This window comes from Callorhinchus milii, unplaced genomic scaffold, assembly GCF_018977255.1.
Source record: "Callorhinchus milii isolate IMCB2004 unplaced genomic scaffold, IMCB_Cmil_1.0 Scaffold9, whole genome shotgun sequence".
Lineage (NCBI taxonomy): Eukaryota > Metazoa > Chordata > Chondrichthyes > Chimaeriformes > Callorhinchidae > Callorhinchus > Callorhinchus milii.
This window is the reverse complement of record NW_024704750.1, coordinates 3,651,526-3,939,883: the sequence shown is the minus strand read 5'-3', so window position 1 is coordinate 3,939,883 and position 288,358 is coordinate 3,651,526. Positions and strand designations below refer to the sequence as shown.

The 288,358-nt window shown below is 39.4% G+C and overlaps 9 protein-coding genes and 1 long non-coding RNA gene across 18 annotated transcripts in view; 5 read left to right on the top strand and 5 right to left on the bottom strand.

Moving 5' to 3' along the window:
* Positions 1-9,048, bottom strand: part of LOC103185368 (EMAP like 5) — a 34,755-nt gene extending 25,707 nt beyond the window's left edge. Inside the window, 7 exon segments of the mRNA XM_007903820.2 lie at positions 487-688; positions 1,660-1,795; positions 2,305-2,490; positions 2,796-2,864; positions 3,205-3,303; positions 4,181-4,340; positions 8,630-9,048. Coding sequence (XP_007902011.2) covers positions 487-688; positions 1,660-1,795; positions 2,305-2,490; positions 2,796-2,864; positions 3,205-3,303; positions 4,181-4,340; positions 8,630-8,826 — 1,049 coding nt within the window. The 5' untranslated portion in view covers positions 8,827-9,048.
* A 1,895-nt stretch (positions 9,049-10,943) lies between these two features.
* On the top strand, positions 10,944-23,131 carry ttc8 (tetratricopeptide repeat domain 8). The gene is made up of 14 exons (XM_007903822.2): positions 10,944-11,147; positions 13,739-13,859; positions 15,173-15,236; positions 16,330-16,489; positions 16,617-16,706; positions 17,284-17,328; positions 17,414-17,499; positions 17,656-17,743; positions 18,300-18,410; positions 18,567-18,706; positions 20,465-20,639; positions 21,667-21,789; positions 22,079-22,162; positions 22,639-23,131. The coding sequence occupies exons 1-14, from the start codon at positions 11,046-11,048 to the stop codon at positions 22,753-22,755; spliced, it is 1,506 nt and encodes a 501-aa protein (XP_007902013.1). The 5' UTR covers positions 10,944-11,045; the 3' UTR covers positions 22,756-23,131.
* Positions 23,132-34,162: 11,031 nt separating this feature from the next.
* Positions 34,163-48,622, bottom strand: rtn1a (reticulon 1a). Its single transcript, XM_007903825.2, has 7 exons — positions 48,387-48,622; positions 39,562-39,769; positions 38,249-38,387; positions 37,076-37,145; positions 36,293-36,339; positions 35,794-35,852; positions 34,163-34,827 (listed from the first exon to the last, which is right to left on the bottom strand). The coding sequence occupies exons 1-7, from the start codon at positions 48,445-48,447 to the stop codon at positions 34,785-34,787; spliced, it is 627 nt and encodes a 208-aa protein (XP_007902016.1). The 5' UTR covers positions 48,448-48,622; the 3' UTR covers positions 34,163-34,784.
* A 50,439-nt stretch (positions 48,623-99,061) lies between these two features.
* Positions 99,062-143,104, top strand: lrrc9 (leucine rich repeat containing 9). The gene is made up of 34 exons (XM_007903826.2): positions 99,062-99,073; positions 99,770-99,841; positions 100,641-100,757; positions 101,732-101,950; positions 103,416-103,556; positions 104,127-104,190; positions 104,986-105,056; positions 105,541-105,723; positions 106,307-106,462; positions 107,593-107,810; positions 108,607-108,738; positions 110,905-111,084; positions 111,475-111,592; positions 111,832-111,964; positions 112,291-112,416; positions 113,227-113,351; positions 113,934-114,149; positions 114,688-114,807; positions 115,312-115,503; positions 117,162-117,287; positions 118,042-118,182; positions 118,845-119,022; positions 119,407-119,627; positions 119,903-120,025; positions 120,891-121,021; positions 121,687-121,795; positions 122,172-122,305; positions 123,557-123,693; positions 124,333-124,550; positions 125,787-125,855; positions 128,035-128,160; positions 128,444-128,624; positions 129,289-129,469; positions 142,992-143,104. Exons 3-34 carry the CDS (start codon positions 100,695-100,697, stop codon positions 143,074-143,076), a joined length of 4,617 nt encoding a protein of 1,538 aa, XP_007902017.1. The 5' UTR covers positions 99,062-99,073; positions 99,770-99,841; positions 100,641-100,694; the 3' UTR covers positions 143,077-143,104.
* A 12,416-nt stretch (positions 143,105-155,520) lies between these two features.
* On the top strand, positions 155,521-169,851 carry pcnx4 (pecanex 4). The gene is made up of 12 exons (XM_007903827.2): positions 155,521-155,633; positions 156,797-156,902; positions 157,254-157,994; positions 158,297-158,476; positions 158,860-159,380; positions 159,950-160,050; positions 165,336-165,458; positions 166,071-166,434; positions 167,039-167,142; positions 167,904-168,985; positions 169,094-169,280; positions 169,549-169,851. The coding sequence occupies exons 3-12, from the start codon at positions 157,306-157,308 to the stop codon at positions 169,798-169,800; spliced, it is 3,603 nt and encodes a 1,200-aa protein (XP_007902018.1). The 5' UTR covers positions 155,521-155,633; positions 156,797-156,902; positions 157,254-157,305; the 3' UTR covers positions 169,801-169,851.
* Positions 169,852-176,230: 6,379 nt separating this feature from the next.
* Positions 176,231-183,889, bottom strand: dhrs7 (dehydrogenase/reductase (SDR family) member 7). Its single transcript, XM_007903882.2, is given in 9 exon segments — positions 176,231-176,322; positions 176,325-176,365; positions 177,876-177,984; positions 177,987-178,113; positions 180,516-180,622; positions 181,545-181,587; positions 181,589-181,689; positions 183,763-183,813; positions 183,853-183,889. Coding segments are annotated over 9 exon segments (708 nt in total).
* A 23-nt stretch (positions 183,890-183,912) lies between these two features.
* LOC103185374 lies at positions 183,913-185,224 on the bottom strand. Its single transcript, XR_488628.2, has 2 exons — positions 184,731-185,224; positions 183,913-184,037 (listed from the first exon to the last, which is right to left on the bottom strand). It is a non-coding gene; the product is annotated as an uncharacterized LOC103185374 (long non-coding RNA).
* Positions 185,225-185,962: 738 nt separating this feature from the next.
* Positions 185,963-209,286, top strand: ppm1aa (protein phosphatase, Mg2+/Mn2+ dependent, 1Aa). Of its 9 annotated transcripts, none has more exons than XM_042337932.1 (7): positions 185,963-186,044; positions 187,553-187,608; positions 191,669-192,526; positions 196,661-196,778; positions 202,129-202,240; positions 204,075-204,129; positions 204,695-209,286. In XM_042337932.1, exons 3-7 carry the CDS (start codon positions 191,690-191,692, stop codon positions 204,722-204,724), a joined length of 1,152 nt encoding a protein of 383 aa, XP_042193866.1. In that variant the 5' UTR covers positions 185,963-186,044; positions 187,553-187,608; positions 191,669-191,689; the 3' UTR covers positions 204,725-209,286. The 9 variants fall into 9 exon arrangements, with proteins under 9 accessions (XP_042193866.1, XP_042193869.1, XP_042193864.1 ...); XM_042337930.1 differs by lacking the exon at positions 185,963-186,044 and adding an exon at positions 186,235-186,263; XM_042337931.1 differs by lacking the exon at positions 185,963-186,044 and adding an exon at positions 186,239-186,267.
* Positions 209,287-240,865: 31,579 nt separating this feature from the next.
* On the bottom strand, positions 240,866-255,811 carry LOC103185414 (protein SIX6OS1). The gene is made up of 20 exons (XM_042338357.1): positions 255,720-255,811; positions 253,856-253,912; positions 253,680-253,736; positions 253,463-253,589; positions 252,703-252,792; positions 250,122-250,309; positions 249,955-249,997; positions 248,729-248,831; positions 248,259-248,335; positions 247,109-247,257; positions 246,676-246,752; positions 246,098-246,183; positions 245,222-245,286; positions 245,001-245,077; positions 244,182-244,297; positions 243,740-243,875; positions 243,217-243,279; positions 242,992-243,024; positions 242,252-242,312; positions 240,866-241,647 (listed from the first exon to the last, which is right to left on the bottom strand). Exons 2-20 carry the CDS (start codon positions 253,905-253,907, stop codon positions 241,490-241,492), a joined length of 1,758 nt encoding a protein of 585 aa, XP_042194291.1. The 5' UTR covers positions 253,908-253,912; positions 255,720-255,811; the 3' UTR covers positions 240,866-241,489.
* Positions 255,812-267,648: 11,837 nt separating this feature from the next.
* Positions 267,649-269,986, top strand: six6a (SIX homeobox 6a). The gene is made up of 2 exons (XM_007903830.2): positions 267,649-268,220; positions 269,628-269,986. Exons 1-2 carry the CDS (start codon positions 267,649-267,651, stop codon positions 269,806-269,808), a joined length of 753 nt encoding a protein of 250 aa, XP_007902021.1. The 3' UTR covers positions 269,809-269,986.
* Positions 269,987-288,358: the final 18,372 nt, after the last annotated feature.

Genomic DNA, 288,358 nt, shown 5'->3' with positions numbered 1-288,358 from the left:
CGTAGAAAAAATTCTATGTAATTCAGTTCTAATTGGCAAATTATCTTTCATACATTAATCATTGTGTATCCTTTTTAAACCTTAGTCTTTTTGAGACATGAGTAATTTGGAAACTAGACAATATTTTATTTAATGCGTAATATTTTAAAGCATTATTTTGTGTGCCAATCTGCCTCAGTTGGGAGAGCTCTCATCTTTTGGGTCAGTAATTGAAACTTTGAAAATTAGGTTTTGGTCCAGGCTGATACTCCAGTACAGTATTGAGTGTCTATTGGGTTTAATGTTCAAGTTCTTACGACACTGTTTGAAAACTTAATTGGAAATTTCTTGTGATGTCCTGGCCAACAATCTACCAGATTAATTTGACATCTCAGAATAAGGGCATTGTTAGTGCAAATAGTTCCACATTTATCTAAAAATTCACTAAACTTAACAGAAATTACTTGTGAACCACTTTAAGCAGAACCATCACATAGATGTACAAACCTAACCGATCGATCATCGCTCCCTGTTATTGCTAAAGGTTTTGTTGGATGAACTGCAAGTGCCCATAATTCTCCTTCACAGTGTCCCTGCATGATCAGGAAAGGCTTGTTACGTTCATGTACTACTACTTCAAAGATTTCACTGTCCTGTGTTCCAACCAAAATATGATCTCCTCGCCAACATACACTCCTCACTGAAAGACCTAGGAAAGAAAATGCATTCTTTCACAAATGGATTAGATAAATTGTAAAGCTTCAAAATAATTGACTGCTACACAGGCAAATGTATACTTCAATGACATACACATTCATTTTACAATAATTCTAAAAATTCAAGTATTTACAACCACAATTTTCTTTACATTACTATATCTCAGTCACAAGTTCAAGGTTGACTGCCAAATGGAAAGGTCAGTTACATTGAACTTTAATTTCTGCGATATGACAGACAACCATAAAATTCAGGCCCATCAATCTTTAAAAACTGTATGTTTAAAAAGAAATCCCTATACTATTAACTGCAGATAAATACATACTTAATCCAAGCTGAGGATTTCAATATTTAATTGGTAAATTTAGTTTCATTATTCAGAATTCCTTATTCAGTCACATTTAAATGTGCATCTTAATCCAGACACAAAATATTGCTTTAACATCCCAATGACCTATCTAGCACACATCATTCATATTTCAACGATTAAAAACTTTTTAAAAAATTACAAGGTTACATTTTTCATAAGAGATCTAGCAAGCCATATTTTGCGAGTTGCAGAATGATTGATTACGTGGGGTGTGTGCACCATCATAAATTTGTGCTTTTATAATAACGGTCTAAAGATAATATTTTATACAGGTATTAGCATGTATTAGGATCGAACAGAAATTAAAATTGATTTTGAATTTTATTTTACACCACCTACTATTATACGATATTAATTTCAGAATAAGATTATGATGTAATGCTACAATTTAAAATTGTCTAATGAACCTACAAATAATATAATGCTTTTCCTATGTAAAATGTGAGGGTGGAGAACATTGCAGTACAGCTAAATGCTTCAATCATGTTCTTACTTCACCAATTCATTTATAGCTATTTTTCTATTAAACTGAACTACATTGTACAAATTGGAACCCCTCCCCACAAAAAAATAAACTCAATTCTTAGTTGTACCTTTGTAGCCTTGATCTGTTTCCCTGAGATCAATCAAAGTGATGGGTTTGAAACTTAAATCCCATAAGCGAATACAACCATCCCGACCACCTGTGGCAAATCCTTCTTCACAGTTGTTCATACTGAAGATTCCTGACTGAATAATTTTTAAAAAGCTCCATTTTATTGTTGTACCAATCTGTATCAATCAGGTCAACCTAATAAAGCCTAGTTTTGTACCACTTCATTCAATTAAGTACACTTCAAATATATATATCCAAAGGGTACACATTACTAACCCTCTTGCTATAGATCTGCATTTTTTAAACTTTAAAAAGTATGTATAGAAAAGAAACTAATAAGGTGATTAAATTACTCTTTGTAAAGTTCTAAAATTCATATGAAAATTGTTATTCCAGATTTGTTTAACGAGCATCTATCAATCTTTGCTAGGGAAAGACATTATGGTTTACATTGTATATGGGGAATGATACAAGTGCTCTAACAGAACCATCTGATTTGCTTATGGAGATTATTGCTTAAAATCACATGAAGAAATCTATAAAACTAGTGTTCAGAATTTTTAACAAATATAAACACAGAAATAATGCAAATTTCAGTTGTACAACATACTTGTACGGTTGTATAATTCATGTAAACACTTACCCCATGTGCCCCCTGGACAGTTCGGATTAAATTAATGCCTTTCCATACATAAATATCACCATTTAATGCACCAGAATAAGTAATTTCATCTCTTGCACTAGCCAGGCACAGTATAGTCTGGAGATCTCCAGTTTTGCCAAACACACCACGCTTTGATGTCAACGCGTTTCCACATAAACTCCAAAACTGAAGAAAAAGATTTTGAAATTAACTTTAATCTACTAGATATAGTTAATATACCATTATCTACATGCAGATTTATTTATTCAATTACATGTATTTTAGGTTCTTGTATAACCAGTTTAAATTACTCTGTTCTTTATAATCAGTGTTTACATTTTTAAAATAACAATTACTTCAGTTACAGCCAAATACTGCATTTTTGACACTACCAACCTTCATGACTATAATGTCATCAACATAAGTCTCATGAAAAACACATGTTTAGAAATTAAAAGAATCTGAAATTCTACATAGCTTATAAGTATTACCTTAATATGCTTTACACCACAGCTGACCATTTTATTTGGTTGGTGCAGGTCCCAAGAAATGTCAAATATCTGTAAGAAAGTACATCAGAAGAAAAACAACACAATTGTTAACATCCATGATATGATTTTAAATCATGTTTCCATTTGTCAATGATTAATAGAATCTGGACATTTCTGCTTTGAGATAGTTTATGAGTTCTACAAGAATTGATACCTTAAACAATTTAATACACTCTATTGCACTGAAATTGCTTTCTGAAGTGTCGCATTTTGCATTCCTTCGCGATTTAAAGGATTTTGGCATGTTAATTATAAAAATGTCAAAAACACAAACTTCCCAAACATTAAAAGTAATTTAGAATATTAATGTATAATATTTGATGAATGCAAATGAGCAAAAGATAGATACCCTATCAGAATGTCCTGGTGTTGTTGCTAGCACCTTTCCTCTTCTCCAATCCCAGACACAAATAGTATTTTTGGAATCCAGACCAACAGACATTAATCTCTGTGAAAAGAGCAAAATGATTAAGAAACAAGATTTTGAAAAAAAAGCACATCTAAAATTGAGCTTGCATTGGATGGATAACACTCCTAACTCTTGAGCTACAATTTGTTTAAGAAAAACAAAGTATAGAAAAAATATTCATAGAAAAACACATATGGTAAGTCGTCCCCCCCACCCACCAAGGTTCCTCACAATACCTCACATAACTGCACACTCTGAAATAACTACAATATACAGCACCAAGATTCAGGAGGGCTGTGATCCAATAGTAAAGCAATTTGTTAGATCACATCATCAATAGGAACTTCGAAGATATTTTTCTTCTGAGGAGTAGGATCAAGTTGTCTTTTAAAAACAATAAATCATTGATGTCTATGGAATACTAGAAGGGTTTCAATGTATTACTAGATTTATTTTGATTTTTGTTAATAATCCTTGCATTTATTTAACTCATCACATCTTGAGATGTTTCAAAGCGCTTCACAGAATACACTGTAAAGTCAATTGACCGTATATTTTTGTGAAACGTGGCAGCCAATTGTGCACAGCAATGTCCCACAAAAGTTGTGGATTGAGTGACCAATTTTTTTAAAAAAAGGGTTTATTACCCCTGAAAAAGCGATCCGCCATTCTACTAACAACCGGGTTCAAAAACACACCAACAAGATTAGATGGCAGGTCACTAAAAATATTTGCCACAATTATGTAAGACACAAAAAGGAAACTGCATAAAAATAGCATGAAAAAAATGTATCCTCTTAACAGAAATTTAAGACTCAGGTTCAGGCAATCAGCTGTACTACAGAAATATTAGATTGTGCGCAATCTTGTACTAAATAGAAATGCATTATACTGCATATAGCATGATTGTACATACCTGCCCTTCTAGATCAAAGGCCAAGCAAGCTATCCCATGCGTGTGTACATCTTTCAGAATGGATACTGTCTGTACATTGTAGGTGTCCCAGATACATATACATGGTTCCTTTCCAACCTGTCCTGTTGCAACTAAAGTTCGTTCTGGATGCAATGCCAAGCTGTTGATTATGCACAATGCAGATTAAAATTAATTCAAACAATTTGTAGTCATTAAATTCTGCTAACTGTATAAAGAGGAACATTATCACAGGGGAATGTGAAATCTAAAATTCCCCTTCAGACCCACAGTTTGAAAATAAAAGAGATTAAATAAATGAATTTCTTAAGGAGATTAAAAGTTCATTCAAATCCACAAACAGTCTCTTGAAAATCCACCCCATCTGGTCTCTTTGCCAGAAAAGGCAATGACAGAATACTGGTTCCCAGCCAGTACTAAATATTTCAGCTATGCAAATGACATCTAGGAGCTGAAACATATTGATTTCTACTGAGGCAAATGACTCAGAGGCCTCTAATTTTCTCTGCCTCTCATTATACTGACAACAGATCTTTTCCAATAAGGAGATGCATCCCTCTCCACTACTTACATTCCCTTTCAGTAGCCTGTGATCTTCATTTTGACTTAACTTTACAGATAAAACAAATATTCACTGAAAACATTCCTGTATAAACTAAGCATATATACCATAGCAGTTAATTTATAGAACCGCATTAATTTCCATAAACTGACTGATATATGGTCTAACGTGTTTTAAAAAGTTTGTTTTTTTACAGAAACAAAGATCAACGTAGCAACTGCACACTATGGTCTATTTAAGCGCCCTGAGATGCCGGCCGGCAATGGAGGGCGCTATATAAATACAAGTTGTTGTTGTTTTTGTATTTTGTTGGATTAACACTCCTGAAATTTATATTTTTGTGGTTAAATTGCAACTTCCCAAAATAGTAACTTTCACAAAGTTCAATTTTGTATGTTTTAGCAACTATGAAGGAAAGCCATCTTGTTAATGTGTTTGTTTTCAAAATCTTTTGCATTTCAAAATAGAGATCCTTCAACTTCACAACACCTTTATGCATTTGCCATATTAACATTGTGTCACCAATTGTCCCTATGCCATCTGTGGAAGCATCTGAAAATGCACAGTTAGCAGGAAATGCCTTAGGTTATCCAAGCAATATCTTTGATCTATATATTCTTCAAATCACCCTTGGCCCATGAGCTCAGTCTGTAATCATTGCACATCCTTTTCCATTAGCTAATGAAAAAGGAGATATCCATCACTACGACGTTTTGCGTTTTGGCAAGGCATTTTACTGCAACACTCCAAAGTACAATAACAGACTTGCTTTAGCCTTATTATATAAATTTAGTGTACAATCTATACAGTATACGAGTACTATTACAAGAAAGTCATCCCTCAATATTACACAAAATGAGAACTTGATCAACTGCATCTCACCTTATTGCTTAATGTAATGAACACTGCTCCAGCAATTTGTACTTGTATTGCACTTCATCAAACATAAAACGTTTTGGAGACAACTCAAAAGAAATATAATATAGGGCACACATCTGGAGTTTTCTATAAAAGCATTAGATCAAAAAAAACTTTAAATGAACCTGGATTGGAAGGACATGCTTGGAGGGTTTGATGATTTCTTAGCTAAATCATGTAAGTTCTTATTCCCAGAACATAGTGGGGAAAAGAGTGTTTTTGTTGTTGTAATAACTTTTCCTTTTCGAGTTATTGGTTTCAAAGACATCGGCTTTCAGTGAGTGTTTTATTTAATCAAATCTCTGAGCCACAAACATAGAAGATAGTTGTAAGGTTATAACATTTATAATGTATGTGTTTGTCCTATCCCTTAGCAATGATTTGTTTCAGTGCACTGCTGCCAAAAAAGAGGAAAAAGTTGATTGTATGCACTTGAATCAAAATAAGAGGCAAATAATAGTTTTACTTCATTCATACCAAAAAATGTTGCCGAGAACACTGCGTTTCCATTCCTACTAAGGATAATGGGGCAAATACTTGTCAGTCCTACTTTACCGCAATTTGCCCACAAAATATACAGTCAATTCACAGTATATTTCATGAAGTGCTTTGAGACGTCTCGAAGACGTGATAAGGCGCTATATCAAATGCAAGGATTGTTATTATTATTATCATCAGGAGAAAGGAAATCAATTTCCCTGCTCAAAGTAATTTGGATGTGGAAGTAGGAGAGGAATCAACTGCAGCTGAAATGCTCTCAGCATTGCACTAATAGCTTCATCCACCTTTCTTGATTACAGTAACTTAATTTGCCTATTTCTAGTCTGGCAAAATTTTCATTATGTTCATCCGGGAAGATTCCACCAGAAATTCTTCCTAAATCTTTCACATTTCTCAAAGTGGTTGAGAACATTAAGTGAGCCTTTTCTTGTTCCATACTCTATGTTCAATTTAAGAGGAACTTTTTGGTCAAATGGTAACTATTAGTAACTTATTTTGCCATTAGTTAATTATTTGGCCAGTATTAAAACCTGGAACATCTCTGCAGTTGGGATGGAGCATCATAATTATTTTTATTTAATTCGCTAGTAAACTCAACAAACCCAAACTGGCTGCATGTTGTATTAAAAAAGTTTTTTTTGACAATTAAGTTTGTGTATACAATAAATAGAAAAATATGATATAATCATAAACTCATATAATTGCGAGAGTGAATTGTAGTCATTTTCTATAGCTATCAAAAAATACAAACTTAATCACTTATATCATTTTAAAATCTAATAAATAAATACTTTGACAGTAATCATTTAGAAACAAACTACGGTACCTTTATCAATTAACTGGCAATATCATGTCGATAATAGCTAAAATTTAGGTATATCCACACAACTAATATTAAGTTTTCTATAAAAAAATCATGTACCACCAGTTGCATATTGAACAAAAATCAATAGAAATGATAAATTCTACAAAAATCAGCAACCAGTGTTAAAATCGGTTTGCAAAAATATTCCTTGATGGAGCTATTGCACTTAATGTTCTGTTGCAAGATGTTCTGCAAATGATTTAAACTGAAATCTTCACTTTCCTGCAGAAATATCTACTTTGAATCAAACGAAGGTGAAAAATGTTGCAGCACTGTACCACAGCGGTTTACGGGATTTATCTTTTCAAAGTTCAAAGCATCTCTGTGATACAAAAAATGAAGAGATCCACGTACGAGAGAATTCAAAATGATCCCCTTGATCATTAGATAAACAATACATGAAACTTTCTAATGAATCGCATTGCATTTTAAAATGTCTTATTTATTAATCAATTAACCGCTTTCCGCTGAATGATTTTTTAAAAACATTCATGTAATGTGAAACTTTAGAGAGGATAAAGGAGAAACACAATGATTAATCAGGTAGTCATTCCCTTTTTAACCTTAAACCGATCTAGAAATGTTGCATTGATGCAAACAAAGTCTGAATGACCCCTGGATTTGTGTTCACCAAACTAAGCTGTCTATACTTTGAGCATAGCATTTTAAAGCCGGATATCTCCCGATTTCACCTTCAGTTTTAAAATCTATAGCATAAAAACTAACGATTATACAGAACGCAACGTAGTTCAGAAATTACTTAAAACACACGAGGAGGTAGCCAGCCTGAATGCCAAGGGTTTTAGACGTTGTGTATGTCGAAACGCACCTCTCAATCTGCAGCGCGTGCCGACCCCATTAAACTAATTGGGAATCTACATTGAGAAATTAATCTCGTTCCCAGCTGTCGGCAACGCAAATGTTTGAAATATTTATCTGCAAAGTTGTACCTGACAAAGAACATTCACCTTCGCGTGCTGATACTTGTCTGCTCTCAGACGAGTTACTGGATATCCAAATTTAAAGTGAAAGCTACGAAAGCCATTACGCACACACTGTGTGTGTGTGTGCGTGTGTGTGTGTGTGAATGGGGACAGGGGCAACGCTAGCGGGAAAAGACACGGATTCAGAGACCACCCCCCCCCTGTCGCAGACCTTATCTCAGATGATTTCAACGTTTTAATCCTTTTAGGCTTTCCTGCAGCGCAGGAGCGGAGTCAAACGCGGATTTGGTGAACAGATCAGATCCCACAGCGTACACTTTAAAGGTTGCAAGTGCAACATAACAGACCGGCGTCGGCGGAGCGCGGATTAAAAGGATATTGGGATCTCCGGTGAAAGCCCTACAATTTAAAAGGTCAAGCAAAACTAATCTGATTCATAAAGGGCTCCGGAGGTCGTATCTGATCTCTCCAGTGTACCGGGCCAGATTAACGGGACGCCGTACCGACTCCGTCGATGGATGGATGGATGAGTCAAGTCATTCCCCCCCCCACCCGCCCCATTGGATCCATTCTGCAAAGAGTCCTCGCAGTCCACCACTGGTGATTCAAAGCACAAAACACGCCAACAATGACCCAATTACCTGATTATGTCATCGCTGTGACCGAGGAAAAATTTCTGCTTGTGTTCCCGTGTGTTGTACACCACTCCGACACCTGCAACGAAATAGACGATTTCCTTGGCCGCCGTGTAGTAGAGGTTGTTGCGGCACTGATGCCCTCGGTAGCCGTAGACCCACTCCAGCCTCAGGTGACAGTTCGGCGCTGTCCTGTCAGCCATGTCTTGTCCCGGTCAACCGCAGCTCGCGCTCGCTCTCGTGTCGCCCACTCGACGTCTCCCGTGGGTAACTCTGCCCTCCTTTACCCTGACCTTTATGGTCTGCCTTTAAGGCGCTCTCTCTCTCTATCTCTCTCTCTTTGTATGGGCTCAGTCCAGGAACACGCGAATATTCAACAGTTGTCACCCATTTTTTTTTGGCACCGTCCCTTTCCCCCCCCCCCACCCCACTCCTCCTCCTCTCCAAAAAAAAACCCGCCGACACCACCGCACAGCTTTGCTGGGCGAGGGAAGAGGGGAGAGCGGACCGTGCGCTGCGCGAGGCGCTGTCTTGCCAGCCCCCGGGATTCAAACCGAGCCCCGACCGTTACGCGCAGCGTCGCGCGCTGAGCCGTTTTTTTTTTACCCCCACCCCCCCGAATGGGAGACACCTGCGCGCATGCGTGCACGGCGTCGGCTCCTCGCGCGCGCCTCGCAACCCACCCACGTGGCTCCACGGGCCGCGACGTGCGGCGCTTCGACGTCATGAAGCGCACCTGCTGCAGGGAAAGAAAGGGGTTTTGCCGGATTGGGCGGGTTCACGCCCAATTGGGCGGCGGGGGAGGGGGGGGGTTTCATCGTGAAGGAAAAACTATGCTATGGGCGGGTGTCTCATCTTTTAAAACATTTTTATTTTCATCCTTTGGAGTCCTGTGGCTCAGTGGTTAGAGCATTCGCTTTGCAAGTGAGAGACCTGAGTTCAATCCCCGGCAGGTCAGGGCCAAACCTTGGGCAAGTTTCCTTACTCCACACAGAGCCTAATAATAATCCCTCCAAAAAACCCCAAAACAATAATAAATTGGTCATTTTCAATCTACGACTGTTTGTGGGACATTGCTGTGCGCAATTGGCTGCCGTGTTCGCCCACAAATATACAGTCAATTCACTTTACAGTGTGTTCTGTGAAGTGCTTTGGGACGTCCTCCCGACGTGAAAAGCGCTATATCAAATGCAAAGATTATTATTATTTTATCCTGCAAAACGTCTTATTTCCCACCCTTTGAAGAGCTTTTCTTACCCGGTTTCAAAGGCACTAACCCAATCGGGACACTCTGCTAGCCACCATATTGGGCTATGTTTTGGGCTACAAATGTATTTTGATTTGTAAACCCTAGTCGCGTCTTGTTTTCTCTCTCTCTCTCTCTCTCTTCATCCGCGCTCCTGTCACTCGCGGAAACAGGAGCTGGCGAATGACAGAAGCAATTAACTAATGGTTGCATTGATTTAAATGTCGTCGCTAACTTATTTGTGTATATATATATATTAAAAGCTCCAGTCAAACTCCACCTTAACCTCCCCCCACACACACACACTTCACTTCAAAGTTTACACTTTCATTTGCAATGCAACGAAGAGGTAGGCAGAACCAAAATAGGCCAAATTCAGCATAAATGCAAGTCTTTCCACACAGGAGAATACACCGCGCCCACCACTAAACATTCACAGCTTTAACGTGCGATTCCACTTCAAGTCAAGGCAGGCAATTTATGTACAATCAATCGACTTTACGGTGTATTCTGTGAAACTCTTTGGGAGACGTCTGAGGCGCTTAACGTCTCAAATGCCAGGACTACCATAGATATACACGTGTAACACAGCGCCAAGAAGGCGACTGGAGATGTTCTGAAAGCAATGCAAAGAAGAAAAATAAAAGCACCGCCGAGCGCAAGAGAGTGCAAATAAAACCCGCAAATAAACTACACATTGCGAATGACGACCGTCGCAATCCTCAGCTCCGGGCGGAGGCGCCGAAGGCGAAGACGACGAAGAGGAAGAAGACGCTCAAGGTCGCGGGCGGGGGCTTGGCGGTTAGCGGTCCCTTTCCCTGCCTGGCGTCTTTCCTTTTTTTTAAAAAGAAAAAACCCCCCACCCCACACGAAAAAAAAAAGGCCGAGAGTCGTACCGAAAAAAAAAAAAATTTTTTTTAATTATAAGAGATTTAAAAAAAATCGATAGATTGATTTTACCGTAAAATTCCGGCGGCGGATTCGCGTCAGGCGCTTGAAGAGGCAGCTGGTGGCTGGAGTAGGACCCCCCCCCCGCCCCGCCCCCCCCGACCTCGGTGCGTTGCTCGGGGTGACGGAGCCGACGCTGTGGGAATACTGTGTTGAACCCTAATTCCCCCCTTCTTCCCCCAAAAAATTCCCTCCTCGCTATCCCGCACTAAGCCCTGCTCGGGGGACATGGATCCCTTGTTCATGGCCTGCAGCTATTTCAGGCGGCGCAAGTTCCAGTTGTGCGCTGAAATCTGTACCGCGCTGCTCGAGAAAAATCCGTACGACCAGGTAACATCAAGCCCTGTGTGTGTGTGTGTGTGTGGGGGGGGGGGAGGGGATTAATTTAATTTAAGGTCAAATGGTTCGACATCAAACCCCAAAACCTCTCCCCCTCAAAATAAAAACCCGTTCAGATGTTCCCTGTTGTTCCACCCACTGTCAGTGCGACGATCGCTCGGCCAACTCCTCGCACACGAACCGGTGGTGAAATCGAAGCCCATCTCAACGCGGTCGTGCGCTGTTTTGTGTGGGATAACGGTGACACCGCCGCCTGCTCCCGCCGGGCGGCGTTTTAAAATCAGCTCAGCAACGACCCCCCCAACCCCGAGCCCCGACCCTCGTCTCCCCCCCCCCCCCCCCCCCCTCCACCCCACAGTGTGCGCCCCTGTCTTGTAGCTCAGTGGTTAGAGCACTCGCTTTGCAAGTGAGAGACCTGAGTTCAATTCCCGGCAGAGGGCGAAACCTTGGGCAAGTTTCCTTACTCCACACAGAGCCTAATAATAATCCCTCCAAAACCAAAAACAATAATAAATTGGTCATTTTCAATCTACGACTGTTTGTGGGACATCGCTGTGCGCAATTGGCTGCCGCGTTCGCCCACAAATATACAGTCAATTCACTTTACAGTGTGTTCTGTGAAGCGCTTTGGGACGTCCTCCCGACGTGAAAAGCGCTATATCAAATGCAAGGATTATTATTATTACTGCTACCCCCACTTGTAGGAGGAGCAGCCGGGTCGTTCTCGAGCCATCCACCCGCAAACCGACTTTGCTCAGGTTTAAGATTAATATGATATCAATAGAAATTAATTACAACCTTCCGTTTGCTTAGATTTCAGCATTTCGTGGGGGGGAAACAAAACTTCTGCTCGTGGTTGAACCCACTCGGGTATAAATCACCCTGTGCAGCAACAAAGTGCTTTGAACACATTTGGCTGCATGTTTATCAACATGATGAGAATGTGTATCTTGTTACACCGACAATATTAGTAATTGGAGAACTCAACATCTTAACCCCCCAGCAATGGGCTTCGGTGCTTCTTGGCCAAACCTCGTGGAGTCCTGCAGCTCAGTGGTTAGAGCACTCGCTTTGCAAGCGAGAGTCCTGAGTTCAATTCCCGGCAGGGGGCTAAACCTTGGGCAAGTATCCTTACTCCACACAGAACCTAATAATAATCCCTCCAAAAACCAAAAACAATAATAAATTGGTCATTTTTAATCCACGACTGTTTGTGGGACATTGCTGTGCGCAATTGGCTGCCGCGTTCGCCCACAAATATACAGTCAATTCACTTTACAGTGTGTTCTGTGAAGCGCTTTGGGACGTCCTCCCGACGTGAAAAGCGCTATATCAAATGCAAGGATTATTATGATTATAACCAAATAAGTGTTTAAAGGGCACACGTGAAACAGATCCTATGTTGTTCATTATCTATATATTACATAACTGAATACTTTAAGATAGCTGATGTGTTTTCGTCAGTTTTCTGTGTGTGAGGATTACATTTATTGATTTAAACAACAATCAATATATTGTAGACATATGGTTTTACATGGCTTCTAGTTGTTTTACTTTCTTTTTCAAACCAGGGTCTTAATTTTTATTTTGACGAAATGTAACATAAAAAACATTTATCAGCTTACTAGTCGCAATTACAAAGGAGCTATTAAGTTAATTAAAACAACAGTAAGCATGTCCTCCCGTGTGTCCCCCCCCCCCCCCCCATTTGCTGTAAGTGAAGCTGCTATGATATAAGATAATGGATACGCTCATTTGCTATGTCAGACAACTTTCTGTTAAGCTTTTTTGTTATTTTTGTTTAATTTTCTTCTCCATGCTTTCCAAGGATACTGCATCTAAAGCCTTTATTTCTGAGGTAAAGGATAAATTCTAGTTTAAGTCAGTCCTTCTCTTGTCACCCTGTGTCTACATACTTTTTGATTACATTTATTCCAGATTAAAATAAATAGTATTTAAAAATTAGAATTCCTTGTACCCCACCATCTGATCCCTATTTTTCTTATCTAGTGTTTGGTTCTCTTTAAAATGTATAAAAGTAGTGAGGAACTGCAAATTGCAGCAGGAGGATAGAAAATGAAATAGAAACAGAATCTGAGCCAAGGACAAATAGATTTCCAGAGGAAGAAAGGGTACAATTTGGAATAAATGTTCGAATGGGCATGATTTGTTTCCCGGCATATACTTTATCATTACGACAAACTTTAGTGCGACTGAACAGATTGTTGCATACATTAAAAATTTATATTGATACAGTAAAAATTTTAATGCATGCAAATGAACATTCTGGGAGCAATGTATTTCACACACCATAAAAATACTACTTTCTTTTAAGTTAGGCACCAGAAAATTATGGAGGAAGTGGGCTCTGGCCTGCTTCACGTCCCCTGCCTTGCCTGCCCCACCACTGGCAGATGGGCATTCAGCCACTCTGCCCCCACCCTCTGGAACTCCATCCCGCAGGTCTCTCCGCCTCGCCCCCTCCCTTGCCTGCTTCAAGACCCATCTCAAGACCCTCCTCTTTAACTGTGCCTTTGATAACCATCCCTGACTTTTGATACTTATGCTTACCCATTCCGTAGGCTGCATGGAGCTTGAAGACTCGAGCCTTGACAGAGATGGTATATGTGGATGAAGTAGATATAGATCAAGAAGGAATAGCGGAAGTGATTTTGGATGACAATGCTATTGCACAGATTGCCCGTAAGCACTTTTTAATACATCAGATACATTTTACCATCTCAAATTATGTTTTTCTTTAATAGAGATTCTGTTGCCCAATTGAAATAAATCTAATTTAATTTAGCTAATGAAATGACATCTAAAAATATAGATGCTTTGAACATGCTTCATGGTTTAGGAAAACTTCTAAGCTAGCAATTAGTGTTCCCCTTATGTAAGTAATACATGTTCAATTCAACACTGTCTTTCAGATGTTGAGAAATGTTTGGAGATTTCTTATGGTTGTCTGATACATTTTGATGCTAGTTTACTGAAAATCATTCATCCTTTAACATTGCTAGTGACCACTGATATCACAAATCAGTTATTATTAGAATTGTTTTAATCATTTTTCAACAGTGCACTGACCAACAATTGAAACATGTGGAAAGAATGATGATAATTGTATTTAGAAGTACTTAATTGTATTTAGTACAAGTGTTCAAATGCATTTAGACATCCAGAGGATCAGTGTAAGCGCCATGATTATTTTGGCAGATTATGATCTGTCGCCCTGTTTGGTGTGACGCCGTGTAACATTGATAGAGTGACGAGGAAGTTACTGGTATCAGACATTGCTACATTGCAGCAGAAAATAAAATTAATTGTAAGAAAAAATCGGGTGGCAGCAGGACTTTGTGAACATCCTGTATATTATTTGGATTTTATAATAATAATAATCCTTGCATTTGATATAGCGCTTTTCACGTCGGGAGGACGTCCCAAAGCGTTTCACAGAACACACTGTAAAGTGAATTGACTGTATATTTGTGGGCGAACGCGGCAGCCAATTGCGCACAGCAATGTCCCACAAACAGTCATAGATTGAAAATTACCAATTTATTATTGTTTTTGGTTTTTTTGGAGGGATTATTATTAGGCTCTGTGTGGAGTAAGGAAACTTGCCCAAGGTTTCGCCCTCTGCCTGGAATTGAACTCAGGTTTTGAATGAAGCGGGAGTCCATGATAAGCAATTATGCGATTAAGGAAGGAACTGGGGGAAAAAATGTTCATTAATAGAGGTTTTAGCAAGTACATGGGAAGGAAGGAACAAAAGACAAAGGGGAACTGGATAAGAGGACTAGGGAAAATCCAGACAAAAGTGGAGTTTTTTCAAAGCTAATGATTGAGGATCCTGCTTGGAATATGAACCTATTTGCGTTTAGATGCGGATTGACTTAAATTGCTAGTGTTTCTGTCTGCAGTTCAGTTTTCCAGCATTCTCAGTTTTTTTTTATTTATTAAATTTTGAATTAGATAACATCATAAACACGAAAGCTTATCTCTGTCTGCAGGACCCGGAACATCTCTAAAACATCCAACAACAAGTCAAGCAGGAGGTCCTAGCCCAGCTGTCAGGTATTAATAACTTTAATTAGTTCCCCTTTAGCTCAGTGAATAAATCCAGTGTGTGATGACATGTACAAAGCAGGGAAATTCCAGATTTGATGTATTGTTTGTCCCAAGCTAACCAATCTCAGCTAAGGTGTGGGACAATGCAGTTCGCTTTAGTGGCCATGAGGGATTGGGAGAGCTAGGCTTCCTTCTTCGGATAATTGGCTCTGTCCTAATTCCCACACTTGGACAACAACAACAAGATTCCATTTATTGAGCGCCTTTCACGTCGGGAGGACGTCCCAAGGCGCTGTACAGTTGGGTCAGGACCCGAGCAGGGGGAGAAATGGTCAGGGTGAGGGGAGGGAAGGGAGGGAGCGAGGAGGGGGTAGAGAGTCGAGAGGGGAGCTCAAGGCACGGTCAAAGAGAAAGGTCTTGAGACCGGCCTTGAAGGAGGAAAGGGAGGAAGCGGCGAAGGCACTGGGGGATGGAGTACCAGAGCCTCAGGGCTGAGAGGCTGAAGGCCCGGCCACCGATGGTAGGGCGGTTGGGGCGGGGAATGTGGAGCAGACTGGAGCCAGAGGAACGGAGGATACGGGCAGGTAGGTAGGGGGATAGTAGGTCGGAGAGGTAGGAGGGAGCAAGGCCGTGAATGGCCTTGTAGGTGAGGATGAGGATCTTGAATCCTCTGCCAGCAATCATCATAAAAACTTACACATGACAAATAGCCACACGATCAACGTATGCCCATGGAATTTTATCTAAACTTGATTCTCTGTCCTGAGGAAAGGTGGGAAATAACTTACTTATTTGTAAGTAAATAAGTTGTTTGTCCACCCTCCTACCCCTACCCAACCTGCCCTCCACCCTGACATAAAAGACACTATACAAATGTAATTTGTTGTTATTGTTGTAGTTACTTATTCAAACTGGAAGTAAAAAATGATTTCTGTTGTGGGTTTTTTCCCATATCGATAATACTCAAACATAACTTCACCAATCGACACAATTGACATTTTTTGTTAGCCCTTTCATCAGGTTGCAACTCTGGTGGGAGTTGAGCAAAATATATTTTTTTTACTGAGTAATAAGATTTTTTTTCTATGCTTATGTATAGGCCCATGTCTCAGGCCGGGCGACCCATCAGTGGGTTTGTTAGACCAGGCACTAGCTCTGGCAGACCTGGCACTATGGAGCAAGCCATCAAGACCCCAAGAACAGCCTCCACAGCCCGGCCAGTTACAAGTGCTTCTGGAAGATACGTTAGGCTGGGAACGGTATGCCTTGTGCAAACACACCTTTTTTGTTTATCATTTTTTTAACGTGAAGGCTCTATACGGTTAACTGTTTTATAATCAAAGAATGCAATCAATGCAAATTAATTCTTGTTTCTCGCCCTTATAGGCCTCGATGCTTACTAACCCTGATGGACCATTTATTCATTTGTCCAGACTAAATATATCCAAATATGCTGGAAAACCCTACTTAGCTAAGGTTAGTATCAAACTCTGAATACAGAATCATGAGTATTGTGTGTTCTGAAAATAAAACATAGCATTAATAAATCTAATTGGACAAAGATTACCTGCTGTGGCATGTTTTATTATTGTTAATAATAAGTAGCAAAGTGGATGGTTCGTCATGTTTTTGTTCTTCAAAATTCTTAGTGGGGTGGGGGAAATCTCATTAAGACCAAAATTGCTCCTTGTAAAAGAATATTGTAAAAGAGTACTGTAAATAATATTGTCTTAAAATTTAAATATCACCCAGAATTGTGCAAAGTTATTAGCTTCCATTTTAATTTCGAAGAATGTTTTCCACAGTTCTTAAAACGGCTGAATTTAGGACTATTCCAGAATTTATGCAACCTTCCATTTTAAGACAAATCGGTCTTACAGGCTGGGACTAGGTGGAATTTGGGCCGAGCATCTTCAGGAGTAAGGGGCGAAAATATTATTGTCTACTAAAGCAAATAACGATAAACTTTGTGTTACCAAAATACACCTCAACCAAATACCAAAACTGTTGGATTTGAAAATATTGCACATTCATAGATTTGGTTCTTTTTCAGACACTTTTTGAATATATCTTCCATCATGAAAACGATGTAAAGAGTGTAAGTTTGTTTCATCAATATTTCCTGAGTTTTAGCTCCATAAAACTTTTCAGTAAGAACCTTAACTTCTTGTTTTTTCTAACAGGCTTTAGATTTAGCCGCTCTTGCTACTGAGCATTCTCAGTTTAAAGACTGGTGGTGGAAGGTGCAGCTTGGAAAATGTTATTACAGGTGAAGACTTAACTGTGAATGACAGTTTCAATCTAGAAATACTGTATTAGCATTTTGGACACAGTTGTGTAGAATGTTATGATTGCAACACCACAACAAACATTGCAGTTTTTAAAACAAGTAATGCCTTATGTGGTTTGACTTCTTTTCTTGAAGGTTGGGTTTACATCGGGAAGCAGAGAAACAGTTTAAATCTGCTCTCAAACAACAGGAAATGGTCGATATATTCCTTTATCTCTCGAAGGTAAGTAGCTTTATGGATTACAGAAGAAAAGACTTTGCAGTGTGTGCTATTAATATATCATTGGATGTTTAGTAGAAAATTGCCCCCCATGCTCTGTTCACATCTCCTGAGCAGTTTGTTGGACAGCCTGAGAACTTTTAAAGGATTGCTCTTTTAATGTTATTGAAGACTGGACTGGATCATACTCCCAGCTCTCAATAGCATTAAAAAGTGAATTCGTTTTACAGATACATAGATACACGGAAAGGAAAAGGTGGAAAAAGGCCCAGAGACCCGTTGAGTCCACTTCTGGGATAATTATCTATTCCACCTCCTGTCCAGTCCTCTAACTACACTTTTCCCCTGTGACTGGGTGGCCAACGGCACTCAATATAATGCGAAACAGAAACTGTAAATGTGTTTCCCTCTCCGTATAGCTCTTCTGCTGGAAGGAAAGTGGCTTTGCTAAAAGCAGTACATAACAGTGTAAATGTGTTTTGATTACTGGAACGCTTCTGATGTGAGCTACGGAATAAACAAAATGATATGTCAATTTACTATTGATTTGGTTGCGCAGGTCTACATTCGTTTGGACCAGCCATTGACTGTGCTCGTGCTTTTGAAGGAAGGACTGGACCATTTCCCAGGAGAGGTTACTCTGCTCACAGGAATAGCTCGTATACACGATGTATGTTTGGCGCCTGATTTTGCATGTTCTCTAACAAGATATTAGTATTATTATCTTAGAAAATCCTTTCAATTTGTGGAAAGTGGTTGATTATGGTAGTTTAGGATTTTGCCATAGTATAACCACAATGAACTTATATTCTTTTGAATCCAATAGGAAATGAATGACATTGTTTCAGCCACTGAATATTACAAGGATGTTTTAAAACAAGATAACACCAATGTAGAAGCCATTGCCTGCATAGGGAGTAATCATTTTTATTCAGACCAACCAGAGATTGCACTACGGTTCTATAGGTAAGATTGTTGCATCTTGCATAAATAAATTAAATAAATAAATCACTTTTTATATTATTTTGTTTGGTTTGGTTAAAATTATATTTGCTGATCCACATTCTATTTACCTTTTCTCATATAAAAGAAACTACAGCTCAACCTGAATATTGGGCACCAGCTGAGATTTTACAGTGAACTGGTAAAACTCGATAAGAAAGACGGTTAAATTTCCACGTCTCATTTGTTTCATTTCCTTTTTTAGGTTCATCCATAAGTGTTATGTTTTCCAAGAAGGAAATTAAGAGGATCTGTTTTAAAAGTTTTGCAGGCTAGAATTGCCTCATCCCTCGCTGTGCCAATAATTGTTGCGTGTATTTCCAACTGGGACTTCCCTGATTCATTTCTTTTTGAAATTAGTTACGCCTTGAAATGGCATGCAAGTTCCAGTTTCCATTCCATGGTCTCTGCCAAGTTAGTAAATCACAGGTGGGACAGTAAATGGTCTCAAGAATGAGAAAAAAATGGGCTAAGATTTGCACTCCTGCAGACAACAGCCTATGCATGGACAACGGTCAAAGGCAAAGTCACAATCACACCAATGATCAAACTGTCCCATCAATAAATGCTCCCTTTCCAGCCTCTTAAATGAAGAGCAATTAATTTGGTCGATGCATTGTGAATCAGTGTTCGCAAGCATTTTGGATTTTCCTGTCACTTTTAATCACTCAAAGAGAGTCGCCAGAATTGAAATGGATGTGATCAATCATTCGATTGCTCAGTGCTTGTTCACAGAATAGGCCTATTAAATGTTAAACCATGCTTTGATTAGATTAAAGTGAGTGTAAGTTTTTAATATGTTTTTAATAAATAATGAGCATATAAAGTTATACCAAATTATTTTTCTTTTATTCCATCATCGTGCAGGCTGAAAACAAAATCTTCCAGTCTGAATATAAATCCCAAAATATTCAAAAGTTTGATTTGGTATGATTAAATTATCCCCTGTCAAAATATTCCATGTTTCTGATCAGAAGAACATGTCTGATTAGGTTGCCTTACGGGCAGCATTAAAGGTCTGTTTAAGCATTTTTCAGTATGGTTTTATTTCAGATTTAAAGAAAGCTTTAATGCTTAGGATTATTTTCTCTGTATTTAGGTCTTATTTTAATCCTCCATTGTATATGTGAAACTTAATGCATGACAATGAAGGTTTTGTAACTGTTTGGGTTGCATTTTTGTAACCCTTCTATGGAAATAAAACTTAATTTAAACTGATACAAGATGTTTGATGGATAAAAAAAGCTTCATGTGCATTTTGACTTGTATTGATGTGCAATCTTCAATGTTTTAAACACTTGTAAGCATATCACAACGTGGTAGAAAGTGTGCCTCTGCCTTTGATTTCCTGCATGTGAGTTACTGATCTAAGTCATGGCATTATGGGGAAGCACCAAAAACAGAAAGATTCACCTTTAGTAGTTCTTGTAAAGCTTGCGATCCATGAGATTGGGATTGGATGAGACCTGAGAATACATAGCTCACTCCCTCTAACAGAATTGGTGTGTAACCCAGAGACTGAGAAAGCAGAAAAGGCAGATTTGTATGTGACATTATGTTAAGTGTTCTTGATGATAAATCTGAATGAACAAAAACATCAGTGCACAACATTTCAAAACTAATATTGTGTTTAGCAAAAATGCAATGATCCAATTTTGTTTCAGAAGCATTTTAGATTAAGTATATTTTATTATGATGTTNAAAAGGAGTTTTCCTCCTCAGGCGACTCCTCCAGATGGGTGTCTATAATTGTCAGCTCTTCAACAACCTAGGGCTCTGCTGCTTTTACGCCCAGCAGTATGATTTGACTCTGAGTTCATTTGAAAGAGCACTTTCACTGGCTGTGAATGATGAGGAGGTGGCAGATGTGTGGTACAACCTTGGGCACATAGCGGTGGTATGTACTGAACTCACAACTGTGATGATATTCTGTCTTTACTGTGCGTAATTGGCTGCCGCGTTTTGCCCATAAATAGACAATCACTACACTTTACAGTGTGTCCTGTGAAGCGCTTTGAGACATCTAGAAGATCTGATAAGGCGCTGTATCAAATGCAAGGATTATTATTATTTACAGTTATTAAAAGAAGGACGTCTGTGAATGGCAACAATTCAGAAAAACTGGCATCTATGGACATGGAAGTAAAAGAAAAGAGGCTATATTTGAGTTATGGATATTATATAAAATGTAACCAGGTGATTTAATATCAATTAATATGAATTTCTACATGACCTTAGAATATGGGAATATTATTGATTTGGTCTTTCTAGGATTGTGATTTGCAAACATACTTCATTTTCATTTTAAAACATGCAAATACATTATGAGGACTACTCACCAATTCTCAATTAATTTAGTTTACAGCGAGCAGTATTTTCATGATTTTCTCACCTTGTAGTAGGGAATCCCTATTGCTCAAATATGTATTCAAACAATTTAAATGGCTTACAAGAATTATTTATCTAAATATTTTCCCCTCATCCATACTGTGATTATTGAAAGGAATCATGATACTGCGGTGAGGCAGATTAATGCTGTTTTAACCTCTGGAATCTGGGTTTGAATCCAGCAGTGCATAATTGGATGAATGTCTCCTGTATAAGTATTGAAAATGACATGAACGTTTGGACAGTCTCAGCCTGTTCTTAATGAATCCACATTCAAAAGCCGTGAATTTAAATAATAAACTTAGACCACATGAAATCAAATATGCTGTTGCCTTATTTAAAGTAGCCTCCCTGTGGTACCTTGAAAGCTAATGGATAATTTGGCACGAAAATGGGTCCAAATTGGTTTCTGAGTTAATGTATGGGAAAATATTGATTATCTGTCTTTTTATTATGTGAGTTATTAATTTTATAGAGCTTTGCTTTATATTATATATATATGAATTGTAACTGAACATCATTCTGACTTTCCTTAGGGAATAGGAGATATGACTTTGGCCTACCAGTGTTTTAAACTGGCACTAGCTAACAACAATGACCACGCAGAAGCTTATAACAATTTAGCTGTGCTTGAGATGCGCAAAGGGCATCATGAACAGGTGGGCAGTCAATCAGCTTCTCATCAGCTTCTCGTATTTATCATTGAAAATAATATTCCATGTTGATCTAAAACAAGTTGCCCAGATTGATCTTTAACTTTCAAAAGGAAATTGGATGTGTACTTGAAAAGGAAATATCTGCCGGGCTATGGGGTAATAGCGAGGAATGGGACTAGTTGGATAGCTCTTTCAAAGAGCCGGCACAGGTATGATGGGCCAAATGGCCCCTTTCTGTCGCGTAGGATTCTGTGATTCTATGATCTTGTAAATCTAATTTTTTTTTCTTCAGGCCAAGGGATTCCTGCAAACAGCTGCATCTTTAGCTCCTCACATGTACGAGCCACATTATAACTTTGCTGCACTTTCAGATAAGGTAATCATTTAAAAAAGGTAATCGTTTAAAAAAAATGACAAAAAAAGATTTTTTTAAATGGGAATATTTCCAATTTTGATTTATTTTAACCAATATTGTCTTTGGCCATTGCCATGCACGACTATAATAGGAAATCCCATTAGTGGCTGACATTGTCAAAGGTGCGGTACATAGCACTCACTGAAATTTTTCCCCAGCTATTTTTCCTCATCTACTTGATAGTTCCAATTGATTGCCTAACCATCCTGTTAAATGGATGCCACGAGTCAAAGGGAGAAGGTAGTTTCACCCAGGATTCTACTCAACAGTCTTCCAATATATTCCTCACAGCCGGTGCAAATGGCAGCTACCTCCGCCTATACAAACAGTCAACACACACTTCACAGTAATTACTTGTGACCCACTTTGAGAGGTTTCTGTGTAATAAGGCACTATAAAAATGTGATTTTCTTTCTTTACATCTTTACATCTTTCAGGTTGGAGACCTTCAGAGCAGTTACGTAGCAGCTCAGAAATCAGCAGCTGCATTTCCAGAACATGTCAACACACGTCAACTAATCAAACAACTGCAGCAGCACTTCTCAATGCTTTAAGAACCATCACAACTTAGTAAACCTGAGATGACACTTTCTGTGATTAACTCTGTTGAAGCCATAATAGTGCTATTATCATGCTATGGCAGCAAAGTCACTGATGTCATAAATCTCAGTCTTGATTTATGACATTGAGGCTCGGGAGAGTAATTTGGGTTTAGTATATGGAATTTCTGAGACCAGATTAGTGCAGTTGCCCAATGGCTAAAGCAACACCAGACTAAAAGGTTTGAGGTAATGCTGCACATTTCAGGCTGTAGTCAGTTTTGGACAAAATTCAGTCTCTTGACAATAAAAGGAATAAAGATACAATATGAAAACTATAAAATCCCCATCATTTAATAAGATATACATTTTGGTTATATATATTAAAAAAATTGGTCACTCAATCCACGACTGTTGGCGGGACACTGCTGTGCGCAGCTCGCTACCGTATTTCACCCACAAGATATAAGGTCAATCCACTTTACAGTATATTCTGTGAAGCTCTTGGAGATGGCTCAAAGACTTGATAAGGCGCTATATCGAATGTAATATGTTGCTAATACGTGGCTGTCAGCAATAGAGCAGGGCTTTCTGTGGTCAATATATAAACTGACACTGGTGGGGATTTAAAAATAAAATGTAAAGCTGCAACTTGTAATGACAGCAAAAGAAAGAAACCTTTCTTACCAAAGCATGCAGCTGTCGAAGGCTGCCAAGAGGTTGTCCACGACTCTCATTGTGCAAAACATCCTGCGAAAGGTGGAGGCTATCTCTGTGAACGGGGTTAGAAACACATAAAGGAAGTAACTTTGAAATAGTTCGGAGTTGTGTAGAGGGGAAGCACACTTCCCAGTGGAATCGATATCAATTCCATTATATCTATGTATATGTACAGGCGTGAGGGAATTTAGCTCCTATAACAAAGTGACCATTAAAAGGGAAAGAGGAGGAGTGGTGGGTGATATGCATTCGGTTCTGTTTGCTCGGCAGAGAAGTAATAACAGTAGTTTGAGAAGTAGAGGAGAAACAGCTTCAGGTGCCGTGTCATCTACTGTCCAGAGTCCGAGAACCGGGTAATATGGTCTTGATTCTCTAATTATTGCTTAAGATACATTTTGTATTGATGATTTTGCTTATGTTACAGTAAACCTTGATTACACCCATTTGGGATTGTCAGGTTGTTCATTAGTTTGGTGTTTATAAAGGGAAACCTTTCCTAAATACCAACAAATACAATACAAATTTGCATTGATAGCGCCTTTCGCAACAGGAGGAAACCTCCATTTCCTCCTTACAAAGATTATTATTATTATGTTAAACATGGCAATTGGTTTTTACAAGGAGGAAACCTCCATTTCTCCCTTGTGAAAACCAATTGTCATGTTTAATATAATAATAATAATCCTTCGATTGGATATAACGTCTTATTACACTGTCTGACAGAGCTTCACAGGATATACTTTAAAGTGTGATGTGACTGTATTATGTGGAAGTAGCTTAGTCTGCAATAACAATTGGAAATCTATCGTAACAATAAATTAAATATTGTTTTTTTCAACATAAATGCTGAACGATAATGTAAATCAATAATGGTATAATTAACATTTGAGTATGCAAGAATTCTGTGAACGTTAGTAATTGCAGTTGCAACATTTTAATAAAATGTGGAGTCCTGTAGCTCAGTGATAGAGCACTCGCTTTGCAAGCGAGAGACCTGAGTTCAATTCCAGGCAGGTCAGGGCGAAACCTTGGGCAAGTTTCCTTACTCCACACAGAGCCTAATAATAATCCCTCCAAAAAACTAACAAAACAATAATAAATTGGTCATTTTCAATCTACGACTGTTTGTGGAACATTGCTGTGCGCAATTGGCTGCCGCGTTCTCCCACAAATATACAGTCAATTCACTTTACAGTGTGTTCTGTGAAGCGCTTTGGGACATCCTCCCGACGTGAAAAGCGCTATATCAAATGCAAGGATTATTATTATTATTATAAAATATAGTAGCTTGTAAAATGCTTTCCAGATTTCGTTGCAATTTGATCTTATATAATATATAATGCAACTTGTAATGACAGCAAAAGAAAGAAACCTTTCTTACCAAAGCACGCAGTTAAGATAATTATCTTGTTCCAATAATTTCTGCATGGTCAAACTCAAATCTATTCATGCTATGTATTTTGAGTAGAAATATATAGTATTAGTTACAGATGGCAAAGACAAATTCATTCTCAGCAGCAGAAGTGTGTGTGAACATCTGTTTGAGGGCGCCCCGACTACAGAACAACTGCAGTTTTTTATATTTCATATAGAAAAACTTATGAAGACAGGGAAGTTATACACATCATCTGAAAGTGGATTGCATATATAAATAAATATGGGTTTCATTATTTCTGATATAACATGATCTTCACCATGACCATAACAATCTGTGTACTTTTAAAATTTGAATAGAAGAGGAAGATTTCATGGTTTTTATACAGAAAGCAACCTTCCATGATTCCAAAGAATAGTTAGCAAATTCAATTGTTTCTTTAGCATTCACTAAATATGTGGATTTTCCTCAAGCTCCTTCAATGTAGATAATCTCATAAATATTCAGTACACACAGTAAAATGCTTTGGTGGAGCAGTGAAGGTATGGAACCAAAGTTTGTATCACATTTACATAGCAGGGCATTTAGCACTGAGCCACTCTCACAACTCCTTTATCGTCTCATCCAAAAAGCATTGCGGAAACATAGAGCAGGCCATCACACTATCTCTGCCAGCTTGGCATCCCTCCCGATGGGAGCATTTCAGACATTTTAATTTGATGTCAAAGGCTTAGTATTTATAATCTAATACATAGTTGTTTCAACCAACTGGAAGCATTGTTACTGTAATTATAAAAGTGTAATATTGTGATCATTGTAAGGAATGTTTATAAATCATACAAATGTGTAGTTTTCCACAATTGTATATTACAGTAAAGAAAAAGCAATAAAGCTTATATTTTTTCGACCTCATTTCAAAACCTTAGATTTACTTCTGCTTGTTTATCCTCTTCTTACTTCCTCAAGGTGTAATCTCATTTGCTGATTTCTCTTTCTTTCCCTACAAATATACAGATTACTTCCTACACTTTGTGAAACTTTGAAAGAAACGTTGTGAAGCGCTTTGTGATGTTTGGGGTTATGCATGGGGGAGCATGAACAACTGAGTCGGCCTGAGATGAAACCTGAGTTGCTGTCTTCCACTGAGCCGACTGACACTTGCACATTGTGATCAGTCAAAATGCGCTTGGGTGATGTTTGGAGTTATCCATCATACTGAAGGCTCAAAACTAAAAAACGCTAAGCCATCCATTGGGGAAAGGTTTGTCCCGAGTGAGCCTTTTATCTGGTTCTTTCTGTTCCTGCCAAGAACATTTATTTCACTTTGACTGATTTTGCTCAACAGCGTTCAACTCTGCGTTCGAACCTCCCCGCTCAGTTGCATGTTTGTGAAGCTCTCCAAGACCTTCATCCATCGTCTGAAAGGGGATACATGAGGACAAGTTGCTAAAGAGCCTTGAAGGTCCAACATCTGTGAGATCAGCAGCCTTTGGCCAGTGATCTTTAAAGGAAGAAACAATAACAGCAAAAACAAGAAGTGGTAAATCTGATGACTGTTGAGACCAATGGATGAGGAGCAAGGAACCACACCAAACATGTCTCACCACTGGCTTCATGCAATGCAACAAATGGTGCCCTTTTCTGGGAAGCACTTTTTTAATATTATCAGCTCCATTTTGGTTGTCTTGGTGTTCTGGGGTTTGCAAGAGCTCTTGGAAATAGGCTTCAAATGTCCCAACGATCCTAATTACAATAGGCGGTATAGTTATATGTTCCTCCTTGGGCCAAGTTTCGCACTAATTTTACTCACTGCTCTCCTGACAAAGGATTGTCTGATCTGTTGCTCCAATTACTGTTTACATTGCCGTCTGAGTAGTTATTGCTGTTATTGTAAATGTAGTCAGGAAAATAATTGCCGTTGCTCTTCGAGGTTATGCGAACGCTGCCTTCACCTCTTGACAAGTATATGCAAGGTCTGCTACTATGGCATGGTGTGGATAATTGTGGTCTTTCTGGACGGCAGCTGCTACAGTTGTTTGCAAAGTTCTCAAAATGACACTTTCAAAATCAACAACACCAAGGACTTCGGCCAAGGTGAAGAAGGAAAACAGCTCATTTCGGAAACTGTATCCAGGGTAGGACAGTTTTCTTGTGTGTGTGTGTGTGAATACAAATCAGATCAATCTACAATTAATACCATTGCTGTTGTCAATCTCCCATCGCGATTGGACTCTTGTGCATGGAATGGATGTAGTAGCAGGGCACAGAATGGGTTATGAATTGTTGATCCCAGAAAAGTCCTTCAAATCAAAGCCCACTTTTTGTTAGGTCCATCTCTGCCCCCCCCCCCCCCCCAACACTCTTCACTACTTGAAATACTAAATATCCAGTAAATCTTTTTGCAAAAATATATCCCTTTATACCCCTCCCTTCTCAAAAGTGAAGGTATTTCGCCCACAAATTATAGTCAATTCACGTCACAGTGTATCCTGTGAAGCGCTTCGAGACGCCGCCAAATTGCGATAATGCGCTGTAAGATATTGTGGAGATTCACTGGAAGATTCAATGGTACTATGAATCCAAGTTTACAGAAACTTTGAAGTACTTTGAGATGTTTTGGAACATTATGCTGATATTATAGGTTTATATAATATTATAAGGACTCAATGGCCTTCTGTGTAATAAGTACAAATTCTGTGTGATAAAGTCTCCTGTTGCGCTGGAAATTTATATGATTTTATATTAAAAAATTCCAAGTACTTTTTTTAACACGTGTTTTGCCCCTTCCAGATAATAGGCATCTCTTTGTTACTAGTTGTAGTAGGAATTACATGGTTACTCAACTGCTTCCGCTTCTGCTCCTGCTGCGGAAAGCCATACTACAAGTGGAAATATCATCAATTGTATTCCGACGAAATGGAGAAGATCATCCATAAGAACTTACAGAAGAGTGCATGTAAGAGTGCCGAAGAACAGTTCAACAAACTGGTGAAAGAGGCCTCAGGGTGTGCAGCTCAGGGGCCTTGTAAACCTGCAGGTAGTGCAGATAGTGCAGCGGGAGCAGGTGGTGCAGGTAGTGCAGCGGGAGCAGGTGGTGCAGGTGGTGCAGCGGGAGCAGGTGGTGCAGCGGGAGCAGGTGGTGCAGCGGGAGCAGGTGGTGCAGCGGGAGCAGGTGGTGCAGGTGGTGCAGCGGGAGCAGGTGGTGCAGCGGGAGCAGGTGGTGCAGGTGGTGCAGCGGGAGCAGGTGGTGCAGGGGGAGCAGCGGGAGCAGGTGGTGCAGCGAGAGCAGAGTTGTGGTCCGAATTCTGGAAAACGATTTCATCCCATCAGATACATGAATCGTGCCCTGACGAACTGAAGCTGTAAAAGAGACAGCGAGCGGCGCCAGGACAGCGCGGGGAGGAGCTGGACCTACCTCCTCAGGGAGACCAGACACCGGGGTCTGTGGGGCTGAGGAGGGAACGGGAGGGGGCGGATCGGGGGAACCGCTGACGTCATAGCTGTAGTTCTCAGGAGTGTGCGCGCGCAACAAAAAAAAACCTCCCCCCCCCACCGCCCCAGGGCTCACATCAGGGCCCACCATGGTCCTGTTGGGTTGGCTGCCCCCAGCCCATGGGATAATGTGTCCGTCCACCTGACCGCTCGCTCCCGGTCCCCGCGCGCACACTATGGCTGCCGCTATGACCCTCACCTCCTCCCTCCTCTCTACCCCCAAACCCTCCCCCCTCTGCATCTCTCCCACTCTCTCCTCCTCTCTCTCCGTCCCTCCCGCCTTCTATCCCCACTTGACTCTCCCACAACCTCCCTCTGCTCCAGTCTGGGAATCCTCCGCCGGGCTCACCGCGGCACTCGGCGTTGGCTGTCCAGCAGCAGCCACACCGACTGCCCCATTCCCCACCACACTCGCCAGCCACCCCGGACACAGACCCGGGGAGCCAACCTCTCCTCCCTCATCCCCATTCCCCCCACCCCTGCCTCACAACCTGGACCCCCCTCCCTCCCCACACACCCTTCTGTCAACCGCTCCCTCCACATCGGACTACAAAACGTCCGCTCCCTCTGTAACAAGGCCCTGGTCATCAACGATCTCATCCTTGATGAGAGCGTTGACATCATGGCCTTAACGGAAACCTGGCTCACCCCAGGCGACACCTTCCCCCTCACGGAGGCCACACCACCCGGCTACACCTCCCACCACATCCCTCGCCCCAACCGCCGTGGCGGTGGTGTTGCCCTTATCTCAAGGACACCACTTGCCCTATCCCCCTACTCCTCTGGCTCTTTCCCCTCTTTTGAGCACCTCACCCTCTCCCACCCCTCCTTCCTCTCACTTAAAATCCTCCTCCTCTACCGGCCCCCTAAAACCTCTCCCACCTTTATCTCTGATATCTCAACACTTCTCACATCTCTCTGCCTCTGCTCTGATCGCCTCATCATCCTGGGCGACTTTAACCTGCACTTCACCCCCTCCTGCTCCATCTCCTCAGACTTCTCTTCCCTGCTCTCCTCGCTCAACCTCTCCCTCCACATCAACTCCCCCACTCACAGTCACGGCCACCCACTCGACTTGGTGATCACCCGGGGCCTCAGTGTCTCGGATGTCACCATCACCGACAAGGCCATCTCCGACCACCACTTCATCTCCTTCACCACCTCCACCCCCTCCCCACCTCCACCAGACCCACCACCATCTTCTACCGCCCTGGAAGAAGTTACCCCCTCAATCCCTAACCTCTGCCTTGGAGTCCTCTGAACTCCTCTCCCTCTGGCCTTCAACCCTCACCGACCCCTCTTCTGCTCTCACCCTCCTCCACAACACCCTCTCCTCCACACTTGACACTCTTGCCCCTATCACCTCCCGTACTGTCTCCTACTCTCGCTCCTCCCCCTGGTTCACCACCCACCTCCGCTCACTGAAGAGCCAGGTGCGGGCCGCTGAACGCACCTGTCAAATCTGGCCTAACGGTCCACCGACAAATCTGGCTGGACCTCCTCAAAATCTACCGCTCCACTCTAGCCTCGGCCAAATCGTCCTTCTACTCCAGGATAATCCTGGAGGCGAAGGACAACCCCAGGCTACTGTTCTCTACCACATCCCAACTCCTCCGTCCCCCCCGCCACCCCGCGCAGGTCATCTCCTCCAACCTTCACTGCGAGGAGATGCTGGATTTCCTTGAATCCAAGATCAAGGGAATTCGCTCCGCGGTCACTTCCCCTCCAACATCCACCCACCACCCACCCCTTCCCTCCCACACTCCGACTCCTACCCATCCTCCCCTACACACCTTCGTACCCGTTTCCCCACCCTCTGTCACCAAACTCATCCTATCCCTGAAACCCACCACCTGCTCCCTTGACCCCATCCCCACTCCACTCCTTATCTCCCAGCTCCACCTCCTTGCCCCACATATCACAGACATCGTCAACCTGTCCCTCTCCTCTGGCTCTATTCCCATTCCCTTAAAAACTGCCACCATCACTCCCACCTTAAAAAAACCCTCCCTTGATGCGTCGCAGCTATCAAGCTACCGGCCCATCTCCAACCTCCCCTTCCTGTCCAAGGTCCTGGAACGAGTTGTCGCCTCCCAGCTGCGCTCTTTCCTCTCCAACCATTCACTATTCGAACCCCTTCAGTCGGGTTTCCGTGCTGCCCATAGCACAGAAACTGCCCTGGTCAAGGTCACCAATGACATCCTGACCATCTGTGACCAGGGCTCCCTCTGCCTCCTCGTCCTCCTCGACCTATCGGCAGCATTCGATACGGTCGACCACGCTATCCTCCTCCACCGCTTGTCCTCCCACCTCAACCTTCAAGGCCCTGTCCTTGAGTGGTTTAGGTCGTACCTCTCCCACCGTCTTCACTTTGTCTCCACGAATGGCTTTTCCTCCACCCACCGCACTGTCTCGTGCGGTGTCCCTCAGGGCTCTGTCCTCGGTCCCCTCCTCTTCACCCTCTATATGCTCCCCCTTGGTGACATCATCCGCAGACATGGGGTTAACTTCCACATGTATGCGGATGACACCCAACTCTACCTTTCCTCCTCTACCCTCAACTCCACGACCACCGATGTCCTGACAGCTGCCTGTCCGACATCGAGTCCTGGACGAGAGACAACTTTCTTCAGCTCAACGTGCGCAAAACTGAGGCCCTCCTGATTGGCTCACGTCAGCGCCTCCGCACCTCAGGCGCTGACAGCATCAGCATCCAAGGCTGCACTCTCCACCTCTCAAAGCCAGTCAGGAACCTCGGCGTTTTGTTCGACCCTGAGCTGTCCTTTCTCCCTCATATCCGCACCACAACTGGCACCGCCTTCCATCACCTCCGGAACATCGCCAGACTACGGCACTACCTCACCCCTCACGCTGCTGAAACTCTGGTCCACGCCTTTATCACCTCAAGGCTGGACTATGGGAACTCTCTCCTCGCCGGCCTTCCCGGCCCTCCCTCCACACTGCAGGTCATTCAGAACTCTGCAGCTCGTGTACTGTCCCGCACCAGACTTCGCGACCACATCACTCCCACCCTCGCCCTCGCTCGCCTCCACTGGCTCCCCATCCCCCAGAGGATCGAATTCAAGATCCTCATCCTCACCTACAAGGCCATTCACGGCCTTGCTCCCTCCTACCTCTCCAACCTACTATCCCCCTACCTACCTGCCCGTACCCTCCGTTCCTCTGGCTCCGGTCTGCTCCACATCCCCCGCCCCAACCGCCCTACCATCGGTGGCCGGTCCTTCAGCCTCTCAGCCCCGAGGCTCTGGAACTCCATCCCCCAGTGCCTTCGCCGCTTCCTCCCTTTCCTCCTTCAAGGCCGGTCTCAAGACCTTTCTCTTTGACCGTGCCTTCAGCTCCCCTCTCGACTCTCTACCCCCTCCTCGCTCCCTCCCTTCCCTCCCCTCACCCTGACCATTTCCCCCCAATGCTCGGTTCCCGACCCAACTGTACAGCGCCTTGGGACGTCCTCCCGACGTGAAAAGCGCTCAATAAATGGAATCTTGTTGTTGTTGTCCTTAGGAGTAAGACCTCATGTTCTGAGGAATGAAAGCTCCTCAGGACATGAGATCCATTATCATCTGAACATGTCTCCACAAGTTCTCATGGTTATCCTGCACTGGGATTGCATGGCTGGTGGGCTGTAGGAATGTTCTTTCATTTGTTGCCTGAAATTTCTCTGTACATAATACCTGCTGTAACTAGCCTGGATGCCAGCTTATACAATGATTCAATGCCATTTACATGTATCCATACCTTTTTGGTCAGCTGAAACTTGCAATGACAGCAAAAGAAAGAAACCTTTCTTACCAAAGCACGCAGCTGTCGAAGGCTGCCAAGAGGTTGCCCACGACTCTCATTGTGCAAAACATCCTGCGAAAGGTGGAGGCTATCTCTGTGAACGGGGTTAGAAACACATAAAGGAAGTAACTTTGAAATAGTTCGGAGTTGTGTAGAGGGGAAGCACACTTCCCAGTGGAATCGATATCAATTCCATTATATCTATGTATATGTACAGGCGTGAGGGAATTTAGCTCCTATAACAAAGTGACCATTAAAAGGGAAAGAGGAGGAGTGGTGGGTGATATGCATTCGGTTCTGTTTGCTCGGCAGAGAAGTAATAACAGTAGTTTGAGAAGTAGAGGAGAAACAGCTTCAGGTGCCGTGTCATCTACTGTCCAGAGTCCGAGAACCGGGTAATATGGTCTTGATTCTCTAATTATTGCTTAAGATACATTTTGTATTGATGATTTTGCTTATGTTACAGTAAACCTTGATTACACCCATTTGGGATTGTCAGGTTGTTCATTAGTTTGGTGTTTACAAAGGGAAACCTTTCCTAAATACCAACAAATACAATATAAATTTGCATTGATATAGCGCCTTTCGCAACAGGAGGAAACCTCCATTTCCTCCTTACAAAGATTATTATTATTATGTTAAACATGGCAATTGGTTTTTACAAGGAGGAAACCTCCATTTCTCTCTTGTGAAAACCAATTGCCATGTTTAATATAATAATAATAATCCTTCGATTGGATATAACGTCTTATTACACTGTCGAGATGTCTGACAGAGCTTCACAGGATATACTTTAAAGTGTGATGTGACTGTATTATGTGGAAGTAGCTTAGTCTGCAATAACAATTGGAAATCTATCGTAACAATAAATTAAATATTGTTTTTTCAACATAAATGCTGAACGATAATAATAATAAATAATAATCCTTGCATTTGGTGTAACGCTTTTCACGTCGGGAGGACGTCCCAAAGCGCTTCACAGAACACACTGTAAAGTGAATTAACTGTATATTTGTGGGCGAACGCGGCAGCCAATTGCGCACAGCAATGTCCCACAAACAGTCGTAGATTGAAAATGACCAATTTATTATTGTTTTGTTTTGGAGGGATTATTATTAGGCTCTGTGTGGAGTAAGGAAACTTGCCCAAGGTTTCGCCCTCTGCCTGGAATTGAACTCGGGTCTCTCACTTGCAAAGCGAGTGCTCTAACCACTGAGCTACAGGACTCCACTAAATCAATGTAAATGTAAATGTAAATCAATAATGGTATAATTAACATTTGAGTATGCAAGAATTCTGTGAACGTTAGTAATTGTAGTTGCAACGTTTTAATAAAATATAGTAGCTTGTAAAATGCTTTCCAGATTTCGTTGCAATTTGATCTTTCTGATGTTTAATTAGATAATTATTTGGGGAGGACAAGTTTGCAGGGCTGTGGGGAGAGCGCAGGCGAGTGGGATTGATTTGGAAATGCTCTTTTGAAAGAGCCGACGCAGACATGATGATCCGAATGGATTCCTTCACTGCTGTATAATTCTATGATTCTATGGTGTTAGGAAATAACACCACATTGTGGCTGAAAGTGGGTATTACAAACCACCACAAGACAACTGCAATATTATTATATTATAACTGCAATATTACATTTATTCACTGCACCACAATCTACAGGGATTATTTCCTAAAGTTTGGTGTGATCTAGCAACACTATGCTACCTAATAATAATAATCCCTCCAAAACCAAGAACAATAATAAATTGGTCATTTTCAATCCACGACTGTTTGTGGGACATTGCTGTGCGCAATTGGCTGCCGCGTTCGCCCACAAATATACAGTCAATTCACTTTACAGTGTGTTCTGTGAAGCGCTTTGGGACGTCCTCCCGATGTGAAAAGTGCTATATCAAATGCAAGGATTATTATTATTAGTAGTACCAGATCATGAGCATGGGAAATTAGCTAAACAAAACCAATCCTCCTGGTAACTACTAGCCTTAAATAAAACTCAAAGGGTTACAAACACTAGGAGACTTATATTTCCATACTTCTTTAATAGTATGATGGCAGTTCCAAAAACATGAGCTTTGTATTTCTTCGATTTACAAAACCAAATGCCACAATTACAATACATTATCCATAGAACGTTTGTGCTGGATAAACACCAAAACATCAATCCACTGTTCTATTTTTTTTAATATATATTTCACTTAATAAAACCAAACTGACCCAATGACTTTGGAGCAATTAAGACTATTTGCAGAGGTGCGCTAAAGCAGAAATGCCCTAGCCACAAATCACGTTAAAAGTTGTAAGCGCTGCCATAACAGCAAGAAAATACTAGAAAGATAAATAGAATTAAGACTCTCAATGTCATGCATTTGTTTCATAAGCAACACAAAAGACACATCTAATACAGTTACTGTGACTTGAATTTTCCTTACTAAACTTTAGTGATTGACACAAGTGATTGCAAGAATTCTAATCATTTGGAAACAGCATAAGAGGAAGATCTCAAAGCTGCATGTTTCTAAAACCATGGTGCTGACAAATGGTACAACGACGCTCCAAGACGTGTCTGATTAACTTTAAGAATACAGAACTGCCTCTAGTTCAGAGTCCCTCTCGTGTGCCAACAGTCACTCTCTTTGCGTTGCTCTTACTCAGTCTTTCGCTTGGCACCTGGGATTTTGGCCTGAATCCTGAATAAAAGACAAAAAGGATTATATCCTTTGGATCAGATCATTTTATTCTGGGATTTGAAAAAAAAACACACAATTAGTACATTTATGAATTGATTGATAACAACAACAGATTACATTAGTATAGCGCCTTTCACATCTATGGCATTTACACAGTGCCTTTCATTTTAGGAAGATGTCCCAAGACAGTGGACAGTCAGGGATTTGGACCCGAACAGATGGTTGGGATCAGGAGGGGTGGAGGGCAAGGAGGGTGTAAAGCTTGTAAAATGAGCGATTTTTACTCACATAACTGCGCACAGCAAACTAGTGCAGGTTTGAGATGTTTCAAACTGGAATTACGACGAGTTCCAGCTAATGTAAGTATACTGCACACACACATACAAACATACTGCAGATGTTGCACTGATTCTACGGTTTTTCTTCCTAATGGAGTCAGCCTAAGATCCACTGTATAACTGCTCTAATATACGTACAGGGCAAAGTTCGCGTTAGGAACAATGGTCATGTGCATTAAAGAAAGAAAATACTTGGGTTCTTTCAACTTCCCTATCCCTTCGTTAATTTGGTTATGATTGAAGGGCCTGTAATTTAAACAAGCTCTTTGCTGCTGAAATAATGGAGTTAATACTACATTGCAATATAATTTAGGTGCTGGTGCTGACTACAAATGAATTTTGTGGGTTTATTATTTCCTCAGGAAGTAAAGTTCTGTATTCGTTATCAGATTAAACACCAGAACTAAATTCAATCTTGAGATCAATGTTGATCTGTATGGCTCACCTCTGGTATTATTTGCTTTAGCCTTCACTGACCTTTTTTAAGAAACATATACCTTAGAAATAGGTCCACTATCCTCTTGTTAAATGACAGAGTCCATCTTCCTCCACCTAGCGCCACACCACTATATATCTGCTAAGTATTCTTTCACGATGATGTGCAATGTTAGCGTCAAGTCAAACTTACTTTCCCACCACGGAATTAACATGGGTCCTCACCAACCCCAAATACTGGTCAATTTGTGCCTGCGAAAAGTGAAAGTAAAACACACTGTATTGGATAAGGCACAATGTACATTGTTCACCCTTATTAGCATTTTGCCAGGCGACAGTTTTCTGGCATGTGAATCCAGTGGCGGACTGGCTCCCCGAAAGAGCTTGGGATTGTTGGGTAAAATAGGTGGGCACCAAATCAGACAAGTTTTTCCTCCCCCCCCCCCCACCCCTTCCTCATTACCCCTCATTCCCCGCCTGCTGGGAATTGAGGGGATTTTCACAGCTTTCACTTCAACTGCACACAATGAGTGCTACCGGCTCCACCACAGCTGCACACTCCTGTCTGGGTGACGGCAGCAAGGCTGGGTTTTGAGGAGGTCACGATTTCCAGGGAGGGGGCACGCGTGGAAATTTCCCAATTTCCTGTCCGTCCCTGTGTATATCCGAAAATAACCAAAGCACTCACTCACCTGGTACTTCTCATATACCACAGGCAAGGTAAACATAGAGACCACAGCTGCAAAGGACATAAAAAGCACATTACATGGATGTATTGAACAACTCAATCTCACACACTTACTAACACCGGAGGCTTGCATCAACACATGCAGCTACGGTTAGCGTTTGGAAAAATGAGCTCTAAGCAGAAGGTTCAGGGGTGACATGACTCACGTTTTTGAAATACTGAAAGCTAAACCTCAAAATGTCAACTGAAACAGGCTAACTGAATTCTTAACTCAGATCGCACAAGTGGAAGACAGAAGCATGCAGTGAATGTGCGCCTCAGGGGGATTAAAATGTTTATTATAAATGCAAATATAATAAAAAATATAAGACAGCGTTTCAAAAACTTTAAGGCTTTAGTTATGGTTTTACATTGGTGACTGTACAGTGCAATATGAAGAAAAAGCTTTAACCCCCATGTGCATTATATGCTCTACTGCTGTTTGGCTGTGACTCCTTCCAAAGGAGAATGAGTCCAGACATTGAACCTCCAGCCTCTAGTTCCCCTGATTACACAGCCAAGAGAGGCAATGCAATGGGCCATTTGGAAATTGCGAGATTTGAAGAAAATACGCACTCTAAACAATCACTTATCTTGACACAATAAAATCAGGTAGACGGGGAAGGAAAAATTGGTGACTGGCACCTATGTGTCAATCCCACTTTGTTCACAAACAACAGAAAAATACATCAGCAAACAAAACTACTCAATAATTTACTATTGTCCTGCAATATTAGAGTACAATTACCCATAATCAGCAGGGTGAGGCCGTTGAACAAAGCTCCAACATAGGTCAGCAACCACATCAGCACTGCAAACTGAACAAAAAACACAGGTTAAACACCGAACATTATACAGGACAGACGGAACGAAGTTTGTATCACATTTACAAATGAGCAGATCATTAGTTTACTGGGGAACATCCTCCAGATAAAATTGGTCACTCACTTCATGGCTGTTTGGGGAATTTGCTGTGTGCAACAAAAAAAGGTTTCCAAGTCTGATAGCATCACTGCACCTGAGAGCAATTACCTGTGAATCCCTGTCCGCCTTTCCCAACATTGCAGTCGCTACATCAAATGCAAGGATTATAATTGTTATTAAGTAGGTAAGCCTCCCCTCTTTTCTGCCTTACTTATGCCAGCTTTATAAATAACGCAAAAGATTTGCACTTGACAGAAAACAACAGATTAGAGAAAAAGGAGGATAAATGTGGGTGGTTGCGTATGTGATAATGAGCAATGGCGATCATTGGCCAAGGGTAGTTGTTCCAGATTACGCTATTCATCTGAGAGAACAGTGTCATTTTCAGTGAGCCTCATCGCCTTTTAAAAAAAGAGACAGACAGAGAGGGAGTGTATGGTGTTGATGTCTTAGAATTGGGGAGAGATTGCAGACTTGATGGAAACAAGTGGCATATTGTTGGATGAACTCAGGTGGCTCCAAGGCAAGAAGTCACACCAGAGACTGATTTGTGTTCCACAGTGGGATGGTTGCAGACACCTCAGAACAGAGCAGGAGGGCACAAACAAACAGACGTTACAGACAAACCATGCCAGAAAGAGAGAGACAGAGAGAGAGTTTCTGACAAAGACGCACAAAAGCAGCATCACCATTAAATAAATGCAGCAGAACTGAACATTTCTGCAAGTATATATATATATCATGTAATAATTTTTTAAAAATTTGGTCACTTAATCCACGACTGTTTGTGGGACACAGATGTGTGCCCACAAAATATACAGTCAATTCACTTTACAGTGTATTCAGTGAAGCGCTTTGAGGAGTCTCGATTACATGGTGCGGAGTTTAAAGAGAAACTTAAAAACGATGTGTGTTTATATGCGTGGCCCCACTTTTCATCGGCCATGTTCTTTTGCGGATATTTATCTGCAAAGAGGAAAACGTGGGATGCTCTTACTTTGAGGGAATCCACAAGGTCATGTACAAGGAACAGTCGGCGAAGCTCTTTGACAGTACTGTTCACATACACCAGAGCGGAATCGGCGTATTTCTGAATCTGCTCCTCGGAGAGGTTAGTGTCCATGTCCAAGTACGCCCTGATAAGACACAAAATAAAATCAGTTATCACTCCAAAAAAAACATTGAAAGATAAATTCACCAGCGCCTTGGGACGTCGTCCCGTCATGAAGAGCCTCCACAAGTGTAATTTTTTGTTGTTGTTATTGTTTATGACAAGATCCAGTTTGAGGAGCAAAGGGGGCAGGGGGAGAAAAGAGGTAAAAAGATAATCTCACGTGCCTCTGGGTCCATCAATGTTCAACAACAACAACATTACATTGATATAGCGCCTTTCACGTTGGAAGGATGTCCTAAGATCTTTTCTTGCTCATATGTTTTAGTTATTAATTGACTGTTCAGGAGGACGTTAAAGATCATGACACTTCTTTTTTAGAAAAAAGGGTGAATTTCTCCCGATGACCTGACCAACAATCTTCCTGATTAAATCGATCATTTACCTATTGGCTATTAGTTGTTGCGTTGCAAAATTGCTGCCACATCTGGTCACAAAAGTGTGACTGCAGCAATTACCACAAAGCGCTTTCAATGATATACTTGAATGCACAATGCAAGTTTGCACACAAAATACACAGTCAATCAATTTTACAGTATATTCTGTGAAGCGCTTTGAGATGCCTGGAAGACGTGATAAGGAGCTATATCAAAAGCAAGGATTATTATTATTCTATGCAACCAAAAAAGCATTCCAGGTTCTCAATCCAATCTTCTTCAGCCCTGACATTCTAATAATTTAATTTAATGGCATTTCTGTCATCCAACATGGCTGAACTAGCATTGCATTGAGTATCAGGTATCTGTATATTTATCTTTAAACCCTTCAACCCCTTCCTGGAATATGCTGACACATTAGCAAGTTATCTACTCTCTACTTAAGAGTAGCAGTGTCTTGGGCACTAAAAATACCACCACGACATGAACTGAATGCTACAGATTTCTGTACACCTGTGTCATCGACATTATTTTCCCAAATGCTATCATTTTACGTGGGCAAATATGAGTCCTACTATCATTTGGAAGAGAAACACAACAAATTATATTTATATAGCACCTTTCACATTCGGAAGGTTGTCCCAAGGCATCAAGATACAAAGATATAAAGGAAAGTAGGGTAAAACTGTAACAAGGAAACAGAACCCCATCCCCTCCCTCTCCCCCCCACATTCCCCCCACTCCCACCGATCAAACACTTACTTAAAAGGATGTCCTTCATCAGTCTTCTGCACTGCCTGCAACACTGATTTGTAAATTCTGAAGCTGATGGTAGCTGAGAGTGCAGCAAGTGCCAGGTAGGCGATGACACTCACAACGCTGAACTGGGTCAGCGAAAACAACAGGAGAAGCACACTTCCAAAGACAATCCCCGTCTGTTTAATGTCACGCCAGTACAGCAGGTCAATAGCTGCGGAAGAGACATTGGATAAATTAGATAAATCTGCCGCGTTGAGATCAATTACTGTGAGAAATAATGAGCTTGCCCGGAATGCACAACAGCAAAAAGTCATTATACTAAAGTTTTCCCCATTGCACTGATCTTGTTGACTACTCGTCTCGCATTCCGATCAATAAACTCACCCACTGAACAAAGGAAGCAACATTTTACTTTGTGCAGAGTGCAATCAATACATAAAATTTTGAGCAAAGGATTACATTGCGAGGTCCATTATCCTTGACCAAGCGAGATGAATTTGTAGGTTAAAAGTTCTGAGGTTCTGTGTACTTACAGCAACCGGACTTTTTGCACAATGCAAAAGGAACTAAGTGGATTTTTTCTCTTACGCCTCTGAATTCCAATCATGGGGAGTTTTGTTGTATAACAGCAAGTGTTTTATTAATGGACTTTTTCCCTTGGACATAAGACTAAACTACACTTTTTTAAAAACAAAACAAAATAAGAATCCGATTAAAAGGCAGCAGGACCAACTCTATTATTTTTCGAAAGAATATCAAGTGATCTTAACATCCAGTAGAAAAGGGAGATGGAATTGCAGTTTTAACCTCGTGGAAAGCTCCTTCAATGCTACATTATATCCATGGAAAACAATGCTCAAACATTTCAGGATGAATTAGGGTGAATATCTGATTACAAATTGAAGGTTATAAGGAGTCTATTTTCCATAATTAAGCTGTGCTTTTCACATCAATTCAACACAAGAATAGTATGATGCCAAAAAACCCCAGCTATAAATGCTGTTAAATGAAATGCGCTGAAGAATGCCTAACAAAATCACCTTGAAAAGTTGGTTTCAATAAGAAGTCAACGACAGTTATTTTTAGCAACTGGAATAAGATGGACTTCAATTTGTATCGCTGCAGTATCAATGCAGACAATGCAAATTGATTGGGTCTACATATAATAATGGCTGATAGGTGAGCATTGGACAAGACCAACCAATAGATCATTACAAGAAGCAACAACATAATCTGCTTAAAGGCTTAAATTCACAGCCCTTCTAGAAGAAACGCCACAAATTGGCCTCTCTCTTGGAAAAAGGGAGAACGTTTCAGAGCTGTGCAACCCATGTATTGAAAATAACAGATTTCACGACTTCAAAATGTGGCTTGGCTGGATAATTTTACTACAGTATATAATCTGAGGTTTGGGGCATGATCCAGAAAGTAGACGTGAGGAGTCAGTTTGTGCAACGAGAGCAGAACTGCACCAAGCAAGAAACAAGCTAAACCTAGTATAAGAAATAGCTTCCTCATAGGGTCAATAACATAGGGTCATTGCCATGTACTGCAGAGAACATTAGCTCAATGGAAGCATTACAAAATGAAATGGCTCAATTTGTGACTCAGCCAAAAGCAGAGAGAGAGAGAGGGATCTCGGAAAGAAAATTTAATTCTTTAACCAAATAAAAACCAAGAAAATGATTGTGACAACGGGTCCTGAAATAAGTCACGGATTCACAGAATGAGCTGAAGTACCTCTTCCCATTCCTGTCTCACCCTCTAAATGCGTTAAACTGGCCAAACATTCTACTGCGTGCAACAAGGTACTGAGCATAAACTGTCAGCAGCTTCAGGAAAAATCAGGGATTTTTTTCATTATTATTGGAAAAAAAACCTTGCAACCCTTTGTATACGTGTGGCACGGAGCTGGCGTGTGCGAGTCCACACGGAGCTGGCGTGTGCGAGTCCACACGGAGCTGGTGTGTGCGAGTCCACACGGAGCTGGTGTGTGCGAGTCCACACGGAGCTGGCGTGTGCGAGTCCACACGGAGCTGGCGTGTGCGAGTCCACACGGAGCTGGTGTGTGCGAGTCCACACGGAGCTGGCCTGTGCGAGTCCACACGGACCTGGCGTGTGCATGTGCGAGCTAATGCATGAGTCCACTTGGCCTCAACTTAGTTCTCGAGGTCTTTGCTTATAGTAAAAGCAGAAATCCGATTGAGAATAGATTTTACAGTTGGTGGCGTTACCTCATTACACGCCAGATTGACCACGAAACTGTTGTTGGTTCTGTGTCTAACACCAATGATATCTACACTAGTTGCACCATGAAAATAAAGGCCAGAAATTGCTGGTGAAAATACGGGTTATTATAATGCCGCAACAATGCATACTGTAATTTGCAAACCTTTACACTAGGATTCATGCCAGCTTCAAATCAATTCAATGGCAATGAAATGTCAATGCCATTCCAGATACCCAATGTGCTTATGGATACGGGAAATTATGGCTAACACCTGACTAGACAACGACACGGTAAATCTGATCATTTAAACCTCTTTCACAACGGTCTCACCCGAACAAAACATTCCATCACGTTGCATTGAAAAGGGGTTAAACAGCTCTACTCTATGTTGTTCCGGCAACGAGGAGGTTCGTAGAATGGAAATTCCTGCAGTGATTCAACACTTTATTTGAAACAATGTCTGCATGAATAAGTAAGTCATTTAAAGAATCAGCTCTACCTTCTCCTAACCTTCCATTCGACTCTACGCTTCAATTACCACTGGGGCTAAAGTAATTAAACGTCTGGAAAAAACTCAAAATTAGTGTATTTCAGCACGCACTGTCTCACATATTAGATTTCAAATTTCATTTATTGTAGTGGGTTATCATCTGGAGAGCCCAGTAAATCCATTTCCTTGAAATGCACCACCACACGTTGGCTCTATTTGTTTCTATTTAATCAGCAAATGGCAGATACGAATGAAGTAGCTGCCAAACAGTATTGCCATTTAGCATGTTTTCTGTCTCATTCATCATGAGGAAACGTCGCTGTAGAAGACAACAAACTCCATTTGATGTAACTCCACGGTGAACTGTAGTTCGTGATACGGCACTATCGGCTTCCTACTGGAGGAAGCTTCACAAGTTGCACCAATAATCCGCCCACAAAATACACAGTCAATTTACTTTACAGTATACTCTCGAAGACGTGATAAGGCGCTATATCAAATGCAAAAAATATTATTATTAATCATAACCACAGGTTGTATGGCCACGTTGTGTGTGTCAGGACTCCAAGGAAGATTCAATGAAGATTCAATGAAGATTCCAATGAAGCAAGACTAAATTAAACATACATTTCCTCATTACAGTGTTAGGCATAGAGTAAATCTGACAGACCCTGTGACACTTCAAAATGGTATGAGTTGCATGTTTGTCTTAAAGAAACTTTTCCTTAACTGTAGCTGGATTCGAAGTTCCGATAGCAATTTTTTTTGCTCATGAAAAATCAAGTTATGTCAAGTTAGCGCAAGTTATTTACGAGAATAATAATGATTGGAATCTAGTCTCCTCTCGTTCAAGTATAAATAGGAAACTATTGACAAAGCACACTGGAAGGCAGAAGAGAAAATATGATCCAATATGGAATTGAATTAAAAAAAGCTAGACACAGTAATCTGTTTTGGTTCTCAATTCAAAGTATGCAAACAAAATATCCATTCATTTTAAAGAGTTATTCTAACAGATGGCATGCTTGTGACCCTTTTGATTTTGGACACCAATCCCAGTTTCAAATTTACAGGAATCCTATGGTCTTGTAGCAGGTGTCCAAGTTACTGGCAAATAAACAAATTGGCGAACGGCCCTACCAGCAAAGCAATATCACCTTTCTTTGATGTGTTCTGCATTCAACAGGGTAACAGTCAGCTCGACTCAATATGGTCACTAACACGATATCGAGGATGTCTGCTCAGAAGAGAGACGTCTAAATGTAGTAACTACTTTTGCAGAGGGTGGCAACTATAATACAAAGTGTCCTGGGTTTGTTCAGACAGGAAACAAAGCACTAAATTCATTGGTTCTTTAAATATTGCCTTTCCATACGATGACATTTTTTCGGATCAGTTGCAACTGTTGGTTCCCCAGTTACCTGCTGCTGTTGGTACTCTCTGTGTCTTGCGAGAATGGGAGGCAGAAGGTGATGATGGATCGAGTGAAGAGGAAGAACACTTGTTGGGGGTCGGAATGATTATAAAACAATGTCATAGAAACAATGGCAGTGACTAGCAATGGCGATGTATGGTTTCAACCTGTAATTGCTACTCTCTCTCTCTCTCTTTCACTCTCACCTCCTCCCGCTCCAATGTGGCAGATCCAGACTGATCCGGGCTACAGTAACAATGAGGTGCAAAAACAGAGGCCAAGCAATTTCCACCAGCGAATAAGGTGAGCAAATCACCTTTAGCCGGTCTGTTGGCAGGTGTGGAAATGCCGATGGCCTCTCTGCAATTTCTAACAAGCTTTCTTTGAAAAAGAAAAAGAAAAGGCAGCCCAGGAAAAGCTGACGGATGGAAAAAGAAATTCATATGAAACCGGGGGAGGACATTTTAGATCCGCACAAGATCTAAAGCACAAAAGCACCAGAGATATGTGGGGAAACCAGAAGCTTGGATTGTTTCCTGGTGCATCCACAGACCCACGGTTTAAAATTAGAACCTTCAAGCAGCCACTTTCAAAGTCATTAGTGCGTATGTAGACCAATCTCAGCTGTCTTCCACGCTTCGGATTACAGCGTTGGGTTCTCTGACCAACGCCAAAAAAACCTCTTCAGACCATTAAATCAGTGCTTGTTTAAGTGCATGTCTAAGTTGTGATAATTTAGCATTGCTGCGCTTGTCAAGAAGCAAATCATGGATGTGTTTTCTTGAAACCATTCTAAGATATTTGTTCTAAAACATTTTACCCGCTGTATGATTAACTATATTCAGGCAATGTCCCTTATCGTTCGAACACCAGCAAATAAATAAGCTGTGGCAATCAATCTTTTTGTAAAAAAATAATGACAATAACAATCAGATTTGCTTTTTGGAGCAGCAGAGGAACCAAATACAAAGCATATACCAACTGAATATTTCTACTGTTAATTCATTCAACTGAATGGAGCCCTAAATAATACAGAGGCAAGTAAGCTTTCTACTTCATGCTGGCTTGTGATGGATAAATACAGCCTTCGGTTGACTAATGAGGAGAAGCACCAGAGCTTGTCAAATTACAACAAGTTACCGTTGCACACACACACATCTCATGAAAAAAAACAAGTCTACTGTACATTACTGGTTCTTTATTAAAAATGTACATGATTTTCCTCCCCAAAATATTTCACTTTCACCGAAAACGTAACTTCTTTGTAATCTGCACTTGCTTCCCAACTAATACTGTTTGTAAAGCTATTCTCTTAGTTAAAGTGTTGAAGGTCCATGCACACTTCATGACAAGGTAACTAGTGTCATTCAGTCAATAGGAAACTCAAACCCAACTGCGTTCTGTGAGTTTGGACATCTTTATAAACTCGCCATCCATACAATACCCAGTTTGCAGGTTGACCCTTATCTAGTTGTTGTTAACAGGAGCAGATTCATTCCCAAACTTACCATCAATGATTTGATACACATCTTTGTGTGCACTTGGCTTAAAGACTCATACGATTATTTTGAATGATTCAGCCTTGAACTGGAAAATGAACGACTTTGAATATTGATCACACTCATTTTGTGTCGGGCAAAGTAGTCTTGCGTCACAGCCCTTCCTCAAATCACGAGGTAATACAGTATCCCTTTCATCATGAGAAGGGGGTGGATTTACTGAAGATGACTTAGCAGTATAAGAGCATAGACAGCCATACCAGTCACCAGCAGACTCCACAGGCCCTGCACATTATTTGAGACCAGAACCTTTATAAATACCAAGCTTTCTAAAACTATGGCCCTTAGTATTTGTTGCCTTGATATGAACTGTTTTACTAGACTTTTGTCTGGACTGCAAGACTATTTTGTATCAGCTCCCAAGCTCAATCTCATTCTCCTGTGCTCAATCGGCTGCCGTGTTTCGCCTACAAAATGCACAGTCACTACACTTTACAATCTACTCTGTGAAGCGCTTTGTGACGTCTCAACGACGTGATAAGGAGCTATAGCAAATGCAAGGATTATTATTATTATTATTTCTCTCCTCATTCCAATTTCATGTTATTCATGAAATTTATATTTGATTTTATAACAATTTTATCAAATGCAAATATTATTATTATCCCCCAGTCCCTGCAATATCTGAGCAGATTGTTAACCCACAAAATATATGCGGTCAATTCACTTTACAGTCTATTCTGTGAAGCGCTTTGAGAGATCGAGAAGACGTGAAAAGCGCTATATCAAATGCAAGGATTATTAATATTACTATTATTATCATGAACAACAACAACAACAACAACAAAATTACATTTGTATAGCGCCTTTCACGCCGGGAGCTGCTTTTTTGCTGTGCTTTAGAAGAAGTTTTTTAAAAAAAACACACAACACAGGCACAATTTTATTTCATAATGATTGTTTTGGTGCACTGTGGATGCGTGAAAAGGGTGAAGTGAGGCTCTCACTTGCGCAGGGTGTCCAACTGTCCATTTGGGTCCGAGCATTAAAGGCCTTATTCACCCGGCCCACATTTCTCAACGAAAGGTCTGGATGTCGATTCTCTCCCTCTCCTTTGAGCTAAAAGGTGTTTGGCACTTCATTCATTATTCGTGCCTTAAAAAACTACTCGTGAAGCATTCCGTTAAAATAATGGGCTCCCTTCCAGGCTGACGAAATACTGCAGCAGCCAGGGCGGTAACTACAGTACATTCTAGTAACTGTAAGTACGAGTGTGCCCACAAGGAGCAAACAAAATCCTCAAGCAGGTATTGTACGAAGCGAGCAGTTGTGGAGGAATAAGTTGGGTTCATTAATGCAACCTCAGGATACTATCTTAGGACTCTCACCAGTTAGGTAGGGCTCTTTCTCTTTACTGCTGATGATATTGACAGCAATCCATCATCATTGCACCTCTCTGGACAAACTGGCCTTAAACGAGCGAACTTTCAACAACAAACATCATCTCTCAAGTTACCTGAATGTTCAGCTGAGAGGTTTTGAAATCGTTCTGCAAAAGAAAATGTTAAAACCGAGGGGAGAGGGAGATTTTTTTCTGAAATTAGAAATAAAGATTTATTTGGATTTCTGCTTTACATTATCATTTTTTTAACAAATTCTGATTTGGAAGTAAAGAACAAAAAATACAGAATTCAACAGAAATACTACCCTGAGTATAATAGAATGGCATTTAAAGTCAAGTTATTGCCAACTTGTTTCAGATCTTTTACTGAGACAAAAATCTTCTCTTGATGGCTAACATGGTTTATTAAATCATCTGTAATGTGGAATAAAATAATTAGACGACACATTTATTGGACAATTGGAAATCTTCGCTTGAAGGAGTAAGATCTAGGTTTGTATAGGTTTTGACCATCTACGGAGGAAGCAGTTTTCTTCTGTGGACCACACGAATGGGATATGACAGAATTTTTTTATATGTTAAAAAAAGTGGAATATCAGTCTTTTCTCTGAAGCTATTGTGGGCTATTGTGTGAGATGGGTTTAAATAAGGGACATGCCTCAGAGGTTTTGGATGGGTAAAAAATAATTAAAGAGTAGGTCTGTCAATAGAAGCCTTCGTTAAAAGGAGTATTTCATAACAACCAATTATCCGTGAAACCCCAGAAAGGGAATAAATTAATTAACTATCCCCCCAAGGTATCTGGTCAAATTTCTCGAGTGTTTCTCTTATTAAGAAAAGAACACACCCTAGCACCTTATATGCTGAAATGTCTAGACAGAACCTAATGTTGACGCTGAATGGAAAAAAAGATGGCTGAAAAAGACCTGAAGCAGACAAACAGGGCCACACCCAGTGCTGAATTGGATGCTTTTCAGACAGATACATGTACAAAGAGGAAGATTCCAGAGCTCGCTATTAATTATTGAACTAAATCCATGGTACAGCATCCACCGCAACTCAAACACATATACATTGTTTGCCTTGTTTTGGAGTATAATTCTCAGCATCCATCTGTATACACAAAGATACCTCTCGACAAACAAATACTATTTCCTGATAATAAAACTAGAATTGGTGAAAGAAGGATTTTTTTTAAAAACAACATATAAATATAGATATAGTATATGTACAGCAGACGCTTTGTACTGAGAAGATTGTCATCTTCATCATGGGTGTGTTTCCATTGTGAAGGATGCTTTGCAGCTGGACTGATGGATGCTGCTCAGAAATGAAGGATAACAGATACAATGGGCACGGATTCGTAATACAATTCTAATTCTGCAAGAGCTTCGCTACGCAGTTAACAAGCACACACACACACACACACACACAGATGAATTTCACAACGAAGCTCTGTGAAATTCAACCTTACACACCCACCAAAAAAAGGACGAGAGGCGAAATCATTTAGGCGGCATTTTCTTTCAGCAAAAAAAGGCAAAATCGCTTCTTAAAAAAACAATATATATATATATACACGCACACGCGCACGCACACACACAAGTCCTGAAACGTAGCCCTCATCATTCATCTATCCCCTGCCGGAAAAAAACAAAGGATTACTTGATTATTACGATACGAAGCGGATGAAAATACATGCACAGGCCCACAGGTGAATACGCATGAGAAGCTTTGGTACAGCCCTCGCCCCGTTTTCAGTTCCTTTCAAACCATGCAAAACAATTGAGTACCCTGGTTCTTCCAGCAACTCCACAGACAGTCCATCTTGGTAGATTCTGTACCGGTCTGCATCTTGGGGCATCAAAAAGATCACGGACACCTCTTCTGTGACCAAACGTTCTATCAGTTAGGCATTCCAATGCATTTATGGGGTGAAGCGCACACTGTTTAAGACGACTCAGTGTGGTAAGCGGAACAAGAAGGGGTGGTGATGGTGGTGGTGGTGGTGGATGGGTGGGAGGGTGGGGGTGAAGAGAAGAGGGGGAAAAAAAAAGGGGAGGGTGGTTTGTAAAGGCTGCAGTCTTCACTGCAGCAAATCAGCACAGGGATGTAATTGCCCAAGGGAATGCTTCTTCCTTTTGAAACAGAAATGCAGATCTCCTTTCAAATTAAAAGCAGCAGCTGCCTGACCGGGAACGTGTCAGCCCGTTCAAGTGATCAATCAAACCAGTAGAGAACGAGTATTAATAAAAGAGAGACAGGGAGAGATAGAGTGATAAAGAGGCAGAGCGAGAGCGAGAGCGAGAGGGGGTGGGGGGGGGGGGGGGGGGAGAACCGCATGCAGAGGTGTGGATTTGCAACTGCAGATCGTTTAAAAAAAAACAAAATAATAATATTCCTTGCATTTGATACAGTCTCTTATCACGTCATTGAAATGTCTCAAAGCGCTTCACAGAACATGCTGTAAAAAGAATTGATTATATATTGTGTGGGCATATATATATATATGAATGTGGTATTCGGGAAAAAAATACCACATTAAATACGGTTTTGCAGCCATCCCGAGGTTATTAAACACGGCTACTGAAGCTTGAAATCTTTTATCTGTATTTTGGCTTGTGCCACTTGTACCACAAATACAACAACAACAACAACAAGATTCCATTTATAAAGCGCCTTTCACGTCAGGAGGACGTCCCAAGGCGCTGCACAGTTGGGTCATGACCCGAGCATTGGGGGGAAATGGTCAGGGTGAGGGGAGGGAAGGGAGGGAGCGAGGAGGGGGGAAATGGTCAGGGTGAGGGGAGGGAAGGGAGGGAGCGAGGAGGGGGAAGAGAGTCGAGAGGGGAGCTGAAGGCTCGGTCAAAGAGAAATATACACGGCAACACAGAATTGGAACGGCGTACGACTCTTAACGTGAAATGCATCTCCATATCAGCAACCAAGGCACATAGCAAGCTGCAAGCCTGAAACCAGTGAATCACAATGGCTTCGCTGTTATACAATGATGTAAACCATTATGCTGCATAGATCTGTCCAGCAAAAAAATATCAGTGGGCAGCATCTCACTCACATCGCTGGGTTTGTATCGATACGTTATCGAAATAACATTTCCCCACTGTTTTTAGTGAGAAAACCACAACAGATAAATGTTTCATTTAAATCACATAAAGATGATACGCCCCGGGGAAGGAAGACTACAACAGACAAATCAGCTGAACGGAAATTGCAGTATATATTGATATTTAGAGAGATGGCTCTGTATTCCATGCAGTGTATAAATACCAGACATAATGTAATGACCCGGCATGCTGGAAAGTGCATAGAAAAAAAAGACTCATGCCTTAAATTAGTATCCATGGTAACAGCAGTAACCAAAGGATAAGGAGCAACCGGGGAAGCTTACTTTGTTTTTTTCTGAATTTTCNAAAAAAAAAATGCATATTTACACAATACTCAATTGAGAAATACAGTATCTTGTGATTTGCAGGAAAAACACTAGAGATAGATCATGCTGTGGGCTGTTTTACAGAGCAGCATTCTCTCTAAAGCATTCCACTGGGGGGAATGTACAATACATAGGAACCATTTGAAGGAAAGATCAGGATAAACAGTAGAAGGAAGGTGGAACCAAATGCTTTTCATTAAAGATTTTGTCCCCTTCGAGCATCCAATAGTCTACTACTAGTTTGCGGAATGGGCATGTTGTGGGGCACGGCATATGTTTCGGCTGTGCAAGTGTTTACCAGAAACATAGGACTCCAGATTGTGGCCTTAATGCCTTTTAATCATCTCACCAGAGTAATTCCTCAAAATTGTGTACAGCCTCGGCATTAACAATGTTGAATTAATTCTGATGCCCAACTTACGGTTTAACATAGTCCCAGCTATTTGGGCATTTTGCTGCGCTTAGTTTTAGTTTTTCCCCAGAAATATAGAAATAGTCCATATCTGCTAATTGCAATGAGAATTTCCGACACCGGTTTACATGGATTCAATGTGTGCACCAAATGAAGACATTGCTGATGATGTTGAGACATCTAAAGTGCTTCAAAGGATGCACTGTAAAGCTGATTGACTGTGTATTTTGTGGGCGAAACCAAGATAGCTTGGTGAGGTAAGTTCATAGATTGCCTTAGGAAATGTGCCTCATCTATCAAAACAGGTCACCAGCCATCACTGCTGGCGCGGTTTGCAATGGACCGAGAAAGTTATTGTGCTCTATACCAGCCAGGACCATGGGCCAGGCCACAGATAGTCAGGCAGAAGTGGATCGTATGCTCACGATGTAGCCTGCACAGCTGGTCCAAAACACTTTCCAGTCAGATAAGAGGCGTGGATCGGTTATTAAGATGGATAATTGGTTCTTGCCACTTGGATGACTTGTTGTTAATTTTGTCTGTCGAAGTCAACGTATATTGACCTAAATTCAGTTCACAATGAATGAATAAATTAGGCCTATATTTCAGATCATCCCCTTTTTCAAGTAAATTAATTTGGTCAGAGTAGTGCAGTTGTGTGTGTGTGTGTGTGTGTGTGTGTGTGGTGGGTAGCTTTAATATACAGTATTTTCTAAATAGTAATAACGATCATTAAAACAACATTGAGGCAAATTTCTTCAATTAAATTTAATAACTGTGGGTTGAACTTGTGGCTACAGTTTTATTTAAATCGCAAACTAGTTTCTTTTTAAAAATCTTCCCACTTTCTCATTCATTTTAATCTACCTCAGGTTCTCAGTGTCTACAATTAGCTGGAAAAGAAGAGTGGACAGAAAAAATTGGTCTGCAATTACCCTATCAGTCAGTTTTATTGATCAGTAAAGCAATTTCCTGGAACCACACATTGATCGCAGATAGGAGACTGCATCTCTATGCTGAGATCAGTGCAGCAGAAAAAAACATCCATCATTCAAGAGCTGATGCAAGCATTTCTGTCATTGTAAACAACAAATATGCACTTATGAAAAAAAACAGAAATACTGTGGTCTCTTTCCGCACAAATTAGGAACACCCTATTGCCCATAACATTATTTTTTGGGGAAGCTGAGTGTCTAACACATGCGAAAATCCATCACCGTGCTTGAGTATCCAAACCAGACTGAGTTCCACATATGTATGGAAATTTCCATATCTGGAATAAAATGTGCACCAATCCCCTGGAAGGACACACCCTGCTTACCCAATTCTAGGGAGTGGTATCGCAATTCTCATCCAAGTCCTGGATGAGAGCTAACTTTCTACAGTTGAACATCAACAAGACCGAGGCCCTCCTGATTGGCTCAGGTCAACAACTCCACAACTCAGGTGCTGACAGTATCACCATCCAAGGATGCATACTCCACCTTGCTAAGCCAGTCCAGAACCTTGGCGGCTTGTTTGACCCTCAACTATCCTTTCTACTCCATATCCGTGCCATGACCTGCTCTGCCTTCCCCCAACTCCGCAATGTCGCCTGGCTCTGCCACTGTCTCACACTGCAGGCCGCCAAGACCCTCATACATGCATTCATAACATCCAGGCTTGACTTGCAAACTCCCTGCTTGTCGGCCTCTCCAATTCCTCCCTCCAGAGGCTGCAAATCATTCAGAACTCTGCAGCCCGTGTCCTCTCCCGCACCAGGTTCCGTACCCTATCACCCCCATCCTCGCCCGACTTCACTGGCTTCCCATCACACAGAGGATACAGTTCAAGATCCTTGTCCTCACCTTCAAAGCCTTCCATGGTCTTGCTCCGCCCTATCTCTGTGACCTCCTAACCCTCTACCATCCTGCTCGCTCCCTCTGCTCAGTGGGCTCCAGCCTGCTTCATGTCCCCCGCCTTACCCGCCCCAACTATGCCGGCGGATCTTCAGCTACTCTGCCTCCACAGTCTGGATCTCCATCCCGCAGTCCCTCTGCCTCGCCCCTTTCCTTGCCTCCTTCAAGACCCACCTCAAGACTCTTCTTCGACCATACCTTAAATCACCCTCCTTCCAACCCTGCCTTCCACCCCTCCCCATTCCTGGGTCCGAAACACTAGTTGTCCAGTGCTTTGGGACGTCCTCCAGACGGGAAAGGCGCAATACGAATGTAATTTTGTTCTTGTTGTGGGGGACTTCAGAGTGTGCGTTGGGGTAACTAAACCCGCGTAGCTTCCTGGCTGTGGGAGTATTGTCTGGCAAACTTCCAGCTGCTTGACCAGCTGGGATCACTCTACCCATTAGGGCTTTGGTTTCCAGATTTAAACAAGAAACAAGAAGGATGAATCCTTATTCCCAGTGCCTGCGACATCTCTAATTCTGCACCGACATACGTAATTCTGCACCATTGCTCAAGTCTTTGTTGTTAAATTTATTGTATGATTGAAGGTGTGAATCCCTCACCAGTCGTCTTACAACAGAAGCAACATTTGAAATATAATTTGTACAATATGTTGCCAACATCATTCTTCCAATCAAAGCACCGTTCTGGAAGAGTATCTTTATGTGTTAAAATTATTTTTTTCTTCCCAAAGAAAACAACAACAAAATTACATTGGTATAGCGCCTTTCATGTCGGGAGGACGTCAAAAGGTGCTGGACAGACAGAGATTTGGACCCGAGATGGGGGCTGGGGGTCGGGGAGGGTGGAGGGCAAGGGGGAAAGCAGGATGAGTGAAAGCTCGGTCGAAGAGGAGGTCTTTAGATAGGTCTTGAACGTGGCAAGGGAGGGGGTTGGCCGGAGGGACTGTGGGATGGAGTTCCAGAGAGTGGGGGCAGAGTGGCTGAAGGCCCATCCATCAATAGTGGGGCGAGCGAGGCTGGGGACGTGAAGCAAGCTGGAGTTCGCTGAGCGGTGGGATCAAGCAGGATGGTAAGGGGTTAGGAGGTCACAGAGGTAGGGGGGAGCAAGATCATGGAGGGCTTTGAAGGTGAGGACCAGGATCTTGAATTGTATCCTCTGTGTGATGGGAAGCCAGTGAAGTCGGGCGAGGATGGGAGTGATAGAGTCATGGAGCCTTGTGCGGGAGAGGACACGGGCTGTAGAGTTCTGGATGATTTGCAGCCTGTAGAGGGAGGAGATGGAGAAGCCGACAAGCAGGGAGTTTGCAAGTCAAGCCTCGATGTAATGAAAGCGTGCAAATTGTACAGAATGCACATTGTGATTGGTCATGGCAAAGGGCAATGAGCAGAGCTGAACACTGTCCCACTGGGATGGAGATCAATAAACAGTAAAACAAATATTCAACAGCAAAATAGCTTTTTACCAAAACTCAAGGGATTAAGTGTTAAAAAAAAGTGACCTGGCAGATCTGGAAACTTCAGAAGTCCCAACAAGGGACTTGAACCCACAACCTTCTGATTCTAAGACGAGAGTACTATCAAACTGAACCAGGCTGACAATATGTTCACTTAACAATAAATACTGCGAAAACACTTTCAATCATTTTAATGTGATAAGTTGATATATCAATTGCAAGGATTATTCTTATTATAATGATCAAGTGAGCCAAAGCCAGAAAGAGGTTTTTTCGGGGTCAGCCAGCTACGTGACATACGCAGATACCCACCAACATACTGAAGACCAAACTGAGAATTACATGCATCCCACTCATACATGGAGATTCCAGTGATATTTGTTGGAATAAAATGCACAATCTCCCCCTGGAGGGACGTGTCCTGCTTACCGAATTTTGGAAAGTATTAGGCGCAGGTTGGCAAGAGCCAAGGATTAGGGATCCCAGAGTGTGGATTGGGGTACTGGTTGTGTGGGAAGAGCCTCTACCATCAGTGACCTATCTGCCCTTCCAAGTCCTGCCAATGAGCCAGGCTGGCTGTGCTGTCATCAGCAGTGCTCTGGAATACTGAGGACCCACCTGGCTCAGGAACCGGACCACTGAGACTACCACAGAGGACTGACTCAATTCAAGCATGTAACATTGGAGCCAGTTTAGCTTTAAGAGAGAAAAGACATAAGACTGAGCACAAAGACACTGATCTTATGTTTGAAAAGGCTGTAAAACGAGAGAGGCTTCAACACCAGAACATCACAGAGACAAATAGCATTGAACAGATTACAACCCAGAAGAGCCTACTTGTAACAGACTGGATGAGTGTGATTGAGGATTGATTGAACTGAAGTCCACTTTTATCATTGTTGCAACGCCCTCTTGTGCTCAAATACAACAAATGGACAAGTTCACTGTTCAGAGGTAGCCTGATGGACACTGTAACACAATCAATAGAGTTCCAGAGTATGGGGGCAGAGATGCTGAATCCCCAACTGCCATTGGTGGGGTGGGAAATGCGGGGGACCTGAAGCAGACGAGTGCCCATCGAGCGGAGGGAGCGGACGGGCTGATATGGGGTTATGAGTTCCACGCATCAAACCCAACTAAAAATAGTAATAATAATCGTTGAATGTGATATCATAGAATTATACAGCGCAGAAGGAGGCCATTCGGTCCATCGTGTCTGTGCCGGCTTATCAAGTCATTCAGGTGTCTCGAAGTGCTTCACAGAATATACTATAAAGTGAATTGACTTTATATTTTGTGAGCGAATTATTCTACATTTGCATCCTATCAAATTCATTAAAAGAAAGACACAAGCCAACTCCCCATCCCTCCATTATTACAGCTCATGGGAATAGCTGATCTGCAGCAGCCAAAACTATTGTTTGCAAGATCCAGGTTTCCTTTGCTATGGTTATGAAACAACAAGAGTTAAAGTACGAGTGAATAATGGCTTTGTTATAAAGTCCTTGGAACATCCTCGCAGAATAGTGGTACATTTGTTGATTTCTGTAACCTTTTATGTGATGCCATTGCTTTAACCCTATGTATTATCCCCACCGCAACAATTGGCAACAATCGCTTTGTGCGTCAAATTACATTTTTTAGTTTTCCTTTCGTAGATCCAACAAGCAAGGTCATACTGTAGATCTTTTAGGAACAAAACGTGTGCAAACACACACAAACCAATTTCGACTAAAAAAACACCAGACATTAGGTAGTAAACATTATTAACAGTATTAGAAGTACACAGGAGGCACCAAAAATACTGCAGTCTGATAACTTTCACTGCTTTTATCTTTGACTTGTTTTTTTATTTCAAAAAATGTACATTTGCAATGCTGAAAATGAGCACTGTGTGTCTATGGTCAGCTCACACATGCAGCTGAAGCATGAGAACAATAGTTATCCTGACTCCCATGATATCTAATTGCTATGCTCCACATCCAGAGAAATACGTTTTTCCTATTATAAATCCTTCATTGATTTAGCCCAGTTCTTGTTTTGTGACTTCCCAAATTATGAGTTGGACTCAAAAGATTACAGTTGCTACCATTAACGAGAGCTACACACCCATCATGATCTAAGTAAGAGCAATTCTGATCTGAACAATGCCAACTTTCCCAATTGTTTGGGTGTATGTTGGAGGCGTCTAACATCACGCAACAAAGGGCTAAGTGTCATCTCATTCGTTTTGGAAGCAGATAGTACTGGTGTGTAAATCCATTTGTTGCCACATGCACAAATGTATGTGCTGTTGTTTTGTCCCAGCCATTTGCCGTGTCACACTCCCTCCTCCAATACGGCATAAAGCAAGCAGCAGAGAAGCATTTTTAATGAGGTGGGGTTTATTTCCCCCCAAAGAGATTTGCTTTTTTTGGCTCCCGCTGTTGCAGTCAGCACCGCAGGATTGCTAAGAGTCTATTAAAAAAAGGATGTTGAAATCTTTCACCTACATTCAAATTACCTTTGTTCAGTGTGTGTTGGGAGTAGCTGGAGGTACGGGGAGGGGAGAAGGGAATATATAAATATATTTCATCTGCTATCTATGGATTGAAATAGCCACATCTGTGACACCCAAGACTGGGTCTCAAGCCCCTTCCCTTGGCACTGTGGCATATTGACACGGCAATGTGCTGAAATCCATTACAATAAGATGAACCTTTATTCATCTGTTTATGTGCAAAACCTGAAATTATACCTTGAGATGACAAGCCAAGAGATAACTGCAGAGGCACCAAGGCATCTCAAGAGAATTGTTTGCCCCCTCAAGGTGTGCAGTGAAGACTCAAGATTTTAATGCATAATTGGTACCAGCATCAGCCATTCAAGCAAAAAAAAATCGAGACACATCTTGAGGGTGTGCCCTGAATATTAAGAAGTACTGTACTTTCTGAATGGCATAAGAGCTCTGTTACACCACCAGATGGCATCAGCACATTGTTATAGTTGAGCCTTGGATGTTTTTCTTTCCAAATTATACTTTTCTCCAAATTAACTACAGTAAAATCTACGGTAGTATTTTTTACAATCTGATTTGTGAGGCTGTGTAAGATTGGAAATAGCTGAAGTATCTACAGCACATCTCCGTCACCTTCAGTTTAATGAGAGAAAAAAGTACTCCTCCCCAGAGAATCCAGCCTTTTTTTTTGATACTCCCATGATAGCGAATGATCTCCCTTAGTCTGTTTTAGTGGTTGACCACACATATGCTTTAGGACTCTAAACAATTCTTTAACGACTGGTGCTAATCACGTGGTGAGCACCATGTATAGCAAAATGCTTCGATTCCAAGGTGAAATGCTAAGACTTCATTAATTTCTTCTACTTCCTGACCTAGATCCGATGAAATTCCTGGCATGTAAGTTTTTCTTCACGTTCACTACACTGCTCACCACCTGTACATCATACCCACTGCTCACCACCTCTACATTATATCCAATGCACCCAAACAACTTATCAATGCCTTTGTTATCTCCGGACCTCATTTCTCCAGTGCCTTCTTCCCCAGCTCTACCATCCACAGATATTCTTTCTTTGCAAAGTTGCATGTGATTTTTTTTCATATTGAAGGAAGAAGTTTCACTGAACAAATTACCAAAATGGTAAATTTTTACTGAAAAGCAGCAGTGGATAAACACAGAGCAGTGCTCACACGAGGCAATACCATTCTACAGATTAAATTAGTACCGGCCTTAAGTAAAATGGTGTTAGGAACATGCTGCTCCATGTACCACCTGCTATCTATTTGATGTAGCAGTAACTCCACTAATTGGTGTAGATGGACTGCGAGTGACAGAGAGACTTGTCAGTGTCAGATTCAGGTCTGTGATTGCACAGGTATAGAATGACAAAGTAGAATATTACAGTTAATGTATGTCTCAAAGATGCAGCTGTCCTTTCAAAACATCTTCAAGTGATGAGCCAACCATCTGTGAAATCCAAGTGCATCATCACCTAATGAATATTTGAAGGGTTTACGCTACATTTGGTTTACCTGAATAGCGGATACGCATAAATAATTTACGTCATGTATTTAAATGCACAAACTGCTAAATCTGCGGAGAAATGGGGTAAACAAAAGTCTGCAAAAATCTAAAATACACTTTGCTATACAAAATACAGGGTGACCCCTATTATAACATGGTGCTTAAATTATAATTTAAAATACATGCAAAACCCCCACCTCCAAAAACAAATGGCCACTTCCAGGTCAGCAGATCACCATGGAGTCACTTCCAGCTTCTAGCCAGAAATGCTCACAAAAGTGGTTGCAGATGACTTGCGACCCTCTTAATAGCATCGTTGCCCTGTATTATTCAGTCACAAGTCAGGCGACTTGGGCTGTCTTAACGGAGTCCAACATTAAAAGACAAACTAGGGCTCTTCAGACTTGAGGGAGGAACACCCGGGAGGTGGGAGGACCTTACAGGGGTCAAAGGTGTTTAAATTAACAAACGAAAGACGACTTGAAATGAACCAATTACTGATGACAGTAATGTCAGGGCTTACCAGTCTGCTTACTTAGTAACCGCAGTAACCGCTCGGGTGCAACAGGTTGGCTGCTGCCCATATCCTTCCCAGCGTCCAAGGTTTTGGCTTCGCTCGCTTTTCTCGCCGTCTCTTCAGCGTTCTCTTCGGGAGATGGCGCCTGCACCACTACCTCGGGGGTGACGAAGGCTGCCGAGTAGTTCAGAGGGACGGGCGACTTGTCTGCACCTTTGAGGTATTCTGCCGACCTGCTCGGCTGATGATCGGGTTCTCCTTGGTGTTTGGCGGCCGAGGTTTTCTCACCCGGGGGTTTGCCCGCGGCCTCGGGTTTCATGAGGGAGCCTTGCTCCCTTTGGAGGCTTTCCTCAGACACCGATGAGGCATCGTAATCGATGATGAGCTCGCTGTCGAGCTCAGCCTCGCGTTCCTCCCTCAGGATACTGTACTGGACCGAAGAGACCGAAGAAGGCAGAGAGCTGTCGACCTGTCTGAACGACATGTACCCACACGAGTCAGCCTCTTCCCCCGCCAGAGACTCATCAGGCACCACCTCGATCTCAGAGTCTCCGGATTCCGTGCTGCTGGCTTCAAGCTGCTCTAAAGCCGCCGCTGGAAACTTTGGTGAATTTTGCTCGGACTCTTCCAAGGCTTTCTCCTCCGACGCAGCACTTGGGGAGCTCCCCTCTGGAGTCTTAGTCGGGGAAAAACATTCAGTCAGCTGCAAAGGCTTGGGGGCAGTGGGACAATCGTCCTCCAGCATGTGGTACGAAGATTCGATTTGTGAATCGGATTCTTCTGCAATTGGAAAGGCAGACAAAGATGGGGGGGAGGGAAGGGGGAGAAACATACACACGATCATCAGCACCCAAACCTCATTCCGATCTAGTGTTGTCAAAGTAGGGAGCGTGTCAAGTAACACTTTATTTATTCGAGGCACCACCTCTTGTGGGTGAAACTGTTCCCCCCCTCCCTCTCTCTCTCTCTCCCCCATCTTACAACACACGGCACTTTTACGATACAAACATTTCATGCCAAAGGCAGTAAATTATCAATAGCTGATGCCAGGCTCACACTTTTTAAATGGTTTTAATGAAACACGCCCTTTATAAAGGCTAGTGTTTTTGCACCATTGGAAACGGTTGTTTAAAGAAAGCAGGAGAGTTTCAGAACTCCATGTGCGAACTAATATACAGCACTACCTGTCTCTGAGCACAAGGTGCACGATTTTGTCTCTTTTATGTTGGATTTTGAGAGCGAAACTCAGGGCCAGGCGGAAGGAGCAAATTCCTATTGAATGCAGCCTGAAGGATGTGGTGGGATGGATGCTGAAGGCATCTGCCTCCATTTAGAGTGACCGTACTAATCACCTCCACAAATGTGATTGCTGAGCCCAGCAGCTGGTGTTTTGGCAGGAATGACACATTTAGAGAATCCAGAACAAATGAAAAAACCCGGGGAGCTTATTCTATTCCCATTGCTCGCGATTTAAAACATTATGCGGTAACCAAAAGCAACCAAATTACTTTTATGGACTTTTTTTTAAAATGGCCGATTAATGTCCCATAAAACCTGTAAGACACAATGAATTTAGCTGCACTAACTTAGTGCAGTAATTATCAATTCAACTCTTCAACACTTTGTGCACAACAAAGCATTTCAATAGTATTTTTAGGCTAAAGATTTCAGTGAAATTGGGATGAAAGCTGGAATTGTTTTGTAAATTCCACTGATGGGCATCTTCTGAATGTTAACCCTCTTTTCTCTTTCAGATGTCCTGTTTGTACATTTTCTGGATTTATTTCAGACTTCTACAGTTTATGTCCCTCCCACCTCCTTTTCCCTCTACAAGAACATTTTTTTAAAAAAGCGTGCAGAGTTATTGCAATAAAGCCTTTGTCTACCGCTTAAAAAGTAGAAATCAAATCAATAAACCTGACTGCATTTAAGATGCTCGTGAAATTTTGGCAGCGGACTGCAGAGTTAAGCAAATGAAACAACTCTTTTATTTCATGTTAGGTTGAGCAACTTTGAAACCAGTTGCACTGATACTATCAGGTCAAAGACGCTTCACTGTGAGAGCAAATGCTTTCTGTACATTCAGGCTCAAAGGAGAAGCAGTTGCCAATTCTGCAGTTGTTCGTGGTTATAAACAAGGGGGTGTAAAAACAAAAATGAAGACACTCTTCTTAACTGTAATGGTCAAAGACTTTTTTTTTTGCAGTTTGAGATACAATTAATAAACTTACATTTGAAACAAAAAAAAATTCGAAAAGAAAAAGATGTGGACGTGAACCAAATAAAAAAGGTTACAGGAAATGGATCCCTTTTTCCTATAATATGCTGTGGACAACACATTATGTCTGATTGGCTTCTATCCCGTGAGGGTTGACTTGACAAACAAGGGAGTGACAAAGGCATGAATAGGTAATGGTCAGCACTCTGAGTAGGATATAAATCATATCCCACCGTTAGTCATAATTTTATGTATTCCATTCAAAACTGTATTTACTGATCGTTTAAATTATTCGTTTAATTTTTTCCTGTAATAGTGAATGATATATTCCTTTGCATAAGCATCAAGAAATACGAGTTGGGTGTTTCGCACTCATAACAGTTAGAGGTTCCTGCTTCTATGTTGCTTGCCGCAATGAACAAAAGTGTCAGGTTTGCCAGGAACATGAGTAAAGAAATAAGCTGTAGGACTCCATGTCCAGCCAGCAATTTGGGCAAATGAATAGCAGATTGTAACCAAGTATTTTGAAACAACTCCATCACAGCACTGTCCCATGAAGTCAATTGAGAGGTTTTTTTTTGTATGACAAATGGAAGGCCTACAAAATATTGTAGCCACAAAGCTCACATTAAATGCACGCAACTACTTTGAGGGGTGGTAACTCGATTGGCAAATACGTATATTAGAAAGTTACAGAGCTGCTTAATGCAAGAAAACAAACATCTTGGAGTTGTGAATGATAAAGAAAGGCAGAGATGGAGCTGCTGAATTTTCCAAAACAGAAATGTTACAATTCTTCCTTCAAGCAAAGGTGAAAGCACAAAGCATTGCATGTTCTTGAAAGAGTACAGTATAGATTTATAAGGACGTCACAAGGAATGAGTGGATTCAGCTATCAGGTTGCAACTTTTCTCTCTAGGGTTGAGATGTTTGAGAGGGGACTTGATAGTCATGTTTAAGATGATGAAAGGATTCAATGAAAGGGATTCTTCAAGCTGATTCCGAACTAGAGGGCAATACATATACGATATCTAGTAGTAGATCTAACAGGGAGTTTAGAACGAATCGATGGGCTCCTATCCCATGAAGATTGGGCATATATATATATATATTGTTTTAAATTATGCACAAGCCTCTGCACAAATGACAATGTGTGCACAGAACCCCTGGTGATTTGTTTTCTATGTAACATCAGCAATCAGGCCTGTGGCAAATACTTTACTTAGTTTCTGCTTTTTCATTGCTGCTGTCCTATAATATGTACAAATGGAGACCACAAAAACACAATGAGGAATCCCCGAAAACACTGATGTCACACTAAAAATAAAGAGTGGGCGATTACAGGACATTCGAAGACCTACAAATCCGCTGGGCGGGAATTCTAAAATTGGAAGGACTGTATTAAAATAATTTAAATAAACATTTAAAACATGCACCACACACAAGTGCTCACACAGACAAAACCGATTATTGTAGCTCACGAGAGAACGGAAATCTTGAACAAACAGTTAACTGTCGCAGTAGTTACCTGAGCTGGACGGAGTGGGTGTCTCGGAGTTTGGGCTATCATCTTCAGGCTCTGACACGGTCACGGTTGGCACTAATTCTGGTCCACGCTTTGGCTTTGTTTCGCATTCATACTGAGGCTTGTATTCTCTGTTAGGATCTACTGTGGCTTCTACTTCTTTGAGAACTCCCGGTACTGACGTCGTGTCAACATGATGCTGGGTGTCCCCCATTTCCAATTTCTCTGAAGCCTCTTCATCCGAAGGCTCTTCCACGTAAGGAGCAGTCTTGGGCTCTTCAGGACTCAGGCATGGACTTCTGTCTTCTATTAACCTCAGACCCTCAACTATCTGTTCCTCATTGCCTGGTGAGGTTTGCACAACTGTTGTCATGTAAGAGTCATTGTCTACAAAAGACATCATCTGATCTTCCCAGTACATCTTGGATACTTGCTGCGGTTTGGATTCTCCAGATTGGCACATGTCAATATAATTTTGGCCTTCTGTCTTCTCAGACCCTATGGGATCTGCTAATATTTTTGTCAAATCAATGCAGTCCCCTGGTGTCATCTCTATTCCTGAATCTGAGCTGATCATACAATGAGACTCAAAGCTCGGAATACGTCCTGTTGGGCCAACTTCTGGACTAAACTCTTCAAAACCTGCTGAGCTAACAAGCGATCCTTCTGAAACTTCTAAAAAAAACACAATGAAAAAAACATGGAACAGTGACAACAATGAGTTACACAGTTTAAGTCCACATCTAACCCAACATGCAAATTTTCTCTAATGGCTTCCTATGGAAGAGGTACAAACAGAATGACATGTGGTTACAAAGTATGGAAATAAGAAGCTAAGGCATAACATCATGAGCCTCACAAGGAGTCAGAATGAACGGTAGTGACCAACAAGGAAACACTGGCCCAATGCCAACCTTCCTTTCCAGTTACAATTCTTTCCGCTTGCTATTTATTCGCAATGTGGGTGGTAGGAATGCAGTTGGATAAAAACAACAATGATTCATATTGCAACAACTAATTCAGAGTTTCACTCTTAAAACACTGTCCATTTGAATGTGATTTGGTAGCTTTATGCAGAAATATTGCCAGGCCTTGTGACATGATCAAATGATGGCACTTTTGACCTGATGGGAAATGTTTACATTGATGATATACAGTGCATAGCACTCCTATAGGGTTCCCAAATGATGCATTATTTGGTGATCCCACAAGACTCCGTGAGTTTCAAAGTCTCCAAATTCACTAATAGAAGGCTTTTGTTTTTGCAGACCCAATGTAATAGAGGAAACAAAGGCTTGTTTCTTTCTGGAGAGAGAGAAATGCAAATATAACAAACGAATCAAAACAAATTGATCAAACAGGGATGTGAAAGTCTTGGAGGATTTTTACACAAATACAGACAATTAGGCGTCAAAGAAATAAAGTTGTAAGAGACGGAGTATGAGAAAACAGTATATTTTCTGATGATAATCATTCTGAAGTGGATGAAATGGCATTGTTGGGAGCAGGGGATAGAACAGCTATTATAGGGGGAGCTGATCAAAACTGTATAGACAGTAATCTTCAAGGAATAATGATAGCAACAAAGTAATAGTTGGCAAGCGATACCAACCACCCATTTAAGATGAAGAGATAGATTGTGAAGCGAATTTGAATGGCTGTGTGGAGGAATAATGTGGTAATCATTGGGGTTTTGGTATCCCAGAGGCAAAATGGACAGACTTGTGGCAGCTAAAGTGGCTAACTGAAGTAAACATTTCACAGAGCTAATTAGTGACTATCTTTTGTTTTCCCTACAGGGTAAGGGTGAACAACATCAAGACTCGAGTGAATGAATAAGGAATAAGTCAAAATGTAACGACATTAAGAGCGAGCAATGTGGTGCTATTTTGAAGGATGCAGGAGCAAGAACTTCTGAGGACTGGGAGCCGTACTTAATATCCATTCCAGAGTCTGAAAAATGAGCCTCTGGAGAATTAAGGGGCAATAAAAAGGCAACACGAGGGGAAAAAAGACATCTCTCTAGCCATACAAGTATACAGAGCATTAAATACCAGAGAGATCTTTTGAGGGATTAGTTTGATGGAACATTATTGCAAGTGCACCAGAAAATGAAGACCGAATTTGGAATTCCTTCAGTCATATTATTTCAGGATTCTAAGACATACAGATGTGCAGAGGTGTGTTGAGATGTCCTGAGGCCCACATGGTCCAGATGTGGTAACACTCAGAAACAGACACAGAGAGAGAGAGAGGGAGAGAGAGAGAGAGAGCACGCATGCAAAAGACAGATGCAAAGCAATTTCTCAAGGCAGAGAAGATAAGCCAATCATTTCAAAAGAGGAGGAAAGAATAAGACACAAAGCGAGAACTTTTTAATGAGCTTTCTAAAAATCACAAGATGGGGTGTAATAGTATTAGAATGCACTGTTTGACTGGCGATCTGGTTATAATGAGTGTCTACATCAGTGATCAAAGTATTGAAAAGTACAGTGACTACGGTTGCCGGAGCTCAGCAGCAAGCAATAAATTGAAAGTTGGCTTTGATAGTTCAATAAAATTGAATAATCATTAAAACTCTAAAAATCCAATTAAATGTTATTAGTCCGACATGGACAACTTAAAGAATCCTTTAGTGAATCAGGCAAAATAGCCTTATAAGTACAACTCAAAAAGTTTTAGCATTCACTAGTACATTCCAGAAAATGTATTGGGTTACATATTTGTTGCAATAATTAGACTTTTTAAAAAAAATCTTGAAGTGTATGGTCTACAAACAAGTGTAGACATGAATGATAAAGTACTCTGGAACATACTGCTCTGTTACCGTTAGGATCATGGGAACATTATTTTTGGAATGCAATTTGTCAGGGTTCAAGAAGGGACCGTTTAACAATAAAGACATTTCACAAAGTATCCTCCGCTTTGGAAGCTTTTCCTTGTGAACCGTTTCAGCAGATTCAATAAGAGAGAGTGAGTCCAAATTGGCCTCGGTCTGTTTGAGAGATCGGGTCTGTGGGCCCTTTATTAACAAACATTCAGATAGTAAAAATAATAATAATATTAATAATCCTTGCATTTGATATAGCACCTTATCACGCCTTCAAGACGTCTCAAAGCGCTTCACAGAATATACTGTCAAGTGTAGTGACTGTGTATTTTGTGGGTGATTTTGATGCATTCAAGAGGAAGCTAGCCTTTCACGTCAGTGAGAGGTGAATAAAAGGGTATGGGAGGAATGGGTGAAGACCTTGGCATGTAAACACTGGCATGGACTGGTCGGGCTGAGTGACCTGTTTCCGTGCTGTATATCCTTTGGAAGATGTAAAACAATTTAAGAAAGTATTAATATTTCGAGAGTACTCCAATCTCCAGCACACCCACCTCTTAAGTATACCACGTGCATATGGTAAACTCAAATTGGATAATACATAAAGAAAAATCCTTTCCTATAGTTTCTGAAATAAAAATAAAATGCTTAGAGCACCACCCACTTTATGGGAAATTTTAAACCAGCGAAGTGCTCTTATTTTTCCAGTGCGCTCTTAATCCAGGAGGTTTTCCTTTAGCTGTTTGTAAGGACAGATATCTTAAAATCTTTTCTAAAACGTAGCCCAAATATGAAGCAACAAATCAAACCAAAAATATTTTTGTTTCACAAAAATAAATCCCCTCCCTCTTGGTTTTGCTCTCTGCTTTTCTGGGTTTAATAATTTGGATGAGATGTCCTTCCATTGCTGATTTCTCTCATCAATTAACCATATAAAATGCACAGCCATAGAGGGCAGATTTGTAACATCCCAGACTAATTGCAATAGTTCTCTAATCTTAACAGAAGTACAATCAACTATTACGGGCAACTAAACATACATTACAATTGTAATGAATAGACTACTGAGCACCTCCCATGTAACCTGTCATTAACTCTACATCGAGTCAAAGTACAATTTGGATCCAGGAAATAAGGGTTACTTGGGAAACCTTCAGTCCCAATCCATTTCAAATGTCTCCGAGGAGTTTTCCCATCCCTCAAAATTACATTTTGTACTTTTGTCACTAGTTATTTGTTCTTAAAAGTAGCCTCAATGGCTTCTTATGTTTAAAATACACTAAGCTTTTGCAACTTAATTATAACAAGTTTGCTTAGATGTAGTCTATTTGCAGCTTAAAAAGAGATTCTCAATTCTTCAATCATAACTTAAGAACACACATTTTGTAACGCAATTGTACTTTCACATGTAAAATACATAATTCTACAAGGTTATTTCAAAGGCTTCTCTTTACTACACTATTGTAAAATCGCTTTCAACACAGCAACTCGTCTATAAAATGTTAATAATTAACATTCCCCACAAAATGTACAGTTAATTCACTTTACAGTATATTCTGTGAAGCACTTTGTGATGGCTCAACGACGTGATAAGGTGCTTTATCAATTGCGAGGATTATTATTATTCCAGTGAAATTTAGCTGATTACCAAAACATAAAATAAAGACCATTCTAAAGTGGATATTTTTCCCCAAAAAACAAATCTGCACTAAACTCTGTAAACCTTCTGATGCAATCATGTAATTCAACACAACTGTGGAATCCAGACTCTTGAATAAAATATGTTAATCCACTCAGGTAATTAAATATAAATGAGACCAAGAGAGGGCTCAAATTTCTGCTCATTGGAGTATGCTGTCATCTCAATGGCTTCCAATGAAAACCAGAAAGCAAATCATCTCTTACTCAGAGGTGACCCCCAAAAAATCTGCTGAATAATTTACCAAGAAAGCCACATCATTTGCAGGTAGCTACTTGCCCGCTGCTAGAGTACGACATTTAAAATAAGAATGTACTGTTACACGGTCAATGATCAGTCACTGAAGAAAGAGAGTCATCCCACTCAGCTCCGGTTAACCCTGCAAGCCAAAGCCCTAACGGGTAGGCTGGTCCTAGTTGGACAAGCAGCGGGAAAGCTTAGCCAGACAGCGATATCCACAGCAAGTTAAACCGCTTTAGCTGGTTAGACTCCGGAAGTTACCCCAACTCACGCTCTGGAGTCCCCAAGCATTGGCTCTTTCCAACCTGCGCCTGAAACTTTCCGGAATTAGGTAAGCAGGACGTGTCTCTCCAGGGAGAGAGAGAGAGAGAGAGTGCGCATTCCATCCCAACAATTTATCTCTGGAATTTCCACGTGTAGATGGGATGCGTGGAATTCTCAGTTTGGTTTGGATACTTTTAAAGCAACGGTGATGAGTTTCCGCGCGTGTCAGACACCCGGCTGACCAGGAAAAAAGGCTCAATGGGGCAAAAAGTCAGTCGCAGGTTGGCAGAGGGAGGTGCTGCCTGTCATCGTTTTTCCCCCTTCTCTAAAAAGGTGGCTTCATAGCGATACAATTAATATTAAAGCTTGTATTTAAATGAGTTAAAGAACATTCTGAGCAGTAGAGACACGGGGTGCTAACAGCCACTGATTTTTCAGCCATTATCAACAACACCAAATTACATTTTTTCTAGCGCCTTTCACGTCAGGAGGACATCGCAAATTGCTGAAAATTGCCTGCTTGCCCGTCCATAGTAGAAGCGGTAGGAAGAATTGAACCAAAACTTGGTTTTATGTAACATTTCAAATTCGCAAAACAAAAATCTGTCTCCACTTGTGTGAGGTTCTTTTCTCTCTCTCAGAGGAATCAGAGCTCTACAAAGGAATTGTCATGAATTCACATTTATTTTATTAAAAGAGCTAGTGTTACATTTTTTTTAAAAAAAGCTCGTGGCGCTGAACACAGTCAATCAAACCTTAAGAGCTGAAATGTGAATGTGAAACAGCAGAAGAGATTATGAATTCTGTGTGTGATTGTTTTCCCTCACACTCAGACTGCTCTATCTCTTGGCAGGTTATCTCGTTCTTTTAGGATGCGACATGGTGGAAACAGCTTGTGTGTGAAAAAAAATCCGAGCAATTTGTCTGCGAAATAACCTAACGAGGCAACTATTGGAAAAAGGATTTCTGGTTTCATGGCTAACCACATCCTCCCAGTATTTGAGCGATACACCATTGATTATGTTTTGGAACAATTTTATTTCAGCATTTGCTACATTTGGAATAAAAAACATTTGAAATCGTACTCTCTTCATTTGCTAAGGAGGTACTGGCATTCAAGATTTCTGCCTGTCAAGACAATCGACACGCACTATTTGTAGAGGATTCAAACTGTGAGTTTTTATAAAGGAGCTTTGCACCAGAGCTAATGAGAAATCAATGTCAGAGCATCAGTTCTCCATTATCTTTGTTCGTCATCATCTTGGCAACTCAACTCCCAACCCAAAACTCTGAATCTATAATAACTCTGCCTTATTAGTTAATCCATACCGAGTTTCTATTCTCACTGCCGAACCGGTGATCCTTAAGTAATTAAGATTTTGAACAGTTTTTATAACCACGTACAATACACAAACATCTTGTAACATTTCAGATTTCCCACTAGTAACTAACAATAAACAAGAATAAAGTGTGGCTCCCACACTGATCATAGTAAACATAGGGACCACCATCAACCGTACAGTCCAGGAAACTCTAACCTATGAGCAGTTTAAAGTGATTTCATTCCGAGCAGCAATGATGGTGCTATAATGAGTCTCAACGACCCTTGGAATAAGGAAAAAACAAACATCAGCCATTATTTCCGCTTCTTATTGTTGTTCAGTGAACCCTGCTGGAGAGTTTGCGGATGTGGATTTCAGATGAGGCTAAGACTGGGGCTTGGCTGCAATGCCCTAGACAGCCCTCCGTAGCCTGCGGGATCAGAGTGTCCAGACTAGAGCATACAGATTAAACATTGCCACTCGGGCGATGGTAATAAAGAGTAGCCTGTGGAACTGTAGGCTCAACATGAATGAGTGCAATCATGGAGAGGATGGGGAGATAAAGGAAAAAAAGGAAAAGGTTTAAAATCATATACAGTGTCTAAAGCGCTCCATTCAAAAACACCCAGCAGATATTTAATTGAGCCAGAGAAAAGCAGTTCATGCCAGCATCACCGCACAAGCCACGTAATACCCATCTGCATAACGCAATGTGTCACATCTAATAGAATCCAGCACAAACACACTGTTCCAGCTAATGTATTACGCTGGGGCCATCTATCTGCGGAAATTTTTTTTAAAAATAAATGATAAGAGATTTACTTCAGCTTGGTATTAACAAATTTATGAATCTATAAATTAGTGTACGTACAAGCTGTCTGTCTTCTGCTTTCGACATCAACGACTTGCACTTATATCACACCCCTCAGGCAGGGTAGTGTTCCAGAGCGCTTTAAAATGTACTGCATCAATAGGGGAGAATATTTCTCCACCGTTAATAGCTTCTATTGACGGAAGACTGTGAAACCTGTTCCTGACCAATTATTGTGTCTTATTCCATTTATTGTACATGCTTTATTACGTCGCATATTATTTCTATACACGGTTTAGTACCCAGCCTTCGAAGTCAAACTTAAATTAACTCAGTGTCACAAAATTCTAAAAACAGACACAACTGTTGCTGTAAATGAAGACTGATACCAAGCCTAGACAAGAGACATTGATCACAGCTTGTTCTCCTCTGTCCACCTATCTGGCATCTCAGATTGGTGCACTTCCATGCGATCACAGTTGGATGACAGCCAAAGCACCATTCTCCATCTGTTGAAGATTAACAATAATGCAAAGCAGGAAACTGGTCCAAGCATATAGTCTCCTGTCAGATTTATTCATAGCACATGATGACATTTTGATTTCCCGATGTGGCAATCGGATTTAAAAAGAAAGGCTGGAATGCTACGTCACCCATCACATGGATGCTTCACGCTTTCACAGAATCTATATTGTCCAGCTATGTTTAACGGGTAAGCAGTGCACCCAACACATACTCTGGGTCTCCAAACCTAATGGTAGGGTGATCTAACCTGGACAAGCAGCGGGAAGCTTGCCAGCCACTGCCATCAATTGCGTACTATGTGTCAGAACCATCGACCTGAAATGTTAACTCACTTTCCTCTCTCCATAGATGCTGCCTGACCTGCTGCGTGTTCCCAGCGACTTTGGTTTATATTTCAGATTTCCTGCACCTGCAGTATTTTGCCTTTTGCATACTATGTGTGATGTCGGCTGGTTAAATCACAGCAATTATCCCCAACGCACATTCTGGGGCCCACAAACCTCATCTCTCACCAACCTGCGTCTAATACTCTCCAGCATTGAGTAAGTAGGGTGTAGTGTCCCCCACCTCCCCAACAACTGGCACTCAAACCTTGGTCCCTTCTTCTCTGTGTGACTCAGTAACAACACCTGATGTATTAGAGGAGCTTTCATTGGACATTTTAAAAAATATTTTCTCCCCTCCTCTCTTGACGTAACCCTGGAAGACAGTTCCAATTATGGAGGGAACTGAATCATGGGAAGCAAATCTTTGCTGAAACCAGGGGCCATGAGTTTCTTCCCACGTTCCTGGTCTATCACAGATACGATATCTGTCAAGCCCTTTACAAGCCTTTGATGCTCGCCTCATTTCAGGTAACTCGCTCTTAGTGTCTTTGAACCCCGAGCTAATTACCCTTATGCAAAGCCACTTAGCCCCTCTGCCAGGATATCGGAGATCAGTGATCTTGCTTTGTTGTGCTTATCCATTGCCGTTAGAGCGAAACACGGACAAATTGCAATTTGATTCAGCAATTTATTTGCGACTGAAAAAAAAGGTCAACAGTCTGGTCTGGTGATGGGGAAACACATCTCTCTACTGAATGCGAAAAGGCTATAAAATGTTCCCTTTCTGTGCACACATCATTCGAGCAGGCTGAGGGAATTGTAATATAAAAAAATATTTGCTGCACAGTAATATCATTAAAGTGCTGTACAGTAACACTAAAATGCTGCTCAGTGCTGGGGAGCTATTTATAGCAACATCTGGCTCACAGCGTTAACCCTTTGGGACTCGGTGTTCGTTTGATTTCACTGAATGCTGGCGTTTTTTTACGGCACCTCTTAAAATCACCGGGCGTCAGAGAAATTTATTCTAAGTTTAAAACAAAAACAAAACAAGATTTCTTCCGTCCGAGAGAGCATCTATCAGACATCGGGCAAATCTTGACAGCACAAAGACTGGTGAAGCGGTTAGTTCTTTGGGAAATAATTAATGGTCAGGGGCTCATAACAGGAGGATACATTGTAAAAAGGATGATTGTAGGGTGTGGCGTTAAATTCCAAGGCAGCGGGACAAGAGTACAGGCTCAGCACTGTGAAAAGCCGGAGCAGATTTCTTTAATAAACAACAGGAACAGAGAGCGGTTCAAGCTAGGGCTTACTTAAGAAACCGCTTCACGTTATATTTTGGATCAGGGAAGGATAAGATTAAATGGCCAAATGACCCTTTCCATCCTTGCCCTTTGGAACTCTTTTTCAAAATCCTTCTGCCTCATCCTCTCCTTCTCTGCTTTCGAAAGCCTCATTTCTAGACCTATTTATTTCCGTGGCTATCGGCTGCCTCCTTCCCTTCTGCTCTCCCTTCCACCTACCCGCCCCCTATCTCGGGCTCTGTCCTTCTTTGTAAAATAATAAATAATAATCCTTGCATTGATATAGCCCCGTATCACATCTTTGAGACATCTCAAAGCGCTTCACAGAATATACTGTACAGTAGATTGACTGTATATTCTGTGGGTGAAAATTTGTAACGCAATTAGAGGCATTCTCCCCTGTGAAAGGTGCTTCATATACAAGTGCAAATTGTTGCTGGTGACATTGATTGGTACGTTTCTCTGAACATTAGTCTGGCATCTGCTGCTGCATCTTTACGAAAAGGATCCATTTTTACAATTAACGTTGGCAGAGACAATTATAAAGCAGCTGTGGCAGAAGAGGTCACATAATGACTGCACAAGACGATGCCTCTGGGATTTCTGGATCGAAAAGGAAGCTCGAGTGATCAGCGGAATTGAACATGCTCAGTAATTGCAGGCTAAACGCAGATTTTTTTCTATTACTGGTCCTTGAGACACAGAGGGGCCAGTTTTCCCTGAGCAGTAGTAAAAGCTGTTCAGGTTTGTCTGCGTCGCTGTGTGAATAATATTGTTTTACTTCAATATATAATAGTATTGTTACAGCTTTTCAGAGCAGCAGGTCCTGACCACGACTTGTCAAAACAGCAGCAGGGGCAATTGAAGGAAGAAGAGGTGTGCAAAAGAGCAGATAATACACCAGTGACAATAATACACCCTGTGCATTTGATGCGATTTAAGCTCTCTGGGACGCTACCCTGCGTGATGGGTGCTATAGAAATGCAAGTTGTTGTTATTGATTTGTTGAACGTGTCAGGAGATTGAAAAGCGGTGAGGTTTAAGTCACAAAATCAGCTGCCGGTGTTGGAGACGTAAACATACAGAAGGACATCACCGGACTTACAGAGGATGGGCGGAAAGACACACCTTGCTAGACTCAACAATAGGCAGACAACAGGCAGGAAAAGGAACACACAGAGACAGACACAGGTTGCTGTTCGCACAGCTGATTATGAAGAGCCCTGCATTATACCAGACTGCGGACATGCAAAGATAGATGTTAATTACAAAAATGAATTTCTGAACGAGGTGCTCTGTATCATGACTGGATCATTTTTTTCCTCAATCCCTCACTACGGAGGAATCTGAACATGTACTCAACTTTCATCTTACATGATAGCGCTCCGAGGTCCTGCCCCGGGTGAAGGGCGCTATATAAATGGAATTTGTTGTTGTTGTTGTGTTGCACCAACACCCCAAATCTTCTTCATGTTAGGGCAGAGCGTTATTGGTCTTAAGTATTAAAACAGTTTATGGGTTACCTGCGAATTTCCTGCATGCTAAAGCTGCAATATTCATTAAAAAAACAGTCTCTCTGCCTTCTCCCCCCACATACCAAGCACCCTAATGTTCCATTTGCATCCTTTCACACATAGACTATTAGTGAAATCTCACATTTAAAAAGGTGAGAGAAAAAAAAAGACTCTGTGAGACATGTCATCTCTGAGTGTGAGTGAAGCTCTGTAATCATTGGGGCTCTCACCAGAAACAACGTTTCTTTGAACCATTTACATTGCTGGAAATTCACCAAATACAATTTGCTCGACTGGAAACTATTAGTTTAAAAGGCAATACAGTATGCATACAATTATTCTGAAACACCACCACTCTAGCATGTAACGCAATAATAATAATCCTTGCATTTCGTGTAGCGCCTTATCACTTTGTTGAGAATTCTCAAAGCGCTTCACAGAATATACTGCAATAGTGAATCAACTGTACACCTTGTGGGTGATCTGTGGCAGCCAATTGCCATTTAATAATATTACATTGTTCAATATGTTATTATATTAAATGGAAAACCCCAGCAGATACATGCACAAGCTCGGTTCGGATAATTGCCCATTTGATCTCATCCTTCCAAAATACCCACCCGACCATCTGTCTTCTCATTACTGCATTTGGCTCTTTATTTTAAGATGAGTCCAGTGTCCTGGCCTCAACTACCCAATCTATTGGTCTCCAAGCCTTACGTTCAATCATATCTTCACTGATATTTGTATCAGGCATCCTCCAGAGAGATACCTTCACTTACCGTTTTGTTTATTGCGCCTAAATATAATTTTGCATTCATTAATCTCAATTTCTATCTCTATTACGCAGCGCATTTAATTTTTTTATCGCCATCACTGCTCCATACAATGGTTACTAAAAAAAAATGCAATTCGGAAATGTAATGAACTCTGTAGCAAACCGTAAAAAGAGACTCAAAAGAAGATGATCTGAAAAGGATGCGTTGGCCTTGTTGACAGACCGCTGGGTTTCTCGGTAATAGTTGGTGTAATGTAGCTTCATGTCAGAATTGCTCACTGTCAACGTGGTGGGTACAGCGAGCAGCTCATGGTCCTTCAGCTCAGTGTGTCAGTCACAGACTGTGTAATGGTATAACACGGGGATGTGACAGACTGCAATGCAACACGAAGCTCTGGCCAATGACTCATGGAAATTAATATCATTGGCTCTGTTGATCATAGCTCAGCTGTAGCAAATGGAGTCGTGGTGGTGGTGGGGAGAACAAGAGTGATCTTAAAAAGGCTTGAGCTGCAAATCTGTAAATCTAAGCACTAATATCTGAGAGGTGGGGGAGGGGGAGAGGGGGCTGGAAATCCTTTATTCGGTTCATCTTTATTCAATCCTTTATTCAAGATCAGGATTTCAAGAAGCAAACTGAAAGCGATCTAAGGGATATCTAACGCCTCAGAGGTTTTCAGGCCATCAGGATGTTGACAGACACTCCCTTTGAATTCCTGTGTATCCCAGAGCAGAGAAACCCAGTTGTAAAATGAGCCTTGTAACTGGTGTCCCCACTCACTCGGTTTTGGTGCACAGGAAAATAAAAACCTGCTGCCGTACAACATTGACAGAGAAACACAGACCTGCATTACTCTGTCAAGAAGCAACTGAACCTTCACTACCAGAAATGGCATTGTTTTACTGGCATGTCTTGGATAACAACAACAATTTGCATTTATATAGCATCCCTCACGAAGGGTAGCGCCCCAGAGGATCTTGAAATCGATCCATTCAGCGATGGGCAGTCCAGGTGTGATACTAACCTTTCTCACTAGGCTACTGTTAAGTGGATTCACTAGGAGAAACCAGACTAGGAGTTTTAGAGTACGCGGGGGGCTGGGTTCCCACAATGTACAGTCACAGATCGGTTTCTCGGAGAAATGGAAACGCACACCAGCTATCAGATTCTATCCTGACTCTGCAACTCGTACTGATGCTACGTGTCTGGTCTGATGTTAACGAGGCTGCGGTTTATGCCGGAGTAACTCAAATTCCTTGGCCAAAATGTAATTCAAACCAAAAGTGGCAAGTCTGACGTTCTTTCAAGTACTTTTCTTTCAACCTGCTACTTTACATTTTCTTTCTCGTGCCTTCTGCCTTATATTAAAAAGTATAGTTAGAAACTGGCAGCTTTGAAGCAACCCACAAAACTGTGATAAACAAAGGAAGCTAAAAGTTATACTACTGTACACGGATTCTAAAAATACCCCTCTGCAAGTTTTACCCTCGCAAACTACAACTTGTACTACTGATCAAATGTTATGCTGTTTAAAGTTAACATCCTGACATAGAACACTTTTCTGTACATTGGCAAGCGCTCTGGGACACTATCCCACGTGATAAATGCAAGTTGTTGCATTCAAAGCATTTGACGAATAGATTTTCGTTAAACTCTGGGTTTAACAATTCTGGGTTTAAAAATTGATTACAATTACTTTACTGTATAGTGTAGATCAAACCAGAGGCAAATGCAAAGCTACAAGAAAAAGTAGAACGTGGATTCTTTTGGTAATATCTAAAATAAAATTCTATCAATATCATTCCCCCAATTACTCTGAACGAAACTTGGAGACTGTATCCAACCTCAAAATGATTTATTCGGTACAATCCTGGTTGAACAATTTCTATGGAGTTTACTCAACTGCATTTAACATTGTTATATAAATCCTGGGAGATTATACCAACTGAAATCTCAAGGAATGTTATAAACCAGGGTTTAGCAAATCAGTACAATTAAATAATTCTAAATAGCCAACAGGTAGAAACCGGCTTACTCTTGAAGTCATTTGATTTCTTGATCAGAGGAGTGCGGAACAGGTCGTGGGCAAATTCTCCTATGCAGTTGTTATGGAGTGTGAAATAAACCTTAGAAAAGGGTATTGCAGTCCTCATCAAGAAGACACAGAAAAGCTTAGCTCCTGGAATAGGAGAGCAGATTTTATTGGCATGTTTGCTGCTGGAGCATATTTGCAGAGAACAATATAAAAAGATGGGTAGAAAGAAATGGGAGTGGGGATTTGAGTGAACTACTCCAATGGGGGAATTGGCAATAGTACAAGCTTGACGTGCTAAATAGGCTCCTATATTGCAACGGCTAATGAAACCCCACATCACGATGTAACATTCACTTGATGATAGTTAGTATCATCTCCAGTGATGTATTTTTATAATGCAGGCTTTGTACTCCATTCGCTCATTAAAACAAACATTAAATAATTTATAGCTGCAGATGCAATTTGTAACAAAAACAATAGATCGTGTAACTGATCTGCTACAAGTACAGTGGGTTTCCTTAAGCATTTAAATGAAAATAGGCAATCGGGGGGGGGAAAAAGATCATCCGTACTCCAAGATTTCTAACCATTGTAGAATTCATTTAAAGTGCGCTGCAGAATAACTGCTTCTCAACCTCGGGGGAGAAGAAAAGGCGGGCAGAAATGAGGTACCAAATGTGAAGATGTAACGATAAAAGATTAAAGAGATGGAAGGAGCAAGACCCAGATAAAGAGATGGGAGAGATGGCAAGAGGTGTCGGCTGAGCCAGAAGCAAAGACAAGACAAGATAAAGAGGAGATTGCCCAGAAAACTCCGATCATTACACCACTATAAGTGATGAATAAAAGCTGAGAGCGATTTTCATAAATCAGAGTGCAAAGTAGAAACTATCTAAATTTAATTCACTCTGATTTCTGATTCTGCAGAAAATCAATAGGTTACTAGATGGCTCTAAACTAACTGGATTCAGGGCCAATCAATCAGATAAATGTAGAACGCTAATGGTGTCTTGGTCTGTAAGACAGTCAAAAAACAGACTGCAGGTACTTCAACACTATTCATTGCGTGTCAAGGGTTCAGAGAAAAGGCGGAGGAGGGGGGAAAAGAGAGGAAACAAATGCAGGTGGACAGAGTAGTAAGTGAAGGTGAAATATTAAACCTTGTCCATTGTTAAAATTAAAAATTAATTCGTAATTGAGTTTAATTAAATTTATTAATGTAAAACTAATGTAATAGAACTAATGTAAATTGTATATTATTAGTTTTTTTGCCCTCACTGTGACTTTGGACACTGGAAAGGCAGAACTTAAGGCACGGCAATCAATGCAAGCAGGACATTACCTTTCGTATTTAGGTTCTGAATCAGGAAAGGATGTCCGACTGAAAGAAAAGAAAATATATATACCATCAGTAAAAAAAAAACAATCGAACGTTCCAGCAAGACGTAAGCAAGACTTTAAAAATCAATTGTAAAAAAGAAACATGGTTTTATAACATAATCATAATCCAAAAATGAGGGTCTGAGATTAATATTCAGATAGGGAACCTGAAAAACATCTCCTTTTGTGCTGCACGTTCTCGGAGTTGTAGTCTGAAGACACACCTAAAGTTGGAGACCTTCACATTACCCTCCACCTACACCCAGTGTTGAGTATAGTCAGTCGTGGTTTTAATGTCAAGCTTTTACAACGGCTCAGATCATTGCTCATTTTAAAAACAAGTCAGGAAATAGTAGCTGTAGAGATCCATGGATACAACTTTCTTACACATAACAACAACATTTCATTTCAGACCCGAGCTGGGAGGGGAGTGGAAGGGGGGTGGCCGATGGTATGGTCGAAGAGGGTTTCTAAGTGGCTTGGTGAGTGTGCAACCATGGAGGTTGATGCTGCCAGAGCCAGAACATACATATCAAAAAAGTAGGAACAGCTCTTTAGGATTGGCCCTTTAACCCCCTTCCCTCTCGTACCCCCTCTCTGGCCAGGCTGGGTGATATATCCTGGCATTCATATGCCATATCTGCAATATGAAACCATTTCGATGTCACTACATACACATTAAACTGCAGTTGAGCCCAACAATTCTACATAGACAATAGGGAATAGAAGGGTATAGGTGAGGGCAATAGGAAGGATTGTATGGGATATCAACACCTGCACGGAGACTAATTGGTCTGTTTCTGTGTCATACATACCACACCGCCTAACTCTATGTAATATTGTGTTACAATATAATTAAGCAGTGCTGTGAAAGCACTTTGGCAGTGACAGAGAGAAGTAGTCTAGTCTCGTCCAATAAATCTTTTGCATCAATCAATTTACTGGAAACGAACTTCAACAGACTGATGTGAGTGAGTGCTTAAAGAACACTCTTAACTTTCCACTCAAAATGTGAGTTTGCATTTTTATCATGGCAGCGACATCTTTGTATATTCATTCCGAGAAAGGCAGGGGGGAAACAAAATGACCAAAAGTGCTCTTCTGCTATAAATAACAGTACTTTCAGATCTTCCTGCAGTGTTTTCGCAAACGATGAACGATGGAATCAGATGGCTCAGTCTGTGTCACACATATTTGTGTTCCATTGTGCTCTGCCTTGGAGAACAAGGCCAAATGATTCAATGGCCATAACCCCCTAACAATGAACAATAAGATGACTGTTGCTTTTTCAATTGGATACAGCGTCTGGTATTACAGGGTCCAGGGGTGGAGGGGGAGGGAGGGGTGAGGTTAGAGCAAGGAAAATCTAAAGAGGAGATGGTGGGGAGGGGTTGGGGGAAGAAACAACAGTCTATGAAACAAAGATGCAGAACAGAAAAACACCACAGGGGTCAAAATTTCGGTGACCCTAAATGATTTCCAGGAACAGCATATTGACTGTTCTTGATGGTAAGTGTAGGACTGAATGTTTAAGTGGAATGAAATTGGTTTCTCTCTCAGACCTCATAGTCAATAAGTTGGCTTAATACATATATATATAAAATATATATAAAAAATTAGTCAGAGCTGTTACAATAACTAGTTTTAACTTTAAAAATGTCACTTTTTAAAATCTCACAAGGCCAGTATCTGGCAAGGAAGTGTGAAATGCATGTGGTACACGGCCTGATTAATGACTGTCTAATTGTGCCTGGTTCGCAGTGCGGTTGGCAGCAGTGGGGTGGGGGGGAAGGGGGTTGGTGAGAATGTTGACTGCCCCAAAGGAGGATGATGAGATGCACAGCTCTGTGACCCTGCTAACAAACAGAGGCTGAGAGAGCACATAGGCCACATTGAGCAGTCGTCTGTCGCCAGTTATAATGGGCGCTGAATAGAAACGTTCTGCCCAGCAAGGGGCCCATTTGGCCCATCGTGTCTGTGCCAATAGAAAAGAAAGGGGAACTGATCACTCCAATGTAGTGAGCCGTCTCCCGAATGAGTAATGGATTGTAGCTCGAGTTGTCTCCATTACATCGTGCCATTGTGGACATGGCCAAGAACAGAATCCGTGCATCTCTGATGAACGCTGCTACGATAGGATTGTATCATCGCTGCGATGGGGGAGGGGGCGAGAATGAGCAGCACGTACGCTGAGCTTCAGAAGCGACAATGAAACGGAGTGCTCTATGCTTACACAGCTCTTTGGGTATCAAAACAAACGGTCATCTATCCGGGCCACATATTGGGCAGCACAGGTACTGCTCAGCTCACAAGATCACATGATTTGTCTGGGTGAACAAGGCTTTTCAGATCTCATCCGTCCAGAACACTCCTACTCTGTACTATCCCCCCCATCACTGCATCGAGCTGCTTTTGAAAAGAGCCAGTGTCCTGGGCTCGACCGCACACACAACCTTCTTAAAAGGCCTCTTGACGCAGTGATGGGGGTGGGGGAGAAACGGTAGGGTGGGTGTTCTGGAGGGCTGACATGGGATACATGCATCACTGTACCTAGTGGTAAGAGGAACTTCTTCCATTGGAATACACAATATTATTCACCTTACAGTATATTCTGTGAAGCGCTTTGAGACGTCTCGAAGACATGATAAAGCGCTATATCAACTGCAAGGATTATTATTATTAATATTACAGGGCACTCATATGCAGGAATGAAGAGTTTAGTCCAAAAACTGGGTCTTATTTACTCAAATTAGGCATTAAGTCAATTTTTCAATGATATGCTAACTATAATTTGTGCTGCTTCATAACTAATAATAGAATTCTCAACTGATTTTCTTCCATTAGATACCACAGTTGCAAAAAGAACTCAATGAATTGATCTGGCAATATCTATTTTTCCTTAAGTAATGCTCCTTCTACACCACCACTGCATCTGTACATTTCTACATCCTTTTGAATATAATCAGCTGAAAATAAACCCAGTTAGGTCATATTACTACTCGTTCAACCTGTATTAGATAATCTAGACTAAAAAGAAAATGACCTAAATAACGGAGCCCTCATAAGGTCAAAGCATACTCCAAGGAGAACACAGTACTGATGATGTTTAAATTCTACATTCTAGGAAAGTAGGGCATTTTATAGGCAGCTTTAACAGCTTGGAGTTTCAGAGAGAGTTAAAAGGAGCTCAGGGCAATTCAACAAAAAAAAACAGAGAGAGAGAGAGTGAAAGGGGAGGAGAAATACATCTTAATATCCTTGAAATGCCAAGACTTGTCTTGAAATGTCAGCCTAGACTATGAGTTCAAAACTCCCATTGTGGTGCTTGAACCCATAACCTTAATTCTACCAGCCAATACTTGCAATATTCTGCGGCAATTGTGATCAATGATTGGTAACATCACACCAATATCATCCCATTCGTTACATCTCAGGCTAAAAAGGTCAATTCTCCATTCTGGAGAAAGCGTGAGTGAAGCAGTCTACCAAGATGTAAGAAAATAAAATCCTTTGTGATATCAACAAAGCAGTTTAAAACCGAATTAAAAAAAAAAAACCCTAAAATGAAGGGATGGTGCTGCAGATTTGTCCCCAGTCTCTCCACCCCTTAAAATCAGGGTTGGAATTCAGCCCAGAAGAATGGGATGAGCAATCTACTTGTTCTGCCAAAGAAGGTCAGGCAGCCTCAGCCTAGTTCCTAATCGGTGTGATTCCACAGTAAATCATGGTCAGAATTCATACTGAAAATTGAGAGATGGGAGTTCAGACATTGTTAGGGCGGTAGAGAGGAAGCTTGAACGTGATTAAGAGCTACAAGATACCAATGCCGTCAAAACTCACATCAGCAAAGCAATCCATCCAGTTATTGCCAGCACCGTAAGCAAATTATACACTACAATTTACATGTATGTGTAATGCCTTTCATGTTGGCAGGATAGATAGCTCAAAGAACTTGACACAACTGATTGGAAACTCAAACTAGGGAATGGGACTGGGGAGAAAGGTGTACGAAAGCAGGTTCGAAGAGATAGGTCTCGACACGGATTTTGAAGGCGGAAAGGGTGGGGCAAGGCGGAGAGATTCCTGGACAGAATTCCAGAAGGCAAAGCAGAATGACGGAAAGCTCACACACCAATATCTGGCAGAGCAGGCAGGAGACGTGAAAGCTGGCGTTGTACACGGCAAAATCCACCACTTCTCAGCATTTACATTAAGAAATCATTTTAAAAATAGTTGGGCAACAGAAACAATGGTTTAGCCAGATGTATAGAACCATAAATGTACTGAATTAAAATGCCACATAACTGTACCGCTTTAATTTCAAAAAGTAGGACCAACCTACGCACTTAATTCTGTGTTGGAATTCAACCCCAAATTTTATGTAAAAACAAGTATTTCCATTTTCTTCTCTAAATCACCCACAGAGCCAATATCTTCCTCGAGCTGCCTCACAGCTGTATCGCATTCCATTCCTGGACTGAGGGGACTCTGTGAATTTAATGCTTTGTGTAAAAAGAGGATTTATTTTATCAGGACGTCTGCCAATGAGCTGTGGAAGTGAGGAGAAAGGGAAACTGGTGCTCTGTGCTTAGGGTGTTTTTTTTAGACGTCCAGCAATCAGGCTGAGAAGATCTCGGCTGTATGATTCAATTGGTTTGTGTGGGAGTTGTAAACCGGTTGCTATTTTAAGGGTAACCAAAGAACAGCTTTTATACCACTTGTATATCCGTTAATCCCATGGGATAAGCACAGATGATACTGAGCGATATCACATATAAAAATACAGTAGCTCCTACAAGCGCCACACAGCTCACACAAAATCCCTACGAACAGAATTGCATAAGTTCTATTGATTTCCCTGAGCAAATGCAGAACATTTTTAATTCATTGGGAACTTTTTTTTGTGATGTTAGAAAAATGTAATTAAATTCCAATATACTATCCAAATCCAAACTCCATGTAAAACAACATAACAAAATAATAATGTTATGTTATATGGTATTAGCTGGAGTTAGATTAGAAGATCAGCCGTGATTGAACGGCGGGGCAGGCTCGAAGGGCCGAATGGCCTACTCCTGCTCCTACATGTTATGTATGTTATGTTATGATCCTTACATTTGATTCAGTGCTTTTCATGTCAGGATGATGTCTCAAAGAGCTTCACAGGATTTAATGTCAAGTAATGTAAAGTGTACAGACTGTGTATTTTTTAAGCAAACCTATCCTGAGGAAATCTCTGTATTCCTACAGAGTAACAAGTGTATCACATGGATCCTATTATGATAATTTCACCCCTTCTCCCTTGAACACACTACATTAGGTTGGGGGTGAGTTCCACGAGAGCCAGCAGAACAGTCTCTATAAGTTGAGATGGTGCCTGTTGGCAAGGTATCCGACCTCAAGGACCATTACAGCCAAATCCCATTCTGCCCTCATCTGATATCTATCTACGTCTATCTACAAGGGTCACTGAATGCCCAACTCTGTTCAATTTATTTTCTTCCCAATAGCAAGAAGGCTGAGGTCAATGCTGTAACCTCACCATTCCCATCACAGATCAGGAAATCCCATTCTAAACAGGCAACAAACAATTGCTCTTTGTAGCAACTGGTGTAAAGCACAATCCAACAACAGGAAAAATAAAGGTTTGGTTCTAAAAAGAGGCATTGTAATGCAAAAGGAATGGAGAAGATGACACGTCCTATTTGTATGCTGACATTGAACGAATGAGGAATAATAATTATTCTTGGCCAGCTGCAGAATAGTTCCATAGGCTACAAATTATATTACCCGGGGGACTCTATAGCCAGGACGTAATGCAATGAAAAATGTATTCGAAATATGAATAGGGAGGAACAGTTCTTTGCAGTAAGAGCATACAAGTCATGAGTCAAAGGAAATCACTAAATACACATGGACATATATCAACAATCGTTGCTTTTAAGAACAGCCACAATCTGAAGCTCATTCCTGACAAAACTTATCAGAGTGAGCTATTTATAAGCTGCACAACAGAGGAAGGCAGGCAGACCAGATAGAATGCTGTACATGGCCAATTAATGTTTCAAACTAATTGTACCCCATTGTGTATAAATATAGGTAGCTTGGTAGGTCTAGTGGTAAAGACCTGGACTCCGACTCAGCGCATCTAAATCAAACTCAATTGCTCTGAAAAAAAAACTTTGGGTTGAAGGGTATGGAGCATTTTATCATGAGAAAAGGCAGAGGAAGAAAAATGCTCCACAAAAACATTGCATGCTGCTAGTCTGGAGCTCATGGCAATGTTTTTTTTCTTACACAAACTGTTCTCGAAACGACCCATTGCTTGGTAAATAATTGTGGCGTCTTATTTATTGAGCCGCTAATACTGAATGCAGTTTCACACATTCAGCCATGAAAAATGACTGTGATCTGTCAAACTTCCTCATAAGGGATTTTAGAACAAACAACTGCTGGGAGGAACATATGCTGTGACGTGTCGTGCAGAATTAACACTGTAAAATGCTGTTTTTGAAAAGCCGTGGCACATTAAAAACAGCAGTACTGAGGCACATAGCATTTCACTGGTTTTCAATATTTTGCAGTATAAAGTTAGTGAATACGTCAACATCTTGTTTCTAAATGCGCCTATACAAGTAGAAAACCAAATGGGGAATGGTTAAATGATCAGAGAACAAATTAGCCAGACAGTGCCCGGCTAAATGATCCATCACAATGTAATCAACCAAGTTTCCTTTGGTCAGTATTTGTTTACCTTGCATTCCTTGTAATGTTGTGTTTCATAAACTTCAATTGACTGCTCTTGTGGACAATCTGTCAGACAATAACCACTCTAGTGTCCCATCACTCACAGTTTTCGAGCCTTAGACCCCACACTCTCCCAGTTTCTGCTCCTGCTCATCCTTTGTAAAGTGCTTTGATATGTTCTCCAAGCATAAAAGCTGCTCTAGAATATAAATTATGGTTTCCTAGTTCAATTAAAAATAACTCTTTTACATCTGCATCATCTATGCCTCTCCACCTCCTCTCTCCAACCCTCCTCTCCCCGCTTTTCTCAATATTGATATTGTAAATAGGACACTAACATTGTAGAAATTTGATACAACTGATTATTCACCACGTAATTCCACTGTAAATGCATTACGTCTGCCTGAAAATGCAACTAATGAAATCAGGCACTGCTTTGACACTCAGATGAAAGCATCAGTTGCGTTGCTACACAGAGAAACCAATTTTCCAAATTAATGTAGAAATTATATTAAAGAAGACTCAATTCAAACAAACGCATGTATAATTTAGTGGCTTTTCAACTCCAAAGTGCTCATCCTTCAGAAAAGTATTTACTGGGAAGGTAAGAGAGGGAAGAGATCTTCTTCGTAATAAGATTGGACATAGAAATTGTGATTGTGCAATTGCAAATGGGAAAAAAAAATGTCATGCACTTTTCCCACATGTTAGAAAGGTTTATATCGAGGATACAGCAGGGAAACAGGCCATTCAGCCCAATTAATCCATGCCAGTATTTATACTCCACATGAGGCCCCAACCACACTCCTGTATCCCTCTATTCTCTTCTCCCTCATTAATGTGTATAACATTCCTTACCATTTTACAGAAGCACTTCAGTGTATGTGCCTCTTAAAAACATATACTAACATAGAGTACTCACTATTTTGGTGCAGCTACCAATTTTAGCGAGCCTAGAGGTGTTAAGGGTTAATGCATTTTATAGAAGACATATCTGCCAAGTGGAGAAAATTTACAAGTCTTACGGCTTTAATCCCCTTCATGCCTCAATCTGAACAGAAGGCGAGGTAGCAACTTAGTGGTTCCTGAAACCTGTGTAAGGGAGAATGGTACTGTCCAACTCACCTAATTAGATTTTAGAGACCTACTTTAAAAACCGCAGTCTGTTCATGTACAAAGAGGACATCAGACTCCGTATCGTTTGAATACATTTCAGCATGATGTATGAAAAGTCCATGTAATCCATGTACAATTAATAAGATTACTGCTTCTCTCAATTTCCAACGTGCACAATGTTAAATGATTCACCTTAGCTTCTTCCCTGTTAAGCCTGTGTGTTCTGTTAAATCGTCCTTCATTAAAAGAAATTGAGTAGAGGAGGCCTGAATATTATTTTTGGAAATAGACAATTAGAGTTTGTCACCTCATCTTAAAATTATCCTGATTTCCCTTTGGAATATACCAGCACTTTCTCACATGAAAGTCTCTAGATGCAGTGAGTCATACTCTTTTAGTGGTAGGGGCAGGGGTAAGGAAGGGGTAGTGATATTATCTCTCCAATAGCTTATCTATACATAGGCTTTGCCGACTATCAGAAGAATAAAGGCTAGTGCAAGGAATATTAGTAGAGAATATGTAATAAGTTAGCAGCCACTGTCGGGGTATGATCTAAACATTCATCTCAGGTGTTTAATTCTGGGGATTGCTAGTGGTGCTCATGCTCTTATGTAAACCTCATACGCAGATCAAACAGTGCATCTCCTCAGAGAATCTTGCCAAATAAAATCTTCCTGATGTCCAATATATCCTATGTATCATTTTAAACAGTGCCAGCTAATTGCAGCATGCAATACCTTTGAAACCAGGGAAAACGGCTTATCTTGGCCTCTGGAAGAATCCAAATACTGTATTCTACTGTTACAGAGTCAAATGAATGCTAAGAACACTCGTCTTAATCGATGTTAAAATCATTGAACATTTCAGGATTGACACTTGGAAGCACCTGTAAAGCCTTGAACTTGAGCACATAAAATATCTTGATCCTTTTCAATAGCAGCACTGGGGTAGGCTGCTGATAAGAACTTTAATAATTGAAGACTTATTATTCCTCCGTGAGAATTTTTAAACATTTGGACTTTGAAATGTGCTGCACGAAAGAGATGTATTGTAATTGATGAGGGCGCAGCCTGCGATTGTGAAAGACAACAACCCTGGATGATGACAACCAGCCTTTATATAAAACCAGTTAGCAAACGTCGCCAGGTCTCAAGGGTCTGTGATACCAGCTGCATAATTTCCTGAAAGCACATCCGATAAGAAAGGCAAAGTAATCAGGCCCAATTGTCCTTTTGAGAAATGCCAATCAAAATTCCCTAGTTTAGGATCCTCTTCACATTGTACTGCAGACATATCGTATTGATTTTGCTATGTCTGGTCTCTTTGGCAATGCTACCTGCTTTAGCTACAATGAATAAATAAAATTGGTCACTCACTGTTTGTGGGATATTGCTGTGATCAAATTGGCTGCTCGCCCACAAAATACACACAGTCATATCACTTTGAGCTGATTCAATGATGCAATAAGGCGTTATATCAAATAAGGCGCTATATCAAATGCAAGAATTAATATTATTATGTGGATAATTCCATTCCTGACATACTAATGTGCCACATCTCAATAGAGAGCCCAGGTGTGAGAACACAAAACCATGCTGATGATATCAGATGGGTCAGCTGTGAAGCTACAGCACTACAAATGGAGTCCCTGAGCTCGAGAAAGGGTAGGTGTTGGCTGGTGGATGTTGGAATGAACCAGCTGTACTATTACAGTCAGCTTTTACATTTTGTAAGACATGAAATATCGCTGCTTTGTTGAGCAAAATGTGCCTTTATGAAAACTGCAAAGGGGGGCAAAATGTTTCACAAAGAGATAGGCAGATATTTTGTGAACAAAGATATTAAGGGGTATGGTGAGAGATCAGAGCATTGGGATTAGAAAGATCAGCCAATAAACTAATGGAACAGACTCGCAGAGTGAATAGCTCCTTTCATTCTCCTAGATTCCAATGACAAGTCAGTCAGCATTGTGTTATTGGCTAATGCTGCTGATTAGAAAATGTATCAGAAACATGGATAGATCATTCTTTCAGATGTTGAATGCAGAATTTAAAACCTATGATGTAATCCAGCACAAACTGTACAACTAGGACTTACAAAAGCAGGGGAAAGAAATCCCTGCATAAAGACAAGCATCAGTGAAGTTCTACAGTACAGTCAAAGTAATCTGTGAAAGCACTTACTCTTACTTGACAGCGTTCAATCAGCACAAAAGTATTTCTGGATTCGAGAAGTCAAAAGGAGCAGGAATCAAAATGTTTATAAGCATTTCAGGGGTGTCATTAAATGTGTGGGTGACTGATGCGTAGTCATTAAAATAATACGGTTTGAGTGAAAATGCTGAGAAATTCTCAAATAAAAACATATAATAAAGGGACGTCTGCAACTCAACTGTTCCAATTCTGACAGAGGAACACCCCAAAATGCTAAGACCCCTTTCTCCTTTCACATGCCGTTTGATCTGCTGTGCATTTCCAGCATTTTCTGTTCTTAATTTCAGATTCCCAGCATCCGCATAGGATTTCCTCAGAGGGGTCCTATTTTTAGTTTCCTCGAGTATTAAAGATTGTGTAGTGGAAAAAAAAATCATAACATAATGCAGCACTCTCCAAAATGCCGCACTCCAAAGGGGGGCGTCAGAACATAAGGCGACAAATTGTCCACTTTTATCAGTATTTAATAAGTTCATTTCTGGGGAAGTTGTTTTCCCAGTAAAAAAGCTCACCCAAGCAATTGTAATTGTAGATTTCTGCAGAGCGTCAATTTGCTAAGCAATACTTTACCGACAAGAAGAAAATGAGGAGGGAATTAGAGCCTGACAATTATATACAAGGAATGAGCAGTCTAAGAGAACAGGACATATTTGTTGGTGGAAGGTCTTGTCTAATACAGGGTGACCAAAAAGTCATGATACCATTTATTTTAATAATAATTATTAATAATTATCATCATTTCTTTAAGACTTATCAGACATTATAATGGTATCATGACTTTTTGGTCACCCTGTACTTTTAGTACTCGTTGATAATACCAAACAAGCATGTGGGGTAACAAACATGAATGGTCCACAGCATTCATAAAGTGAATAGGGCAAAATGCCAGACAGGGAAATCAAAACAAGTTATTTCCTGTGTAGAGTATGAAGACATGGAAATGGATAAGCATACAAAAGTTCACATACAAATGACAGGATAAATGATGCACAAAATCTTGCACTCCTGTACTGAACGGAAATGATCGATGGATAAAGTAGCTCCAACTTCAAATGGAACCTCAAATGTAGTTGGCACAAGTGATTTGAAATGCACACCGCCCAAAAAGCACTGCCATAGGATGTTCCCACTGTTAAAGGGCGCTGTTAATCTCCAAGTCCTGAGCTATGGCTAATAAGAGCTGACAAAATATGCCTCTGTCAAAGTATGTCAAATACAATCTACTCTTCTTGCTTAAGTTAACCTGAACTGTAAACCTACAGTTTACAGTTTTAACTAGATGACATTACACGCTTAGCAAAATCATTTTGAATTACAATATATTTGTATGTCAACGTTCAGCGGTGTCTTGTTGGTCTACAAAACAAACCAGTGAGTGCTCGATGATACCTCTGTCAAAACACACTGGGGGGAAAAACAATTACCGAATCACATCTCCTAGTTACACTCACGAAAGTAGTGATTACCAACTAATCTTTTGCTGGTTGGTACAGAAGAAGCAGTTTCAATGTATATCAGACAGTGCTTTGTATTGTGATCTAGGATTCAATGTTAATTTATTCAATCACTTTTCCTGAAAGTCCAATGAAAATTTCTGGACCATGTAGATTGTAGTTTTTCTTCTTCAAGACAGATGGTTGACATAGCTCAGTAATTTTAATAAACATCATCAGGGAAAAAAACCTTACAATTCAATAATTCTTTCTGTTGCCTAACTTGATTATTACCCATGGTTAGGTCCCTGCACAATAATTTTGGAGTGTCATTTTCAAATGTCCATAAATCTTTCCACATTAGTCCTTGTTTCCATCCAAAATGTACTTTCCAATTACTTTGAATAAAGCAAGAAGGAATGCAGTGGTGCAAGTTAAAACCTTTTTGGGCTATTTGTACTGCTTTCAAATAGTTAAATGTGCCAGATCATTTAGATGTACAGATCGTGGTAATTTTCAGTCTCCCAATTAATTAGGCAATTCCCAATGTTAGTTAACACGTTTTGCTGTCTGGGTACCTGCATCGGGAGGAAGTGTTAATTCCCAGTAGATTACTTGCCCAATTGCACTCATTTATCTATACTTAAAACCAGGTCACTTAGCACCTTTCTCCTATAAGTGAGATGGTACCTCATGAACTGCCCCGTCGCACATTATCTAAATTGTATAACATGTAAAATAACTGTGTTGATAACACTCCCTTTATTCCTGGGGAAAGTGTGATGCATGGTACGACATTTACTTAAGACCTTAAGACCCATCTCTTCAACTGCACTTTTGGCCACAGCTCTGCCTCCTCTCCCCCCCACCCACCCTCAGCTCCTCCTCCACACACCCCCACCCACTCACACCCTCCCCCTCAGCCCCCCTTGCCAACCCCCTAACTTGGGCTTCCAGTCAGTAAAAAAACACTTTGAGATGGCCTCCTAACATTAACAGGAAAGGTGTTATACAAATATAAATTGTTGTTTTTGTTTGAGCCTTCTACAGCAGATCTTGCCCTATGGAAACTAGACATTGCATGGACTGTGAACTTTATGGTTAAAAGAAATAAGACAGAGATAGATTCTCCATAACTCCTTAAAAAAAACAGTATAAGCTGCATCTGGATCTCTCCAACATAGTTGCTTCTCTGGAGACCTTGCATTAAGTGGTCAAACCTAACATCAACATAAGGCAGAGGATCATGTTTCTTCTGAGATAGGAGCAGCTCTTCCCATGGGGGAAAAGTTACCATATAAAACATGACAGGAAAAGTATCATGTCACCATAACAAATATGTCACCATAACAAATATAATAGCCTAAGTATATCATATTCTTTGATCTAAACAATACATATAGAGAACTATGTCTTGTTTGGGTCTGCATTTTCCACCAACTACTCTGCTGAAAATTGGCACTGAAGCCGAGAAAGTTGTCTGGTCACACTCCTATATCTGGGTCCCCAAAAGGTACATTTTCAGTATAAAGTATCATCGTAATAATTTGCCACACATCTTCAGCGGTTGCTATCAACGAAATATCACCAAATCAGAATGCAAGTCTAGGACGGAATGTCACAAATTTTCATCCTTAGTCAATCTGTGTGCAATCGATTGACGTTTGCCTTGCACTGAACCTTTTTTTAAACTCTACATTTTGGTTGCGATCAAGGAATCTCAAATGACTACTTTGGCGAAACGGTGGAACTTGGATTTCAGAAAAGGTCACTACTCCACCTTTCCTGTACCATTTGACTCTCAAGTGAGTGAAAAGTTGAAGACAGATTTTTTCAGTGGGCAACTTTCACCAACAGCAATGAGTGAGCAAGTCCCTAAAATAGGATTGACGCAAATGTGTCCTGTGTATTTAAAGGAAATGTTCAGTGTCTAAATTAAGAGTATAAAAACTGATTCAAGTATACCCACACTGCCTTCTAGACATCTCAAAGCGCATCACAGAATATATTGTAAAGTGAATTGACTGTATATTTGTGGGTGAAACGCGGCAGTCAATTGCACACAGTTGGGAATTAAACCCAGATCTCTCGCTTGCGAGGTGACTGAGTTACAGGACCTGTTGTATCCACACAACAACAACTTGCACTCATATAACGCCCTCCACGCAGGGTAGCGTCTCAGCTGGAGGGAAGGGGGGTGGGGGTGTGTGTGTGGAGGTGGCCGTGAGCACGGTTGAAGAGGAAGGTTTCAGGTGGGAAAAGGGGGGCGTGAATTGACCTCAGGTCTCTCACTTACTTTTGGTTCTGGAACTGGGTCCTACTTACATAAAAAGATTTGCTATTACTACCAATGGCTTCCTCAGAGAGGCCCACAGCAGTAATCCATTGCATAAAATCAGCACAGAAGCTTACAGTAAATGACAAATTGTCAAACTAATCCCAGGGCAACCCAGTTCACTTGGTACCATGGCATTTTGCAGTATCCCAACCAGAAAGGTGATTCAATTACCTCTTTGCTAGAATGGGTTTCAAGGTGTTTCCTCAATTGATCTCCCCCCCCCCCAGACCCCCAACACCATTTGTGAAATGCTGCACAACCATTCACATGTGATGCAGGTGGACAATATGGTTAATAATAATAATAATCCTTGCATTTGATATAGCGCTTTTCACGTCGGGAGGACGTCCCAAAGCGCTTCACAGAACACACTATAAAGTGAATTGACTGTATATTTGTGGGCAAACGCAGCAGCCAATTGCGCACAGCAATGTCTCACAAACAGTCATAGATTGAAAATGACCAATTTATTATTGTTTTTGGTTTTGGAGGGATTATTAACATCCACTATAGCAACCCACTCTGTTAAAATCAATATTGTATCTCAAAGGACTATTAAAAAAGACTTTCATGCAAAACGGTTCAATGGAAACGTTTTAGCAATTGTCTACTTTTGTATTCAAATCATATAATCATAACCTTTCACATCTGTTTCAGCATACACTGAAAATCCAGGAGTACAGTATTTATGATGAGACTATTTTACCATGAAAATAAGAAAGTGATCTGCAATAAAAGACCATATGAGGAACTGTAGAATAAACTAATCATCAAAATGACTTGTCCAAAGTACTACTTCAATTCCAGATTAAATCATACAATCAAGCAAAGTTTTGTTTTTCCTCTGGCTTTCTCTTCTATTACTTTTTTGTAAAAAAAAACTATTCTGATAGAAAATTTGGTTACATTGATGATCGGAGGCATGATGATAACGCACCTGAAGCATTCTACACAGGAGTCAATTTTACTTGGATTTGTCTCCCGTGGAAAAATCCTCTTAGCTTTGACTGCTGCGGGATAAACATTTACTGCCAAACTCAACTTGTTTTTGTCACCAGAATTTAAAAAAAATGAGAAACAGGAAACGGCATTTTGCAAAAGGAATGCTTATTTAAACATTTCAATTCCAGCCACATCTGTGGGCTGGCCTTGTTTGGCACTTGTAAATAGTATAAGATATTCATCCATATTTTTCCAACTGTTTTGACATTACAAAAGACTTGCCATCAATACGCGTTCGACTTTAGTCTTATGAATAGATTACATTGTACTTTTCCTCCCTGATTCCGCAGAACCAAGATGTCAAATGTCACAACATTTAAAAAAAAACACACAACACCAAAAAAAAAAGCTTATTTATACAACTCACGGAATATCGTTCGCTTTTTCTTTTAAGAAAAAAATCAAAGAATTAGAATAACTTCTAAGCTGTCAATGTAATGCTACAAAAAGTCCCAACTTACTCACAGCTTGTCAGCTTCTCCAACTTAACCGCTGAATTGGAACAGGTTTTAAATCAACATCAGCCCAGACTAACATTCTCTAACACTCAAGAATTCCCTGAATGCAAAGGCACAGTGCACAGGGGAAAAACACACACAAAAAAAACAGGCACATTCCCCACAATAAAAACCTTACATCTGTGTCCCACATGAGTTGAAGCATCCAAAGGAAAAGTTATAATATTTTCTTTTATTTGGGGGGGGTGGTGGTGTGGGGGGGAACCCCCCCCCCCAAAAAAAAAAAGCTGATCAAATGTAGTCAAGACCACTAAACCGATGAAGTGACTTTTGTGAGGGCGGTGGAGAAAAGCACTGATAATTCGTAGCACAATTCATCCACACGAAAAAAAAAAGCCTTTTTGTTTCCCACTCCCCCAACCCCCAAATAAAAAAAAAGAGAAACCAGGAACCCTCCCGGAGTCCTGAATTGTGCTTAAATAAAAATGCTCTCGGAAAAGCTTGTGTGGTTTTTTCCCCCCTTCCTCCCCAGTTGCAGTTGAGCAAAATCTGGAGCATCTCTGCGGTGTGCAATAGGGTGCAATAGGGGTGTAATAGGGTGCAATAGGGTGCAATAGGGTGCAATAGGGTGCAATAGGGGTGCAATAGGGCGCAATAGGGTGCAATAGGGTGCAATAGGGGTGCAATAGGGTGCAATAGGGGTGCAATAGGGTGCAATAGGGGTGCAATAGGGATGCAATAGGGTGCATTAGGGTGCATTAGGGTGCAATAGGGGTGCAATAGGGTGCGCGTCTCTCCATCTCTCCCCCACCACCATCCCACCCCCTCTTTTACCTGCGGATGCAGTTGCCTTGGTAACAGGCGGTCCCCTGGAGTCTGGTACCAGCGGCTGGTCCCCACCCCGCCAGCTCCCGGCTGCTGCATCTCCATCTCCATCTCCATCTCCTCCTCCTCCTCCTCCAGCCCCGGCCGCCTGTGCCTGTGCCTGTGCCCGTGTCTGGCTCTGGCTCTGGCTGTGGCTGTGGCTGTGGCTGTGGCTCTGGCTCTGGCTGTGGCTGTGGCTCCGGCTCTGGGCAGCGCTGCGCTGCCCATCTCGTCCGCCCGACTCTCCCTCCGCGAGCGGCTGCCCGAAAGGATTGCTCGCCATCGCGGGACCGGGTTGAGAGTTGTGGGGCTGCGTTTATAGCAGAAAGGTACTGAGTGACTGTGCAAAAGAACTTAAGTGGGTGTGTAGTGCAGTGTGTGTGTGTCTCTCTGTGCGCAATGCTCTGGCTCCCGGTGCTCTGTCTCCCGGTGCTCTGTCTCCCGGTGCTCTGTCTCCCGATGCTCTGGCTCCCGGTGCTCTGGCTCTTGGTGCTCTGGCTCCCGGTGCTCTGGCTCCTGATGCTCTGGCTCCCGGTGCTCAGGCTCTTGGTGCTTTGGCTCCTGATGCTCAGGCTCCCGGTGCTCTGGCTCCTGATGCACTGGCTCCTGGTGCTCTGGCTCTTGGTGCTCTGGTTCCCGGTGCTCTGGCTCCCGGTGCTCTGTCTCCCGGTGCTCAGGCTCTTGGTGCTTTGGCTCCTGATGCTCAGGCTCCCGGTGCTCTGGCTCCTGATGCACTGGCTCCTGGTGCTCTGGCTCCCGATGCTCTGTCTCCCGGTGCTCTGGCTCCTGATGCTCTGGCTCCAGGTGCTCTGGCTCTTGGTGCTCAGGCTCTTGGTGCTCTGGCTCTTGGTGCTCTGGCTCCTGATGCTCTGGCTCCCGGTGCTCTGGCTCTTGGTGCTCTGGCTCCCGGTGCACTGGCTCCCGATGCTCTGGCTCCTCTGGATGAAGACTTCCAACGCATGTGAATGGAAAATGGCTCGTGTGTTGGTTCAGTGTTTGCAGACTGACGTCAGTCTGTGGGAGGGCGAACAGCACCAATTCAGAGATGAGAGGGCTGACGGGGAGTGGTTCCTCTCATCACTGCTCAACCTCAGCCCTACTTGGACAAAAAAACCGTTCGTTCCAGAACACGACTGGAGCGCCCGGTGGCTTTTCCTTGCGTCGTGCAAAAAAAAAACGCAAAAAAAAACTCGCGCGCGCCAGCCCGCCCGTAGGTGGGAGGCGATGACGATGCGCCACCTTTCTAGGCCGGGGAGGGGGACGTCTCGCGGCGCTTCGCACGATTTACTGTCAAGTGCGGTGACCGCGTATTTTTGTAGGTGAACGCACGGAATAAAGTTTTTTTTTAACAAAATTCTTTTGTACACACAAACAACGATTTAGATCTATCCAGCGCCAAGCTGTGGGGAGGGGCCGGGACGGGGGTGAGGTGGGGGGGTAAAGCTGAGGACGGTGGAGAATTTCAAGTCTTGCATTTCCCCAAACTGTCCATTACTTAAAAGTTAAGCTTGATCCAGATTCACTGAATTGAGTTCATCCAATGTCTGTGGTCTTAACGGTGCTATACAATGGTGCAATACAACAATACTGTACAACAACATTTACATTGGTGTCGCCCCTTTCAAGCAAAACAAACATCTCAAAAAAGTGCTTTACAAAGTGAAAACGATGAGAAGTGAAGTGTTATGTCGGCAAACACATTAGCTAGCCCGCTCTAGCAAATTTCCCCCAAATAAAACTGAGAGGAGTAGCTCACACATAACGAATGTTACCTTGTTGGATAAGCCAGCAGAAGGTTGCTGGTGCTGTCGTTGTCTTCAGAGGACGAAGAGAGAATTTTGGAAAAGTAAACATGCATTGCTTGCTGCACAATTAACTACTCTGAATTGAGCTTACATTCTTCTGCACGTTGAAAATTCACTGAATCTTCATAACAATAATCCAATCATTTGGTGGAGCATATCTTCGAGACGTCTCAAAGTGCTCAAAACAGAACATGTAAAGCGAACTGACTGTACATTTTGTAGGCGAAACGCAATTGTGCGCAGTTCAATTTTGTGGTTTAAGAACATAAGAATTAGGAGCGGGAGTAGGCCATCCGGCCCCTCGAGCCTGTGCCCCGCCATTCAGTAAGATCATGGCTGACCTATTCTAACTCCACCTACCCGCCTCAACCCCATATCCCTTAATCCCTTTATCCATAGGAAAACTTCATCAGTTTTGTACTTTCAGATGTGATGGAAACACCATAAAACTAAACGTCAAATGACGTACACTAATTGGGCAGCGCGGCTGTGGATTTGGAACAATGGCCCCTGGAGGTAACTCTAGGAACTGTTCTGTTCAAACAAAAACAACGCTGAATTGGTCTTGTCAGGATTTCTGGAAACTTTCAGGGTTGAAACAGACGTGGGAGCCAGTTACAACAGGTCGGATGAAAATATTACTTTTGGAAAGTTACTGGATTATTTTGCCAAAAAGGAATCAGCAACACGTTGGGGTGCTTTTTAAATATATTTCTAAGAATTAGGGTTTAAAGTTGTCCAAAAATATTATGAATGTGATAATTGCAACAGACATCCTCCCTCGAATGAACATAAATCGACTGTTTGTGTGTAGATGTTTTGACATTCAAAATGCCACCTTGAAGAATGAGTAATTTATACGTTATCTTGATGGAGTAAATAACCGATGTTTGGCAAGCTGCAGTAACTCTGTGGGTATTAAACATTTCCAGAAATTTGTTTGGCAGGGCAAATGTTTGAATAATAATAATTAACTGTTTCCTGCACAGCACATTCATAAGACATAGAAGTGTGGGAAAGAATGAGAATGAGAATGAGAAAGGTGTCCAGTTTATTTTAGAAATGTCAGCACAGCTCAAATAGGTGGCAGCACTAGTTATAATAAATAATTCTTGGATTTGATACAGTTAACTGTAACATTTTCACATTTTTCACATGAATTTGTTCTTGTCTAGTCACTGTGTGTTTGCAGGCAACCGTGGCGGCCAATTTGTGCACAGCGCACAGACAACCATGATGTGAATGACCAATTCTATATGGTGCATTGTTGGCCATAATAAACACGGCAGATTGCCCAAAACAATGGATTTCTCCATAATGGCCTTCCCCTTCCATTTTATTGTCTGCTGTCTGCAATTTAGATTTGATTCATGTTTAATACATTGCAGACAACTGCAATGACTGGTCAATTCATTCTTTTGTGTTATCACACAAAAAATGTTAACAGGATGCTTTCAATTACCCTTTACCAAAAACTATCCAAACAGAGCAATTGGTTGGAGGGTAACAATTGTAGTAAATTTGTTTGGCGAGAGGTGACGGAGAATATTTTTTTTTGGTCAGATGGGTATCTGACACACCATTGTGCTTAAGAGGATCCAAACCACACTGAGAGTTTCACGCATCCCACCTACACGTGGAAATTCCAGATTGTTGGAATGGAACGTGCACTCTCGCTGGAGGGATGGATCCCGCTTATCTAATTCCGGAGAGTATTAGGCGCAGAGCCAAGTCTTGGGGACCACAGGGTGTGCTTTGGGGTAACTGCTGAAACTGCATAGCTTGTCCTTGATGCAAGGTTTGCAGCATATTTTGCCTTTTTCTGTTTCCCCCCCCCCCCCCCCCCCCCCCCCCCAGGTCCATCAAGTCCATCCAGCGCCTTGGGACGTGCTCCCCATGTGAAGGGCACTATACCAATGTCATTTTGTTTTGTATTGTATAGTTCGCCTTCCACTATCCTGGCAGTTGCTCGACATGTCGTGTCAAGGATTATTATTATTGTTATTATTGTTATTATTATTATTGTTAGATTATTATTAGTTATTATTGTTAGATTATTATTATTATTGTTAGATTATTATTAGTTATTATTGTTAGATTATTATTATTACTGTTATTATCATTATTGTTGTTATTATTATTGTTAGATTATTATTATTGTTATTATTATTGTTATTATTGTTATTATTATTGTTATTATTGTTGTTATTATTATTAATGCTGTTGTCACTGTTACATTATTATTGTTGTTATTATTGTTATTATTATGATTTTTATTATGATGTTGTTGTATGATGATGATGAGGAGGATGGTGATGAGGATGATGATGAGGATGATGATGATGGTGATGAGGATGGTGATGAAGATGATGATGATGAGGATGATGATGGTGATGAGGATGAAGATGATGATGAGGATGATGATGATGATGAAGATGATGATGATGATGATGATGATGAGGATGATGATGGTGATGATGATGAGGATGATGATGATATGCCAGGCTGCCTGGACCATCACCCACAGACAATGATGGTGATGGAGACTGAGTCTGAGGTGGAGGAGGGGGAGGGGGAGTTGGAGGAGGTGGGGGGGGGAGGTGTGGGGGTGGGGGGGAGGGTGGGAGGTGGTGGTGTGGGGGGGGAGAGGGGGAGTGTGGGGGTGGGGGGGGAGGGGTGGAGGTGGTGTGGGTGGGGGGGGAGGGGTGGAGGTGGGTGGGGGGAGGGGGGAGTGGGGGGAGGAGGTGGGGGGGAGGGGTGGGGTGGGAGGGGGTGTGGGGGGAGGTGGAGGTGTGGGGGAGGTGGGGGGGAGTGGGGGGGAGGGGTGGAGGTGTGGGGGGAGGTTGGGGGGAGTGGGGGGGAGGGGTGACGGCAGAGGTAACAGCGCTGACGGGTCACACGTGACCTGTGACCCCGCCCACTGTGGATACCAAAATGGCTGCTTGACAACAGAGACGCGCAACAAGTGGGAGAGAGAGAGAGAGAGAGAGACCCCGAGACCCCGAGACCACGGCTCGGGGCCCGGGCTCAGGCCCTCACACCGCAGGTCAGTCACACACACACACACACACAAACTGACACAATTAGTGACCAACTGACTGTCGGGCTGAGCCCAGAGCCCCCCTCCCCCCCGGGGGCTGGGGGTGGGGGGGGGGAGACCAGCCGTCGGCTACACACACTCACTCACTCACACACACACACACACACGGTCATAGCTCGACCTTTTCCTTCACACGCACACATCTCCCCCTCCCCACTCCCCCCCCCCCCTCCCCCACTCCCCCCCCCCCACCCTCAGGTTGATCTCCGCGCGCGTCCCACACACAAATTGCCCGAAGTTTAAAGCCATCAGGCCCCCCACCCCCCCCCCCGCTCTCCCCCACTTCCCTCTCACCCCCACACCCCCGCTCTGCACAACCCCCCCCCCACCCCCTTGCACTCCCCCTCCTCTGCCCCTCTGCCTCCCCACCCCTTTTTCCCCCTTCTGCCCTCCTCTCAGACCCCCCCCCTCCCCTCCAATCCCCCTTCTGCCCCCCCACCCCACTCTGCACCCCCTCTCCCTCCCTCCCCCTCCCCCCCTCCCCCCCACCACCCAACCTACACTTCATGTCCCACCAGATCAGAAATGCAGAATCAGTTGCGCTATTCACAGGGAAGTGAACAGGTACAGCCAGTGGGAGAAGTCAGGATACTGAGGGAAATGGAAATTTTGGCAGGAAGATGAGATTAAAGATCTCCCATCATCTCATAAAATAGCCGACCGGGCTCGACAGGCAGAATATCAAACCGAAACGATGGAGGTATAATTGGCAAGACTCAAAAATTGTATACACTTCAAGTCAGCGGCCAAAACCCGTCTTTGTTTCCTCTTGGAACGGCCTAAACGTTCAGAGGCCAAGTTACTGTCATGATATTATTGATCTCCTTCACAGATGATCATCAGTAGCAGCATTGCTTTAGCTCCCTGGTAAGAAACCACACGCATTACGTTTCTGAATAAGACATGCCGTAAAAGACAACCAGAAGGAAATCGAACCATATTGTTCAAAATGCCAGTACAGTAGTATAGAATATAAGAATTGCATAGACCATTACAGCCGAGAAACAGGCTATTCGGTCCAACTGGTCAACACCAATGTTTATACTCAACCTGAGCCCCAGCTCTCCATTTCCCTCTCCCCCCGTGTATGCACGTGATTTTAACAGCATAGTTTTGGGGTTCTGTCTGCATTCATTTATGTACCATAAATATGAATTTAATTTGACTTCAGAAATTTAACACCAACTACATTTCATGTTACATTTAGGATAATGTCCACAATTTTGCTTTTCAACATAGCCTTCCAATCCTGGAACGTGTAGGCTAGGCATCTGCTGTTATGTTCTCCACCCCCCCCCAACACACACACTTCCATTTTCTTTATTGTACATGGACAAACATAGGCATTCATGTCCATAATGTGCCACAATGGAGCCAATTTACTTCCTGGAGAATAATTGAAATTGATGGATATTAGAGGCTACATATGTGAAAATAGCACATTGATTTCATGATAAGTTACATGTTTCAAATATCCCAGTTAAAACAATCTCTCTACTGTAATGCTATACTTGTTACACAAAGATTCTGTTTTATCACGGAGTGATCATTTCATCATTTCAGGATCCTCAGTTCTCAATGTGTTCCTTGTACATTAAAGCAAGGAATGTCGTCTGCAACAACTTTGAAGAATAGGTAGGTGTTTGAACTGAATACAGATTCTCGTTTACTTTTGTGGTGCATTGGTTTCAACACTTAAATTATTTGGTGGTAATACAGTATATCAAATTGTAGTTCAAGGACGATACTGAAGTGCAGTGTAGAAGGGGTGAGCAGATGCTGAAAGCAGTATCCCAATTGTGGCAGCTGATGGGGAAGACGGATAATCAGGGTCACAGTGTCTGTCTCTCGACAACCATAGAAGCTGCCGGCACTACACATTAATTATAATTATTAGGTTCAATGAATTATCTGACCAGAGTGTCACAGGTCAGGGGTAGCAGAAACTAAATAGCAGGCAGTGGAAGCCGTTGCTGGAGCAGGAAAGCTGCCTGCATTTTCCATATAATGAACAGAACAACCTCGTCCCAGTTCTCCTCGTGACTCACTGCACTTACTGGTTTGTTGATGACCTAGCCCATACCAGAGAAAAAGCCAATGTTGAACCTTGGCCTGTGCTTAATTACTTAATCTCACCTGGAGCAGTGGTGAGGATTCTTCATTAAGTTTCAGAGTCCACAGTTTAGGAAGGTAAAATATCAGACAGGGTCTTTGCAGGAGCATTTATGTTGGCTAAGGACACAACTAGGCTCAGTTACTGAGACTCCGAGGCCTCATTGTGAAGAATGGGTCTGTTGGAAGTTGCCAGAGAGATACCAGTACCACTGATTATCCATCCAGTATCTGTAATTGTACGTTTTTGGAATAATTATACAGTACATGACACTCATGATAGATTGTCCTTTTGATTTACTGTTTGCCTTTTTTCCCTCAGTGGTTAATTTTCATTCCATACATTCTAAATGGGTAATATTGTATAATTTTGAGAATGACTGAAAAGGAAAAGGAAAAACAAGGTCAAGAAGGAACAGAAGACATTTTCAGAGAGTTGGTGAGCAATTCCCCTTGTGTTAAAAAGAAGAATATTCTGTTGTTTTCAAACTTTTAATGATTTCTTCCAATTTTGTTATGCAATTTTCTTCTTGCACATTTAGAATAATGATATAACATTCTTTGCGTCTGGAAGATTGCAGTACTAGCTGAATCATCCTGTGAATGGGGTAATGTGAATGCACACTGACTGCTGAATACATCAGCATTAGTAATAAACTAATGTACGCCAACTGAGCATTTTCCATGCAACTTCATAACCGGATTTGTTGCATTAATCTGGATTTCAGTATTGTTTTCTTCGCCCACAAAATGCACAGGCATGACACCTTACAGTATATTCTGTGAAGCAGTTTGAGATGTCTCAATGGCGTGATAGGGTGCTATATCAAATGCAAGAATTATTATTATTACAAATGCTTAATTTGTGAGATCCCAAAAGCTTGCTCACTGGACTTTGGCAGCTTTTGTGACTTACAAAGAGCTGTTTTATCATTCTCACTATCAAACAGTTTTCAATATTCACAGACAAGAAATAGTTTTTAACCCGAGGAATTTAGTTTACAAATAATGCAAAAGTGACCTAATTGTCGCAAATTAAATTTTTATGACTCAACTAATTGTCCAAAATAAATCACCTCACAGTTCATGGGTAACATTTAGTCATATTGAAGTTGGGTTAAGTACAGCTGTCCTAACATTCAATTTCCTTAGTCCCCTCATCACATGTTTTGAGTTCACAATTAGAATAAATAGTATACATTACTACTAGCAAATTAGAAACAAGTTTACGTGTTGTGTACGACTTCTATACACTATTATAAATGAGGTAAACAAATTAATGCTTCACTTCCACCAGCACCTTAATTATAGTAAAATATTATAAAAGTGATAGAATCAATTTGGTGTCTCAATTTTAAAAAAATCTGTTGAATTGGAATGAATGTATTTCACTTATGTTTTTCTGTTTGTTAGTGCATATGCAATGGATTGCCATATGAGAAGATTGCTTTGGAAGGATCAAAAGTCACCAAACTGGAGATGTTTTTCTCAGGATATTCTCAAATGGTGGGACTGTTGTATTTTCCAAATCTGGTCATTCTGACATTAGTGAAGCAGGATATTAAACGGATTGAAGGTTTGGAAGCATGTCCTTTCCTTATTGAACTTTGGATTATTGAATCCCAATTAACGGTGAGTTTAGTTTGCAGGCAATTTAAGAAGGAATTCTGTGAGTTTCAGAAACTCCTGTCACATGTTCTAGAATACTGTCAAATGCTGTGATTTGAATCGTTTACAACTCTAATTCTGATGAGTTCAATCCTGTAACTTCAAAATATTTTGTACATTTGCCGCTAAATATTATTACAAACATTTGTCAGATGGTAATTACAGAACCATAGGTTGTTTTCACAATTTAGCATTCTTTCAATTTCTTAACATCTTAACCTGGTTCAGTGTTTGCTTGGTGCAGAAATCCACACGGATGTAAAGGGGATGCTAAATGATTAAATTGTATTGGACTCCCGTGATATTTGCTTACACAAACTAATAGCAAAAAAGCTTACGCGAATGCAAACCAAACGGCACCAATATTAGAGTAAAACTGGTTCTGTCTGTTACCTATTTATTATTGTTATTGGTGGCTCTGCTGAGAACAGTCTGTGATAACACAACATTGACACCAGCAGGTAAGACGAGGTTCTGCAAGTGTTTAAAGCCAATATTACAAACACATGTCGTAAAATGTATCAGTCACATATTTACTTTCATTATAATAAATATTTAAAGAAATGTAAGATTCTTATATAAATTAAGAAGCCCTGCTACTGAAAACAATTTGCTTTGCACGCTGATAATTTGTTTTAGTTGATATCAATAGATCATCTGTCATATTCTCATATTTGCACGTATGATCCCATAATCTGTGCACATTCACTTCTCAATGATGGCCTCCTTTAACTAATGTTCAAGTCCGAGTTGGGACTTGAGCACATAGTTTAGTCGGATACTCCAGTGTAATACTGAGGAACACCAAGGGACATTGTTAGACCTATTAACTTTTAAATATGATGTTACTCCATCTCTACTCAGGTGGATGTTAAAGATTCTGAGAACTATTCAAAAAGAAAATATAATTTCTCAGAATGTCTTAGCCAACAATCCCACAGATCAATTGGTCATTCATTTCAAATGACTTTTGACGAAAATTGGCTGCTCCCCTTGATCACAAAAGTAATAGACAGAGATTACCTATATAGATCTAGGATTTGACCTTCAAATTGGTCTAAAAAAATGAAGCATTTGTTTTTCTTTTTTCAATGGCCAGATTACCTGTCCTTTCTATAGTATTTGACCATCCACAGAAAAGCATGTTTTAGTAAAATTGAGTCAAATATTAGAAATTAGCTAGCTGTAACATTGAGTTGTGAGCGCCTATACATTAAAAGTGTTCAAAATCCTATTTTTACAGAAGATGCCTGTACACAATACAAACAGAATTCTTTCAGGCAGATTTTACAGAGCTAAAATATCGGAAAGACCACTTCTGAGTTCCAAAGTATACATTCTGCAGTATTAGTGTAAGGACCAATCCTATTGAACTGGTGGTAAAAGAAAATGACTGCTTAAAAAGTGACCATTCGTATTCTTCTTCCAGGAGATTGAGGGATTAGAGTGTTGTACTAATCTCCGAAGGCTTTACTTATATTACAATCATATCAATGAGATCAAAAATCTAGAAAGCCTAGAGAAGTTGGAAATTCTTTGGTTGAACAATAATAACATTAAAGCCATCAAGGTAAGTACATCATTGTTAACATACTGACAGTGAGATATTAATTTTGAAATCAAAGTGGCATATTGCACAATTAATTGTTCTGATATAAATCTATGTAGCATTTTCATCTCATTGTTCAACTCCAAACCACAGTCAATAGCTTAAAAGAAATCCCTGGAGCAATTTCTTCATTTACCTACTTTTAAAGTATTCAGACTGCATATAATGAAAATAACACTTTTTGACAATTTCAAAAAATATTGAACTGGGCTGTATACCTAGACCTCTTCTTAAAGTTACTGTCTTTATTTAAAGATTATTATGATAATCAAATTAAGCTAAGATGATACACACCGGAACACAAGTGGAGATGAGTTACTTCCTCAGAAAGTGGTTCACTTCTGTGTTTTGTCCTGTAGCCAGGAAATAGGTTGACTGGTTTTCTCGAGATAAAATTGTTTAAAAATTAGACTACAAATGTAAGGCAACTCAGGACCATTATTTTTATGTTGTTGGGTTATTATTTGTCTCTTGAATTGGCACAATCGTAAACCAGATGTTTAAAATTGTAGTTTATTTCTTCACTTACAGGGACTAAACACACTAAAACATCTGAAAGAACTCAATCTCGCTGCTAATTCAATTGAAAAGATTGGTAGGTACAAAACCGTCCTATAATAATAATAATCCTTGCATTTGATATAGCGCTTTTCACGTCGGGAGGACATCCCAAAGCGCTTCACAGAACACACTGTAAAGTGAATTGACTGTTTATTTGTGGGCGAACGCGGCAGCCAATTGTGCACAGCAATGTCCCACAAACAGTCGTAGATTGAAAATGACCAATTTATTATTGTTTTGTTAGTTTTTTGGAGGTATTATTATTAGGCTCTGTGTGGAGTAAGGAAACTTGCCCAAGGTTTGGCCCTGACCTGCCTGGAATTGAACTCAGGTCTCTCACTTGCAAAACGAGTGCTCTAACCACTGAGCTACAGGACAGATTATCATCTGTGAAAACAAAATTGAAATATTCTTGATTTATTTCCAAGACATGATGTCCAAGAATTTGTTTTAATTTTGTGCTATAAACTGTTGATTCAAATGTGCGCATTTTTATAAAAAGAGACTGGAAAGAATTTCTTGACTGAAAGTGTTGCTATGGGTTTGGAGTTCATTAACATAGTCACTCCTGAAGCTGGATTAATAGAACAGTTCAAAATGGAATTGGATGAGTACCTGAGCATTCAAAACATTAAAAGATCTGTAGAGAAAGCTAGAAATTGGGATTAATAAAAAGGGCAAACAATTTGTAATGCCACGATCATAATGTGATGCCCGTTTCTGTGCAGAAAAGTTCTTTGTGTCTCTCTTTATTAATTTAAAATATTTTTATATTTTGTCCAGTACGTTTTCTTCACTTAAAGCTTTTCAGACTTTCTTTTCATTTCAGGTTCCTGCTTGGACTCTAATATTCAACTGGAACGACTCAATCTTTCAGGAAACCGAATAAGCTCCTTTAAGGTACGTATCTCTCAATCAGAACTCTTGTTTTGCTGAAGATGGCCCATCAAACAAGTTTCCTCCATAATTTATATTTCAAGGTATCATTTAAAAAATGGTAACCATCAAGTTTATAAGTTCCCCAATTAAAATGACAAAATCTTAGAATCACCTTGAAGCCTGTATTTATGATCATGCTGATTCATCTGCTTCATACTGTCAGGCTCAAGAAGTCTATGCCTCTAATGGTGTCATATTACTAACAATTGTTTAAGTTAAACAAAATTACAATTACTTACAATTTTAGCCCATATTTATAACCATAACTTGTTCCTGGTATCATTTATGTGGATATACACTTTCTGTAGCTCTGACATTCTTTCGGTAATATGCAATACACCATATGTAGCCTAACCAATGTCTTGTATCAATTGAACATCACTTCCTCACTTTTGTATTCAATACTTTGGAAACTGATGTATTTCTTTTAATTTATTTTTTCCAGGAACTCACTAATTTATCCAGACTGCCTCTGCTTCAAATGCTAAGCTTGAAGGATCCTCAGTATAATCCAAACCCAATCTCCCTCCTCTGTAACTACTCAACGCACGTAATTTACCATATTCCACAGCTTCGATGGCTGGACACATATGATGTATCCAGCAAGCAGATCAAAGAATTTGCTGAGGTAACGAAAAACATACAAACATAAAGTGTATTGAAGGTCCCACTCTCATTGAGTATTTGTGATTTGCCTTTTACCACCATTTCAAAATCGATATGTTTTACATAGAAGAATGTTGTTCCAGAATATTTATTCCCTACTTGTTCGACCTCAACACACACTGAATAGTCCAAACAAGGGACAAGCTATCTGCACACTTTCTTCTTAAGAGTAACAATAAAAAAAATTGTCTTTCTCACCCGATTGTACAGACGGCTTGGCTTGATTGTGGAAGTTTGCCTTTATCTGAGATTGTCATTGATAGTCCTTCTGTTACTAGCATGCCAAATTAAAGTTTCTTCATGCTGAGACAAGTTAATATCATTGTTTTGGGGGAAAATAGCAGCTCAAAAGTATATTATTGCTGCATTTAATAATATAATTCCATTAATAGTTTTACATTTTTAATTGAGAGAGAAACAATTTTAGGAGCATTTTCAAACTCCTGAAGATTACCCTTTGTGAATATGTTAATATTAGAAAAGATTTTCAGTATTAACTTGAAGAAAAGATTGATTCGGTTGACTACTCTTCCACTTTCCTGCAGTCTACTGTGTTAAAGAAAATAATGTATTATAACATGCGTGTGAAAACAATCCAACAACTGATGTCAGATGTGCTGGAAAAGCTGCAGAAACAGAAGTCTGTTTCACACCGCATACCCGAAGAGCGAATAAAAACTATCAGCCTCTGCATAAAAAATGTAAGTACTGTACAAATGTAAGTAGATGCTAGTAACTTGATTAGGAATCTAACCCGAGCTAAAATGCTACATAAAATGCAAGTTTCCTTACTACACACGTCTGATAATAATCCCTCAAGGAAAAATACAATAATAATTTAGTCACTCAATCCACGACTGTTTGTGTGATACTGCTGTGTGCAACTGACTGCTGCGTTTCGCCCACAAATATACAGTCAATTCACTTTGGATTCACAATGTGGAGTCCTATAGCTCAGTGGTTAGAGCACTCGCTTTGCAAGTGAGAGACCTGAGTTCAATTCCAGGCAGGTCAGGGCCAAACCTTGGGCAAGTTTCCTTACTCCACACAGAGCCTAATAATAATCCCTCCAAAAAACGAAACAATAATAAATTGGTCATTTTTCAATCCGCGACTGTCTGTGGGACATTGCTGTGTGCAATTGGCTGCCGCGTTCGCCCACAAATATACGGTCAATTCACTTTACAGTCTATTCTGTTAAGCGCTTTGGGACGTCCTCCCGACGTGAAAAGCGCTATATCAAATGCAAGGATTATTATTATAATCAGAATCTTTTACGTGTTTCATTTTTCAGTGATACTAATACCTGAAATTGTAAATTTCCTTCCTCTTTGGAGGAAGAAAAATCTAAACTTATTCCTTTTTAAATACAGCACTATTAAACAAATGTACAACTTGAATTTTGTTTTTCATGAGTAGAATAATAAGTAGAAAAAAGCCCACTACAATTATCAGCGGTACACTTCGTTTGGAAGTTCTAAGTTTTTTGGTCAGTGCAACAGCTTGTTTTTTTTAAACTTACTGCTGGAAATACATTTTTATTTGGTTCATGTTGGCTCTAACTTACCGTCCTTCAGTAACATACAATGCTTTTTTTCTGCAATAGCATTCAGTGCTGTATCCTGTAGCAGCATACAAAGCTCCGATTGAACACTGAGGCATATTTTAGCATCTTGTCAGGGCAATCCTGAATCAGGCCAAGCTGTGCTGATCACAATTGAAAGTAATGCCAAGCCAGTATTCTGTATTTCAAATTCCAATGCCCATTTAGCATAGGATTTTTGCATAATCGTGTTATAAATAGATAACAGGCCGATTTTCCTGATAACAGCTGGAATGTGAATTGACTGAGCTTCAGTTGACTAAACACCAAAATCCTCCGATGGCCTCCGGGAATTGTTTGAAGAATAACGAAAAGAAGGAGCAGCAGCACGACAGTAACAGTGTGTTTGTGGATGGCTGGGATGATGCTACCCTGGAGCAAAAATGTTGCCACAAACTGGATGCTCTAAGAGAGAGACTGAAAGTTTGGAACAAAAAATTTGATGAGTGAGTAAAATAGTTTGGGTTATTTCTTTTACGGTACTTCTGAAATTACACTTGGCTTCTAAAGCAATGAGGTCTTTATGAAAAGATTTAATTTGAATGTAAAACATATACGAGGTCGTGATCTTAAAAAAAGTCTGAAAATTAAGAAAATGTTTTCAAATCTCTCAGAACTATTTGAAAAGAGACAACCCCCTGCAGCAGATAACCCCCCCTCCACCCAGATAAAATTGGTTATTCACTTCAAGGTTGTTTATTGGACAGTATTACAATAATAATAATAATCCTTGCATTTGATGTAGCACTTTCCACGTCTTCTAGACGTCACAAAGCGCTTCACAGAATATATTGTAAAGTGAATTGACTGTATATTTTTGGGCGAAACGTGGCAGCCAATTGCGCACAGCAGCGTCCCACAAGCAGTCGTAGATTGAGTGACCAAATTATTATTGTTTTTCTCTTGAGGGATTACTATTAGGCGTGTGGAGTAAGGAAACTTGCCCAAAGTTTCGCCCTGTTGGGAATCAAACCCAGGTCTCTCGCTTGCAAGGCGAGTGCTCTAACCACTGAGCTACTGGACTCCGATTTTCCACAAATTGGCGGTTACATTTGCCTACAGATAGCCACTGCACTTTGAGAATAATTTGATGACCTGATGTGGTGCTATACGAGACAATTTAGGTCACTGCATTATCACTGCATTATTTTCTTGACTATTTGAGAGCGGAATAGAAAATATTTATTGTTTTTCTTAAACTTGCCGCGAAACTGAAATCGCTTCATTCTTTCCATTTCACAGAAATGAAACCAGTTATGAGAAGGAAGTGAAACAAACCATGGAAAACCACGATTTCAGCATTCAATACTTGTTAATTGAGCTGGAAACTGTAGGGAATGTTCGTTTTGAAGAAGGCACACCCTCGGATATGTGGTACAGTGAAAACTATAAGCTCATAGAAAATATCTAGTGTAACCAAATTAGGAACATATAACATTAAGGTTGAACCGGATTAATTGCATGATCACTTTGGCACCTAAAGACTCTTGTAGCTTGGTTGAAGGAGTTAGGAATGTATTAGTTCAATTCATTGGATTGAATTTGGTTCTATTACAGGAATAACATGCCTGATCCTTGCAAAAAACCATCATATATTTTAACAGATTCCTTGTAATCAAAGAATTAGCTTGGGTTTTAATACAATATCATTGTATTTTTTAATCCTCTGTCAAAAATCAAATTAAATTCTTTAGTTTCAAGAGTCAAAGAGAGATTAAAAAACAAATTGTGGTCTTCACAACTTATTGTCAACCTTGTTTTTACCGGGAGACCCCATTATAACCCAATGTTTTGCATCCATAAAATTAGGCCTTATAACGGGTCCACCAATAAAAATGTCTGCCAGTCCCCGCATCAGTGTGGTTGGGTCACCGCTTGGGCTTGTGAGTGAAGTTGTGGCTGATCTGTATGTGCAGGAAGCCAACCAGTCTGGGCCCGAAGCTGGAAATGTATCGCAAGACCACAAGGGATCCATATTATTAAAAAAATGCTCTATCTAGCCAGACATCTGATCATTTGTCACTTTGTACATCTGTCATACCTTTATTCACCCATCAGTTTTCTGCCATCTCCACCCACTTCATACCTATCTTGCTTGGACTTCCATTCCATCTTTGTAAAGTACGGATTCCCGACTGTCCAGAACCCTGGGACGTCCTCCTGATGGGAAAGGTGCTATACAAATGTTATTTGTTGTTGCTTTGAGGCATTCTAGACATGACAGGTGCTGTATCACTGCAAGTTGATGATATTAAGACCATAAGATGTAGGAGCAGGAGTAGGCCATTCGGCCCCTCGAGCCTGTCCCACCATTTAATAAGATCATGGCTGATCTTCTAACCTAATTCCATTTACCCGCCCTATCCCCATATCCCTTAATCCCTCTATCCTTTAGAAATCTATCATCCTCAGTCTTGATTATGTTCAAGGACTGAGTATCCACAGCCTTCTGGGGTAGAGAATTCCACAAATTCATTACCCTCTGAGTGAAGAAATATTTCCTCAACTCACTTCGAAAAGGCTGACCCTTAATTTTGAGACTATGACCCCTAGTTTTAGATTCTCCAACCAGGGGAAACAGTCTCACGGCATCTACCCTGTCAAGACCCTTAAGAATCTTATAGGTTTCTATAAGATCACCTCTAATTCTTTATTCCAGAGAATATAGGCCTAGTTTACTCAACCTTTCCTCATAGGTCAACCCCCTCATCCCAGGAACCAACCTAGTGAATCTACGCTGCACCCCCTCTAAGGCGAGTATGTCCTTTCTTAAATAAGGAGACCAAAACTGCACACAATATTCTAGGTGTGGTCTCACTGAGGCCTTATACAACCTCAGCAAGACTTCCCTACTCTTGTACTTTAAACCTTTTGCAATGAATGCCAAAATGGCATTAGCCTTCATAGTTACTTGGTGTAACTGCATACTAACTTTTTGTGACTGGTGAACAAGGACACTCAAATTGGTCTCAACAGTAATACTACCTAGTCTCTCCCCCTCTAGAAAATAATCCGCTTTTCTAGTTTTACTACTTTAGGTGAATAACTTCACACTTCCACACGTTTATACTCCATCTGCCACCTTCTTGCCCACTCACCTAGCTTGTCTATTTCCCTTTGCATTCTTCTTGTGTCATCCTCACAGCTTACTCTTCTTTGTATCGTCCACGAATTTGGATATGTTAAGTTCTATTTCCTCATCTAAATCATTGATATAGACTGTAAATAATTGAGGCCCAAGCATTGATCCTTGTGGCACTTCACTAGTCACATCCTGCCAATCTGAGAAGGACCCGTTTAATCCCTACTCTCTGCTTTTTTCCTGTTAGCCACTCTTCAATCCACACTAATATATTACCTTTAATTCCATGATCTCTAACCTTATGCAACAGCCTTTTATGTGGCACCTTGTCAAATGCCTTCTGGAAATCCAAACACACCACATTTACTATCTATATTAATATTGATTGTTGATTTCACTTTAACAAATGTATTCTCCAATAAAAATGTACAATGATATGATGTTCTTTGCCCTGTTAGGTACTCTTCCTGCCATGATGTAATCTCATCCCGTTTCTGTATCTGGGATTTCAAAACACTTGGAGTGACTGAGCTAAAAATAAATCGCATTGTCCGAGTTCACAATCGAATTTTAAGGCTAAAATACGAGGAAAAAATTCATGCTCTTCTGAACAAAGATGGAACATCAAACATGTCACGGTGAGTTTTGTTGCATTTGTACTTGCTCCCCTCAAAGCTGAATTATTACTAAAAATTATAAAGGGATTGATTTTAAGAGTCTGCAGACAGATTTAGACTATAAGAAGCATTTGTCATTTGCACAATTTCTAGTCAGCTGAACAGCTTGAAGTAAGTTGTAAAAACCCAGTGGCGTGGCGAAGAATCAATAAGTAAAGTGAATATATTTTGAGTCACAATTTATTTTCACCAACATACTGAAATTGACATGAAATCAAAATAGAGCTCCAACTCTGATATAATAATTGTTAAATCATAGATTTTTGACCATTATGTCTGTGTAATAGAACAGCTTTGTTTTTCTGATAAATCTAGGTATGGTGTGTTGAACTTTTTTTTGTATTTATATAGAAATTACAAAAAGCTACTGGAGTACTTGTTTTATGTATTTGATCCACAACATTCCAGTGGAATGAATGAAATACTGCATATTCTTGAGGATGGCTTCAAAAGTGGAGAAGCATATAAGGTACCTACATCAGCGATACCTTAGGGATTCAATATGTGGTGTTAGATTTGAATAGGTACTCAATTATAAAAAGGAACTAAACCAAGCAAATACAGTGATCTGATGTTATTTCAATCCAGTTTTAATACTCATGTTTGTAAATTATTGTGAAAGCAACTGTTTATCGTGGAGAATGTAAATGAAACACATAATGCTGCTTTCTTTCTACAAACAGAACACCCACATGTTTTACTCTACAGCTTTTAGGTCGCGATGAGGCAGTTCCCCTTTCTAACAGCATAAGCCTGTGTGACTATCCCAGAATTGAATATCTGAAGCGACAAGCTGAAGTCCAGAGTAAAAATTATACTGATCCAGTACCGTTCAAATATGGTAAAAGTGATTAATCTATTAGTTCTTTACCTTCCGGTCTGTTCTCTTGTTTTTGTTTATATTTGCATTGTTTCTGTACCTTTTTGACCTTCCAGTATTATATTATTGAATTCTGAGTGGGAAACTGCAAGAGTGCAGAATTAATCGTGTCAAACAGTTCTCGCCTGGTGCTGAGGAGAACTCTCGGGTGAACTTAACATGTACAGAATGCTGCTAGCTTATGCTTCAATTCAGAATATGCTGTTATACTCCCACTATAATAAAGTATGATATTATCTACGTTTTCCTTATACTGTTGAATCAAAGGTTTCTAATGTTGGTTTCAGGTCAGATTGTTATTGCCAAAGTCTTCCTTGGACACAGTGTTCAGACCCAGGACTCTGGAATGATTTTACAGAAAAACTATCCTAAGACAAATTCAGTCTATAGGCCTCGGAAAATGGAGAAACCAGGTATGGCTGATAAAAGTATCTAAGATTGTGGTGTAAGTTATTCCTATGAATACAAATATATCTTGGATCAGTAATTCGATGACCAGGAAAGTGCAAAATAATAACTATTCATAGGGAATAACAAATTAAAAGATTGATTTAAGAAGAAATCTCATTGGGAAGGAGGTAAACAGCATCCTGGCTCTGAGGAGTAAGTCCTCAACATTGTTTTCAAAGCCCTAACACGTATGATAGCTTTGCTACATGTGTTCTTTTTAATGAGCCTTAAACTGAAAAAACTGCTGGACTCATTGGACCTTTCCTATTGCAAAACCACAGATTTCTAAGTTCCAGGTACTGAGCACAGAATAGAGGACAGTCATGGGCAGTACATGAGACTTTTATTTCATTAAGCATCCATAGAAGTCCTGTAGCTTAGTGGTTAGAGCACTCACCTTGCAAGCGAGAGACCTGGGTTCGATTCCCGGTAGGTCAAAACCTTGGGCAAGTTTCTTTACTCCACACGCCTGATAATAACCCCTCAAGAAGAAAAATAATAATAAATTTGTCACTTCAATCCACGACTGTTTGTGGGACGCTGCTGTGTGCAAATGGTTGCTGTGTTTCGCCCACAAATATACAGTCAATTCACTTTACAGCATATTCTGTGACGCGCTTTGAGACATCTAGAAGATGTGAAAAGAGCTATATCAAATGCAAGGATTATTATTTATGAAGGATTATTATATAGAAAGTATGCACCATTGACTCGCTGCAGCACTTAACCTTTTTGTTTTGTATTGCTTCCTGCATTTGAATGTCACTTGCCAGAATCCACCTCTACCTTAAAACTGCACAGTGGCTGTGACTGCAGTCTGCGCCAATATGAATGGTTCATATTTGACCATGAGCTTGTTGTGCCCGAATATGTCATCAACTTTGAATACATAACACCGGTATGTATCATGTTTTTTTACACAATTACAGTTTGCAGATCGTAGTGAACTGGAGGTCTTTAGCATGCTGAAAAGAAGCATTGTTGTTTGCCTCTGGAAGTGTGGTGGTTTTGAAGGGCAAGGGAGTTTTCCCCTTCTAAATCCATGTTGTTTTGCTCTTTACATCCATAGTATAGTTTCCATTATGTTACCTGAAATATATGTTGGGCTGATGATCAGATTTATCACACTCTTTGTGCTTGTAGGGTCACACTAGCTTCTCTCCAGTGCAAGGAAATCTCACTAACACTCATGGCAATAGCTGTTGCCACATAAATTTCCTCCCCATTTTCCTTCAGATCCCCGGCATGTGTGCAGACTGGCCCTGGATGCTTGTTAATTTTTGAATCACCTTAAGCTTGGCCCTCAGTCACAATGATGAGGATTTTCTCAGACAGTGGGAAAAGCTAGACGGCAAGTTGTCGTTGTTATCTTTAGTGAATACTTCCAGAATATAGTCCGTGAACGTGTTATCTTCCTCTTTAACTACTGCACCACTTTTGTCTTTTAGAATACAATTTGTCATAAATATAATTTATTTAGGACAACCCACAGCTATTTGTTTCTACATTTTCTGAAAATAACACATCTCAAAGGAACTCAGCTAAACTGGAAGCACTAAACTCGCGCCATGCCAAGGCTGTGGATGAAGAGATTGTAAACATGGAGCCCATTATGAAACCACGACCTAAAGTCATAAGCCTGGATGAGAAGACAATGCTTTCTATTGCTAAGGCTGCTGTGTTGAGTCAGATCACAGTGAGTTAATTCCCTTCAGTTGTATATACAGCCAAATACAGTGCCTTGTGGTATATATATTAGATTATTTACCTTGCAGGAACTTCATTTTTTTTAATAGAAGCAACTTTCAATTGCTACTTGAATAAGCCCAAGTTGATAACAGTGCTTTTGGGAGGTTGAAAGGGTGTCACTGATGGTTGTTTTGGAGGGACCAACATGATGTTGGATGTTTGACTCCACCTTGCTGATAGACTGCTGACTTGTAGCAATCAGACCCTTGATATGATATTCCCCAGGTCCACCCAGAATCGTAACAGGACTGTAATGGTTAAACAGTTTTAAACAGTTTTTTCTTTGGTCAGCCCGAGTGTCTGACCCACATGGAAATCATTACTGTGCTTAAGAGCACTCAAACATAACTGCTGAGAGTTTCACAAACATATACTTTCCGTTTTTAAATGAACAGTTTAGGTTGTTAACTTGAATGTTGTTTTTAAATGAACAGTTTAGGTTGATAACTTGAATGTTGTTCATTTTGCATGTTTCCATCTTACAGGTTCTGTCCTTACACGGAAATAGTCTGAGTAAGTTGAAAGGCATATCCAAACTGATAAATTTGCAGAAACTTACTGTTAGCTTCAATGAGCTGGTGCATCTCGATGATCTTTCACATCTGGTGAGAACTGAAGGACGCTTAGTAAACACTGCGTAGACTATTTTTAGCACATATATTGTTTAAACATTTAATCAAACTTGTGGTGGTGGCACAGGATGCAGCTTTTTTGGTCTTATTCAGAGGATACTGACCTATATCTGAGGCCCATGGAAGCTTCAGGCTTTGTTTAAATCTACATTCTTACCTTAAGCACCAGAAGGATCTTTGAACCTTGAGCTTGGCACACCCTCTCTGTATCCTCTCTAATGTTGTCAAGGCAGAATCTTCTCAATGGGCAATTATCAATAATTTGGGGGATACTGGTGAAAAATCTCAGTGAAGGTCCTGTGCAAAATATAATAAATAAAAAAATAATCTTTGCATTTAATATAGCGCCTTATCATGTCTTCGAGTTGAAAATATAAGTCATTTGTACCTAGCTTCTTTTTAACAAACTGGGAAAATCAACTTACTATTGTTTTACATGATTATGATTCAAGAATTCACACTTTTAAAATGTTACAGGTACACCTAGAGTATGTGGATGTCAGCCACAACCATTTGGTGTCATTGGATGGATTCAAAGGAATGGAAAAGTTGAAATATTTGGATTTGAGTTGGAACCAGCTAACTTCCCTCAAAGAAGAAATAGGAATCCTCCGTAAACATTCATCAGGTCTTGTTTCACTCAATCTCAAGCACAATCCATGGCAAAAGGTATTCTTCACTTCAATAATAATAATCCTTGCATTAATATAGTGCCATTCATGTCTGGAGCATGTCTCAAAATGTTTCACAGGATCTTACTGTGAAATGCAGTGACTGTGTATGTTCAAGGTGAACGTGCACACAACAATGTCCCCCAAACAGCTATGATGTGAATGACCAATTTTATCTGGGGGATTGTTGGCCAGGACCCCAGGAGGAACTCTTTTTTCTTTTCGAATAGCACTACCGAATCTTTAAAGTCCACCTGAGTAGGTGGACAAACTCTCAGTTTATTGATTCATCTGAAGCCGCAGCCACCCAAAGTACTCTCTGAGCACTCTATTGGAGAATCAGCCGAGACTGTGAGTACAAAGTCTAATCTGGGGCTTCAAACCACAACCATCTGACTCAAAAGTGCTACTGATTGAGCCAGACTGACTCCTAAAGAACCTAAAACATAATCTACAACAATGTTTCACACAAAGTTTGATTACAGATCATCTTATGTCTATCTTATACTGTACTTGTGTATCTTCATCACCTGAAGCAATAACCTGAATCATCCAAATATGTTGACAACAATGGCAAGGTATTAGGAGAGACATTTATAATCAACAGGAATTACACAGATTATAAACTTAATTAAATATACCTACGTGGGTACATTAGCAGGTCCTAGAAAGTCTGTGTGTTTTATACTGTATCTTCATTGAGCCAGCAAACCAAGTACAACTACAACAACAACAAAATTACATTTGTATAGCACCTTTCACATCGGGAGGATGACCCAAAGCGTTGGACAGACAGAGTTACGGACCCATTAAATCTCAATTTAATGTCCTGTGCCCAGATGCTGACTAAATTCAGCAAATGCAAACTTAATCCATCCCTTGAATAAAACTCAAGCTGGTTAGCCAAGGTAAGTAAGGCTTTATGAACTGTAACCTAGTTTGCGCAATGTTTCAACAAAGAAAAAACAATCAGAAAAACACTTTGGACTTTTGCAGAATAATACCATGTCAGTTTAGAATAGTCATTTAATTTGTCCAGGAATTTATTGTGCTGCTCATTCAGCTGTTAATCTTTTATTTATTAAACTGATTCAGATAGATATGAATGAGCAAAGCAATAACCATCAGTGCAAGCTGATTGATAATTATATATTTCTCTACCCGAAGAATAACCTCTCGAAAACTTACAATTGTAAGGCAATTCCTTCATGACGTTATGGATGGCCACTTTGAGATTATTCACAAACGTGGGCCGAATTCCATTCATTACACTTGGGAGAAATATTTTTACCTATGAGTTTAATAAATATTATCATCTTTAGTAATTGTATATATTTCTAAAAGTACACAAATAACTTGCACATTAAGAGATTATATGTGAGTGAAGTTCTATATCTGATAGAACATATCTGATGATTTGTATTGCCGCTCCATTCAGCTGGTGCAGGCTGGTGGGGAGCTCAGTGATCCTGACAGAAGCCCGAATAAAAAAGCAAATCATCATGTAAAACATTAATCCTGTTTTGCAGCTCTGCACTTTTTTATTGCATATAAATCAGTATAGTTTCACTGAAAAACAAAAAGGTTCCTGTAGTCCGATTAACTCCAGATGATCTAATTGTTTTCTCTCTGTTATATCCTCATATGTTTGAGAAGCCTGGATTTTCACGTGTGACAGTTCTTGAGCAGTTAAAGTCTCTGACTTGTTTGAATGGAGAGGCTGTTACAGATGATGAACCTGCAGTATTCACTCGTATGACTGCTGGACCGAGGATTACACAGGTCTCACCCTCAAATATCCTCCATTGAAATTTTATGATCTTGTTCAATTTGTCTATAATAATAATCCTTGCTTTTGATATAACACCTTATCATGCTGCTGAGACTTCTCAAAGCGCTTCACAGAATATATTGTAACGTGGACCTATTGTGTATTTTTGTGAGCGAAATGTAGCAGCCAATTGCGCACAGCAATGTCCCTAAAACAGTTGTGGATTGAATGCCCAAATACTTTTGTAGTTGTTGTTGGAGGAATTATTACCCCTGGAAAGCAGAAAGTCTGCATAGATTAATCATACCGTTAAACTGTATTCCAGATGCATTATATTAATGATGAGCATCATTTTTCTACAGTGCAATTATGTCTATACAACATGTGCATGCTAGCAGTGAGCAGTTACATGAATGTACGCGCGCACACAGGCACACACAAGCAAGGACACACTCACATACACACGTGCCTGTGGTGATAATACCAGTGGAAAATTATGAATGTCCATAATTATGTAACAACCAGATATTCTGCATTTTTATATTGGTGAATAATTACATATCTATGGACACCTGTTGTACACAAAGTTAACTTAATTCCTAAATTAGACCTCTTTGTAAAATTGTACACTAGATAATTTGTACAAAATGCTTCTATTTAATCTTCGCACTCATTATCATACTTATCACCAGTCAGAATTAATTTCATATTTGACTTTTTTCAAATCACCTATTAATTTGACAATTTCCCCCCTCTTTTTGCCAGGTTTTATTACTAATAAATTCGAGAACTGACAAAGTACAGCCTCGTTATCTCAATTTAATGTCCTGTGCCCAGATGCTGACTAAATTCAGCAAATGCAAACCTAATCCATCCCTTGAACAAAACTCAAGCTGGTTAGCCAAGGTAAGTAAGGCTTTATGAACCGTAACCTAGTTTCTGCAATGTTTCAACAAAGAAAAATCAATCAGAAAGACACTGGACTTTTGCAGAATAATACTATGTCAGTTTAGAATAGTCATTTGATTTGTACAGGAGTTTATTGTGCTGCTCATTCAGTTGTTAATCTTCTGTTTATTAAACTGATTCAGACAGATATGAATGAACAAAGCAATAACTGTTAGTGCAAGCTGATCGATAATTGTGTATTTCTCTAACTGAGGAATAATCTCTCGAAAACTTGCAATTGTAAGGCAATACCTTCTTGACGTTATGGATGGCCACTTTGAGATTATTCACAAACTTGGACTGAATTCCATTCATTACATTTGGGAGAAATAACTTTCCCTATGAGTTTAATAAATATTATCATCTTTAATACTTGTATATATTTCTAAAATTAACAGAAATATATTGTCCCAATCCAAGTCCAGAAACCTAGTCTCATACATTTACATTTAGAGATGAGTTCATTAGAAATATTTTGGATGGAAATTTAGGAGGGTCTTTAATTAAAATGATGGCCTTTTTTATGTGTAAGCAAGTTACACTGGCATAGAAAGGGATATGTTATAGCACACATAGCAGACTGTTACTTTTCTTTTATATACTAGTGTTTTTATTCACAGATCTCAACAGTAAATTTAGATGGACAGAATATTTCACGGATTACAAATCTAGAGAGGCTGGTGAATTTGCGTTGGGCTTCCTTTAACAGCAACATAATCCGTAAAATTGAAGGCTTGGATCGCTGCCTCCATCTTGAGGAACTTTCTTTGGAAAATAATTGCATTACTAAACTTGAAGGTAGTACTCATATTTTGATAGAATTTCGCTTATTTTATGTGTAGTCTATCTCTGTGAAGTCTGCCTGAAGTCTGAAAAACAGATAAGCACAGCTTTGCAAATGCAGGCCGTGATCAGTAGTGCTGTTCCAGAATATGTCAATGGACAATGTGCAGAGAAAAGACATAAGTGAAGTGTGACATTGATTGTTGGTTTGAGAGCTAACTGGTTCTGACACCTTTAGTGAGCATGACACATCTCCAAATAAATCAGTCGTCAAAATATTGTGGGAAATAAAAACGTGTTATAGTCATTCACAAATCTTTTGTGTTATACCTTGATTTGTTATTTAGGATCCTCAATGTTGAATCATTTTTAGTTTAATTTACATGTTTCTTTCTGCAGGAATTTCGAAACTGGGAATGCTAACTCGCCTGAACCTTGGGAATAATCAGTTGAGTAATTTAGAAGATAGTGGTCTGGATAGACTACCCTACCTCCATCACCTATCGATGGAAAACAACCAGATTTGTTCATTACGCTGTTTTCGCAAAGTCAACTCCATAATAGAGCTTTATTTGGCCAACAACCAGATAAATAACAACTGTGAGATCTACTACTTGAAGGTAAATATCACTATGTACTTTTATGAACAACAAAATAAAACTTTTCTGTTGCTGCTAATGTCACTTAATTAGCAGTTTCTGTTTAGTTTCGGTATCATGGGAAGATATCTGTTCTCAAAACACCCTTTTGAATTGCAACATGAATTGAACTGTTTGTCATCCATTTCATAATAATAAACAATCCCTGCATTTGATCACATCTTTGAGACGTCTCAAAGCACTTCACAGAATATACTGTAAAGTGTAGTGACTGTATTTTTTTCATGCATTTGTAGGGAATGGAAAACCTTGTCATATTGGACTTGTATCGAAACCCATTGGTCAATACACAGGAGAATTACCGTCTCTTTATCATCTACCATCTACCTGCTCTGAAGGCTCTTGATGGACAAGCAGTGGTTAGTCTGCATTCAGTTACCACAGACTTATTTTCTTTATTACTGTAAACATACTTTAGAACTTTGATCATTTAAGATACAGAAATAATTTCTCACACTGAAGATAATGTGCTGGTTCACTGGTTCAAATAATCAAAGCCCCGTCACCATAGATTTAAGTTTATCCTAGAGTTTTCAGGATATGTAATAATTTTATAAATGATTCCCATACCTTAACTTTCTAATGCTCGTGGAAAGTTCTGAGGATTCCGTACACATAAAGTAGTTCTGATTCTCCAGTTCTAGATCTGGCTGTGCTTTGGAGAGAGGTTTGGACAGCCAATGTTTTGGATGCCTCCAAGCCATAACGTATGCAGTGATGTATAAAGTAGCAGCAGTATTGACCAGACATTATGTTCGATGATATATACCAGACACAGCTCGTCGTCTGGTCTCTTCTTGATAGGTACTGGCACTGATTGCCCTAACTCGTACCGCACCCAAATGGCTATGGTTCATATGTGAGACTTGGCAGTGAGTGTCAGGGGGCACACGAATAATAGAGGGTGTTATAACCGAGCCTGATCTCTCCCCACCCAGCTGCCACATGTGCACACATCCAGTAGAGGATGCTGCAGAAGGAACAGGAATGGGAACCCTGGCAGTTTTTCCCTTCCCTGGGGAGGTTCGGCCAATTTAACCTCCCCATTCAGCCTACCTGAGACCAGCAATCTCAGCGAGGAGCAAGCTCCCGGTCCGTAAATGGCTGCTCACTCCGCTACACTATCGGGGCTGCCCCTCCTGTACATACTTTCAGTCAAAAATAAATTTAAAAATCAAGTCTGCAAAAATATGACCCAGTCTGACATCTTATATCTATGTTCAGGAATCAACAGAATGCGAAAATGCAAAAGATGTGTTTGGAGGTAGACTCACGTCTGACATGATTGCAGAGAAACTGGGATATTCAAATGTCTCAGAGCTCTTGAAGCTGGAGTTACCAGATTATGCAATCAGGTACTGTAGTACTGTATTAAGTAACACATATTGGTACTAGTGCTAAAGCATATTGTCCAAATATAATGATTTTTTCTTGAAAAAAGCTTGCTTTAAACTTGATAACTACACACTGTTGCTATATTGTGATCTTTCAAAGTATTTTACATGCTTACAGTTAAGACTGTTTGCTTTAGCACAAAATAGTAACTTTTCACCTACAAAATACACGGTCACAGGACTTAACTCTGAAGTGCTTTGACACGTCCTCCCGAATCGAAAGATGCTGTGACAACTGTAAGATTTAATTATTTATTTAATTTGATTAAATAGAGTATATTAGTGTGGTAATTGGAAATTACCAACGTGCAACTTGATCCTACCTGAAAAAAATTAAAAGTTTTAACATGACAAAGAAAAGTTCTGTTTTAAACAGTGGCACAAAGTAATCACAGCCATGTTCATAGTTCCATTATACAATATATTGTGAATAAAGAGATGAAGAACAGACTGGAATCATTAAAGGACAAGGTACCTTGACAGAGAGCCCAATAGTCTATTTGAGAAAGTAGTCATAAAGCCCTTAATAAATAGTAAATACGGTATGAGGATTGTGTCACAAATGAATTTACAATGTGGTTATAATATCAGCTACAGCATTAAAAATTTCCCTCCACATTTACCAGAACTGTAGATCTTGGACCTCCAAAGAAATTTGAACATTTACAGAGAATCAATTTGGAGCGAAATAACCTCACATCCTTCAGTGGCCTTATCTTTCTCCCTACTGTCAAAGTGAGTGTGTTATTTTCCAGTTCTATGAAGATAATTTTTGTTGTTCTTTTCCAAATTCTGCGAATAAATGATACTAGTGATAACAAGAAATGCTATCCACTACAAACTACATATTCGTTGTTTACACCTCACTGGTGTTGCTAATGTCCATAGACTCATTTATGGAAGTCAAATGGCTCATTTCCAAGGTTTGAAACTGTTAAATTATCCTCCTTGCAACTTATATTTTATTAAATGACTCAAATTACCACCAATGTCAGATTACATTTGGTTCTTTATATTTCGTAGTTGTTAAAATAATTTACAGAAACCTCTTATTAGCCTCTGGTTAATAACCCAAAAATCCAATTATTTCATTATTTTGTTTATTATGAAGGTTCTTCATTTAAACTACAACCACATTGAGTCCATCTTCCCAAGACAAAAGTCTCAACTTCACTTGACTAATAGACAACTTCTCCAGCAGAAAGTGACTTCCAGTGGTTATGGACAGCAAACCAAGGGCATCAGGTAAATTATTGGCTCGACTGAATCAACTTAGTTTGTTATCACCAAAAAAAAATGATTGACCTAGATTTTCTCTTGCCAGGCAACCCATGCTATCATCATCATGTTTGACATGTTCCATTTCTCTTCAATTTCAGCAATAGAAAGCTTCTACAGGTCAAAGGATCTGGTTGGGAGGGAGAAGAGAATTGAAAGATTAGTCTTTCTCCTGTTTTGTTTTCAAACTAGTTTGAATGAAACAGGAAAACACACACATGATTGCATCTTGAAACTGGAGTCAAAACAGGTTCAACAAATTGATATTAACTGTCTTTTCTACTCTTCATATATTTGTTCACAAAAAAAAGAAAATCTAGTTATAACTAAGGTACATATTTACCAACCACGGGCCACTAAAATTGAAGCCACAGTGCAGAAAACCTGCCAGGAATGGCTTTCACTGATATCCTGATGCTCTTGGCTGCCAGCCCACTGACCGCAGTGGAATAGAAATTTACAGTCTCTCCATCACACTGTGCTACAGTACTGCCAAAAATGGGGAAAATCTGGGTCAATATTTTTACATAACAACTTCAGAGACCAAATGATCCTGTACAATGCTCTGTTTGATTCCCGGGTTACCATTAAAAGCAGACTTCTCAAAAAATAAATGCCTTTTAAGACATTATGATATTTAAAATTTTTATGTAATTTTCTGCTTGAGCCATCCATACCCTGTGCTTCTTTCTTCAATTAGAAGAATGAGATCATAAAAAAACATAGAACAAGAATCTAATTCAAGCCATTCCTTCGACTCTTATTGTGTGCTCCACCCATGTTATTTCCTGTGGGAAGCTACTGCAAAGATTTATACTTTCCACTGTGTTTGCGAATCTCATAAATTAGACTGCAGTATTATTATGAGAAGCTATATTTAATATTATAAATCCTATTGACAACAAGTGAGTACATTTGATGTAGCCTATCTCCAAGAGTAAGCTTACATCACAGTCTATTAACCACATTAATGAAAGTTACAGGATAAATTGTGCTCAAAGGTGGACTTCTGCGCTGGTATCTATTCTGATGTAACACGAGTGCCAAATTTATTATTAACTGTATGATACTGACAATTTCCATTTTTGTTAACCCATTGAATAGAATTTTGATGCCTGATTCTGAATTGCACTTTGATCTTCTTGATAGTCTCGAACTAAATTGTAGCTTGTTGATTTATTGTGTTACATAATCAATCACTCTTTGTTCTAATTGCAGAGATGTTGGGGTTTATGGGCTACTTCCTCCAGTAATGGAAAGTTTAGAAGTGCTTCATTTAGCCTACAATGGCATTTCTAACCTGGCTCAACTGGAGCTGAGCAGACTCACAAATCTGAGAACATTGTTTTTGCAAGGTAAGTGGTTATCTGGCGGCTAAATTGCAGTCATTATAAATGGATTTGGTTTTATTATTTTCCTCCAAAAATGCGAAGTTGTAAATGAGTATTTCAATCTGCGAGATAGTAAACAATACTTATCATGAATTAAAATGTTGTATACCTGTGCTGCATTGTAATAGATGTTGGCTTTGAGATGAGATGTTAAAACTGAGGTTCTATCTGCTTTAATAGGTGGATATTAAAGATTCCATAACACTATTTAAAAAGAGAAGACAGTTTTTCTTGTTGTTTTGGCTAGCAGTTATCTAAAGGGTGACCAAAAAGTCATGATACCATTACAATGTCGAATAAGTCTTAAAGAAGTTATGACTTTTTTTAGACAATAGGGAAGCTGAAAAATAAGACTTTTTGGTCACCCTGTAGATTAGTTGGTCATTCATCTCATGGATGTTTGTGGAACCTCGCTGGTCCAAGTGGCTGCTGTATTTACCTACAAAAGCAGTCACTACGCTCAAAAGTAATTATTTGTGAAGCTCTTTGAGTTGCTATATTCTTATGGAATTAATCTGTAACATGAGCGAATGTGCCTCTTTATATGTGTGTTTCTTGGCATCAAACCCAGCATTTGGCCAATTTCAGTGCTTTATATTGTAGGCAACAATATCACTCAGATCGAAGGCCTTGATGGCTTACGGTACCTTGTTGAACTAATGTTAAGTCAAAATCGAATCAAAATGATCAACGCAAACTCTTTCTGGAGCCAAGGTGCTCTTGTTGAGCTCCATCTAGAGGAAAATAGGATTCGCGAACTTAATTACTTGAATCCATTGGTGAAACTACAGCGACTCTTTCTTGGTGCAAATAAAGTTCAGGTAAGATCCTTTGAACAGCATTATGGATGTAGCACTGCAATTGAGCTCACTCTGTAACCAAAGTAAAAGACCCATCTGCGCTGGGCCCAATAGTTGAATAACCTGCCACCATTCACTGCCAAGGTCACATATTTAGAACAGCCACTTTGATGAGGTACCAGTATTAGGTAAACAGGGTGCATCCATTTCCAAATGGGAAATGTCATAGGTGGTGGCATGTGTATGTAGAGTTCTTAAGTCTGGTTTGGATACTCTTAAGCAGGGTAATGGATTTCTACATGTGTCAGATACCCAGCGATTAAATATCTGTAAAATGAAAAATAAGCTAAAATTCTCCTTTTAAAATAAACATATTCTTGCGACTGCTCTTTGTAATGAATAAATGAATGTCCCCAAACAATCATACTAAGCATCCCAGGAATGAAACATGTTGTTTATTCCAGCTTCCCATGTATTGTATATATATATTTCTCTAATCTATTTTCTCCGAACAAAATTATTTTACTTAGTAAAAAAAAAGTTCCACAACAGGAGATTTGAACTCAGATTAGTGTCACTGGAATCATTTTCATTCACCTATAGCTGTGTTCTCTTTAGTTCTAAAATATTGCCCATGTCCCTATAATTACTAAAATACAATAATGAAATGCTCATTGCACATATTTACCTGTAGAGCTGCCAATTGCGCTACTTAACAGCCTGTCATCCGAGAGAGTAGCCAGGGGCCAGAGTCACTGCCATATGGTTGAATGACAGCTCTGAACATAAACCAGGGAATGGAAATCCAGACTTTGAATGCCTCCTTAATTAACATCAATTTGAGACNTTTTTTTAGGAATGATTATTTCGGACTGCTACATAGATTTAAAGGAAATGAAAGGATTAATGTGGCATCGTGTTCCAGCTGTGAAATCTTATTGTTTTCACTCTAAAAGTGCTTATATTTTTGGAAAAAAGGGGCTACGTTGAAAACCAATGGGTAATGCAAGTTGAAATGATTTAAGACTTGCAAGTAAAGCTGAAGAAAATGGAGCCCAAGATATATGTGCAAGCAAAATGTATGCATAACCTTGTTGTTGTATTAAGCCTTTGCTAAACCTGCTGAGTGTCACTAGTATGGGGAATGCCTAAATTTAACTAACTGCTTGTTGGTATTTTGTTAATTTGTTGAATGGCTTGTTATTTCTGAATTTATTATTTTCCCATCTCCCAAAATATATATTATTTTTGACACAGGACATATTTTCACTGGAAAAACTTGATGGACTCTCAAATTTGACAGAGCTTTCTATGATTGACAATCCTGTAAGTCTTACGATTTTATTTGTGGGTTTTGCAAAATTGTGGAATGTCTGTTTGCACTTAACCCTTTAATAAATGTTTGTCTTTAAGTAGAGAATATCAGGTGTCTTGGAGTGACCAATGATCTTATTGCTTATTGATTTTTGATTAGCAAAATGAGATGGGATTGCCAGTGGGAAATCGCTTTCATTATCCATCACATATTTTACAATATATGCCAAGGAGTTGTTGATGGAGGGGCAGTTGTATTTTTTTTACTTGTTTCTTTTGCTGGTGCTGAGTAGCATTACAGATATCAGAACAAGCTGTTCTGTGCAATTGAGATTTGTGAATATCCATAAACTTAGCATATATTACATGAAGAGCAATACAATAATAGAGGGAGCATTGATAAGAAAATAACCATATTGAAGTGTTCAGGTGAGGTCATAAAATACAGTCATTTTCTGTTGTAACTGTTTCGAAATGGTATTATAATAATAATAATCCTTGCATTTGATATAGTGCTTTTCACGTCTTCTAGATGTCTCAAAGCGCTTCACAGAATATGCTATAAAGTGAATTGACTGTATATTTGTGGGCGAAACTCAGTTGTAGTTGCACTCACCTACAGTATTAAGTTCCTATAACATGTATTAATAAAATTGAAGTTTAGCCAGAATGCTTGAGGAGATAAAATGAATCTATATTAGACTATCAACATTAGTCTTGGAGCAGTGCCTTGTAGGTTCATAGCTGCTGCCTCCTCACAGCTGAGTATCTTAATTGTTGATGAATGGTGCAACTCCTTGGGGAAGAGGAATAAACAAAGAGTTTCTTAATCAGGCCACTCTAGCATACCTCCTTACAGATGTCCAGTAGTGGAGAGTAGCCTATTCTCAGTCATAGTTGATGTGTAATCCGAGAGATCAGACAAAAATGGAGATAGGTGAAGGAAATCTCTTTGAAATAAGAGATTTCATGCCTTCGTTAAAAACGGCACTGTTTGTCTGTGACAATTGATTTTAATATATTGTCAGTAGTACGTCTTTTTGAAAGCTGGCAACTCGAGTCAGTTGAAGCTAAATAATATTTTCATGAAAGATTAAAACTGTAATGTAATCTGTGGAAGGTTAGCACAATTCAATTTCCACTAAATTCATTGTGAAATAGCACATATTAGAAAATATGTCAGTGATCACAAGTCAAACCAAATGCATCACCTTTATTTGAATGCACTGCACATCAGCTAATGCTACCTTCCGTTAACAATCCAAAACCCTTTTCTTGTATGTGAGAATTGATCAGACTGGGCAATGTAACATTTTGTGCTTTACATCCAAAGGGAATATGATGCACTTTAGTCAGACAATGTGTGAACCAGCAGCAGTGATGGATTAGACAATCCCCAGACAATACAGCCTTGAACTCAGAGAACATTTAAGAGTTTCAGTGCTAAAGCATGAGAAAAATAGTCCTATTGTAGGACCTGTCGCTTATTCACTACTATTATTAATTGATTTGAGAGATTAAACATGCGGCAAATATGACATTCATGTTCATATATAAACCCTAATACAAACCTCTTTACTCTAAAGTGAGCCAGTTACATTTACATTTAATCACAATGTGGTCTTGCTCCCATCTTCCACCACACACACAACACGTAAGATTTCCCCTATGGTGATTTCCTGGTGTTTGTTCTGTCAAAAGGAAGCAGAAGGTGTGAGCAAGTTACTCGCCCCTCGGGAGAGGAATTGATGTCGAGTCAACTTGGGTCATTGTTGTACATCTTCTGGTGGTCAACTAGAGCGCAGGTTGTTAGAGCCTTTTGGCCAATTGGAACAGAAGTTAAAGAGAGAGAAAAATTAAGATGTACATAATCATATTCTTTTGCTATTGGGCTATATTCTGCAGGTTTTACTTTACTAACAATTATTTAGAGGTAACTTACATGCAAATTTTGAATTTTTATTAAGGAGGGATTTATAAATTCCAAATGAGAGCAATTTCTGTTACCTGAGTATTTTGGTTATTTGCTCATGAGGACTGAACAATATTGAAGGTTTAGCAATATGAAAATATATCAAAGACTTGAGGCTATTTATCTAGAAGAATGTGATACCTTAGCTGCACTGTATTGGTGGAAGGCATGAGCGTAGCCAAATTAAACTCATTCAGATGATCTACCTCTTTCTTTCAGGTAACTCGTAAAATATTATATCGCCCATTCCTACTGTTTCGATTGCCCAGGTTACAACTGTTGGATGGTTTAGCAGTCACTTATGAGGAGAGAGAAAGATCTGAACTTCAACTTTGTGAACAGAATGTAAGGCTTACTTTTGATTGTTTAATGGATGGCAAAGTGTCTAACTTGTACCTGTGTAAAGATGTAAATTTACAATTTGGCTATGTTACGCTAGAAATTTGGTTTTTCTGTTACACAGTCACTACACTTGATGGCATGTGAAGCTCTTCGAGATATTTCAACATTGAAGGCTGTGTATCAAATGGAAGGATGATTATTGCTAAATAATTGGAACTCAAACGGTAACGTTTATTTTGTTCAGAAAATCACTGATGTTGGATTCCTTCTCTCTTTTGATCCACAGATCTTAACCACAAGTTCCCCTATGGAAATGACATTGCCCGGGCTTGTAGCACAGCTGGCAAGACCCAGCCCTTTGCGCGTGACCAATGTTACGCTACAAGGAGGAGTGCAGCATTTAATAGGACAGGAGTTCAATGTTCAACATACCTTTGGGGACTCAATTTCACAGGAAACAGCTAAAAGTAAGAAACAGTTATGCTTGTCCTGCCCTAAAACTACCAACTAATCTGCAAGGGTCATGGATTGCCTCTGACAAATTCCTTTGCATTTTTTTCCCTTTCTAGATGCACTGATTTGATTTGTGAAATTTGGATATTTGACCCAATGTGTCGATTTATATTATTGTAACAAATCATAGAATCGTAGAATCATAAAATTATACAGCACAGAAGGAAGCTATTCGGCCCATCGTGTCTGTGTCGGCCCCTTGAAAAGAGCTATACAAATCAATCCACTCCCCCATAGCTCTGCAAACTTGTCCACCCCAAACAATTCTCTCTTAAAAGTTGTTATCGAATCAGCTTCCACCACCCTTTCAAGCAATGCATTCCAGATCTCAACAACTCGCTGTGTGGNAAAAAAAATTCCTCACCTCCCCTCTGTTTCTTATAACAACTATTTTAAATTGGTGTCCTCGGGTTACCGACCCATCCGCCAGTGGAAATAGTTTCTCCTTGTTCACCCTATCGAATCCTCTCATAATATTGAAAACTTCTATTAAGTCTCCTCTTAACCTACTCTGCTCCAAGGAGAATAAACCTAGCTTCTCGAGCCTCTTCTGATAACTGAAGTCCCTTATTCCTGGTACCATCCTAGTAAATCTCCTTTGCACCTTTCTCATTGCAGATAAGAAGTACAAGCACCTGGCTGCTAACCTGGTCTCTAATATTCGGGCTGCACATTCAGAAAATACCCTCAGACAGATTAAAAGTGGAACAAACTATCAACCTTCCTCTTTCACACAGCAGCAAGGTGGAGTTTCTCGTAATATGCACACTTTCAATCACACCCAAGAACAAGATGGAAGGTACACAGTTTATCCTGTTTGAATTATATGTTCCTAATTGTTTAAAAAATAATGTATGTTAACCAATAGCACTCACAGTGGAGCAGTTAATTCAAGATATTTACTGCCGATCTATCAATGCCATCTTAGCATCACATTGAAGCTCTTGCTTGTTTAGGTGAAAGTGATTGTGCGTTTTGTTCCCTGAATAATTAAATTAAATGTGAACGTGTTCAGTACTATACCTATATTACTATTTTATTATTACTCTAGATCTTAGCAAATGGCAGAGAAGCCATTAGCTTTGAAATTTAAAGCAATCATCCACATTTTAATTGTTGAATGAACTAAATGTCAGCAAAATGAAAGCTGCTTGGCTCCCGCTGGTACCTCCTCGCCTCGGGCTTCAACTCTATCAACTTACCCAGCCCAGCTCTCGTAACTAATGCATATTCTTTTGTTTGACCCTCATCTCTCATTCAAACTCTTATCTCTGGTCCTTGACTAAATCTGATTTTATTTCCACCTCCATCCTTACCTGACTCCCAGCACAGCTGAACCCCTCATTGTCACCTCCAGACTCAACTTTTCTAAAATGATTTGTGAGGATAAACTCATTAACTAATCTTTATGGAGGTTAAATGTGGCTTGACTACTTGAAGTGTTACTGCGATTCAAAATCTGTTCCATGAAGTGCAGTCTTTTTTGTAAAATGTAGAGGTTCTTGCCTGTAGAAAAAAAATATTGATTAGTTCCATTTCTTATCAAGAAGCAACTAAATGTGGAGTAAGTGGTCGGTCATGGCTGTGCTGTATCTAGTCAATTCAGAATCTACAGAGTGTTTACAGCTGATAAGATGATAATTCATAGATTTTTTTCATTTGCAGCATTTTGTCACCTAACGATGTTAAGCATGGTTGCTAATGGTTTCTTTCAGGGTACACAACAATGCAGCTTCAAAGCCTTCGCGGATGTGATCATTCCCGGAGCAAGAAGTAAAGTAATGAAATAGTCCGCCATCTATTTCTTCTTGTGGAGCTAGATAAAAAGTGCTTTTGACAAGCAACATTTATTTAAAAAAAACGCTTGCTTTAAACAAAGTTCATGTAATGAAAATGACCAGGGAGGTCTGACTGTGCTTCACGATAATATTTGGTGAAAAAAAAATCTATGAACCTATTTAAAACATAATGTTTTATTCCTTCAAATAAATGTCAGTTTCTGTTTAACACTCGCGTATATTCAATGTAATGTTTTGGATGACTTGAGCATTATGCAATTGTAAAAGTCTTAAATACCTATACAAAGTTTGTACATCACAAATTTTTGCACAGAAGAAAAAGCATTACTTTGAATAACTTGCCAATAATACCATGGAGATTAATGGCTATCTTTTTGTCTATTGTCAAAAAGAAAGGCTTTTTTAAAAAATATACATTTTCTGTGAATTTGAATTTTGTTAAAATATAACCTGCATTTTCACATTTATTTGAAGTGTACACTTGAGTTTGATATGGGTCAGTCTGAATCCAAATACTGCAATTGATGCTGAACCCCTTAATAGGATTCTATAAAAAACATTTAATTCAATGGAATTGGGTTGACTATGAATGTTGTTACTTTATACATCATGCTGCAAATGCAAACAATTTTATAAAATGTGTTGTCTCCATTAAAGTTCATATGTACAGATAACAATGATCTCTGATGAATTAGTTGAAATGGATATTTGTCGTTCGGTTGTTAACATTGATTAATAATCACTGGTGACTTCATTTGAAGCCTGTTGTTGCTATTTTATATTTACATGGATTCTTTCTTCTGTTTGTCCTGGTTTATATTCCCTTCCTAAGTCATTGGGAAAGTTATTTAAAAGATGATGGAACAGAACACTAGAATTGGAAGTCTTTCCGATGTGAAGGGTGCTTTACCAGCGTAATTTATTGTTGTTGTCCATTTGAGTTACAGGGGGCAATTCATAGTAGAGAAGTAATTATAAATTGGCTTAGCGCTCCGCAACACTAAACTAATGGGAGTTAAATGGCTTTGCATAAATATAGCATTACAATGCATCACATTGGATTTTGATTTGAAGACAATATAAATGATGATTGTAATTTAAAGGAATACCACAAGATGTCCTTGTTGTACAGGGTGAAATGCGTCCCTTTATTTCATCCTATTTCATTTACCGAAAGCTGAACTGAAGCTTAAAGAATTTTTTTCTGTATCAGTTCTTGTGAATTAAAAAAAAACTAAATATAAATAATATAGATAGATCTCACTAAAGATATAATTTTATAGAAGCATGTATCATTCATAGACCTCTCTATTTTAAAACTGCACATGCAGTTTTACTTTATTCCCAACACAACACATAATATGCAGATGGAAAATCACTTAGGAGCACAGCGCTGGCTTTCAGGATCATTTAGTTACAAAACGCATTTGGAATGATTCCATTTTCAATCAATAAGATGTTTCAACAGCATGGCACTAGGCTATTTTGACGCATATTAATTTAGCTAAAACGTTGGCAAATTCTTTTGTTGATTCCTGTTAATGGTGCTTGCGTTTTCACTACTCCGTTTGAGATATTTAACTCATTAAATCTGATCATTAAATCTGGATCAGCTGATCCAGACAGCTGATCCACTGAGTAGAAGTTCATTCTCGGCACTGAGATTCTTATTCACTTTCAGCTTGAATCGTGCATTATCTCGTGGTGCTACGTGAAGGTGCTCTGTTGGATTTATTCAGGCCCAAGGGGAAGAGTTCTGGTGTTAAATGCATTATGGAGGGTCAAATTTGTAAGAATAGGGCAAACAAAATATTGATAATACAAACAGCTGCTGGCACATTACATTTTCAGCTGTGGAAATTGTTCTGTTAGTGGGGAATTTGTTTTTCCTTTCTGCTATTCAGGAAACATTCAAAAATAAAAATACTTGGTAGTCACTTTATGTCTTTAGTCATAGAATGTTAAACTCTAAACCAAAGAAAGAATGGTTTTCCAAACTTGATTGTAATTTAAACTTTAATGAGGATATTTATGATTTGAACAGCGTTGATGGAATAGACACAAGTGAAAGGAAAGATTCAGATTGATTCCATGAAACAAAGAATTCTCTGGCTGTACCTTTTAAATAACATCTGTTTTATTAGGAAATTTTGAGGACCTTATTTTCATATTTTCATTTTTTTTGCAATAAAACCAGTGATCCATGACTATATATTTGGGCATGTGGAATTAACCACAGATTCATTCTATTACAATGGAATGAACATCATTTCCGAGGTTGCCTCACTCACAACCATCAGTGTTGGTAAAATAAAAAATTCTATTTGCATAAAATAAATAAAATATTCATGCTGATGTTTGAGATGGTGCAAGCACTCCATACAGCAATGGCTTTTTGAACTTCCCAGGTGTCTAACACAGTTGGCTCACACATTGACTTAATGGATGCAAAGTGACAAGCGATGTTTGCATTTCAATGCAAACGAAATCATAGCTTCAGTGACCTCTTTCCATCTTGGTGTTGTACCAAAGAATTAGATTGCCCTTTGGTTAATCAACAGTTTCTATGTTTTGTCCAAGAAAACCAGTGATTTGTGTTTCTTTTCTATTTGACAAGAAAATATCACTTTTTAGCCGTTGGCATTTTCACTGTACCTCCGTTCTTTTCTATCTACAGTATATACTTATAATGGGGACAATGAAAAACAAGCAGGGTTTTGTTCAGATAAAATAGGGAGAAACAATATGAAGAGGTTTAGAGAAATGCAAACTTTGAAGATTCTTTTTTTATGGAAGACTATTAACACCATTTGTCCAACCAAAACTTATGATTATCAAAAGGGAATTGGACATGTATATAAAAAATAAACATTTAAAAGGATACAGACTTGCCCTCCCCTTTGACTTACCATTAAAGTGTCTAAAGAAGGGACATTCCACACAAAGCAATACTTGAGAGGCTACAACAACCCAAAGCTCCAATCGCTGAAATAGTCAAAGACACAACACTAAAAGCCCCAGTTCTCCTTATCCTCTTAATGGTCCCATTTCTAAAGGAGATTAACATCTGGAAGATGTAGAAAATGTAATGCTGTAATTTCACCCTTTATTTGAATTAATAAGAAAGAAATCAAATACTCCAGTATGATATAAATGCATTTAAACATAGGGCTCATTGAGTTTAAAATATCCCTTGGGGATAATCTGATGGTTTTATATGACTTGGGAAGATAATGGAAAGGCAGTACAGATTAAAGCAAATGCAGGACATTATTCTTTTAATTTATTACCTGCTGCATAATTCACTTTGCATTAGCCAAGTTCAAACAAAGACCAAAACAATCTTTGTCATTAGTTCAATAAAAAGAGTTTTTAAATATATATATATTGTAATTAATAAGAGTTTCTGAAATTAAAACTGTTTTCAAAGTCTTGTTTGGTGATCACTGCTCTGAATAGCTTTGGTTCACAGTTTACACAAGAGACGAGTATTGAATATCAAACACTCTTGCCTTCTTAATAGCATACTAATATTGAATCAGCAGTCATTTCTCTGATGAATTGGGATGCTTTTAGTATTTCTGTCGAAATATATTAGCGACGACATTATTTTAAAAGACTGCTCATCAAATCATCATTATACCTACACCTCAAATGCAATCTGAATGTCAAAATATGTTTAAAATTCATACGTAATCATAGTTTTATGGCCAGTTCTATAGTACGCACATACTGATGATAGTTGTTGGTCAAAAAGTTGCCTTATCTCTGATCCCATACCAGCTCTAATCCCATACTAGCACTCTAATCCTAGGATGGCTCACAAAAACCTATCCATTGCCCCCACCACCCCACCCCTCAGACTATGAGGTCAGGTATTAGAGAGAGAATTATTGTAAACAACAACAACTTGCATTTATATAGCACCCTTCACATGGAGTGCTTAAACCTATTGTCCAAGGAGTTTTCCTTAAAGTGTACTGTTTTCTGTTAAAATAAACATAATTTAAGGTTATATTGTTTCCCCGTCTTCTCTCTCTCTTGCTCTCTCTCAATCTCTCTCTCTCTTGGCTCTATTCGTGGTTTACAAGTTATCCCGATAATCTGCTCCTGCATCTCTATCGTCATTGCTGTTAAGATGTATGAAATTGAGACCCTGACCCTCTGACTATCTTGGCCTCCTAAGGGTCTGTGCCTGACCTTTGCGCTGATCCCCACACAGTATGGCTGAGATCTGTAACTCGCCCTGTGGAGCATTATCGATGCAAACCCAGCTTTCCACTCTGTGGAGCGGTGCTATCTGTTGTTTGATCTATTTTTCCTTTTCTTGTTTTTTGGTGCTCTGACTTCTGTCATTCTTTTCTCTGCATCTATTGTTTATTTTACATTAGTTAGGTTTCATTAGGGGTGTTCAAGAAAGTCAACATTATATTTAATGCTGATTTGGTTGGTGCTAAGATATATTGTAATGACACTAATATGGCTCGGGAATATATCAACACTGACGAATTGTAAAGCAAAAGGTAATAACAATTATAAAAATTACAATTCTATCTGAACCGTTTTATTCTTGGGACCATTTTTGTTTTTCTACCTACAATATTGTTTCAGACCTTAAGCAGTTAGGATGTGAGTCTATTGAGACATCAACAATTGCTGTTATCATCACAAGGTACTTATATTGTCAGTGTTACAAACTTTTCATTCCAATTCTGAGAACAGTTTTATTTGAGTTTCCCATTTTACCCCTTTTTTATCCATGTGTGGCGTTAAGTATTCAGCTTTATAAGCTCTGAGCCTCTTCAATCAGCTGACAAAGTTTTTATAATTCGTGTTCCCTCAGTATAATAATAATAATCCTTGCATTTGATATAGCGCTTTTCACGTCAGGACGACGTCCCAAAGCGCTTCACAGAACACACTGTAAAGTGAATTGACTGTATATTTGTGGGCGAACGCGGCAGCCAATTGCGCACAGCAATGTCCCACAAACAGTCGTAGATTGAAAATGACCAATTTAATTATTGTTTTTGGTTTTTTGGAGGGATTATTATTAGGCTCTGTGTGGAATAAGGAAACTTGCCCAAGGTTTCGCCCTCTGCCTGGAATTAAACTCAGGTCTCTCACTTGCAAAGCGAGTGCTCTAACCACTGAGCTACAGTATCTGATTCATCTGCCTTCGTCATCGAACAAATGAAAAGGGAATAAAGGAGCCATGGAGAGGTTTTTTTTCATGGAATCAGGCAGAGAAAAATCAGGGTAAAGTTAAGGCCCTAATGTGAAAACATCAAGAAGCTTGTTATTATTTGCAGTTCTGTGTTGCCTGTGTTGCCTTCAATGATGGAGGTCGTGATTGCCATTCATTTTACTGCAAGAAATCACACAAATATCAGTGGCAATTTTGACTTCTCAAAACTGTGCAGTGCTTTGGCACCACTCTACTGTAAAATAACTGCTTACTAATATGGGTGGGCTAATTCACTGTGACCTTTCATTTGTGTGTATGTTGTGCAGCTGTGTAGTGTGTCCTAGCTGTGAACTTAATCAGCCTGTTCTTGTAGTCAAAGCAGAATAAACTTCATGAAGGGTTTTCTGGATCAGCAGAGACTTAGAAAGAACAGCCCAGGAATAGACTGTGGAGGGAAATTCGATGAAAAAAAGTCCTTTGGGAAGCAAAGCAATAATGGACAGACAGGTTGAGCTGCTGGAAAAATTTCAATACAAAAATGTAGCATAGACAATGTTCAAAAATCGGTGCGTTTAACAATAATATTTTGGAAAGGCAATCTGCAGAAAATTTGACTTAAAAAAAGACTTAAAGCAGTAAAACTACGAGAGTGTACGTTAAAATTATAAAATCTGAAATCCGAATAAAGTTGATGTGTTTTGGCATGTTATAGACTCCTTTTTTTTGGAATCATGTTAAAATCTAAACCCAATTAATGTTTTTTTAACCACATTGTTTGGTGATTAGATGGGAACTCGAATTTTTAATGAGAACAACATTTTGTAAGTGTGACCAGAATGAAATATGATTCTTATAAAATAATTGGGGATGGGAATGCTCATTCCTAAAAATAGCGATATTTTATTGTCTTTAAAATAGAAAATTCCTTCATAAAAAAAGTAATATTTTTTAAAATATTTTTTTAAATGTGTAATAGACTCTAATGACAATCACATTTAACTGATAAAATTGAAACTAATATCAATGATGCATAATGAGCATAATCCCAAAAGAACATCTAATGGATCAGAACAGAAGAAACAAGCTTTCCTTCCCGATCTGTCACTGAGGATTTTATCCTCAGTATTAATTTGATTTTTAAACCCCATCTTCATTCTCAAAGGGATTTTTTACTCAGCGACTTTACAAGAACTGCGCATAAAACTTGAGCGGGGCTGTGACCAGATTACAAAATATCACTTGGGAGTAGCAGACCACTTGACTTTGAAGGCAAGAGGAATATTAAAGAGGTTTGTTTAAGCAGGCTCTAACTCGTGAGAAAACAATTAAAATGTAAGTGGTATCATCAAAGAGTGTCTCACTGAATGGTTGTGGGTACATCTATGTGTATGTTAGACTGAAATGTTATCCTTGTCAAAAAATTATTAATTTTATTGCTTTTAATTTATTTTAAGGATGTAAAAAAAAGTGGTAAAATGATACATTTATCATGTGTACAATCATGTTTAAGCACTTTGAGACTTCCTCCCAATGTGAAGGGCACTTCATCAATGTAAATTGTATTGTAAACTGTGCGCAAATGACTGCTGCGTTTCACCCACACAGTCAATTCACTTTACAGTGTTTTCTGTGAAGCGCTTTGAGACGTCTCAATGATGTCATAAGGCGCTATATCAAATGCAAGGAATATTATTATGATGACCAAAGCGGAGCTCTTAAGAGTCAATGAATGTTTCTCTGGAGACTAATTCTGAGCATCGTCCATCAAATGAGAAACAAGATGGGGATTAGTGACAAAATTATCCTAATCCCAAAAGAACATCTAATGGATCAGATCAGAAGACATGAGCTTTCCTTCCCGATCTGTCGCTGAGGATTTAGTCCTGAGTATTAATTTGATTTTTAAACCTCATCCCCATTCTCAAAGGGATTTTTTACTCAGCGATTTTACAAGAACGGCGCACAAAACTTGAGCTGGGCTGTGACCAGATTACAAGATATCACTTGGCACAATGTCTGATTTTTTTTTTGTACGCTTCCTATAAAACCTTCTTATACAAAAACACATCTAATCTCCTTTACGTGTAATATCTCATCTTCATCAATTTACAGTTCATCTTGCTTGTTTGTATTCCACTGATCCATCCTTCGGTTTCTATGAAAACAAGATTTTTTTTAACCTGCCAGGGAAGTTAATTTGATTTAAGGAATCTAAAAATAACGAAGCAATTTGCTCCAGGATTTTGGAGTAACATATAGTAACGACGACAACATAAAAAATGAGATTGATCGCCTTGTTTTGAATTAATGGGTGTAATCCAATGCTTTTTGCTGCTTGTAAGGATGATGTCTATGAAAATGAAAACTGACAGTAAAATAAAAATCCTTTTACAAGAAGTAGAAGCAATGGTATCACAACTCTTAAGACTCAAGGAAACGGAACGTCACCTCCAGTACTATGGTTCTCATTCCCCTGGTAACCTATAAACCACGTCAGTATTTTACTTATTCAAATTTTGAGGTTTATAATGCCTGATTTGCAATATTTTACAGCTGCTGGTGCTTGATTTTTTCTTTTCATCACAAAAAATTGCAATTTTAAGCCTGTGGAATCTCAGCCAGTGTGTCCTTTTTTCAAGATAAGATCCCTTCTTTTTCAGATATCTGACTCAAGACGCTTTGTGACGTCCTCCTGACATGAAAGACGCTATACAAATGTAATTTCGTATTGTATTGTATTTGTTCCCTGTCTCTTTTCTCTCAACACTGTCCTGCAATTTTCATGTGTAGGTGGGTTGCATGGAAATCTCACTTTGGTTTGATTACTCTTAAGAGTGGTGATGGGTTTCCACATGTGTCAGACACCCGGCTGACCAAAAAGCAACTCATCTAAGAAAGCAGCAGATAATCTGTTCCTCAGGTCTCCAACATTGTTGTTTTAAACCTGACCACTGGGAAGCATAAGAATGACCACGATTTTGTTCTTTGTTCTAACTTTCCATTCAGCAGTTCCAACATCAGGACAAATATTGCATATGAAAGATGATGGAAGTATGTGGATGAATTTGTGTTCTACCATCTTCACAGGTGCCAGGGTCCTTCCAATGAGGGTTCAAAGCATTGTGTTGCTATGGCCTTCAAGTATTCTTTTAGAATTCTGCTTCACCAGTGTCAGTCAGTCAGAGCTGTACGGCAAATACGCTCAGTTTCTTAAGCTAAATGTGCTCAAGACTGTATATTTTCTTGTAGGTCACTGAGGCTCTCCGGAACTGGAATGTGTTTCAAAATACAGTATCTACAAATTGCTGTAAATAATAATAATAATCCTTGCATTTGATATAGCGCTTTTCACGTCTTCTCAATGTCTCAAAGCGCTTCACAGAATAGACTGTATAGTGAATTGACTGTATATTTGTGGGCGAAACGTGGCAGCCAATTGCGCACAGCAGCGTCCCACAAACAGTCGTGGATTGAAAATGACCAATTTATTATTGTTTTGCGATGTATAAATTGGCCCATGGGCAAATGAGATCCATATTAGTGCAGTTATATACTGTGCATGATATCTCTTTGTTATCATTGCAAAATCACTTCCTAATTAAGATGGAACAGAGTGATGTAATGAGACTGGAATCTGAAAATAATATGATGCTGCAACTTTAAACATCAGATTGTATCTACAATGATGTTTTGAATGAGACATTAATTGTACTTTGTAGAAAGTAGAATTAGAATTATTAATAATTTTGCACAACGCAGCATTCGTTATGCCTGAGAAGAGAAAGCAGGAAGAAAGTTATAATAGATATAAAAATGAGGTCGGTACTTCAAAGAATAAGCACATACCATGTAGTTTAATTTGTTAAAAAACATCTGATTTTGCTTTTGAGTCATTTTGTATGTACATACTGAATGGAGTTGCATTGATGGATCGTGCACCTTGGCAATTTGACAGAATGCTGGATGATTCATATATATTTTAACAACATCATCTTGTAATTAAACCCACCAAACTGGCAAGAGCTGCCTGTTATCTGACAATATGTGTCCATCCCAAACAGAGTGCAATCACACACACACACACACACACAGAAGGGAGAATACATTTCATCTGGCCTGTGGTGGTACAACACTAACAACAACTTGTATTTATACAGTGCCCTTCCACATAGAGTAAAATTGCGCTCGGAGTACTTTTACAAAGACTGGGTCAGCCTCTGAGACAGGCAGAGGGGGGAAGGCGGAGGTGAGACTTTAAGACAAATAGAGAGAGCACAAGATGGAGGAGTAAAGGGAGGGAGTTCCAAACTTTAGAGGTGTAGAACCTGAAGGCTCAGCTAACCATAGTGGTATTGAGAGGATGGGGTAATGCGTAATAAGCCCTAGTTGCCAAGTGCAGTGGACAAGCAGAGGAGAAGGTCGGAGAGACAAGAAGGTAGACATGTATATATATATATACTGTATATACAAGATAGTTTTCTTAAGTTCTATGGTCTAACCGTAATGTAAGACTACATGATGCTATAGTTGAAAGGAATGCAGGGGAACTAATAAATATTTCAGAGACATTTGTGAATACCGTTTTATCAAATGAATGCTAACAGTGCAGATTTGCTGTAATAAAGTCAGCCTAGTTTCATCTCCCTACCCACAACCCTCAAAGCCTGCACATATGGGGATTCAGCAGTTCTGTCAGTATACATTAAAATTAAATGGTGTGTTTTGTTGACACCGAACAGCTCAGAAATGTCATAAACTGGGCAAAGGAGCCATTATTGAAAGTCTAGATGCATTAGTGTTCTACACCCAATAGGGATTTCCTGTACATTGCATGTTGAGTCCTGACTTACTAAATCTCGAGAAAGTGTTTTCAGTGGCTTTTGCAGTTTGTGCAAATGTTAGGTTTTTGTAAGTAATCTGCAGAAAATGACATCATGTCTGAAATCTAACGTACTGCTTTGCCCAACATAGAATCAGGAAATCTCTAATGGACTTTGACTGGATTTTTCTAGAACTCTTCAATCATCAAAACTTACACTGGACTAGAGCAGGGGCATAACTGAAGTGATGACATCTTAAATAGTATTGAAACTGACCGGGAAAAAAAACACTGCTTTCCACAGAGTCCCTGACATCATTATCCCAACAGTAATCGTCGATTTGTTTCAGAATGGGTGTTCAGGGGTTACCATTTATCAGGAATCACCTAACTACTGGTTAGTGTATTTCCTCTATTGGTGGTGAACCCACAGGGTAAATCAACACCAGTTAACTTTTAACTTATTATCTTGTTTCTCTCTTTACCCTCTGAATGTACCATCACAACAAGGTAACCTTTGTATTTATTGTTCGCAGATGCATTGCAAAGTCTCATTGTGTGGCAGGCATCTTCTCTAGCATAAGTATATTCTCTTCCCCCCAAGCCACATTTTATTGGTTAAGTAAGCTTGTCAATCGAGAAGCATGTTCTGTCAATGTTGGCTATTTCTAATCTATTAGAACAATTGTTTAATCAAGCACAGGGTCGGTTAAAAACAATTTATTTTGTAATCTAGAAGAGATCATTTTTTCCTGACTGGATTGAAAAGTAGTCCAGATATTTTTTGCAATAGGCCCTTCAATACTCCAACATGTGTCCAGTCAGGATAGCAGCATAAGGATGGAAGAGTCAGGTCACTGGAAGATGACCTGCTTTTCATTCCTTATGTGCAGGCCAATAAATAATTGGCTATTCTGTAGTAAATGACAACTGAAATAAGTGATCTTTAGGGTGAAATCTGAGGCCTTTCATAAGTATCACAAGGAACATGTTAAGAAATGTCACAATTTTCACACCTGAAGTGGGGATTTCATGAGGTTTAAATATGCTAAAACTTCTCCAGTGAATGGCCCAGTCATATTGAACATGAACTCATAAAATTGAGTCATGAATCTTTAGTGCCAGCCGGGAAATCTTTTTTTTCAGGCAATAAATAAATTGCTCGCCCTATTTATGGTCTAAGTCTCCTGATATTAAAGGACAGAGCAGTCATATTCTTCTAAAAAAAATCAAAACCATAATTTGATCAAAACCATACTTATTTTTTTCAAGGATTGAGGTTATCTGTTCTTCAGATGGACGTTAAAGATCCCGTGACACTGTTTGAAAAGAAAATAGAATTTCTCCTAGTTTCCTGGCCAACAGTCCTTCATATAAATTGATCATTCATCTTATGGTTATTTGTGGGATCTTGCTGTCCACAAAAGGGTTGTTGCTTTTGCCTATAAAATGACTCACTAATCTTGAGAGTAATTCGTATAACGCCTATTAAGATGTGTGGCACTATAAAAATGCAAGTTCATTTTTGTTCTATTGAAATACCGTTCTCACTTCTCTTTTTTAAAAAAATCTTCCAAAACAACAGCTGATTTCCTAATTTCTCTTTCTTGTTAATCTTTCACTGTTCCAATCAGCTCATCGCCTAAATTTGCACTTTGATGAATGAACACACCAATTCTTACTTGACTTTTGTCCTTTGCTGACAAGAAACTTATGTATTTTATTTCCCTCCCCCATAGATTCCTTGCTTGCATTTTGCATTTGATATTGTGCCTTATCACATCGTTGAGAAGTCTCAAACTGTAAAGTGAATTGTCTGTATATTTTGTGGGCAAAATATAGCCCATCCGTTTGTAAAAAGGAAGGCTGAGATGCTGACTGACCTGAAGTCACTCTTAAACTGACTTCCAAGAGGTGAGGTAGAGCAGTCTGGGGGCAATTAACACACTGAGTTTCGTTCTCAATGTAGCGTGTAGTGTGCCTGGGTTCTGCTTGTCAATGTTTCCCAGATGAGATATGAAATCCACTGTGTACCAACCTGTACCACTCCGCTGTGCTGCAGAAGACTTTTCTGAGCAAATGTGCATAGAATGTGGTTTATTGCTGTTCAGGGTAATATAATATATAGTTCAAATCCAAAGTGGTTCTTTATTTAAGATCCTGTGAGCTCTTATTAATCATAGCCTTAAATTTGGTTAAGTGATGTGACCAATTAAGAGCTTTGTGAGTTTAATTGTTTGTGATGGTAGGTTTTCCCATGGGCCCTATTAACAGCCTCATGTGGTCTAGTTGCTCATATGATACCTCTAATAATTATTGTAATTGTAACTGCAATTAATGGACAGTCACTATCTATCCTGGCAGAATGCAAGAGTGGCTTCCAGACCTCTTGCTTTCTTTCAGAACCTCCTAAACTGAATTTCAATTTTTTTTTGTATGAGCACTTTATTTCTACATTATTCTCCGTGTTACTCCTCAAGACGGTGCCTTGAACTACTGGGATCTATCTCCACAGATGCTGGCAGCCTGATCGGTCAGTGCCAACAGGCTATTCGACTGGGACAGGAAGCGTCAGTGCTGAGCCTGATCATGACCTATGAATACAGAGACGAGAGCAGTGATGGCCAACCTTTTTGCTTAGCCAACAAAATAAATGTTCGTGATTGAATATTTCTTTGTTCACGGCCGCGCTGTGGGCATCGCCGCTCAGTAGCAACTGGAAACGAGGCATTGATTTGGAACGGGCTCGCCTGGACTGGTGTGAATGTTTGAGGGCCACTTCCGGCCCACGGGCCATGGGTTGGCCATCACTGTACTGGAGCAACTGAGAATGTTTTCACTGAAACAGAGAAGGTTAGAGGGAGGCCCATAAATATCTTTAACATTCCAAGGGGATTTGACAGGATAGATCAGGAGAAAAAGAACTGTGGAAAATGACTTTTAAACTAAGATTGCATTTAAGAATTTAAAACATTCTGCACAAACTTCAGGGTTAAGACATCGTCTTTTAGGCTAAAAGATAGGAAATCTCGGGCCTCTGAACTTTTACCAAAGTGCTTTGATTTGAAAAAAAAAGGTTCCGTTTTGTAAAATCGTTATCGCAGTAAGAACAGGATCCAATTTCAGAAAAGTTTTTTTTACCACTTTATTTTTAAAAAAGTCCCAGATTCCTGCTACTACAAACCAGTTAACTTGATTCCTAAAAACTGCACCATAAACAATAAAAAATAAAAATTTCAGTGAAGGGCAAAGGCATTGCACCTCCTCTCTGAACCTAGCAGATACTCCCCAACCCCCCATGTGTTGCAGAGTAGCTCTGAAGGCAAGATTAATGACAATTTAAATGGATTTCTTTTCCCCAGCTCCTTCCATAAACTTTTTATTGCACCTGAGCCAAAATGTGCTTTGTGCCAGCAATAACTCAACCAGAACCAGTCCCACTTGAATAGAACTTGCATCCATGGTTCTACCCAGGCCTTTTGGAAATATTGCTCGTCAGTTTGATTGACATGCAGTCCTGTGTTGCTTTCTGCGTGTCAAAATCTCTGAGTGATGGTTCAAGAGTAAGGACTGCCTGAATCTCGATATGATAACTCTCGTGCTTGAAGTGCACTTTCTTTTTTAATTTTGATATGTGTCTGTCAAAAATGCTTTACTCTTGAGTATTAATTGACTTTAAGGTTTCGAGCGAATGCAAATGTTTTCCCTCATGAAGCATCTGTAAAAGCAATGTCTTGGAAATTTCTGTTGTGAGTGTTGCAAAGTGTAGTACGTTCATCTCAGAGCATTCAGCTCCATTATTAAAGTCATTCTCTTCGCTCTTGTGCGCTGTTCTTTCTCGACAATGAACCAAATGAGACCAAGAAGGGAAGTAGGGATGGTGGTCCAAGATTTCGACCGACTTTGCTCTTGGACCCTTTGGAAAGTGAATCAAATGGCTTGAATGTGTATTTTTGACCTGTTTTTCATACCCCCTTACCCCGCCCCTCCACCCCCCCGTGTAGAATTGCCTCGTGTGTTTTCAGTGCCACCGCATGGTGGCAAGTCTGTAAATGACACCTCAGTCTGACGACCAACAAGGAGAACCTTGGTCCCACCATGTGCTGTGGATACACAATGAAGCTCAAATGCTCCTCACCAATGTGTCCCTTGTAGTACTTGAGTTTCTCCACAGGCTCAGATTGACCCCAACACAAAATATTTCTTTAACCAAGCGTTGATTGCTAAACTATGATAAACTAGTTGTATTACACAATGGTGCCATTCTTATTTTGGCTGTAAAAGGCTAAATAAAATAGGTTTCATTTTATAAAAGAGCAAGCTCGTCACCTTAAATATCAAAGTAAAAATCAAGAACTATACAAGGCTTTCACCTCAAAAAGAGATTCTCCAAGTGTCCAAACCAAATTAAAATTGGTCATTCCCTTCATTATTGTTTGTGGGACTTTGCTTCAACAACTCCCAGAGCACTTTGCTGCACACAAACTGGCAGCTTGGAAACTACAGTCACTACACTTTGCAGTATATCCTGTGAAGCGCTTTGAAATGCCTTTCTGACATGAAAGATACTATATCAAATGCAAGAATTACTATTAGAAAAATAAGATTGCTTATATAACAATTTTAATCTCTGTCAAAGGGCAAAAAATGGTGAGACTCTTGAGAAAACCGGAATGCGAGAGATTTCATTTGGAAGATTGAAAATCTCACTGCACAGCATCTATGCCGTCTGATGGTGAATGGAGCACTTATCTGTGTTGCCTTAATTGTCTCTGATTGCTATTTGTGCTCCATCGCCACTTCCCCACAGCCAAATCCACCTTGAACTGTTTGAAATTCCCTGCATTGACTAATATCAATCAAGCCATGCAGTGCGGCACATAATTTAACCATTGCCCATTTGAACAACAGTGCATCACTTTGGGGGAAAGTTTTTTTTATTTGACTGGTGTTAAGAACTTTTCATTAGTAATTAGAAATAGCACCTCAAAGCATCGATTTATGTTGATTGTGATGACTTGTGGCTCGGTGGGTTAATCTTTTGTAGTGTTTTTTTCCAGAAATTATGAGCTGTAAAGCCAGTTATTTTGTCTCCTGGCTACTCGACTTCTAAAGATAATTATTAAGACTGTTGTAGTCAAGCACTCTTACGTGTCCTAGAACTCAATCACATTGGATGATAATGATTCTCCAAACAACTGTTCTTTCTTTCAAAGGTTAAGCTGTTTAAAATGACTGAATGCATTTAACTTGTTGAAACTGCTTTTTTTTAATGCAACATAATGGGTAGAGCTTTCCTTTTGATTTTCATTCTAAATGCATTTATTTAAAAAATATTTTTTTTCACCTTGAGGAATACAACAGAATAATGTAATAAAAGCCTGCTGTTTACAGCATCCTTTTATAAGCTGTGAGTTTTAAAGGACATTTGTGAAACCAATAAAATATTAACAAAGTCAGCGGGCAAGATGATTTGAATAAAGACGTTGTCATAGTAACACAGAATTGGTAGAGAGAGGGGAAAATAAATCTTACTAACATTTCATTGCTTTAGTCTTTAAATTGCAAATGTAAAACAAGTTTTATTTTAAGCAAATTACAATATTTCCGTGAGAGATTCAGGCCGCTTTTGCATCCACAAATTATTTTGGAAATACGGTAATGTCAATTTTCCAATCAGTTTTTAAAGCGTTTTTTAAAAATGCCCAAAAATTCATCCATGTAAAATGAACTCTTAACAACACATTGTGTGCGATACTAAAGTAGTGTCAAATCTATTTCTAGACATTTGAAAAATATTTAATTGGTGCACATTTAAGGACAAATAAATGGATGTTCTATTGTATGTTTATATTGTAAAATATGAAATGCTGCAATAAATTTGATAAAGTTAGTAGCTTAAGCAGTACTGTACAGTTCTGCACTAATCTTTCTTCAAGCAAATTTTGATATAATGTGTTTCTTTAATCAAAATGTCAGCATTTTTCCTGCGTAATCCTTCCAAAATAAGCAATGTTATTGCAGCTGTACTAAATTCTCAAAATTATTACCTTTTGTAATACATTTTTATAAATTAGACAAATGACTCAATATTAAACTGGTGGATTGTCATCTGACCAGTTAGACAATATGCTTGAAAGTTTAGTTTTTTAAAATTTTTGGGGCAAGATCCTGTTTTCTCTTCATGTTTTGAGGGTTACAGCATCTCAATTCAAGGAAATAATGCTCCTTTGTGAAACGATTAGTGCAGATTTATCAGGAAATAACTTGCAGTAAATTAAAGCGAAATGCCATTCGTGATACAGTTAAAATAGTTTTAATGTATCTGCAACGTGGCAGCAGTCTTGAACAATATGACTGCTACATGCTGTTCTTGATTGCTTCTGATTACTATTGGCTATACAAAATTTCAATTACAGATACATTTATATTGAACTTGTGTAAGCACAAGCACAAGTAAACACATTATGTATATATATTAATATATATTTGTTGAACGCCAGAACTTTTAAGCTTTTCGTCTAAGGTTGATCAAGGGGTATGTCAGAGAGTAGTATGGGATTTTTATTTTTACTTTGGGACCGGACATATGGACTTCACTGGCCTTTTCCGGTTTGGTACATTCCTTTGTTCCTATATTTCACCATATGTGCTCATAATAATTAAGTACAGCTACTGGCTTTTTACTGCCCTTTGATATATGGCAATGCTTGAGCCAAAAATAAAAGTATACAAAAAATTAAATTCAAGGAAAATGTATGGCATTCTCTTTGATATTGTGCCATCCATCTCCACAGAAAATTAGCAATTATAATAATCCTTGCATTTGATTTAGCACATTATCACGTCATGGAAAAGTGCTTTAAAGTCTTCACAGAATATTGTAAAGTGAATTGACTGTATTTTGTGGGCGAAACGCGGTAGCCAATTGCACACAATGGTATTACGCAATCAGTAGTGGATTGAGTGACCACATTTTTTCATGTATTGCCTTATGACTTTCATCAATGATAAACTTCCAATTATACTTTTGATGTTATTTTTCTCTTATGCACCCACCATCTGCCTGCACACATTCCCATACTTAGTGGATGTTTTCTTATTACTGTAGTTTTTTTTCCAACTGGGATTGTGGGAATACACGCGTGTGCAAGGCTAGCAGCTATCACTGTGACTACGAGACAATCTCCTTGCAGACTTGATCTTATCGTGTGCTTAATTTTGGCTCGCTGTTACTGACCATATGTAGCACGTATACTGCTAACTTTATAGTTTGCCCCTCTCCCCACTTAGATTTGAACAACTCCTTTTAGACTACCAATATGAATGGACCTTGCAAAGATTTATTTGGGCATCTTGTCTTTGAAATTCTAGTAATACTAGCAGCAGAGGTCAGTTACTAATTAAGCTGCACCTGTATTTGATTTCCCTGACCTCTTTTGATTCTTTACTTGGGCTATGCTGCAATTCTTGCTACAGTGGTTGGGGCTCAAAGAAAAAGCTTTGTGGCTACCAAACACCGCACTGTCTTCCGTCCAACTTCCGTTCTGTCTTATTTTTGTAAGTACAAGCGTGTTTTTCATGCATTCATTTATGCTCTGCATTATAATTTGATAACCAGGTTCAGTTGTCTGTGCAACTGGCTGTTCAAACATTCGTACTGTCCAGCGCTTATTTTTCAGTATTACGTAATTGTTCAGACCCATTGCTTTTTGGCTGACTGCCCAGAAACAAATATGAGAACACAGGCATTGCAAATGAATCCTTCTAGCTCAGTTCACAGAGTTCATTTGCAGGAAATTATCGGTCGGTAATAATCATGCTTTGCGGTTACAATAAAACCATTTATTGAAGCTGTGTTGGACATTAATGTGCATTATGTATTAGAATCAAAGATTGCAGACTTTAGCTGCAGCAATCACTAAGCCTAGACGCTATGACTATTTACTGAGGAGGTTATTTCAATGTTCAGCGTTACAGATACAGGAACATATCCAGCGAAATCCTGTTATAGCACTTCATTATAGTGTTGCTTTACTTATAATTCTGGTCTCCCTTAGACTCATGCTAGTTACTAGATGGTATGTACACAGTTCACAGGAAATGGTCTCAATGGCGACCAGGAAGTTTGACTTTTCTCCACTTTGCGTATAACCCAATATACATCCTGCCGACATGAAAATAAATGTAAATTGTATTGTATTGTAGCCCATCATGAGATATTGGACCCGACCAACGTCTATTGGTTATAATGAGCTTTCCCTGAAGTTGGCCTGTTCCATTTGTTCTCCGTTTGGGTGATTGATTAATTATTGCCAGTGTAGAACAAACATAAAAATGACTGCCGCTGCTCTGCCTTTGGCCTTTTGTGTCACAAAATCAGCATGATGGGCAGTAATGTTTTTAACTTTATTTGGGCCCTTCCTCCATTACAGACATTAAGTGTTTTACCACTTTTGACTCATTATTGATTCTCTTCCATTGTCACACAATCTGAATCCAGTGTAAGACTAAAAAAGGCTGGATATATTTTTATGTGATATCGACTATTATAAGGAAGAGTCATCACAAATTTCCGGTATCATCTGGACCTATTGTTCCATCAGGCAGTTTAGAACTGGCAGATTTAAAAACGACCATATCTGAACTGCATTAGTCGTATACTGCAGGAAGCAAAGTGCTAAACACTTGTAGTGAGAACACAATTGAGCACAACAATGTACCTCAGTTTTCTATTATGCATTCTGTTTGCAACAAATGTACGATAGGTGGGAGCTGGCCATTAATCAACGCAGTATTACATTTGTTAATCAAGTGATTTGAATGAATCAAACACTTTCAGTAATACCAGATAAAAATCAAATTAACAGCACTCTAGAGACTCAACTCATTGACATATGTCACCTTGAAAGTGTCAGGGCAGAGATCTTTGTGAATCCTAAAATAGTGGGATGCTAAATATTAATCAGAGACTTCCCCAATGGAAGGGAGACAAAATCAAGGGCGAAATCCCTCAGGTTTTCACTCGTTAATTTCCGACAGCTCTGTTACAGATGAACATTGTCAGAGCCCTGAAAGTAGGTCAGTGGATGCCAACGGAACAACTGAAAGAACAAAAAAGCACCTTGCATCAAAGGTTTGATGGCATTTGAAAACTGATGTTTCTACTAAAACCTTGAACTGACATTGTGATCCAGTCAGAGAAATTTGCATATTTGATTCAATTGATTTAAAGTGCAGTCACACCACTGGTAACCTGCATATAAACTCTAAAATGAATAACAATAAAAATCAATTTGAAAAACCTTGATTTGTAAAGCACACCAGTTGGAAAGTGACTAACATTTTTTATTACATAGTTGGCTCTAAGATGCAATGTTCATACCCTGGACTATTTGCATTAATCTCGACTGCTGTTTGTGTATATTTAAATTCACAGTGAGAATCGCAAAGGTTGAATTATTAGTCCCAATCTAGCAAAGTGGGATTCATAATTTGCCATTTTCACTGAAAATAATTGAATATTTTTAATTAACACGATTAGAATTTGAAAATATTGTATTTTCGACCAAATATATCTAGTTCACATCAATGCTATTAAGATGTAATGTACATTTACCAATTTGTAAAATATTTTCGGGTCACGATACTGGGTTGACAAGACATTTGTTCAAGGAAACAATGCTACATTTATTAGATAGACTTGTGTAAAGAAACATTCCCTTCTGAAAATCAACTGAACCTATTTAGTTTCAATGTGCCTCCACCATTCTTCAGAGTTGCCTGCAAAATAAATGTTATTAATTATTCTGGAACTAAAACTATATCAAAGCTGTTAGGAACTTGTTTATTTTTCCACTTTCAAATGCAATGTAAGGTACTGGATTTCCACTAACAGTCCTGTAGATGGCAATGCTGGAAGGCATGTATTTTTAAAAATTCATGTTAACCCTTTCTGCAGTGCAGATCACCCCCAGTGCTGGGTCAGCTTGGACAATAAGAATACAAGTCCCGACTTGGGCCATGGACCCAGAACCTTCTGACTCAGCAAGGCTGACACACCTTTCACATATAGCGCCTATCACATCAGGAAGACGTCACAAAGTGGTTCGCAGGACATACTGTAAAGTGCGGTGACTGTGTTTTGTGGGCAAACACAGCAGACGATTTGTGTATGCAATGTACCACCCACAAACAGTAGTATTAGTATTTCTTTGAAAATGAAATAACGATAGGCTTACAACAAATTCCCTCCAACTTCCCAATGACCAGTATTGTCTGCATCTGAGACAACAGAGTGAGCAGGTTGCTTCCAAGTCATTTTTGGCCAGTTTCCAAATAGATATGTGTGAACAACTTGATGGAGATTCCCAGCCAATATTTATATCCCCTGAGGGAAACAGCCTGCTGCCCTCTTAACACCTTTCTACCATGTTAAGGTTATGATCGGAACTACACTGGAGTGGGAGAATCAAAGCTATGCATCATCCTTCCATAGCATTACCATTGTGATACTCCAAAGCTTTTCAACAAAATAATTCCATAGGAATAGTGGAATTCTATTTAATTGATATCAACTGGCCCATTTTTTTGCTGTGCGGCGGGGTGTAAAGTTTAATCAAATTTGAAACACCGTACAATTTTTTTTTACAGCTTCACAGTTCAATGTGGAAATTCTTAAATTTTTTGTGTTTACAAACATGTCCAACAACTTCACTCCTTTTTCTCTACGACAGCCAAAATTCTCTTTAAAATAATCAGAGGCATAGACAATGAGGAGATAAACAGCCTATTTGACAGACCGTGGGAGCCGAATTTGAGGATGAGGGTAGGGCTAGTATTAGATACATGGTTAAATATATATTGAGATACACAAATACTCCACAGGAAAGAATAATTTTGTTGTACACTAGGATTGTGTCATGGAGATATAGCGACAGATGAATAATGTGGAATGTTTACTAAGTTAGATATGGATGTGTATTAGTAATGGTTAAAGGGAAGGAAGTAGTGGGTAGGCAAAGTCAAATGGGGAAAATTATTAATTGGGTACCTCAGAATTGCTTTGTGGAGGCAACAACAAGATGACATTTGTGTAGCGCCTTTCACGTCGGGAGGACATCCCAAGGCGCTGGACAGAGTACAGCATTTCAGGGTCGGGGGGGGGGGGGGGGGAGATGGCCGATGGCATGGTTGAAGAGGAGGGTCTTGAGGCGGGACTTGAAGGAGGCTAAGGAGGGGGCAAGGCGGAGTGACTGGGGGATGGAATTCCAGAGGTTGGAGGCAGAGTGGCTGAAGGCTCTCCTGCCAATGGTAGCTCATGTTCCTAAAGTATATAAAAAATAAAATATATAATCCTTGCATTTGATATAGCGCCTTATAACATCATCGAGATGTTTCAAAGTGCTTCACAGAATCCACTGCAAAGTGAATTGACTGTACACTCCAAGGGTGAAATGCGGGAGCCAACCGAAGCCACGAACAGGCGTTGACTGAGGAACCAAACTTATTATTTTTTTCTTTAGGGCATTATTACTCCCGGTAAACGATCCACCAACACGCGGGTTCCCACTTACTGCCAGGCAAACCGAGGCGTATGGAGGAAGGAAGTGGTGAGGATTCACACCCAGTACATGGTAGTTAAATTTGAGCTCTTCAGCCCATATAGTTTGATATATGACCTATATAGATATATACGTATGTTTAATGGGATGAAGCAAACTGAAACAATATTTTCAGATAAACCATTGCTAGAGGACAAAAGAACACCTGGTTCAGGTTTGTGAAGGGCAATTTCAAAACAGACATCAGGAAATATTTCTTACACGGGGGCAATCGATAGGTGGAACAAGTTACCAGAAAGAATGGTGAGGTCAGGATACTAGTCGTTTAAGAAATATTTTGGTGCTGCATTGGGCCAACATCCTAAAAATAAAAAATCAATTGAGACAAAGTGCCTTTTCAATCCGAACCTTGTGATTGCTCAACCTTCTTGAAAGTCTTTTTGAAAGTGGGCCCTTCCTTCAAAACAAAAAAGCTGCAATCAATACAGCCTGGCTTAGAAGGTAGCGCTCCCATGTCAGAAGATTGTGGATTCAAGTCCCACGTCAGGATTTTAATCTCAATTGACGCTCCAAGAGTGCCGGGCTGTGTACTCAGTTGCTGGAGTTGTTTTAATATCTATATGCTCCCCCTTGGTGACATCATCCACAGACATGGGGTCAACTTCCACATGTATGAGGATGACACCCAACTCTATCTTTCTGCTCCACCCTTAACTCCATTTGCACTCATCCAGGATTGATGTCCTGACAGACTGCCTGGCGGACATCAAGTCCTGGATGAGGGCAAATTTCCTACAGTTGAATGTGAACAAGACTGAGGCCCTCTTGATTGACTCGCGTCAGCGCCTCAGCACCTCCGGTTCTGACAACATCAACCTCCATGGTTGCACACTACAACTCACCAGCCAGTCAGGAACCTCGGTGTCTTGTTCGACCCTCAACTGTCTTTTCTCTCCCACATTCAAGCCATGACCCGCTCTGCCTTCCCTCACCTCTGTAACATCGCTCGACTCCGCCACTACCTCACCCCTCAGGTCGCTGAAACTCTTGTTCATGCCTTCATCACCTCCGGCTCGACTATGCAAACGCCCTGCGTGTCGGCCTTCCCAACTCCTCCCTCCACAGGCTGCAGATAATCCAGAACTCTGTAGCCCGTGTCCTCTCCCGCACCAAACTCCGTGATCCCATTTCCCACACTCTCGCCCGACTCCATTGGCTCCAATCCTTCAGGGGATCCAGTTCAAGATTCTGGTCCTCACATACAAAGCCCTCCATGGCCTCGCCCCACCCTACCTCTGCAACCTCCTAAACCCCTACCAACCCACCTGTTCCCTCCGCTCAGCCGGCTCTGGCTGCTCCACGTCCCCCGACCCACCCGCCCCACCATTGGCGGGAGAACCTTCATCCACTCTGCCCCCAATCTCTGGAATTCCATCCCCCAGTCACTCCGCTTCACACCTTCCTTCAAGTCCAGCCTCAAGACCCTCCTCTTCGACCATGCCATCGGCCACCCCCTTTCCCCTCCCCTCGCCCCCCAACTCCAACTCAGGTCTGAAATGCTGTACTCTGTCCAGCGCCTTGGGACATCCTCCCGACATGAAAGGCGCTATACAAATGTAATCTTGTTGTTTTTCTTTCAGAAGAGACCTTAAACTGAGATCCTAGTCACTCATTTCATTGCAGTTTCTGGGCTTTTTGGCTTGTGAAAATTGGTTGCTGCATTTGCCCACAAAATATAGTCACTGCACTTCCACAACAAAATCCTGCAGATATCCTTCCCACGTGAAAGGCACTGTTATATCAAATGCAAGGAATAATTTTTATTGCTGGTATATAGGTAGTTCGGGACATATGTGCATGCGACCATCAGGAAGGTGGAAGGCAAACTAGACGAACCTTGATGTATTTTTGTCCAGCATTTCTTATGTTCTTATTGTATTTCTCATGGTCCACTTATAAATACTGACTTATATTGAGCCTATATCATCTTAGATAGGACCTATAGTTCTGGGGCAATCATTATTAGTTACTATTAAATTTCTCACAATCCACTTGAAAATAATTATTGATAATAATAATCCTTGCATTTGGTATAGCACCTAATCATGTCATTGACACGTCTCAAAATGCTTCACAGAATATACTGTAAAGTGGATCGACTGTGTATTTTGTAGGGAAAACCCAGCAACCAGTTTGCGCACAGCGGTGTCCCACAAACAGTCATGGAAGTGAGTGACCAATTTTATTGTGTGTGGTGGGGGGGTGAGATTGTTGGCCAGGACACCGGGAAAGAGAAACTCCCTTCTCTTTTCCGACAGCCCCACTGTACCTTTAACATCCACCCGGGACCTCGGTTTAAACGTCTCACCTGAAGGATGGCAAATCCGACAACGCAACACCCCCCGCACACCCCCCCCCCCGCCCGCCGCCCGCCCCCCGGGGTGGCACTGGAGTGTCAGCCCGGACCACGTGACTCCAAATCCCCCACACGTGCGGCACAACGTTCTCCTGTTTGTGCCTCGTCCCCTCCGCTCCGCCAGCGGTGGCCGTGCCTTCCGCCATTACGCCCCGAAACTCTGGAACTCCCTCCCTCTCCCCCCCCCCACCTTCAAATCCCGCCTGAAGACCACCCCCCTGCCCTCCCGGTTCAGGGTCAGACTTCACCACCGGGGTCAAGCGCTCAGGGACGCTTCCGCGCGGTGAAAGGTGCTATATAAATGCAAATTGTTGTTCTGATTGGGGGGGGGAGGAGAGAGGGGGAGAGAGAGAGCCACCACTGCGCCAGACTGACACAGGTATTTGGACTTACTTTGAACGTGGGCCGCGGTATAAGGAGCCGAGGAGGAGGGCAGAGGCTGAGGCCGGGGGGGGGGGGAGGCTGAGTCCGGGGGGGGGGGGGAGAGGCTGAGGCTGGGGGGGGAGAGGCTGAGGCTGGGGGGGGGAGAGGCTGGGGGGAGAGGCTGAGGCCGGGGGGGGGGGGGAGAGGCCGGGGGGGGGGAGAGGCCGGGGGGAGAGGCTGAGGCCGGGGGGAGAGGCTGAGGCCGGGGGGGGGGGGAGAGGCTGAGGGGGGGGGGGGAGAGGCTGAGGCCGGGGGGGGGGAGAGGCTGAGGGGGGGGGGGGGAGAGGCTGGGGGGGGGGGGGGGGGGGGGGGAGGCTGGGGGGGGAGAGGCTGACGGGGAGAGGCTGAGGGGGGGGGGGAGAGGCCGGGGGGGGGGGGGGGAGAGGCTGAGGCCGAGGCTGAGGCCGGGGGGGGGGGGGGGGAGTACGGGGTCTCTGCTCTCCGCTGCCAGGGGACCGTTTTAGAACGCGAGCGGCAATTCAAAACCCAACCGAAAAAGCTCGCGCTCCACGGGCCCACGTGAGTCTGCATCGGGTGAGAGGTCAACGCGCAGGCGCGGTCCCTCCCCTCAGCTCCATCAACCCACCCCCCCCCCTCCCCTCCCACACTCACTCCCTCGCGCTCCTCCTCCTCCTCCTCCCGTACAAGTAAGTAACTATGGCCTCATTTGCTCGTCTGGGCCGTCGGCGTGTGGTCGACGAAGATGAGAGACTGGCGAGTCGGAGGCCGGCGCGTGATTTGTTGGGCAGCGTCGGTGAGTCCGTTGGTGCGCGCGCGCGCGCGCGTGTGTGAGTGTGCGCCCGCCCGCCTTTATTCCTGCGGGGATGGTAGTGTCGGTGGTGAAGGAGCGACACAAAAGAGAGCAGCGGCTGCGGCGCGAGGCCCGGTACTCGGGCGGCTCTGCCCGTGTGTATTTTGGAGGTTACGGACTGTTTACAACCAATTGCCCGTAGAAACGGATGTGGGGGGGACAGAGAGAGGGAGGGAGGGAGGGAGACGTACGTGCAGCACCGCCCCTGGTTACAACCTTTTATTAAAATGTATGACTGAGGCGGCGAACCGACCGACCGACTGACTACCAACTGCGCGTCTCTCTGGATACCGTTTCTGTTGCTATGGGGCAGCAGCGTCGGTGAAGCGGAACCGAAATGCGCGGCTCTGTGGGACTGCGTTCATCTCTCGCTGTGTCTGTGCGTATTACCCCCTCAAAAAGCCCTTCGTGTGTTTTTTTTCTTGTTGTTGTTGTTGTTGTTGTGCGTCCCTCCAAGATTAATGATCGTCGGCGCAGCTCTGTAATATTTTGTACACATATATTATTTTTTTATATATATATATATCGTAAAAGCTTCTCCGAAGTGATCTGTCTTAGAATAACGTGATGCTCAAGTGAGTACTTTCGCAATGGCAAATCAGGTGTCAAGTCCGCCGGACTCATCCTTTCGCCCACAAAATATACGGTCAATTCACTTAGTAGTAGATTATTTGAAGCGCTTTGAGACGTCCAGAAGACGCGCTAAGGCCCTATATCAAATGCAAGGATTATTATCGTTTGGGAGTGTTCTTGTCTCTGAGTCGGGAGGTTGTGGGTTTAACAACAGCATCAGAATTACATTTGTGTAGTGCCTTTCACGTCGGGGAGGACGTCCCAAGGTGCTGGACAATCAGTGTTTCTGACCCACTTTAAGATCCACTTCGTGACTTTGAATTCAGATTGAATTGTCTGTCAAATTTGCCTTCCTCTGGAAAAGACATTAAACTGAGCTCCTATCCACTTGTCCCCTTTAGGTGGACATAAATTAAAGTTCCCACGGCACTATTCCAAAAGAGAAGTTGTTTTTTCCCGATCAATGATAATTACAGTTGAAGTGCTTTGAACCATTTTGAACTGTGAAACACAAGGGTCTTCTTTCATTCTAGAAAGTGGGCACATCAAGTGAGAAGAGGACCAAGCTTTGCTACAATCCACCCCATGGTCCAATAATCTGGAATCTGATATCACATGAAGAATGGCTACTTGAGTGAGGTATTGTGCTTTTCTGGTCTACTCTGGGACACTACCCTGCATGAGGGGTGCTATTATAAATGCAAGTTGTTGTTGAGGAAGGTTCACATTAACCAGAAGTAATGTAACTTTGATCTCTTTCTAAAATATAACTTTTGTTAAACCCTAATGATTCTGTAGTCTATTATGGCACTTTTTGACACTGTTTGTTATCTGCAGTATAAGCTGCAAGTGTAAGTTGTGTAAAGATATTAAATTTGAAATTGCATGAGAAATATTTTGAATAAAGCAGTGCATGTATTTTACAAACTTTGGAAATTATTTTCCCTCTTCCCTGCCCTTTATACAACTCGATCTCAATCTGTTCCGCAGGCTGGACTTGACTGTTGTAGTGCTGACGATGTAGGAATTGTGTGAAATCAGGATGGGTCCAGATGTCCCATTGCTGAATGACTACAAACAAGAATTCTTTTGGAAGCGCTTTCCACAGACCGTACTTGGAGGACCCCGGTTAAAGCTAGGATTCTGTGCTCCACCTTATGTCTACATTAACCAGATTATCTTATTCCTGATACCATGGATTTTCGGCGGTGTAGCAACTATCCTTTACCAGCTGAATACACTAGAAGATTTTCACGCAGCCATCCTTGCTGCAGGGTTAATGCTGCTAGCAGCCTTTATTGTTCAAGGCATGAACCTGTGTGCCAGAAGAAAGACTGTAGCTGTCAAAACATTTCAGTTTCAAAATACTTTGGCAGATGAGGATGAATTGGAGTTTTCCAGCTGTATTGGATCAGAGACAATAAAATTCATTATTCCTGGCAAAAAATATTTAATCAATACATTCTTTCACTCCATTCTTGCTGGAGTACTATGTGGCCTTGGTACATGGTATTTGCTGCCCAACAGACTGACGATACTATACAGTAACACAGGAGCAACTGTTGCACTCTTTATTTTTGGTTGGGTGACACTTTGCATTGGAGAATATTCATTAATAATAAACACTGCTATAGAGACTGCTACATTCCAGGCACAGGATATATATGAAATCAATGCACTTACAAGACCACTTTATATCTTTGTCTTCATTGCTGTGGATCTTGCCTACAGGTATGACATATAATGTACAGATTTTTTTAAAAAGAGAGACGTATTACATTGAGTAAGAAGTAGTCGGTGGGAAACTAGTTTTATAACTTCGGCTGGGGAATGTTGTTTGAATCAGGGCTTGCATTCTGATTTTTGCATGTGTTTCCAGATTTTGAATTTCTTAATAGAATAGTTGAATCAAATAGGGCTAGTAGTATCATCTTTAGACAAAGACATTAATTTTGGAAGAAAATTTGCTCAGTGAAGTTTTGCACAAAGGTGTTTTTCGAGATATTTAATACTTAACTCCACTCTTTCTTCAGATTTACTGCTAATGTTCCAAGCCTCCTTCAAGCAAATCAGATTTTGCACATTATTTTTGTATTTCTGCCTGTTCTCTGGGCAGTTGGTATTTTGCCTCCTGTGGATGCACTCTTCTTATGGGCCCTTGAACAAGTCTTAGAATTTGGATTTGGAGGTTCACCCATGGCAACCAATGTAAGGTAAAAATCAAGTTATTTAATTTTTAAATTAGAAACATTGCTGTGTTTCAGGGTAAAGTGTTGAGGCTTTTACAAGATAAAGGATATGATTAGGGATTATGGCTTCAATATTTTCAACAGACAGTGTTGACTACTATTACTGGGGTGGTGGGGGCGGATGATCTGCAGCAAACATTTCTTGCACTATTATAAATATTTTGCTGTGAAAGTGGTCCAGAAGTATTTCAGTGTACTGCATGTCACTTCAAATTGTGCAGACTATAGATTTAATGTTCTCAACGGTCTCTTCATAGTATTTTCTTTGACTTGTGAACATTAATTGCATAGTAAAAAAAACTTCAGTGATTTGCGTTTTTGTTCTAATTTTCAATTTTTTTTTGCAGATTATTAGTTATGTTTCTTGTGTCCATCGGAGTGGTGGTTGCAACATTCTTCATCCCGAACAGTCTTGGTGTGGTGCTATTCACAACTGGAATAGGGTTTATACTTAGTATTGATCTCAACCAGGTTGAAGCTTCCTTTGGATCATGCTGCAGGACAGCTCGTGCTTCATTCGAATACCCCAAACATTTTCTTAAACCTCTTCGATGGTGGCTTAGCTGGAAAGAAGTCTTGATCTACATTAGCCTTCTTCTAACGGCACTTACAGAAGCTGGTTTGCTACATTTCTTTATAACCAAATCGACTATATCTATAATAAGTCCTCAAGCCATAGTAAGTTACATTCTAATAGCACTGCTGGTAATTTGTAAGGTGTTCCAACAAACTCAAGGTGCTTATCTTCTCTTTGGCTTCATAAGAAATCCTTTGTATCCCAAAGAAATGAGGACTATGAAAAACTTTAAGCAGAAACAAGCAAGATTAGCAAAAGCTGGCATTGTTCGGGGGATTCTCATCAATTTTGGTAAGTTGTACTGAACAAATGTAAATAGAGTGACTAGTTTTATGTGTAGTTTATCTGTTGAAACCCACATAGGGCAGTACAAAAGGCTGGAGAGCAGTACCAGATTGTCAGGCACCATCACTGACTTGCTGTTGTCCTCATAGCTAGTGGCTTTGGATAGAATCGTCACCGTCTGCATGTGGTATGGCTTATACTGCAAGGTGACCACATGACTGCCCATAGAAACATTTAATTGCCTGTGTTTGATGTATACACAGTTGCCTGGAAACTGGAGAATATAGTGGTGAAGTGCGTAAGCTGTCTCATTTAATTTTCAACTGTGATTGAGTGTGCAGCTATTGAAAATGTAGCATTAGAGTCCTAATAATACGCCTCGCTCCCTCCCTTCCCATTTTCAGGTCTTTGCTGAAGACCTTTCTTTTCGACCGCGCCTTTGGTCACTTTCCTCCCCCGCCCCTTGGCTCAATCCTGGGATCCGTTACTGTAAAGCGTTCTGAGACGCCGTCCGGCATGGAGGGTGCTATATAAATCCAAGTTGTTGTTAATATAAACCTCTCTGTTTGTTACAGTTTGTCCATTTGCGATGATAGCCTTTCTTTCAATGGACACTTCACTACTGGATCTCCACACCGCTTCTCTTTGTATTGGGTTCACACGAGCATTTAGAACAGTAAGTCCTGTTTACCAAGTTTTCAAAGCGGATTTTTTTTACAATAAATTCTGCTTTTCAGTTGCTTGATGGGTTTTCTTTTGCTTATTTATCTCATTATACCAACAGTATAATAAACTTTGCAAATAGCATGCATTTGTAACATAATTACCTGGATTTGAAATTTGTTCATGAAGCAAGTGTGAGATGAATGAACCCAGTATCCAGAATCATTTATACTTATAAATCTCAAATTGTTTTGAGTGGTTTATTCTATGAAGATGATTCATTGATACTCCCAGAAGCTCCAGTTTTTATATTTTCTTTCTAATGCATGTCATTTAATGCAGTTTGATTATATTTCTGTAGCAGATTTTTAGTTCTGCTAATTGTCCAGAAAATTATTTTTTTCAATCCCCCCAAAAGCATTTCCCTCGCAGAGATCTTAAGCTCTGACTCTTGCAGAGAATGCTTACGTTTGCCATATTCCCTTGGAATTTCCCCATTAAATCAGTCACCGTGAGTCAAAGTTAAAGATGGCCACATGTTTGGTGATGTCATTGTGAGTATCTAAGAATGTGTTAAATTTTTCAATATCAACTTGAATCAGTCAAATAATGTAGACTACAATGGCTATTTTTGTGAAAGGCCTAATACCACTGCATCAGCTGCTTGGATAGTCCTTCTCATCCAAGGTGCGCTCCATTGCTCGGTAATGAAATGGTTTAATGAATTAAGATTTTTGGGGGGACAGGGAGAATGAAATTAAGCAAGGTTAAAGGATACTCCCCTTCCCCCATATTATTAAAGGCAGAAGACCTTGGTATTTTAACAATTTGAAGATTGGGATTTTGTTCTGTCGGTGGAAGAACTATTTTGATGTCCTAATGATGCTTGTATTGATCCCCAGAGGATCGAGTTCAAGATCCTTGTCCTCACTTTTAAGGCCATCCATGGCCTTGCCCCCTCCTACCTCTCTGACCTGCTGACTCCCTACCAACCTGCCCACTCCCTCCGTTAATCAGGCTCCATGTCTCCCACCCAACCTGCCCTACCATCAATGGCTGGGCTTTCAGCCTCTCTGCCCCCACACTCTGGAACTCCATCCCACGGTCCCTTCACCTCACTTCCTCCCTCGCATCCTTCAAGGCCGGTCTCAACACCCTTCTCTTTGATCGTGCCTTTGGTCTCCCTCCCACATCTCTACTTTCCCTCACCCCTTGTGGAGTCCTGTAGCTCAGTGGTTAGAGCACTCGCTTTGCAAGCGAGAGACCTGAGTTCAATTCCAGGCAGAGGGCGAAACCTTGGGCAAGTTTCCTTACTCCACACAGAGCCTAATAATAATCCCTCTAAAACATAAACAATAATAAATTGGTCATTTTCAATCCACGACTGTTTGTGGGACACTGCTGTGCGCAATTGGCTGCTGCGTTCGCCCACAAATATGCAGTCAATTCACTTTACAGTATATTCTGAAGCACTTTGGGACGTCTAGAAGACGTGAAAAGAGCTACATCAAATGCAAGGATTATTATTATTACATCATCCCTCCCCCATGCTCAGGCCCCGACAGCTGACTGTTCAGCACTTTGGAACGTCCTCCCGACATGAAAGGCGCTCTATAAATGTAGTTTTGTTCTTCTTGTACAACATTGGAGAGCAGTTCCAAACTACTGTATCATAATAATGGTTGGTGCTGGCAGTTTGTATCCCCATGAATGTATGTTTCTGGTTGCACATATAGCTTCTCCTTACACTAAAGTGGGCTATGCCAGACTTCAGCCAGGAGGAAGGGAACATAAGAAGTGGAATCTTCCTGTGCTGCCCTTGTGCACTTCCGAGTGATATTGGCAGAGGCTTTCTTGGCAAGAGAATTGTGTGAAGTATGAAGAACCTCTGGGGGAGGATTGTTTTTTTTAAAAAAAACAATCTTCGAAGTCCAGAAGAATTTTAAATGCTGCTTATCTGCATTATTTATGAAAATTTGCTTTGGATAGGAAGGAGTTTATTATTTGCAGAATCTATTTTATTAAGCCACCGTGCTGTCAACCGCTTTCTTAATGCACTTAACTGCATTTTGACTAAAGTGCTAGGTTTATTCTTAATATTCCTTTTTTTACTATTAAGCAATCTTTGATCATACCTCAACTTGGAAATCTTCAATCCCAGTGACATTACTAGAAGACTAATAACTGAATAATTTAAGTTAAAAACTATGAATAGTTAACGAAATGTATTGCCACTGTTTAGTGCAGGGATGGGCAGTTATTTTGGCTGAGCAGTCATTTATTTGATATTTATTCATTTAAATATCAAAATGGGAAACGCTGATGTTTGTTAACCAGACAATTGAAGTCAGGCATCGTCACCATTGTTGTAGTGCGGTGTCCTGCTGCAAGGTGGTCATCAGTCATCACAGATCTATGTTTTGATTTATTGAATTTCATCACAGAAAATGTCTCCTCGCATATGTATGTTGATCCAAACACCACAACCATCCTCTGGGCATGAACCTTTATTTTTGGAAAGGTATATTCATTAAGGGAGGCATAAAAACTGGGAAGCGCCACTGATTTGAATTGCTCCGCAAGCAATGGATCACATTGCAGGTCAATAAGCTTGAGTTGGAGGTCAAATGGGGTTTTGTCAACATCAAATGAGAAAGACGAAGAGACCAAAGACAGGTCATTTTCGATCAAATTGAAATCCTGGAATCGGCGAGAAAATTCGACATGTAAGTCAAGTAGTGACGAAGTATACTTTTTAAGGCTTTGATCGCGCACAGTAATCTGATACAAAGTTGAAAAGTGGGCTAACCGCTTTTTTCCTATCGCGATAAAATAAATAATTTTGTCATAAATGACTTGACACTGCAATACAAATTGTGCACAAAGGCTCCCTTCCGTTGCAGTTTTGAATTCAGTTCATTCATGTGGCCCTTGATATCAACGGCAAATGCAAAATCAGGGAACCAATTTGCATCATTCAGCTGTGGGAAATCTGAATTTTTTGTTTCATGTCCAAAAATCAATCAATCTCTGTTCTCAGTTCCCACACTCTTTTCAAGGCCTTTCCTAAACTAAGCCATCTTAAGTTCGTGTGATGCAGAACATCCGTGTGCTCGGATTCCAATTCCTCAAGCAGAGTTACGAATTACCTGTGGTTTAATCCTCTTGCTCGAATGTAGTTGACCACTTTTGTAACTGTGTCCACGACATTGCTTAGTTTTGGCACACTCTTATAGAGGACGGATCTCTTGGTGGATAATGCAGTGTAGAAAAACAATATTCTGTTCTGGATTTGTTTCTTTGACTTGATCTTGAATTCTTTTCAGTAACCCAAAATTTTTGCCTGTCAGATTTGGGCTTCCATCGGTTTTCACATTTACCAATTTTTTTCTACTCCACTCCTAATTTTAAGATACACTTATTTACTGCCCCAAAAAGTCTTCTCGAATTGTATCTTTCATTGACTGCATTGATGCTAATTCTTCTGAGAACTCAAAATGTTTGGTGATACCTCAAGTAAAAATTATCAACTGGGCTGTGTCTTTGATATCACAACTCTCATTGAGTGCCAGTGAAAAACATGCAAAATTGCTTACTTTATTTTGTAACTGCAGCTACAGGTTCTTCTCGGAGATATCCTCCACACGTCTCACAGTAGTTAGCCTTGACAAGCTAATGTTCTTGAACTGTTTTTTCTTGTCTGGGCATAAAATCGAGGCAACCATACATTCCTTTATAAATTCTCCTTCAGAGAATGGTTTGCTGCTCTTGGCGATTTTGTGCGCAATCACGTAACTCACTCTTGTAATCTCATCCTGGGACGCAAATTGTTTTATGAAAATGCTTTGCTCTTTTTGCATTCGAACAAGCATCTCATCAGCTTTCTTTCCTTTTTCTTTGGCAGAAATCTTATATTTGCAAGCATGTTTGCTCTCAAAATGGTGATTCAAGTTGTAGTCTTTGAGCACTGCCACACTTGCTTTGCAAATTAAGCACACAGCTTTTCCACCCACACTGGTTAAAAAAATGATTTAGAAGTCCATTCTTTGTTGAATATTTGGCCTTTAGCATCCACTTTCCACTTCTTTGATAAACTCATTTCGCATTAACGTCCTCTTCAGTGAAAAGTGTTGCCGCGTGCGTATGTTTGAAAATTTGCTGATCCGTACATTTCTGACGTCAGCCTGATTCAACACTTAAGGGCATGTGCCCACAACTAAGCAGTGTGATTGGCTGATGTTCCCGGTCTGATTCAAATGCGAAATTTGTGGGACTTTGTGGGACTGAACAAATTATAATTTTTTCTATTGCTAGGCACAATGACGGGCTAGATAGAATCATTTGGTGGGCCGGATATGGCTTGCGGGCTGTATTTTACCCACCCCTGGTTTAGTGCATTATTCAATATAAATCGCCATGTATAATTACTTGACCGTTGCAATTTCAGAGAAAGTCAAAACTATTTTCAGTCACTTCTCTGTTTTACTTCAGTCTTTTTGTACTTCCAGTTTTCTTGTTACTCTATATTAAAAAGTATTGCGTGGGATATAAACTGCTTGCCCATTGACATTATTGCTGTTGGCTGGAAATTTGTGGAAAGTTGGATGATGTCAGTTTCTCCCTTCTGTACAATTTTCACCTCGCGAGTCTCACTAGAATAATGTGTTCTTTTTAATGTAACTTAAAATATCTTTCTAGAAGTATGTTTAGACACAGTTTTCTTTGAAAAGAAAGTTATTACTGGAGCTTCGAGAATTTTTTTTAAGTGGTTTTTTTTTTAAAGAAAGGAATTTATTTTAATCCCACATCTTTCGATGAGACGTTAAACCGAGGCCCCATCTGTCAGGTGGACGTTGAACTACTTGAAAAAAGAAGGGAGTTTCTTCTGATGTCCTGGCCAACAAACCCCCTGATAATAAATTGGATGTTTGCTTCATGGCTGTTTGTGGAATATTTCTGTGTGCAAATTGACTGCAGTGTTTGCCTTTAAAATACACAGTCGCTCTATAGTAAATCACGTGAAGCCCTTTAAAACATTCTCCTAATTTGAAAGGTGCAATATGAAATCAAGGATTATTATTCACATTACTGTTGAACACCATTCAAAATAAGATCTTGGCTGTAACACCTTTGGGAATAAACTAAAATAAATTGCCACTTATTTTTTAGAGTGATGAATATGGATTTCAGGGCCAGCGTTATTTTTGTGAATCATCTTCATATCAATAATTGTTTGACAATTTTGTTTTTTTTAATTAATGAGTGTCTGTTCAAAACCTCCAATGTCTGTTTTTGAAGGTGTGGCAGAATACAGAGAACGCACTAGTGGAGGTTGTGGTCGTAGCCATTGTACGACTGGCTGCATTATATACAAGTTTGGTGTGGTGGAACAGTGTGGGAACAGGAATCCAACTCCTAATGGTAATTACCGCTTCATTTCTTTTACCTTTGTCCTTGTTGATCGTTGCCATCTCTGCATATAGCAGCAGGATGTAATTATTCTATTTTGGAAGAAGAGAAGGGAAAAGTGCAAAACAATCAATCATTTACTCGTCAGATTAATACAAAAATTCAAGTGCTTTGAAATGTTAATATGTTTTTACAAAAGCAGCTGTGATAGTGGTTTTCTGTGTGCATCTAAGAAGTTGGTTTCAGTGTACATCAAAGAGTGTAGAATTTGATACTATAACAGCTTGTTTAATCCAAATTCAGTAACTGGAAAAATACTGATCTAGTACAGTAAAATTACATTAAATTATCTACCCATGATTTATCCATCCTTAAGGTTTTATGCTGTGGTCCTATCCATCAGTCAATGCTGAGTTGTCAGCAAAACTTTTTTCTGAAATGAAATTTGCCCATTTGTTTAAAACAAAACTAGGATAGGAAACTAACTTTTTTTAAAAATCGCCAACTGGAGATGTAAAATATTTGCAGGTAATTTGAGGGTTAGGGAATAAAACTTGCGTACAGGATTAATACAATTTTAACTGGAATTCAAACATTGTAACCCTCTTTTGTATCATTTTATAGGTTGGAATTATTCGAGATCGCTTCTTTCAAGCAGTTTCGAAACTAAAATTTGCTCTGACTGTACTTATCTCCTCTTGGACGGAGAAGAAGCAGCGCCGAAAGTCTTCCGCCACGATAATCACTTTTAATATATTTTTGTTCCCACTCGTGTTGACAGTTATAGCTCTTGCTTCTGCACTTTCAGCCCCATTGCTTCCACTTTTCACACTTCCGGTATTTTTAGTGGGATTTCCAAGACCTAAAAGGAGCTGGCCAGGATCTGTGGGCTCCTCTGCATGTAAGTGCCCTGATTCGGTGTATTACCAGCAGATGGTGCACAATCTGGCTGCTGCATTCGGGACAGCATTTGCTGCTGGCAGCTTAGGTATGTAATGGTGACTATGTTTGATTGTTATATTCTTAACAGTGTGTATGTATCGAAGGTTCAATTCTAGCAAATGTTCTTGAGTTGGTTTAGTGTGTGACTGTTAAGTTTGTTCAGTTTTAAAAAATAGTGGAATTACATGGACTACTACAGCACACAAAACAGGTCCTTTGGCACAAATAATCCATGCTGGTGTTTACTACTTGAGTTTTGTTGAGGAGTAAAGTTGATTACATTTTGTCAGTGGAGACCTGCCGCTTTTCAGCGCCTTGGGATGTCCTCCCGACGTGAAAGGCACTTTATAAATGTAATTTTGTATTGTATTTTAAAATGTGTTTTTGAAGAGTTTGTTCCAAACCTATCCAAACCTCCCTTTGCCCCCCTGACCCCAGCTCGGGACTGAAATGCTGTACACTGTCCAGTGCCTTGGGACGTCCTCTCGACGTTAAAGGCGCTATACAAATGTAATGTGGTTGTAACATGCAGTGTGTAAAAGATCTATTTGCATATGTGTAACATTTTATTATATTATATCATCTTTGGCACAAATTTGCTGGTGGATGAAATGTTCGTTGATATTCTGATATTGACATTCTTCTATCAGGAGACCCCTCACCAGGCTCCCACTTCTTGTGTCGTTTCCAAGATCGATTAGTGTGGGTTTTGGTTCTGGAGCGAGGCTTTGGCTACTGCTGCCTTAATATTAAGGTAATGAAGGACTTGTGCAATGAAAACTATCTTGCATTTGTAACAGCCATCATGTTGTAAAGTCAAATTCAAAATTCCCTTTGCGTCACTTTTTCATTAGAGGAAGGACGTAGTATTAATATACCAAATTACATTCTCTTGTGGTGTACTGTTTTCAAAACTAGAGCATTCTGTTTTTAGGTAAAGAAAAAACCCCTCAAAGACCCAGTACCCTGCTCACCATTGAATGGTAACTGTTTGTTCTTGTGCTGAATTCTACCCTTAGCCATGGACATATTGATGATCCACTTCACCAAATCTCATGAACTCTTGAATCTGTGCTCTAGTCTTGAAATCTGTGTAATAAGACACGGTGGCTTAATGCATTAAAGTTTAGTGCATGTAATTTCATGCGTGGTGGGTTACAGCATGTAGATGTAAAGCACTAAGTTCTTATTTTTAGAAATGTATCTGCAAAACACTTTACTGTTTTCTTAAAGCATATGGGACTGTGAAAAATTGCAATTTCATCCAGAACTGCAATGTTTTGGGACAGGCAACATAAGTGGTGCACAAAAAAAAGGCCAGTTGCTTTCCCCCCTTTAAGGAAATCAATATGCTAATCATCAGAGGTCCACTCACAATGCTCACAGGTTTTCAGGCTATTTTATCAGCCGGGAAAAATTTGATGGGGAAGAAAATGACAATTCTCCTTTCTTCCACCACCCAGCAAAGACATTTGTTTCAGTTTTGGGGATTGATCTTTATTTATTTTTTGTCAGGGTTTAGAACTACAAGAAACATCATGCCACACCGCTGAAGCTCGAAGACTGGATGAGATGTTTGAAACGACCTTTGAACAAGATGACCGTACATCGGCCTGTTCAGTAAACCCATATTTTGGCAGCATCTTGACCCCGTGTGCAGCATTACCAGTGGTAGTTTACTCGGATGCACGAAATGTTTTGACTGGAATAATTGATTCTCATGACAATCTAAAACAGTTAAAAGAAGATTTTATTAAAGTTCTGATTTGGGTACTTTTACGCTATTGCAATAAGTCTAAATTTGCTAATTTTAAGGAAAGCCAGCGAACGCAACATACAGTAAATTGGTCAGAAGAGCACATTGGTACTTCAGTACAAATAGAAAACAAAAGCCATTCTCTCGGATCTCAAAGTTTCAAAGATAATTATACTGTAAGTTCAGACACATTAAATGACTGGTCAGATGATGATCTCTTTGAACTGGAGCCCACTGTGAAGAAGCCTCAAGTAAATGTACTTCAAGTTGCTACAAATCAGCAACAAATTCCTACAAACCCCACTGTAATATTCATTCCAGGGAGCGTAGAAACTCAGAGTTTATCTTTCAGTACGACTAATGAAGAACCAGCACAAAAAAATGAGTTTGGACTTCCTGCTACTGACAAAGGGAAACAAAACATTATGGAACCGGTTTTCCATGAAGCACTTCCTACAGTTATTTTCAGTTCCACTCACTCAAAAAAGTTAAGCATGCCGGATGAATGGAGATTCGGGCCTTTCCCTTCTCTGTTCCTTCAAGAACTATTGAAGTCCTTCCCTGAGGATTGGTATACCTTTGTCCTTACTCTCCTAGACATTGTCAGCTCAGATGAAAAAACTTCCATTATCGTTGAAGAACTGAAAGAAGACAAGATTTTAAGGGATATGTATGCCAAGGTGGTAATGACTTGTTATGGTTTGATGATGGGATCAGACTTTATAAACCCAGGGCCCAATCATGTCTTCAAAGTATATTCTGGTGATATTCCCTGGTCGTTGGGTTTGGACTGGCTGACTGAAAAACCAGAGCTGTTTACCTTAACGCTAAAGGCTTTCAGGTAACTAAACTTTACTAACTTTTAAGATCTAGAACACTTTTTTATGTGTAGGTTATTGGCTAATTTTATCAACATGCTAAGAGTAATTGCAATAATGCATCTCTTCAGGTATACGTTCAAGCTAATGTTCGATAAAGCCAGTCTCGGGCCAGTTGAGGATTTTGCTGAAATGGTGAACTATTTGGAAGAGTATGAGAAAGACTGGTTCATTGGAATGGTATCTGAGCCTCAATGGCAGAAAGCAGTACTTCAGGAAAAACCATACCTCTTCTCCCTAGGATATGATCCCAGTCTGGTAAGTGCCACTATTTGGAGAAGTAAGATTTTATTTTTCCCTCCCCCGTAATCCAGGAGTCACTGGGGCCAGATGTAGTGCTGTAACTAATTTCTTGGCTAAGAGCAGAGAACTGCACAAAGAGCAGTTTGGACCTGCACCATTCTGGTCTAAATGGAATATTAACATATTTCTGACAAAACAACCAAGCCTGGTTTTGTCCACCTTGATTTCAAATAAGAAATTATTTTTTGGGAGAAATATTGTTTTTCTTGTCTTCTCTTTGCAGGGCACATACACAGGTCGGGTGTTGACCTTTCAGAAAATGTTGATGCAGGTAGGACGGCTAAATGCAGAAGCAATACGGGGTCAATGGGCCAATCTATCTTGGGAACTTCTATACGCTACAAATGATGATGAGGAACGCTACAGTATCCAAGCACATCCGGTATTACTGCGGAATCTGACAGTCCAATCAGCTGACCCTCCCCTTGGATATCCCATATTTTCCTCTACGTCTATCCACATATCTCTATTGTAAAGAATCTCATTCCAACTATTGATTTATTCTAAAGAATTTCATGCAATTGCTGGTTTGTTCTAAACATTTTATTGTGTATACTGATTCTCAATGCACATACCTAAGCTAATTTATTACTACAGAAGCAATATTGGTGCACCTTTCATTTGGTATTGTAAAATTATACAGGGTGATCCTGTTGTAAAATGACCGTTTTGGTTCCATAAACTCAGACCCCCCCATGTTATGATGAAGCATTTTTTAAAAAAGGTGGTGCCTTTCAGTTCACCACTGAAGTCACTTCCTGCACACATGCTTGCTATGCGAGGGAAGTGTCACTGACACCACTTCCTTTGTGAAGTGACCTCAGTAGCACTTCCTGCACATAATGCACGTACACGTGCAGTCAGTGACATCCGAAGGCAACCTATTTTTTTAGCATAGTAAGGTAGCCAGATAGCACCAGAAGCCAGGCTTACTGCACTTCTGATACAGTGCGTGCCCACAGAACAGCCACGCTATTAACTACACAGTGCTAAAGGATATGTTATAATGGAGTTGTCCTGTATTTGAATATAATTAAGGTGATAGATCAACATTCGATCCATTAACTATAAAAAATATATTATAAATGTTGTATACAATTCTGTGAGAAATTTGGCAACATTCTGACCAGCTTTTCTTTTAAACTTTTTTTAAAAAAAAATTCAAAGTGTCTTCTGTATCTTCAATGTTCTTGGTAAAGTAAAGAGGAATTCAGCCAGGGTTTCCTCCAGATTGCCATTGTGTGCATAGGCATTTGGTAAGGATGTCCCACCATCTAAGTCTGCCAATATTCACCTTCCTGACTGACACAACCCATGGTCTCTTGGCTGAGATCCTGGAGAATTGCACCAAATGAGGAAAGAGAAACGAAGGAACAAATAAAAACTTGCAGTTTTGTAGTACACTACGTTTTCTGAATAACAATTCGTTGTGCTGGAACACAAGAATGAAAAATATTAATGGATTTTTTTTATCCTTTGGGGGTTTTTGTTTGAAAGTGCCATTAAACTAGGCATTGAAAAAATCCTGCTTCCAAAGTGTAATTTCACTGCATAAATACAATTAGAAGTTTGATTTGTTGATAATGCATGTTTGACAGAAATTATCTTTGATTTCTTTATCTTCTTTTTTTATTAAAACAGTATGTGGGGCCATAAGGTAATCAATACTGAGAAAAAGAAAATTCATTTGTTTTTGTTAAGAAACTGATCTTCACCTTCTGGCCTAATTCAGTACACCACAAAAGACTTACTCAGGGTTTAGTTTAAATCAATTTGATGAGCCCTAGTATGACCATTTCAATGGAGTATTTATATTGCAGAAGTGCCACAGCTAAAATTAACTCTGGGCTACAATGCTGTGGAATTCACCCTGTTTCCACTTTGGGTTGCATTCACATGCAGTTGTTTGAAAGTACCATCTGGGTTTATTCTGGCCTCCAGACATTAGCAATCTAGAAGATCAGGAATGTATAACTTGTATTGCTGGTCTGTATGAATAGAATGAACCCTTAGCCCACCCACAGTCTGAGAAATTGGTGCGTGGTGCAACCAGAGTGGTTTTAAAGCACTACCTTTGTGGAGTCCTGTAGCTCAGTGGTTAGAGCACTCGCTTTTGCAAGCGAGAGACCAGAGTTTAATTCCAGGCAGGGCGAAACCTTGGGCAAGTTTCCTTACTCCACACAGAGCCTAATAATAATCCCTCCAAAAACAATAATAAATTGGTCATTTTCAATCTACGACTGTTTGTGGGACATTGCTGTGCGCAATTGGCTGCCGCGTTCGCCCACAAAAAGTCAATTCACTTTACAGTGTGTTCTGTGAAGCGCTTTGGGATGTCCTCCCGACGTGAAAAGCGCTATATCAAATGCAAGGATTATTATTACTACCTGCACTTGGTGCCTCAGAGGCAGCAGTGATGCCATCTTAGTTGGGACTGCTGGTAGCGACAGTCCAGCAAGAATACACATGCATTCAAATTGGTTTCTGCTCATCTTGACTGTAATATGTCAATAACACCAATTAATAACAAAGAATGGATGTAATTTGGATGAAATATTTTTGGGTATAAAAACCTGGAATATTGCTGGATTGCACAGTGCTGCTGAATTTTATTAGTTTTTGACAAGTCACTGGTAATATTCAGTCCCAGCTCATTCCATTCTCTATCCACTCCACAAAGTGTCAAATGGAGCATGTGTCATCCACTTAAATCAGGAAGGCAAACTTGTCAAGTGTTTTTAATATATTTTTTATATATATATATATATCTCAAATCTGGAAAATGCAGCTCTTCAAATGTTTGTCAGTACCAAACTGAACCACTGGAGGCCTAGAGGTTCCCACATTAGATCCCATCTCCGCCCCTTGGTTGGTGGTGAAAATAAGCTAGGATTTCTGCTCTTTATTACTGTTTATGAACCCTTTCTGGAAAATGTGCATGTTGGGTGAGGCCAAGAGTGGGCTTGGCTGTGATGCTGCTCGCAGTCAAATAACTAAGTAGCACTTTCTATTTAATATCATATATGAGGAATGACTACTCTGGTGAGAAACTGCAAGTTGGCACCATAAAACTAACTCAGCATGAATCATTGTTTTCAGAGATCAGGGTGTTTCACTTTCTTTTAAATTAACTACGAAAAAGGAAATTTCTCTTGAGAAACGACATTTGATTATGAAAAGTTCATAGCAATACTGGGTGCCAGGAAAATTACTCCTTTGAAATCTTTGTGCGGCCATTCATGTACATATACGTAATGTGTGTTTTTAACCATGCAAAAAAAGCATTTAATTTTATTAGGTTTTGCTGAAATAAATCGCCTTTATTTTTAGTACTGTATACACATTTATACATATTGCATACATACCAGTGTTTTTAAATATCACTTTAGTACAGTATTTAGTTGTAGAAATTTATAAATAAGGCAGACTGTTTACGGGAATGGTAATAATTAGTATATTGTGATTTTGTTAAATCTTTAATATCGAAGTGCAATGAATTTACAATGGTGTACAGAACCGTGATAGGCATATTTGACTTTTGACCATTTAGAAGTGTTCTGCGTATTGGTAGGAAACAATTTCTATTTTTAAACATCTGTATAAAGTTTACTTCTAGTGTGATCAAATTCTGAGGACACTCAGTTCAAAATGTATTTGGACTGCATTTTATTTAATAAATGTTAAACTTTACCTTTTTTTCTCCGACTAATAGTATTGCATGTACTGCGTCTGGGTGTCATTGATGTCTTTGTACACACACTCCCACTCCTTCAACTTGTTTGTTTCATGACTTATGATATTTGTACTATCAGTCAGTTGCCGGAAATCAGGAAATGATTCGACGAGGTAAGGTACTGTTAACAACTTTTATCATACAAGTTTTTTTTTTACAAACAATCATCGGAAAAGTGGAGGGGGGAGTGTGTGAGAGGTTGGAGTGTATAATAGACCAAAGACCAGAGTCACTTTGAGATAAGTAACGTTGATAGGTTCACAGAAAGAATTCAACACTGTATAACTTGCTTGCAAAATGCAGTCACTACAATTTACAGAAAAATCCTGTGAAGTGCGTTGAGACCTCTTCCCAATGCGGAAGGTGCTACGTCAAATGCAAGAATTATTTTAGTGTGTGCTAGCCCTTACAGTGGCTGCTGTGCTCGGGTTGGCAAATAGTCGGGCAGTAAGTGATGCGCGCAGCGATGAAAGATGTCTTTATTCGCCTCAAAAAGAAACAACTCAGTGACTAAAATGGCACGTCACTCAGTGCCTCGTGAGTCATACTGAGCAGAGTAGGAGCTGCTGTGCACTTTGAGAGAAAGAGAGAGGACAATGGCGCTTATTGTGACCTCATTACCCCACCTCCTGTCTTCACAGGATTGGCGTTTTCATGCTTTTAACTCAAACCAATGAGAAACGAATCCTCTTTGATATAAACCGGAAAAGGGAGAGAAGAGTCAGGAATCTATCTTCCTTTTGTGAAAAAAAAAGGAGAACTTGTAAGATAGAAAACTGACACTTAAAACACATTGCTAGTGAGTATATTTTTACCCTGCCTAATTTAGATCGGAACAAGTAAATCTAGGGCTTGGTAGAACTGTATTTGCCAGTGATCCTCTAATTTTGGAGAATGAGTGCTAGCTAGGCATCCAGCTCATGTCGGGATAATGTTCCATATCATGTGTTTAGTTTATAACAGTATTGTTCATCGATGGCACTGTTGTAGGCTAAACAAGACAGCTTTCATGCTATCAGAGCTCATAATGTCCTGTGGTGGATTCCTTTCGTTGACCAAATATACCTGAAATATTTCTGGTGTGTTAGGCTCAGTGCTGGGCCAGATGGTGGTTTCGTCCACTGAGCTATTGATGAACAGGGCAGAGTTCAACAACTGAATTGGTCTAATCAGAAACAGCAGCTAGTAGAAGAAATTAATCTTGTAACTGTAATTTTTCTTCATAAAAGATTTTTCTTGATATGTATTGGGAAAATCTGACTAAATGATCAACCGAAACCAAAGTCCTAGCTGGAGTTGCATTTTTCAGCAACTTGCCTGCAAAAAATATTGAATATTACAAACTGAATTTCATCAGAGCAAAACATTGTGGGGAATGCAACAGAGGACTGATGGTTAGTAAATTAAATTTTCTTTTAAACGGTGTTGTGTCCTTATTTTTTTTAAAAATCATTGATACAATTTTTTCTTGTCAATACAATCTTATGTTACTTTGGATTCATTTTGCTTTGCAGCAGAGCAATGGTGAACACGCCTTCAAGAGGTTTTGACCTTCATCTTTGTGAAATAAGAGGCATCAGCATCCTGAAAATATAAAATACCAAATTATATTCAAAATATTAATTCAATAAACCTGTAGAAAGAAAAATTCCAATGGTATAAGACTAATTTCTTCTGTCTGTTGATACTTCCACATGCATGAATATCGTATTAAACAAATTTACCATCTATTTTCTGGCTGCAATACAATACTTAGGATAGAATTTGAGAGGCCAACGATAAGTAGTGACTTGTTTTACTAATTTTAAAAGCCAAAGTTTTTTTTTGTATTTCCTGTTTGATTATTATTGGGCTGTGCATTTTCTTCTGAATTTATTGTGGAGCCTTTTTNAAAAAAATGACAGATGGTTAAAATTGCAGGGTTAACTGGTCCCGATTACACAAAAGATAAGAACTGCTAATACATTCTGAAAACAATTTGTCATATTCTTAAATATTGAGACTAGTTATGCAGTTTTAATTTTGAAACAGGTAAGCTCTTTTAACTACAGAAAACCTGTTGCAAAGCTAAAACTGAACTCAACAAATTGCCAAATTGGGACATCATCCACGTGAAAGGCATTATACAAATGTAATTTTGTATTGTAAATTCCCCTTGCTCTGAAATACAATATAAATTTACATTTATACAGCACTTTTCATATTTGGAGATAATAAATAAACAGATAAATACCAAGAAAATATAGCAGATTCGGATCCTGGAGGAATCTATTCTCCTATAGCAACTTATTTTTTAAATCTAATAACCCCAAATCCTTTTTTTTGATGGAAACTTCTCTTCCTTTTTTTGCAGTTAGTTCCACATGATTATCGCCATTATACTAAGTGTCCTGCACTGCCTATTCCCCTTTGTTGCCCATTCTTTGAAGGTAATGCCCCTTATTCTTTTGCTTTATACCTTTATATTAAAAAAAACTTGGGTAACTAATAACACTAGACTGCATCAGTCTAAAATACTCCCAAGTTCAGTCTACTTTCCCATTAACTTACATTTTTCAACCTTTGTGTGCTCGTTAAGGTGCAAGACATCTTAATCCATTTGGGTGAGAAAGATGAAAATGCTAATAATAATCCTTGCATCTGATATAGCGCTTTTCACGTCTTCTCGACGTCTCAAAGCGCTTCACAGAATATACCGTAAAATGAATTGACTGTATATTTGTGGGCGAAACGCAGCAGCCAATTGCGCACAGCAGCGTCCCACAAACAGTCGTGGATTAAGTGACCAAGTTAATTGTTTGTTTGAGGGATTATTATCCCTGGAAAATTGATCCGACAATCGACTAACAATGGGGTTCCTACTTACTGCTAGGTAAACAGAGGCTTGTGGAGTGTTCTCACCACTGAGCTACAAGGCTCCTAGTCAATTATTAACAGAGTGAATTTAAGCAACAACCAGAACAACTTGCACCCTCGCGCAGGATAGCGTCTGAGCGCTTAACAGTGGCGGAATCTGACTCAGCTGTTAACACTCATAGAAACAGGTGTAGGCCATTCAGCCCCTCAAGCCTGTTCCGCCATCCTATAAGATTGTGGCTGATCTGTACCTCAAGACCAATTATCCGCCCTTATTATGATCCCTTAATACACAGGCCTGACAAATATGATTAATTTAATGCTGCACCTGGTTTATCTCTTCAGTAAAAGCGTTTTTCTCAATATCTGAGCAGGTTTGTCCAGGACACATCGTGCTGATTATGAGTTTGGATAAATAGCAAGTTCTGGTCGAAGGGAATTAAAAAATCCTAAAGAATAACAATAACCATAATGAATAAACATTCAAACTATTGTACAAGACAGATCAAAGCCTTCTGGATATAGAACCAATGACGCTGTTTTTCTTTTAAACTGATCTATTTTTGCATAATATTGCTGCGCTTTCAACTTTTTCCACATCCAATGGGAAAGTCAGATTGAGTCAGACCCGAATGTTTATGGCTTGACCTCCAGTTTGTTCTTTTGCATAATATTAGCTGAGTCAGCAGTAAAGTAAGATGGCATTCCAGTTTCTAATTGCGATGCAGTGCTGTAGTGGAACACACATCACTCAACTTTGAAGTGAGGGCAAGATCACCTTAGCTATGATATGCTTCATGATTATCGTAGGCTCAAATAATAATAATAATCCTTGCATTTGATATAGCGCCTTATCACGTCTTCGAGACATCTCAAAGAGCTTCACAGTATATACTGTAAAGTAAATTGACTGTATTTTTGTGGGAGAAACGCAGCATCGAATTGTGCACAACAATATCTCACGAACAATCGTGGACTGAGGTAATTGGGTTTTTTTTTGAAGAAATTATTATCCCCGAAAAAGTGATCCGACAATCAACTTAAAAGCCGGTTTCCTACTTACTGTTAGGTAAACAAACGCATGTGGAGTAAGGAAACTTGCCCAACATCTTGCCCTGATGGGAAACAAACCCAGGTCTCTCACTCGTGAGGCGAGTGTTGTAACCACTGAGCTACAAGACTTCATTTTAAAATGAAGAATGACTACCTGAGTGAGGACCAAATGGTGGCAAAAGCCCATGGATCTCTGACCCACCAGGAGAAGGAGATAATTGGAGGATAATCATAAATTGGATGAAGAAAATGGGCCTTTTTCTTAGTAATTTCTGGGAGGTATACAGTTTTCAGAATTAACCTTTTCAAAATTAGACCTCTGTATAATTTTCAGACAATTTGCATATAATTGTAAATCTGGACATTGTGCACATGACACTGTGATTTCTTTATCAATCAAATATAACATTTGAATCAGACTTTGAGGTACATTACAAACTGCTTGCATTGGATGAAGCAAAGGGCCTCCAAAGCCTTACTTCATGTTGCATGCAGCCTGGGCAGGCCTGAAGCCTTGCGTTCTTTGTACAATAAATCATGGGTCAATTACAGATCATGCTAAAACCTATTACATTGACTTCACTCGACTGATTTCATTTCCTGAGAGAAGCCAGTCTGCCCCGATCTCGGTTATCCTCTTGTTCAGTTATTTTTTGTTCAAACATCAATCCCAGTAAATATCGAAGGGTTTGATATTTATGTCTTACTTTTCTTTACTTCTGGATCAATACTTAGTTTGTGAAAGCAAAGAAACTTTAATCTCCACTCTTAGGTGACAAGTACGTTAAGAAATGGTGGGAACTGAACAAAACCACTGACAAAATCAGAAATACAAGTGATGATTAGCAATTACCTACTTCAATAATCACATGAGACAGCTCAAATGCCCTCTAATTAAATCAGTTACCTGCAAAGCATGTTTACTAGCAGCGTAACCTGTAGAAACTGGCACAGAAGCCAGTCCTGCCATACTGCTGACAGTGATTATCTGTCCTCATTTCTGCTTAATCATTTGAGTAGAACACATTTGGTTTATGAGATTGTACTAAGGCAGTTCAATTGCATTATGGCTTCATAAACAGCCAGGTTTGGTTCCAGGAATAAGGAGAGCTGGAAACGCCCACCGTTGTTGACCAAAATGTCGATCTGAAAAGGGAGGCATTAAAAGGTTATTTGGAACACTTAAAACACAACAGCGGAGCTTTGCACACTGCTCGATCAAAAATAGATCAACAATTATATGTGAATCTTAAACTTAAAACTTGTTTCAGCAACACTGTGCTACAAGGAATTTCAACTTTTTGCTGCAGTTCAGTATAATTTTAATCCATTCAGCCGATACAAGATAAAAACATGCATCTGATTTAGATTACCAAACAGGAAATTAGCTCTCTAATCTTTGTTAACAGCCTGGTGTTATTTAAATTGGTAGAGAATAGTGGCAAATGACTGAAAAGATACATTTGAGGAAAGCAAAAAGGAATAAAATGAATAATCCTTGTGTTTGATATTGTGTCTTTCACATGGGGAGGATGACTCAAGAGTATTTACTTTAAATACGTAGCGATTGTGTTTTGTAGGTGAACACATAGTCAGTTTCCATCCAGCAGTGTCCCACAAACAGTCATGAAGTGAATGGTCAATTTCATTCTGGGGAACTGTTGGTTGGATCACTGGGAGAAACTCCCTTTTTTTTCCGAATCGTGCTGTGGGACACTCACCGTCCATCTGAAAAGTGTTAACATTTCATGTGAAGGGCAGCACCTCCAGCAATAAAGCACTCCCCAGTACTATATTGGAGTGTCCCTTAGACTGAGTTCTGACATGGGGCTTGAACTCATAACCTTCTGACTCAGAGCTGAGAGTGCTATCAACTGAGCAAGGCTGAAATCTAAGTTTCTTTAAAGGTAAGAGTCCATTTTTGGCTCTAACGGATGAACCGTATATCTGCTGTGTTTCATGTCGCCCAAGCTGATAAAACGTACAATATAAAACCAGTATCGAAACTATAGAACGAAGGGGAAGATCTCGGATTATGCTATGTATTTTATTAAGATAGACATGTTAAATATGTCACTAATTTTACATTACAAATTATATAACCTTTCATTATACACTTATGATATAAAATGCTTTACATACAGTATTACATAATTGGACCCAATTTTATTTATTTAGACACAATCTTGCTTATTATTTCAAGATTTTATTTAAACACAGTCTTGCTTATTATTTCAAGATTGTCAATCTCATTTTACTGGCAAGAAGTACTCATTCAGTGTCTCTTCAGAAGTATTAAAATGTGTATTTGTAGGGTAATATTTTCAGTCCACTGTATCCCACAGGTTAGTTTGCATGTTGATTGTTCTCATTTGAATTTTGCTGCTGAGTTTTTTTTTGCCCACATAGCATGTGATTCAAAGCAACTGACTGTGTGGAGGACAAGGATTACTAGAGAATCTTTGATCTCATTCATTTAATAAGAATCCACATTGCCATTTTGTGAACGAAAAGTCCTTGAGCTAAGCTGACAAGAAATATCTAGATCAAATCAATTGAATAAACAGCATTTTTTTCATTAAATAGGATTTCCACAAGCTAAGAAGATTAACCTTGTTCCTGCAGCCCACTAAGGGTGAAGAGGGGGAACCAGGAGTATTACCCCATCATAGTTTGGTGCCAAAATTCAGGAGAGCAGAGAAATGGTATTCCTGTTTACCCAACAGAAAGCAGCGTGGGGTCAGAAAAATTCTCATCTCCAACAGAAACAGGTCAGTATTTTCATTATTTGTGCCAATTAATGACTTTCAATTCTTAGACCAGTTTCTCTGGACAGGAATCCTGATGCATTTTGGTTTCTCTGATTGAAATAAATGTCGAAAAAAAAATTAAGGGAAACCAAAATGTCATACGAGAGATCTGTAATTTGCAACATCCTCAATATCTGCATAATCTTATGACAAGAGGTCATGAAAAAGTCAGTTAAGGGGGTATCTGCTTGCACACAAATAAGTGTGACATGACAATGATAAAGCCTGGATTGAGTTAATGATCAAAAAAAAAATCATCTTCTTTAAAAAGCAATGTTCCTGACAAAAATCAGATTTGTTAATTAAACCTGCTAACCTATTAGTTCATTTCCCATATTTTGTGCAAGGAACAGCACATGCATAACAGAAGGCAGAAAATAATACTGTTGATTCAAAGAGACGGAATTGAATAGGTAGGGAATGCTGCCAAGAGGAAGCTATGAATTAGTGCAGATTAAAACAAAACCGTAAGCAGTTACAAGAATTGATGTCTATGTAACTAATAACAAACCATCCGCCATTAAAGTATTATTCGCAGGTCCTCAAATTTCACTCCTCCAAACCAGCATTAACGAATCACTAAATGGTCTAACCTATATTTTGCATGATTTAACTTACATTTTGTATAAGTTACGTCAGTGTTGATATTCTGCCATTCCTCGCCTAATCATTTAATTATGGTATCACTGTTTAAGAGGTTCATCATAGTTAATAATAAATCATTGTTAGAAAACGTACTTCACCAAAGTGCTGAATAACGTTTTTTGTTGCAGCCTCATGGGAACCTTTTTCATTCAGGTCAAGTAGCAGAACAAGAATATCCTTTTCTTGTAGCTTGCTATGATCTTCAAAAGCAAGACATACACACTCAAGGGAGGGAATAATGCATTTTTAAAAAAAAATGCTTCTCATTCCAACCGCTTAGTGACAATTTTTAACCTTTTTTTTTAAAACAAAAGAAAACTTCAGTTAAAGAAGTTGGTTGAAATACAAACACAGCATTACACAGTTGCATCTCCGTGAACTCTGGTACTCAAGTAAGATGAAAAAAAAATCAATAATATTATTCTATTTATTCACTTGAAAAATAATTCATAAATAGGAACAGAAATGTTTGTTTTAATATTCAAAAGTCAAGAATTTGACTTCTGTTATGTACAGCATCTTTACGTGGGATTAAAAATCACAGACTGGAATCCAAAGAAGTAAAGGTTTACCATGTCATAATTCTAACCGCTCATCTTTAAGGTTTTCCCTGCAGTTTGATTTGAAATAGACAAATATTTTTTTTAAATCCAAAACTATCCACAACACAAATCCTGTAGTATAAAAATTGGCTTAGCTACAATTATTACAGGACAACAAGGTTTCATTTTCAGTTAAATATATTAAACTACAGTATTGTTCTTTGAGGCTGAGGGGAGGCTACTATGAAGTCTTCAGTCACGAAGAACAATTAAGATGTTGTCATGTCAGAAGAGCTTTTAGGGAGAGATAGCTGGAGTCAGACACAGAAAAAGAATAGAGCAGGGAAAGTCTGGTTACCAGCAGAATGTTAAACTATCTTTGATTTCGGATGCAGATTGACCTGTTGTGTATTTCCATCACTCTCTGCTTTTATTTGAGATTTGCACCTGTATTGTGTTTACCTTTATTAACTAATCTTGCTGAAGGGATCAAAAGAAGCATTGACAGAAGCTGGAAATTAATTATTTCGACATTTTTACATCTATTAATATGACTTTTTTTAATGTTCTACCTTATTGCAGAGGCAGTTTTTCTTAACTCTTTGTAGTTCGGCCTCTCTCGTAAGCAGAGAGAACCAGTGAAGCTCCTGTCTTGGCGAGCTGAATGCTAGGCCCCTCTCCAATTCCACTGGAAGCCCCTGTTATCCACACCGCCTTCCCATTTTCTGTCGAGCGTTAAATATGCAAATCGTAATTACTAAACCTGTCACACAGAATTTTAAAAGACGCTTAAAATCTTTAGATAGATTATATTTCTTAAAGGTGGGTGTCAACTTGGGCACTGGCTGATGAAAGGCATTTCAATTAGAAGCATTTGTTTAGAAACCAAAAAAACAAATTGCCTCTCCCAATAACGTCATAATTACAGTCTGAAAGGCAACTCAGTAAAATCTTCCATTTAACCCTTTCAGTGGTCTGACACAGGATCTGCTCAGAAAGACACTGATATGATATTATTTCCAGAGTCGACTAATCATTGTTAATTACTGACTTGAATCTTTTGAATTCAATCCATTGAAATGCCGGTTCAATGGACGATTTATCTGGAGAGCAGATTATTCAAGACAAAATGTAGAAGAAGGATTACTCTAATGATAATGCTATCGAAAGCATAAACTAGTTTTATTAGCTAAACGGATACAGTGAAATCTCCCTACTTGGAGTGTCACCCTGCCATTCCTGCCCAGAACAAAGTGAAATCTGTATCGGCTCTCATGAACCGAATAAACTGCACAATCACATAAATCACCAGACAGTAAAACGCCAGTAACAGGAAATCCATCGTCCAATAACGTGGCAAAATAAAACGAACAGCATTTGTTAAGTGGAACTAATCATTCAAAGGTGCTATTTTTTTTTCCCAGTCTCACTCTTCCTTGGAAAGGAAGGAGAAAATAATAGGAAGACTAATAACAAAATAAAAACCAAACACTTTGGAGAATTTAAAACAAATGTTGAAATTTTAGATTCATCAAATGTCCTTTTCCAGTTGTTTTAAAATATAAGGTAATCTTTGCACTTGATATCATGTGCCCCACAAACAGCCAGAAAGTGAATGACCAATTTTATCTCAGGTATCGAAAGGAAGGACTTCAGGAGAAATCCCTTTCTCTTTTTAATACGGCAATGCGTACAAGAATGAGAATTGAAAATAAATAATAATAATAATCCTTGCATTTGATATAATACCTTCTTAATAGTGAGCCAGGGGGTATAAAAAAAGATTAGGAAGAAATTAGAAATAAGCTAATTTAAGATCCTTTAACAGATTGTGGAGCGACTTCACACCTGGATTTAAGAATCTTCTGCCATCTAAAGCATATTGGCTAAATTGCTAAAGTGAAGTCTCCCCACCTGTTTTGAAATGGGGACACTCAATCAGGAAATAATAATAATTTTTTAAAAAAATTGATGAGGCAGACAGCAGTAGGGAATGTGGTTAGACCGCAAAAGATCAAATAGCAATGGCAGGTTCCTGTACTAAATTGTACTATCGCTTTCTTTGTGAATCAAATGAAAGCAGTTGATGTGCCTTCGCTTGTGGCTTCCCTGAAATGCATCGGTTTCAGAGCCTGGAAGTAATTTGAATAGTAGAACCCGGAAGTGGGAGGCGCAAGGATCCAAATGATATTACAGTGTATTATCAAGGTGTATCAGCAGTATTACAATTTAAAAGAAATAAACCTTAGTCAATTGCCTCATAGCTGTAATGTAACAAGGCAAATTGTTCTGAAGTGAATGAGCCTGTAAGAGAAAACCAACCAACATGTCATTTGCAGCTGGTGTGTTTTGCATTGGGAAATTCTACCCCTTTATATTTAAATTAAAAAAAACTGTGTAGAGTTCTCTAACCATTACTCTACGGGACTCCACGATAAAGTATTTCACCCGTTCCAGCGCTCTGAAACTCCACCCCAGCTCCCTTCTTACCTTTAAATTCCGTCTCAAGACTTTTCTTTTTGGCTGTGCTCTTATAATAATTAATAATCCTTGCATTTGATATAGCACCTGATCACATCTTCAAGTGCTTCATAGAATATACTGCAAAGCGAATTAACTGTATATTTTGTGGATGTAATGCGCCAGCCAGTTGCGCACAGCCGTGCCCCACAAAGTGGATTGAGTGACCAATTTTTTTAATATATATAAGGGATTATTATCCCCGGAAAAGCGATCCACCGATCGATCAGGTCCTACTTACTGCTAGGTAAACAGGTGTGTGGAGTAAGGAAATTTACCCAAAGTTTCATCTTGCCCAGGACTCGAACCTCTTGCTTGCGAGGCCAGTGCTCAACAACAACGACTTGCATTTACATAGCACATCTCACGCAGACTAGCGTCCCAGAGCGCTTGAATCTGTGGCATAATCCCATTATAGTTTAGTCCGATTTCATTTCAAATAATCTTTATTTGCTGCATCTGTTGATACATTGCCTCGCGAGGAGGTTGGAATACGAGAATCTGGAAGGCATTACTGCAACAAACTCTTCTTCTGGAAATGGTACACGAACAACTGCAGGAAAAAAATAAAAGGTAGAGTTGGATAAGGGTTGGTTCCTGTGATTATTGCTTTCCCCCTTTAACGTGAATTTGCTATTGAAGCCATATGGAAAGCATTAAGCAAGGCACAAGGGTGATTCAATCATGCTGCTCTTATGATTCTAAAGGAAAATGATTAAAACATATTTACCCACTGAGTTACCATGAGAGCTTACTTAGTGACAGCCTTAATTGATTCTCGTTGTATGTTTTTCGTGTTTTGATTTCTTGAAGGTGGGGATATACTAAATGTTATCGGCACATTTATACCAATATTGTCCAGTAAAGAGATAAGATTAGTTTCGTTATAATGCTGTATAGAAAATGAATTACTTGTATTTAAATTAAAAACGCTGTTAAATTGAAGTAAAAGTGGCTTCCGATGAGTGAGTGACAGGCAATGTCTAAACTGTCACATTTGAACAATCAAGAAGTAATGTTGAGTGAAATTATTCAGTGGGTAAAATGGGAGACCAAGAGTAAGGGCTCTCATCAACCATTCTTCCGAGAGACATACGTGCATCTACGTGAATGCAATTATTCCTGCCGTTAACTCCGATATGGAAGTGTATTATCAACCCCACCACGATGAGGAACAAGAAATAATTCCAAACTGAACGGTTTATTTTCAATGATCAGAGCCGTTAGTTGCTAAAGCGTCCCTCACCGAGTTACCAGGAGAGCCGACAGCTGCGTTGGGGCCCAAAATGCCATCCGATCTTTACCCGGTTGGACCAACTTGTCTTACTTATATTGAAGAAGATAGCGCAGGACAGGAGAAAATTCTTAAACCCCGTCTTCGCGTGGACCTGGAGTTATCTGGAGGCAGTTCTGGAAGAAGAACCCACTTCCAGAGCAGGACCAGATTTATGAATCGTCCCTCGATTCTCTGCGCTGCGCCAACTGGAAGACAAACGTTTGCAGCCGCAGGAAGTCCGTTCACTTCACGCTATATTCCCGAGAAGCGCTTTGAGACGTCTTCTCGAAGACGTGATGAGGCGCTGTATCAAACGCAAGGAGTATTATTATTATTATTATTATTATTATCGGTGTCATTGCTATTAAAATGTTCTCACCGGAGGAGGGCTGGTGGTGGGGGAGGAAGGAAAGACGACACCAGGTGATGACCCTGGGAGGGAAGGGAAGAGGAAAGGAGGAAAGAAAGAGAAAGAAAGAAAGAAAGAAAGAGAGTAAGAAAGGGAGAAAGAGTAAAGAGAAAGAGCGAGTGAGTGAGAATGAAAGAGGGGGTGAGAGAGAAAGTGGGAATGAGTGAGAAAGAGATTGAGTGAGTGAGAGAAAGGGAGTGAGTGAGAAAGAGGGAGTGAGTGAGAAAGAGGGAGTGAGTAAGAGTGAGTGAGAAAGAAAGAGGGAGTGAGAGAGAGAAAGAGGGAGCGAGTGAGAAAGGGAGTGAGTGAGAGAGAGAGAGTGAGTGAGTGAGTGATAGAGGGAGTGAGAGAAAGGGAGTGAGAGAGAAAGAGGGAGTGAGTGAGAGAGTGAGTGAGTGAGTAAGAGGGAGTGAGTGAGAAAGAAAGGGAGTGAGTGAGAGAGAGAAAGAGGGAGTGAGTGAGAGAGAGAGGGGGTGAGTGAGAGAAAGAAAGAGGGAGTGAGTGAGAGAGAGAGGGAGTGAGAGAGAAAGAGGGAGTGAGGGAGAGGGAGTGAGTGAGAAAGAGGGAGTGAGTGAGAGAGAGAGAGAGAGAGAAAGAAAGAAAGTAAGAGGGAGAGAAGGAGAAAATAAAGAGGTGTCAGTCAGTGAGTCAGTGAGTCGGTGGGTGGGTGAGGGGTGGTATCCGGGCGGTGCTGAGCGCAGGCGCTGGTGGTGGTGTCGGTGGCGGCCTCTCCCCTCCTCCCCCCCTCCCCTCCCCCCCGCGGGAGGGCTCTTGTCTCCCCGCCCGACGCCGCCGCCGCCGCCGCGGGTGATGTCTCTCCGCCCTGTGGCCCACACCGAGTCCGGTCCCACTGCCGCTGGGAGGGGGCGTCCACTGTGAGGGAGAGAGAGAGGGAGAGAGTGGGGGAGAGAGAGAGTGATAGAGAGTGAGAGAGAGAGAGAGAGTGTGAGAGGGAAAAAAAAGGAGGGAGGGGGGACGGGGAGGGGGGGAGAGAGAGAGAGAGAGGGAAGAAGGAGAGAGAGAGAGAGAGAGAACAACAACACGAAGACGAAGGAGAGAGAGAGAGAGAGAGAGGAGACGCGGCCGCCGTGTGTGTGAGTGAGTGTGTGTGTGTGTGTGTGTGTGGGGTTCTCGGTGAGTGTCCTCTTTCTTTCTTTCTCTCGCTCTCTCTCTCTTTCTTTTTCTCTCTGTCTCTCTCTTTCTGTCCATCTCTCTGTGTGAAGAGACCGCGGGGGGTGGGGTGGGGGGGTCCGGGGGGTCGGTGTGTTGAGTTGGTCGAGAGGAGAGAGGCCGAAAGAGAAGGGAGGAAGCGAGAGAGAGAGAGAGAGAGAGAGAGGGAGGAGGAGGAGGAGAAGGTGGAAATAGAGGGAGGGAGGGAGAGAGTGTGTGTGAGAGAGAGAGAGAGAGAGCACAGGGCCGTGAGAGGGCGCCATGTCAGACTCTAGGCCTCAGACCTGAAACTCGGGCCGAGCTGAGCCGAGGCCTTCATCAGGACTCGCCCTCACCGGGACATCAGAGGCCGGTGCTCCCTCTCTCTACCCCTCTCTCGATTATCTCTATCTCTCTCTGTCTCTCCCTCTCTATCTCTATCCCTCTCTCTATTATCTCTCTCTGTCTCTCCCTCTCTATCTCTATCCCTCTCTTTATTATCTCTCTCTATCTCTATCCCTCTCTATCTCTATCCCTCTCTCTATTATCTCTATCTCTCTCTGTCTCTCCCTCTCTATCTCTATCCCTCTCTCTATTATCTCTATCTCTCTCTGTCTCTCCCTCTCTATCTCTATCCCTCTCTCTATTATCTCTATCTCTCTCTGTCTCTCCCTCTCTACCTCTATCCCTCTCTCTATTATCTCTATCTCTCTCTGTCTCTCCCTCTCTACCTCTATCCCTCTCTCTATTATCTCTCTCTGTCTCTCCCTCTCTATCTCTATCCCTCTCTTTATTATCTCTCTCTATCTCTATCCCTCTCTGTCTCTATCCCTCTCTCTATTATCTCTCTCTATCAATCTCTGTCTCTCTATCTCTCTCTTTCTCTGTCTCTCTATTATCTATCTCTTCTCTCTCTCTATCTCTCTGTTATCTCTCTCTCTCTCTATTTATCTCTGTGTCTATCTTTGTCTCTCTGTCTCTTTATCTTGTCTCTCTCTCTATTTGTCTCTATCTCTTTATCTGGTCTCTCTCTCTATCTGTCTCTATCTCTCTCTCTCTCTATCTTTGTCTCTTTATCTGTATCTCTCTCCATCTATCTCTGACTCTCTCTCTCTCTCTGCATCTTTCTCTCTCTCTCTCTCTCTCTCTCTCCAGGGTCCCCAGAACCCTTCATATATATTTAAATATATATTATATAATATATACATGTTATGTATGTATTTTGTCTTCAAAGGTTTCTGTTGATTTCCCTCTCGTGCACAGTCCTTGCGTGTTTAAAATTGTGAAAAGGTTAGTTTGTGTGAGTGTGTGTGGGGAGGGAAGAGAAGAGAGAGAGAGTGTGGGGGGGGGGATAGAGAGAAAGAGAGAGAGAGTGTGTGGGGGATAGAAAGAAAAGAGAGAGAGAGAGTGTGGGGGGGGATAGAGAGAAAAGAGAGAGAGAGTGTGTGTGTGGGGGGGGATAGAGAGAAAGAGAGAGAGAGTGTGTGGGGGATAGAAAGAAAAGAGAGAGAGAGAGAGTGTGGGGGGGGGATAGAGAGAAAAGAGAGAGTGTGTGGGGTGGGGGGGAGAGAGAGAGTGGGGGGGCATAGAGAGAAAAGAGAGAGAGTGTATGGGGGATAGAAAGAAAAGAGAGAGAGAGAGTGTGGGGGGGATAGAGAGAAAAGAGAGAGAGAGAGTGTGTGGGGGGGTATAGAGAGAAAAGAGAGAGAGAGAGTGTGTGCGGTGGGGATAGAGAGAAAAGAGAGAGAGAGTGTATGGGGGATAGAAAGAAAAGAGAGAGAGAGTGTGGGGGGGGGGCGATAGAGAGAAAAGAGAGAGAGAATGTGGGGGGGATAGAGAGAGGAAAGAGTGTGTGTGGGGAGGAGAGAGAGACTATGTGGGGAGGATAGAGAGAAAATGAGAGAGAGAGTGTGGGGAGGAGAGAAGAGAGAGAGAGAGGGTGTGTGTGTGTGTGGGGGGGGGAGGAGAGAGAGAGAGTGTATGTGTATGTTTACTTAGATTAATGTCTATGATAGCTGCTGCTTCCTTTGCCCAGGCTTTGTTACAGAAAGGAGATATTGTGTGTGTTTGTGTGTTTTTACCTCCAATGAACAAAATCCCGACAGTGCTTTATTCTATTCACATTTGTCACAAAACACTAAACTTTTAAGCTCCACAAACGAATATAAAAATTCTTTGATGTTTATACTCTAAACATTTGGGATCGTTCCTTCCAAAAAGTGCTTTCACTTTTGACTGTGCTGTATATTAAACAGTATGTACAGTGTATACTCTTCAATGGGATTATGAAAACTAATAAGATTGTCTTTTAAACAAGAAAGTCAGGGACTATGCTTGAAACAGTCAGCGATGAAGAGCAGCAGTGAGTTTACAGATTATTACTTGATGTTAAACGTTTCAGATTCTGGTACGACCAAAAATTACCAACAAAACAATTCTGGCGTAGCAAGGCAATAGAGATGTCATTGCAATGAAATAAAACAAGATGGGTGTAAAGAGAAATGAGGATAGAGTCGAAATAAATATTTATATCTGTTCAGTTGTGGAGATCTCAAAAACCTACCATCTAGCAACTGATTGAAGTGTGTTTCAAATTATGTTTAACTTCCATGCACTGCCACTATCAAATTATTTCATGTGATGGGGATTGTAAAATCTTGCGTTTGGGTCTGATCTAAGCTGCCGCTCCAATGCAACGTTGGATTGTTGGCGGTGCTGACTTTAAACCAAGATGCAATCTGCCTGATCAGATTGCTTTGAAGAACCCACAACAACGCTACTGTGTTTGAAAGGAGATGGGAGCTTTTCTTTGTCCTGGCCAGCAATTCTCCAGGTTATTGGCCATTCATCTCCTGGCTATTTGTCGGACATTCTGCGTACAAATTGGCTGTCACGTTAGCCTACAAATGCGCAGTCACTACATTTTACAAAAAAAAATGCTGTTGTGAAGCACTCTGAGATGTTCCATTGTTTGTGATAGAGCGCTATATCAAATGCAAGGGTTATTTTTGTTATAGATTTTTTTAAAAATTGACCAGAAGTACTTTTCTTAGAGGTGAATAAGAAATTTTAGTTTTCCCCCCAATGCTTGTTTCGGTTTCAGTGGTTAGGTGGGTGCTCTTTTTTAAAAAAAATTGTAAATCTACTTTAAAATGATGGACTAACCCCAATGTTTCAGCTCAGCTTTTTTTTTAAACCCATGTGCATTATTGTACAGTATTCATTCAAGTGTCTCTTGCAGTCAGAATCTTTTATGAATATAGCAAATTACATTTAATGTGACTGAACCTGTATTCATTTCAGAATGGTGCAATTTTGTTTCTACTTTTGGAATATAATAATTACACTATATGATTAATGGAATGAAATCATCCACTGCTTATTCCAGCCAAATACTCTGTTCATAATATAATGCAAGGTGTCTGTTTTTCAGTCTATCTGTTAACGTTGATGTCATACTTTTCCTTTCTTTCATTGTGAGTTTATGAAAATTGTGAATATCAAAGTTGCTTTAGATCAATTAACTTTAGTTCCATAAACCAAAATGTAATGTGTTTAAAAGAAAAATAATTGAATGAGCTTTGGTTGGTAATGCAGACACTTATCCTGAGTTAAGCAGCAGTCTGTTTTGGGAACACTTTAATTTGAAGAATTACCACCCAGTATGTTAATTGAAAGATTTTCCGGTAATAGTGTAGAATAATGAAACCTGTCAGTCAGTCTGTGTCTCTGGAACAGTTGGATATGTAGATCACTGGACATGCAGTTCCTTGTCATCATTCTTGCTTCTGAGACTGAGTCTGTCTTCATATATCTCTTGATTCAGTGCAAGAAATTAAATTATTAAGAGTACTACTGTAGGGCATTCAAATAGTTTGCAAGCAATTTTCTAACACAATTTTACAGTATTTCAAATTTTTTAAAGGAATTTCAGTTAAGTAGAAAGCTAGAATATTTTGAACTTTTATAAAATTTAAAACTGGTGTTAAATTGCCTTCAAATTCACTTAGTCTTTTTAAGTATTTAGCACCTAATAATGTAAGATTAAGAGTTACATTATCCGATTAAATATGAACTTGTGCTAAGACCAATAACCTAGATATGAATTTGTTGACAGGCATGTTGTTGAAGGATGTGTTGCTATGTATAAATAAATTCAGAAGCATTAAGACCATATTTGAAAGTAAATCATGGCACTTGGTGATTTGAGCTACAGTTGAATAATATTCAGTATTCTAGACTGTGCCAAAGGCTTAATATTCAGTTGGTATTGGCATTCCAAGGTGAGCAATAATGTCACTATGGTCAAAGCTCATGTAGTTGATTGATAGGGCAGTTTATTTATTCCATATAATAAGTAGGTTATTGGATCTTTGCACCTCTCAATATGGGTTCCTGACTTCCATACAAATGTGGCATAACATACAAATGTTCCATAACAAACCTTCCAGAGGCAAACTTATTTAATAATAATATTTGTTTTTATGTTAGTCATAAAATTAGTTAGCCAAAAAACGTATCTGTTAGATTGCCATAAGCCATTCAATCCATTAAATTAAGTGATATTAAGTGACACAGCACCATATTTTATTTGTGAACTTATTAGTCATGAAAATATTTCATCACAATCCGTATTAGCAGTTCATGATTTGACACAGCAGGCTCAGTTCTTTACATTCACCTTGGTGCAGATGAGATGCTTGAAATGACGGTCTGCTTCCAGGAATTTTCCAACCTTAACAAAATGGATTCTACCCTAGTCACTATTCGGACTCAAATCTTTGATTGCACAATTGACGTGGAAATCTGAACTTTTCTAGATGTTCTTCATTATTAGAAATTCTGTTCCAGAATATAGCTCCTCTTTAGGAGTTTCAGTCAGTCATGAATCATTTTTAAGGGATCCATTTTACTTGCCCTCAATGGGAGCGGTGAACACGTACGTGCAAGTAACCATGATTAGGATATGCCTTTTTAATAATTTAGTGTATCCCTGAGCATGCCTCCTTGTGCCCTGTCTCAGGGTCAGATTGGAGTGAGAGATAGAATAATGAGCTTATTGTGTCTTGTCACTGTACCAGGCACTGCCTGTAAAAGTGGGTCAGGCTGCAGATGGGTGAGAACGTGCAGCTGTTTGTGTTTGGCCCATCGACATTCAAAATGCCACCACGTGCTGGGTAACTCCAGCACGAGCTCACTCGAAGTTTCCTGAAAAGTCTTCTCAATTCTTTTTGTTTGACAGATTGTTTGTTTGTGGTCACACCAGGAGTTATATTAATTACTATTTATAGCAGATAACCAAGTGCGACTCTTCTGATTATTGTAATTGTTTTGTTTTCCTTTTCTGCAGTGCTGAGCACATTGGGGGAAAATGGGAGCATTTCTGGACAAGCCAAAGATGGAAAAACATAACGCCCATGGCGAGGGGAATGGTTTGCGATACGCGCTGAGCAGCATGCAGGGATGGCGAATTGAAATGGAGGATGCGCATACATCAGTCATTGGCCTACCCCATGGACTTGAATCTTGGTCCTTTTTTGCAGTCTATGACGGACATGCGGGATCCCAAGTTGCCAGATATTGCTGCGAGCATTTGTTAGATCACATCACCAACAATCAGGATTTCAGAGTCCCTGGGGCTGTAGCTGAACCCACCACAGAAGATGTAAAAATTGGAATCCGAACAGGTTTCCTGGAGATAGATGAGCACATGCGAACAATCTCTGAGAAGAAGCATGGATCAGACAGAAGTGGATCAACTGCAGTCGGCGTCATGGTTTCACCCAAGCACACTTACTTCATCAACTGTGGAGACTCTCGAGGCTTGTTGTGCAGGAGTGGGCAGGTTCATTTCTTCACACAAGATCACAAACCAAACAATCCACTGGAGAAAGAGCGCATCCAGAATGCTGGTGGTTCAGTGATGATTCAGCGCGTCAATGGTTCCCTTGCTGTGTCAAGGGCTCTTGGAGACTTCGATTACAAGTGCGTGCACGGAAAGGGTCCAACGGAGCAACTAGTCTCACCAGAGCCTGAGGTTTATGCAATCGAGAGAACAGACGAAGACCAGTTCATAATCCTAGCATGTGATGGTATCTGGGATGTCATGGCGAACGAAGAGATCTGCGATTTTGTCAAATCCAGGCTAGAAGTCACTGACGACCTTGAGAAAGTTTGTAACCAGATTGTCGATACGTGCTTATACAAGGTATATAGAGTTTGTTTTTGTTCATTTCAGTCTTCCTTCCTTTGATTTTTTTTTAATATTTTGGTGAAAATAACCTTCAAAAACCATTTATGCCGACTAAATTTAGTCTGTGTTCCTGAATTCCACCTTCCAACGTGAATAGCTTGATATATTAGACACGATTGTGTTGCTCCCTGCAAGTATTGATACTGTGCACTCTGATATATACTTATTGTCGTTAAGCGTTCTCTTCATGACACCTCATTGATTTATTAGTCTGAAATTGACTTTTTACAAAAATAAATGCACAATTGTTCTTGTACAACAACCTTCAGTATGATCTTGACATCAAGGCATAGAAGATCTGGTTAATCCTGTGACACAGTGTATAATTATGGAGTGTTAGTGTGGGTGTGTGATCACGTGATGGGGAGATATTGAAAGGAGGCAAGGAGCTTCTCTGCAGGGAGGGAGGAAAGCAAATTAGAAGATGAGTCACAGTATTTGCTTACTGAGCACTATCAGCAAATTCTGACGTCAAGTAGCCTATGGTACAGGGTGACCAAAAAGTCGTGGAAACTACCCTATTATCTTTAAAAACAACAAAAATATCATCTTTTCTTTAAGACTTATTAAACATTTTAATGATATCATGACATTTGGTCACCCTGTAAAATGAAAATCTGCAATACGTATGTAATGTCACTGATTGTGGGTCATGTTTTGAATTATAAAGTTACCCCTATACAACAGTTGCTGTGATTATGCCAAAGTTTGTGAAGCTCATTTTCAGTTTATTTAAAAAACGGGGGTTTGGCTGATCAACACACATTATCCACAGGTTCTGCTTTCTTTATTTTGGAATTGAAAAGACTCAAGGGAGGGTCTCAGGCATATTTTCTTCAAAGTTCTTCTTGGTTTTATAGTAAAATAATATATTCAAGAGAATTTTGTTGCATCTTTTCATTTATTTTTTAAAAAAAGGTTAATTTTCTCAAATGTGTGAGAACAACGAACATGGCCTCCCTCCCTGCTGGGCTGCTCTGGTGATGTTGCCAATGTAGAGAGAGTTCCCGTGCATGCAGGAGCTGGGCGAAACTAGGAAATTGCTGTAGGCTGGGGAATCTGTATTCCTGTTTGAAGTTGGCTTGACGTTATATAGAGTTGCTGTTTCCTATGGAGCCCCTCCTGGAAGTACAGGAATATTCCCTGTTGTTGATCTCACCGGAGCAGCATAGCAAGGAGGGAGACCTCACTAGAGGTCTCCATGCTGGTAAGAAAATTGACCATCATTATCATAAATTGGGGGGTACAATATTTTGAACAGAATGCAGTCTCCCTCCCTCTTCCTTCCAACCTCCTCGCCCTCCAGCTCTCTCCGATCCCAACCTCCAGCTTGGGTGCAAACCCCTCATTGTCCAGGGTCATGGGATGTCCTCCTGACACGAAAGGAGATATATAAAGCTGTATAAGTTGTTGTTGTTCTTTGCCCTTTAATGTCAGTTAAGAATTCTAACAAATGTAAACTAAAATATAATTTTGTTCCATACTTTCATTTCAAAAAAATCTTTAGGGATGAGATACTGACCAGGTTTGGAATTTGGTGAAGTGTAACCGTGACCATATCACTACATGAACATTAGCCTGTATACCAACCTTTAAGAATTAATTTATATTTTTAAAATATTTATCTAGTTTATTTCCCAGCTACTATCTTTTCCCGCCTTTTAAATTTCTTGCTTTGTTTGTACCTTTTTCCATTTGAATATTTAGTTGTTTCTTCGTTTTTTCACTTTCATCCCTCACCGCGCTCAAACTATTGATTGGCGGCTTATTTTATTTAATTCCGTTTGTCTTGACCATATAATCTAATTACAGTATTTCTCTCCACTACCTCTACAGGTTGAGAGTGGATTTCATGCTAGTGGAAGTGGAGTTTACCCATATTCCTCAGCGAGAGTGAAACTGCTGTGTAATCACCATAGGTTATAAATCTGTTTCCCTTATCGCTGAGCTGTAAGGGTAAGCTCTGTGTCCACTGTTATGAAACTGACTAACATTTAGCAGCACTGATAATGGGATTGTGCAGTGGCATGTGTCGGATCATGTAGCCCGGGGAGCGGAGTCTGGAGCATTAAGCATATCTGGTGATGTGTGGTCTTTCTACAGTTGATGCACTTATTGTGCCTGATGACAACTTTGTTGACAGCAGAAGGCGTCTTGGTGCTTTTTTTGGAAATCACTTGAGATGTGACAATGCCTTGCCCAATGTAACATGCAGTTCTACGATATAATTCATCATTTGGGCATTGGAGCAGCAATATAGCAGGTGACAGAGTGAGGGATTGAGGGATGTTGAGATTCGGGATGGAAAGGCAGTTGGTTTAATTAGTGACAACATCATGCAATGCAGTTTTTTTAAAAACTGGCTCAGTGAAATAAGGGTTTTCAGTTGAGTAGAAAACCTTTAATTCACTATATTGGTATTGAGATAAGGTGTTCTCTAGCAGGACGAGGAATATTCTATTCTGCTGTAGACCAATCTGACCTTAATGCCAGACTCAGAAGAGCACCTTTACTGTTCCAATTTAAAATCATCCATTTCCTACACCAACAATAACTCAAGCCCCATTGAGTAAAATTGTCAGTCTAGTATATTGTTGTGGCTGGTTTTCTGCTGTGTCGCTAGGCCTAGTGATAATGGGATTGAACCTGACCAAGCTTATTGCTATTGGTGCTGGTCCAGGAAGAGTTTGGAGAAGTCATCTCATCAGTCTAAGCTACATTCAAACACAAACTCCCAGACTAAACAGTCCCAGTTAAACCTTCATGTGCATAACACAGTATACCAGTGATTAAGAAATTGCTTTAAAGTCAGGGCTAGTCAATGAAAATTTAAAAGCAAGCATAAACTTTTTTCGCTTTTTTTCACTTTATTTTTTATTGCACACATTCCAATTTTGAAAAGAATACTTACAGAATCATATTTAATTATGCTCATTCTGTCTGGATCCTTGTCGAATGAAGGCTTGGGTATTGGCTTACACTATATAAGTCCATGTTTTATTTTGTTCGGTCATTTTTAATCATTTGAAGAGCAGTGGCAAAGATTTTACACTTGTCACGTAATGTGTCACTCACGAGTACTAGCTTTGTCGTAAAATGTACCTTCAGGCATTTTTTTAATCTTCAAAGTGTTCCTGTTCAATGTTTAATCAATTATCTAATGAACGTTGTTTTGGCTAGTAGTTTTATGTTGGCTATTTCCAGGATTCGGTAATACAACAAATCCATTTGTATCTATAGAGTGGTAAATTAATTTTTTTTGAAGATTAGATACATTAAAATTCATTCCTTTACTAATATGAATTCTGTAGTTTGTAAATGAATTAGAATACTGTGAATTCATCCAGACTTTTGTGCTTCTCTTTCTCTTCAGTCGAAGGTAGATGTGATTTACCTACTCAATCGAGTTAAATTAAGTAAATTTGGATAGTAAATCTGTCGTGGTCTTATGGTGCTCTATTTATATTTTTAAAAAATGCTGCACAGAATTCAAGATGGTCTACTGAATTTGTACAAAAGATTGCGTCCACAGCATTAAAGCGTCATGCTGATTTCACTGATTTCAAATCTGGCAGAAGGAATTCTGATTTTCGCAACCTATCGTCCAACAAATCTATTTTATGAGTACAAGCTCACAGTAGAAACAAACCATTAGATGGGCACTGGTTGAGTCGCTCACAAGTAGTTCACTGGATGTGGAAATGGTAATTGGTGCAAGGGTGGTCTTCTGAGGCACATTTTCAGGGCAAAATGCAGGGAGTTTTATGCTGTGCCTATTTGTGTTGTCCATGACAAGATATTGCTTGATGCTGCTTAAAGCTCTCCGGGATGCTACCCCGCGTGAAGGGTGCTATGTAAATGCAAGTTGTTTTCATTGCATGCCCCAAATGGGAAAGTGTTCGGTTTCACAGCACTGCTGTCTTATATAACTTTTTAGATGCTTTATAACTTTTTAATTCTATCAAAAAAAGCAGAATAAATTAAAGGTACATTTAAGATTTTGGAGACAGCATTTTAAAAAGAATACTGAAATGAAACGACTGCTAGTTTAACAGTAGACGTCTTAATGCATTTTTTTTTCTCCAACAGGGGAGTCGAGACAATATGAGTGTCATATTGATTTGCTTTCCAAATGCGCCAAAAGTATCCCCTGAAGCGGTGAAGAGAGAGGCTGACCTGGACAAATATTTGGAGAACAAAGTGGAAGGTGGAGCATCTAAAAAAACACTAGCTGCTAAGTAAAATAACTTAAAATTAAACCATGTTAACCCTCTAAGTTCATTAACATAAACTAGGCAACCAAATTCTGTAGATCTCTATCTGTTGTTGCTCTGTGATGAACTTAGTACTTCATAGTACTGTCCACCACTGCCTGATAAATTTTCGTACAGCTTGACTTTTTAGAATGACACTCTTAAATCCACTTTCTCTGTTGCGTCTTAAATACAAATCTGAACTTAGAGGGATAACTGCTACATAAACTAAAGCCTTCAGATGCATATCTTGTAGAGTAGCCAGAGGTGGGTTATTTTGTTAGCATTTGACATTCAATTTAGAGGGATATTTTTACTTATTGAAGAACTAACCCCAATAACTGTAAATTTGTTGCAAGGTTAAGTGCCATTGTAGGTTTTGGGTTCAATTTTAACATTGCTGCTTGTGTCATGAACTACTATTCGTTTAACCCAGGTTTTCGAAGGATGCCTTAGTTCTGAAGCAACAAAATAGACGTGCCTGGAAGTACTGCTGCTTTACTTCTGCCAACCAAAAATGGAATTGTGGCTTTTTTTGTATATAATTGTATAATATTGTATTTAATATTAGTGTTGCACATGGTTGCAGCAGAACATCCTGTCAACAGCAGGAAATTATGCACTAAGGCATCCTGGGCACAACTCTGCCAGTTTTGAAAGGACGTTAGTGGCATTGCTGCAGGTCTCAAGAACTTGGGTGAACTATGTACAGTTTCTGACATTTGCATAGCCAGGCAAGAAAAAAAATTACAATAAGTAATTTAGTTTATCCACACTTAATAGTTATTGGGGATGATTCGTTCATTACGTCTCCATGTTTGGAGAACTACAATGCCAAATGTTGTTCAAGAGTACTGCAAAGTCACTTAATCTTAGTATTTAGAAACCTTGATTGATTTTTTTTTAAAAAAGATGAAACCAGCCTGGTAGTTTAAGTAGTATAGATTATTATTTAGAGGACTTAGGTTCAAATCCCAGCCTCAACTGTGATTTGACCTTAGTTGCCCACTGACTAGCTGAATAGTGGTGTATTTGCATGGGGGTTATGTGGAGTGTGGAAAATTAACAGGAAAATATTGTTTTTGAATGCATGTCCGAAAGACAAATCTGGAGCAGTACTAATCTGGAACAGCATTTGACTGCCCACAACTTCCAGGATGAAATCATAATGCAGAGAACTACGAAGGCAGTGAAAGAGATAGCTGGGGAGCATCATGCTTTGTTTTGCTCATTTATAAAAATGACAAATCTAGTTATATATCCAAAAGTAGAATGTTTCATACTTTGATCGCAATGAATATTTGCTTCTTAACCATTCCACATGTTGTGCTGCCTTACCTGTAAAGTTGAAGTTAGTGCCGAACTTCGATTTTTACTTGTAAAATTGTCAGTTTCCTTATAGTGTGAACAGAATTTTTCCGTTTGCAAGGAGCTTGAGAGTGATTGTATGAATAAGTGGATAAATGAATTTTTCTAGAATTGAGAGGAAATATTTTGGTATCAGGCAATAGTCAAAGCCAGGCTATATTTACATGAGTGTATTGCTAAGCCTTGGCTGGTTTTAATGAGACAAAAACTCCCTTTTAACTGACATTTTTATACCCAGAAGAATCGCTTCTTACTTGAAATTTCTCCTTTGTTTGTATTATATTTGAATGTTGTGTACAATACAATCTGTCATTTTAAAAAAGCTTCAGGTAATGAATAAAACTGACATGGAAAACCAGAGTTACATAATGCTCAAAGTTATTAAAAGCAGAAGCCAGGAATTTAGACACAATAATTATAAACAGCATTTATTGTCCAAAGATGACTCATTCTTAGTTTCAATATCAGATTATTGAAAACCTCGCATTGGCTGTTAGCCATTTGGTTGTACATTTGAGACCTAGCTAAGGAAATACAGAGTAATTTAGCCAAAATTATTGACTTAAAATTTGATTGTTTACATATGCTGATTGATTCAGTTTTTTTTAAAGTAGGTGTGCCATTAAACCCAACTATAATCTGGTTGTAGCTTTTTCCTCAATTTACTGACGAGTGTTTTATTTACAAGAGCTGGAATTTTTAATCCTCCAGGATAATAGTCTTAGATTATTGTTTTTAGAGTTACATTATTATTGACATATATAGGTTACAAATAACGGAACGCAAAATGAATTCAGTTTACCAAGCATTTGGTTTTATGATACGAAAGGTGGTGGTAAAGAAATGCCATAATTTCATGAAAATATTTCTGGGACATTTTTTATATTAAAATGTTCAAAGTATGGGTTTGTTTAAATACAATTTTCTGTTCATGTTTTGTCAGTTCTAATTCCTCTATAGTAGTACTTAGTTTTATATACTATGTATTGTAATCTATGTTGAATATGTACTGATGGATTTCTGGAGCAGTCTCACACATGCATATACGTGTAGTTTATACAGAATTTATACAGAATTTTTGCCTCAGCCTTGGGGATTGTGGCAAAGGAAGGGGTGTGGGGGGAGTGAGGAAATAACATGAAATGTTCAGATTTGTATTCAGTATCCTGACTGACAAATCGCCCCCGACCCCTGAATAAATATGATCATTCAACATGCATTTCATAACTTAATGGGACATTACAGTGTGCAAATTGGCTGCTGTAATCGCTTACAGGCGCACAGTTACTGCACTTTACAGTAAAATCCTGTGAAGCCCTTTAAAATATTTGAAATATTTCAACAAAATAAGATGCTATATCAAATTCAAGAATTAATCTCATTATACAGTTCTGTCAATATTTAACTAAAATGTAAATGAAAATGGGACAGAATATGCCTCTGGGTATTATGTGGTTATAACATTGTTGTAATTGGAACAGATTTGCAGGTGTAATGAGACCAGTTTGGATGGGAATATATGTTCAATTTGTTCCCCGAATTTTCCTTGATGACAGATACTATTTTACTGATATCAACTGGAGTGATTGAAACAGATTTTCATTCAGTTTGTTGTGTCCTCAAACAATGCCAGGGTATTAATGAGAAATGCCTTAAGACTGTACATCTGAAAAAATGTATCAGGAACATGTGGCGAGAAGGTGTAGATTGATATCACGCAGCTTTAATGGTGGGTTATCGGTGTACAGTTCATATTCATTTAAACAGTTTAAATTTTGCTTCTAAATAAGTAGAGGTGGGGGCTATTTTTGTGAAATTATGGTATTAAAATATAAGCTAAATTTTATAATGCTTGTCCAACAATCCTCTGTTGGAGCATTTTACTAGCTACATTCCTATTGACCACTGTTACAATTCCTTTTCTTTAAATACTTTAGGTGCGTTTGCTTACCTGAATGTCAATCCTGTTTAAATGCTTCATGCTTGGACTGTGTGCTTGAGAGCTACTGAGCTTTATAATAGATCAATGCATGAACAATGCACACGTGAATCTCTTGAGACCACAGTGAGGCACTAATGAATAGAAATGTGTGCGTTATTGAGGGATAATGCACAGTGAGCTCTGCCTGGATCATTGTGCAAATAGAGACGTGTATTGTGTAATGAATAATGCACACCTTCTGGTTCATTCTTGTTATTTATATAATGCCTTGGGAAGGATCTTTGAACGTTCATTTTCTACCATGTAATGGTGGAAGGAAGGCCTCTCAAAATATTTTTTTCTTTAAATAAACTCTTGCTAGTGTCAAATTTACAAATTGTCCCCTGACACCAGACCTTTGACAGTGCCATTTCAGAGAAGTGTAATTTGGCTATTGGCGTTCTTATGAGTTTGTTCTCATGCCTTGGCCAACTTTGGGAATTTCTTTTGTGAGAAACCTTGTATTTTGCCACTAAATGATGCAGTACGTTTATATAACTGACAATACCACTAAGACGCCTTCACTTTATAGGCTTCTCATTTTAGTACAACCACACTTTTTATTTGGTGCTCATAGATCTGTGTGTTTGGTGCTTTTCATTAATAAGAATTTATTTTTGTTTTAGCATTTTTTTCCCCTCTTTTGTCCTGCCCACTGGGCAGGTATATTTTATGTTTCACAAATCTTTATAAATGATGAATTAATAGGAATTTTAAATGCTGATTTTGCAAACAATGGCATTATATAATGTACTTTATTATTGGTGATGGTATTTTTATTATAATGACACTTTAACTATTTTGAAATACATAAAGGGACCATATGGATTGGAACATTGGAAATGCACATAGGGAGGCAATAAAGTGGTGATAAGTTTCCCACAAATTATACCTGTTGTATTCAAATTTTATTCTGTGCAAGTGCCGTTAGTGTCCCTTGTATGTGCTTATGTGTCCAGTGACTAGCAATTTGTTTGACTTTTTGTAGAAGAAAAGATGAGGTAATAAATCTACCACGCTACACTGTCATCTTGTCTCTACAGCATCAGTCAAATCAGACTGTAAGAAGATATTTGAGAAAATAGATTGTGACAGAAGTGTAATGTCACTTGCTTAATGTTTGCAAACAATCACTAGTGTCACTATCATCTGATAATACAGTATACATAATATCGAGTAGTTTAGTACTGGTTTAAATATATGAGTAGTAAGTAGCTGTAAATCTTTTATTTTTGTATAGTAAATTATACAAGTAGGATTATAAAACTATTACTGATGTAGAATAATATGTTAGACATATTTATAAAGTTATATGTTAAAAGTTATTCTAATAAAGACATTTACTGAATCAATTCTGAGATCTTTGGATTTTTTTTATTTGACCTAAAAATTTAGGAAGCAGATAGTGTATTTCACTACACTGTTCTGACAGCTAGTCCTAATTAGTGCTGACATTTTTTGTTTAATAAATCTGTTCTGTTAACAGTTACATATGCTTCCACCAATAAGGCTTCTCTTCATTCATTTGTTTTAACAACTGCATTTTTTTTAGCAGTTTTGGTCAATATTGAGAAACAGACCCATTGATTGATTATGCTGTTAATTGCAAAACTGATTAATTCTAATAAACTTTTTTTAAAAAATGCACCGTTTGTTCAAGTGTTAAGATGATTATGCTATCTGAATTCAACCATTACGTCCTGTTAGCAGAGTTCCAGTGTTGTACTCTCTAGTGAACTCTGCAAATATTCCATCTAATGGTTGTCACAGGACTATTGCCTTTATGGTTAGTTCAGAATGAACTACATCAAGTGTGTTTGATACAGTACATTGATATTTCACAATGCCAAATGTGTTTGTTTTTGGAGTGATTCAAATTTTGGTGTGTGTGGTTTATATACATATGATTTTAATATGCTCAGTCCACTGACCTGGAAGTCCTTCTGATTCCTCAGAGATCTTTGAGCAGCAGGTTGCTGAAGGAGTACCAGATCTAATCCACGTGATGCGTACGTTGGCTTCGGAAAGCATCCCAAACCTTCCACCTGGAGGTGAACTGGCGAGCAAGTGAGTGTACAATGTGTGGAATTGTGACCTTATAACTAAAATTCTGTTTGCTTTGGTGAACTTAACTTTGGGCTGCCAATCTGCAAAGATTTTTCAGTGCTGATCACTAATTGTATAGGGATATGGGATGAAAAGTTCATGTGAAAAATTAAAACTGTAGTGTTCTTTTCGTTCTGGCTAAAGTGGCTTAATAATAATAATAATCCTTGCATTTGATATAGCGCTTTTCACATCTTCTAAACGTCTCAAAGCGCTTCACAGAATATACTGTAAAGTGAATTGACCGTATATTTGTGGGTGAAACGTGGCAGCCAATTGCGCACAGAAGTGTCCCACAAACAGTGGTGGATTGAAAATGCCCAATTTATTATTATTTTGGGTTTTGGAGGGATTATTATTAGGCTGTGTGTGGAGTAAGGAAACTTGCCCAGGGTTTCGCCCTCTGCCTGGAATTGAACCCAGGTGTCTCGCTTGCAAGGCGAGCGCTCTAACCATTGAGCTACAGGACTCCACAAACATAAATATTTGTTATTTCATACTCATCATTATTTACGGCATAAATAAATTAACTGAAATGCAAATAACTACATCTTACAATAAATACTGTGAAGCACTTTGAGACGTCGTCTTGATGTAAATGCTCCTATATCAAGTGTAAAGATTATTATTAGTTAATATGTCAGTATTTTGAGTTAAACACGTACCAAAGTATTCCTTGAAGTATAATGTGTTTGAATGTTTTGAGATCATTCCTTATGACATGCTTTTCATTTAGTACATTATATTCGTATTCATTCATATACCCAGTAAAGATATCTACTTGAGGCTGAAAATTTAACTTACATTTTCATTGAAACATACACGTGTAACTTGGTGTATACAGGATGTTCCTGGTTCTGCTCATTTGCAGGAACTGAAATGCTTCAGCAAGCTTCGAACACCTTTTCAAGTCTTCTGTAATGCTGCAGGTGAAATGAACAGTATTAAATTTAGTGGTAATCAAAGTGTTAACTACACACAAAAGGTGTAATAGTGTAAAACTGCAATGCCAACTTTTTGAGTGAAAATGGTCTGGATTAAATTCAAAAGTACTCTTAAACGAGGCAAAGATGTAATCTGTTAAAAAAATAACATCTAAAATAAAGCTCCCATCCCACAGTGATGCTTACTTTTGTGAATACTGTTTAAGAAGCAAGATAGCATCTCTGAAAATTATTTTGACATTTGTCAATGTTTGTGGAACATCTATTGGTAGGTAACTTGTTCCCCATTGAGAACTAATTTACTGTGGCAATTTATGAACGTTGAAATAAAATTGTGAAGTCAATGTGGTTTGCCACAGAAAGGCAACCAAAATACGTACGGTTCCTCTAACTGTGGTGTTTTCGTTTCCTACCAATAATGGGTCTCAATATAGAGGCATTCAATCTTCACAGTATCTCAAATATCAATAAAACTGCTACAAACCATCCCTATTTCAACAATATGAAATTAGCACTCGAATCCTCGAATGGACCTCAAGTTCACTGAAGATAACACATGATTCTGTATAGCGAAATAATCCATATTTTCAAAATGGATTGCTGCTAACATACACAGAGCACTGGTTCCCTTCATTTTGACTCTTATCTAAAGCCTGAGATAGGTCAAAAAANGGTTATGGATGATTCACGATGCTCAAAAGCCTTAGTTTTAAGATATAATCTATTAATAATATTTGAAAAAATGTATTTACTAATGTACTTATTTTAAGTTGACACCGTCTCAGGAGCATGAGGCATGAGTAATCCTTTCTGAAGTGTTAACTCGTGCTTTTCTTTGTGTTTTTTTTTAGACGGAATGTTATTGAAGCAGTTTACAGCCGACTGAATCCCTATAGGACTGATACGGTGAGTAGCCACTCGTAACATAAATTGACTTTAAGATGAATGATTTCAATGGAATTTGGAAAATTATGCTATTCGCAAAGTAAGCGTATAAGTTGATATATGTCTTCAGCTTTATGAAGTCTTCTGAAGCCGTTATAGTTTTGGCTAGAAAATAGCTGTTGATCTAACTCGAGCATGGTGTTTCATTGAGCTGTCACAATTTCAAGAGTTATACTCAAAACTAATACTTTGAAGTTCTGAAATGGAATTTAGACGATTTGTAGCTCAAAATGTATTTGAAAGAAAAATTGTTGTCTACCGGTTCCTTTATTTTAAGTTGTAGCATGATAAAAATGTAAGTCGATTGGGCGGGGTGGGGGGGAATCCACCGCTAGCAGGAAAGGCTTTGGTTACTTTGGAATTGCTTTGAATAGATAATGTACCATAGATGTTTAAATAAATGGCAAACTCTAAAACCAGTCGGTTATTATGACTCTTCACTCTTTGCAGTCTGGATTGTCTGGAAACTGCTGCAGTTTTGGAAACTCCAGACTTTAAAGGGTTTGTACTTGTTTTCTTTGTAAAGGATCATCCATCCTCAGATGAAGTATGGTAGCTGACGACTGGGAGATTTGCATAAACCCACGACCAGGAACATCAAAAATCATCCGTGAATCATGAATCTGCAAAGCGTGATTCGATTTTGCAAAGGGAATTGAAACAGGGTGAGGAAAACAATACCAAAATCCAGTAACCAGCGGTGATTGACCCAGGACACGATTTATTTACAGCATTCAATAATACAGAAGAGCAATCATTTCCACTACAAATTGGGCATTGTTTGTGTGATTTTAATTTTGCTGACTTAAAAGTGCAATTTTGTTTAGTTTTTTTTTCTGCCTGCATTTAATGGAACTTGACCTTCAGATGAGCATAGTGTATGGAAAACAAATACCCTGATGTCCTCTTTTGGCACAGAAGCAACCATTAAGCAATTTGATTTGTCAAATGAAAAAAAAACTCTTATCCAAAGAATTTTTTGTTGCTTTTTTTTTAAATGAATTGACTGAGGTACTTTTCAAGTTGTTTCCCCAATTTCAGAAAAGAATGGTTGGAAAAATGATTCAGTTGTAATTGTTTTCATTTTCATTTGAGGCTTTGAGTTTGCTGAATGAATGCTTACACTTTCAAATAGATTCATGCATCAGACTTGACTTGTAACCTATATATTTCTACAGCCTTATCAAAAGATGGCTTTACACTACTGTGGTTTATTGTATAATGCCATGTGCCTGCGTTTGAAACATCTATTTGAGATGTGTTATGTCATCTTACACCAAGAACGAGTTACTATTTTTTCACAAGATTTTCTTTACCATTTTTCACCTCCCGATCTTTAAATTTTACTCTGTTTTTCCTGCAAACCGTAAACATCATCCAACTGCCCTTCTATCTATGTAAGGGGAGAATACCGAATCACAGATATTGTTTGAGGCAGACATTGGTTCTATTGAGACGTCTCAACGACGTGATAAGGCACTAAATCAAATGCAAGGATTATTATTATTACTACTATTCATTGACTGGATGTGTACTAACTCCAGTGGCAAAGGTAATTTAGTCAGGAGTTTTTCTCTTACCCTGTCAAAAAGACATTCTACTTAACAAGCTTAACAAGCTAATTTGTGGCTGTACATTGAAGCCACAATCCAGTGAACACAAAGTATAGCTGTCAGCATTATTGCTATGCTAATGGACCACCAGAACTGTATTTTCTCCATTGATGACAAATTTATTCAGTAAAAAAAAACTTGTATGCTACCTATTATGAATGAGACCTTTTAATTTACGCTTTCTACTGTATATAGGTAGTGTATTTTGCCAATTACAGGGCTCATATTATGCTACCAATAAGTTAATTCTCCAGGACTGAAAGATTATTACACATCATCAATGCCTTTTTAATTCATCTTAATTTGATATTTGACAATCCATGGCATTATATAATAGCAATAATTTGTTAAAGGATAAATTATGCATTTCAGGGTTAACTTAGGCTAGCCTTGTGTCAAAAATAGTCCCAATATGCCAGACCACTTCATCCAATATTACTTAAATGTCTGGTTATATTTAATGCTTTGTAATTTAAAATATTTGGAAACCAGAATAATTTCTTAGTGTACTGAATCTGTCAGCAACTATTTTCCAACCGTCGTAAACAAAAAATTTACTGAGGTCTATTTCAGGGTGGGAAGGTTTTTATTTAAAATATATTATCCTGAGGACCTGCAGCTAGATGGTACAAATTGTCTAGTGGTAGGTCTGCAGGTTCAATGGGCTTAAATACATGGAAAGGAATTGGTTTTGACACTGGATCAGGTTTCCATATACCACTGTGAACAGACAGTTCAATATATAAAGTGACTGTATCAAATGAGCTTCCAGCTGTATTTATGTTCTGATCTACCAATTGTAGACTTTGACAGTGGATTTTATCTTAGTTTCACCATTGTAAGGAGTTTGCTTTAGTCACCATGGTAAAAGTGACGTAAAGAGCTTGAGCAAAATGGAAATCTAGTGATTGTAAAATGGGTGCTTTATTCTATCGGTAACTACTTTTGGTGCAATGCTATCTGATCATAAGGGATCAACCGGACAATTTGGGAGGGAGGGCAGTTTTATTTTACCATAAATTTCTCAACTTAACTGCAATGAAGGATGAGCAGAATATTTGGATTTGATACGGTGTCTTGATCTTTATTCCCCTAAACCAATAAACACATTTTTCCTGAAATACTGTTGCTTCACTTCACAGTATTTTATCTTGTATAAATGTAAAAATTTGTTAGCATCTTTAGAACACCATTCTTTTCTAAACAGCGTCTTTTTTAAATCTGCCCCTTTCTCTCTTCGCTCCCATTCTTCGCCCCCATTCCCCACCACTCCCCTAACCCTCACCCTCTCCTCATATCAGCAAAATTCATTTCCTCTCTTGTATGGAGGGAAGGGTGGTTTATGTTGCCTTGTTGGCAGACATCTATATCAGAATGTACTTCTGAGGAGAACACATCTGGGAATCTTTTTCCCCTCCCTTCCTTTCAGTTACTCGAAGTTTACTCATAACTGAAGTCAGTGGCGAGTTTAGCCAAGACTAAGCATTATAACATTGAACTTAGCCCTTTGGATTCCATTTTACCACTAGAACGAGAGTATATCAAGAAATGAGATTCAGTTAAAATGCTGTAATACACAGATAATGTTCCAGTGTAGTAAAAGTGATTCCCGACCCATCTGAGACATTTGTGAAATTACTGCAGTCTAAATTTTTTGTTTCTTTACAAAAAAAGACAATTACAAAATTAATCTAGGAGATCAATCTATCAACTTTTAATTATAAATATGAACTTCTCAATAGTTATAGAACTTCTCGATATGTTTTTAAGCCAAGGGTGAATTTTGCTGTACTTGATGTGTGTTACTTGTAGTACAAAAAACCGCTTACAAGTCGGGGAACTTTAAAGGATCATTATTCATTTATGGTGGATTTTCTAATTGAAAGAATTTGAAAAGAATATTTCTCATAGATTAAAATCAAAATAAGAAATGTATTTTTTAAGTATCTGAACCTTTTTAAAATCTGACTTGCATCACATTGTCACTGGCAGCCAGAACTGTGATTTAATAAATTCTTGCACAGTTGAGGCTGAGTTAATAACCTTTGTTGAGTTCAACACACAAGTGGAGCTATGTATTGCATCACCTCATTTTATTATTTAAACTACAAAATATGTTTTGAACTAAAACATTTTAAGAAGCTTTCGCTACCTGGAAAATCGGTTGAAATTGCTTTGCGGTGCTACTTTTTTCATTCAAGGTTAGTCTGCGTACCTGTGGAATTATCAATTGATTTCTCTGCATAAGTGTTATTAAACGTGTTATCGAGTCTCTTTTTGGGTGGGAGGTGGGGAGATCAATGGTTACTGATTTTTAAAAAGGGGATTGTCAATTCAGAACTTTGCTCATCCTTTACTTTGGGGGTTTTAAACTGCTGCAGATGCATTTTGAAGCCGGATGTGTTTTGTTGTCTTTTGGGCAAAATGAGTGGCAGTCGAGTTTGCCTACCGTTGTATAATAAATGTCAAACAAGTGAACTTTCCCACCCTACTGTTGCTTACATTGTGTTGTCAAAAAATGTAACCGTAATCACACCAGTTTGCCTTACTACATTTCTAGGATAGTGTCTGTCCCAGCACATTGTAAAAGAAGGGATTATATCTGTTTGACTTAAGTCTAAAACTTGCCGTGCCTGTCTTTTGAAGAAAGCCTCATGAATTGCCATAAATATTCATCCTCTGTCGGTATATTATTTGTTCGTTCTGTCCATTATCAGGAAGCATTTATGTACCGCTTGACTTTTTTTTTCTATACATGTTTTTTTTGATTCTGGATCCAACGATAAAGGCATGGGAAAAAATATTTTGATGACTGTTTACTTTAGCATAGGAAACAGTTGCATTATCATTGAAAAATAATTTAATTTTTTTTATTGTCAGTTTATCACACACTAGAACACATTTATTGACATGTAGATTGTGTAACAATACTTGCTAAATTATTGTTCACAGCAATTAAACTGCTATTGGAAGTCCAGATTAAGACCGTGTGTTTACAAGACTTGTTAATTGTATATTTTGTATTATGTACTGATCCCAACTCCAAAGGAAATAATGTGTTAATTTAGTTGCTAACTGTGAGATTGTACTATTTGTTTGGAGTCAACTGAACAAATTGCATATGCCTGTGAACTGTTATGCTTGCAGATTGTGTTGGAGGATGAACGTTTGAAATACATTTATGGTTTGAAGAACGGTGCCATTAATTAAAATGTCAGGCAATTGCATTACATTTTTTATGTGCTCATTTACTAGAGTTGAGTTCAAAACAATATAAGTCAGTTGACGAGAAATGTTATGATTTACAATTTGTATGGACTGCTTTTAACATTTGGACTGCCAACCGATCCATGAGACAACTGTCGTAAGGTTTTCTTTTCAGCTCCCACATTTTGATGCTGAACGAAACACTAACATCACAGTAATAAAACGACTCAAATGTCAGGTCTGGCTTTGTTGCTATAACACACCCTAAATAAACATCTAAAATATAATTTTAATTAAACTCCTGATTTCTGCTCAACCGTTTGTATCTCTTTTTCCTTCCTATTTTCTTTCGTTCTAGAACTGTTTTTTAACTTCAAGTGACTTTTTCTTATCTAATTTCCCTTTGAATAATTTTGCTTTATGCCTTATTTTCTCAAAACTCAACGTTGATCCTTTTGCTTACCTAGTTTATGTTTTGTCATGGTTAAAGAAACTGGGGTTCGTTGTTTGAAAATGTAAGTTTGGTTTCAATAACGGTTGTCAATGTAACATTTTCCATCACCAAACAGGAAAAACTGAATTATTAGAGGGTCCCTCAGAGAAACAGCATTCAAACCAAGATAGTTGTTAGAGGCAACTGTGGAATTGGAGTGGTAGCCAAGATATTCCACATAAGGGTATGTATCTGGACTAATCAGTGGTGAATTAAATTCAATGCTGATTTAAATTTAAATTTGAATTCTAGCGCATACGGGAAGTAACAGTAGGAGGCACATGTACTTTTAATTATACTCATCCGTGGCATGACAAAAATGAATGTGCCTTAAGCAATTGGTTATTCTTTTTGCATCTGAATCTAAACTAAACCAACATGCAAATGCTCCTTGAATGTAAAAAAAATTATAATGATCCTTTGAGAAGGAGCCATCCACATTGATAGGTATCACGTGGTCTGTGAAAGGTGCATATGACCATCGAGTGGTTGGGGAGTGACCTGCATGAAGACTCCAGTTTGCTGCAGTTTTTGTTTTGAATCTGCATCTGTCAACACTAGAGGTTGCTGAAGGATTTTAGGTCATAACTTGTCATGAAAATACTTTGTTGGAACATTACACACTGACTCCAGACAGGAGTCATGTCAGATTCACGTAACGTTAGCTAACTGTTCTGATTATGTACCCTTTGGATGATTGCTGCTGAAATTTTTTCCGCTGAATCGAGCTAACACCATTGTGGGTATTCATTGAGCATCGTTACAATAATAACAACTTGCACTTATATAGTGCCGTCCACTCAGGGTAGCGGCTCAGAGCTATATATATATAATGTATATCAGAATACAACCATTGTATTCTGCACCGAAAAGACCTTTCACATTCAGACTGGCTCACAGCTTCCATCACCGGAGACCTTGAAATCACTTCTGTTCAATCACCTGGGTCTCTGAGCTCAAATTGCTAAAACCCTTTGTTAATGGGATAAATTCTATTTCCTTTCATTGTGTTCCAGTGCCCGTCAATGCAACATTATACTTCAGGGCGAAACCCGTACAAAGAGAGTGAATTGATGGCTGGCAAATTACTCATCATGTTTCTGTTTCATGCTAAAAGTCAGAGGAAAGTGTGAAATAAGCGCACCTGGTGTAAATAATTACAGGCCTGAAAGGGAAGAAGGTGTGTGCGTGCAAGGTGACGGGGAACACTGAATGCCAGACTAATTGTTCCTCAGAAGGAAAGAAATCCTGCTGCTGACGAGTTTGAGATCGGCTCGATTAATGCAATCTTTCTGCCAGTTTTGTTTAGCCATGTCACGGTCTGTTTCCTTTAGTAAAGCCATTAAGTCTGACTAATGCAACTGCTCAGCAGTTAGCCCCGTCTTCCCTGGGGCTGAGGATATAATGTCAGTGGGCCGCGATCCAATTCACTCTGAGCTGGATACATTAAATCTTTTTACTGCAGGTCTTGTCAGGCTGGAGACATCCTCTACTATCAACTGCTCTGAAAACCCCAGCCCATAAAAGCAATTTCATGTGCTCATTGATACAGAATGGATTGTTGCTGAGCCTCCAGCGTGTGTTCTCAAGGTCAAACCACTGATAGTTTTTAATGTAAAAAAAATTGGCTTGTATCAAAAAATATGACCCTTTTTTTTGCCTAAAAAAAATAATGTGAAAATAAATCTTTTTCGTGTGTGTGTGTGTGTGTGTGTACGTGTGTGTTAGCTGGTGTTATGTCACATTGCAGCCTCGGGTTTGTTTGTAGCACTGACCGCCAAGATTTATCACTTGTTCATAGCTACACGATAATAATAATTTAAACAAACAGGAGCAAGCTACAGATACTATCAGGTTATATTGTTGGCGTATAGGGATTTGTATCTCCTGCATTGAGGCTATGTTAGCAGCTATGAGAGTAGCTGGCCCTGCCCTCACCACATTAGTTGGTTCAGGTCAGCAGAAGAAAACACAAAAAAATGGGAGTTCGAAAACTCTATGGATTTCTGTTTGGTTTGGAGACTCAAACATGGCGATGGGTTTCCCCATGTGTCAGACCCACACACAAAAAAAGAAAAAAACCATCCCAAACAGGAACCACGATACCAGCAAATATTTTTCTTTCTAAATGCTCCCTACTTGAGTTAAGTGTGAGCTGTTTTGGGGGCATTTGATCCATGCAAAAAAAAAAAAATTGCCACTAGAACTACCGAGACCTTTTCCAAATTAGAACTTTTCCGCTGCATCGTTAAGAGACAGAACGACAATAATATCGCCTCTTTCATGCCAGAAAGACGCCTCGAAGCACTTCAGGGCTGACAGAGAGCTCAAGTTTGCGGCCGTGGTGGGGGGTGGAAATGGGAGAAAATGGAAAGCGCTGAAGAAAAAGTAAGTCTTAAGGTGAGTTTTGAAGGGAGGGAGGGTGATGGAAAGAACTAGTATGGAGGGCCGGAGAACAGGGGAAAAAAGTGCTCAAAAGTTCACCCACCACAATGGTAGGGTGGAACGGATGGTCAGATGGTGGGACGTGAAGCAGGCTAGTGTTTCTGAGGGGAGTGCAGTGGTTATTGGAGACAGCAGAAATATGGTAGTTTGGGATGAGGTCATAGAACAATTTGAAAGTCATTTGAAGACCAACATCCTTATAGGCTTCGTCCCATCAACAAGTCCCTGTCAGTCTTACATTCGAAATGCTCATTGAGTCTTATTCTGCCCCCGGAAATGTGGTGGAAAAGGATTACCAAAATTACTGTAAAAATTTAATGACCTTTCAAATGTGAGGAATGCTAATTGATTTTGATCTGCCAAACAAAGCAAAAATGGAACACAACTGAACTGTAACCGTAAAGATTTGATCCTGAGCTGCATTTTGCAATGGGAAAAAAATCTCCATGTGGCATCTCCAATGACATCTTTCGCTGCTACATACATACAGATCTGCTCACAAAATGGTTTAGAAAATTGTTGTTCAATGTACAGTATTTTTTTTTAAAATCTGTTTTATTCTACTGGCTCTGGCCATTCATTTGACTATTCCATTGACTCACTCCTCTGGGCTTTCTTTATACGACATGAAATGGCAACTTTACCATAGAGCAAATTAACGTACATTTGTGATTGAGTTCACAAAAACATGGTGAAGGCAGGAAGCAGGTGGACTGAGTGATGCAACCACCAAAGAAGGAAAAGCAGAAAAGTGTTGATCAGCGTCACCTTGAAAGGTCAAAAACATGCATGAGTTTTCTTTTCAAGGTAGATCAGCAATTTAAATTGGGAGCTCATTGCCAGTAAAGAAAGAAAAGTAATTTGGTCACTCAATCCACGACTGGGACACTGCTGTGCTTCACCCACAAAATATACAGTTAATTCACTTTACAGTATATTCTGTGAAGCGCTTAGAGACGTCTCGAAGATGTAATACGGCGCTATATCAAATGCAAGGATTATTATCTGTTCTGCGATATTGGGCAGTGACAGTTTAAAATAATTTCTGATGAGATGATGTCCGAAATCATACATGTGATGTGCCAGTTAAATGTCTCAGCTGATGATACAGTATCTTGTTTGCTTTGGATAAAAATGATAATGAACTATTTCTGCTTAACTATGAGACATAGAGTGTTGAGCAAGTTTTTTTTAAAAAGAAAGGGCAGGTTTCTTGCACCCTGCCTTAGCTAGAGTTTCTTGTGAGAAATGAAATCTGCCAGAATTCAGTCCTTCATTAAATTTTCACCTCATTCTCCGCTCGCATTCCACTCAAAAGAGAACGCATTTATGCAAGATGATTGTTGCAGATGCATTCCTGTAAAAGATGGTAGCTGGATTGTGCAGCACAAAAATGTTCCATTGAATAATTGATTTAAATGAACCTCTAACCATCAAACTTGATGAATGGGCAAAACCTATTGTTAGAATTGATTTTTATATCTTTTCTTGTCAGCCAATGGACTTTTTAAACTTGGAATCGAATTAAAATTTAACAAGAGGAGCTTTGAATATATTTTCCATGACCTACTGTAATTTGCCAGGCAAACCTTGTTTTCTGCAAGTGTGCAATCGCACATAACCTTCACATTGATAAAGACAAAGGGAAGGCAGAATTCCTTTTCACAGTGTTTTCAAGTGGCTCGAGGGACAAAGGAGTTACTTGGGTGGTCCAATTGCACACAACTTTTTACACAGAACAGGTACCAAAGGACACATTGTTCACATTTAGTCAGTAAATGGCCTGAATCACACAGGTTTTACAATTAGCCCTTGTTGCTTATTTAGCCTTTTCTGCGGTGCAAAACCATAAATATGAACCCCTGAGAGCGGGAGCAATTTTTGAAAAAAAATAAAACAAAGTAAACATTTACGTGTTGGAAATGAGGAAGATCGCTCAAGACTGCTCCTTTTTTTAAATAACACGATAATAATAACTGAAATATCTGGTTTTATCTAACTGAAACGAGCCAAGGATTGTTTTATCTAAAAACATTATTAAAAAATGTTGAAACAATGAAAACCATTGACATTTTTACACATTCCAAGGTAAAATAGTTTACGCTTGATAAGTTGCTGCTTTCAGCATTGTAGCTTAATGCCTGTGAGATGTATAAACCAAGAATATTGTGCAGAAATAAATTTGCTTCCAGTTCACAAAGCAAATAACGTGTGCTGAATCTGCTGAATATGTTTCATTGGATGGTCAGTACATCTATTTGTATTTACATGATACCTGCAAGGGAAAAAGTGGGATTCTTTTGAGGAGGGAAAAGTTTTATGAGATTCAACACCGATATGAATGTTTAATCATTGACTAGGAAACTAAACCCATTGTGCATTACAGGATTAAACCCCAAATTGTATCAGCACTTCTCTAATTGCAAACACTTGTCAAATTAAATCAGTAATGAAAGGTTGATCCGAAACAAATGACCTTATTGCGTGTTACTAAACTTTGTGGTGCTTGGTTTGCTTGACAAATACAGTCAAGCATGTTAAAGCAACTACCTCTATTCAGCAACCACCTGCTGTTAACAACCACCCTGGAGCAGTCCCAAGTGATTTTCCTGAATAAATCACCTCTACTCATCAACCATGTGTCTAACACAACCAGTGGCCACTCTTTTGGTTTGTCCGTGTACATACATGCTTCTCAGTATCTGGGTTTAGGTTTAAGTGTACTTACCAAATGCATTACTAATTTTTGCGAGCCCGCATATAGACTCCCACTAGACTCTTAGCGCATTTACCAACAATAATAATCCTCGCATTTAATATAGCTTTATCTCGTCGTCGAGAAATCTTAAAAGTGCTGCACAGAATATACTGTAAGTCGATTGATTGTATTTTGTGGGCGAAACACAGCAGCCAGTTTTGCCAATAGCAAAGTCCCACAAACAGCCATGGAGTGAGTGACCAATTTTATCTGTGGGCTTGTTGACGAGGACACTCCCTTCACGTTTCTGAACAGGCAGACAGGGCCTTGGTATAAGGTCTCATCCAAAGGACGGCACCTACAACAATGCAATACACCCCCAGCACTGCAATGGAGTCAGCTTAGACTATGTGATTCCAAGTCCCAATGCTACGCTGAGCAGCCCATGATTCACACAGCCTCTTGCTATGCCAGCGAGGCAGCATTGGTAAACGCACGAGGAGGCTTGCGGAAGTCTGCATGCAGGGCCAAGGAAATATTTCAGTCCCAGTCAATGAACAAACAAACCTTTACTCAGAAGCCAGCCATCCTTATGTAGAGACCACTTTGGTCCAACCCCCTTGAGTGTTTGCTGTAAACAGGTTGGACTGCATTAAAATCTTTTGCTCTTTGTTATAGAAAGATATTCATGACTTAAGTAATGTTGGTCACAGCATAACATCACAGACATAAATAACATTGTCTTGCTTGTTCGGTGTATTTTTTAAATAAGTAATTTGTTAAGCCTTTGCAATTTTGAATGTGTTGCAAAAGTGATCATTTGAGCATCTAAATAATTAATCAGTGGATCTGGGGGAAAAAAAGTCCTCACAGCATACAACGAAGAAGCACAAATAAGTAAATACTTTGCTCAAAGTTGAACGACTGTATGTCTTCAGGTTGAGATTGTGTACCAGCAGATGGCGCTTTGCATTACTGTATATCTTGGATGAAATACCTTGTGTTCACTAATGGTTGCAGACAAGTAGTCATCTTCTTTCAGGGAAAAACAAACTGCAGCGAGCAATTGGAAGTCTACTGTTGAGTTTAAGGAAGGCCAAAGGCTAAGTGTGAAGTTGGGTTGACAAACTGTGCGTTCTGTTACCGTGAGCTCAAAAGGGCTTTCAGTAAGACTTCAACTTTACAAAAGCATGCAATTGGATGTGGTTGCCAGGTCAACTGGCTAAATTGTTCAGCGCTCTGCAATTTTACGTGTTATCCTTTGAACCTGACAGCAAAGATTAGCTTGTTTCAGTTAATTGTAATATTTTTGTTTTCCAAGAATTATTTTGATGACTGAGGTACGTTAACTGAGGTTAGGTGAAGTCATATTTCTGATGAATCCATAGCTGCCAGCTATTTAGGTTACAGCATTGACCTTTATACTGAGCGGATAGAATAGTAGAATGCCATTCGGAAATGGTGTGAGTTTGTATGAAACTGTTATTAGTTATTAATTGTTATTTCTAGTTTTTTCATTTTAAATTCACAAAATATGAAAAATATTATGCTTTGCAAAATAATTATATTTTATGAGATTTGCAGATGGGGCCACTGTGAGTTATGTGCTGCACTGTTGGAAGTGTTACTTTGCTATACTTGGAGCTGTGTTTCAATGGGAAGGATTGCAGCATTAATGAGGTGCAATGCCTCACTATCTTGATTTACCCTTTTGTGATTTTTCGTATGTGTGGCTGTACTCTGTGCTATCCTCAATGATCTACGCTTTTAATTAATTCCACTTACTTCTCAAAATTCTGAACATGTTCGATAAGGTTAATAGAGAGGCTATTTGCACTGATTGTCAGTAACAAAAGGGGCACACATTTGAGAAGGAAAGATGAGGGAATAAGAAGTTTTTGTGTATTACAGAGACGGTTGTTAAAATATGTAATTGCTTCCCACGATATGGATTTGGAAGCCAAGCCCGTGGCAGAGATTAAAAGGGAATTGAAATTAAAAAATGCGAAGAAAAAATATTAAAGTAGATACGAAGAAAGAGCAGAGGAATGCAATTAGAGTCGGTCGTTGAAGATGCCCTTTGACTCTATCATAACTACCATAAATAATTTTTATTACAGAATTTTTAACATTGTTAAAATCATGAACGGGGAAAATATTTTCAGCTCGAGCATTGTAGCAATGCTGAATTCAGTGTGAATGTCACATTAAAGGCTGCACAGTGGATATGTTTTCCAAGCAAATTAAAGGTGCTTCATCTTAAACTCATAACTTCTACATTTCAGAAACTTAGTGTGTTCTCAAATCGAATTTCAGATAAATTGTATTTTGAAGGCCAATTTCCTCATTTGGTCACATTTAAATGGTGACATGAAATGAATAAAAACTGCAATGTGTTACCCAAAACTAAGTCTAAAAAGAAACTGAATAAATCTTTGGAAACAGCGAATTGTGTAAAAATGTACGCTCAAGACTCTCTTCTTCGACTGTGCCTTTGGTCACCCTCCTACCCCTACCATCCTCGCCCTCCACCCCTCTGATCCCAACCACCAGCTAGAGTGCGGATCCCTGATTGTCCAGTGCCTTGGGACAACCTCCTGATATGAAAGGTGCTAAATAAATGTTGTTTGTTGTTGTTAGTAGGTTTTAAACGATGACACATAAAAAGCTGGCGTTTAAATTACAGAATTTCTCATCGGGGCGACGCATTCCTGGTGGAATTCATTCAATCCGCAGGAAATCTGTTCTGGAAGTAGCTTTCCCACATGTTGGCGAAACACATCTAGGATTCTTTATTCACCAATCCTGCTAAGAAATGGTACAAATTAGACCCCCATGTCCACTTAAAGTAGAAAGTTTTGGAAGTGTTACACCAAAAGAAAATTCTCTGCAATGAATTGAGAATGCTCTTGAGAACTCTGACATGGCCAGTTCTTTCAAAGAATTATGGTTAATTGGGAGTTGAATGTGTAAAAAAACAACAAAGAAACATTATTCTAATTAGTGTTTGAAGAGCGAAGTTAATTTCAGTGAGGTCATGCTATGTTGTAAGGGGTCTAGTGACCCTGTCACAAGCAATTGGAGCTTTTACATACATAGAAAAAGCTTGCTTTTCAGCTGATGACATAATCTCTTTAATTGGTGTCAGTTAGGAGGGCTACTTTTGAGAGAGTGCTGGAAAACACCTATAGACAGCCATCTCACTCCCTCTGCTCTCACAACAAACGAAGCAGCCTTTAACAATGTCCTACGAACTCTTACAACTCATCGCTTGTCAAGACAAAGCAAATGCAGTTGAAAGAATAAGTATTAGGAATTAGTAAATCTATTTGCATTAAGACTGGGTCTTTGAGCCAAACACCTACAAAAATGAACAGTTTGGGGAGAACTGAACAATGAACAATGCTGTTGATGTGGTTATCACTTCATATTCAGTTTAAGAGTTTGGTTAATTCATTTTTACTGTTTTTTCTGGCTGGGTGGAATTGCAAAAGAGAGATCTTTCTCTAAGCGTATTGATTTTCTACAGGAGTTTACCTCATTTGCATTTGCCTGTATAACCCACAGGCTCATAATCTAACTAGAGAAAAGCACACATATAATATCTTTTGAAGAGATTCTTTACTGTAAGCTGCTAAAAGCCACGATATCTATTCTTAAGCCTGTGGTGCGCAAGACCTGTGACTTCAAACTCGTCCACTGTGATTTTCTGCTCTCAGTAAAAAATCTGTTTTTGTTCTTCTCCCGATAGGTGAAGTACTCATCATTTCTCCTCTAAAATTGGCTGCTCAATCCAAAATCATAGCTTTGAGGCCTGGCTTCACCTTAACGAGGGAAAATATGTTTTGAAATATTTCTCTGCAAGACTATTCTTCCAATTTTTCTTGTCTGAAAACCTCCTTTGGCTTGCTAGCCTCAAATTAAGAAATAGTTGATAGGGTAACTATTTTAGCATTCCATCCCTTGTGGTTGGAACAATCTGCAAGGTCACCCACTGCTTATTCAGGGTGATGAAAGGGGTCTTGAAAAATCAGGACTTTTCGACTGACCTTCGATGTCCCAATAAGATCTTTAACGTACACCAACATAATTAATTTTCTTTTAAAGGCCCATATTACCTTGTGATGTCTAATCTTGTACTTTTTGAGCTGACTCACCCCTAGCTTATTTCAACACTTCAAATTCAGTGAGCATGAAGCTCTCGTATTTGATTTACCATATTCTATGTGGCATTTTGATTGAACTATTCTTAGACCTCATCTGAGAGTTTTGCCTGAAGTTGGCTTGGAGCTTTATCTTTCTCAAGAGATTACGATCCTGAAATTTCTCCATCACTAGATACATCCGATATTAAATCAAATTTTACCTCATGAATGTTGATTAAATATTTGCATACATTTAGACAACAATGCATTCCCTCTGTCAATAAAATGTTGGTAACATCACTCCTAAGTAATATTTCTCCAAGTAGCTTGTGCAATATGCTTCTTTTTGGCTATAAAGATGTCAAGAACTATCAGAAATCAGCAAAGATTCACTGAACCTCAAATAAGGTCACTTTACACGTCAATACAAAGAGTCAGTTTAGACTCTGTGAGGTGGACACATGAGGTAATCTCCACAGATTTATTAAGCACAATTGTTCAGGATACACTTTGGCACATTGGTCTGTAAGGCACATCTCAAGGTACAATCAGAGAGAGGACATCCCTTTGGGTACTGGTTATGGAGGCTAACAAATGAGGAAGGAAGATTACATTTAGTGTGCTCTCCTTAAATGTAGTCAACCTTGTACATGTCTACCAATCTCCCGTTCCACTCTTCCTTTTTGATGGAAAGTGTTTGGACGTTATACTGTAATGGGGGATACATTGCTTGCGTGGCTCCTGTAAAATTATAAATGGCTATAAAGTACCTACAATGAAACTGTTCGTGCTTTTTTATCTACCATTTGGAGGTAAATTGTTTTGCTCTCCCAGTCGTTCTTTTCTTAAGTTTGTTGTTGTTGGTTTTCAGACTTCACAATTAAAAGTTTTAGGAATCTCTTTCAGGCATATTCCGATGCTTACAAACCAGAAGTCACAATTAATATAACAAAATCCTATTTGTATACATTTTACATTAGATAGTTAGATAACAAAACACTTTACACTGAATCCACTTTATATTATATCCTGTGAAATGCTTTGAGATGTCCCAAAAACGTGATGAAGTGCTGTATCAAATGCCGGGATTATTATTATTAAACTAGGGCTCTTCAACCTTGAAAATTGACACCTTAGAGAGGTAAAATATGATTCTAAATGAAATACAGCTAAAGCAACCTGAAATAATACAATACTTTTAGATATGCCCAGGCAGCAATACAAGAGGTGAACACAGGTTCAGGATCGTGAAAGGCAATTTTAGGACACGGACCAGATTGTATTCTTTTTACACAGAGAGTAATCACTGCTGAAATGAATTGCCTGGAAGGATGTTTGAGATTAAGACACTAACTGGCCAGGACATTCAACAAACAGCTTGATGCTGTAATGGGAAAGTGGTAGAGTTAATGTTCTGTAAGGTTGAGATCAAAATGGGTAGAAGGTCTCTCTTCATCCTGACCCCTTCTCTGTTCTGGTGATCTCTGACCTGAAAAAAGTCAAAATTATCCATTGTATTTTAATAATTAAACAGTCACTTTGCAGAAGGGATTTTGTGAAGCCTTTGAGTCGTTTGTACATGATAAGGTGCTACAGCAAATGGAAGGTTTATTATTGGAGTATTTGATATTATCAGATCCAAATTCTGCATAGATAAGCTTAGCAACATGAGGTGTTATATAACTACATTAACATGTGAGGAATCCTTGACAAAAGCAAATGCACCTATTAATAAAAGCTGGTGTTTCCCAAGGGACAAACTCAGTCCTCTAATGTCTACAAGCAGCCTTTATTGGTCACTATTTGACAACTCTTAACAAGAATGTCTTTGGTGGTACTTTTACCTTCAAAATTATAATCAAAAGGACGCTGCAGCCTACAACAGACAGATAATTCAGGTGATGTTTGGGCAATAGAATGCCTCATTTTTAACCAATACTCAACTTCAGAGATAAAAGAAAAAAAGTGGGAGAAGTTATCAAACAACCTGACGTCAAACGCAATTGTTGAGCATGTTCTTAAGACTCCCTTTGTCAGACAACTAACAACATGTGTGCACTAATGCACACACAATTGTTCATACTTTGAATACTTCAGCTAAGATGATGGTTCAGCCTTGCCAGTAGCTAGCGCAAGATGTGTGCATAACATGCCCCAGGGATCCTATATCAGGGCTCTTTCAGGATTTAGTCAAATCATCCCTACAGTCAAAAGGTTTGAATTATGAACCTTGAAACATCTTTGACAAGACATTAAATTGCAGCACTACAAAGCACACCAACTAATCCCCAGACAAAAATACTCTTTCCTTCTGAAATCCAACTCCATTCCGACGGGTTATGCCACAAATGGACTGTGTAATCTTTTCCATACCATTGTGCTCCAGGATTCATAAGGCCTGCTCACATTTCCTTTTGACCCTGCTCCTAATTCTTGTAGCATTTTACAGGTCTCATTGATAACGGCTATCACATGCTACGTTGAGTTGTACACCATTTATAGTGTATCTTGTTTTAATAGTGTATAGCACCATTATCATTTTGTATTTCAAATCCTGTGTGTGTTTTTTTTCTCATTTTATTTAGCACATGATAGAGGGCAATGGAGCTGGATTTTATCAGCGGAGATATTTTTTTAGACAATGTATCGCCATCATCTAAACTCATCAGGATTGTAAGGATTTACTCAGAGTATTGTTTTACATTTTTTTCAATCAATAAGCCTATAATAATGCTGCATAAAATGCCACTTATTGCAGCGAAGCTCCTGTCCTTTCAGTGTAGTAAGGGTTAAGCACACAGCAAAGTGCTTTGTAAATCGATGTGAGCTTCAATGATTGCGGTATTTCCGTTAAACTCCACAGTGGCAGCTTCTGAAGCCTTCTGCACAACATGTACTTATTTGTACGATTGCTTTTTCTTCTCTCCCAATTACACTGGTTTATAAACAGTAAAAATTACACTTGTCCTCTCGACGTGAAAGGCACTATACAAATGTAATTCGTAGTTGTTGTGGTTATCGCTTCTCAGTTGAACAAAATGCAGAGCGTAGATTAAATTTACGTGTATTTACGTCTGAGATTAATTTGGGACAATGAATGGCAATGCGGTGGTTTTATGAACTCTTGCACACTAGCTATTGTGCTTTTTCTTGGAAACCCAAAGCCAAAAAGTGCCATCTAGTTGTGGAATCGTGGAAGAAACTCTTCGATACATTCTTAATTCAGAAGTTTGTTCTTATAAAGAACTGGCCTTGCAATTAAGGCTAAATTGAACAATTTTTGCACCGTACTGCGCAGTCTTTAATTTTAAGACAAAACAACCTTACAGGCTAAACCAGGTGGCCATTTTGGACCTGTAAAGTTCCAGCGATTTGTTTCACCAACAGCCGTAAGCCATGGAGGTTGGCAAACACGCCAGCTTGATATCAATTTGGAATCACAAACGCACATTTTAACACAAATATTTTATAAAGTTGCTGTGGCCAAACAGGCACTCAATCAAACTGTGAGTTGAAATCTGCCCATGTATCTCATCCGCTGAGGTTCACTGTGTTCAGACCTGTCAATCTTATCGCCCGAATGAGGGGAGACAAAAGTTGGAGTGCATTCAGTGTTTGCCCTAATCACAGCAGGAATTCTTTTCCGATTACCAGGTGACAAAAGTATGGACTTAACAAGCGCAAATTAAAAAAGAACATCATATTCATTATTTAGTCAATCACAATTACAAGCAAATGTTTTCTCTGTTCAGACTTCCCCCTTTTCAGAGCATTGTGCCGGAGCCTTTTGTCCGTCCAGAGAAAAGGACCAGTGGTCAATAGGGAGCAGAGTGGTGTGTACAGTGGAGGTTTGTATCCTTCAGTCTGCTACATAATGTGCTTTGTCAGTAGAACAGCCCAACGTCCTGAGCAGATTTGCTGAATTAAAGAGCGCAGCGGGGGCTCGGAAACTTGTTGCTAGGTGACTGACAACTGCTGCATGTCAGATTCTGTGAGCCCGAGGTTAGCGCTCGCTCGTATTGCCACTCGCAACCTACAGCTAGCGTTAACTCTTTCAGGTCATGACGTGAGGATTTACGTGGCCTTTTTTTGTCTGGAGGTTTGACCAAAGGAAGAAATGTAACGCGTAATATTTTGGTAAATCTCTCGAAGTGATCCAAAGCAACATTTAAACAGACAGCACGATCGCAGTAGGCAAGCCGTGACACGGAGTCCTTGAGTACAAAGGGCTCACACAATGTTTCCCCACACAATACGTTGCTGACATTAGCCATTGCCAGCAAGGGCAGGAGGCAAGCAGAGACCACAGTCTCCCCACGAGCAAGGAGGGGCGCTGGTGAATGAGTGACCCCCGGGGCTCCTCTCACATTACTTAACAGTTGACTCGAGAGGAGTCTTGCCAGATGCCTGGAATCAGCCGCATAGTCGAGAAAAGTAGCACGTAGTAGAGGATTGAAGACGAGGAAGAAAGTAAAGGAATGGGGGTCTGTCACCTTTCCCTTCCTCCTGTCGTCGTAATATTTTTGAAACCGACTGAAGTCCTGAAGCCTTTTCTCTGATGTCTGTTTTTCAGCCGTTATCTCTGACTGTCTGTCTGTCTGTCTGTCTGTCTGTCAGCAATCATGGAGAGCAGCGCACTGCATGGGTTCTCTTAAAAAAAAGCAGTGGGTTATAACTGGCAATCTGTTTGAAGAAACCAATGACAACAACTGGAGCAGCGAATGCTCCTGATAATCAGGTCTATTTATTCTCAGCAACAAGCCTGATCTACAGGATCAATGGAATTACATTGCTTCTTATCATTTAAGGGTAGTTAAGCAGTTATTGCTCCAGCAACAATTCCAATCTTTCACAATATTTACCTTAACTTGCGTTTTGCACTCAATTTCACAGTTTTTTAAAAATGCATATTTAATATAATATATTCTTCCAAGTTTTCTGACTTATTAAAAGTCGTATGAAAAAAAATGCAGGAAATCTAGGAATGTGATCCTGCATGGCCTACAACCTAAAAGGTGAGGTTTTCACTCATTTTGGGATGATCTCATTACTCTTGAAAATAAATAAACTATAAACAATACTATGAAATCAGCTGTTGGATTACCAATTAGTCTAATTTTTGAGATTTTTTTACAGTAATTTACCCCCAAAAAAGAAACAGTTGGAACTAAGTGAATAAGCAAAGGTATAAGAGTGCTACTAACTGAACCAGGCTGACACCTAATGTAGCATTAATAAAGCATTAATCACTGTGCTATTCTGTGCTACAGATTAGTGCAACCGACCTATATAATCTGCTCTCAGGTTTGGTTTAGTTGGTGTGCGGGTTTGGATATAGTTGGGTTTTCTTGTTTCTCTTGCTGAAATAAGCAATGTTTTTTTTCACTCTGCGTTGGATGTCGGGGTATTGAATATTTGGTGTGTGGTATTGACTGATCACAGGTAGGTGTGTGCCTGGAGGCTTTAAGGAGCACAGTGCAGTCTGGTTTGAAGCACCTGAGGCAAAATGAGGGTCTTCTAGTCAGTACTGGTGATGGCAGATACAAGCAACCTATCATTTGAGATGAGACAGAAGCTATTGTAGCCTCTGGTAACACAATGCCCCAAAAGTTGTTCTGTGCCATCTATTAGACTAGGTTTACAATCTTTCAAAGGCAAGGGGAACTGGACCTGGTTGCTTCCTGGACTATCAGTGCCAGCACTGGTTTACATAAAAGAGACACAAACAAAACCACCTGAGCACCTGGAAGGTGCACACAAATCTTATATCATGAAACCCTCAATACTATCAACAAAATGCAAAATACTATACTAATATTAAATTAATATAGTATTAATATAATACTATATATAAATATAGTATTTACTATGTAATAGTAATATATACCATTTATATATGAAATACTATAAGTAGGGTTTAATGGATATGCCCTTTTATGTTCAACCATGAAATTGTATTAAAATAATGTGTGGGTTTCATTCTGTTGTATGCATTAAACACAAATTGCCAACCTATTCAATATAAGGTTTGTGTGCACCTTTGGGAGTGTGTGCTCAAACAAATAAATGTTTTTTTTACACATCTGTGTTAGGTGATTGAGAACTTTTGTCCAAATAATCCTGGCTGCATTATATATTGTCCTTTTTTAAAAAAATGGTTTGGATGTATAATTTGACGACGGAAGTGATTTCCATTAAGACAGATAACCTCTGGCGCGTTATTTCTATTAATTTTAACCTTTGTATGTTTTTGACATTTACTTCCTTCAGGTTTTAAAACTTCTCCAACCCTTGGGGGGTTTTGTTTTTATCTTTCGGTTAAATGAAGTGCCCTTAGATCAGAATTCAAGCATATTCCTTGTCAGGGCATCTGCTCCACACCAAGTTTGTTTTCTTTCATTGTCACTAAACATCACTCTCTTACGCAATCTTTAATCTGATTCATCACTGTTACAGCAGGCTGTACTGTACACCAAAAGTATCCTTGTGCATCTTGTAGGATAGATCTTCACCTGTCTCAAGCACTAGTTCAGTGTTTCAAAGTCTCTTCCAGTGTTCAGACCCGTGGGTTCGTATGGGTTACTTGTAAGAGTAAGCCATGGTGTTGGAATCCCTCCCAACATACAGCAACAACAACTTATATTTATAGAGCGCCCTTCACGTAGAGCACTTGACAGTGGCGAAGTCTGACTCTGAGTCAGTGGGGTTTAACCAGTTGACTCAAACCTTGAACAAGGAGAAGGTGACTGAAACATTCAAGATTTTTTTCATATAAGCCATGAATCTTTATTCCTGCTTAAGCTTCTTTAAATTTAAAACCCTACCCTCCCCAGTTCAGCTCCCTCAGTCTAGCTCAAACACATCATCCACACTTCTCGTCCCTTTAAAGCCCCGAATCATCTTTTTTCTTTTTTCCAACAGGAGCAAATTCATCTCTTGCGGGCCTTGGAGTGTCAGATTCGTTCTTTTTCCTTTTCTCCAGGCTCTCCAAAACGTCAGCGTGATTTTGATGGTGCAGCGGCTGAAACTGTACAGATATTCCAAATGTGACTTCATCAATGATCGGCACGACACGACCAAAATACTTTCTTTTGACTAGTAGATAAATGCTGTTGGATGAGCTTTGGGGACAGCAGTTTCTCATTGTCTGCAAACTCCCCGTGAATGATCAATAATCACACCCAAAGTCCTTAGTCTTTCCTGTGCCAGCGTAATTACTCCCAGGTGCCTGAAAGGAGCCTGAGGCAGAACAATACAGGTAATGCAGTTGCTATTAATGAGGGTGATTCACTATATGGCAGATGTCAGCAAGCATGTCTCTGCTTTTCTGTCAAGGCCACATGGTTAGTTCTTGGCATGTAAATCCTCTCAAAGCACAGCCTCCCCAGCTTCTTGTTTCTCCACTGCCACTGCCACAAGGCATCAGTGTGCAAAACAAACTCGTACGAGATATTGCTGAGTTCACAAAAGTGGTCGAAGTACAGAACAGACCATCCAGTCGCATTGATTTTAAACCGCCTCAATGTGAGGTGTATGTTGAGTGCAACGTTATTTAATGTGGAAAATAGTGTCGCGATTTGTTTTGTCAGATCCTCCTCAAACAACGGTTAAGTCGTTGTACACAAATCTTTACAGTTTTGTTTAATTAACTTGCATGCTGGAAAATGACTCTGAGCATTTTTGGTGGAAACATAACATGCACTTATATAGCAATATATAATATAACAGACCAATATCATTGCTCTGTCTTTCAATCTCAACTGTCTGTTAATGCTTGTGATGAGCTGTGTTACAGTGGGGTGAAAAATGCATCAAAAATAATTGTAGAATAAGATGGTGTCCAAGATTGTACACTGTGTAGTTCAGCCCGAGCAAGCAGACAGGAATTGGAGCCATAGGTAGCTAGGTAACACTGAGCACCAAGTAAGATGAATTATACTTTACTGTATATCCTGTGAAGCACTTTGAAATGTCTTCCTGATGTGAATAGCACTATATCAAATGTAAGGATTACTATTTTTATTTTAGATAAAGTAAGTCCAGAATAATAATTTTGAATGTACCAAGCAGGACAAAAGATGCAAGTTAAAGGTTATGGAGGGCAAGTTCAGAACAGACACCAAGAATTATTTATTTACACACTCACACAGGGGTAATCAGTCACTCGAACGGTTTGCCAGAATGGATGGTTAAGACCAGGATACTGGACTCATTTAAGAAACATCGTGACCCTATAGGGTGGGTATTCTGAAGGAATGAGAACTAAATGGACCAAAGGACCTTCTTCACCTGATTCTGTCTTTGTGAAATATTTGTGCTTAAGAACTTCCAAATTCTTCTAATGGAGCTCTGATCTGAATATGGACTATATATATATGTATAAATATGCAGATACATTTGTACACCGCTTTTCACTGCTCAGAATCTGCTCATTGTATGACAGCTATGTTGAGACAATGATGGCATTACAATAGGCCTCATTGGACACTTGACAGTCAAGTAGTTTATTGATACTTGTAACATTCAGCCTCGATCTTCTGTGGTTTTAAAAATGACAACAACAACAAAAAATCTAAACAACACATGCTCTTCAACAACAACAACAAGATTACATTTGTATTGCGCTTTTCACGTCGGGAGGACATCCCAAGGCGCTGGATAGAGTACAGCATTTCAGACCTGAGCTGGGGTCAGTGGGGGGAGAAGGGAGGGGAGGCGAAGGGGTGGTGGCCGATGGCATGGTCGAAGAGGAGGGTCTTGAGGCGGGACTTGAAGGAGGCTGAGGAGGGTGTGAGGCGGAGTGACTGGGGGAAGGAATTCCAGAGGTTGGGGGCAGAGTGGCTGAAGGCTCTCCTGCCAATGGTGGGGCGGGTGGGTCTGGGGATGTGGAGCAGCCAGAGCCGGCTGAGCGGAGGGAACGAGCCGGTTGGTAGGGGGTTAAGAGCTCGCAGAGGTAGGGTGGGGCGAGGCCATGGAGGGCCAGGATCTTGAACTGGATAGGGAGCCAGTGGAGTCGGGCGAGAGTGGGGGAGATGGGGTCATGGAGTTTGGTGTGGGAGAGGACACGGGCTGCAGAGTTCTGGATTATCTGCAGCCTGTGGAGGGAGGAGTCAGGGTAAGAGAAGACCGCACTGCCTGTGTATTCTGTTCAACAGTACATCATGATGTCCTAGTTAGAAAATGATTGTCACTCCCTTCAAACATTGCTATTATATGATTCCCTGGACTCTCTTCATACCATGGAAACATTGTAAAACCTACTGAAGCTTCTGAGGATTGGAATAAGCCCTAAACGAGTTAGATTTCTGAAATGAATTGAAGGCTAACAGCCACACCAGCAATTGCAGGAATGACAGCAGTGGACAGCGGCAGGTTCCTGTTGTTTAAGGGCTTCACTACAGGCCAGAAGCTCAGTGCTCTTGGCCGCTGGAAATCTCTGTGCTGCCACATCAAATCTGCGGTGATCTTCCTACCCAGCTCAGTGAGATGGAGTCGAGGTCTATTCTTTAAATTCATCTCCATCTTGCTCATCTTCTGTTTGATGGCATCAGTTAAGACAGCAAACAGCTGATTGGTTAAATCAATTTTGACATCCTAATACAGCAATATAGGACCATTGCAGTCACACTGTATCAGCTCAAGGACAGCAATTTGTTTCGTTCAGTTTGTTGAAGAATTTCCTCACTGGCTGCCTTTGAAACATATGTATTACTTGAAAGTACAATAGGTCTCACTCCCTCTACAATAAGTTCATGTAAGGGTTTTAGGAGGTTGCCTCTCTGCTGCCTTCGACACCGGTCACCATTCTATCCTCATCCACCGCCTCTTCTCTCACCTCAACCTTTACGGTTCTGTCCTTGAATGGTTCAAATCGTACCTCTCACAGCACCTCCACTTCATCTCCACAAAAGGGTTCTCCTGTAGCCCCCGCACCGTCTCGTGCAGCATTCCTCATGGCTCTGTCCTTGGTCCCCTCCTCTTCAATATCTATATGCTCCCTCTTGATGACATCAACCGCAGTCATGGGATCAACTTCCACATGTATGTGGATGACACCCAACTGTACCTCTCTGCCTCCACCCTTGACTCCAGGACCCACTGCTGTCCTGACAGAATGTCTGTCAGACATCAAGTCCTGGATGAGAGCCAACTTTCTTCAGTTGAAAGTCACACAAGACCGAGGCACTCCTGATTGGCTCCCGTCAGCGCCTCCTCACCTCAGGCGCTGACTTCACCATCCATGGTTGCACACTTCATCTTGCTAACCCAGTCTGGAACCTTGGCCTCTTGTTTGACCCTCAACTATCCTTTCTACCCCACATCCGTGCCATGACCTGCTTTGCCTTCCCCACCTCCACAACATCACCCGGCTCCACAAATGTCTCTCACCGCAGGCCGTGAACTCCCTAGCATCCCCTGTTCACATATTTGCACACATATACTTTGGGAGGACTCCTGGTTGGGAGGACCCCTGGTTGGGAGGACTCCTGTGGGAGGACTTGTGTTGGGAGGACTCCTTGTTGGAGTCCATACCTGTGTGATGAGCTTGTTTAGGTCACGATAAGAGATACTCCAAAAAATATGCCCATGTCACTCCCCTGTGCAAGACCTTTCCGATGAGGTATAAATCATGTCAGTTAGGCAGACACACAGATAGACATTTTGTTTTTATTAGTACAGATATATCTCTCTTGAAGGGTGTGTAACCTCTATTGCTACTTTGTTGCAGAAATACCATGCGTACCTTTTCGGGTTTAATTAAAGCATTTTTTAATATAGCTCATCATTGATAGGAGATCCCCTGAACAATATATATGCAAGACCTTTCCGATGAGGTAAAAATCATGTTTCTACATCAATCGGTTATTGTGTTCTTGGCAGACAGCCAGACATTTTGGTATTATTAGTATAGATTGAGACGTATGTAGATGGGAAGGAATGATAAAAGATCTAGAGGCCCATCGACTTCACCCTCAAGAGAAACCCTTCCCCCACCCATTTCCTCAACACACATCTGATTCCAACCTCTAAGTTATTTACACTTACTTGTTTTTTTCCGACTGTGTGGAACGAGGAGGAGGAGAGTTCTGCGGGGGTGTGCTAGGGATGTGTTGAATGGAGGCGATTCCTCTCAACGTTGTTCTAGCTCCAGGGAAAAAACTTGTGATTGTCTTCTCTGCTATCCCATAAAAGGTAGATTAGAAAAGTTTAATGAGTGCCATACCATTACCGGATGTCAAGTATTTACGTTGCAGTAAGACTGTGAGAAACCTTGACAGTTGAGATGAGTTAGGCAACACAATGGTTAACGAAAGTCTTCAGATTCATTCTTTTTTATCTGTAAACACAATCATTTGAGCGACCACTCTCAGTTTGTATTCTATCATCACTCTCACCTCCTATTTCTTTGGCTATTCGTAAAGCACATTAAAATCAAAACAGCGCTTCCAGTTGCTAATGTTGTGTAATGCTCTTTAAGCAATGCTCAAATGGAGAGGGACCTTTTGATCTGAGATGCAGGAAATACTCCTTCCATCATGAGACTTGTTTCTGATTCATCCCTACTTCCTGCTACACATATGTACACCCAGAGAGGTTCTGTGGTGCCCCAAATCGGTTTTGCTGTGAACTTCCAGAGCTGTTACATGGCCTATTCATTAACTATTCATCACAGTACAATATACAGTCAATGCACTTTACAGTAGATTCTGTGAAGCGCTTTGAGACGTCTCAATGACGTGAAAAGGAGCTATATCCAATGCAAGGATTATTATTATTATTTATTATTAAATAAAGAAATTTTAACACACCAACTTTAATTAAACACTTAAGTTTTTGATTTGTGTTTTCTGCACAGATAGTTTGGGTAATGGAAGGTAACACAGTGCAAATCAAATATAGACAAAAAACTGCATTCTTGGGTAATACAATTAATAACATTCATTGTGTCTTTAAATAAGTGTATCAGTCTTTGTTCCCTTTAAAGTAAAATATAAAGTGTGGAGTACAAACATGCTATGGGCTAATTGAGCCAAATCTCCTGATTCAGTACCATATCATTCTACTCAGTGCAAATGAATGGTTTTGACATAATTAAAAAAAGTTAAACATATTTTGTGATTTGTTCCACCTGCTACAGAGCTGTTACATTACCTTCAGACATGTCTTTTGATCCTAACTAAGCTCACTCTTCTTTATATACACGTTTAACATTCAGATTCAATTCAAAACAATCCTACACTCATCAAACTCACTTCAGCTCAGGTTACATTTAAATCCTTTGGAATTAGATGGGAGCATGTCAAAGATGTCCCGGGTTTTTATTGGTATAGAATCATTCATGAAGAGTCTGATCAAATCAACTTATCACTAGTTTAAGACCTGGTGACATTGAACGTAAAATAGCTTCATATGTTAATTGCCTTCCTTTCTCTTTGATTAACCCAATAACCTGTTTCCTTTTTGCCGCACAATTAATTCATTCTCAATATTATTATGACACACAAATGGACGGAGGAAGAGATTGATTATGGATGTAATTTTTAAAACTATTCTTCACAGTACAGCATTGCCTTATGCTTCTTGTGCCAGTTGAGTGCGGGTTATTTTTGTTTTTTTGTGCACTGTGACAATTTTAAAACTAGTTGTGCAATCTTTCTGGAAATAAACTTAATCGCTGACACTGCTGTGCGCAATTGGCTGCCGCGTTTCGCCACAAAATATACAGTCACTTCACTTTACAGTATATTCTGTGAAGCGCTTTGAGACGTTTCGAAGACGTGATAAGGCGCTATATCAAATGCAAGGATTATTATTATTATTACTATATATTCCATTGCAAGTAAAAGGTGATGCTGATCACAGTGAGCTTATTGTTGGCTCTCGAAATGCCTTTTGCTTGCCCTGCTGGAATTACCTGACTTTCTTCTTCCAATTTCCTTTCACAGGTTCGACTTTCTCTCCAGACATCACTCAATCCATTGCTGAATTAGAACATTTCTTGCTTCTTACCTCAGTTAATTGGCTCATTCAGGTATTTGACAAGCCTGAGATGTGAATTCTTAAAGGTACCTCCTTATTGGCTGCTACCAATGAAATGGTATTTCTCACACCCAGCGTTCAGGAATGTCAGGCACTCATGTGAATTAGTTGGTATTTCTTTGATGGAGAGTTTGTTCAACAGGCTGGTTTTTAATGAACAGAGCAATTTCAAATGCATAATTGCTGTGTCCTTCAGTGGAAATTTGATAATGAAAACATTGTGCTGGATTCCTCTGGAATCCAACCTAATCCAAAACCGTGGAATTTAGTATTTAGATCACGTTGTCTAACCAGTCTAAAACCTTCAGGCTCCTAGTCATCGAAGATGTGATGATAATAATAATAATAAGACTGTATCATAATATACTATATAATAATCACTATGTAATAATATATAATTTTATTATTATATAGTTCTTATTATATTTTCACACGGCTTATTCTCCAAGGAGCTTGAAGTGAGTTAAGAAAAGACACCACAAAGGCATTTTAAGTCAAATTTACAATTCATTTAGCAGTTCATTATGGTTTGGAAATTTGTCTTCATTTATTACAACAACTTGTAGTGCCCCTCACAAGCGTTAGCGTCTTGGAGTGCCAGACAGAATATACTGTAAAGTGAATTGACTGTATATTTTGAACAGTTGGTTTTATTGTGATATTTGCTAGCTCCAAAGGAAAATTTTTCACCCAAAAATAGAGTCAATTCACTTTACAGTATACTCTGCGGTGCCTCGAGACATCTCGAAGATGCGATGAGGCGCTATATCAAATGCAAGGATTATTATTATTTATTATTATAAAAATATTGAATACTTTATGATTTTCTTTCCCCTATTGTTCCTGTAATTACCTCGACGGCTGCTGTGCATAATTCCTTTATCAACCTACCTTCCTAGCTGCAGAATTTGTACCAATTCTTTCCAATTTTTTTTTGCACCGATTTTTTTGAGCCATCTCACGCTGCTTCAACGTCCCTGTTGATATATACAATCAATAACAGTTTGAATGAAAAACAAGGCAGTTAACCTTCAAATGAGCATTGATTTCATTCAAAAGTCCCAAGTCATGCATATGTAGAAAAGAAAATATGTGCAACGATCTGATCGAATTCAGATGGAAACCAGATGTTGTTATCACTGAATAAGATGGTGAAGAATGCACCACAGTCATATGATGGTGGGAGTTGGAGCTGTCTAGACTGTTGATCAGCAGTCACCGCCTCCAGAAAATGAACTTACACTTCATCAAAGTAATTATTGATTGGCTTAGGGCAAAGCTGGTCAGTAAACATATGGGATGTCTGTTATCTGATTGGATTAGCTCTTGAATCCAACCATCATTCAGTTGAAGGACTTTAGGATCAATACAACTTTTTAAGAAGATAAAACGCTAAGCCAGAATTACCAGCCTGCCAGATCTTACCCTAGTTCATGTTTTGAACAAGCGAAGGCCGTAGCTTGTGTTCAGTTACATACATATCTGACATTTTAAAACCAGTTATATCATTTAAGCCCATGAAATTCCTAGTAATTATATCTTCTTCTCATTCTCAACAACAATAAATAAACCTTAAGATGGTAATATCGAACAGAAACAATTCAATAATTATCTTGTGTGTAAGCATTACAATTGTGAAGGTCCTGTGCATAGAAGGTTTTGATATCAGCAAAAAAATGTGTATTTTTAATTAATTAACACTCAACATATACTGACAGCACTGTAAAAACATGTGATTGCACCCAATAATAAAACTACTGTACTATCGTTGGATTGTGTTTTGCATGAGCAGCTCAGTAAAATTTAATGTGTTGGTGATACTATAGCTATTTAATGTTTGTGAAAGACATAATAAATTGCAAGGTGGTGTACAATGTTTTGTATTCCTAATTCCATTATTCCCAATATGGTGTTTGGAACATAAATATATAATGCATTATAGAGAGGCATGTAGAATAACTGAGCTTAGATTCTCGCAATAATCCTCCATTCAAACATATCCCAGTATCTATATAGAGGATTTCTACTATCAACACTCCTAACACTGGTTGATAGCTTAACCACACGTTCTTCAATTGAAATTGTAACCCGTAAGAACATAAGAGCATGAGAAGGCACAGAAAAAGAAAAGACCATTCATCCTAATGCGTTTATCCAAATATACCAGGTGAGAAAAGTGCTTCAACAACAACAAGATTCCATTTATAAAGCGCCTTTCACGTCAGGAGGACGTCCCAAGGCGCTGAAATGAAAATAGCTATTTTACCATCAATGTCTACAATGGAGGCTCCATTTGAACATAGTAATATAATATAATCCTTGCATATGGTATAGTGCCTTTCACGGCAGGAAAGCATTCCCAAAGCATGGATAATAAGAATCCTTGCATTTGATATAGCATCTTATCACGTCTTCGAGACATCTCAAAGTGCTTCACAGAATATACTGTAAAGTGAATTGACTGTGTATTTTATGGGCGTATTTTGTATATAATAGGTAACCGTCTCTAAAATGTAACAAATGTAGAACTGAGTCGTTTTTTAAATGACAGAAAATTTGCGAAATTAATATCAAGTAGTGTGCACTGCATACAAAAATATATACAGGTACAATAAAGAATAAGACCTTGAGAAGCCATTAGAATGACAGATGACGAGATCTCATTTTTAGAAATGACTTTTATTATCTATTGAGATGGATACAATCAAGATTATAAAATGAAATGATGGACCCAAGATGCAACTTTCTCTACACTATTTATGCTTAATCTTTTGAGGCAAAAAAAGATATTAAATCGCAGATAAATGGTTAACTTTTTCAAATCATCATTAATGGCAGATTAACTCTGAGCCCCGAAATGAGCTGTACTTAAAAAACAGATGTCTATTTTGTTGATTATTATCACTGAAGATGTCAAAATAGCGGATTTAAAATACTACACTTGAGCTATGATATACTGTTTGACCTGAGTTAATCGCTCTTAGGTAATCGCTGCAATCTGTTTTCTCATTAACATGACCTTAATCTCGACAAAAAGCATATTTTCCGAGTGAGACAGACTAAGCCTCTTCTGTGAATGTTCAGAATTGAGTCTGTTGCTTCTATTAAGAATAGACTTAATGTGCATGTTAAACTTACCTTGGGTTTGTAACACACTGTCTGATCTTTTGTAATCCTTGTTAGCCTCAGCAGATTGTCCTGTTAATCACAGCAAATTTAGATTCCTGGCATATAATAATGCACTAATGCCTTTTCCCCTTAACAACAATTAATCTTACCTAACAATACGATGAATATTCCTATATTCTCAGCATTTCAGCACTTTGGGAAGTCCATCCGACGTGAAGGGTGTTATACAAGTGTAATGTTGTTGTTGTTACTTGTGCTGAGTCTGACAAATCAGACAAATTGCCCATTCTTTAATGAGAGAATTATCAGATCTCTTGCGTTAACATTAGAATGCAATAACAACATGAAGCTTTCTGCTGATATCTGCTGTTGGCACAAAAGTGAACCCAGTCAGAAAGGTACTTGCCATAAATTTAAGAATATCTTGTTTTAAGTTTTAAAAAATGCCATTATGGATTTATTATAAGTCTACAATCTAAATCTCCAAATTAATCAAACATCTGAAATCTGCTAAAATATGGATCTCATTACGATGATGAAATCTTCCGTTAGGCTGCTATCCTGATATTGTCCCACCTATCTAATTCAAACATTCTTTAGAACAGTTATCCACATTATATTATTCCATATAATCACAGACAAAGCTGGTCAGAACTACAATGATGTATAGTAATTAGCTTTCTTTTGGGCTCTTTTGTATTTTGTGTAACTTCACAAAAAAGTGGCACAAAACATTTTTAAAGCAATTAATTAAAACATTCTCCAGAAACGTGTGTATAATTACTGACAATTTGTAGATGTTTGGTAATAGTCTTAGTAATTTGTAGTTTCCTAAATTCTGCAAGAATAGTAATGTGCTAATGGAATATCCAGACTGGATAAAATGTAACATTTTTCATAATTTAGGTTAGAATAATAAGAATAAAAAATATGGGGAAATTATATTTACAATTTACATTAGCTTTAAGTGCGGAGTAATGAAATGTGTGTTTGAAATATTTATGGTTGCCAGGTTTGATTTCATGCACCTGGGCTGAAATGCACATAGAGTTTCACCCACAAAATATACAGTCAATTCATTTTACGGTATATTCTGTGAAGCGCTTTGAGACGTCTTGAAGACGTGATAAGGCACAATTTCAAAATGCAAGGATTATTATTATTATTATAGTCAGTATCTCAGTAAGACAATGTGTTTACCCCAACCATTACAGATATATCTGTTATTAAAAAAAAAGATTTTTTAAAATAGTATAGTTTGGGTTGACAATTTCAGCAAAACCTTTTACCTTTGATCTGAAACATTGGGAAAATATATAGCCATACAATGGAAAAAATAGTGACTATTAAATGACACTTTTTATATGTGGCTAGAAAGCTATCCTGTAGCTGTTTTTGTAATACTGGATGAAATCACTAAGCCAGCAGCAGTGACTTGTCAAAAACATCACCATGCCCCTAAGCATGAGTTACTGAAGACAGAGAACATAAAGTCAACTCATAATCTAATCTTATGCCAATATTTTACTGTACACATAATTAATTGTGGCAGAATGTAGGCTGATTTATTTCTCTCTATTTTTCCCTTTTCTGCAGAACATTTATATTATTCAGCAATTTTTAAATTAAAATGTTAAACATTCTTGTGGTTAATTACCAAATATATATCTCCGAAATCAAGCAATCCGGTGATCTGTTCTAGATGTTAATACTAATGCTTGAGATTTGGGTTTATAATTTGATTGCAATAATGATAAAACAATACTTCATTATTTGGATACTTAATAAAACTTAGAAAGTCAAATGCATAAGCAATGTTATTATTGACAGCTAGTCTCAAGAATACTGCTCCATGGATTTATGGACTTTGAGATTGAATCCAATGATTATTCCCAAACTTCCTCATTTTAATCACACTTCTGTAGCTGTTTTGAGTAGAGGCCACTTAAGCACAGAAAGAAGAGGAAAAAAAACTATAGGACCAATAGTTCCATTGTACTGTATATTTTAATAGCATTTTTAACTTCTGTGGAAGATGGGAAAGCTTTGCTTCCTATCATCATTCTTTGGCTGGAAAGCAAAGAGGAAGGAGATGGATCAAAATTCCAAATCTGGTCAGTGACTGAAGTTAAACAGGTACACAGAGCGGTAAATATGTTGAAGGCTCCAGGCTTAGTATTCTCTTCGACCGTGCCTTCAGATCCCCTCTCGACTCTCTACCGCCTCCTCGCTCCCTCCCTTCCCTCCCCCTGACCATTTCCCCCCAAGGCTCGGGTCCCGACCCAACTGTCCAGTGCTTTGGGACGTCCTCCCGACGTGAAAGGCGCTCTATAAATCAAATCTTGTTGTTGTTGTTGTTAGTGGTGGAAAGCTAGAAATGGTCCTTGTACTGTAAAATGGGTATCATTGGGAAAACTATCTCCATTACATATAACTCACATATATAAACCTTTCAGATTGTCTTGAGAATAACTTTTGTGACTAAATCAAGCATAATAATAATAATCCTTGCATTTGATATAGCGCTTTTCACGTCGGGAGGACGTCCCAAAGCGCTTCACAGAACACACTGTAAAGTGAATTGACTGTATATTTGTGGGCAAACGCGGCAGCCAATTGCACACAGCAATGTCCCACAAACAGTCGTAGATTGAAAATGACCAATTTATTATTGTTTTGTTTTGGAGGGATTATTATTAGGCTCTGTGTGGAGTAAGGAAACTTGCCCTCTGCCTGGAATTGAACTCAGGTCTCTCGCTTGCAAAGCGAGTGCTCTAACCACTGAGCTACAGGACTCCACTGAGCTACAGGACATCACATTTTTCTTGAATATTCTTAACTAATTGCTTCTATTTCTAAAAAAAGTTCCCAAACTAGTAACAGATGGATTCGATGTGGAAGATAAGCATCCTGTTTTCTTCATCTTTATTGATGTGTATATACATAGTATATATATAGAAAATGATTTCCCAGGAAGTATTAGTTGGAGAAATCATTCTCCATGATGGTGTTTAAGGCTGATTTTCTGCTGGACATAATAATCTGTGCTTGCCCGCCAATGATACTAAATTTAGAATTACTCTTCATAAGCAATTTTGGCTTTTGAAAAACTAAGCACTGCTACAAATTACTATATATATCAACAGCAAGAACATAATGTAAGCACCAATATTTATTAGTAATATATATATATATATAAAAATATACCTTTGGATGCAATATGCAATGTTTATGTTTGTAGTCTGAATGTTGCTGCATTAAACAGAGATACCTAAAAGATTCAGGAGTTATTCACTTTGGTAAATAACAGAGTGAGACTAAAGTAAGTGATCCAATTTCAAAACTAAGCACAAATAGTTTGTAATGATTAATTACAGGTCTGTAATTCTTTATTTCTACTGCAATTTATAATTACACCAATATGTTAAGATATGATGGATTTTGCAAAAATTTCAACGTTAATGCTGCATAAGCTCCAGGGTTAAACAGCTCACCAGAAAAGAGCATCATACACTCTTTAAATCAAACCCTACTCAAATGGGCAAGGTACGGGGTCAGGGAAGCAACATGCCAAGAGGCGATTTCTCAGCAAGTTGTTCGCATCAGAACCACTGTAAGTGATGTGTCTGGAAGCAGAGCAGTAGAACTGCGAACAACCTGGGTGTGAGTCACAGAGTATTAGGGCAAAGCCTCTCCACCAGGAACGAGGACTTTGATTGCTTTTGACTCATGTCATCTCTGGAGCCATCAAATACAAACCACAACCATGAAGCAAACAACTGTGCTATAAATGAGCTCTTTAGTCATGTGGATTCACTTAGAACTGTCTTTTGAAAGTTAATTTGTTTTCACTTTCCAGGGTTTATAATTTAGTTACAATGATGGATTGTGTGTGGCTGGAAATCGATTGAATCCCACAGCGTATTGATATGCTGCCATATTAATATCAGCAAGATACTGATATTTGCTTTAACTCTTATAAATTAAGGAATTTTGTGTCAAAAACACCTGGTTTCTGACTGGGAAATATAGTTTAGACAGATGTTTGGCAGTAACTAACTGTTGAGTGAAATAAAAAGTATCCTCACATGACTAGGTCAGGGAGGTTTCTGTATTGTTCATGGAAATAATTACTATTAAGCACACTGAAAGGTCTACAATCGAGAGAAACGTCTGCCATTTTGAAAGAGCTGGGTTCATAAATGAATGTGTAACAGAAATATCTGAATTACACTCTCTAGCAACAAAAGGCCACCGATGCAAGGCCAGAATGACAAATCATTCTTTATGTATTGTAAATGGAACACAATTATGAAACTACATCCTTGTACGTGAGAGAATATGCACATTGCTCATAATGACAAATACTTATTTCTTTGTAATTACGTACCAGAATATTACGCACAATATTTGTAATTATAAGGTGGAGTCCTGTAGCTCAGTGGTTAGAGCACTCGCTTTGCAAGCGAGAGACCTGAGTTCAATTCCAGGCAGGTCAGGGCGAAACCTTGGGCAAGTTTCCTTACTCCACACAGAGCCTAATAATAATCCCTCCAAAAAAACAAAAACAATAATAAATTGGTAATTTTCAATCTACGACTGTTTGTGGGACATTGCTGTGCGCAATTGGCTGCCGCGTTCGCCCACAAATATACAGTCAATTCACTTTACAGTATGTTCTGTGAAGCACTTTGGGACGTCCTCCCGACGTGAAAAGCGCTATATCAAATGCAAGGATTATTATTATAAGGATTATTATTACTCATTTTCTTTCTAATACACCCTGTAAGGAAGAACACATATTCAAGTCCTCAGCTAATTGTGTCAGTGTCCTTCACTGTCTGTTGTGTTTGAGGTATGTTACAGCAGAAATCAGAATGGGCTTTCCTCTTTAATTCCTTAATTTGACTTATTCTTCCTAAGGTTCTATTTATGTTCTGCAATGTCAAGCATGTTCAAGCAACAAATTTCAATTGTTTCTCAGCAATTCACAAGATCATATGAGAGGTTTGGATAAAGAAGGTCCTTTGGCCCATTTGATGTCATCCTTCCAGAATACCCACCCAACTGACCTCCCATTACAGGTTCAAACAGTTTTTTTAAATGAGTCCAGGGTCTTGGCCTCAAAAACGCTCAATTGTTGGGTGAACTTCAATGTAGCAGTTTAATACAATCCTCATAGTATTAATCTAATTAATAATCTAGGACCATTAGTGCATTTCATAACATTCAGCTGTAGTATATTGAAAATCTAAAGAAGACTAACTAATGTTCCCTTCCAGTAAAGTCAGCCGATAAATATTGCCATTAACAAAAAGGATATCCTCTAAACTGTTTCTGTATTGCAATATACGAAAGCTGTAGTGTAAGTAGTATTAGGACAAATATTTTCCACTATCAAAGACAGATATTATTATTGTATTATATATTAAAATATATATATTTATATTATACATTATAATATATCATATATTATTATGAGATATTATTTACACTTTTGTATCAAGTCACAGAATTAAAATGTCATGGATAAATCACTGGTGTCATAAATAGCATTTTGGGCTGAGGCAACTGCTGAATTTATAACGTATTTCCTGCTTTAAGGAATTACAATATGATAGTCACCTCTGCAAACTCATTTATTCTTTTTTTATTTTCATGTTTGATGGGTTGTAGCTTAGTTACCAGAATCCATAAGTCGCTTACGTTAGCTAACTTCCACCTTTAAAATCAGTCAATTATATTCCATGTATTTGAAACGTGACTTCTGTACAACTCGGTTTTATTTTCAATCTATTTGTAAGGAAGTCATTTATAATAAGTTACTTAAATAACCACACAAATAATATCTAAAATAAAAGCCTTGCATTTAAGTAGTAAATAATTGAACAAACAGCACAAATGGAAAAAAAACTTTACTGTTCCCAATAGAAATTCAGCACTTAGAATACCAAATAGCATTAATGTCATACTATGTAATTGCATAACAAAACTGTTTAATACTTGTACAGTAACTGTGAAAAGAAAAATCATCTTTCCAGACTTGCTTTGTTATCAGTCACCATACTGGTGCCTTGGAAATGAAGATTTACAGTATTCATATACAGTACTTTAAGACTGTTGTTATTTTTTGTAAAACAACTGATGACAAATGTGGAATATTATTTACACTTTTTTATCAAGTCACAGAATTAAAATATCATGGGTAAATCACTGGTGACATAAATAGTATTGTGGACTGAGGCGACTGCTGAATTTATAACGTAATTCCTGCTTTCGGGAATTATAATACAACAGTCACCTCTGAAATGGGTAGGTGTCAGCTCAAATGACTTAACAAGGAATATTTAAAGCTTGTATGTTCTAGCAACAATCTTGTTAAAATGAAAGAACTGCAATTTAAAATCATACTAGAATAATTTCAATTATGACCACACATGAATATTAGAATACAGTATGCAAAAATGGGAAATATAATTTTACTAAAAATCATATTTCAATCTTTTCTATCTCAGATCCTCAAATCTATAATTAATTAAGGCATGTTTCTTTAAAAGAACTTGAAGACACTTTGTTGTGATGAGCTTTGATTCTGTGCAGATGAGAAACCAAAATTGAATTCATCTTTGCTGTCTCCAAAATTATTTGGAGATGGTTCTGACTGGAAAGAAAACGTGAATGGTTGTTCATTTGATGGACTTTCCAAACCTGCAAAAAATAAAAAGCAATTTTAAAACATTTTTGTGAATATAACATATAATTGAACTGAAAACATACAAAACTGTTTGCTTCGGAAGACAAAAGTTTCCTTAGGCTTGCTAGAAGTTCTAAGGTTTAACAAATTAATCAACTCAGGCTCAGATGCTTTTCCAAGTGTCTGATCTACACATCCATAATTCTGTGGAAGAAAATCTCACAAATAAAATATTTAAGCTGCCAGCGACCATCCCAGATGAAAGTCCAGAAAGTAGATGGGAATAATAGTAAATATAGGGTAAACTAATAATGGCTTCTTTCATGAAATGTCAGGGGTAGCTCCGTTGCGTGCACAGGAATATTATCAGTGGTTTCTGCATCTCACACAGTGCTCGGGAAGTAACATTAGTGACAACTCAGAGGTCAGCTATTTTTTAGCGCAGGAAGCCAGCTAATCAGTACCAGAAGCAGGTTACCAATTTTTACAGCCAACGCTATAAGCAAAGCCTAACAGAAAACTTCATTTTATGAAAGAAAATGACTACTTAATTATATTTCCTACCTTGCAGGGGAAAACGTACAGAGTAATAGTGATGCAAATTAGAAGATCACTTACCAATATCTCTTTGTGGCGAATGAGAACTGCAAGTTAGATGGGATGTGCAATCCTTCTCAGGCTGAAAAATTGATAGTAAAATGCAATTTTGTTTTATAATTACATCAATTTAAAAAAAAATGCTCACTTGATACAACAATCGTAATTCTTTAATTCTTCAAATAAAATGACACCCTAAAACGACACACACTAGTGGACTCCAGTACAAGAGATTAAAAACATTAAGTGGGTGAAACCCTTTTAAAATCCAACAGATGATATTGCACATGTAATTTCCACTGGCCCCAGACAAATTTGGTTCTTTTTCACTGAGTTACTTGGAACTTTACAGTTTAATAGACCAAGTTCACATAGATTGTATGAGCTCACATTTGAGCAAGATAATGGGAATTGAACCTGTTTCTTTTCCTGCTGGAAATTTTTCTGCAGCAACAAAGTGGAGATAACTGCTCACTTCAGCATCCACAGCATCTCTAATGTCAAGGCTCAATGAATCTTCTAAACATATAATAGTCTTTTCCAGTCTTGCACATTCCTGACAGTGGGAAGTTTTACAAGTACTGTACACTGCTGGCGAGTTATTGATCCTTGGGTTCATTCTCTGGGCACACAAGGATAATAATAATGATCCTTGTTTTTGATATAACCCCTTATCATGTCATTAAAATGTCTCAAAACATTTCACAGAATATATTGTAAAGTGGGATTGATTGTGAATTTGTGGACAAAATGGATCTTACTCTGGAAGTAGCTTTGATATGATTTTGCTGGATCTGCAACACAATGGTAGAACTAAAAGCAAGGAAAACATAAAATATTGCAGAATTGGGTGATGCACTCAATAAGAATAATAGTTTTTCATCTCTGAGACTGAATTTGAACCAAGTCTGGATTTCTGCCAAACCAGTTGAGTCAGATCCCGAGAAGACATACCAGCAACATTTTGCAATTGGAATTTTTTGTACCGTTTTTTTGAAGAACAAACTGGAGAACTCAAACTGGTTACCAGCCATCTGTCTGTCATTCACCTGAAATACAGTGAAATGACTGCATTATTTTCTGAATACAAACTAATGATTAACAGGTATCTGTAATTAAAGTGGGAATGACCAAAGAAAACTATTAGCCATTTTTTGTTGAAAATAATTAATTCACTGAAGATATACTTCCCATGCAATCACAACTGTGAGACAATCACAAAACAAATACTTTATAAATCTATTGATCAGCATCTACCTTTCCTTTCAAACACCGTAAAAGATCTTGTTACTGTCAGTTTTTTCAATGAAAGGAGGCATTTAAATATGGGGGTAGGTGGGTGGGAGGGGGACATGCTATTTCAAGGTTCATGCTGGTTTCTTATCAAAAGGGATAGGCACATATCGCACAAAGAACATTCACCTCATTGCTTACAATAATTTTCTCTATTTTCAAAATATGATGAACCTTCCTTTCTATGCACATTATAACAAATATCTAGACCTTCACCTGTTCTGGGGTATCTGGGAAACCAAACGCTAATCTTCCAAACATATCAAATCCAGATGTTTTTGGTGTGGAAACACCCAGGAAGGAAAAGCGAGGTGATTCTGATGATGTTTTCTCATGCTGCGGGTTACAATCCCTATCACAAAAATAATAGATTTATTTTTCTTTAAGATATTTTATTAGAAACCAAAACATGACTAGCCTGCAGCATCTGCTTGAAACTGGTATCAATGATAGTATTCATTTTTGAACTGAGTCTGACTGAAATAAACAATACTGTATTTGCAACTTTTGTAACATGAAACTGCTGAGATGTGCTATATTGAATAACTTATTTTTAAACAATCAGAATTCTGATTGAAATATATGTAAATCTCATGTGAACTAATCCTGTAAGAATATTTTAAGAAATTTAAATTATTTTAAGGTATTATATTATTACATTTCAAACTCCTTTTGACTTGGGCCAGCGTATTCAGGTGTTCTTGAAAACATCTGTGATGTTTTATTTGTAGTTTCTTCTTGGTCATCATTCACAGATTTCGGGTCAATTTGTGCCTACAAAACAAGATGAGTGATTTGATGCCAGCACTCAAATTTGAAATGGATCTGGTTAAAAGCAAAATAAAACTTGTAAAAACTGTATGAAGTACAACTCTTTAGAAGTATTCTGCTCACGCAACTACTGAACAAAGTGAATTATATAAACACAAGTAAACTAAAACATTTGACCCCAAATTGAAATGCAAATAAATTTACATTAAATCATGCCTATGTATAGAAAAAAATGAATACATTATCTATCAAACTGGAAGTGCTAAATAGTGAAACTGCTTGTAAAAATTGAGAGCCACGGAATTGCCTTTGCTCTCTAAGTTGGAAGAAAGTCAATGAAATAGTGCATCAAAAGCAGTTGTGCAATTAATTGTTTGGAAATTCACAAGATACCTTCTTGCACCATGAAGGGCTTGTATTTTTCTACCCTAGCAGTATATTTCATGCCTTCTCTAGGATTTTTTAGTTTGCATAGAGAGATGAAACAATTTTTAAAAAAAATTCATATAGGTGCATATTGTGATTGAATTTTTCTTACTTTACTTGAAATATCCAGCAATAATTTTGGGTTAAAGTTAAAGACCGACAATAATATGACAGATGTGGTTGGCTGTGAACACTCTCCTCATTGCAATGCTATCTTATGTTTGGAAAAGGTTTCAAGTGGTTGTCAGAATCAGCAATGATATCGAAAACCTCAACTTACCGGAGACTTGTAGAGAGAATCAGAGGGAATATGTGATTTGTACTGGCTTGAATTCATTTCATCTGTATCTGAGTTTGCTGTAATATTTATTTACAAAAAGTGATTATAACAAAAGTTTGTTCCACTGTAATAAATCAGTGTAACTAAATTAACATATGAAGGTCCAATATAATATAATTTCTCTGAAATTAATTAGTTAACTACAAGTATTTAGTATTTACCTGAAGTTGTGGCAGTACTCTGTAACCATTGCAGAGTATCTGTTTGATTCTTAGGAACAAGTGAACTATTTTTTAAAAAATAAGGAAAGTCTGTGAGTGATCACACTGAAGTAATTTGATCAAGTATCACTACCCTTAGTTGAAATAAAAATTAAAAATTGGTTTTCTGATGAATAATTAAATCCAAACCATTAGTACAAATATACCCTGACTGACCAGACTAAAGGGGGATCCAGTCCGGCAACCCGGCATTTCTGGTTCGGTGCAATTACAATGCTGGAAATGCAAAAAGTGCCGTAAAATGCTGGTAATACATTTACCGGCACTGCATATGCATTTCTATCGTTGAATACAAAAAGTACGGGGTAGTTTTTTCACCCACATGGACACTGGATGCTAGACTAGGGACATTGAGGGGGGAAGCTTTAGGCATCCCATGGGCTGCTCAGTGCAGCATTGACATATGAAAGGAGAGTTGGACCCGAAGGAGTTACATGGAAATTTGTGGCCCGTGGAAATTTTTAAAAAAGTTTTGGTTTGGGGGCACTGGATTCGAATTCCAGATATCAATAAGCCAGTGTTTACTGTATGACAATCTCCTTCTAATGCTAATTCACAGGCTATAGTTTCCTGTGTGTTTGGTTTATGACTGATACACATTAATTCTTTACACAGGATAATATGTAAAAATATAATTAAAATTGGAGGGTGGAAGTTCTTCCCAAATATATTTCAAACTGAGCATTGCGCACTTTAATGTATAATAATATTAAAATATATATAAGTGTTGCCTCCAACTGGCATTATAAATTTTGTTGTGCAAAGCACATGCACATGCTTGTATTGTGTGGTAGAAACATAAAAATGAATTATTACCGGTATTGAATTTGCCCTTGGTTCTTCGTTGCTGGGGTGATCTGAAAGCATGTCTGTTGTTGAATTCCCCTTAACTCAACATTCCTCTGTAAAATTACATAAAATGTTTTTTTTTGCAAGCTTACATTTTTCAATTTTCATTTCAAGGTCACAAGCTCAGCCAAATCAGTAATTGTTATGCTATACGTAAAGGTTAAGATATATGAAAATAAGGGTAAGAGGGAGAAAATGCAGCTTCATTGTATTGGTGAAATTTATATTCATTTTCCATACTATCTTAAAGCACTCTTAACCTTAATAACTCACGTACTTTATTAACTTTTTTTTAATAGAAATTTGAAGCAAACACTATGTTGAGGAAGGGGGAATAACAAAGTATCATAACAGTAGTATGTCTCTGAAAAGTACTGCAATGAGCACAAAGGCCATTAAACTAATTTTAGTGGTACGTATACATAAAGAAACTCATGCTGCATAAAAGACACATAAACATAAAGAAAACTGAATATTTTTGATACTAATTCTTCTTCCCTACCAACACTAATATGGTCAGTTTCATTTAAACTATTGACACTTACTTGATATTCAGTTTGTACTGAATTAACTTGTGGAAGAATGACGTTATTTGTTTGCTGCTTGTTATTTTTTCCAAGTTCTAAGACAAAATTTTAATAAGAAAATCATTAAAAAATATTATGACAAAAAACAAGATTCATATTGCCTCAGTATAACTTTTCTTATTCTGCTGCTGAAATATGTCTATAGTTTTATTTGTCTAAAGATTTTCTACTTTCTTGTTTTATCAATCAATCGAAACGTTCAATCTTGAAAAATATAACAATCCAACACATTGGCATACCCATACAGGAGGAGTTTTGCTTGTCATATCTAATTCTGCCACAGATGGTAATATAAAGGGAAATTACCAGGATAAAGTACGAGACTCCCTTAACTGGCTGAAGTTAAAAGTATTTCCCTAATACCTCAATTCTAAAATAAAAGATACATTACCAGTGTCGGACTCGGACTGTTCCAACATGAGCTCAAATGGTTTCGAAGTTAATGATTTCTGACAATAAGTGACTACGTTCTGAGGCTGTGTTTGTTCAGAATTGACTGTAGGATTCAAAGCAATTTTGTATTCCTTCTGCTGGTAAATGCTACAAAATAAATTGTGAGGTGGTTACATTTAGATTTCAAATACTAGCTGTTCCTTTCCAAAACAGGAAATGTTTGCATTGAAGTCACTATTTACAATATACATGAAAGATATGCCAAGGTCATCCATGTGCTACGAATTTTGTCATAGCTCAGACTTATTGATTCAATATTAATCAGTCAAATTCTCTCACGAGTGGAGAATAAAGAGGATTGTTTTATGTGACCATTTAACAAATGGATAGCAGAGTATATGTTTTGAGGCTGGCACATGAGGTGATCATACTATAAAACTAGAATGAACTTTCACTTCATCTGACAAATGTGAATTCATAATATATACCTATTTTGATGTTTGATCAAATACATTGCATGTTTTTTGGCTAAATTTAAAGAAAAGCTGTCTATATCTACATAAATATAACACAGTATTTCTATTCCTATTAGTATATTTTACCAGAATTCTTAAGGTGTATATGCAAGGAAATAGGCATTGAATTTCCAAAGATGTTGATGGTGGAAAGTATTGTGAATCTCATAATCTCTTAAATCAGATCTATTTCTCTTTTGTGCTCGGTATCAAGAGATTCACTGAACTTCCATTCTAAGAGACAGCAAACATCACAAGTTGATCCTTTTTTTAATGAAACCAAACTAGTGACCAGATAGGATGTTGCTTTAATCACAGTTTGAAACAAGTTATTGTACTACTGTGTCCTCTCATTGGATTGCCACTAGGAATAGTGGTCCAATTGTTTTTGGTCAGGCTTGTATTAATTCACTGACTGCTGTGCGCAATTGGCTGCCACAATTGGTTTCGCAATCCACTTTACAATATATTCTGTGAAGTGCTTTGAGAGATCTCAATGATGTCTTGAATGCAAGGATTATTATTACTGACAAGCATAACATTTATAAATATTAAAACAATTTTGCTAAAATGTTTCACCATAGCAATTCTAGCTATATTTGCCAATTGTACTTATCAAACACCGAAACATACCTTTGTTTTTGTTCCTTATTTGGCAAGTTACTGAAGTCCGGCACCTTTATTCCTTCAGAACTCTCGAAATTATCCAACTGTATCATGCCAACATAAAAGTTAAATGAAATTAAAATCACAATATAAATACAGTAGTAAAATCATATATTACAGGAATTAAGCAAGACCTCAACATTTATTTATTTCTGTATCAAACAATTATTATTGACGTTTTTCAATAGAACATCTAGTTCAGTTCACTGTGGTCACTGCTGCAAGCACTTTCTTGGTATTTTAAAATTAAAATGTAACAGAATTTATGGAAACATGGAAAAAGGCATATATTGAGCTGTTTTGGGACTTTTTTTTGTACTTTGCTCCAATGTGAATTTAAGATTCTAGGAACATGTCTTTCTTTTCTTACTATTGTAATTCTTATTATGACACTATTTACTTATGTGTCAAATTGCATTTGGAAACAGTAGAATTACCTGTGCAGGACTCTCTTGGTTTTCATTATGCTCCTCTACCGCTTTATCCTTTGTGTATGCAACCTGAATCAAAACATTCTGGGTGTCTACTTTTAAAGCAGCACTGTCAGTGTTAAGGGGTTAATATAGATCATTGCAAGTATTATATAGTCAAGTTTATTGCCCCACAATTCTGATGCCTTATTAAAGTTACATTTGAGACATCCTCCCAATCTAAAAGGAACTATATAAATGTAATTTGTATTTGTACATTATCTTGTAGGGTCTTCCTCATTCATTACATTTAAATATCCCTTCACATACTGCAGAAAGAATCGAAAGTTGATGTTGAATGCAAAGTAGATATACCTGTTTTTAAAATGAATTAATCTTGTGACATTTTCCATGTGACCTTCAATTCCACATATAAATACACATCCATTGAACTGTTCCTTTTTAAGAATATATAAATTATGTGCCAAAGATTCCACAAGACTGTCACTTTTTGATAGTGTTTCATTATCACTGTCCTGATTTTTCCAATGATTCTTGTTCATTTGTTTTTTGTTTTTCAATATTAGAGGAATTCCCATCCTATGCATCAAACAATGGATTGCCCTCAGTGTTGACACCCGATGTAACCACATTGCTGACAGTTAACTATACATTGTATATTGGGCTCTATGGGATTAATTATCCTATTAGCACATTGAGTATCTAATGTTTGTAGAATGAATATACAAATTTCCCTGGGGTTACTTGCATTTTTGAGTGCTGCCAGGCATATTCAAACTGCATAATGGTATGCTAGGTAAACACTGTAGGAAATTGTTTGTGGAAATCACTTAGTAAATGAACTGAATGCTTATATCCTACATAGTAATCAGACATTAAGTTTATCAAAATAAATAAAAAATAATCCCAGAGAGGAGGTGGCACATCAGTCCAGAGCACAATAGAAGATCTCATGGACAATGTCCTAAAGGACTAAATTCTCTGTGATTTATTACATTATTGATTTGGTCTTACTTTTGCTTTAATTAGAAGATACTGAAGTGAGAAAAACACTCAAAACGTACCAAAGATCAATGCAGTTTCAGATTCCTTCCAATCATTTATTTTATATTTGAGATTCTAGCAATAAATAAAATTTATGCCAAAAATAGCGTCCAGCACCATTTGATGAGTATGCAATGCAATGGTATATAAACTTTTACTTGACAATAATAAAACATTTTAATGGATACATTTCCAAAGCCCATTCATGAAGAGATCCAAAAAGTGACGGTTCTGTTGAACAGGAAACAAAAGATTATATAAGTGTTTCTTAATGCAAAAACATTGTGAAACAAAATGTTCTTACAACCATAATATTTATATATGCTTTTAAGTTTTATATCTATTTTGCGAGTACCTGAAAGATCATTAATGGCCTGTGTCTTTTGTTGAATTTGTTCAGTGCAATCCAATACTCTACTTTGAATTTCTTCGAACTCTACTTTTTTCTTGAAATACTCCTTTGCTTGTGGAAATTCTGAATACTGTGATTGATGCTGCTGCAGAATCTCTCTGTACTGATTCAAATAATCTTGATACATTTCTCTGAAAAAAAAGGTTTCCCTTGAACTTTATGATTTTAATAAATGAAATGCTCATGTGGAAGCTTGCAATAATAAAACTTGGCTTTACCATACACCATTGAAGATTTTCAGAAACAATCAGAACAAATATTTCGGAAAAAAAAGAGTTTGATTCTGTATATTGAAATAAATTTAATAGTTTGCATTATCTTCTATTCCATTCTCAAATTACAAATATCTTAATAATTACTCTCCACATAGGTAATCAAAACAAAAATGAAACTGTTTTACTATTGTAATACTGTGTTCTCTTTGCTCATTTTTATTAGACAAAATTAGATCAAATGGAGATATAATTGACTCTAGTTGGTCTCCTGGATTAAATAGGAAGTGAAAATTATGGTCCACATTCCCAAACATTCTTATTTTTACATTCAAATTACCTAAAATGTGTTTACAAAATGCAGCCAAAGCCAGAAGAAACCAACAATTAAAAGGAGTTGTTTTTCTGGAGTAATATATAATCAATAAAACCTCAGATATCCACACACAACGATTGCCAATTTTGAAAATATTGGAGAATTGTCTGGCTGTTGGTGAGTTATTAATATCCACCAACGCCTTTTGAATATAATACATGATGCCCAACTTGATCATGGCTCAACACCGGATTACAATAACTCATATAAATCCATTATATATATTTTCTGGTGAGCCTTAGGCATCTTATGCCCTGCTTCTCCATAAGATTTAGGTGTGACAACTAGTTGAGGTGTACCATTCTCTCTGGGTATCTCCATTGCCTAACACTGTACCAGCAATTACTTTATGTTACTTACACTCTAATTATTTGTCTTTGTCACGTATAATTGGGCTTCGTGCTGCAGCTTTATCCAAGCTTGCACAGTATTCAAAATATCCTCCTTTCAATAATCCTGAACCAAAAATACCATCTTAAGAACGTTGGAAATATAGCTTTATATGTAATTTCAAGTATCATGTACCAACCCCATTAAGCCATTGAACTTTGATTGGCTCATTTTCAGCAGTAATGTTACAATGAAAAATACATGTTAAATCTATTTTCTTTCATTTCTTTCCTTAATGACAATCATGAATTGAACACACAATATCTATCACTTCATAATGCTTTGCAAGATATCAAAGGCATGCATCAATCACCATTCAGCCGTTGTATGTTAAGACGCTATATTGCCTACATTTTAACTCTGTTCTTTAAGTACGATTAATGATATGTCCTGAATCTCAATCAGACTATGTAATAACAGTTCCACTATCCTTGACCAAATGTGCATTTGTAACATTTCTTGCAAGCAACTCAGGTAAACTATCTGTCAACCTAATCATGGAGTTCAACATATAATTGCTACATTTTGTAAACAAATAATAATCCCTGCATTTGAAATAACGCCTTATCACATCTTTGAGACGTCACAAAGCGCTTCACAAAATATACTGTAAATTGAATTGACTATATTTTGTGGGCAAAACGCGGCAGCTAATTACACACAGCCGTGTCCCACAAACAATCGTGGGTTGAGCAACCAATTATTAAAAATTTATTACCCCCGGAAAAGCGATCCACCAATCGACTAACAACCGGGTTCTTATTTGTTGCTAGGTAAACAGAGGTGTATATTATCTATACTAATAAAATGACAAAGTCTGTCTGTGCTTCAAGAATGATCTCAATAACCGATTGACATGGAGACATTATTTATACCTCATCTGAAAGATCTTGCATCTGGGAGTGGCATGGGCGTGTTTGTTTTACGTTATCTCTTATCGTTCATGAGTTAATTTCAGTTTTGCGTTTGCCGCTGCAGTTACACTCGGTGGCCGCCAAGTCAAAGTGATGCTGTGGCATCATGCGTCACAGAGCACCTACGCATGTACGCGCACACTGCAGTTACACCTGATGGCTGCGCCGGCTGATCATGGCGCTGCGGGATCGTGCGTCACAGAGCATGTACATATGTACGCACGGTAGTTACACCTGTTGGCCATGCCAGCTGACCGCGGCATCCTACGTCACAGAGCACACACATATCCAAGTGACGGGAACAAAATATAGAACATAGACGAAGCTAAGCTGCGGCAACAACAACAAAATTACATTTTAAAGCGCCGAATCCTCCCACTGAGTCCTCCCTAAAGGAGTCCTCCCACAGGAGTCGACCCAAATGAGTATAGGTAAATATGAAATGTCTGTCTGTGTGTGAATCTACATTCCATATTGGATCTTTTGGTTGCAAGCATAGCTGCAATGGGTACAGCTGGTATTATATATTATTATACTATGTACAGTTTACTGTGAAATTACATTTTTGCAAAATGCCTGAGGATTGAAAATATTTTTGTTTAACTTTTTTAAACTTACATATTTTAACTTACATATCTTTCTCAACAGCAGCACGTTTTTTCTGAAGTTGTATATGAACATCTTCTTCATGTTGTGTAAGAAACGTACAGGTTGACTTCCAGCTAAAATAGCAAAAAGGATTAATAGACAAACAGTTGAAACCTCATGCTGCTATTTAAATTTATTTTTCACATTTATAAGGGGAGAAATTCCTGGAGTCAAATAGTTAAAGAATAAAAACGTGCATTTTTTGTGCTGGCATTTTTTTAATGCTGGTTAAGCAGCAAAGAAATACACACTGTGGGAAGTGGCAAACAGCAATTCTGTTTTAAAGTACTGACGCCATGTGAAGGATGTGAATATATAGGTGTCCCAACTGCATTATGCTGTCAGGCAATATCAATTTGAGGCTACAAGCTTCTCTGTGTGGGTCGAGAAAATCATGGTAAATTCAACTGGAGTTCACCTTTTGTGGCCAGATCAAGGTCAGCATTGTAATTGCATATGAATAGCCTGCTCTCCTACAAGGGAATTATGAATAGCATGAAGAAAACCGTAAGTAAATGCTAAAGTAAATAAATAATTAAGGTAGTTCAAGGATCTACAGCAGAATTGAAGTTATGTACAAAACGGATTTGACTTCACCTAAATTATTGCTTCAGTTTTTGACCAATGTGAAATACTCACCTAAGTAAGTTATGTGTTTGTGTTTAAATTCTATAGCTAAACAAAAAACAGTATTTTTGAACATTAAACAACTATATTTGCTTAATCTTAAAGGAAAATCCTTACACTTTAGAATTATCGTCACTATGTGTACTTATCTTCTGCATTCGATTAATTTCAACATCAAGCTGGGTGTTTCTTTCAAGCAACTCATTTCTACGTTGTTGAGCTTTTACAATGTTAGCTTCATTGACTAGAAAACAAACAGTGCAAGTGGTTACAACTCCAAATTAATGAACACCATAATAAGATGTTTACTCTCTTAATTTTTTTGAATACTCACTCTGTATCTGTTCTTCTTCTTGTTTTCTATGCTGTGAATCCTGATGGACCTGGAACACTAGTCATGTTCACAAATTAGAATTCTTGAAAATAATAACATTACAAAAACTATATCAATCATTATCAAATGTTAAATATTTAATGCAATAACGTTATTTATTCAGATGTATTTCTTACTCAGTTTTAGTAAAAGTTCATCCAGATTGGTTAATTTGCTGGTATTGTCCATCTCTCCTAGGAAAAATTGGTTAAAAAAGGACATCATTAAAAATTAGGGAATTGAAGAGTGGTTGAATCGATAGAGCCTATTTTTATAACCAACCGTATTGAAGAGTCAAAAATAAGTCAAATATAAAACGATCTTTCGCATGCTTAAAAGTACATGTCACACTGTCGCTGCTTCATCATACACTGCATGTTGTACCATTCAAAACTTCAATGTGAACAATCATTTTGCGTTAAGCCATTGAATGAAAAAACAATTCCATTTAAAAATTCTGGTAAACTTGGGCTCGTTCGTTCCTCAACCCCTTCTCTCCACCACTGGCGGTCAATGCTTTTAGCCACTATGCCCCAACTCGCTGGAGTTTTCTGCCTCGATTCCTCCGTCTTGTTCCCTCTTCTCCCATCTCCAGATCACACCTGAAGACTTTCCTCTCCGGCTCAGCATCAAACAATGACATGTAAGTGCTCTCAGGCGCTACGCCACGTGAAAGACACTATATAAATGCAAGTTGTTAGTGTTTTGCTTCCCGATCTGAACCACGGACAGTTTTGTTCCGCTGGTCCTGGGTGGAGTGTGATCAATGGATTTCTCCCCGTTATTGTGATTTTTAAAAAATATATGCAGACGTGATCTGCATTTAAAGCGTCCGTTTGTACATAACAATTGCATTCGATATGTAGCGCCTCACCGCGTCGCCGAGGCGTCTCAAAGCGCTCCGCAGAATATACTGTAAAGTGAATCGACTCCATCCCGTATTCCCTCCGCCTCCCTCGCACCCTCCGCCTCCCTCGCTCCCTCCGCCTCCCTCGCACCCTCCACCACCCTCGCTCCCTCCGCCTCCCTCGCTCCCTCCGCCTCCCTCGCACCCTCCGCCTCCCTCGCTCCCTCCGCCACCCTCGCTCCCTCCGCCTCCCTCGCTCCCTCCGCCTCCCTCGCACCCTCCGCCTCCCTCGCACCCTCCGCCTCCCTCGCACCCTCCGCCTCCCTCGCACCCTCCGCCTCCCTCGCTCCCTCCGCCTCCCTCGCACCCTCCGCCTCCCTCGCACCCTCCACCACCCTCGCTCCCTCCGCCTCCCTCGACTCCCTCCGCCTCCCTCGCTCCCTCCGCCTCCCTCGCACCCTCCGCCTCCCTCGCACCCTCCACCACCCTCGCTCCCTCCGCCTCCCTCGCTCCCTCCGCCTCCCTCGCACCCTCCGCCTCCCTCGCTCCCTCCGCCTCCCTCGCACCCTCCGCCTCCCTCCGCCTCCCTCGCACCCTCCGCCTCCCTCGCACCCTCCACCACCCTCGCTCCCTCCGCCTCCCTCGCACCCTCCGCCTCCCTCGCTCCCTCCGCCTCCCTCGCCTCCTCCAGAGGCGCGTCTCGAGACCCTCCGCTGCGACCGCACCTTCTACCATCCTCCTACCCCTAACCTTCCCTCCCTGATCCCAGCAGCCGCCCCCCCCCACCCCCTCCCCCTCAGGTCCAGTGAATTGGGGTGGGGTGGGGTGTTGGGGGGGGGGGGACGTCCTCCCGAGCGGGAAACGCCCCCCCGTTAAACGTGAAGGACAGCGATCTCAAATGCAAGTTGTTGTTGTGGTGGGGGCGGTGGTCGGCGCCGCCATATGTACAAATGATTATATATACTGTAATATAGATATACTTTATAGGTATAAGTTGTGAAAGGGCTTCTGTATTCGTATTTATGCATTCGTGGATTTTGATTATTACTTTCTTTTGTGTCGGAAAAATCTTTTATTTTAGAAGAAGAGGAAGAAGAAGAGAGAAAAACAAACAAAAACAAAGGTGTTTCGTGTGTGGGGTGTTTCGGACTCACGGCCTCGTCGTCGCCGCCCCGAGCGGGTTATCTTTTGTGGACCAACGCCTTCCTCCTCCTCCTCCTCCTCACCCCCCACCGCGGCGCCTCTCTCCTCCTCCTCCTCCAGGCGGGAAGCGCGAGCCTCGCCAGGGTCAGGTCACGTGCTCTCGGGGGGGGGGGGGCGTGCGGCCGTTGGCTCCCGGGGGGGGGAGAGGAGCTGCGCGAGCATCTCGCGCTCGATTCAAATTCAAACCCAAACGGCGGCCTCCGGAGTGTGAGCCCTCCCCCCCCCCCCCCCGACCGACCGTCTGCCGCCATTTACTGTATCCCGACCCGACGGGGGTAGATGAGGGGAGGGGGGGAGGGGAGATGAGGGGAGGGGGGAGGGAGATGAGGGGGGTAGATGAGGGGAGGGGGGGAGGGAAGATGAGGGGGGGAGGGAGATGAGGGGATGGGGGGAGATGAGGGGAGGGAGGGGAGATGAGGGGAAGGGGGGAGATGAGGGGAGATGAGGGAGGGGAGATGAGGGGAGGGGAGATGAGGGGGGTAGATGAGGGGAGGGGGGAGGGTAGATGAGGGGAGGGAGGGGCGATGAGGGGAAGGGGGGGAGATGAGGGGAGGAGGGGAGGGGAGATGAGGGGAAGGGGGGGAGATGAGGGGGGTAGATGAGGGGAGGGGGGGTAGATGAGGGGAAGGGGGGAGGGGAGATGAGGGGAGGGAGGGGAGATGAGGGGAGGGGGGGGAGGGAATCCTAACCCCGCTCTTCTCCAGGGAAAATCATTATTATTTTGGAAAGAAGTCAGGCCTCAAAGCTCTCTCTCTCTCTCTCTCTCCTATTCCTTGTGATCATAGGACTATATTCTCTGCCTTTCTTTCTCTCTCTCTCCATCTCTCCTCTTTCTCCACCTCTCCTCTTTCTCAATATCTCCATCGCCTCTCTCTTTCTATCTCTGACTCTCTCTCTTTCTCTCTCTCCATCTCTTCTTCTAAATCTCTCTCTCTCCATCTCTTTTTCTCTCTTTCTCAATCTCATCATCATCGCCTCTCTCTCTCTACATCTCCTTTCACTCTCCCTCTCTCCATCTCTTCTCTTTCTCAATCTTGTCTCTCCATCTCCTTTCTCAATCTCTCTAAATCGCTGCCTCTCTCTCTACACCTCCTTTTCCTCTCTCTTTCTCTCCCATCTACTCCACTCTCTCCCCCAGTCTCTGCCTCTCTCTTGCTCTCTCTTTCTCCATCTCTCCCCCACCCCGTCTCTCTCTTTCTCTCCATCTCAGCCTCACCCTCTCCATCTCGTCCCAATTCTCTTTCAGATGTTGCCCGTACTTTGCCGTTGTTCCCGCAAAAACTTGTAATTATGAAATAAGTGGTCGTGATAAACAGAATTATATTTTTAACCACTCTTTCTAGATCTATCATAAAGTGAATAAGTCATATTTATGGTCTTTCTTGCTGAGATTTACAATCTTACTACCAATATGTACTAGGATAAAAGTACATATCAGTTTAATTCCCAGGAACTGCTGTGAAGACGTAGACGTTGTTGCTTGTGGTAGCTTTTTTTAAAAACTTTTTATTTGAATTTTAATTCCATTTATTCGTCAATTCACTTTACAGTCTATTCTGTGAAGCGCTTTGAGACGTTGAGAAGACGTGAAAAGCGCTATATCAAATGCAAGGATTATTATTATTACCAATAACGTTAGGTAAGTTGCGCTAAGGAGGAAATTATTCATCTAAATTTTATATGTAATTTTAAACTTAAAACTCCAGGCAGAGGGCGAAACTTTGGGCAAGTTTCCTTACTCCACACACAGCCTAATAATAATCCCTCCAAAACAAAGCAATAATAAATTGGTCATTTTCAATCCATGACTGTTTGTGGGACACTGCTGTGCGCAATTGGCTGCTGCGTTTCACCCACAAATATACGGTCAATTCACTTTACAGTCTATTCTGTGAAGCACTTTGAAATGTCTAGAAAATGTGAAACGCGCTATGTCAAATCCAAGGATTATTATTAATATATTATATATATAAAACGCCTTAGGCTCTTAAATTCAAGACCATTATCTCAAAATTTAAATTGTGCACAATTTGGGAAATTCTTAAATCCACTCTTAATTTTGAAACAGTTTAAAAGAATTGTGGAACACAGTTTCCAAATTAAGACCATATTTAACAATTATTTTAAAATTTGGCAGTTTTAAATTTTAAGACAATGGTCTTGCGGCTACGACCATGAGAAATTTCAGGCCAGAGATGGGTACACATGAAAGAAATACTCTACAAGTGCGGTGTTAATCGAATCTCAATGGCTGTGAAGGATTCCTTTTTATTCCTAACAGCTGCAGCCTAGATTCATCTTATTCCAAGAAACTCAACAATAGCTTACCGAGCCTTACAGCCTACTTAAAAAATTCAAATCAAGAGTGGAATAGAGCAAACTCAATTATGTTATGATGTTATTGAAGAATAATCATTTTACTTGAAGCACACTGATATTTTGCTTTTAATGCATCAATTACAATGTTACTGCAGTATACTGCTTGAAAGATGATGTATTAAATTACTAGTTAACTGCTTAACTATTTACAAAACCATTGGAACCGGCTTTGAAAGAACCTCAGAAAAGGCGCAACACATCCTTTATTAGTTTATGTTATAACTATTTTCTTTTCAATTTCTTCTTCTATCTGGAGTTAGAAGCTTGTCATGTTGGTACTTGAATTTTAGTATTATACGGTTATATGGAAATACACAGTGAATACTGGAGAATTAGCTGTTGTGTGACTTATTCAGCATTCTTGTTAAATATCCTGCAATTGCAAATCAATATATAATACAATGCAAATTTACATTTATCATCATAGAATTATACAGCACAGAAGGAGGCCATTCGGCTCATCGTGTCTGTGTCAGCTCTTTTAAAAGAGCTATCCAAATCAATCCCACTCCCCCGCGCTCTCCCCATAGCCCTGCAAACTTGTCCTCTCTAAGTTTTATAGCACCTTTCATGTTGGGAGGACATCCCAAAGCGCTTGACACTGCTGACTCGGCACCCAAGCTGGGGGGTGGGAGCCAAGGGGTGAGGAAGGGAAAAAAGACCAAAAGTGTGTTCAAAGAGGTACATATTGCGACAGACCTTGAACGAGGTGAGGGAGGAAGCGAATTGAAGGGACTCTGAGATGGAGTTACAGAGAATGAGGGCAGAATGGCTGAAAGCCCGGCTGCTGATGGAGGAGCAGATAGGGTGAGGGACATGAAGCAGGCTGAGCGAAGAGAGCGGTTTGATCAGTCGGTTTGAAAGGTCAGAATATACTACCACCCAACACTTCATGGAAATGTTTTGTTTGTTAGCTAATATCAAAACAGAATTAGTCCTCGATTGTCAGAATTGGGTTATTTGGGGTTTATTTGTAAAAATAAGAATGTGAGCCAATGAAAAACCATTCAGATTGATGCATGGGATACAAATGGTATGTAAAGTACGAAAGAAAAATATTCTGATGTCTAGGAAATATGACGTCTTTGACTAAAGCATGAAAATTCATGCCCACGATTGTGAATGAATAAGCGGCAGCGTCATTTACCATTTATTCATTAGTTTGACATATGTACCAGTCGATAATTAGAATTGAAAGATAGTTCCAAAAGTAAGCATAGACAATTGACAGAAACACAAGTTTAAATTGCAAATCAGATGCAGATTATGCATTAATGATAAAAATGGCACTGCATTTTCAGTTTAAGGAGAACATATTCAGTGAAATTAATCAAGGATTTATGACCATACAATTACTTCCGATTTGGTGTATTCAAGTTTCTTGCAATTCATAATGCTTTCAAACATAAATTTCTCTAGAGGAAACGCCACCTAATGGTAGATCTTGCGTTTTATACAGCACACTCAACTTGTTGAGTTAATTGGTGAATACTTTAGTTTTTACTACACTATTTTGCACAAAGTACTGTATAGGTTAGTGGAGTAGCTTGTTTTCAAGAATTTAAAATACATTGCAAAACTTATTTATGAAGTAATGTCGAATGCCCTCAATTTGTTTAGGGAAGAGAAAGAAGAAAGGCTATTTAAAATTAATTTCCCTGGTATTGTATGTAGGTCTCTTATTATTTCATATATTTTATTTTTAAAAGCTGGTTGGGATAATTGAATTGATTTAAGATATTTATGATTAAACTATTTAACACTTGGTTTAATTTTCTGGGTCAACGTTATTTTAGTAAGTTCATATTCTTCATATGTATTCATTTATATTAATATATATATTAAGCGCTCTGAGACACTACCCTTCGTGGAGGGCGCTATATAAGTGCCAGTAGTATATTCATATAATTTTTAAACGTTTTTTTAAAAATACATATTTGTTAAACATAATCGATATTGTTACCTAAATTATAAACGGATTACTAAGTCACAATTTGCAGTCAATTAACAATTACCAGTCAATTGCTATAATTTTCCCATTACAGTAAACCCAGAGAGCAAGAACATATGTTGGGTAGTTATTGAATATCTACGATCGTATAACGTGATGAACTGAACTCTTGAACTTCTTTCACGCATCCACAACTGTTTGGCTTCCCTGTGAGAAATCTTGTACTCACTGTGAAGTCTTCAGGTCGCTTATCATTCCGGATAGAGTGTCGCTTTAGGTGATGTGGACCTTCGCAGTGAAGCGTGGGTCAGGTCGCTTGCTTTCCCTCAACTGGGGAACCGGAATGGACTGTGGACTAGAACATTAGTGTCGGGGTGGCAGGACATCTAAAGGCTTCAAACCAATGTCAGCGGCTTCGGGGTGGCAAAGGCAGAGCTAATACCAGACAACATAGACAGCTGCTATGAGCAGGAACAGCACAGGGCATTGCTGGACAGGTGGTGACAGCGACAATGCTCTCTGTGCAATAACCAAAAGGTGCGGTAAATCACCAACTTTTTCCTCATCTCAAGTGTGTTTTTCTATCGACGCAATGCGACACATTTTAGAGCTTAGTCTTCCTAAGGACTGTAGAAAACTAGCTTCAAAAGCAAAACAATTTAACAATTTTCCAAATTCTGGTCGCCCTGAAATTCATTAATACTGTAGATAAAGTCTAAACATATTGCCTCCAGAGTGTTTGACAGAGTTGGCTTTCTTGATGTTTGATTTTGTTTTTGATCGCAATCGGGATCATAAAAATACGGTTTGTATGATTTAAGTGGAAAGGTTAATACCGGTATCCCATTCCTAGGGTTAGTAAAAATAATAACGTGCTAACTAGATCTATGGGGATATTTAAAATACATCATACTATGGACTAACTCCCATATTCTCGACACCATTGCCACGATAATTTTAAGAGTAAAAATGTCTGAGGATTTCAGGTGGAAGACCAACACTTGCTGAGTGCATGTTATACTGGTTTTCTGCACCTACACCAAAGACAGCTGATCTCCCAAAGGCAGAGACGTTCTGAGTTATTCAGGTTAGTTGTGAACTCGAATTTGCTGAGAGATTCCCACCTTCCGTGTTTAGTGTTGTTGTTTTTTAAAAAAAAGTTTTTAAAGTTAATTTTAGCCATGCTTCGTTATCACTAGATTTTGACATTTATCTTTGCTTTCATTTGTCTTTCTTTCAAGAGTATGACATTTGGAGTAAAATTGGAACCTCCATTCATCGATCAAACCTAATAAATACCAGTACTAGTTCCCCGCTCTCTTTGTCACCAGACCATTATAAAGTAAGGCGGTTTCAACACAAACCATTAAAACAGAAACAAGAAGGGCGTCAAAAGAGTTTCAATAGCGATATCAAACTATATATTTTATATATGTATTTTGTTTCGCCCACAAAATACAGTCACTACTACACTTTATATTCTGAGAAGCACTTTGTAACGTCTCAACGACGCGATGAAGCTCTACATCAAATGCCAGGATTATTATCATTATGAACTTGGTAAAAATGACAAATATGGTGAAACCAAAACAACGTTTTATTTCGATTGTCACGAATTATTGCAAAGTCAATAATGGAGGATGTCAGTGTTTCTTTTTATGTTTCATAAACTCAATATGTTGTGATAAATCCAATAGTTTGGTGCACTTTCAGTGTGTTTTTGGACACTTTAGGTCTTTTTCTTCCGACCAATAAATATGCCATCTGAAAGAACGATTTATAATCGTGTCACCTGACTCTGTCATTGCCAAGATTCACAAAGCACAATCTGATAGGAAAGCCACTATTAGATAAACTTATTTGATAAACTTGAAGACCCTTTTGTACGTGGACGGATTCGGCAAAAGCGCTGTGGCTGATAGATTACATGACTTCGCTGCTTGCGATTTGACATGTATAATAGCTCAAAAAACCTAAAGGCATTTGTTTATTGCGTGACAAATATTCCAAACAGTGCGCAGATTGCAGTCGCATCCTCAGGAAATGTTTCCCTTATTTCGCTCACAAATAGGTTATCGACAAAAGATTGGAGCCGTCACTCAATTCATAAAGAATCGTTAAGATTAAAAAGATAATGCTCATGGATACACACAAGTGTTCATGCGTACGTTTGGAAAATAGACTGTCAAGCGCCTTTCGTGACTCTGAAAGCCAATTCACATTGCCAATAATTGCCAAATGATTGTCAATAATTTGTATGACAAATAGCTATTTGACCTACTTCAGGATACATTTGAATACAAAAATACTTTAATTTGAAAGGTCTCCGTTTCTTGAACAGGTTTTTTTAATCCCCAGAATACACTGGAAACCAATAACTCATCTACTCAACATTCACCAGAAAACGTAATTGTGGAACTTGACATATCAGCATTGCTAACCCGCAAACTTTGTTTTAGTAGAAATATGTGTTGCTTTGTCATGACTGCAAGTTACATGAAGAAAGTGAGAGGTAATGTAAAACAAAATGTATTAGGATTGAAGGAATTTCATGATCATGATTCATGATCCATAACATTAATCTGATGATGTGATTTATGTTTTTTTTAAAGCCTAAGTACCGTAACACTGCAAAAAAAACCCCTACAAATCTGGGTTGTCCAGAGTGATTCGCCCTGATCAATTTAAATAAGTGTTGGGGATTGATTCTGACTCCACTTATAAATGACCCCTTAAAGGTCATTGACTGCGCAACTGGCTCTGTAATAACTAGACCGTCTAAGGAGTTTTATGCAACATTATTACTCTGAAAACGGTTAAATGAGGGTTAGCTTTCAGCGTTCACGCTACACATCACTCCACTGAGAGAGATAACACGTCGCTACGTGCCCTGTAAACGGATGTAAGCCGTTTTAAGTTCTTCAATGTAATTATCAATGTTTTCCATTTTATCATTCATATTATGGCTTATTCAGATGTGCGCGTAACTGCAATGAAAATATCGTGAACTTCACTGTCGATGTTCATTGGGCTGTTAGGCCTGTTATGTGTTTTGCTTTGTATTTGTATGCGTTCTGGTTCCACTCAGAAACGGTATAGTTTCATGTCTATATGTGTCATTCAAGTGCCTCACCTTTAATGTGCTCAACCGTAACATTTGCAGCCATCTGGAGCTCTGGATCTCCTCAGAGCCTCTCCACATGGACTTCAGACTTCATAGAACTGCAAAGTGCCCGTGACAGCTAATGAGCGGAAGTCGTGCACACACACATGATTAACCTGGAAAAGGAACTGTACAAATGTCCATCTTTCTCATGTATTTACTGGTACTGTACAACCCTTCAGGCGGGATTCTTTTTAAAATGGCAAGTTAAACCAAGCGTGAGACTATTTCCCTTGTTATGATGTCGACTTTGTGGAAATAGACATCAATTGCAATTGTTTCTCCCTGGTCCTGCTTTATCGGGTACACTTCTTATTGATTATAATTGAAACTCGAAACCCTAACTCTGCCAGTCAGACCTGGCACGCTAACATCTCTATTAACTAGTGTCAAACCTGATATTGTCTCGTAATATCAAGTGGTGTGGTCGAAAGCACCGATAATAATTGAATCATGGTGTCTTATTAATATGATTCATTTTAATGTTATAATCATGCTACAACTCAGAATTTGTGATTAGAGACTTTTTTTAAAAAAAAACACCCATTTTACGACATCCATATAGCCTCCAACGTCCTAAAACCAGATGATAGGTGCTACATTGCTTGAAAGGGATTGTTAAAGTCCCTTTGATGCTCATATTTATTCCAATTAAAATGCAATCTACTCCCAATCAAACAATTGTGTTAAAGTACAAACTGAGAAATGCAACAGAAATACCATTTTCTTTCCTGGACAAGATCCAAGTATCTTTGCTTCTCGCTATAGGTTCAAACCAGCCACAGCTGAAAAGAAAAACGTTTTGAAATTGTTCAAATAAAACTCTAAAATACATCTAAACGTGTTTTTTTTTCCTTTAGAAAATTACACAAAAGTTAAATATGTCAATATCCGTGAAAATCAGTCTCTATGGGCAGATTGGATTTTTTAAAAAATACTCAAGGCACACCATTCTTTAGATCTCCGCATAAAACAATAAGTATTCAGTAGTGTTAAAGAGTAATTCGCTCACTGATATTTTATTAACCGATATACAGGTATAATTGAACCAGACAGGTCGCTTCTATGATGCCAAACCATTACTCCAGTTAACCCCATGATGGGCTAGAAGTTATTTAAGTTTGGAGTAACTAGTTACCCAAAAAAAAGATTTCTCACACGTTAATAATACACTCGCACAAAACTAACTATACCACATTCTGACCCCTACGTTGTAAAACCAAAATTACAGGTACATTATGTACCTGCGCAACATGCTTTATAAAGCTGCTGGTTTGTTGGTAGGAACAGTTTCAAACCACTTGGATGCAAAGGTTGTATTTGTGTAAGTGCTGTGTCACATCGTGGGTTGTTCTTCCGTTGTTGACTTTCCATAAATAAAGATAAATAATTTATTACATGCTGTATTTATTTCCATTTCTAGTTTCAGTATGAAATGCAGCGCAAAAAAAATGCTGCTTTGGTTTAGTAATATCGTTACACTCGTCTGTTCGGGGTTTGTTTATACATGTGAAACGTTTAAGAGAAGGTAAAATTATTAGTCTTTTTGGGAGGGGAACTACATTGAACATATGTAGCTTTATTTTGATACTGTAATGGTATTTGAAAACGGCTATATACTGGGCATACATTTAGGAACCCTTAGGTAATATGCGTGTTTAATGTTCGCCTTTGATATGTGTTGAAACAGACTTGGAATGCACTTTTTTTTTAAATTCACGGTTAAATTCGGTTCAGCGAATAGCGATTTTTGTCTTGCAGAGAAACGATTATTGAGATGTTCAGTCGCTACGAGCTTGCTGGCATAAACTGGCGTGCATTGTCACGTATTATAGCAAATTAAATTGATGCTTTCTGACAAGTTTATAGAGAGAGCTTTTTATTTGCTTGGCTGATACAGCAGCGATTGTAAACATGTGGAATTAATCTGGACAAAAATACAGAATGCTAATTATTAACACGCCGCTGCTTTGATCATATAAGCGTTTCTGAAATTAAATATAAACTATGGAAAACATAATTTTAGGACACCGGTTAGTAGCAACAACAGATTGCGTGTCTTTCATTCTTGGAAGCATGGGACGTACATACAGAGTATGTACCATTTTTTTTCAATACATATTCATGCTTTGCTGCTGCAGTATTAAAGCATATCTCGATGATTAATGGGGTTATATATGAACCAGTATATTTTCTATACTGTTGAAAACATGATTATTTCCTACATATGAAAATGTAGTAGATAGATATCTAAACATAATCCCACCCCAACACCTTCCAATGAAAACATTGTTTTGCTAATCGCCTGAAAACAAAATAAAGATATATTTAGCCCTGTAATATAAGGCATTCTTATAGACATACTTCACAACTCCTGGCTAATTCAAACACACAAAATAGGATTTTAAGCACAAAGCAGTAATTTTCGGTGTTTTTTTTTTCCTTTTAGGAAATCCTTATCCTAAAACTATGAAAATAAATCAAAGTATATTTTCGCCCTATTGATTTTGTGCATTTTTTTTAAACAAGCCATTTCATTTTTTTCCCCCCAAAGAGTGATCGCTTGGGCAGCTGAATATGCTGCCTGCAGACCAGACGCTTAGTTTCATGCACCAGCGATTGATATGCAAATCTCCAATACTTTAATGCACTGAAGGCATTTCCACAATCTCGAAAACCATTTCAATGCCTGGGAGGGAAATCTGGAATTCAACCGTGTTAAACCGAAAACATATAAAAGCTGCCTTCATAAAAAGCCACTTCAACAAAAGCTTCAGTGAATTTACCCCAAAGTGGTACAATCCATGTCATACCGAAGGTTTCTATTTCTAGAAAGCGGAGATACAATTCTGCCTGCATTTTTGAAACCCACGTTGATCTCTATTTTAAATGATTAAAATGATTTTAAATGAGTGTTTTTTTTTCTGTCTGGCTATATAATCTCAATGATTTCCCATCAAAACAGTCACTAAACTTTTTTTTTAATTGAAACGCACATCACCATAGAAACAGTAAGAACGGGTATAATTCAAAATTCTTCAGTTTTTTTTAACAAAAGAATTAAATTATTTCCGAGAGGTAATTCGAACGCTGCGAAAAGACTGGACATTTGTCCCGATCTAAATCATCTTGTGACGGCAAATTAATCCATTTAGTTGGACACGATCGTTCACCTTTAAGAGATCACTAAATATATATATTGATGTGTTGGTTTTGTTTAAAAAAAAACACGATTATTTTAGCAGCGGGTTAGAAAACCATGGAAATAAAATAATTTTAATTTTAATGGTCTTCAATTAGGTGAACAGGCAATTGTGTGCAGTCATGCAATTAGATCTGGTAACTGATGCTGTTCATAATTCTGTGTGATAAATGGACGTTTCAAAGTGTAATGCTAATTATTGAGAGATTCGGCGAATTAGCAAAAGCATCGGAACATTGTGCGCATTTGGGTCGCTGCACATTGCCCGCCAGTGAAGCTCATTGGAAATTAAAATGGAAATAAATACGGTATCATTTAAATAAAGATTTTTTGGGGTTGTTTAGAAACGACTGAATTATGTTGCATAAGTAAATCCTCTCTGACTAATCTACTTATGGCCCTGCTAATCCATATATGCAATGGCACGTTTGAAATACAGTGCAATCGAAGTGCCTGTCTTGTGGTATACAGTTCGCTGCGTTCACATTTCTTTCTATTATCCACTGACATTTTTAACCCCGACCTACCTTGCATTTTTTTTTATTTTTATTTTGCGTTCTCTTATGTTTCCTTGTCTGGATCAACCCTAGAAACAAAGGTCAGCGTGTTTGTTTGTTTGTTTGTTTGTTTGTGTTTTTTTCTTCTTCTTCTCGAACAAAAAAACGTGTGGGATCTTTGGAGGATCTCAAATCCTGACGCTGGCTTCTTCTGGTTGATTGGCAAATGTGACAGTGATTGACACTCAGCCATGGCAACCGGGCACCCAATCTGCCAAATCCAATAGAAAGTCAGATTGTGGGCTGTGAATGCTTTTTTTTTTTTCCTTTTTTTTTCCAGCATCTCTTCGACGCCACCGCAAAGGATCTCACTGTTGACCCTGGCACTTGGGAACACCAACTTAATCTTTATAGAGTCTGCAAACCCAACTCGCATCAACTGCGTCGCCTATTTTTTTTTTTGCTTCTCTTTCCCCCCACCCCCCACCCCACCCCCACCCCCCCACCCCCAACCCCCACCTCCCACCTCCCATCCCCTGTTACAATCCATTCCGTTTCGTGTTGAGTTTGTTCATTTTTTTTTTGCATTGGGTCCAAGCTTCGTCCTGTGTGTGTGTGTGCGTGTACTTTGTTTGGTGGTGTGTTTTTTTTTTACACGCACAGACACACACGCACAACATTAGAGTCAATGTTTCAGCTGCCAATCCTAAATTTCAGCCCTCAGCAGGTGGCGGGGGTTTGCGAGACGTTGGAGGAGAGTGGAGACATTGAGCGCTTGGGTCGCTTCCTCTGGTCCCTCCCGGTGGCTCCAGCGGCTTGCGAGGCGCTCAACAAGAACGAGTCGGTGCTGAGAGCCAGAGCCATCGTGGCTTTCCACACGGGCAACTACAGAGAGCTCTACCACATCCTGGAGAACCACAAGTTCACCAAGGAGTCACACGGCAAGTTGCAGGCCCTCTGGCTGGAAGCTCACTACCAGGAGGCAGAGAAATTGAGGGGTCGCCCCTTGGGTCCAGTGGACAAGTACAGGGTGCGAAAGAAGTTCCCCCTGCCCAGGACCATCTGGGACGGTGAGCAGAAGACTCACTGCTTCAAAGAGAGAACGAGGCATTTGTTGAGAGAGTGGTACCTGCAGGATCCTTACCCGAATCCCAGCAAGAAGAAGGAGCTTGCCCAGGCCACCGGACTTACACCCACACAAGTGGGCAACTGGTTTAAAAACCGTAGACAAAGAGACAGAGCAGCAGCAGCTAAGAACAGGTTCGTGGTTTTGCTTTTCCTCGATGATTTGAAACCCTCAAATATAAACGGGGTGGACTGGGCAACAGAGAAAAGGTTCTGCGTAATTAATAGTTTTATATATCTTTTTTTTTTACAAAATTCAAGCAAGTTGTCAATTCCAGCCACAGACGTTGAACAGAAACCAGCGAATCTTTTTTTTTTGTGTGTGGGGGCAATTTTAACCTCCATTTATTTGACTTGATGGGATGAATTTATTCCTTACGTTGAACCAAACGAAAACCCCAATTTGTGTTGATCCTTGCTTATTTGCGGCAGTGTTTTAATTGATAAAAAAAAATTGCCTAGCATTACAATTAATAATCAAGAAAAATATGATTGGTTAACCCGCGCTAAGCTGTCTATCCGTCATAATATTTCTTTCTGAATTGAGCTCGAGAACAAATTGAAAAAAGACAAAAAAATACGATACAATTTAGCCATGTTTTCGGATTGTTTTGGTGGATCAACGTTTCACGAATTAATGGTTAGATTAGCCCACAAATCCCATATGTCAAGTGCATTCGACGGTGCTAAAAACATGGGGAGTCTCATCTCTTTCTCCTTTCAGCTTTATTCCGAATCTGGAGCCCTCCCCCCCTCCCCCCCCCCACACACACACATACCTTCGTTTATATTTATACTGTGTTTAAGTATATATTAAATAGACTATTTACACCAAATATATATGTTTCATCGTGCGATGTGTTTTTCATAAACATATTCGATGCCAATATGTCTATGTATGTGCTGAATGTGCTCTTTGCAAGATGTTATTGGTCATCATTTTTCGGTAGAAATCTTCCAGTCTCTTCGCTGTAGATGTGTGTGTGTGTGTGTGTGTGTGTACATAAGAACATAAGAATTGTCCAGGCGAAAGAAGCCCAAGGTCCATCCAGTTAGCCTTCCACCATCCTGGCCGTGGCGTGACATGTCATGTCCCAAACCACTATCTGATTAGATTTCTGTAATCTATCTACATATACTCTGTGTGTGTGGGGGGGTGTGGGTGTGTGAGTGTGTGTGTGTGTGTGGATGTGTGTGTGGGTGTGGATGGGTGTGTATGTGTGTGGATGGATGGGTGTGTGTGTGGATGGGTGTTTGTGTGTGTGTGTGTGTGTGGGTGTGTGTGTGTGTGTGTGTGTTTGGGTGTGTGAGTGAGTGAGTGACTGTGTTTGTGTGTGAGTGACTGTGTTTGTGTGTGAGTGACTGTGTTTGTGTGTGAGTGACTGTGTGTGTGTGAGTGACTGTGTGTGTGAGTGACTGTGTGTGTGAGTGACTGTGTGTGTGTGAGTGACTGTGTGTGTGAGTGACTGTGTGTGTGTGTGGGGGGGGGGCACCTTTTCCCTGGCAAACTCCTCACTGTGCTTTCCCTCCCCCCGAGAGCAGGCTACAGCAGCAAGTCCTGTCTCAGGCATCCGTGCGCTCTCTGAGTGAGGAAGAGGCGGCCGTGGGACCCATGGTGGGCGCTTCCAGTCCCGCCGCCAGTCTGTGCAGCGTCTCGGAGAGAAGCAAAGCGGCCACTTCGGCCATCTCCATCACCTCGAGTGACAGTGACTGCGACATCTGAGAGATACCAGAGAGAGAGAGAGAGAGAGACACACACAGAGACAGAGACACAGAGAGAAAGAGGGAGAGACCACATCGTTGAGAGTGCCTCCAATATCCTCGGCTGCATCCGAACAATGAGTCGAGCAAAGACTGGTCCAATATCACTGGGGGCCAAGGGACCACCAAGTCTCCGCATCATTCCATGATGGACGATTTTTTTTTTTTTTTTTTTTTGCAGCCAGTGGAAGACTTTTAAACGACTACAGTCTTTCAATATTTTTGAGAGAAAAACAAAAACAAAAACTCCTGATCGCCTTTATTTAAAGGATTATATATATAAATATATATATATAGAGAGAGAGAGAGAGGAGAAATAATGATAAAAATAAATACCGATGCGATGCCTCAAAAAACCATTTCTGCCAAGCTGCAACATTTTGAGCACCTGTCCTGTTCCCTTTTCTGGGTATTTCATGTTGAAAGACGATGTTATTATATTTTTGCTTTACTTTAAAGTTTTATATATATACGTTTATTTGCCTATTTAAGACATTTCCTTTGTTAGGTTTGGTATTTTTTATTTTGCTTGTTCCTTTGTGCACAGACTATCGAGTAGAGTAAATGTGCGTTGGATAGTGGACACATAGAGCCTAAAAGAAAATAAAATATTTAACGAACGACTTTTTTTTTTCTTTCTCTGAATCTGTGGTGTCGATAGCCTCCCGACGAGCAACTGCTGCCGCGAGCAGTGAGTTTTTCACGAGCAGAATATCGTTTGTAATGTGTAAAAATTGCCTCGGTTGCTCGGGCAACCTTTTGTACAAACATTTTCGGTCACCAGAGGTTAACGAAATTCACATTTCATCTCATGTAATGTGCATCGGTGGAATCCAGAATGGATATTTAAATCAAAGACTGTCGGAGTGGAGTGTTGGCTGCTGTGGACGGCAAAAGGCCAAATGTCATGTTTCAGTCTGACTGAGCCACAGAGGAGCGAACTGGTTCTGTATTATACAATTTGACGTTAATCGCTTTGAGCTGTGCTCTTTTTTACGTTTGCTCCGACTGCTTTCCATTTGCAGTTTGTGTGTTAAGAGAGTGCATACCTCTCTGCCTTTCGACTTAATCCGATTGCTTTATTTGCTGTGGAAAGAACACACACTCTGCAGCGGCAAAAAAAAAGAAGAAGGATTTTCTCGTGGTAGGGATGTGACTGGCGTTGGATGTAAACCACATAATATGCCTTATATATTGTATTGTATTGTTATGCTTTTGTGCATAACCAGAAACGTTCCTTACAGTGAGAGAGAGAAATGGGTGAATTAACATCTTAACATATTGCTGTTGGCTAAGTGACAGATTGTATTTTATGTTGTTATTTGCGGCTGTGATACTCGCAGTTTATTTCCTCTATATCTGTTACAAAATATAATTCAAAATATTCATTCCACGTTTTCTTTGGAAACCCGTGCTTGCGTTTTTTTTTAAACCAATGCATTGATGTATTTTATAAATTGAATGAGAAACGTAACCGAGGAATGGGAGACGCCAATTAATTGCTGCGAAAAGCAAAAAATCACTCCTAAGGTAACTGTAAAGAGGGTAAAGAATCTGTTTCACATTTTACCGTTTAACTCGGAACAAAAGGCGTTTTATACGCATTTTGAGTTTCAATCAGTGGATTTCAATTATTTTTATAATTCTGACGGACAATAATTGCTGGAAACTATTTGAATATATGGGGAGGGGGAAAAACATCAATTGATCTTCTCGAATTACCTTTTGCAATTGGTATGATACACTTCTACTTACAAAGCAATTATTTGTGTAGAATAGCAACCGTTGCAATGTACGCTGGCATTTTTTTTGGGGGGAGGGGGGAATCATATCCAAGAAAAGGAATATATTTCAAGCACTTTTCTATTTTTGAGTATATTTTGTGTGGTGTAATCTGCAAGTTGCAGTAAAATGTTCGTGTTAAAGATAACATGACACCTCGAACTGGGGAGAGGGTGTCTATGTCTCTTTCTCCAGTGAGCGTTTGTGTTGTTTTGCAGTATATGTGGAGGACACATTTTTAGGTGTGTGTGAGGTGTGGGGGCTAAACACAGTGAGCATTATGCAATTCTTGGTTTTAAAGCAACAGTGGATCCAAATATTGCAAAAAACATCGTGCAATCTCGCAATATATTTCGCTTTGACTGCATTTAGTCAGTGACAACATTTAGCCAGGATAACATTATTTATGATTAACGACACATGACGTTTTTTAAAAAAAATCCATACTTGACCAGTTCAGTACATTTTACTCATATCATTGGGTGTAATTTTAAAATCCTGGGTAATATCAGAAGCAGTAATAACCTAATGATTTGTACAGGTCGGGTTACCATTTTGTATTTATCTAAAGAAGAATGTGTGCGTTCATGTGGGATAATGTGTGGGCGCAAGGTTTAGCTTCCATAACAGTTAATCTATATTTACGTCGAACACCGTCCCACAATGGCTAATCGCACCGACTTCTTCTTTGTATTAAAAGCTATTTATCATAAATCAAATAATCTGTTTATTCGTCTACACCCCCCCCCCCCCTTTTCACCTGGCCCATCCGCTCCCTCCGTAACCCATAAATGTTTCTGGAAGGGTAACACAAAAATATTGCTGATGGGAGCTCTCGACAGCCAAAAGATTGGACCACTCTGGTCTGTATTGTACGCAGACACACAATTAACACATAGTTTTCGAAAAAAGAGAGATGTGTCAGTTTGGGGATGAAATGATGAATGATTCCCCCCCCCCCCCCCCCCCCCACTGTCAACCAAATACACAATTCCCTAAGTTGATGTTATTCGATAACCACGTACACTATTCTCAACCGTGGGATCAGGTCTTTCAGTCTTTCTAAAATATCGGATTAAGTTCCGTTTTATCTAAACAAATAGCCCGAGGCTGCAAATAAAAAATCGCAGGCAATCGGATATTGCTTCAGGCAAAAGGACCGTTTTAATAATGATGGTGAAGCAAATTGTGGTGTTGAGAAGTGCCTGGTGTTTCAACGTAACGAACACCGAGAAAAACTTTATATCCTTTCCAGTTTGTGAACAACAAATGCTTCACATTCACGGCTGTGGGTTCATTACAATGTCAAATGATCGCCGCAATAAGTTGTTACAGACAGATTTTGTGACCGAGAATTTAGTTATCATTGATCTATACATAATCTGTTAGTAATACTCTCTCTCTCTATATATATATATATATTACAATAGCAAAAGGATGCCGAATATGTCAATTGATGAACATTAGTTGATTTCACTATAACGGTGAAATACTTTTTTTTTCTGGATTGGAAATTTTCCCACATGACACACGATATGCTATTTCTATTCTCTTGTCGTGTTGATAACCCGTGTTGGGTTGAACCATAACACATTACGGGTTCACCCGGAAGAGATCTTCTGCTGTATTATACACCGAGGTCCCAAATTAAAACAGCCCTCATCTGTGTGTGAACAGCGTTGCGATAAATTGCAACGCAAGTTCCATTTTTCCGCCCCCCCAAAAAAAATGAACTGTTTTTTTTTGCATCAAGTTGCAATTGTTTTAGGACACTGATAACTGCGATGAGGCAATCCACTATTTTAAATCTATAGACGTATTTACTGTACATGTATGTGACTGTAATTTGTGACATCACCGAGAACCAATGGAGACTGAGTATTCTGCGAGTGGAGGGTAGGTATGAGATGCTCTGGGATTCAGCACATTGGGGTAGTGACTGTAACCGGACCTTTGCCCAATCGCAGGAGCACAGGTCACCTATAGGATTTATAGGTATTTCACGAATATGGCGAAAAAGGATATTTGGTTTAAAAAAAAAGTTGTGTGTGTGTGTGTGTGTGTGGGGGGGGGGGGGGGGTGCAATTTGCTCGATCAGTCAGATCGAAACTAGGTGATTTATACATAAATTAGCCTGGTTACATGGGTTTCCTGAGTAAGTCTGCCCCCAACTAACGTCTGACTGGACAGCGCTTTGGGACGTCCTCCCGACGTGAAAGGCGCTCTAATAAATGTGATATTGTTGTCGTTGTTGTTGGCAGCTGTGAGCGAAATAACACTGATTCGCAGTCTGTGTGTGAAGTCCCAGATAAGATGATTATTTTGCGAACCTTCCCACGCGTTTGAAAGTTGATTTTGGATTGTGAAAAGATAAAATGCCTGGAGTTGAAATGTTTTCAGTTCACCTTCTGTGTCCTGTGTACTTAACTCTTACCGAGACCCCGAATAATAATTCTCACCTTTAGCTGATCATTTAAAACAAAACCCAAATACCTGACCTGTTGAGTCTTCCCAGCAACTTCTGTTTTTGTTTCAGATGATTATTTATGTGTTGTGAAAGACGTGGAGCAAAAAAAAAATCGAATTGGATGTATTTCACCGAACATTGATGACGGAGCAATGGAAAATATTAGCTGAGTTAAATTGTTGGGATATTATTTTTAATTCTAACCATCGACGGGGCGATTTCATCTTCTTAAAGGACTCTTTTGGGACCAGGATCTCTTTAGAATCAAATCGCGTTACCTTCGTGTGGGGGTCCAAATGACACAAAGTCTAAGTGGTAGACTAATATCATCATTGTGTTGGATTAAGGACAATAAACAAGAATTTATAAAGGAGGGGGGAGCTGAGGCATGTGTTGGTATTATAAAATAACAAAAGACTTTTGTTTAAAAAAAACACGTCCCAATAAACACAGATGACATTTATAATTCACCAGTTGCCTGCCTGTCGCTTCCAAAAGGTAATGTTCACCACACAGCGCATTCAGGTGAACAATATGTCACCCCAAAAAGCGCAATTGTCGCTTTCTCGGGGCCTTTTGCAAAGTATAAAGGGAGAAAGAAAATATTGTGTCTCACTGCGACGAGGGGAGGAGAAGCGAAGCAGCTTAGTCTCCCCTTTTGTGTGCCGAACCAGGACATCTTCGAATATTTCCGTTTCTATTGAAGCTCGGGGTGGACCTCAACAGGAATGAAAGGGAAAGTATTGTGAGCAATCCACAACGTTGTCGAACTTACTCTGAGTAATACACGCTAATGATGAGGTCTCGAGTCCCCTGTGGGACAAAAGGCGCTCGGAGTGTTTTGTGATGCTGTATTGGCTAACGAGGAGTGTACAAAAGACTTACCAGCATCAACTTGAATCTGCAAGAGGCAAAGCAAAAAAAAAAAAAGGGTTAGGGCAGGGCAGCGTTGAACCATATACGAGGGCGAGGGAGAGAAAGAGAAAGAAAAAGCTTACTGCTAAATGGGTGAGTGCATTTCTTCTAAGCGAAAAAAAAACATTCCTTAGCTTTCAGTTCGTTATTTTCAAGCAGCAAGGTTCGGCTAAGATGTTATGAATTGTGTTTGTGGTTTATTTGTTCACTGTTTGCAGTCCGCAGTTAGGGAGCCAGGCTATGCATGCATGGGCTGGCCAGTCTGCTCCTTATTCAGCAATGATTACTGGTTGGTTGGTTATGAGTTAATGAAATTGACCTGAATTGACAAGCCTATTGTTGGGCCGGGTTCAAAAATCTTGATTAAGATGGACAGATTTTGGTGAAATTCTAATGGAAGGAAATTCAAGTAAAATGTCACATTTCGTCCAGTCTGGGTGACAAAGGTCACTTTAAAGCGTTATATACATTATATTGGCTATCAGTGATTGTGGGAAAATGCGTTGATTTGAATTTCGGTGTTTGTCCGTTTTATTTCCCTGGAAAAGAATGCCGCTGACAAGCAAAACGTGAATACATTTCACTTTAGCAACTTGGACACCCAGATAGTTTGGTCCGCAAGATTTCCAATGATCATTATTAATTTCCCCGACCCAGTCAATAAACCGAGTATTCATAAAATTAACAGCGTAAGTGTATAAAGTATATAAAAAAGGTTGAAGTACTGTATTCTTTACGCTAAGTAAATTCTTCCTTCAAAGTTGCATGTATTAAATCATTGGGATACTGCATTAATATAGGTGACTGGGTTTACATCATCTCTTTAATCGGTGAACAATACAGTTTAAATGTTAATGAAGGCGATTACATATAGCATTTATTGCAAAGCTTCCTTGTAGTTCAGCCATGAGCTTGAAAGCTAAAACTTCACAGAAAGCAAAAATATATTGCAAAGTTTCTCCACTTTACCTACTTAATTTATTGCTAACGTGTCACAACCAAAATAGCCAAATTCTACTTTCACTGAAAATTCCACCTGCGATTCATCCGAAAAGGTAAGCAATATTTTGTGGAAACTTTTCTGATTCTGCTGGCTAAAGCTAACACGTATGAAACATTTTAAGAAAAGTTTAGAGAACATACATTGGGTATTTACTGCATCCTGGACTTTAGGGAAGTTGTGGGGAAAAAATGTTGCTCCTATCCCTTTGGTTTCAAATTGACGCAGAGGAAGAATTTAATCCAAGTTTTAATTTGCGTGAAGCATGCAGTTGTTTCCATTTCCATACATTATAACAACCTACAATTCACGAAGAGGAGAATTTGAGGTACAGCAACGTATTTTACTCAACTGCTTAAACGCGATTTTACTGAATAATTTTAAACGAAACCATTGCCTTTTCGGGCGTAAACATATTCTGTCGAATGATTAAGTTGCAAACAAGCAAGTCGATCCTGTGCTTACATATTTATCCGCACTACAAGATTGGACTGCTTTAGTATTAACGGGGGGCAAACGGTCTGTTGACATAGTCAAACCATTACAATATTTAATAGCGGGTGAATTATGTTTTAAGGAAATGTATTTGTTTTTTTCAGTTCACCGGACCAACAACGTGAAAAAGGATTCAGCTGTGAGACCATATTAATGTTCCCATTCCCAAAGAGATCATTAATACAAGTTAATTACTTAAATACAGTAATACTAATAAGGAACCGACGGACCAAACGTCGAAAGGAAAATACAAATAGATTACCTACAATACTGTGCAGTTGTTCAAAGAGGAAATTAATGAACTATTTGATTATTACGGTTTGATGAAATGTGATATTTACACCCATCCTGTTTTGTCAATACCTATAGCAGTGTGATTTATATTAAGCGGGTTTCATAAGAAATATAGAGGAATTAAACTGTAACTCACCTGTTGGAAATTCAACGACGGCAGTTAACACAAGGTGTTGAGTATAGAAAGGTATGAAGTTTGTGTAAGTTGCGCAGAACTGTCTACATTGATGTTGGTATTGATGCTGTAAATAAGTCAAATACGCACCGAAAGAGTTTCCAAACGAGGCCTGAAATTTCATTAAAACAAATGACATTAGAGAGGTAAAAATCCACCAGTGTCCTGATTTACTGTATTGACGCAGGATTTCGGAGGGTAGAGAATTCAGTAAATTATTCAATACAGCCTTAATGTGCGATTCAGGCTCTGTGCAAACTTCCCTTTAACAACCACAAAAAATGGGCTTCGAAGTTTAGACTGAACCCAACAACTTATTAAATTCTGGACACCGTGAAATGCGTGTTTCTGGGATGAATCCAAACCCAGGTGGGATTTTATAACTGTAAAATAGCATTGCTTCTGCCACACGCTCGACAATAACAATTAGATGATGTGAACAGGACGATGGATTTGTTCTACTGAATATTATGTGTAATCTTTTCATCCATTTTCCAGCATCACTGACCCTTTTGTTTCGCCTGGATAAGAAAGAAGACATTGTTGTCTCTCCCATTATTGTGTTGCACAGACAACATAGTGCTTTATTTGAATTGAAGATGGATTTTATAATACACCATCATTTGTCGTTCTGAAAAAATCAATAATGAAATTACAAAATGGGTGTATCGATTAAGATATCCCACGTAATGACTGATATGCAGTGTATCATTTTGAAGGAGTTTAACAACTAGTTTTAGTACTGTGTAACCAAACAGAGAACCAATATTTAAAGGCGACCGGACAAAGATTATGAGTCTATCACTCATTCGCTTTCAAGAAATAATAATGAGGATGGAACAAATTGTTTTTAATCTATGAATTATTCATTTCAGACTCGTATTTAAGAACCTAAGTCAAACTGAAATCTACAAGTAGTTGCCGTCAAGTGAATTGTTATGTTTATCAGGAATTGATCAAGACGTTTCAGTAGAATACAATTTACTCTTATATAGTGCATTTCATGTCAGTAGGACATCTGAAAGCGTCCCATTGACATGAAAGTTTTTTTGTTGCACGACTCATTCAATACTTTGAATTGCAATTGGCGTTTGGCCCACAAAATACATAGTCACTCCACTTTACAGCGTATCCTGGGAAGCGCTTTGAGACGTCTCGATGACGCGACAAGGCGTTATATCAAAATGCAATGATTATTATTATTATTATTGTGAAGTAAATCTTGCGGTTCACTTAATGCGGTGCAGTAAAGTGCAAAACTTGAACCCAATAACTTGCAGCACAGGAGGCAACTAACACTACTTTAGCTGATGAAAAAGCTACACAATGTGCACCATGGGAATCACGTTTTCATTTCACATTAACTGTGTGTAAATAAAACTTGATTTGAGGATTTTTAATTCGGGGCTCGTTTAACAGAAACATTCATTTAGCAAGTCCAGCTGTGCGAGACTGAATATATAACAGTCAAGTTCTTGTGTACACCTGTGTCTGATTTCAACTGATCATTCTTTCCATGTTCCACTTCGTCCACTTTTGCGAGAGACTTAATTGTTTTAGCTTTAAAGGTAAAACACATTTCTGTCTGCCTCAGTGCTGCCGTGGCGATATCATGGAATTCGACTGGCTTTCTTTTCAAAGGATAATGTGGTTTGTTTTACCCCATTTCAGCCAAATCTGTTAACAAGACGGCAAATTGCAGCTGCTTGTGAGAAATTAATCTTTTATACATGTTAGGGGAGCGCAGCCGCACACATGTTCAGCTATTGTGCCTTCTGCATTATGTTGTACACATCTGTTGGAGTTGGTGTCAGTCCAGCTTCTCGTGATTTTACACGTTCCTCCCTCGCTGTTACCGCGCCTGTGTTTCCCAAATAGGATACTCAGGATGCATTTTTTATATATAAGTGAGTGCTAAGGTTTGCCACTTCAAACCAACGCGTTTCTTTTATTCGTCTCACTAGACGCGTCGGTAATAAGACACATAGAAAGGAATGATTTAGTAATATTCACGAACAGTCGCTTTGTCCAAGGTTGGGGGGGGAGGGGAAAACCACGACTCAACACAAGAGGTAATCCAATTTGTCAAGAAACTATTCGAATCCCCAACAAAATACAAATACCATTGCCCAAGAGGAGAGAAAGATTACTGCTCAGGGAATGTATTCTGTCTATTTAGGTTGAACAGTTTACCTAAACTTTTAAACTTCCAGATGTTGTAACTAGTCAATTTCTTCACAGCCTTTCTTTACAAGATCATAAAAGATTGAATTTGGATTTAATTTTTTTTTTGCTTTTTCAGTTAATAGTTAATCGGGCGTGTTTTGATGCATGTTTTGATTGATCGATTTCAGAGGTGGATTAGCCTGAATAAACATCGGTTTCATGGTTTTCTGAAGAGTTTTACTGTATATTTCGCCCACAAAATACGCAGTCAATTCACTTTACAGTATTGTATGTTCCGTGAAGCGCTTTGAGACTTCTCAAAGAAGTGATAAGACGCTATATCAAATGCAAGGATTGTTATTATTGTTTTCAGGAACTCTGCTCAGGAAGGGAAACAGGTAGTTTTCAACTGCTCTTCTCAGTCCCATGACTTATGAAGTAATCCTCTTGTGAAAACAGCTATGGTCAACTGCTTCTGGAATTCCCTTCCTCACTCCCTTCGCCTCGTTCCCTCTCTTCCTATTTTCAGGTCTTTGCTGAAGACCTTTCTCTTCAACCGCACCTTTGGTCACCTTCCTCCCCCTCCCCCCCCCCGGCTCGGCCTCGGGATCTGTTACTGTACAGCGCTCTGAGACGCCGTCCGGCGAGGAGGGTGCTATATAAATCCAAGTTGTTGTTGTTGTTGTTATGTGTCTTATTATCAAATGGCATTTTCACCAATTTGTTTTCATTCCCTTCTTTCCAGACGATTTTTCAAATTAGAAAATTACTCAGTGAAACAAACAGGCGATTTCTATGTTCTCCATTTTACTTAACATTGTACTGCTAAGTTTAACAAAAAAAAAGGTGAGGTACCAGCATACTTTATTTGTTTGAAAAGTGCGGTGGGGGCGAATAATTGTATGCCATTAATCCAATTTTTTTAAAAAAAATAGTTTGGTGCACTTGTTAAAATGTCCTTCTCAGTTGTGCTATCACTCGCTGTGCGCAATTGGCTGCCGCGTTTCGCCCACAAAATACACGGTCAGTCAATTCACTTTACAAGCGCTTCGAGACGTCTCCGCGTCCTGATTGAGGCGTTGCGTTCAAATGCAAGGATCATTTTTTTTATTATATGTCGTTCTGCATTTATTTATGGATTGATTGTTTGATTGATTTATTGATTGATTGATTGATTTATCGATTGATTGATTGATTTGGAAGCTTAATGTTTTCCCAAAGTGGTAATTATAGCCCCTCGCTGCTCTCTCTCTCTCTCTCTCTATTATATATATAGATATAATGTATATATATATATAGTGGTGACTCCAGCGATGCTGTGAATTGGAAAGCTTGCAGCCAAACCTTAATCCCGAGTTCCGCCTTGTCAATTAGTGTTCCCGCTGGAGCTCCTTATTGTTCACTCAGGCGCTGTCCTTGGTATTTGCCCTTCTTTTCTCTCCAGCCTCTACAGGGAATCAAACACGGCAATCAGGAGGCAATTTGCGATCTGGCTTGCTTCTGTAAATAATCTTCTGCGTCTTAACAAATAAACCTTTTGACTGGAGTTTATTGTCGCTGGGCAATTTTAAAAGAAGCAGCAGCAGAAGGAGGAGGAGGAGGAGGAGGGGAGTGGGGGAGTGGGAGGGGGGGGGGGATGTCATGTTAGCTTTTATTCCCCTTTTTCCCTGGCACATTTCGCGCAATAAATTGCTGATTGTCTACTTCTCGTACTGTGTACATTGTGGTCTTTGTTAGACTCCAGTGGAAGCCTGGAGGACGAAATTAGTTCATTGGCATTCACAATACGCTGCTTCTAATTGACATCCAACATCCCGTCTCTGCAATTTGACAGTTAGACAACAAATACTCTGTGTATTTACCAGAAAACAGGTTGGCGGAGGTACCTGTATGGAGTGATTCTTTTGAAAATATTGTCATCATGTTGAATTGGCGTTTAGCGATAATCACAATTCAAGCTAAAATATATATTTATATAAAAAAAANCATTTATCTGGTTTGTTCCCCGAGGCTGTCTGTCTGTCACTGACTTTTTCACAACACAACACGTATGGCTTTGAAACGCTAATGACAAATTGTAGTCTTTAACTGCTGTCATTCAGGCGCACACAAATCGTTGTTCCAGCCTAAGGTACTTAGTCAGTGTGAACGAAATGGATCAATAATTTGAGTTGGATGCAGTTTTTTTTTGTGTGTCTTGTGGAACGAGCCCCAGCACTTTCGCCAGCGTTTTTATTTGCGTGTGGAAAAGTTAGAAGGAGATCAGTTGTGGGGTGAAGCGCCCTGGCAGGCAGAAAGCACTCCACAACATTGGAAACACACACACACAAAAATTCGCATTAGCTATTCGGAAATTGCGTTGTGTCATCCGTTCAATGGTGCTAAAGATTGGTAGGTTCTTCTGAAGCAGCCCAATTGCTAATGGCTTTTTCAAAATAGTAAATGCATTTATTGCCCAGCAACACAAATAGGCAGTGGTTCGGTGCAATGTGTGCAGTAGAGCAATTTGGGAGCTATGCGGTTTTAGCTGGTTAGAATCCAGCACTTACCCTCAACTTAACTGGGGTCCCCAAGCCTTGGCTCTTGCCAACCTGCGCCTAATACATTCTGGAATTAGGTAACCAGGACGTGTCCCTCCAGGGAGAGTGTGCCCATTTCCACGTGTCGGTGGGTTGCATGGAATTCTCCATTTGATTTGGATTTTTTTGATTTGATTTGGATTTGGATACTCTTAAGCACGGTGATGGTTTTCCCGTTGACCAAAAAAAAAAGCAATTTGGAGGATACTGCTTCAACACACGTTCCAACTCACTCTGGCCTTGATCTGAATTCAGATATGGACGGTCTTTGCTCATGTACACCTCGGCACCCTCAGCACTGAACATTGTTAGTGATTGTTTTTAATTAAAAAATGTCTTTTTCACTTTCAAACCCTGCTGCCTGTTTGTTTTGTTGCCTTCAGTATTTAGCCCACATGGTAAGAGTGAGAGTTTTCATCTATTGTTCTTTCTACCCTTCGTCACCTTCTGCCTCGATTTGTACAAGGCACTCCTCACCAGTCTCTCCAACTTCGCTATTAACAATGATTCAAATGATTAAAAACTCTGCTGCCCTTGTCCTCACTAGTACCAGGTTCCACACCCCCGTCAGCTCAGTCCTTGCCAGGCTCCACTGGCTCCCGATGGTTTCAAGATCCTCACTCTGACTTTCAAATCTCTTCATGCCCTAACACGTCCCTATCTCTCTGATCTGCTCACACCTCACCGCTGTCCCTCGTCCCCTTCCACTCCACAATTGGCAACTCTGCTTTCAGCTACTATAACCCTGAATCTCTGGAACTCCTTGCCTCAATCTTTCCACCTTGCCCCATTTTGCCCATCTTCAAATCACACTTGAAGATTTACTTCTTCAACCGTGCCTTCGGGCACCTCCCCCCCACCATTCCGGCTTAGCTTCAAGTGACGTTGGCTGAAATGCTCCTTGATGCTACAATATAAATGCAAGTTGTTGCACCTTTCATTGGTTTTTCACTGCATTTCACCCACTGTAAACAATGTAAGCTGACTATCCAGGTGTCCACCCATTTCTTACACACAACATTGGCATCAAATGTCGTCCTCACATCTTTTTGTACACATGTGCATGAAAGGTCATTTTTTTGATTCTACACATGGTAGTGTCCCTCTCCAGATGCCTGTAAGGATTGGATGTCCAAAGTACAAGGTGGGGGTGGGGGAAGGGGGTGGGAGAGGGAGGAAGAGAATGTGTGCATGTCATCCCAAATCAAGCGACTTCAACTTCTCATCCACCAAGCTGCGAAATAAATGGGGATATCAATGAGACAAAGTGTCCTGGAGGAATTTCTAAAAAGCACTGAACCAGCAGATTGAAAATTAAATGTATGGCTCATGAAATGCCTTGCTGCTGTTTAGGTGCCATCTCAATATGAGCCCCTGCCCTGGGGATATTGTCAACGTTACAATCTGTCAAAATAAATACTGTAATAAGATGTTTACAGGACACGAAAATGGGGAGAGACCAGGTTGGGTCAATTTTGTGAAATTTTTGAAAAATAGAAGTTACTATTGGAGTGGTTAATGCTCTTCAATTATTTTAGCTGTTAATTTCAGTCCTAGAATGCATAATTGTTATTTTGAAGTGGATTCCAGCTCTAAAATCATTGAACACAATTTAAAAAAAATGGGTAAAAGCTTCTGATTGTCCTCATATCTGCTTGCTGTTGGTCTGAAGGGCTGATAACGGCGAAACATCTAACCAGCGAGATCCCGAATTTTTGAAAAATGAATTGACTGAATAGAAAAATGCTTTGACAGCAACAGATAATTTTGGAAGCTAAATTCTGTTATGAGGAGAGTTGTCCTAAATGTATAAATAATAGGCAACCTAACTGAGAAACCGCCTATCAATCGATCAGTGAATGAATCAATCGATCAATTAATAAAATCAATCTATATGGACTCTGTGTACATAGAAATATAAGCACCGTGTCACTGCAAGCTGCAAGAGCTAACACAAGTGGTGCTGAGGTGTATCATGAAAAGGATAAAAGCTAGAAATACAGAAACAATATCACAGTTCTGAGATCTTCAGCTGGAAACTGAACAAGGGAAGACAAACTGAGCTGAGATGTGGAGCACAGAAGAGGGCCATGCTGGAGCAGGTGTAACCCTAGTGTGGAAAGAAGATATGTGAAATAGGATGAATAATGAAGTGCTGAAGGGAATACAATAGACAAACGAGGTGACTACAGAAGAGGTGACAGTGACAAGTGAAATGACAGGCAAAGGCGGGTAACAAGTGACATGAGGTGGACAGTGGAGGTGGATGGCAATGCGAATACACACAATAAAGGTGTAGGAATAGTTAAAGCAAGAATTGTGTGAGAGGTAGAAGAAAATATAGAATATAGAAGAATGGAATAGAAAAATAGAATGGGTAGAACAATAAACTGTGTGATGTGGAAATGACAGCTGCAAGAAGGTTAGTGTTACGAAACCAAATATAGATATGAATTTGATGTACTGACATCCTCAATTTATACAATAAAAAACGATCTTTAGTGTGATGCTAGAAAGTGCGTTTCAGTACTTCTCAGCAATGAACTGTTGAAAGGATTAAAAAATATATGCACACAGTGAAAACATCGTTATCTGAAAGAGATACTTATTCTTGGCATATATACTTATTCGATTGCATAAATATTGTAGCACATCTTGCAAATAATGTATTAATTAATTATGATTGGTGCATTTACAGTTACGTAGAGGTGTTTCTTTCAAAATATATTACTATATGAATAATCTGTTTCAATTTGTTGGTGAGTCCACAAAGAAGGGTCATACATATCGGGAAAGCAGTAACAGAATTAAGAGAAAGTTTTGGAAGAGGGTGAACTTGTGGAACTTGCTGGCAAAAGCATGGTTGAAGCAGAAAGAATCAATGAATTTAAGAGGAAATTTGAGGCACACAAGAGAGAGAAGGGAATAGAAGGGGGGAATATGGGAGGGAGGGGGTAGGCTGATCATTTCACTTCGTGGCTGTTTATAGGATCTTGTTGCATGCAAATTGGCTGCAACATTTACAATGCAATACAATACAAAATTACATTTGTACAGTGCCTTTCACGTTCGGGAGGATGTCCCAAGGTGCTGGACAGTCAGGGATTTGGACCAGAGCAGGGGGAGGGGGTTGGGATCAGGGGGGGTGGAGGGCAGGAAGGTGACTGAAGGCACGCTCGAAGAGGAGGGTCTTGACCTATAGATACACCGTCACTAAACATTACTGTAACTATCTGTGAAGCGCTTTAGGTGTTTTGTTGCTGTATCAAATGCACGATTTTTACTATAACAATAAAATTCTTACATTTTCACACAGTGCCTTATTATTAAGTTGTTGAAATATATCAAACAACAACAATACGATGATATGACATGGCTAAATCAAATGCAAGGTTTATGATATTGTGATATTATTAACAAGCACCTTCGTTATATGCTCCCATTGCAAAAAAAAGCACATACATTGCATAATACATCTCTATTTTTGTTTGTTTCCTTTGTTTGTTTGAAATATATTGATGTTGTAATACTGAGGCCATCTCAGGGGCTAACACAGGTGAGGTACATTGCAAAATAACGCCATCACGTTTTTACTGGCGCGGTTACACCTATCAAGAACACTGCTACTCCTGTTTCCGACAGAACTCATAGCGTTAGTGTCAATTGCCAAGTCTGTACTTCTCCGCTAATGAAGGAATGAATCCCAGTGTCAGAAGTTCTTTCACATGCATTAATTTCTCCCTGATTTATACTGCGCTTGAGGTTTGCATTTCGCCCACAAAATACACAGTCAATCCACTTTACAATATATTCCGTGAAGAGTTTTGAGGCGTCTCGACAACGTGATAAGGCGCTGTATCAAATGCAAGGATTCGTATTATATACATGGCTTCCAGTCTGTCTCCCAGTTGGTCAATCTTTAAGCGTGAGCCAAGGCTGCTGAGCTCACTGGATAGCAATCAGAAACAGGAGTCCTGGCTAATTGTTTCCCGTTGCATAGTTCAATCACTGCACGCACATTGCAGCTCGAGCTCAGAGCCACCAGCTGATTAACACTGAAATCTTCCTGATCTGTGCGACTCAGTTTCAGATGAGGCAGCGGTAGGCTGCACCAATCCAGCCATCAGCTCTACTTTTAAACACAAAATCATCTACAAACGCTGAAAATGAAGGCCGCATAACTTTGGAAGTTGTTGTACATGGCTTAAAAAAAAACACTTGATTGAAAAAAAGACAAGTAAGGACAAAGTGAATGTACTTAGGCAAGTTTCCTTACTCCACACGCCTGTTTACCTAGCAGTAAGTAGGAATCTGCTTGTTAGTCGATTGCTGGATCGCTTTTCCGGGGAAGGAAGGATTATTAATGTTATTAGAAGGCCGTGCTGTAGAAAGCAGAACGGTAACATGATCCATAACAAAAGAATGCTCAGCAACAGCGAGATCAGTAATTACTTTTCCTCTGTCTGTACAACAGCACCACCCTGTGGGGCAATATTTTCAGGAATGGACAGTGGAGCTGAGCAAGGACGGGGGCAATATATTCATGAAATATATGACACTGCCTATGACAAAAAAATTTAACACTGCATGAAATATATCAGGGATATATTTAGCTTACAATAAATCAAGCATTTTTGCAAAAAGGATTAAACGACGTGCAAATACACAATCTACATACAAATCCTCCTGTAACATAGCTGAGGGTTAAGAAAAAAAGCACACGATTAACGTGAATAAATTAAATACAGAGATTATGAAGCATGAGCAATAACTTCGATATAGCCCCATGTACTTCAGCTGTAGGACAGTGCACATGTAAAGAATATATTATGTGCTGTACGATAGTCTTCTCATTGTCAAGTGATGAAATTCGAACTTGAAAAACTTCAAGATTACTCTCAGCTATGGCCATTTCCGACCTCTCTGTCTTATCAATTCATCGAGTTGCTGTGTAAGGGCAATACATCTGCCGATTGTAAACCTCTTTTCAAACCACAGAGGTGGTCTTGTGGAGGGCCATTTAGAATTATAGTGCCATCTTGCTGCTGAAGGCTTGAGTCTGGGCAAAAGCTGAAGACCCTGTTAGGCTGGTGGTTTCCTTCTTTTCATCATCTCCTTCTTTATCCTATTCCTCATCTTCTGTCAAGATGATATCTTCAAGCGTTCGGTCGCTCAGACAAAGAAGTGAATGTGGGAGAAACTAAGAAATATTGCTCAGTGTGTTTTGTAGTAGACGTTTGCCAAAAATATGTTCTTGAACAAGATATAGCATGTGCCATTTAGCCAATCACTTCTTGCAAAATGTGGTGATATTTGTGTAATTAGACAGGGGAGCACTTGACACATGAATTCACACACATGAATTTGGGTTGGAGAAAAGAGCAAAGGCTACTTTAACATTTTCCAGCAGATGATGAAGAGTTTTCACTATTGCAGATTCTACCTAAATCTGAAGGAAGTGAATAGTCACAGGTAAAAGGTCCAAGAAGATTGAATTAGAGTGGAAAAAATGTCACTCAAAGTTTAATAAACTTTCTCTCTGCCCCACAAAGATGATCAATTCAAATCACCAGTGCATCAACTTAATATTGCAATGTTATGTCAATTCACTTTACAGTGCACTCCGTGAAGCCCTTTGAGACGTCTCGAAGACGTGATAAGGCGCAGTATCAAATGCGAGAATTATTATTATTAATATTTACACCTAATTGATTGTAACCAAATTCAAGATCCTCTCACTCGTGTTCAAATCAATTAATTCCCTGACACCTCCCTATGTCTCCGTCCTCCTCACTCCCCAATCCACCACCCGGCGCCTCTGATCGACTAATCCCTCACACCCTCCACTCCACCATTGCGTTTTCAGCCACTACGCCCTGAAACTGTGCAACAGCCTCCCTCAACCCATCTGCCTTGCTCCCTCTCTCCCCTTTTTCAAGGCCCTCCTGCAAACCTTCCTTCTCGAACCGTGCTTACGGCTACCTCCCCACTCTGGCTCCGAGTCAGGCTCTGCCACTGTTAAGACACTCTGAGACGCTATATGCTATACGCTATGTTAAATGAGTGCAAATTGTTGTTGTATTTCAAAAATGGTCCCATATGAATAGAACTCTGTTGTTTTAGCCATCTTTGATTTCTTTGTACGATTTTATTCTCTCCTCGTTCACTGATATTTCTAGACTAATTATCACTTCCTGCATTCATAAAAAGAATATTTCACACATCTGTGCTTCTTACCTCTAATCTTTTTAAATTAGTCATCCTAAGAGCATCATCATAATTTAGATCCCTGCATATTATCTAAAGCTGTCTTTGGAGCAATTCCAACTGGCTGGATGCCCTAGTTATTAAACTAAAATACCAAACCTATCAATTGCATTCAACAGGAACAATAGAGCAAAGTGTGGAACCACAAAATGCCATTTGACCTATTGAGCCTAAATGATCTGGTGTGTCATGTAGAATTTGTATTGATATTGACACGCTTTCTCTATTGTATTTAATCTCCTAAGAAAAATAAATAACCACAGGTAGAAATTCAATGAAATTTCACAGCGTTCTGAAGGCAATTGAGTAAAAGTTCTCAGCATATCAATCTAGTATTATTCGATCCTAATCTGCTGCATTCCACACTGGGCT

What these genes read in the sequence shown, in the direction of transcription:
- ttc8 (XM_007903822.2), top strand. Translation starts at nt 11,046, where the DNA reads ATGGATCCCTTGTTCATGGCCTGCAGCTATTTCAGGCGGCGCAAGTTC. An exon ending in AGAAAAATCCGTACGACCAG is followed by an intron (nt 11,148 to 13,738) that starts GTAACATCAAGC and finishes CCCATTCCGTAG; the next exon opens with GCTGCATGGAGCTTGAAGAC. An exon ending in ACCTTGGGCACATAGCGGTG is followed by an intron (nt 20,640 to 21,666) that starts GTATGTACTGAA and finishes GACTTTCCTTAG; the next exon opens with GGAATAGGAGATATGACTTT.
- rtn1a (XM_007903825.2), bottom strand. Translation starts at nt 48,447, where the DNA reads ATGCAGACCGGTACAGAATCTACCAAGATGGACTGTCTGTGGAGTTGC. An exon ending in GAGTTGCTGGAAGAACCAGG is followed by an intron (nt 39,770 to 48,386) that starts GTACTCAATTGT and finishes TCTCTTCCGCAG; the next exon opens with CTATTGACCTGCTGTACTGG. An exon ending in TGGTATATGAGAAGTACCAG is followed by an intron (nt 35,853 to 36,292) that starts GTGAGTGAGTGC and finishes CACTTTTCGCAG; the next exon opens with GCACAAATTGACCAGTATTT.
- lrrc9 (XM_007903826.2), top strand. Translation starts at nt 100,695, where the DNA reads ATGACTGAAAAGGAAAAGGAAAAACAAGGTCAAGAAGGAACAGAAGAC. An exon ending in TTATTGAATCCCAATTAACG is followed by an intron (nt 101,951 to 103,415) that starts GTGAGTTTAGTT and finishes TTCTTCTTCCAG; the next exon opens with GAGATTGAGGGATTAGAGTG. An exon ending in ATAACATTAAAGCCATCAAG is followed by an intron (nt 103,557 to 104,126) that starts GTAAGTACATCA and finishes CTTCACTTACAG; the next exon opens with GGACTAAACACACTAAAACA.
- pcnx4 (XM_007903827.2), top strand. Translation starts at nt 157,306, where the DNA reads ATGGGTCCAGATGTCCCATTGCTGAATGACTACAAACAAGAATTCTTT. An exon ending in GGGGATTCTCATCAATTTTG is followed by an intron (nt 159,381 to 159,949) that starts GTAAGTTGTACT and finishes TGTTTGTTACAG; the next exon opens with TTTGTCCATTTGCGATGATA. An exon ending in ATTTGCTGCTGGCAGCTTAG is followed by an intron (nt 166,435 to 167,038) that starts GTATGTAATGGT and finishes TTCTTCTATCAG; the next exon opens with GAGACCCCTCACCAGGCTCC.
- ppm1aa (XM_042337932.1), top strand. Translation starts at nt 191,690, where the DNA reads ATGGGAGCATTTCTGGACAAGCCAAAGATGGAAAAACATAACGCCCAT. An exon ending in TTTGGAGAACAAAGTGGAAG is followed by an intron (nt 196,779 to 202,128) that starts GTGGAGCATCTA and finishes CTGATTCCTCAG; the next exon opens with AGATCTTTGAGCAGCAGGTT. An exon ending in ATCCCTATAGGACTGATACG is followed by an intron (nt 204,130 to 204,694) that starts GTGAGTAGCCAC and finishes TTCTTTGTAAAG; the next exon opens with GATCATCCATCCTCAGATGA.
- LOC103185414 (XM_042338357.1), bottom strand. Translation starts at nt 253,907, where the DNA reads ATGGACAATACCAGCAAATTAACCAATCTGGATGAACTTTTACTAAAA. An exon ending in AGTCAAAAGGAGTTTGAAAT is followed by an intron (nt 243,876 to 244,181) that starts GTAATAATATAA and finishes TTTTTGTGATAG; the next exon opens with GGATTGTAACCCGCAGCATG. An exon ending in TCCCAGATACCCCAGAACAG is followed by an intron (nt 243,280 to 243,739) that starts GTGAAGGTCTAG and finishes ACTGTATTTCAG; the next exon opens with GTGAATGACAGACAGATGGC.
- six6a (XM_007903830.2), top strand. Translation starts at nt 267,649, where the DNA reads ATGTTTCAGCTGCCAATCCTAAATTTCAGCCCTCAGCAGGTGGCGGGG. An exon ending in GCAGCAGCAGCTAAGAACAG is followed by an intron (nt 268,221 to 269,627) that starts GTTCGTGGTTTT and finishes CCCCGAGAGCAG; the next exon opens with GCTACAGCAGCAAGTCCTGT.